The 271,216-nt window shown below is 46.8% G+C and overlaps 1 protein-coding gene and 1 long non-coding RNA gene across 6 annotated transcripts; one reads left to right on the forward strand and one right to left on the reverse strand.

The window, feature by feature from the left end:
• Positions 1–74,417: 74,417 nt before the first annotated feature.
• On the forward strand, positions 74,418–231,857 carry SH3RF1 (SH3 domain containing ring finger 1). 5 transcript variants are annotated; one of them, XM_027964644.2, is made up of 12 exons: positions 74,418–74,490; positions 75,895–76,382; positions 186,422–186,697; positions 187,439–187,534; positions 201,833–202,135; positions 203,158–203,268; positions 211,595–211,743; positions 212,703–212,873; positions 215,106–215,365; positions 216,623–216,927; positions 221,551–221,843; positions 229,924–231,857. In XM_027964644.2, exons 2-12 carry the CDS (start codon positions 75,990–75,992, stop codon positions 230,090–230,092), a joined length of 2,526 nt encoding a protein of 841 aa, XP_027820445.1. In that variant the 5' UTR covers positions 74,418–74,490; positions 75,895–75,989; the 3' UTR covers positions 230,093–231,857. The 5 variants fall into 5 exon arrangements, with proteins under 5 accessions (XP_027820445.1, XP_014948771.2, XP_027820447.1 ...); XM_015093285.3 differs by having other exon boundaries at positions 215,109–215,365; XM_027964646.2 differs by having other exon boundaries at positions 211,631–211,743.
• On the reverse strand, positions 192,612–198,533 carry LOC121818679 (uncharacterized). Its single transcript, XR_006058704.2, has 2 exons — positions 193,298–198,533; positions 192,612–192,933 (listed from the first exon to the last, which is right to left on the reverse strand). It is a non-coding gene; the product is annotated as an uncharacterized LOC121818679 (long non-coding RNA).
• Positions 231,858–271,216: the final 39,359 nt, after the last annotated feature.

Here is a 271,216-nt window from a genome sequence, read left to right on the forward strand (position 1 = left end):
GCTTCTGATAGGAGTAAACAGGAGAATGTTGTATTCCACCAAAAAAAGATATCCCACGTCTAAGGGCAAAGGAGAAGCCCCAGCAAGATGGTAGGAGGGGCAAAATCACGTTTAGAATCAAACCCTATACCCGCCAGAGACACTTAGAGGGTTCAAACAAAACCTTGTGTGCACCAGGACCCAGAAACCCACAGAGATTGAGCCAGAACTGTGTCTGAGTGTCTCCGGGGGAGGTCCGGGTCAGCAGCGGCCTGCCGCAGGGGCTCTGGGTGCAGCAGACCTGGGTATGGCATAAGCCCTCTTGGAGGAGGTCACCATTAACCCCACCGTAGAGCCGCCAGAACTTACACAGGACTGGGGAAACAGACTCTTGGGTCCAGGAGGTGCAAATTATTATATTCAGGTCTCTAAAAAAGGAGATCATATTGTATAGCACAAGGAAGTATATCTGATATCCTGTAATAAACCATAATAGAAAAGAAAAGCAACAGATTTCCATTCCACAAGAGACGCCAGAATGGAAAAGAGAAGCCACAAAGTAAAAAATTTGACCAGTATTTAGAATATATAAAAAGCCTTCATGATCAATAGAGTTGATAAGATGATTGATCTCATTGATACATAGGGAAATGTAACTTAACCACAGCACAAAGCCATTGTACCTTCATTAGATTAGCAAGAATTAGATGAATCCAATACTTGGTAATTTTGTGGAGCAAAATGCACTCATATGTTGTGATGGGAGTATTAATTGGTACAACTATTTTGGAAACAATTTGATATTGTCTTGTAGAAGGTTGAAGATACACAAATCTGATGATTAGTATTCCAGTCCTGGGTGTATAACCAACAGAAATGTGTGCACGTGTTCATGAGGATTCATGCCAAAAATGCTCAATGCAACATCATTTTTAGCAGCTCCAACCTGGAAGAATCCCAAATGTCCATCAACATTTTTTTAAAAAAGTTATAGCTAAACTGTACTATGTTTGTATGAAGGAATATTCTACCACATTCAAAAACATGAGTGAACCTTAAAAATTTTGAGTGAATTAATCAAGATAACAAAGAACATATCCAACAAGATTCCGCTTACTCAAAGCCTCAAAGAAATAGGCTTAGGGAAACAATCATAGAGGGTAAAATTATAGAAAAGAACAAGGAAGTGAATTATCATAAAAGGGAGAAGGGCTGTAGTTAGGAGACACAGGACCAACCATTCTAACAAGTGACCTGGGATATATATTTATTTCCATGATTGTAACATGCCAAAATGCAAAATGAGTGCCTGCAAATGTGTATTCAATTTTCTTGCTGGGCATGTAGTAAGAAGACCCAATTCCCAGGCTTGGTTAGCTGCCTGGTTAACTCAGTTGACCTAAGGCTGTTAATTATCTGCTGATTGACCTGAAGTCTCCCTGAGGAGACCAGTGCTCCAGATCCCGAGCTCTCAGCTGCAAAGTGAGTGGTTTCATCAAAGGAGAAATTCTCTGCAGGAATGTTTCATAAACTGTAGCTCACTGAAAATGTTAGCAAATTCATCCCTCTTTCAAAACTGTTAAAAATTTGCTAAAGACCTTTGCCTTGATCTTGTTTGAATTTGTTTTTAACCTGTAAAACGGAAATTTTGAGGGTATAGTGAAACACAGTCCTCTCAGCCAGGAACCATGAGGAATGATGTCTCTAAAAATGTTCTACTAAGAATTGGTGTCCCACACTGAGACAGATTCCTTGGGGCATTAACTGCACTTTCATAATTGTTTACTAGTTGTAAGAACAGAAAAATTCCATCTCTGGGAGGGAGTTATAGGTTCTATTAACATAGTGTGTGTGTGTGCACTTAGTCACTTAGTCGTGTCTGACTCTTTGTGACTGTAGCCCACCAGCCTCCTCTGTCCATGAGGATTCTCCAGGCAGGAACACTGGAGTGGGTTACCATGCCCTCCTCCAGGGGATCTTCCCAACCCAGGGATCAAACCCAGGTCTCCCCCATTGTAGGTGGATTCTTTACCATCTGAGCCAGCAGAGAAGCTCAAGAATACTGGAGTGGGTAGCCTATCTCTTCTCCAGGGGACCTTCCTGACTGGAAGATCCTGATTCCCACCAGGAATCGTACCAGGGTCTCCTGCATTGCAGGGAGATTCTTTACCAGCTGAGCTACCAGGGAAGCCCTATTAACATTATAAATAGGTTCAAAATTGGGAAAAAGAATACAAGTCTATATATTGTCACCCTGCTTATTTTACTTACATGCAGAGTATATCATGTGAAATACCAGAATGGATGAATCGCAAGGTGGAATCAAGATTGCAGGGAGAAATATCAACAACCTCAGATATGTATATATCTCTAATGGCAGAAAGTAAAGAGGAATTATTTACCTTATATGCAGAGTACATCATGAGAAACGCTGGGCTGGAAGAAGCACAAGCTGGAATCAAGATTGCCGGGAGAAATATCAATAACCTCAAATATGCAGATGACACCACCCTTATGGCAGAAAGTGAAGAGGAACTCAAAAGCCTCTTGATGAAAGTGAAAGAGGAGAGCGAGAAAGTTGGCTTAAAGCTCGACATTCAGAAAATGAAGATCATGTCATCCGGTCTCATCACTTCATGGGAAATAGATGGGGAAACAGTGAAAACAGTGGCAGACTTAATTTTGCTGGGCTCCAAAATCACTGCAGATGGTGATTGCAGCCATGAAATTAAAAGACGTTTACTCCTTGGAAGGAAAGTTATGACCAACCTAGATAGCATATTGAAAAGCAGAGACATTACTTTGCCAACAAAGGTCCGTCTAGTCAAGACTATGGTTTTCCAGTGGTCATGTGTGGATGTGAGAGTTGGACTGTGAAGAAAGCTGAGCACCGAAGAATTGATGGTATTGAACGGTGGTGTTGGAGAAGACTCTTGAGAGTCCCTTCGACTGCAAGAAGATCCAACCATTCCATCCTAAAGGAGATCAGTCCTAGGTGTTCATTGGAAGGACTGATGCTGAAGCTGAAACTCCAGTACTTTGGCCACCTCATGCAAAGAGTTGACTCATTGGAAAAGACTCTGACGCTGGGAGGGATTGAGAGGAGGAGGAGAAGGGGACGACAGAGAATGAGATGGCTGGATGGCATCACCAACTCGATGGACATGAGTCTGAGTGAACTCTGGGAGTTGGTGATGGACAGGGAGGCCTGCTATGATTCATGGGGTCGCAAAGAGTCGGACACGACTGAGCGACTGAGCTGAACTGAAAGAGGAATTAAAATGCCACTTGATAAAGGTGAAAGGGGAGAGTGAAAAAGCTGGCTTCAAACTCAAATTCTTTTTTTTAATTTTTTAATTTTTATTTTTTTTAAATTTTATTATTATTATTTTTTTAGTTTTTTATTTTTAAATTTTAAAATCTTTAATTCTTACATGCATTCCCAAACATGAACCCCCCTCCCACCTCCCTCCCCATAACATCTTTCTGGGTCATCCCCATGCACCAGCCCCAAGCATGCTGCATCCTGCGTCAGACATAGACTGGCGATTCAATTCACATGATAGTATACATGTTAGAGTGTCATTCTCCCAAATCATCCCACCCTCTCCCTCTCCCTCTGAGTCCAAAAGTCCGTTATACACATCTGTGTCTCTTTCCCTGTCTTGCATACAGGGTCGTCATTGCCATCTTCCTAAATTCCATATATATGTGTTAGTATACTGTATTGGTGTCAAACTCAAATTCTAAAAACTAAGATCATGGCATCTGGCCCCATCGTTATGTGGCAAATAGAAGGGGGAAAAGTAGAAGCAGTAACAGATCTTATTTTCTTGGGCTCCAAAATCACTATGGACAGTGACTGAAGCCTCAATAAGACACTTTCTCCTTGAAAGCTAAGACAAACCTAGACAGCCTATTAAAAAGCAGAGACATCACTTTGTTGTGATGTACGTATACCAAGTGTGTATGGTCAAAGCTACAGTTTTTCCAATAGTCATATACAGATGTGATAGCTGGACCATAAAGAAGGCTGAGCACTGGAGAATTGATGCTTTGAACTGTGGTGTTGGAGAATTCTCTTGAGAGTCCCTTGGACTACAAGGAAATGAAACCAGTCAATCCTAAAGGAAATCAATCCTGAATATTCACTGGAAGGACTGATGCTGAAGCTGAAGCTCCAATACTTAGCCACCTAATGGGAAGAGCCGACTTATTGGAAAAGACCATGATGCTGGGAAAGATTGAGGGCAGGAGGAGAAAGGGGCAGCAGAGGATGAGACGGTTGGAAGGCATCACTGACTCAGTGAACATGAATTTGAGCAAACTCAAGGAGATAATGAAGGATAGGGAAGCCTGCCTGCTGCAGTCCATGGGGTCACCAAGAGTCAGACAGATTTAGTGACTGAACAACAACAAATTTACAAGGCAAAAATAAAGGTAATGCAAGACACAGTTTTTAAAAAATTGTATCTAATATTTATCAAGATTTTATAATGTGCATTTATTGTTAAAAACAGTAAGTTATAATTATTTAATTATACTTAAATCAGTGTCCCCAATGATTAGAGAGGAAATCAAGCATAAGAAGACTGCGTTTTATGATAATTATAGCAATTTTGTAAATTATTCAACAGAAAACATTCTAGAGAATTAATATGAAAATGTTGGTTCTCTGTGCTTCTCAGCAGAGTCAGGACTCAAGAAGATTACAGGCATGTCCATTATTTCTTTGCAAAGCATAAATGCCAAACTGTCTGAGTTATCATAGCTTTAGAATGTATCATGAGCGTCTGTTCAAGTCATGATGGAATAACAAGGAACAGATTTACCCTCTGTAAATTTCAGGGCTCCCCAGAGAATCAGAAGAGATAGGAAGCATGTTTGTTATAAGAAATTGGCTCACATGATTATGGGGGCAGGAAATACAAAATCTGCAGTGTGACCCAGGCTCAAGCTTCAGGCAAGGCAGTGGTGCAGGTCTCGTTCTAAGGCCATTAGCCTGGAGACTGGGGAGAGTCGATGGTGCAAAGACTGGTAGGCAGACACCAAGAAAAGCTGGTGATGCAGGCGGAATCTCAAGTCTGTCTGCTGGAAGAGTTTTCTCGTGGTTGGTGGGGCCAGTCTCTGTTCTCCTCAGGCCTCCAGCCCATGGGAGGAGGCCCAGCACATATATGGAGGGCGCTATGCCACACTCAGTGTCCTCCAGGTTTAACCTTAATCTCACACAGAAGCACTTTTCAAGTAAATACATAAAGTTAACCTTCACACCCTCCTTCCTTAAATGACTTCAAAAACAGACAAAGTACAGTGTTCAGACACTGGCCACAAAACCCTGCAGAACGATGCTCTCTGAGTGAAAGGCAGCAGAGGAAGTGAGCCTCGTGGTCGCCCAGCTTACTGCCTGGGAAAAGTGGTGGGGATGTGGTACAGAGAGGGAGGCAGACACACTGTGGTGGTCTCCCTTGGCTGAGGAGACAGAGTGGAGAATTTGAGGACATCAAGGTGGCTAAAACTTGCAGAATAAAGATGTGGGTGGGAAAGAGCTGCATGAGAGGAGTTGAAATGAATGGAAGTCTTGCCTCAAGTCCCCACCTTAGTTCTGATTTGTGTGTGTCTGCGTGTGTGCGTGAGTGTGTGTAGACTCTGGGGAAGGTACTACTGGCATGGAACAGGTGGAACAATCTGTGGAGCAAAGAGATGGCCAGGAAGCATTTGTGTCCCCACCTTCTGGAGTGGAAAAACCTGGCAGTACCTGGGGCATTGGGTAGACGACTCAGAAAAATATCACCTCAGTTGCTCGGTTGCTAAGTCACGTCCAGCTCTTCGTGATCCCATGGACTGCAGCAGGTCAGGCTCCCTTTTTCTGCACTGTCTCCCGGAATTTGCTCAAACTCACGTCCATTGAGTCAGTGATGCTATACAGCCATCTCATCCTCTGCCTCCCCCTTCTCCTGCCCTCAATCTTTCCCAGCATCAGGGTCTTTTCCAGTGAGTCAGCTCTTCACATCAGGTGGCCAGAGTGTTGGAACTTCAGCTTCAGCATCAGTCATTCCAATGAGTATTCAGGGTTGATTTCCTTGACTGGTTTAATCCAAGGGACTCTCAAGAGTCTTCTCCAGCACCACAGTTTGAAAGCATCAATTCTTCGGCACTCACCCTTCTTTATGGTCCAACTCTAACAATCATACACCACCTCAGTAGCAGTGCAGAATTCTTCCTAGACCCAAAACTGTTCTGACCCTAACCAGATCAACTTGAAGGTAAGCCTCAAAAGGATCAAACTGTCTGCGAGAGTGAGAGCTTAGAGCCTTCTCAGATCTTTCCTGAGATTGTTCACAGCCCCGTGGCAGGCACACAGCCCAGGAATATGTCAGAGCATTCGGAGGCCCTGTGGACTGTCCTTCCACAGACATTCCTTTTAAGTTTTCAGTTGTGGGCTAGATCGCTTTCGTCATGTCCGACTCTTTGCGACCCATGGACTGCAGCCTGCCAGGCTCCTCTGCCCATGGCATCCTCCAGGGGATCTTCCCAACCCAGGGCTTGAACCTGTGTCTTCTGTCTCCTGCATCGGCAGGCAGGTTCTGCACAGCTAGTGCCACCTTTTGTCCCCAGCTGTTGGCTACTGCCTGCGGCAGACACGATATTCAGCAAGTGCCTCTGGTTCTTTTCTACAGATGGCTTTTGGAGAAAAGACCTTTGCACTTAGTGAGCTCTAAGTCAGGTGGAATAGAACAGCCCTGCCGGTGGGGTCTTCCAGGGAACTACCAAACCAGTTACATAATCACAGTTCTCTGGGAATGAGGCTTTGAAGGAGTTGCAATCTGGATTTGCCCCCTCTAGTGGGTGCTAGAGTGCTGTTTTTCATTGGGATTATGAGCTGCTGATTCTCCAAGCTACTGCAGAATCTGAGAAAGGGAGATGAGAGTAAGGCAAGTTAAAATACCACCCATCTCACTGCTCTTGCTGAGATTGTCATTTTTTAAAAAAATAAATGCTTCCTGGATTGCTAAAACCTCTGTTTAATTTCCAGAGCTCTAAAGAAGTTAAACTTGAGCACTTATGCCAATTTTATCATTGCTTTTATGAAGGAGAAAGTTTTCAGTAGTTCTCCATTTTTACTTATATTAGACAGTAAAAATTTATAGTATAAATTTTATATAGTATATAGCAAAGATGTATATTATAAACTCTAAAACATCCACTAAAAGACAAAAACAGCTATGCTATGTATAATAAACCTAAACCAACCAGAGGTGAAGTGGAATTATAATGATTATTCAATTAACAACAAAAATAGAGAATAAGGGAAACAGGAGAAACGGGACAAGTCAAGAACAAATACGGAGATGACAGATTTAAACCCAGCCATATCCATATCAATAATCACACTTTATGTCAATGGCTTAAACATCCAAATTGAAAAGCAGAAGTTGTCAGTTTGGATGAAAGAAAAATAAGACCCAAGTCTATGCCTGTCTAAGAGAAACACAGTTTAAATGCATATTGAATAGATAAAAGAAGCTCCTGGGTGCCAATGGTCTGAGGGCAGCTGGTCAAGAAAAGTCCCAGGTGGTGACTATCAGGGACGGAAGCACATGAGGCCTTGTGACCCACAAGGTGGTGGACGGTGACCAAGGTCAGCACCACAAACGCAGTTAGACAAATGTCAGAGCACACCCAGACTCTGAATCTTCAAAGTGAGTCATTTAAGAGAACATGGCGTACGTGATACTCAAGGTAGAAGCGACTAGGTTGGCATGAAGATTGTTGAAGGGGCCATGCGGGTCCAGGGCCTGTTCTCACAGTCTCCGCCAGGAGCCGAGGTGACATCTGGGGGTGGCCTCTGCGGTCTTCTCTGACGTTCTACTGTCCCAGACATTGCTAATTCCTCTTCTTCTGTGAACACTTCAACACACAAAGCTCTGTGCCCCCTACATTGCAGAAAAATGATTGCTTGAGTTTTCCTTCCCAAAGGGCTCCACAATGCTCTTACAGCAGCGACTGTCTTATTCATCTTTGCATTTCTGACATCCGGTCCCGTGGCTGGCTTAACCTAGGGATTCAATACATGTTCGTTGAATAAATGAATACAGAAATCCTTTACAGCCTGTGGAAATTCTAGAAAATAAATTTTATCTTCAGTATCAAGTTTGAGTCTTGTATTGATTAGACAAAAGCAATGGAAATGACAACTCCCTGTAGCTGGCCAATAAAAGTGACGGGAGCGCATCGGATAACTCTTACATTTGGCTCAGAAAGCTTCTTACTGAAAACAGAAACTCAAGACTTCGGTTGAACAAAGTATTCCTGATGGAGAGCACTTGATTAAAAAGAGCTCATTAACAAGAAACAATACTGTTTTTATAAGGACTAAGCTCCTTTCATCCTGCCCTGGTTTGGTTTCACGCCTGTTCCGCCACAGGCCGTGTTTGCAGAGGCTCAGGCCCTTCCCTGACATCACTCTGGAAGAGATTACCAGCTAATTAGCTGGCCACCGTTATTGCTTCCGAGCTCCAAGGGGAGCCGTCTGGTGAGATCACAAGGACTTCAACAAAATGAGCTATTTCTTTTTTGTTTTTTCTTGATGACACAAAAATGCTTCTCAGAACACTAAAACTTTGGATACTTGGAATGGAATGTACCTGAAGAAAGGTGACCTGTAGATATTCCGAAGAGCAGGAAAAAAAAAAAAATCTCTGGGATGGGATGAATACTTTTGACTTTGTCTTCAGCTTTGACATGGGGAAAAAAAAAATCTGTTTCTCAGATTTTAGTTTCTCTCTCTTGAATTCCTCTTTCCCAGCAATACATCAGCCATTCTGCCCATTGTATCTCCTCTGAGAATCTGTCTTCAGATTGTTTTTCTCTAAATTGGCAACAGCTTTTCCCTGGCTCATGTCCACTAGAGCCGCCACCCCACCCTACAGAGGTTCTGGGAGTCCTGCCTCTGCTTCCAAAGACCATTCTTGCATTTTCCAAGGGAATTTGGAATTTGTCACTTGTTTCTATGTAAATCTATTAGTGGTCACTCTTTATTAAGTTAAAAATGCTCTGTGTGGATTTTCTGCCCCATGGGGGACTGGAAAGGCAGAGAGGTGGGTCATGGGAGAGGGACCGTGTGTTCTGAAGTGGTTCCCTGAATTGTAGCACGACTGTTTTAGTTCTTGTTGCCAATTCATGAGTTTAGCCAAAGGCCATTACAAAATACAGTAAGTATCATGTTTAAGTTGAAAACCTTCACTTTTGGCCACAGAAATTTGTACAAAATTTTCACGTTTCTTTGAGATATGTACTCACCTAACCAGAGTGCGTCACCGGGAACAACTCGCTTGCTTGTTCCATAGTTGTGAGCTCCACAGTTGGGAAAGTGACTCTAGTTCTCCTTAGCTTCCTGGGGGTGTCCAGAATAGAAGTTCAGGAGTTCATTGAATGGATGTTTTATGAATATACTTGGGGCATTTAATACAAATGAGAGGCTTCTTTAGGTCACAGACATGAAACAGTAATCTACTCTGAGGAAGTCACTTGGACTGATGGAACTTGCTCCAGAAAGAAGTGATTTCTAGCCTGGGGACCTCGGTCAGGTCACTTCAGGCTGTGCATCTGTTAAACAGGGCTGCCTCAAAGTCCTGCTGAGTGCGATGTCATATAAATGCCTTGCTGAGTGAGACAGCATGTGACATGCGTCTGGCCCTCAGTGAGCACACAGTAAGCGCGTGCAGGCACCCTTTCCCTTTCGCTCTCTGTTTTGAACAGTTCCAAAGTCAGTGTGATGTGGCTGCCGATGCATGGACAAAACAGAACAGGCTGAGAGATTTTCCTCATTCAGCACTGCCCTAAAAATTTCCTACAGCCCCTTTTTGCTGAGATTTGCGCTCATTTAATTACATTATACCTGATTAAAGACCCTTGGGCAAGTTTATGATCCAGGCTTAATATTTTTTTTTCCTTTTATGTTTTTACTTTACAATGCTGTATTGGTTTTGCCATACATTGACATGAATCCACCACAGGTGTACATGAGTTCCTAATATTTTTTAAAATGGTTTTGTTTATTTTTGGCTGTGCGGAGTCTCCGTTGCTGTGCTTGGGCTTTCTCTAGTTACGGCAAGTGGGGGCTCCTCTCCATTGCAGCGAACCAGCTTCTCACTGGGCGGCTTCTCTTGCTGCAGCTCCTGGGCTCCAGAGCACAGGTTCAGTAGTTGCGGCATAAGCTTAGTTGCTCTGCAGCATGTGGAATCTTCCCAGATCGAGGCTCGAACCCATGTCCCCTGTTTTGGCAGGCAGGTTCCTAACCCCTGCTCCACCAAGGAAGCCCCACAAGTGAAACCATGTGTAATTATTAACCAAATCCATTTCACCTACCACTAGTAATCAAGGCCATAATCCAGTCTTTCAGTTCCTCTGAGCATGGACCTAAACAATAAGGTGTTTGCCTGAATTGTTTCCCAGGAGCAGGGAGTCAGCTGTGTCTAGTTCAAGCTGAGCTGGTTGAGACTGGATGGGACCCCAGACCCTACAACTGGGTCTGTACCAGTGACCTCTAGACCGTGCAGAGGCCTGTAGACCAGGTATACTTCCCTGAATGTTGATTGTGCACCTGTTTCCAATCCCCTTTACCACGCTCTCCATGCCTCAGACTGCCCAGCTTCATTGCTGGTAATTCTATAAATATCATGAGCCTCTTGCCTTCAGGGGGCAGATTTGAGGTCTGGTATTCCATGTCCTCCCTTGGCTGCTTCTCAAATAAACTCTCTGCTTCAAATCTCGGCTCTGCTTTGGGCAAAATGAATATGATTCAGTAACACAAGCACCTAGTTTGTTGTTGTTGTTTTTGAGCTATAAAGTGTGTAATTGATCTCATTTGTCTCTTTCCATTGGCTAGTAGAAAACTTAGAATCAAATTTGTCACTTAATCTTTAGAAATATATGCCCTTTTGTTAGCTTCCTTCCTAGTTCTATTTTGTCTATCCATTTTTTCATGTTACAACATATTTTTACCGACATGTAATTACTGTGATCTTGATGTATATCTTATAAGCTGTCTGTAATCCTGGGAAGCATATAGGAGACACAGAGAAATATGTATGACTTGTCATCTTCCATGGCAACAAACATCAGTTGGAAAGGGGAAGTAAACACAGACCGAAGCACCTTGTTCATTTCCTTTGACAAATCTAATAATGGAGGATTTCCCTGTTCTCTGTGCTATTTTCCCCTCAAAAGTGTGCTCATCAAAATTTATTTAGCCTTGAAGGTGAAGTCGCTCAGTCGTGTCCGACTCTTTGCGACCCCAGGGACTGTAATCATCTAGGCTTCTCCATCCATGGGATTCTCCAGGCAAGAATACTGGAGTGGATTACCATTTCCTTCTCCAGGGGATCTTCCCGACCCAGGGATAGAACCTGGATCTCCTGCATTGGAGGCAGACGCTTTAACCTCTGAGCCACCAGGGAAGCCGTATTTAGCCTTACTGTCCTGTTTTTTTTTTTGTTTGTTTGTTTTTTTATTATTACAAATAGAAAAGGAATTGATTTCAAGGGTACGGGGTGGGTCAGGAAATCACCAGGAGTACTGGAGAACCATGCCTAAGAAATCACCAGGCTCAAGGGGGTCACAGTGCAAAGGCCGTCAGACCAGTGATTCTGTGGTTCTGAGCTGCGGCCCCTGCCTGCGCCATCCCCTCCGTCACACAGCTAGTCTGTGGCCCCTTGGCCAGCTCTTAGCCTTCTTTCCTCAGCATAGCTACTCCTGATTCAAAGTCATGGGTGGAGCCACTCACTGGCTGAGGCTCATCACATGACCCTTGTCTAATTGCAAAGGCGCCTGGGAAATGAGTTCTGGTTTTTAAGCATCTTCTTTCTGATATGATCTTTTTAATCTTTACAGTGAAAAGAGGGTTCTTTTCACACTCACCCAATAGAGAATGGCCCCCAAATAAGAACGTTCATACCGTAGCAAAATGACAACTGTCAACTCCAGTGCACCCCCATTTGCCTGCCTTACAGCCTGCACATGCTTTTTGCCCCATACCTACATTTTTCTTAAAAGGATATTATCCAACCAAAACATGCAACAGCAACCCAAAAAAAGCACGTTTCTATCACATTCTCTTCCTAATGGTACACAACCCAAAGCCTTGTCAGTTACTGCAGAGAGCTTCCTCCTCCTCTGGTTTGGCACAACTTGGTCCCAATAGTTCTATATTCTACTCAAGTTCCACTATTAATAACACATCCTATATAAAATACTGTGGAAAAGGGAGAAAGAAGCTGAGAAGCTAGCTTGTGGTGTGGTGATGCTTTAGTTGCTCAGTCATGTCTGACTCTTGTGACCCCGTGGACTGCAGCCCACCAGGCTCCTCTGTCCATGGGATTTCACAGGCAAGAATACTGGAGTGGGTTGCCATTTCCTTCTCTAGGGGATTTTCCCAACTGGGGGATTGAACCCACATCTCTTGTGTCTCCTGCATTGGCAGGCAGATTCTTCATCACTGTGGCACCTAGAAAGCTCTTGGTCAAACCTAGAGACAAGTGGGCTTGTCTTCTTCATAGCCCCTCCAGAAGCTCCTGGACCTCTGACCATGTGGAAGGTAGGGGTGGTGGGTTGGGGTCCTAGAGATCTGACACCCCATCCTTTGTATTTATACCAAAGGAGAGAGGAAAGGATGTAAGGATTGTCTGTCTCTTTCCCTGATATTGATTTCCAGAACATAACAAGTGTGTTTGCTCATAGGTATGTAGATAGAAAGAGTCTCTTCTCTCTGCATCCGCGTATGCATCTCCCTCTCTGAGGAAATAAAAACGATTGAAAGAAAATACACCAAATTGGTAAACAGTCATTGTCTCTAAGAAAGAGTTGACTTTTTCTACTTCCCTGTTACTGTGCTTTCTAAATGTTCTATAATGAGCTGCTTTATTTGTATCTGCAAAGACATGTATAAAATATTTCTCTATTAAGTGTGAACCACCTTATCTCTTTGCTCTGTGGCAAACAATTAGCTAAAGCACTGATTTAACATAAAACCAAGAAGATGGATTACGTAAGGGCTTCCCAGCTGGCACTAGTGGTAAAGAACCTGCCTGCCAGTGCAGGAGATATAAGAGACGCTAGTTTGATCTCTGGGTCTGGAAGATCCCCTCAGGGAGGGCATGGCAACCCACTCCAGTATTCTTGCCTGGAGAATCCCACGGACAGAGAAGCCTGGTGGGCTACAGTCCATAGGATCACAAAGAGTTGGACACGACTGAAGCGACTGGATGCAACACTTGGGTTACTTGAAACTATTTCTTTAGAGATAAAATGGCTTGTGTTAGCTAAGAAAGTATACTGCTGGCTATAACTGTCAACTCTATGGTCCTGGTGATGATGGAATGTTGTGTCTTGACTGTGTTGCTGTCAGCATCCTAGCTGTGATATTGTCCTTTGGTTTTACAAGATGTTATCACTGAGAAAAATTGAGGAAAGGGTATGTAGGGTCCCTCTGTATTATTTTTTACTGCTACATGTGAATGTACAATTATCTCAAAAGATTCAATTTTTAAAAAGCCCCTGAAAGATACCACTCTGCCATTTCTTAGGTACATTAAAGGCCGAAAGTCTCCATTATTGTTGTGGAGGTGATTCTGGAGGTGGATATTTAATATCCTCTCTTCATGATGTTGATAAAAATTTTGTTGCCTTGTCTTTTAATACTTTAGGCCACAGAACTACATATCCAAATCTCCATGGCCAAGTGGAAGAGCATTCTGTCAAATAAGAACATGTATTGTTGAGGATCAACTAACTCTCTTCAGGTCTCCTGCGTTTCTACACTGACTGCTCTCTGCTCTGGTCGATCCCTGAGGGAGGTGTGTTTTGTGAACAGCCTTGGAAAATAGTGCCTCCATTCAAAGCAAAGGACAGGCATGTGTACTGCCCGTTAAAAAATGTGTGGGTTCCCCGGGCTCAGAGTCCCATCTGGAACACATCCACTACATGTGGAGGTGTCATCTGATCCCTTTTGGTCACCCGAAGGAGAGCTGGGGTTCAGGGAATCAGTGACAATGTGGAAAGCCCGCTGGTCCTCAAGCGACTACATTGCTGTAAGTTCTGCATGGTCCTCTGTCTCTGACCCAAGAGTCCCCCATCTTCTAGCAGCATCCATGAGACTGGACTGGGCTGACTTAGGCTGCATGTGGGGTAAACCCAGACCCTTGGGAGCTCCTGACAGTTCTGGTGATTAGGTTGGGTGCTGATAGAGATGTGACCTCTGGGATAGGAAGGATGAGGGCCTTGTGGACTAGCTAATGGGATTTGAGGAAAATCCATGGGAACTGACAGGAGGCATGCTGATGAAAATTTGTAGTCAACAAAGTAATACATGGCCTTTCCCTTTATTTGCTCTTAAGGAGGAGAAGCTGGGAAGAAGTTTGCAGATGGGGGTAGGTTTAAAGACAGCTGCACCAAAGGTTCCTTAGCGGCTGCTCCCTGTGCGCACATGGAGGAATTCCTTCCAATCTGGCAGGTCCGCCCATTGTGAAGCCAGCACCTAGGTTTGCTCTGGGTAGGCAGAAGAGTCTCCCCCTTCCAGCAGAAGTCACTGCGAGCTGCACCGACACAGTGCATGGAAGGAAGCAAACTCATGACTGCCGCAGGCAGAGACCAGGTAGGCCATCAGAACAGGGCTGCTTTGTGTGGGAGACGAAGCAGCCTTACTAAGAAAGCCTGGCCACAGTCATGTGCCTTGTGGCTCAGCCCCTCTCACAGTCCCTCAGAACACCCCCAGGTCCATTTGGAGATGAGAGAACATTTGCATAGGATCATGGCTGCTGGAGAAAAATTCTGACTGTTCTGGGAGGTTCTCAGAGGAACCCATCAGTGAGGCACTGACTAGTACTGGGGCTCTTACTGCACTGGTTTGGGTTTAAAATGCTGGTGGAGGTGATGAACCTGCCGGCAGGTGAAGCTGATGAACCCCGAGGAAGTGAAGTGTGGGGACAAAGCAGGGCTCCATCTGGGCCACTCCTGCAGAAGCCCATCCCACGGTGCCGGTCTCGAATGAGCCCAGCTGGGTGCATCCTCTTACTGGACACGGCTGCACATCCCCATCAGGGATTCTGCACCAAGCAGAGGATTCTTGGGTCTGCAGCTGAGGCCACGGCTGCAGCTGAACCTGGGATTCCTGCCGCGAGCTGCCCTTGGTTGTGTAGGGCGAGAGGCCACCGTGCCTGGGGTATTACCTCTGTGAGGACCTGGCAGCTTGAATTCATCAAAGCTTGGACCCTTCTAGAGGCCGTTGGGGATGCCTCATCACTGTTGACACTTTTCCTAGTTGCAGTGTGGTTGCTGTTGTCTGAGCAGCTGGGACTGCCCACAGCCCTGTGGCCCGGGGGCTTCGTGGCAGGCTTTTGTCTCTCCGGATGGCTCATCTGAGGATGGTGCACTTTCGTCACAGGAGCTATTCACCATGGCGCTGAAGGTCAAGGCACGCAGTAGACCTGCCCCGCCCCCGGCACCCACAGGCCCCAGATACTGCTGAGCATTTGAAAGGCCCCAGGCAGTGTGGCCACAGAGTCGGCCCCAGAGAGCCGCCAGCGCCTCTCGACTGCCCCTAGATAGTGTTTGCACAGAAGCGGTGTGGAGCTCTCTTTGGGACATTCAGGATTCTGTCCCAGGAGGCCTGGGCAGGCTGTCTTTCTTTCCCCTGAGAGCAACCCCAATCTGGCCCGGTCTGTTCAGTCTGGGAGGCAGCCTGTCCAGAACGGGGCCTGAGGAACCAGGCTGAGTTCTGGTTCTGATGTGGGGCCTGTCCGGCTGGGGGGCTATCCTGGGTCGTAAGCACACTGGCGAGGGCATGCTCACCCAGCCTTCCTGCCATGACCCCAGGAGCTGATATGGGGGTATAGCAGGCCTCTCTAGGTTGCATAAAAAAACACCCTCATCTCTGTTGCATCTAACCTGTCCAGACAAGAGGTCTGCATGCAAGTAGGAAATTATTAGAAAAATAACTGCTGAGATGGGCCATGATCTTGTGGTGCTAGAACAGGGGAAGAGGATACCCAGGCCCTGGGAAGTACAGGTTTGAGGGAGGGAAAACCCTGACCCTCTTCATCTTTCCAAATTGCCCTGACACCCTCCACAGGAATGAAAGTGTACAGGGACATTAAGTGCCTTGCTCTTACCTGTGTCCTGGGTCTCCAGCCCCTTCCAGACAACTCCACCCAGGATCTGGTCTCCATCCCCCTTAACCTGACATGAGTGCAGTTCCTGTAACAACTCTGGGGTCTGCTGGTGGCCTGGACGAAAGGACAGGTTGGGCTGACAACCATCAGACAGTCCCACTGAAAGCGCAGATTAGACTCAGCTCTTCCGCTGCACTGGCAGCCCCAGGGCTTGCAGCCAGCTGGAGATGGTGTCTGAGGCTCTGCCAGCCATAGTTCCCAATGAATGTGGTACCAATGCTTGTAAACAGCGTTGTCTTTTCAGCTGCTTCCTGGAGACTGTAACTTTTTCATCGGTGCCAGGTGTTCACTCACCTCCCTCCTGGAGACGTACTGATGTGCACGTTAGGAGTCGTCTTCAAGATCTGCAAGTGTTTGTGGGAACACACCTCTGCCCTGCAAGGTGTCCAGGTAACTTCACCCCTGCCAAGACTGTTCTGGAAGGTAGAATGGCTCATGACTTCCACCTCATGCGATTGCTAGTCACCCTGCTGTATGTGGAGCAAGGCCTCCAGCCAGGAGGATTTCTGAGGCAGACTCTCATGGTTCATAGCATTTCTTCAACTTGGAGTGGGGCCTCTGGGGGCACGGTCAGGGCTCCCTGTATGGTTTGGCCTTATCCTGGTGCTCAAGAGTCCTGTGGCTAGGACCTCTAGAGAGAGGCTGTCTGAGAAAGTTTGAGTAGATTTGGTCTTAGCCTCTGTCAGATTAATCAGCTTGGCTGATGAAGGACAAGTTCATGGAAAAATGTACCAGAAGCTGAGATGCTTGGGTTGGATGGTGGCCCCCTTCCAACCCCCTGCCCACCACAAAGATACCCGGAACCTGTAAATGTGACCGTATTTCATATTTGTTTGGTTCATCTGGCTGCTCCCGGTCTTATTTGCGCATGTGGGATCTTTACTGGGGCATGCGGGCTCCAGTTCCCTGACCAGAGATCAAACCTGGGCCCCCTGTGTGGGGAGCTCAGGATCTTAGACATGGCACCACCAGGCAAGTCTCAAATGTGACCTGGTCTAGAAAAAGGTCTTTTCAGAGTAATTAAGTTGAGAATCTTGAGATGAAATCCCAGCTTATCCAGATGGGCCCTCATTCCAGTGACAAGGCCTGGTAAGGGGCAAAGAGAGGAGAAACAGAGGAGGACGCAAGAAGAAGGCAGAGGCTGAAGCGCCACGGCTCAGGTGCATCTGCCTGGAGCCACTGGAGCTGAATGGAGGGAGGCCAGGAGCCTTTGGAGGGGACAGGCCTGGGCCACCAGCTTGATTCCAAACCCCAGGACTCTGTGCAGGAACAAGTTATGCTGTTTTGAGGCACCTAATTTATGGTGGTTCACTGGGGGTTTCAGGAAATGAATAGAACCATGTTAAGATGAAGTTTAGTTATTGGTGGGGGAAATTTTCCATGAGTGTCTCATTTTTTAAGTAAAATATAGTTGATTTATGGAGAAGGCAATGGCACCCCACTCCAGTCCTCTTGCCTGGAAAATCCCACGGACGGAGGAGCCTGGTAGGCTGCAGTCCATGGGGTCGCGAAGAGTCGGACACGACTGAGCGATTTCACTTTGAATTTTCACTTTCATGCATTGGAGAAGGAAATGGCAACCCACACCAGTATTCTTGCCTAGAGAATCCCAGGGATGGGGGAGCCTGGTGGGCTGCCGTCTATGGGGTCGCACAGAGTCGGACACGACTGAAGCGACTTAGCAGCAGCAGCAGCATAGTTGATTTATAGTTGTGATAGTTTCAGGAGTATAGTAAAGTGATTATATATATATTCTTTTCCATTATGGTTTATTGTAAGATATAATTCCCTGTGCTGTACATTAGGACCTTAACTATCTGCTAATCCCAGACTTCTCTTTGGTAGTCATGTCTGTTTTCTGTATCTGTGACTCTATTTGTTTTGTGAATTAGTTCATTTTTATCTTTTTTAAAATTCTATGTATAAGCAGCACCATCTGATATTTGTCTTTATCTGACTTACTTCCATCAGTAAGATCATCTCTAGGTCCATCCATGTTGCTGCATATGGCATAATTTCGTTCTTTTTTATGGCTGAGTCATATTCCATATATTCACATATACACCACATCTTTATCCATTCATCTGTCAATGGACATTCAGATTGCCTCCGTGGTGAGTGCCTCATTTTTCTGTGTCTTAAAGAGAGGGCAGTGAGTGCCGTTTGTCCCGAATTTTCTTTTTGAGGGACAACCTTGGATACAGCTGTTGTTCTGACTGTGGGTTAAATCTCAGCCTCTTTCCAGTTACTAACAGCCGCTTTTCTGTAATCAGGCTCTGACTTCCACTCTAGCTCTGCTGCCGCCCTCTGCAGATGCCTAGCTTAATTCCATCCCCTCCTTTGAGACTTTCTGAAATATGTGAGCACCACTTATCAGAGAGGCAGATCAGTTGTAAAGAGATTAATTTGTTATAACATTTTGTATTTGTGTCTGTGAGGCATGGGGAGTAGAGAAGAGAGAAGTTTTTGCTTTTAAAAATGTGCTGAGTGTGGGAGTGGAGAGGAGGCAAGTAGGAACATGAACACGTGTTGTTATCTCTGCAAAGTCCCGTGGAGTCAGAAGTGCTCTCATGAAAACAAATCACCCCTTTTTGTCCCCTCAATTAGACGAGGAGCTGATTTGTCAACAACTCTTCTGCAGGCAAGAGGCATGCATTCCTCTCCTGGTGCCCTGCCAGCCTGGAGAGCTGAGATAGGAGTCATCCTGGCGTGCGTTGAGCGTCGTGAGATGGTTACTGGGGCTCCCTGCGCTTAAATGTCTTCAGCCCATCGTGTCAGCAGTGCGGTCGGCACAGCTCTGAGCAGGTGGAAGGATGAGGACGATGGGGTTGTTGATGAGGGCTGGCTGCAGGCAGTGTGGACCAGAGGCAACTCCGCACGCGATTCTCCCTGCCCAGCGCCTGTCAGCTTTCGGGCTGGGGGCGGAGCCGGGGCCGCACACTGCTTCCACGTCAGGACCCTCCTCCCTGCCGCATCCCCTGAACCTGCAGGACCTGGTCACCCAGAGACCCACAGCCCTGTGCGTGCTGCAGCTGAAGGGTGTATTCAGTCCAGAAATTCACAGGATTTAACTGAAGTAAAAGGCCAAATCCCTTATGATTGTACAGCAGAAGTGACTAACATATTCAAGGGGTTAGATCCGATAGACAGAGTGCCTGAAGAACTGTGGACAGGGGTTCATGACATTGTACAGGAGCTGGAGATCTTAACCATCCCCAAGAAAAAGAGATGCAGCAAGACAAAACGGTTGTCTGAGGAGGCCTTACAAATAGCTGAGAAAAGAAGGGAAGAGAAGGGCAAAGGAGAAAGGAAAAGATATACCCAACTGAATGCAGAGTTCCAAAGAATAGCAAGGAGAGATAAGAAAGCCTTCCTAAGGGAACAAGACAAAGAAATAGAGGGAAACAATAGAATGGGAAAGACTAGAGATCTCTTCAAGAAAATCAGAGATACCAAGGGAACATTTCATGCAAAGATGAGCACAATAAAGGACAGAAACAAGCAAAAAATATTAAGAAGAGGTGGCAAGAATACCCAGAAGAACTATACAAAAAAGATCTTAATTGCCTGGAAAACCATGATGGTATGATTACTCACCTAGAGCCAGACATCCTGGAGTGTGAAGTCAAGTGGGCCTTAGAAAGCATCAACATGAACAAAGCTAGTGGAGGTGACAGAATTCCAGCTGAGCTATTTCAAATCATAAAAGCTGATGCTGTTAAAGTGCTGCACTCAATATGCCAGCAAACCTGGAAAACTCACCAGTGGCCCCAGGACTGGAAAAGGTCAGTTTTCATCCCAATCCCAAAGAAAAGCAATACTAAAAAATGTTCATACTACTGTACAGTTGTTCTCATTTCACATGCTAGTGAGGTAATGCTCAAAATCCTTCAAGCTACTCTTCAATAGTATGTGAACAAGAAACTTCGAGATGTATAAGCTGTATTTAGAAAAGGCACAGACACCAGAGATCAAATTACAAACATCTGTTGGATCATAGAAAAAGCAAGAGAATTCCAGAAAAAAACACCTATTTCTGCTTCATTGACTACACTAAATCCTTAGACTTTGTGGACCACAAAAAACTGTGGCAAATTCTTAAAATGATGGGAATATAGACCACCTTACCTGCCTCCTGTGAAAACTGCATGCAGGCTAAGAAATAACAGAACCAGACATGGAACAACGGATTGGACAAAACTGGGAAAGCCGTACGTCAAGGCTGTATATTGTCACCCTGCTTATTTAACTTATATGCAGAGTACATCACACGAAATGCCAGGCTGGATGAATCACAAGCTGGAATCAAGATTGCCAGGAGAAATTATCAACAACCTCAGATACGCAGATGATACCACTCTAACGGCAGAAAGCAAAGAGGAACTAAAGAGCTTCCTGATGAAGGTAAAGGAGGAGAATAAAAAAGCTGGCTTAAAACTCAACCTTCAGGACTTCCTTGGTGGTCCAGTGGTTAAAACTGGAAGCTCCCAATACAGGTTCAATCCCTGGTCAGGGAACTAGATCTCACATGGTGCAACTAAGACCCAGAGCAGTCAAATAAATACATTTTTTTAAAAAGCTCAACATTCAAAAAACTGAGATCATGCATGGCATCTGGTTCCATCACTCCATGGCAAATAAATGGGGAAAAATGGAAATAGTGACAGATTTTGTTTTCTTAAAATCACTGCAGACGGTGACTGCACCCATGAAATTAAAAGACACTTGCTCCTTAGAAGAAAAGCTATGACAAACCTAGACAGCGTATTAAAAAGCAGAGACATCACTTTGCCAAAGGTCTGTATGGGTGAAGCCATAGTTTTCCAGGAGTCACGTACGAATGTGAGAATTGGCCCATAAAGAAGGCTGAGCCCCGAAGAATCGATGTTTTGAACTGCGATGCTGAAGAAGACTCTTGAGAGTCCTTTGGACAGCAAAGAGATCAAACCAGTCAATCCTAAAGGAAATCAGTCCTGACTATTCATTGGAAGGACTGATGCTGAAGCTCCAATACTTGGGCCACCTGATGCAAAGAACTGACTCAATGGAAAAGACCCTGATGCTGGGAAACATTGAAGGCAACAGGAAAAGGGGGTAACAGAGGATAAGATGCTAGGCTATCATCACAGACTCAATGCACATGAGTTTGAGCAAACTCCAGGAGACAGTGAAGGACAGGGAAGCCCAGTGTGCTGCAGTCCATAGGGAAGGTTTCACGCTTTCAAACATACAGACTGTGAGTGGGGTCTCAGAAGCTGCAGAAGCCACTTCCCACCATGATATAAAAAAGCATCAGCACCAGCAGCTGTCAGTTTCTTCCGAGGCCCAGCGATGCCCCGCCATGGAGGGGGACAGGGGCCAGGAGCACAGGGGGAAGAGCCAGGCTGCACTTCATTTTTCAATTGGCCTTTGGGATAAGCTGACATTTCTTTGCCTTTTTCTGAGGCCAGAGAGGCAAAATTCCAATGTAACATCTTCTCTATAATTCTGGCAAGAGTGGTGTCCTGAGGGCATTCATTGGCCTGCCTTGACGTGCTGCACAGGACAGAACCACACGCGTGCACCAGCTGTGTGAGGAAACCCCAACAGCATGGTCTTTCCTGCAGAAGCAGCCATCTTTCTGGGGATCCTCTCCCAGGGATGACTTAGCCTCATCTCATGGCAAAATGATTCCTTTTTCTCACTCTGCTTGGGTAGCCATGTGAAAATAAGGCAATCTACTGACCTGGCATCTCACTCTCATTTTTCCTGAGACCTATGGGTTGTCTCACCCATAATCTATTTGGGTAATTTCAAGACATCATTCCACTTTTAATTACTTTCCTACATTCTGATGTCTTCCTTTGATGTTTCAGAAAATAATTCACTTACAAACAAAAATGGCTTACCAATGGCTTTTTTCCCCAAAAGAGAAATTTCCAGAATAGGCTATAAATTAAGATAATCAGGTGTAATGTTACCTGGAGATGAATCTCAGGATTTGACATGTTTGGAGGACTTTATAGAGAGCTTTTAAGACCCTCCAAACTATGACTCCTATTTTTCATCTCACTTCTATTTTTAGGTCTAGAAGGGTGAAGACACTTGTCTGTAGAAATGAAATTGGATCCCTGAGAACTGGGCGTCGGCAGGGCTCCAGGCAGGCACTCTGGCAGGAACACACAGATCACACACTCGGCAGAGAGTCCGAGGCCTTTGGCTGCAGGTCCCCAGAGCACGTTGCTGGCCTGCAGCCAGAACCATGAGCTGTTGGAGCCCTGTGCACTTTGGACCCCTCTTCCAGGAATATTGCTGAAGTTCAAGGTGGGTCCATGAGGGAGCCCCTCCAGGACTCATGTGCTCCTTGCTCAAACTCCAGAAACTCAGGCTCCATCTCCTCCTACTCAGTGAACTTCTGCTTATTCCCGTCTTGGGCTTCAGTTTTTAACCGAAGAGTTGGTGCAATAGGAGCGTTCCTGTATGTCACTGCGAGAGAAGCATTTGCACAGGCGTAGTGCATTTATGAGCACAAATGCGTGTGAACTGTTTATACCTCTTGGGTGAGATGTGAAGTCTGGAGGCGACGTGTATGTGTGTCAGAGGCCCCAGGGGAGGGTCTTTCCACTTTGATATCTCTGTTTTACCACACCATGAAGGGACAAAGGGGCAGGATGTTTAAAAAGCACAGGCTTTAGACACAGAAGCAGCTCTACTGCTAATCAACTGTGTGATGTCTGGGAAGTAATTTCCTTGGGCCCACCTATTTCTTGGGAATAGTGACATGGAATTTCCTTAGGTTGCTGTGAGAGTCGCCTGGTGACAATACCAGCCTCGGTGGGCAGTCAGTGAAAACTGTGACGCAACAGCTCTGGAAGATGTTATTCCAGTCTGCTTGTGCAGCGTAAAATGAAAACCACATGACCCTTTCTGAACAGCAGCGATGCACAAGAGACACGCATGCTCCACGTCCTGCGCTCAGCAGCGAGGAGTAGCTGAACACTGTGTGTGTGTGTGCTCAGTCGTGTCTGACTCTTCGCGACCCCATGGGCTGTAGCCCGCCAGGCTCTTCTGTCCAGAGGATTTCCCAGGCAAGAATAGTGGGATGGGTCGCCGTTTCCTAATTCAAGGGATCTTCCTTACCCAGAGATTGAACCCACATCTCTCGTCTCCTGCGTTGGCAGGCAGATTCTTTACCACTAGCTCTACTAGCATCACCTGGGAAGCCGAACACTATAAAATATACAAAATACCCAACTCAATAAGCAAAAGACACCCCACTTACCTAGCATATGTAAAGAACTCCTACAACTCAGCAACAAAGACAACCCAGTTTTTAGAATTGGGCAAGAGATGGTACTTCCTTGGTGATCCAGTGGCTAAAGATTCTGTGCTTCCAATTCAGGGGCTATGAAAATGGTTTCAATCCCTCTTCTGAGAACTAGATCCCACATGCCACAACTAAGACCCAGTGCAGCCAAATAAATAAAATTTTTTTTAATGGGCAAGAGATCTGAATAGACATTTCTCCAAATAAGTTATCAATAAGCACGTGAAAAGATGCTTGACTTCACTTGCCATCAGGAAGATGCAAGCCAAAGTCACAGTGAGATGCCCTTCACATCCCTGAGGATGGCTGTGATTACAAGACAGAAAATAACACGTGTCAGAAAAGATGTGGGTAAATTGGTATCCTCAGACACCGCTGGTGGGAAGCGTAGCATGGTGCAGCAACTTTGGAAAACAGCACGGCATTTCCTGGAAAGGCTAAATATAGAGTCACCCTATGACTCAGCAGTCCCACTCCTAGGTATATACTCAGTTCAGTTCAGTTCACTTCAGTCGCTCAGTCATGTCCAACTCTTTGTGACTTCATGAACCACAGCACATCAGGCCTCCTGTCCATCACCAACTCTTGGAGTTTACCCAAACTCATGTCCATTGAGTCAGTGATACCATCCAAACATCTCATCCTCTGTCGACCCCTTCTCCTGCCCTCAATCTTTCCCAGCATGAAGGTCTTTTCAAATGAGTCAGCCCTTTGCATCAGGTGGCCAAACTATTGGAGTTTCAGCTTCAGTATCAGTCCTTCCAATGAACACCCAAGACTGATCTCCTTTAGGATGGACTGGTTGGATCTCCTTTTAGTCCAAGGGACTCTCAAGAGTCTCCTCCAACACCACAGTTCAAAAGCATCAATTCTTCGGTGCTCAGCTTTCTTTATAGTCCAACTCTCACATCCATACATGACTACTGGAAAAACCATAGCCTTGACTAGACGGAACTTTGTTGGTAAAGTAATGTCTCTGCTTTTCAATATGCTATCTAGGTTGGTCATAACTTTCCTTCCAAGGAGTATCTTTTAATTTCATGGCTACAATCACCATCTGCAGTGATTTTGGAACCCAAAAAAATAAAGTCTGCCACTGTTTCCACTGTTTCCCATCTATTTCCCATGAAGTGATGGGACCAGATGACATGATCTTCGTTTTCTGAATGCTGAGCTTTGAGCCAACTTTTTCACTCTCCTCTTTCACTTTCATCAAGAGGCTCTTCAGTTCTTCTTCACTTTCTTCCATAAGGGTGCTGTCATCTATATATCTGAGGTTATTGATATACTTCTCCCGGCAATCTTGATTCCAGTTTGTGGCTTCTTCCAGCCCAGCGTTTCTCATGATGTACTCTGTATATAAGTTAAATAATCAGGGTGACAATTTACAGCCTTGACGTACTCCTTTTCCTATTTGGAACCAGTTTGTTGTCCCATGTCCAGTTCTAACTGTTGCTTCCTGACCTGCATATAGATTTCTCAAGAGGCAGATCAGGTGGTCTGGCATTCCCATCTTTTTCAGAATTTTCCAGTTTGTTGTGATCCATGCAGTCAAAGTCTTTGGTGTAGTCCATAAAGCAGAAATAGATGTTTTTCTGGAACTCTCTTGCTTTATTGATGATCCAGCGGATGTTGGTGATTTGATCTCTGGCTCTTCTGCCTTTTCTAAAACCAACTTGAACATCTGGAAGTTCACAGTTCACGTATTGCTGAAGCCTGGCTTGGAGAATTTTGAGCATTACTTTACTAGCATGTGAGATGAGTGCAATTGTGTGGTAGTTTGAGCACTCTTTGGCATTGCCTTTCTTAGGGATTGGAATGAAAACTGATCTTTTCCAGTCCTGTGGCCACTGCCGAGTTTTCCAAATTTGCTGACATATTGAGTGCTGCACTTTCACAGCATCATCTTTTAGGATTTAAAATAGCTCAGGTGGAATTCCATCACCTCTACTAGCTTTGTTCATAGTGATGCTTCCTAAGGCCCACTTGACTTCACATTCCAGGATGTCTGGCTGTAGATGAATGATTACACCATCGTGATTATCTTGGTCATGAAGATCTTTTTTGTACAGTTCTTCTGTGTATTCTTGCCACCTCTTCTTAATATCTTCTGCTTCTGTTAGGTCCATACCATTTCTGTCCTTTATTGAGCTCATCTTGAGAAACCTATATGCAGGTAAGGAAGTAACAGTTAAAACTGGACATGGAACAACAAACTGGTTCCAAATAGGAAAAGGAGTATGTCGAGGCTGTATATTGTCACCCTGCTTATTTAACTTATACACAGAGTACATCATGAGAAACGCTGGACTGGAAGAAGCACAAGCTGGAATCAAGATTGCTGGGAGAAATATCAATAACCTCAGATATGCAGATGACACCACCCTTATGGCAGAAAGTGAAGAGGAACTAAGAAGCCTCTTGATGAAAGTGAAAGAGGAGAGTGAAAAAGTTGACTCAAAGCTCAACATTCAGAAAACGAAGATCCTGTCATCTGGTCCCATCACTTCATGGGAAATAGATGGGAAACAGTGGAAACAGTGGCAAACTTTTTTTTGTTGGGCTCTAAAATCACTGCAGATGGTGACTGCAGCCATGAAATTAAATGACGCTTACTCCTTGGAAGAAAAGTTATGACCAACCAAGATAGTATATTCAAAAGCAGAGATATTACTTTGCCAACAGAGGTCCGTCTAGTCAAGGCTATGGTTTTCCAGTGGTCATGTATGGATGCGAGAGTTGGACTATGAAGAAAGCTGAGCGCCGAAGAATTGATGCTTTTGAACTGTGGTGTTGGAGAAGACTCTTGAGAGTCCCTTGGACTGCAAAAAGATCCAATCACTCCATCCTAAAGGAGATCAGTCCTGGGTGTTCCTTGGAAGGACTGATGCTGAAGCTGAAGCTCCAGTATTTTGGCCACCTCATGCGAAGAGTTGACTCATTGGAAAAGACTCTGATGCTGGGAGGGACTGGGGGCAGGAGGAGAAGGGGACGACAGAGGATGAGATGGCTGGATGGTATCACCGATTCGATGGACATGAGTCTGAGTCTGAGTGAGTTGGTGATGGACAGGGAGGCCTGGAGTGCTGTTATTCATGGGGTCGCAAAGAGTCTGACACGACTGAGCAACTGACTGAACTGAACTTGCATGAAACAGTCCCTTGGTATGAAATGAAAACACATCCATGGGAAAATGTGCATGTGAATCTTTGTAGCAGCAATATTCAACAGAACTGATAGTGGAGTCACCCAAACGTCCCTCACTGATGAACAGATGAAGATGACGTCACGCATCTAATGGAATGTCATTTAGCAGGAAAAGGAAACGAAGTGCTGTAGTAACATGCTACAACCTGGATGAGCCTTGTACTAAGTGAAAAGGAAGAGCACATATCGTGTAATGCTTTTTATGTATAGTGTCCAGAATACACGGATCTATAGAGACAGGAAGTAGATTACGGTTGCCTAGGGCAAGGTTGAGTGGATTTTGGGGAGGGAAGTGTGTCGCTTTCCCTGGCTGCCGTAACTGGGTGGCTTCGAGATGTATCCTCTCACATTTTTGGAGGCTACAAATCTTCAATTCCCGCTGGCTGGGCCCTGCTTCCCAAGAGGGCCTAGAGAGGAAGGTCCCAGGGACCTGGGGAAGAAGCCTTCCTTACCTCATCTAGTGTCTGGTTGGTTGCCGTCCATGACTTTCCTGGGTTTGTAGAAGCATCGTGCTGGCCTCTCTCCCCATCTTTGCGTGGCTTTCACTCCGTATGTCTCTGGGGTGTCTATGTCTGTATGTGCAGACTAAGGACACCAGTCACATTGGACTTCAGGCCACTCGAATCTAGTGTGACTGTACCTTAACTTGATGGTGTCTACAATGACCCTGTTTCCATACTAGGTCACCCCTTCAAGTTCCAGGGATTAGGACTTGAACACATTATCTCTCAGGGGACACAATTCAGTCCATGATGTGGAGAACTAGGGGGATGCTGCTCATGGGCCCAGCGTTTCTTCAGGGGGAGAGAAGATGTTCTAGAATTGTGATGGTGGTTGCCCAACTCTACAAATATGCAAAAAACTATGGAATTGCACTCTTTAAACAGATGCATCATATGGTCTGTGAATTATATCCTGATGAAGCTGTTATTAAAAGCACAACCTTAAGGCCTGGCTCCTGCCCTGGTTTGCAGTCCAGTTAAGGTCACCAGTTTGTTCATGTGGAACAAGCAAGCAGCAGAAATCACTGTGGAATGAGGTCCAGTCACCAGGATGCTGCTGATGTTGTAGGTGCTCACAAACAGGGGATACAAGAGGGCAGCATGGCCCAGAAAACTCCCAGACAAGGTGTGAGTCAGACACAACCTGAAAAGGTGACTCAGATTTCTATTCTTTCTCTGGGGATCTAGAATGACTTGGAGTCCCCTCTGTGCGTGCAGGGTCTAGAGGGCCCTTGTGGCTTGACTACTGCTTCCTCTCACAGGGGCGCCTTGGGTCCTGGTCAGAGGCCAGTTCTAGGAAGTCGCATTTGCACGTTGCAGGAGTTGGGAGGGCAGAGCAGACCTAGGGGTCCTGAAGAACTCTGGTGTCTCCTGTGAGGCTAAAAAGGAGTTCATTTGCCTGGTTTTGAATAACCAGGGGAGAACTGGTTTTGCATTGATTTCTGAGCTTTGTGTGACTCACTGATGACTTTCTTCCCAGTGTGGTACCCTCAGGCCCCTCCAGATGCTGTGGGCACACCTGAGAGGTTTTCTGTACCTGTCTGTCTGCAGTTGCACAGGCCTCGGCAAGCTGAGGGCAGAAGGAAGTCCCATTTGTTATAGAATCTCCCTGACAATATAGAATCTCCCTGACAAGAGCCAGCTCAGGAGCACAGTGGCCCCCAGGAAAGGTTGTCTTACGTGAATATGTTATTCAGTTTATGTCTAGCTCTTAGGCACTGGTTTTTGTTTTGCTTACACCTGCTTAATGCTTGTCTTAATTTCCAGAGAAATTATTGTGGAACATTGTGGACGTAAATCTTAATAGAGAACAGTTTTCATTCACTGTGCAAAGGTCAAGCACAGTGAAGATAATAATTAATCATTACTGAAAGTAATGCTGTTACCATTACCTAAGACCATCATCATTGTATTACAGAGGACACTTTTATATCACAAATTCCCTTTCCTTTCAAGAAGAATGTCGGGGTGTTTTTATAGCAGATAGCATATATAAATGGGCCAGAGGCTCTCAAATTTAGTTGAGCCATCACATTCCTGGGGTGTCTGTGTATAAAGCGCATTCCTGAGCCCCACTCCTGGTGACTCTGTGGAGGGTCCAGGAATCAGTGTCACTCACAGACACCCGCAGGGATTGACCCAAGAGGCTCCTTGATCACCCTCGGGGAAAACCTAGCACAGCAGCCAAAGCTGAAGATCAAGGTCCAAGAGAAGAAAGCGTATAGAAATGGCCAAGGTCAATGTCTGTGATTATTTTTTAAGCTTCATTGAAGTGTAGTCGATTCACAATGCTGTGTTAGTTTCTGCCGTTCAACGCAAAGTGACTCAGTTATGTGTATTCATGTATTCTTTGTTATTTCTTTCTCATTATCGTTTATTACAGGGTGTTGAATATAGTTCTCTGTGCTGTACACAACAGGACCTTGTTTGTCCTTTTCGTACATGAGTTTGCATCTGCTAATCCCAGTTAATCAATCCTACTTTCCATCTGCTAAACCCCCAGTCCTTGCCTCCCCCACCTCCCTCCTCCGAGGCAGCCCCAAGTCTGTTCTCTAAGCCTATGAGTCTATTTCTGTTTCATAGATAAGTTCATTTGTGTCTTATCTTAGACTCCACGTATAAATAATATCATATGATATTTGTCTTTCTCTGTCTGACTCACTTCACCTAGTATAATAATCTCTCAGTCCATCCCTGTTGCTGAAAATGGCATTATTTCATCCTTTTCTGTAGCCGAGTAATATCCCACTGTGGATGTGTTCCACATCTTCTTTATCCAGTCATCTATTGATGGATATTTCGGCTGCTTCCATGTCTTGGCTATTGTGAATAGTGCTGCTCTGAACACTGGGCTGCATGTGTCTTTTCAAATTGTAGTTTCATCTGGATATGTGAGTGGCTGTAATATACCTTACATTTATTTTGAGACTCTTGGCAACTGTTACCAAAAAAAAGACAAAGATGAAAATTTACACAGCTCTTACTATTAGAAGAGTGAAAGTGTACTATTTGTTAGGAGAAAAGTGTTCTCCTGACCCTACACACTGTAGAATATTTTTGTAAGTGGGCTTCACAGAGGAGATGCTCAGATTCACTGGATGGGGGTCTGGGAGGCTGCTGGCTGAGTGCGAGGCTGTCACCCACGGCTCCATCTCAGGGACGCAGCAGCAGGAGCAACAGAGGAGCCACGTGCAGAGACGTTCTGTGCAAGAGATATTCACCTGCCACTTCCTATGTGTCAGACAGTCCACCGAATGCTGGAGGAGCAGGGAGGAGGAGGCTAATGGCCCGGTGACACTGGAGCTGGAGGGAGAGGCAAAGGCAGTAACCTGAGCTGGCAGATTGTGGATGTTGGGGAGAGTCCAGGGGTAGGGTAGCAGAGCAGAGGGCGGGCCCTGACACAGTGGGGTGAGCCGTGTGCATGGGTCTGCTCAGCTCACAGAGTCAGGCACCAGAGAGGGGCTCCCTCATGCTGATGTCAGCAGGACTGGCCTTCCACACAAGCTCAGTTTCAGATCAGGGCATGAGAAAACATGACATTGAGTCAAAATTACTCTTGCAAAATTCCTTATATCATTCATAAAGTAAAGCATAAATACATCCAACAGAGGAAGAACCGTGCAGTATGTGGTACCTAGAACACATGCAAAATGCGATTTTCACTCTACATTTATAATTTAAATCCTTTCTCTCTTCCTACCCACTGTCCCTTAAATTGCTTCACATAAATTAAAATCACGGGTGATGAGATGGCACTGAAACGGGTGATGCCCTCAATAGAATTCCTCCTTTTTGCAACAAATACAAAACCAGGGTTCCAGTGAGTGGTACACTGAACGCTTTTCAATGAAATCTGAACTCTGCCTTACTTCACTCAATATGACAATCTTCAGGTCCATCCATGTTGCTGCACATGGTATCGTTTTGTCCTTTTTTAATGACTGAGTGATATTCCATTCTATATACGTGCCTTGCCTTCTTTATCCATTCCTCTGTGGATGGACATTTAGGTTGCTTCCGTGATCTGGCTATTGTGAATAGTATTGCAATGAATATTAAGGTGTATGTATCTTTTCAAATTATGGTTTTCTCCACGTGTATGCCCAGAGTGGGACTGCTGTGTAATATGGTAGTTCTACTTTTAGTTTTTTAAGGAACGTCCATCTGTTTTCCAAAGTAGCTATATCAATTTACATTCCCACCAATAGTGCAAGAGGGTTTCCCTTCCTCTACACCCTCTCCAGCACTTCTTGTCTGTAAATTTTTTCATAGTAGCCCAGCTCCAGAAGGAATGAAGAGACTGAGCCAAAGTGGAAACAACACCCAGTTGTAGATGTGTCTGGTGGTGAAAGTAAAGTCCGATGCTATAAAGAACAATACTGCATAGGAACCTGAAATGTTAGGTCCATGAATCAAGGTAAATTGGAAGTGGTCAAACAGGAGATGGTGAAGTGAACATTGACATTTCAGGAATCAGTGAACTAAAATAGACCAGAATAGGCAACTTTAATTCAGATGACCATTTATCTACTATTGTGGGCAAGAATCCCTTAGAACAAATGGAGTAACCCTCATAGTCAACAAGACTTTGAAATGCAGTACTTGGGTGCAACCTCAAAAATGACAGAATGATCTCTGTTCATTTACAAGGCAAACCATTCAACATCACAATAATCCAATCTATGCCCCAACCCCTACTGCCAAAGAAGCTGAAGTTGAATGGTTCTATAAAGACCTACCAGACCTTATAGAACTAACACCATAAAAAGATGTCCTTTTCATCACAGGGGACTGGAGTGTAAAAGTAGCAAGTCAAGAGTGACCTGGAGTAACAGGCAAATTTGGCCTTGGAGTACAGAATGAAGCAGGGCAAATCTAACAAGAGCTCTGCCAAGAGAACACACTGGTCATAGCAAACACAAACACCCTCTTCCAACAATACAAGAGATGACTCTACACATGGACATCACCAAATGGTCAATACCAAAATTAGATTGATTATATTCTTTGCAGCTAAAGATGGAGAAGTTCTATACAGTCAGCAAAAACAAGACTGGAAGCTGACAGCAGCTCAGATCATGAACTCCGTATTGCCAAATTCAGACCTAAATTGAAGAAAGTAGGGAAAACCATTAGGCCATTCAGGTATGATCTAAATCAAATCCCTTACAATTATGCAGTGAAGGTACCAAATAGATTCAAGGGATTAGATCTGATAGGCAGAGTGCCTGAAGAACTATGAGACAGAGGTTTGTCACATTATACATAAGGCAGTGATCAAAACCATCCCCAAGAAAAAGAAATGCAACAAAGCAAAATGATTGTCTGAGGAGGGCTTACAAGTAGCTGAGAAAAGAAGAGAAGTGAAAGGCAAAGAGAAAGGAAAGATATACCCATCTGAATGCAGAATTCCAAAGAATGCCAAGGAAAGAAAAGAAAGCCTTTTTAAGTAAACAAGGCAAAGAAATAGAGGAAAATGATGGAATGGGAAAGACTAGAGATCTCTTCAAGAAAATTAGAAATATGAAGGGAATATTTCATGTAAAGATAGGCACAGTTCAATTGAGTTCAGTCACTCAATCGTGTCCAACTCTGCGACCCCATGGACTGCAGCACAACAGGCCTCCCTGTCCATCACTAACTCCCGGAGTTTACTCAAACTCATGTCCATCAAGTCGGTGATACCATCCAACCACCTCACCCTCTGTCAACCCCTTCTCCCACCTTCAATCTTTCCTAGCATCAGGGTGTTTTCAAATGAGTCAGCTCTTTGCATCAGGTGGTCAGAGTATCAGAGTTTCAGCTTCAACATCAGTCCTTCCAACGAATATTCAGGGTTGATTTCCTTTAGGATAGACTGGTTGGATCTCCTCACAGTCCAAGGGACTCTCAAGAGTCTTCTCCAACACCACAGTTCAAAAGCATCAGTTCTTTGGCACTCAAGTTTCTTTATGGTCCAATTCACATCCATACATGACCACTGGAAAAACCATAGCTTTGACTAGATGGACCTTTGTTGGTAAAGTAATGTCTCTGCTTTTTAATATGCTGTCTAGGTTGGTCATAGCTTTTCTTCCAAGGAGCAAGCATCTTTTAATTTCATGGCTGAGGTCACCATCTGCAGTGATTTTGGAGCTCAAAATAATGAAGTCTGTCACTGTTTCCACTGTTTCCCATCTATTTCCCATGAAGTGATGGGACTGGATGCCATGATCTTAGTTTTCTGAATGTTGAGTTTTAAGCCAACTTCTTCGCTCTCCTCTTTCACTTTCATTAAGAGGATCTTTAGTTCTTCACTTTCTGCCATAAGGGTGGTGTCACCTGCATATCTGAGGTTATTGATATGGCAATCTTGATTCCAGCTTGTGCTTCATCCAGCCCAGCGTTTCTCATGATGTATTTTGCATAAAAGTTAAATAAGCAGGGTGACAATATACAGCCTTGACATACTCCTTTTCCTATTTGGAACCAATCTGTCCCATGTCCAGTTCTAACTGTTGCTTCTTGACCTGCATACAGACTTCTTAGGAGGCAGGTCAGGTGGTCTGGTATTCCCATCTCTTTAAGAATTTTCCACAGTTTGTTGTGCAGATAAAGGAAAGAAATGGCAAGTTCCTAACAGAAGCAAAAGATACTAAGAAGAGGTAGCAAGAGTACATAGAAAAACTATACAAAAAATATCTTAATTGCCTGGGTAACCACAATGGTGTGATCACTCACCTAGAGCCAGACATCCTGGAGTGTGAAGTCAAGTGGGCTTTAGAAAGCACCACTATGAACAAAGCTAGTGGAGGTGACAGAATTCCAGCTGAGCTATTTCAAATCATAAAAGCTAATGCTGTTAAAGTGCTGCACTCAATATGCCAGCAAATCTGGGAAACTTACCAGTGGCCACAGGATTGTAAAAAGTCTGTTTCATTCCAATCCTAAAGAAAGATAATGCCCAAGAATGTTCAGACTACCACACAATTGCACTCATTTCATATACTAGCACAATAATGCTCAAAATTCTCCAAGCAAGGCATTAATAGTACATGAACCAAGAACTTCCAGGTATACAGCTTGGTTTAGGAAAGGCAGAGGAGAGATCAAATTGCCAACAGTCGTTGGATCATAGAAAAAGCAAGAGAGTTCCAGAAAAACACCTACCTCTGCTTCATTGACTATGCTAAATCCTTAGACTGGGTGGATCACAACAAGCTACAGCAAATTCTTAAAAAGATGGGAATCACTTTATGTGCCTCCTGTGAAACCTATATGCAGGTCAAGAAGTAACAGTTAAAACTGGACATGGAACAACAGACTGATTCAAAATGGGGGAAAGAGTATGTCAAAGCTGTATATTGTCACCCTGCTTACTTAATTTCTATGCAGAGTACATCATGTGAAGTGCCGGGCTGGATGAAGCACAAGCTGGAATCAAGATTGCTGGGAGAAATATCAATAACCTCAGATATGCAGATGACACCACCCTTATGGCAGAAAGTGAAGAGGAACTAAAAGCCTCTTGATGAAAGTGAAAGAGGAGACTGAAAAAGCTGTCTTAAAACTCAACATTCAAAAAATGAAGATCATGGCATCTGGTCCCATCACTTCATGGCAAGTAGATGGGGAGACAATGAAAACAGTGACTTACTTTATTTTCTTGGGTTTCAAAATCACTGCAGATGGTGACTGCAGCCATGAAATAAAAAGATCCTTGCTCCTTGGAAGAAAAACTATGACAAACCTAGACAGCATATTAAAAAGCAGAGTCAAAGCTATGGTTTTTCCAGTAGTCATGTGTGGATGTGAGAACTGGACCATAAAGAAGCTGAGCACCGAAGAATTGGTGCTTTTGCACTGTGGTATTGGAGAAGACTCTTAAGTGTCCCTTGGACTGGAAGGAGATTGAACCAGTCAATCCTAAAGGAAAGTGAAAGTTGCTCTGTCATGTCTAACTCTGCAACCCCACGGACTGAAATACATGGAATTCTCCAGGCCAGCATACTGGAGTGGGTAACCTTTCTCTTCTCCAGGGAATCTTTCCAACCCAGGTCTCCTGCATTGCAGATGGATTCTTTATCAGCTGAGCCGCAAGGGGAGCCCAAGAGTACTGGACTGGGTAGCCTATCCCTTCTCCATCAGATCTTCCCAACCCAGGAATCTAACCGGGGGTCTCCTAAATTGCAGGTGGATTCTTTACCAACTGAGCTATCAGGGATCCTAGAGGAAATCAACCCTGTATATCCATTGGAAGTGCTGATGCTGATGCTGAAGCTGAAGCGCCAGCTGATGCTAAGAGCCCACTCATTGGGAAAGACCCTGATGCTGGGAAAGATTGAAGGCAGGAAGAGAAGGGGATAACAGAGGATGAGATCGTTGGATGGTGTCACTGACTCAGTGGAGCAATCTCCAGGAAATGATGAAGGACAGGGAACCCTGGCATGCTGCAGTCCATGGGGTTGCAATGAGTCAGTTGTGACTGAGTGAACAGCAACGGTAAGAAAGCCATTCTGACCATTCTGAGGTGATACCTCTTTGTAGTTTTGAGTTGCATTCCCTAATAATTGGTGATATTGAGCATCTTTTCATGTGTTTGTTGGTCATCTGTTTGTCTTATTTGAAGAAATGTCTATTTAGGTCTTCTACCGATTTTTTTGATTAGGTTATTTGGTTTTGGTTTGTTTTTGATATTGAGCTGCATGAGCTGTTTGTATATTTTGGAGATGAATCCATTGACAGTTGCTTCATTTGCAAATATTTTCTTCCATTCTAAGGTTTGTCTTTTTGTTTTGTTTATGGTTTCCTTTGCTGTGCAAAAGCTTTTAAATTTAATTAGATCCCTTCGTTGTGCAAAAGCTTTCAAGTTTAATTGGGTACCATTTGTTTATTTTTGCCTTTATTTCTATTACTCTGGGAGGTGGGTCATAGAGGATCCTGCTGTGATTTATGTCAGAGAATGTTTTGCCTATGTTTTCCTCTAGGAGTTTTATAGTTTCTGGTCTTACATTTAGATCTTTAATCCATTTTGAGTTTATTTGGTGTTACAAAGTGTTCTAGTTTCATTCTTTTACAAGTGGTTGACCAGTTTTCCCAGCTGCTGCTGCTGCCAAGTCACTTCAGTCGTGTCTGACTCTGTGTGACCCCATAGATGGCAGCCCACCAGGCTCCCCAGTCCCTGGGATTCTCCAGACAAGAACACTGGAGTGGGTTGCCATTTCCGTCTCCAATGTGTGAAAGTGAAAAGTGAAAGTAAAGTCACTCAGTTGTGTCCAACTCGTAGCGACCCCATGGACTGCAGTCTACCAGGCTCCTCCATCCATGGGATTTTCTAGGCAAGAGGACTGGAGTGGCTTGCCCAGCACCGCTTCTTAAAAAAAGAGACTGTGTTTTCTCCATTGTATATTCTTGCCTCCTTTGTCAAAGATAAGGTGTCCATAGGTGCGTGGATTTATCTCTGGGCTTTCTATTTTGTTCCATTGATCTATATTTCTCTCTTTTTGCCAGTACCATACTGTCTTGATGACTGTAGCTTTGTAGTATAGTCTGAAGTCAGGCAGGTTGATTCCTCCAGTTCCATTCTTCTTTCTCAAGATTGCTTTGGCTATTTGAGTTTTTTTTTTTTTGTATTTCCATACAAATTGTGAAATTATTTGTTCTAGTTCTCTGAAAAATACTATTGGTAGTTTGATAGGGATTGCATTGAATCTATAGGTTGCTTTGGGTAGTATACTCATTTTCACTCTATTGATTCTTCCAGTGCATGAACATGGTATATTTCTCCATCTATTTGTGTCATCTTTGATTTCTTTCATCAGTGTTTTATAGTTTTCTATACATAGGTCTTTTGTTTTTTTAGGTAGATTTATTCCTAAGTATTTTATTCTTTTCATTGTAATGGTGAATGGAATTGTTTCCTTAATTTCTCTATTTTCTCATTGTTAGTGTATAGGAATGCAAAGGACTTCTGTGTGTTAATTTTATACTCTGCAACTTTACTATATTCATTGATTAGCTCTAGTAATTTTCTGGTGTAGTCTCTGCAGCTCAATACCAGGAAAATAAATGACCCAATTAAAAAAAAAAATGGGCCAAAGAACTAAACTGACATTTCTCCAAAGAAGACATACAGATGGCTAATAAACACATGAAAAGATGCTCAACATCACTCATTATCAGTTCAGTTCAGTTCAGTCGCTCAGTTGTGTCCAACTCTTTGTGACCCCATGAATTGCAGCACACCAGGCCTCCCTGTCCATCACCATCTCCCAGAGTTCACTCAGACTCACGTCCATCGACTCAGTGATGCCATCCAGCCATCTCATCCTCTGTCGTCCCCATCTCCTCCTGCCCCCAACCCCTCCCAGCATCAGAGTCTTTTCCAATGAGTCAACTCTTCGCATGAGGTGGCCAAAGTACTGGAGCTTCAGCTTTAGCATCATTCCTTCCAAAGAAATCCCAGAGTTGATCTCCTTCAGAATGGACTGGATGGATCTCCTTGCAGTCCAAGGGACTCTCAAGAGTCTTCTCCAACACCACAGTTCAAAAGCATCAATTCTTCAGCACTCAGCCTTCTTCACAATCCAACTCTCACATCCATACATGACTACTGGAAAAACCATAGCCTTGACTAGATGGACCTTAGTCAGCAAAGTAATGTCTCTGCTTTTGAATATGCTATCTAGGTTGGTCATAACTTTTCTTCCAAGGAGTAAGCGTCTTTTAATTTCATGGCTGCAGTCACCACTCATTATCAGAGAAATGCAAATCAAAACCACAATGAGGTATTATCTCACGCTGGTCAGAAAGGCTGTTATCAAAAAGTCTACGAACAATAAATGCTGGAGAGGGTGTGGAGAAAAGGGAACCCTCTTACACTGTTGGTGGGAATGCAAACTAGTACAGCCACTATGGAGAACAGTGTGGAGATTCCTTTAAAAACTGGAAATAGAACTGCCATATGACCCAATAATCCCACTGCTGGGCATACACACCAAGGAAACCAGAATTGAAAGAAACATGTGTACCCCAATGTTCATCGCAGCACTGTTTATGATAGGCAGGACATGGAAGCAACCTAGATGTCCATCAGCAGATGAATGGATAAGAAAGTTGTGGTACATATACACAATGGAATATTACCCAGCTGTTGAAAAGAATGCATTTGAATCCATTCTAATGAGGTGGATGAAACTGGAGCCTATTATACAGAGTGAAGTAAGTCAGAAAGAAAAACAAATATAGTATATTAACGCATATATATGGAATTTAGAAAGATGGTAACAATGACCCTATATTCAAGACAGCAAAAGAGACATGGATGTAAAGAAGTCTTTTGGACTCTGTGGGAGAAGGTGAGGGTGGGATGATTTGACAGAATAGCATTGAAACATGTATATTATATGTGAAATAGATCACCAGTCCAGGTTCGATGCATGAGATGTGGTGCTCAGGGCTGGTGCACTGTGATGACCCTGAGGGATGGGATCGGGAGGGAGGAGGGAGGGGGGGTTCAGGATGGGGAACACATGTACACCCATGGCTGATTCATGTCAATGTATGGCAAAAACCCCTACAATATTGTAAAGTAATTAGCCTCCAATTAAAATGAATAAATTAATTTTAAAAATAATAAATTTAATTAGATCTCATTTGTTTATTTTGTTTTTATTTCCATCATTTTCAGTTACCACTGGGAAAAATTTAAAGCCTATGTCTAGATAACATCTTTGCTGGTTAATGTTGTTTTCCTAACATTGTTTGTTGAAGAGACTATCTTGGCTCTATTGTACTGTCTTTGCTCCTTTGTCAAAGATCAGTTGACTCTATTTATGGGCTTTTCTCTATTCTATTCCATTGATCTATTTTTCTGTTCTTCTACCAATACCTCACTGTCTTAATTACTATAGCTGTACCATAAGTTTTGAAGTTAAAAAATCTCTTTTCCTCCATATTTTATTTGTTGTTCTGGGTCTTTTGCCTCTGCATGTAAATTTTAGAATCAGTTTGTCAATATCCACAAAAAGCTTGCTAGAAGTTTAATTGGGATTGCATTAAATCTACAGGTCAAGTTGGCAATAACTGACATCTTTACCATATTGAGTCTTCCTATCTATGAACACGAATATCTACTCATTTCTTTAGTTCTACTTTATTTCCTTCATCAGAGTTTTGAAGTATTCCTCATGACCTTGGACATATTTTTTTAAGATTTATATTCAAGTATTCCATATTACGGATTGCTAATATCAATAATATTGTGTTTTTAATTTCAAATTGTTCTTGTTTATTGCTAGTATATAGGAGAAAGCAATTGTATATTAACCGTGTATCTTGCAACCTTATTACAATAACTGATTAGTTTCAGGAGTTCTACATAGACAATCAGGTCAGCTGCAAACAAAGACAGTTTTATTTCTTCCTTCTCAGTCTGTATGCTTTCTATTTCCTTTTATTGTTATTATTGCATTAGCTAGGACTTCTAGTATGATGTTGAAAATGGGTGGTGAGAGGGTGCATCCTTTCCTTTACCTTTATTGTCTTAATAATTGTTATTTCTTAATAATGTTTTTACATGGTTTTTGTATTAGGAGAAGGCAATGGCCACCCACTCCAGTACTCTTGCCTGGAAAATCCCATGGACGGAGGAGCCTGGTGGGCTGCAGTCCATGGGGTCGCTAAGAATTGGATATGACTGAGCATCTTCACTTTCACTTTTCACTTTCATGCATTGGAGAAGGAAGTGGCAACCCACTCCAGTGTTCTTGCCTGGAGAATCCCAGGGACGGGGGAGCCTCGTGGGCTGCCGTCTATGAGGTCGCACAGAGTCGGACACGACTGAAGTGACTTAGCAGCAGCAGCAGCAGCAGTAGTGGTGGTGATCTCATTGAATGAGTTAGGAAATATTCACTCTGCTTCCATCCTCTGAAGGAGATTGTAGATAATTAATATTTCTTTCTTAAATATTTGGAAGAATTCACCAGTGAGCCCACCAGGTTCCTCTGTCTATGGGGTTTCCCAGGCAAGAAAACTGGAGTGGGTGGCCATTTCCTTCTCCAGGGCAGTCTTCCTGACCGAGGGACTGAACCTGCATCTTTTGCATCTCCTGCATTGGCAGGCGGATTCTTTACCACTAGCACCACCTTGGAGAAGGCAGTGGCACCCCACTCCAGTACTCTTGCCTGGAAAATCCCATGGACGGAGGAGCCTGGTGGGCTGCAGTCCATGGGGTTGCTAAGAGTCGGACACGATTGAGCAAATTCACTTTCACTTTTCACTTTCATGCCTTGGAGAAGGAAATGGCAACACACTCCAGTGTTCTTGCCTGGAGAATCCCAGGGATGGCAGAGCCTGGTGGGCTGCCGTCTATGGGGTCGCACAGAGTCAGACATGACTGAAGCAACTTAGCAGCAGCAGCAGCACTACCACCACCACCACCACCATCACTACCACCTTGGAAGTTGAGAAGAAAATAGGATCATAGAATTGCTTAATTAAAATCACAAAAGGCAAAAAGAAAAAGACTAGAAGATGAAAAAAAGGAACATAGAACAAGGATATAAGTAGAAAATAGTGACAACTATGATGCACATTAATTCAGCCATATCAGTAACCATTTTGAGTGTCAGTGGGCCAAAATACACCAAACAAAAGACAGAGACTGTCAAAGTGGATCAAACGAGACCGAACTATATGTCGTCTACAAGGAACCAACTTTAAATATAAAGACATGTAATTAGAAGTAAAAGGATAGAGGAAAGTATACCATGTAAACACAGACAAAAAGCAATCAGGAATAACTATGTTAATTTCAGACTGAGTAGACTTCAGACTAAAGAAAGTTATCAGAGATTTATTTATTTATTTATTTCAGTATGATTATATTTTAATACACACCAAAATACAAAACACCACAGTAAATTGACAGCAATAAAATATGGTATTTCATTTGCGCTACACTAAGACATTGATATACCAAGGAAAAGGAAAGGAAGGGCATTACGTGATGATAAAGGGATCTGTTCTCTAAATCTCATACCAGTCCATAATGCGTATGCACTTAACCATTTCAAAATATGAGGCAAAAACTTACCAGATGAATCTATTATTATAGTTGGAGACTTCATTTCTATCAAAAATGTACAGCTCTAACAGGCAGAAAGTCAGTAAGGACATAGTTGAAATCAAGAACATCAATCATCTAGATTTACTGGACATATGTACTATTTCATCCAGTCACGGCAGGATACACATTCTTTTCAAGCTCACCTGAATTAATTTATTATTTTAAAATTTTTGGCCACGCCACGTATCTTGTGGGATCTTTGTTCTCTGACCTGGGTTTGAACCCAGACCTTTGGCAATGAAAGTACCAAGTCTTAACCACTGAGCTACCAAGCAAACTCCCAAGCTCACCTGGAACATTTACAAAGAGACCACATTCTCAACCATAAAACACACCTTCACAAATTTAAAAGAAAAGAAAGCATATAATGTCTATTCCCAGAACACAATGGAAATAAGCTAGAAATAAAAAAGTGAAAGATAGGTGGAAAATCCCCAAATACTGAATGAGGGACAACAAACTCCTAAATAACACATGGATTAAATAAGAAATTTCAGCCTGCCAGGTTCTTCTGTCCATGGGGTCGCACAGAGTCGGACATGATTGAGCACACGTGCACTCCTATTTTCTCCCGCTCTCAGCACATCAGGTATGCTTCTTCTTTCTTTTTTAGTTGTTGCCCTAGATGTAATGCTTCCCAGGTGGTTCAGTGGTATCCACCTACCAATGCAGGAGACACAGGTTTGATCCCTGGGTCAGGAAGACCCTCTAGAGAAGGAAATGGCAACCCACTCCAGAATTCTTGCCTGGAGAATTCCATGGACAGAGGAGCCTGGTGGGCTGCAGTCCATGGGATCCCACAGAGTTGGACATGTCTGAGCAACTAACACTTTCCATGTATTATTGCTGTCATTCAGTTCCAGATGTTCAAGCTGAATTTAGAAAAGACAGAAGGGCCAGAGGTGAAATTGCCAACATCTGTTTTGGATCATCGAAAAAGCATGAGAGTTCCAGAAAAACATCTACTTTTGCTTTACTGGCTATGCCAAAGCCTTTGTATGGATCACAACAAACTGTGGAAAATTCTTAAAGAGTTGGGAATACCAGACCACCAGACCTGCCTCCTGAGAAATCTGTATGCAGGTCAAGAAGCAACAATTAGAACTGGACATGGAACAACAGACTGGTTCCAAATCAGGAAAGGAGTACGTCAGGGCTGTAAATTGTCACCCTGCTTATTTAACTTATAAGCAGAGTACATCATGAGAAATGCCAGGCTGGATGAAGCACAAGCTGGAAGCAAGATTGCCAGGAGAAATTTCAATAACCTCAGATATGCAGGTGACACCACCCTTATGGCAGAATGCGAAGAAGAACTAAAGAGCCTCTTGATGAAAGTGAAAGAGGAGAGTGAAAAAGCTGGCTTAAAACTCAACATTCAGGCGTGGTCCTAAGATGGCAGAGGAATAGGACTGGGACACCACTTTCTCCCCCACAAATTCATCAAACGAACATTTAAACGCTGAGTAAATTCCACAAAACAACTTCTGAATGCCGGCAGAGGAAATCAGGCACCCAGAGAAGCAGCCCATTGTCTTCGAAAGGAGGTAGGGAAAAGTATAAAAGACAAAAAAAGAGACAAAAGAGGTAGAGACAGAGCTCTGTCCCAGGAAGGGAGTCTTAAAAAGAGAGAAGTTTCCAAACACCAGGAAACACTCTCACTGCTAAGTCTGTGGCGAGCCTTGGAAGCACAGAGGGCAACAGAACAGGGAGGAAAAATAAATAAATAATTAAAACCCACAGATTATGAGCCCAATGGTAACTCCCCCAGCAGAGAAGCAGCGCAGACGCTGCACCACCACTAGCAAGTGGGGGCCGGGCAGGGAGGCGCGGGCTGCATTGCTTAGAGTAAGGATCTGGCCTGAGTGCCCCGAGGGCAATCTAACCGAACTAACTTGGGCTAGCAAACCAGACTGTGGGATAGCTACCACACGAAAAGCCCTAAGACACCGCCAGGCCCACGCACAAAACAAAGGACTGAAGAGAGCTAGCCGGCTGCAGACCATCCCCCTCCAGTGACAGGCAGCCAGAGTCGGAAGGGGGCAATCACAGCCCCAGAGAGGCATTATCTACAAAACTGCAAGCAGGCTTCTTTGCTAACTAAGACTTCTTGGGGTTCTGGACAGTCAACATCCGCCTGAGAAGGTGGGCCAGTTGTACACACAGAAAACCGAGCTGCAGGGACGGGGGAGGCAATAAGTAGCAGCAGCCGTGCTCGCCAAACACCTCATCACCTGAGCTGCTCGGACCTGGGAAGGGCACAAAACGCAGGCCCAACCGAGTCTGAGCCTCTGAGGACTACCTGAGTGCCTGAACCTGAGCGGCTTAGACCTGGGAGGTGCATGCAGCCCAGGGCCGGCCTCAGACGGTTCTCGGCGGAGCAACCTAGAGCCTGAGCAGTGTGGTCAGGGAGGGCACATACGCCGTGAGCGGGGGCAGGCCCAGCGTGGCTGAGGCACTGCGAGCACATGCCAGTGTTATTTGTTTGCAGCGTCCCTCCCTCCCCACAGCATGACTGAACAAGGGAGCCTTAAAAAAGTGTCCACCACTGCCCCATTTGTGTCAGGGCGGAAATCAGACACTGAAGAGACCAGCAAACAGAAGAAGCTAAAACAGAGGGACCCGCCTTGGAAGTGACAGGTGTAATAGATTAAAACCCTGTCATTGGTACCGACTACATAGGAAGGGGCCTATAGATCTTGAGAAATATAAGCTGGACCAAGGAACTATCTGAAAATGAACTGACCCCACACTACCCACAACAACACGAGAGAAAATCCTAGATATATTTTTACTATTATTATGATCATTTTTTTTAAATTTTAAGTCCTCTATTACTCCTTTAATTTTCACTTTCATAACCTACTATTATTTTGCAAAAAAAAAAGACCCAATTTTTTAAAAGCAAACTTCATATATATATTATAATGTTTGTGACTTTGTTTTTTTATTTTTTCTCTTTCTTTTTTTTCTTCTTTTCTTTAATATTGTATTTTTGAAATTTCAAACTCTACTCTAGATTTTTTATCTTTGCTTTTTGGTATTTGTTATCAATTTTGTACCTTTAAGAACCCAGTCTTCAGTACCCATTTTTACTTGGAAGCAAGATTACTGGCTTGACTGCTCTCTCCCCCTTTGGAGTCTCCTTTTTCTCTACCAGGTCGCCTCTGTCTCCTCCCTCCCTTGTCTCCTCCCTCCTTCTGTCTCCTCCCTCTCGTCTCTACCCAACTCTGTGAATCTCTGTGTGTTCCAGACGGTGGAGAACACTTAGGGAACGGATTACTGGCTGGATCTGTCTCGCTCCTTTTGATTCCCTCCTTTTATCCTCCTGGCCACCTCTGTCTCCTTCCTCCCTCTTGTATTCTCTGTATAACTCTGTGAACAACTCTGAGTGGTCCAGTTGTGGAGTGCACATAAGGAAGTGATTACTGGCTAGCTTGCTCTCTCCTCTATTGATTCCACCTCATCTCATTCAGGTCACCTCTCACTCCCACCTCCCTCTTCTCTTCTCCATGTAACTCTGTGAACCTCTCTGGATGTCCCTCACTGTGGAGAAACTTTTCATCTTTAACCTAGATGTTTTATCAACGGTGTTGTACAGAAGGAGAAGCCTTGAGACTACTGTAAAAATAAGACTGAAAACCAGAAGCAGGAGGCTTAAGTCCAAACCCTGAGAACACCAGAGAACTCCTGACTCCAGGGAACATTAACTGACAGGAGCTCATCAAACGCCTCCATACCTACACTGAAACCAAGCACCATCCAAGGGCCAACAAGTTCCAGAGCAAGACATACCACACAAATTCTCCAGCAACACAGAAACACAGCCTTGAGCTCCAATATACAGGCTGCCCAAAGTTATTCCAAAACCATTGACATCTCGTAACTCATTACTGTACACTTCATTGCACTCCAGAGAGAAGAAATCCAGCTCCACCCACCAGAACACCGACACAGGCTTCCCTAACCAAGAAACCTTGACAAGCCACCTGTCTAACCCCACCCACAGTGAGGAAACTCCACAAGAAAGAGAACTCCACAAACTACCTGAATACAGAAAGGATACCCCAAACTCAGCAAATAAACAAGATGAAGAGACAGAGGAATACCCAGCAGGTAAAGGAACAGGGTAAATGCCCACCAAACCAAACAAAAGAGGAAGAGATAGGGAATCTACCTGATAAAGAATTCCAAATAATGATAGTGAAAATGATCCAAAATCTTGAAATGAAAATGGAATCACAGATAAATAGCCTGGAGACAAGGACTGAGAAGATGCAAGAAAGGTTTAACAAGGACCTAGAAGAAATAAAAAAGAGTCAATATATAATGAATAATGCAATAAATGAGATCAAAAACACTCTGGAGGCAACAAATAGTAGAATAACAGAGGAAGAAGATAGGATTAGTGAAGTAGAAGATAGAATGGTAGAAATAAATGAATCAGAGAGGAAAAAAGAAAAATGAATTAAAAGAAATGAGGACAATCTCAAAGACCTCCAGGACAGTGTTAAATGCTTCAACATTCAAATCATAGGAGTCCCAGAAGAAGAAGACAAAAAGAAAGACCATGAGAAAATACTTGAGGAGATAATAGTTGAAAAAGTCCCTAAAATGGGGAAGGAAATAATCACCCAAGTCCAAGAAACCCAGACAGTCCCAAACAGGATAAACCCAACGCGAAACACCCCAAAACAAATATTAATCAAATTAACAAAGATCAAACACAAACAGCAAATATTAAAAGCAGCAAGGGAAAAACAACAAATAACACACAAGGGGATTCCCATAAGGATAACAGCTGATCTTTCAATAGAAACTCTTCAGGCCAGGAGGGAATGGCAAGACATACTTAAAGTGATGAAAGAAAATAACCTACAGCCCAGATCACTGTACCCAGCAAGGATCTCATTCAAATGTGAAGGAGAATTCAAAAGCTTTACAGACAAGCAAAAGCTGAGAGAATTCAGCACCACCAAACCAGCTCTCCAACAAATGCTAAAGGATATTCTCTAGACAGGAAGCACAAAAAGGGTGTATAAACCCAAACCCAAAACAATAAAGTAAATGGCAATGGGATCATACTTATCAATAATTACCTTAAACATAAATGGGTTGAATGCCTCAACCAAAAGACAAAGACTGGCAGAATGGATACAAAAACAAGACCCCTATATATGTTTTCTACAAGAGACCCACCTTAAAACAGTGGACACATACAGACTGAAAGTGAAGGGCTGGAAAAAGATTTTCCATGCAAATAGAGATGAAAAGAAAGCAGGAGTAGCAATAGTCATATCAGATAAAATAGACTTTAAAACAAAGGCTGTGAAAAGAGACAAAGAAGAACATGACATAATGATCAAAGGATCAATCCAAGAAGAAGATATAACAATTATAAACATATATGCACCCAACATAGGAGCACCGCAATATGTAAGACAAATGCTAACAAGTATGAAAGGGGAAATTAACAACGACACAACAATAGTGGGAGACTTTAATACCTCACTCACACCTATGGATAGATCAACTAAACAGAAAATTAACAAGGAAACACAAACTTTAAATGATACAATAGACCAGTAGACCTAATTGATATCTATAGGACATTTCACCCCAAAACAATGAATTTCACCTTTTTGTCAAGCACACACGGAACCTTCTCCAGGATAGATCACATCCTGGGCCATAAATCTAGCCTTGGTAAATTCAAAAAAATTGAAATCATTCCAAGCATCTTTTCTGACCACAATGCAGTAAGATTAGATCTCAATTTCAGGAGAAAATCTATCAAAAATTCCAACATATGGAGGCTGAACAACATGCTGCTGAATAACCAACAAATCACAGAAGAAATCAAAAAAGAAATCAAAATATGCATAAAAACGAATGAAAATGAAAACACAACAGCTCAAAACCTGTGGGACATTGTAAAAGCAGTGCTAAGGGGAAAGTTCATAACAATACAGGCATACCTCAAGAAACAAGAAAAAGTCAAATAAATAACCTAACTCTACACCTAAAGTAATTAGAAAAGGAAGAAATGAAGAACCCCAGGGTTGGTAGAAGGAAAGAAATCTTAAAAATTAGGGCAGAAATAAATGCAAAAGAAACAAAAGAGACCATAGCAAAAATCAACAAAGCCAAAAGCTGGTTCTTTGAAAGGATAAATAAAATTGACAAACCATTAGCCAGACTCATCAAGAAAAAAAGGGAGAAAAATCAAATCAATAAAATTAGAAATGAAAATGGAGAGATCACAACAGACAACACAGAAATACAAAGGATCATAAGAGACTACTATCAGAAATTATATGCCAATAAAATGGACAACGTGGAAGAAATGGACAAATTCTTGGAAAAGTACAATTTTCCAAAACTGAACCAGGAAGAAATAGAAAATCTTAACAGACCCATCACAAGCACGGAAATTGAAACTGTAATCAGAAATCTTCCAGCAAACAAAAGCCCAGGTCCAGATGGCTTCACAGCTGAATCCTACCAAAAATTTAGAGAAGAGCTAACACCTATCTTACTCAAACTCTTCCAGAAAATTGCAAAGGTAAACTTCCAAACTCATTCTATGAGGCCACCATCACTCTAACACCAAAATCTGACAAAGATGCCACAAAAAAAGAAAACTACAGGTCAATATCACTGATGAACATAGATGCAAAAATCCTTGACAAAATTCTAGCAATCAGAATCCAGCAACACATTAAAAAGATCATACACCATGACCAACTAGACTTTATCCCAGGGATGCAAGGATTCTTCAATATCCGCAAATCAATCAATGTAATTCACCACATTAACAAATTGAAAAATAAAAGCCATATAATTATCTCAATAGATTCAGAGAAAGTCTTTGACAAAATTCAACATCCATTTATGATAAAAACTCTCCAGAAAGTAGGAATAGAAGGAACATACCTCAACATAATAAAAGCTATATATGACAAACCCACAGCAAACATTATCCTCAATGGTGAAAAATTGAAAGCATTTCCCCTAAAGTCAGGAACAAGACAAGGGTGCCCACTTTCACCACTACTATTCAACATAGTTTTGGAAGTTTTGGCCACAGCAATCAGAGCAGAAAAAGAAATAAAAGGAATCCAAATTGGAAAAGAAGAAGTAAAACTCTCACTGTTTGCAGATGACATGATCCTCTACATAGAAAACCCTAAAGACTCCACCAGAAAATTACTAGAGCTAATCAATGAATACAGTAAAGTTGCAGGATATAAACTCAACACACAGAAATCCCTTGCATTCCTATACACTAACAATGAAAAAAACAGAAAGAGAAATTAAGGGAACAATTCCATTCACCATTGCAACGAAAAGAATAAAATACTTAGGAATATATCTACCTAAGGAAACTAAAGACATATATATAGAGAAAACTATAAAACACTGGTGAAAGAAATCAAACAGGACACTAATAGATGGATAAATATACCATGTTCATGGATCGGAAGAATCAATATAGTGAAAATGAGTATACTACCCAAAGCAATCTATACATTCAATACAATCCCTATCAAGCTACCAACGGTATTTTCACAGAGCTAGAACAAATAATTTCAAGATTTGTATGGAAATACAAAAAACCTCGAATAGCCAAAGCAATCTTGAGAAAGAAGAATGGAACTGGAGGAATCAACTTGCCTGACTTCAGGCTCTACTACAAAGCCACAGTCATCAAGACAGTATGGTACTGGCACAAAGACAGAAATATAGATCAATGGAAAAAAATAGAAAGCCCAGAGATAAATCCACGCACCTATGGACACCTTATCTTTGACAAAGGAGGCAAGAATATACAATGGATTAAAGACAATCTCTTTAACAAGTGGTGCTGGGAAAACTGGTCAACCACTTGTAAAAGAATGAAACTAGAACACTTTCTAACACCATACACAAAAATAAACTCAAAATGGATTAAAGATCTAAATGTAAGACCAGAAACTATAAAACTCCTAGAGAACATAGGCAAAACACTCTCCGACATAAATCACAGCAGGATCCTCTATGACCCATCTCCCAGAATATTGGAAATAAAAGCATAAATAAGCAAATGGGAACTAATTAAACTTAAAAGCTTCTGCACAACAAAGGAAACTATAAGCAAGGTGAAAAGACAGCCTTCAGAATGGGAGAAAATAATAGCAAATGAAGCAACTGACAAACAACTAATCTCAAAAATATACAAGCAACCCCTGCAGCTCAATTCCAGAAAAATAAATGACCCAATCAAAAAACGGGCCAAAGAACTAAATAGATATTTCTCCAAAGAAGACATACAGATGGCTAACAAACACGTGAAAACATGCTCAACATCACTCAGAGAAATGCAAATCAAGACCACATTGAGGTACCATTTCACACCAGTCAGAATGGCTGTGATCCAAAAGTCTACAAGCGATAAATGCTGGAGAGGGTGTGGAGAAAAGGGAAACCTCTTACACTGTTGGTGAGAATGCAAACTAGTACAGCCACTATGGAGAACAGTGTGGAGATTCCTTAAAAACTTGGAAATAGAACTGCCTTATGACCCAGCAAGCCCACTGCTGGGCATACACATCGAGGACACCAGAATTGAAAGAGACATGTATACCCCAATGTTCATCGCAGCACTGTTTATAATAGCCAGGACATGGAAGCAACCTAGATGTCCATGAGCAGATGAATGGATAAAAAAGGAAAGTGAAAGGAAAGTGAAGTCGCTCAGTCGTGTCTGACCCTTTGCGACCCCATGCACCAAGCTCCTCTGTCCATGGGATTTTCCAGGCAATAGCACTGGAGTGGATTGCCATTTCCTTCTCTGGGGATCTTCCTGACCCAAGGATCAAACCCAGGTCTCCTGCATTGTAGACAGACGCTTTACCGTCTGAGCCACCAGGGAAGCCGTGGTACATATACACAATGGAGTATTACTCAGCCATTAAAAAGAATTATTTTGAATCGGTTCTAATGAGGTGGATGAAACTGGAGCCTATTATACAGAGTGAAGTAAGCCAGAAAGAAAAACACCAATACAGTATACTAATACATATATATGGAATTTAGTAAGATGGTAACAATACCCCTGTATGAGAGACAGCAAAAGAGACACAGATGTATAGAACAGACTTTTGGACTCTATGGGAGAGGGAGAGGGTGGAATGATTTGGGAGAATGGCATTGAAACATGTATAATATCATATATGAAATGAATAGCCGGTCGCCAGGTTCGATGCCTGATACTGGATGCTTGGGGCTGGTGCACTGGGATGACCCAGAGGGATGGTACAGGGAGGGAGGAAGGATGGGGGTCAGGATGGGGAACACGTGTATACCTGTGACAGATTCATGTTGATGTATGGCAAAACAAATACAATATTGTAAAGTAATTAACCTCCAATTAAAATAAATAAATTTATATTAAAAAAACTCAACATTCAGAAAACTAAGATCATGGCATCCAGTCCCATCACTTCATGGCAAAATGATGGGGAAATAATGGAAACAGTGAGAGACTTTATTTTTGGGGGCTCCAAAATCACTGCCGATGGTGACTGCAGCCATGAAATTAAGGATGCTTGCTCCTTGGAAGAAAAGCTATGACCAACCTAGATAGCATATTAAAAAGCTGAGACGTTATTTTACCAACAAAGGTCCATCTAGTCAAAGCTATGGTTTTTCCAGTAGTTAGGTATGGATGTGAGAGTTGGACTATAGAGAAAGCTGAGCACCGAAGAATTGCTGCTTTTGAACTGTGGTGTTGGAGAAGACACTTGAGAGTCCTTGGACTGCAAGGAGATCCAACCAGTCCATCCTAAAGGAGATCAGTCCTGAATATTCACTGAAAGAACTGATGTTGAAGCTGCAACTCCAATACCTTGGCCACCTGATGCGAAGAGCTGACTCATTTGAAAAGACCCTGATGCTAGGAGAGATTGAAGGTGGGAGGAGAAGGGGGCGACAGACGATGACATGGTTGGATGGTATCACTGACTTGATGGACATGAGTTTGAGTAAGCTCTGGGAGTTAGTGATGGACAGGGAAGCCTGTCATGCTGTGGTGCGTGGGGTCGCAAAGAGTCGGACACAGCTGAGTGACTTGAACGGAACTGAACTCAGTCACTTACACATTAGCACACATCACCTGTTTATATATGCAAACACAGTGGCTGACTGCTACATGGGCTTGGCAGTGAACAGCCTGTCTATCTGACTCCTGAGGCCCCTCAGTGCTCACCATCCTTTTGACTTTAATGTAAGAGCTAGACCGCTACAGCATCCTTTGTTGATAGATATGGCAGCAACATTATAGTTCTCAAGTGCGCTCAGCTTTTTACCCTGTTAGCATGGAGTGGCAACTTGCAGCTCCTAACATGTCAGACTAGAACCAAAAAGTGCTTTTTCAGTCTGTTTTTCTTTAGCTAAAGTGGGTGGAGGCAGGACAAACAGTGGGAACTCAAAATTTGAAATGAATTATTTTGAAATCTCAGAAATCTGATTTTGAGCAGGTTTGATTGCATCGACTGGTTTTGAACAAGCATCCTATCTCATCCTTCAGATCCTGGTTGGATTGCAACTGACCCCTGGGGGTGGGAATCTATAGGATCAACTCTGGGAGAACAGTGCGGAATAATCTAATCACATCTCAAATCAAAGTTGGCTGGGGTGTGGCATGTGGGTCGACTACCTCCCATTACATGCTCAGTCTCTCTGCCCTCTCCACACTGTTACCTGCACTGATGTCCCTTCTTCAGCCCTAGTTCTGCCTCCCTTCGGCGGGGCTCGGCTCCAGGCCCACTGCTCGGCCAGCAGTCAGGAACTTCCCTTCCTGGATCTGCTCTTTTTCAGATCCCATAGTTCCTTCTCTCCTGTTTTAACTCCTTGTTTGCTTGAGCACGTCTTCACACAACTTCTTCTGAAAAATACGTGAGGTATAGGCTTGCTGACTGTTTGTGGGTCTGAAAATAGTTTGTGCATGTTCTGCGTGATTGATAGATTGGCTGACCACAGAGCTCAAGGAGAAGAGCTTTCCACACGTATTCCGTGAGAGAGAGAGTGTAGGGCCTTCAGTGCTGTGGGGTCCAGCATAGACAGCGCCTTCACTAGGCCACAGAGCTAGGGGCCTCAGAAAGCGGTCAGGAGGGCAAGGGTCAGAGCCTCCAAGTTGGAGACAGCATGGCACACAGACTCCATACATAAGGGGAAGAACTAGGGGAGACCCACCTAGGAGACTAGAAAGGCCAGATTTAGCCAGGGAGAGAAATACAGGCTATCCAGTTAAATTTGAATTTCAGATAAATAATGAATGATTCTTTTAGTGTAAGTGTGTCCCATGGAGTCTATTTTATCTGGTGACCCTACAGATAAAATACTCACACCCATCTGGCCCTCATAGAGTGGCAGGGAATTAACAGTTGAGCTGAAGCCTATATTATCTTCAAGGCTATGAAAAAACGAACCTTTGTAGCTGAGGAATCTGGGTGGGGCTTGAGGGGGCAGGGCAGAGAAGCTGGGATGAGAAGTTGAGAATTTTCCAACTGATAACTTTGTCTTTCTACAGGGCCTCCTATAGCTCATGGAATTGCTGCTGTGTAAGAGGTCTCTGCAGGGTGGTCAGCACTGCAGGTAGGGAAGGATGAGCCCAGTATGCTGTGTGTGTGTGTGTGTGTGTGTGTGTGTGTGTGTGTGTGTGTATGTGTGTGTGTGGAGGGGAGGAGGCAGGCAGCCACCAGCAACACAGGCTGGAGGAGGGCACTGGGTTCCACGGAGAGCTGGGCTGCCATCGCCCAGACTCAGGAACACGAGCTTCATCTTAAAGAGCACAGCAAGCATGCTGAAAAAGAGGATGGCACTGTTAAGAAGTAAAGAGGCCTGAAAAAACAAGAGGAGAAAAATCTCTCGAAGCAGTAGAAATGCAAGGACAGAAACCACAGAGCAAATATAAGAGGACCAGAGGTAAATGCAGAAGCTGTAATGTACACATAAGCGGGCATTTGAGAAAGAGAAAAAGCAATCAAGGGAGGAGAGCTGATATTTAAGCAAATAAGTGAAGAAAATCTTAACAAAGCTAAACAAATACTTGAATCTTCAGAGAGAAAGGATTCTTTGCGTTCCAAGGAAGGAGCATCAAAACAAAACAAAACACAAGACAGATTGCGGTAAAATGACGTCATTCCAAGGATAATGATAAAGTTTCACAGTCTCCCAGACAGGAAAAACAAGTCATTGACACAGAAAGAAAGTCAGGCTGGCTGTAGATTTCTATCTGCAACTCTGAAATCAGAAGTCAGCAGGATAGTATCTACTGATAACTGTCAGCATTGGTATAAAGCAAAATCCAACTGCATGTTACTTAAGAAACCCACTTTAAACAAAATGAGAGAGGTTGAAATTCAGAGGATGTAAGAGAGGCCATTAGATAAATATAAACCAAACGAAGCCAATTCTGGCCTTTAATACGGGAACAAGCAGGATTCATATTATGTAACGGTAAAAGGCAAATTTATAAAATAGGTGTAACAGCCATAAACCATGTTCACCAATCAATATAGTAGTTAAATATATAAAGCAAGAACTATAGTAGTTAAACATATAAAGCAAGAATGTAGTAAACATGCAATTATAATAGAGGATTTTAGTACATATTTTTTCAGGGTCAGACAAATCTAGACAAAAAATAAGAAAAAGAGCAATAGAATAAAAGGACCAACAAATTTGACTTGCAAGATGTATGGAACTTGTAGAGTTTATTTATAATAAGTGCTTCCCTGATGGCTCAGTTGGTAAAGAATCTGCGTGCAATGCAGGAGACCCCGGTTTCATTCCTGAGTTGGGAAGATCCACTGGAGAAGGGATAGGCTACCCACTCCAGTATTCTTGAGTTTCCCTGGTGGCTCAGCTGGTTAAAGAATCCACCTACAATGCGGGAGATCTGGGTTCGATCCCTGGGTTGGGAAGATCCCCTGGAGAAGGGAAAAGCTACCCCCTCCAGTATTCTGGCCTGGAGAATTCCATGGGCTTCAGTCCATGGGGTTGCAAAGAGTTGGACACGAGTGAGCGACTTTCCCTTTTTCTGTACTCTTAAGATAGTGATAGGCGTGTAACATAGTGATACGACATTTCCGTAGACTATGCGTCATGCATGGTTATTACACTGTTATTGACTCTGTTCCCTGCGCTATATGGTACTCATTTGGAAACAGAACTTGGTGCTCTTAATCCCTTTCACATACTGTATTCATCCCCTACCTTCTGTCCTCGGCAACCACCAGTTTGCCTTCTGCATCTAGGTATGGTTCAGTTCTGTGAAGTCTATGTTTTGTTTTTCAGAGTCCACAGTTTTGTGTGGAATCATATTGTACAATGAAAACATATAGTATAGTTGACCTTTAGAAATCATGGACTTAATGGGCTTGAACTGTACTTAATCCACTTATATGAGGATTTTTTCTTTTTTCCTTTTTTAGGATTTTTCAATAAAATATTGGAAAAAATTTTGGAGATTTATACAATTGGGAAAAGGAGTCATGGATGAACCAAATAGACTAGAAATATCAAAAGAATTAAGAAAAATATATGTTGTGAATGCTTTAAGTATATGTAGATACTAGTCTATCCTTACTCAGGCATAGGTTATGTTTAATATAAAATTAATAATGTATTAGTTTTCTTACTGTTTTGTAACTTTGCTTCCAAAGAATTACCTTATTGTAAAGTATGTCCTGTATCTCTTGTAACAGAAGAAACTGTATATAAGCCTCATATATGCAGAAGAAACTGCATATATTCTATTTAAAAGCTATAAAATAATATTTCTAATACTATGTTATAAATAGGACTGAATGTCATAAAATTACAATTGATTCATTAGTGTATAATTAGGCTACCATAAAAACATTTCTACATATTTCTTTTTCACCTTATCTTTTAGTTTTTGATGTTTAGTGTTAGTCATAAAAATGACATCTACAGTGTAGTATTGTATCAGACAATATTGATACTGGTAGTGCAAGGCAGATGATTCATCATGCAGACAGGCAAGGTGAACTTAACAGTATTGACAAACACGGTACCAGTGATGTAAACGGATTTTCTCTCCCTTATGATTTCCTTAATAACATTTCCTTTTTTCTAGCTTACTTTATTGTAAGAATACTGTGTCTAAGGCATATAATGTACAAGTATGCATTAATTGTCCATTTATGTTATTGGTGAGGCTTCTGGTCAACAGTAGGCTATTTGTAATTAAGGTTTGGGGGCATCAAAAGTTATATGTGAGTTTTCTATTGCCAGAAGGTTGGTACCTTTAACCTGTGTGTTATTCAAGTTTCAACTTATATTTGTCTTTTGCTGTCTGATTTATTTTCCTAAGCATAATATTCTCTAGGTTGATCCATGTTGTCACAAATGACAAGATCTTATTATTTTTTGTGGCTAAGTAGTACTCCACTGTATATTTATAGACCACTTCTTTATCTGCTCATCTGTTGGTGGACATTTATGGTGCTTCCGTATCTTGGTTACTGTGAATAATGCTCCATGAACATAAGGGAACATATATCTTTTTGAATTAATATTTTCCTTTTCTTCAGATAAAAACCAGAAAAGGAATTGCTAGATCATATGGCAGTTCTATTTTTAATTTTTTGAGGAACCACTTTACTGATTTCCACACTGGCTGCAATATGCATTCTCACCAACAGTGAACATGGGTTCCCTTCTCTCTCCATCCCTGACAACACTTTTTATTTCTTGTCTTTCTGAGGATAGCTATTCTGACAGCTGTGAGGTGATAGTTTATTATGTTTTTGACTTACATTTCATTGATGATTAGTGATGTAGAGCATCTTTTCATGTGTCTGTGGCCATCAGGATGTCTTCTTCAGAAAAATATCTATTCAGATCCTCAGTTCATTTTTTAAGCTGGTTTATATGAGTTCTTTATATATTTAGGGTATTTACCCTTATCATGTTAGTCACTCAGTCATGTCCATCTCTTTGTGACCCTGTGGAATGTAGCCCACCAGGCTCCTCTGTCCATGGAATTCTCTAGGCAAGAATACTAGAGTGAGTTGCCATTCCCTTCTCCAGGGGATCTTCCCGACCCAGGGATCAAATCTGGGTTTCCTGGCACTGCAGTCAGATCCTCCCATTCAGTAGTTGCCTTATTGTTTTGTTAATGGTTTCCTTTGTTGTATGAAAGCTTTTCAATTTGATATAGTCCTATTTGTTTATTTTTGCTTTGGTTTCCCTCACCTGAGGAGACAGATCTGAAAAAGAAATATTGCTACCACCAATGTCAATGTTTTTTTCTTGGAGTTTTGTGTTTCTAGATCTTACAGTTAGGTCTTCAAACCATTTTGAGTTTATTTCTGTATGTGGTGTTAGGGAGTGTTTTAATCATTCTTTTACAAGTAGCTGTCCAGTTTTTCCCACAGCATTTATTTTTAAAAGTGTCTTTTCCCTGTTGTATATTCTTGTCATCTTTTTTGTTGATTAACTGACCATGAGTGTATATATTTCTGGGCTCTTTTCTGCTCCATTGATGTATATTTCTGGTTTTGTGCCAGTAACATACTGTTTTGATCATTGTAGCTTTGTAGTGTAGTCTGAATTCAGGGACTCTGATTCCTTACTTAAGCTTGCTTTGGCTATTTGGGATCTTTTGTGGTTCCATATATATTTTAGGATTATTATATTTGTTTTAGTCTGATAGTCATTTGAGTTCAAACACATTCGAAAAGCTGAATGTTTTTAATTCTCCCCCATCACTTTATGTTTTGAACAACGTATTCTACATCTTCTTGTGTATCCTTTTATTACCTACTATGGTTGATTATACAACTTTTGATTATGGTTTTTTAAGTTGGTTGATCAGTTGCCTTTCCCAGTGAGATTTTTTCTTCATATATTTTCTTATTTCTTATTTTGGCCTTTGCTTAAACATGATCCTTTAAAGTTTCTTTGAAGGCGGGTTCAGTGGTGATAAACTATTTTAGTTTTTGCTTTTCTGGGAAACTCTATCTCCTTCAATTCTGAATGATAACTTTGCCAAGTAAAGTATCCTTGATTGTAGGTTTTTTCCCTTTTAGCATTTTAAATATATCATGCCACTCCCTTCTGGCCTGCTAAGTTACTGCTGGAAAATCAGCTGATGGACTTACAGGGGATTCTGCTGTAAGTGATTCTTTGCTTTTCTCTCGCTGCCTTTGAAATTCTCTCTTTGACTTTTTTCATTTTAATTGTAACATATCTTTGTGTGGATCTCTTTGGTCCATCTTGTTTGAGACTCTGCTTTCTGGACCTTAATATCTGTTTTCTTCCCCAGGTTAGGGAAACTTTCTGTCATTATTTTACCAAATACATTTTGTGTAGTCTTCTCTCTCTTCTCCTTTTGGGACCCCTATAATGTGAATGTTGTGCATTTAATGTTGTCTCAAAGGTCACGTAAACTCTCCTCATTTTTTAAACTTTGTTTTCCTCTTCACTGTTCTGATGGGTGGTTCCCACTATGCTGTCTTCCGGGTCACTTAAGCATTCTTCTGTGTCATCTGAGCTGCTGTTGGTTCCCCTAGTATAGTTTCCATTTCAGCTAGTTTATTCTTCAGCTCTGACTGATGCTTCTTTCGCATTTTCTAATTCCTTATCCAGGTTCTCACCATGACCTGTATTTTGTTCCCAAGGTGCATGAGACTAGAGCTGAAGGTGAAACTGGCAGGTTAGCTGGAGCACGGGTGCATCTGTCTGCTGCCCCTGTCCTGGGACTCCGAGGGGGTTAGCATTCACACTGTGTAAGAGTTGGATCTTGGCTTCTCACAGCCCTCTGGTTCTCCCGGTTGTAAGCTCCTTTGGTTTTCAAAACCCATTAAGCAGGCTCACATTCCCAGTGCCAGTTGCCAGGGCGAGGGTGCCCAGTGTGCAGCTTGCAGCCTCTTTCCTTAGCGAACCTCGGAGTTTGTGGTGTCCCATTCTGCTTCGGGTGCCCTGTGCAGGGTGTGAGTCCTCCCTGGACCGTGGCTCCACCCTGCCACCCTCTGACATGTTTCTTCTTCACGTCCTCGGTTGTAGGAAAACTGTCCTGCTCATCATTATGTTATTCTCAGAGAGAGCTGTTTCATACATAGCTGTAGCTTTGGTGCATCTGTGGGATGAGGTGAGCTCAAGGTCTTTCTACTTGGCCTTCTTACTTCTTCCTACTTTGCCTCTCTTTTGTATTTTAACGGAACATCTATAAAAGTTAATTTCATCTTTGCTCCCAAATAATATCTAAGATATCTGAGCCGATTCACAAAAGTAGAGATTTTATAACCCGCATTCTCTGATTGTTATTTTAAAGGAACTCCTGTCCACTCCAAAACCCTCCTGTTATTGGAAATTAAGATCCAATATCCTAAATAAACTTTTGTCAAAATGTAAATAAAACTGAAATTATAAACCACCTACAAAGTAATGATGGAGGAAGCTGCGTACCCAAACATACATGACACAGTTCAAACTATTCCAACTGGGAATTTATAGCCTTAAATGCTTTATTATTAAATAAAAACTAGAAAAATAAATTTAGAGCTCAGTCTAAGAAGTAAGAACAGAAAGATGAACCAAAGGAAAAAAAAGTTGAAAAAATGAATAAAGATAGAAATTAAAGAATAAAAAGCAACAGTAGTAGAAAGGATGCATGCTGAGTCATTTCAGTCGTGTCTGACTCTTTGTGATCCCATGGACTGACGCCCACCAGGCTTCTCTGTCCCTGGGATCTCCCAGGCAAGAATCCTGGAGTGGGTAGCCATTCCCTCCTCCAGGGGATCTTCCCAACCCAGGGATTGAACATGTGTCTCTTCGTCTCCTGCATTGTTGGTGGATTCTTTACCCACTGAGCCACCAGATAAGTCCATCTTAAAGCTGATTTCTTGAGAAAGGCCCCATGAGTAGACAAGCTCCTGGCCTGATGAGGAAAATGAGAGGGAAGTCATGAAAACCAGTGCAAGTAGCTGGCCCAGTGGGCACAGTCAGGAGGTGCTTCACTCTGACCCACCACTGCCTTGTACCATTTTGTCAGGAACATTTTCTTGCTCTTGGTGACATTTCTGGTAGCACCCATGGCTTTTCACCCACTTTGGTCCTAACAGTCGCTCAGTCATGTCCAACTCTTTGTGACCCCATGGACTATAGCCCTCCAGGCTCCTCTGTCCTTGGGATCCTCCAGGCAAGAATACTGGAGTGGGTTGCCATTCTCTTCTCCAGGGCATCTTCCCGACCCAGGGATTGAACCTGGTCTTCTGTGTTGCAGACAGATTCTTTACCATCTGAACCACCAGTGAAGCCCTTGGTTCTAACAACAGTCCCATTTTTAGGGACCTTGTGGTTTGATCACATTTAGGTGAAAGCTCTGCCTCATCAGGTCCATGATTCCCCTCTTCCCAGCACAGGCCTTTCACTGCCCCTCAAGACCAGCACTGAAGAAGGGGCCGGACTGCCCACTGCACATGTGCCCCCACCCCAGGCCCCCCAGAACCTCTGGCGTTCTCTCCCGCCATGCTTTCACTGTCTGTTTCTCTTGATGTTGGCGTCTGTCCTGGGAGATGACTGTGGAGGCCACCACACCACACCTTTCCCTGGAGCAGTGGGTAAATTCGCCAGCCTCTGAGATGCTCTGGCCACCATACTCCTTACCTGCTGCTGTTTGTATGTGGGGTTTTGTTCGTGTTTGTTTTCTTTTTTAGAATTCAGGTCACCCTGACAGGTAGCCCTCTCTCAAGGAATAATTTCAAGATGACCCTCACCCTGCTACCTAATGGTGCTATGAGAGAAACAGAAGCTGTCAGATGCTGGAAACACTCCTCAATCTGCCGCCAGCCTGTTTTGCTGCCCGTGGAAGGTCTGCTCCAGACCACCTGCCCCCTGCAGACTTGGGAGGGGGAGACCCACTGTCATGCTGTAGTCACAGGTGACCCTCAACTTCAGGACACTTGCCTGCTTCCACAGCCAGGGGAAGAATGCCAGGATCCTTCTCTATCACACATCTACGTGGGTGAGTGTACTTGATGCTCGCTTCACCCAGTTTGCTGGGGCAGTGGGGGACCCAGCACATCCCACACTCCCACCTGGCTTGGCAGCTCTAGGCCAACTCTCTAGTCCCATGTTGGAAGCCTAATTCTCTTCTTTCTCCTTTCTCAGCTGGAGGAGTCGTAGCTAGAGGGCTATGGTGGGGGTAGGGGAGCCCAGGGCAGAGCAGATGTCCATGGGGATGGATGGTGGGAGCAGGTGTGACTGTCAGAGATGAGTGGGAAAAGTGTCTGGATGAGGGGTTTGCACTGGAAGCCAGCATGAAGGATGCCCACAAATCGGGGGCAAATCAAGCCTCAAAAGGACTAATGAGAGAAACACCTAACCCTCTGGATACAGCTGAAACCCATGAGAGTGTATATATATGTATATATGTATATAGATAAATTGAAAGTTTGAGAAGTAAGAGCATATTTTTGTCTCAACATACTTCCTAAGAAAATAGTTGAGAGAGGAAAACGTAACTCTGCAGTGGAGATACCATCTGAAACAAGCTGTCTAACTGCCCATCACCAAATCCACATCATGTGCCCCAGGACAGGAACACAGCATTGCTTCTGTGAATTTTCTTCTGAAGGAAAATAACCCAAATAATGAGGACTCGTTTCAGACACAAGTTTTTCAAAATATCCGGCCTACAACTTTCAAGAAAATTCAAGAATGAACAGTATTCCAAGTTGAAGAAAAGGGACTTGCTAGCTGTGTGCAAGGTATGATTCTGAACTGAATGAATTTTTGCTCCAGAGGACATTGCTAAGGCGGCTCCTCCTCCTCCTCCTTGTTCTTGTTATTGTTATTAATCATTGATCAGACTCCCTGGTGCTGAGTCTGAAGGCCAGTGTACCAATCCTAGTGGTGGTGCTGAGGTTTTTAGGAGAAAGTCTGTGAGGTGACCTGGCATCATCTTTGGCAGCTCACTGTCAGATGGTTCAGGAGAATGAAAGTTCCTTATCTTGTATTTGCAACTTTTGTTTCAAAATTAAACAAAATTTAAAAGTTTGTGTATAGAAAATGAAAAGACTAACAATTGGGAAAACTCTGAGCAATGCCTATATCATAGAAGCACTAATATTTTAACATATGAGGGGCTCTGATTAAGATAAAGAGAGAATAAGACAAAACCCACATGGCAAGGGAACGATAAACAGAGATTACCTCATTGTTGTCAGGGACGGGCAATTAAATATTAGCCACCTAACATAAGGTACCGGTCAAACTGATAAGAATTTTAAAGGATGGCAGCCGGAAAGGGTGACTTGGGATGTGGAGTGAGTATTTTCATCCTATGAATGGTAGAAATGTAAATTGTTTAGTTTTTGTGGAGTGAAATCTACCTATATCTGTTAAAAATGGATATTACATCACAACTAGTAGAGAGATAGGTTCTGGAGATTGAATACACAAACTGTGATACTAGTCAATCCTAGTCACTGTATTATAAACCTCAAAGAAACCAAGACTAGATTTTAACTGCTCTCAACACAAAACAGAAACGTTCATTGGGTGACATAATACAAGGGTTAGCTAACGCCAAGGTGGGATCACCTTGTGATGCTCACATGTATGAATCAACATGTGGTATACCTCACACTCACACAGTGCTATATGTCAATTATATCTCAATTTAAAAAATGCTTTAATGCATTTCCCTTGATGCAGAAATTCCATCCTGGAAAGCCTATTCTGTAGAGATAAGAATCTTCATTGTGATTTTGTTTTTATTTTATTTTTTTTAAATTTATTGAAATGTAGTTGATTTACAATGTGTTATTTTCTGCTGTACAGCAAAGTGAATCAGTTATATATATACATATATCCCCTCTTTTTTAGATTTTTTTTCCCATATAGGTCATTACAGAGTATTCAGTAGAGTTGCCTGTGCTATACAGTAGGTTCTCATTCGTTATCTATTTTATATATAGTGGTATGTGTATGTCAGTCCTCTGCTAAGTCACTTCAGTCGTGTCCGACTCTGAGACCCCATAGACGACAGCCCACCAGGCGCCCCCGTCCCTGGGATTCCCCAGGCAAGAACACTGGAGTGGGTTGCCGTTTCCTCATCTCCCAGTTTATCCTTTCCCTTGTAGCTTTGTTTTTAGTAACAAAAAGCAGAACAGTAAATGACTGTTAATAGGGAAATGATTGGGATACAAACATCCCATGGAGAACTATGCAACCATGATAAATAAGGAAAGCTCTTTGCCAGTTGACTAAAAGGGCTTCCTACAATATATTTGTAGCAGGGGAGAAAGGCAAGATGCAGAGAAATATATAAGATATATTCCTATTTTTCAGCGCAGTTAATTTCCCAATGCATGTAACCATTTATTTTATGTTTGTTTATAGGAGCAGGTTACAGAATGCTCACCCTCGTGGTTACTGCACCATGCATTGGTTTGGGGTGAGGGGTGGGCACAGACAAGAAGGAGAAGATGGATTTTGATGGTATCACTCCATTTTGACTAATTTCTATTGCTCTACGCACAGTCCTTACAATCTGGATTAACTGATCGCTGAGACGCCAGCAGTTTGGATGAATTAATAGAGAAAGATGGCTACCGTGAGACAGTGACAAGTAAGTCTGTAGATCCACTGCCCAGCAGAGGAGGCTGGAGCCAGAACCAGCAGCTGGAGGCAGGATGGGTGATGAACACGCTCAGGAAAAAGTCTGTGAAGACAGAGGTCCCAGGAAGGTTTAGGAGAAGATTCACAACTGATGCTTATTTTATTCACCAAAGGTGAGTGAGGGGCTGGTGAGCAGGGGAGGAAGAGAGTGAGCACGAGGGGTGAGCTTCAGACGCCAAGGGCATGTGGGCTCAGGGCTGGTGCTCAGGAGAGAATCGGCTCGTGGGAGGGGGGTCTGCAGCTCAGGGCAGGAAAGGTGTGGGCAGAGCAGGGCTGTGGGGGGTCCTCCCCTCCCCATCCTCCCACCTGCAGCTCTTCCAACCCTCACCATTAGACATTTGGGCAGCTTCTGGTCAGGAGGAAGGGGAGAAAGACAAAAATAAGACAGCACAAGATTTAAAAACCTAACATTTTTATACTTTTAAGGAAAAATTTTCCTTAATTTTGTTGTTGCTCATTTGCTAAGTCTAAGTGGTGTCCAACTCTTATGACCCCATGGACTGTAGTATGCCAGGCTTCTCTGCCCGCCACTATTTCCGTGTTTGCTCAAATTCATGTCCATTGTGTTGGTGATGCTATCTAACATCTCCTCCTTTTGCCTTCAGTCTTTCCCAGCATTGGGGGCTTTTCCAGTGAGTTGGCTCTACATATCAGGTGGGCAAAGTATTGGAGTTTCAGCATCAGTCTTTCCAATGAATATTCAGGGTTGATTTCCTTTAGGATTGACTGATTTTGTCTTCTTGCAGTTCAAGGGACTCTCAAGACTCTTATCCAAAAGAAAGTTGTGGTACATATACACAATGGAATATTATTCAGCCATTAAAAAGAACACATTTGAATCAGTTCTAATGAGGTAGATGAAACTGGGGCCTATTATACAGAGTGAAGCAAGGCAGAAAGAAAAACACCAATACATTATTAATGCATGTATACGGAATTTAGAAAGATGGTAAAGCCGACCCTACATGCGAGACAGCAAAGAGACACAGATATAAAGAACAGACTTTTGGACTCTGTGGGAGAAGGCGAGGGTGGGATGATTTGAGAGAATAGCATTGAAACATGTATATTACCATATGTGAAATAGATCACCAGTTCAAGTTCGATGCATGAAACAGGGCACTCAGAGCCAGTGCAGTGGGATGACCCAGAGGGATGGGATGGGGAGGGAGGTGTTGGGGGGGTTTCAGGATGGGGGACACATGTACACCCGTGGCTGATTCATGTCAATGTATGGCAAAAACCACCACAATATTGTAAAGTAATTAGCTTCCAATTAAAATAAATAAATAAAAATTTTAAAAAAGAGTCTTATCCTAAATACCTCAATGTAAAATAATCATGTCAAAACGAAAAACAGAGCTACCATATGATCCAACAATCCCATTCCTGGGCAAGTATCTGGGTAAAAACATGATCTGAAAGGATACGTGCATCCCAGTGTTCACTGCAGTGCTGTTTACGGTAGCCAGGACATGGAAGCAACCTAAGTATCCATCAGCAGAGGAATGGGTAAAGAAGACGCGATCCATATATACAGTGGAATATTGTGTGAGCGTGCTAAGTTGCTTCAGTTGTGTAAGTGATAATTTGTGACACTGTGGACTGTAGCCCACCAGGCTTCTCTGTCCATGGGATTCTCCAGACAAGAATACTGGAGTGAGTTGTCATTCCCTTCTCCAGGGGAGCTTCCTGACCCAGGGATCAAACTTGAATCTCTTACACTTCCTGAATTGGCAGGTAGGTTCTTTACCTCTAGCACCACCTGGGAAGAAAAAGAATGAAAGAATGCCATTTGCAGCAACATGGATGGACCTGGAGATTATCATACTAAGTGAAGTAAGAGACACAGAGAAAGACAAATATTATATGATATCACATATGTGAAATCTTAAAAAAATGATACAAAGGAACTCAATTACAAAACAGAAATAGTCTCTAAAATACAAAACTGTGGTTACCAAAGGGAAAAGGTGGGAAGGGATAAATTAGGAGTTTGAGATTAACATATACACACGGCTGGACATAAAACAAGTAAACAGCAAGGGCAAGAACTATCTTCAATACTTTGTAATAAATTGTAATGGAAAATAATCTGAAAAGGCATGTATATATACACACTATATACATCTGAAAAAGCATGTGTATATACACTATAAGGGGCTTTGCTCATAGCTTAGTTGGTAAAGAATCCGCCCGCAATGCAGGAGATCCCAGTTCCATTCCTGGGTCAGGAAGATCCGTTGGGGAAGGGAAAGGCTACCCACTCGGTATTCTAGCCTAGAGAATTCCGTGGACTGTATAGTCCATGGGATCACAAGGAGTTGGGCACGACTGAGAGACTTTCACTATACACACACTATATACGTGTATGTATGTATACACGCATATATACGTACACTCACACACACACACACACGTATATATGGTGTGTGCTAAGTCACTTCAGTCATGTCCAACTCTGTGTGACCGCATGGACTGTAGACCACCAAGCTCCTCTCTCCATGGGATTCTCCAGGCAAGAATACTGGAGTGGGTAGCCGTGCCCTTCTCCAGGGATCTTCCTGACCCAAAGACCAGCCCTGCGTATCCTGTGACTCCTGCATTGCAAGCAGGTTCTTTACCGCTGGGCCACTGGAGAAGCCAATGTATCTGTGTGTGTGTGTGTGTGTGTGTGTGTGTGTGTGTGTACATCTAAATTACCTTGCTGTACACCAAAAACTAACAACATTGTAAATCTACTACAATAATAAGATAATGAAACACATGAATAAAATAATCATACTCTTACTATTACTAAGACTAGTGAAGTTTTACTAAGCTCCTCAGTTCAGTTCAGTTGTTCAGTTGTGTCCCACTCTGCGACCCCATGAATCGCAGCACACCAGGCCTCCCTGTCCATCACCAACTCCCGGAGTTCACTCAAACTTACGTCCATCGAGTCAGTGATGCCATCCAGCCATCTCATCCTCTGTTGTCCCCTTTTCCTCCTGCCCCCAATCCTTAGTTCCATATAGATACACCAAGTGCTTCAAACTTCTTCTCTCTTTTAAATTTCACAACAACCTGTGAGGTTGGTACATTGTCTCCATTTTCCAGATGATGAAACTAAGGCTGAGAGAGATCAAATAACTGTCTTAAAGTCACATGAGTAAACTTTCTACAGCCCTTCTATTCAAATCTGAGTCCACAGTCCTATTTATTCTGTTTGTACAATAATCGATATTTGCAATTATGGCCTGGAATCATCTGTAAATGTTAACCTCTTGTGTTTTTTATTTCAAAATACCAGGAATAGGTATACTATCTCTCTGATACTTTCATCCAAATAAAAATTGGTTTTCCAGAGTGACCCATATTTCAAGAATTCTGGATAGCTGAAGCTTTAACTGTACTCTGCAGCTTCTTACTAAATTTCAGTAATTAGAGTTCTATAAATTGCTTGCAATCGAGTTGCAAGTAAAATTTTTATGAAATGCTATAAAATATAGTGGTTATAAATTCTGAGTGCTACATAAATTCTATCTATTGCCATTTCCTCGCAAACATCAATTTTAAAAAGGTTTTTAAACGTTTTTGGCAGAATTTTTTTTCAATGTAATACTTCAATATGTACTTTCTTGGCAACCCATGAGACTTCCTGGAAGTTCCTGCTGCGGATACACTTACTATGTAAACATAAAACTTGACTCCGCAGTGTAAGCATCAACCATTTGCGAATGCCAGCGGGCTTTACAAGCAATTTGCCGTCTATACGGTCATCATCTTTTCTTCATATTTTTTCCTAATGCTTGGAGTTTGGGCCACAGAACTCTTAGGAAGACTATTTTCAATTTCCTTTTGCTTTAAGATCTCCCCATCTTTTGACTAAACATTCCTTCATCTTCCTGGAGAAAATCTGATTAAAAATGTCTAGTCAGCTTACTTGGTCCCATTTCCTCCAATATGTCAACATAGCCATAACTGCTTTGAACATTTAACCTTTCCTGAACCTCCAGCACAATTGTACAACCACGCATAACAGTGTATACAGTTCCTTTTCATTTATCAAAGGAAAGAACCTTTGGGGAATAAAGATTTGACAGCTCCAGTTACATGATAATTGTAATACTTTAAAAAAAAAAGAGAAAAAGAGATGAGACAGATGGTGTATGCTGGAGACATGTGGAAGTTTGCTTGAAAAAACCTTCAGAAATTCAATTGACACTGAGAAGAAATTATGCAAATCATCATTTTTGCATAAAAGCATCATGGAAAACAGGCAAATTATCTTAATCTGTAGTCTTCCACAATCTTGTCTAAGAGGGAGAATATCAAGTGGACTGATACTCTCCTGGCGCCCTATGTTTTAAAAAGCTCTGTAGCCCACTCATTTTTCTTATTTATTTATTTACTTTAATTTTTTTTTTACTTTACAATATTGTATTGGTTTTGCCATACATCAACATGAATCCACCACGGGAGTACACGTGTTTTATCTATTTATTGGGTCCACTCATTTTAAATCACAAGGAAAGGAGATTAAATTGAGTGGGATGGTTAAGAACATCTTCTATTTTGCCATGCTTAGGTCTAAGCCATTAATATAAACCACTGATACATTTTTTGATGAGTTATTAAGTGCTTTTATCATATATTATGGAATTTATGTAGGGGAGTGCTTTATAATAAATTTACTAGCTATTTCATCAAATTAATTTATGTAGAATTAAAGGATGATGGAAATTTAATTTTAAATATTATGCTTGTTACTTTAAAGCAAGATTTTCACATTGCACCTTTAAACTTTATATGCTTGTTTGATTTACACATTACCCAAAATTTACAAAAAAAAGAAAATAAGCTCTGAGGCTGAAGAAGCGATGAGGACAGGAATTCTCAGAAAGAACGTGAATGTTGGGGTGAAAATTCTGGCAGTGTAGGTTGAGAGGACCGAAGGACAGAAAATCAGTGAACAATCTGATTTCAGTAAAAGGAGGACAATCACATCCTGAATTCAGGCAAGTGTTGGAAGAACAGGTTTGGAGTGTTACTCCATCAGTATCTAGTGTGAGGATAACTGTGCTTTTAAGAACATGAATAAATAGGTTTATTTGGGAGCAAGAAGGAGCAAAGGTGACCTGTTAGCTGTAGACAAAATAAAATGTTATGATGGGATCATTTCAACTCATTTTGAGATCATGGAATCTAGGCTTGTGTACGTATGAATCAGGGAGAGTAAATGGAGAAAGGCCCACTTTTTTGACCCAATATTATAATGAAAACAGAAACCTGGGGCTTACATTATGAGTGTCCCATGAGTGTGAGTGTGTGTTTAAACTGGCCCATTTAAATGCCATTAGAAAAGTCAACCTTTATATTTAATTTGAACAGAGAAAGAGAAGTCTGAAATTTGATAAACAACAACCTCAAAGATATAAGGCACTCCCCCTATATTTCAACCTCAAATATATAAGGTTCAGATGGTAAGGAATCTGCCTGCAATATGAGAAATACAGGTTTGATCCCTGGGTCGGGAAGATCTCCTGGAGAAGAAACTGGCTACCCACTCCAGTATTCTTGCCTGGAGAATTCCATGGACAGAGGAGCCTGGCGGGCTACAGATGGGTTACCAAGAAAGATGATGGAATTTCATTTCCTAAAGATGGTTAGATAAAGTGATAGATATTCGGGAAGACTGCTTTAGAAGCAAAAAGATCACTTCAAGGTTTAAACTTTCGAAGTGAAAATGGAGTTTGACAAGAGAAAGTATTTTTCCCAGAAAGGAACACATCTTATTAAATTTTCTTCGGATAAGTTACATTTATGCCTGAACTTGAGTCAGCAGTCTCTTTGGCATGCTTCCAGTGACATTTCACAGTATAAGCTGCTGGACCTTCTGAGGCTTGATGTGGATGACCTTGGACCACATCTGGGTCCTGAGTTAACTCAGGGCAGCCATGCGTGTTTCTCTGGGAAAGCTAATATTTGGCTCCCTTATTAACTGATATCCTTTATATAAAAATCTGTGCAGCTTTTATTAAGATGAAAGGCCGAGCCCTGGACAGTGGGGTGGGTAGGAAGAGGGGAGACCAGAATGAAAGTAGGTTGCAACACGCAGGTCCTTTCTGTTACCGCAGCAAGCCAGCCCTGGCTGGAGCTCCTGTACGCTTCCTTGGCTTTATTAACCAAAGCCCAGACGGCCCTTGATGGACTAGCTTCCCTGCTCAGCTCTGGGTGACTAGGTTGGTCCTTTCTTAACTGCGGTCCTAGCGTCACTTTGTTAGAACAGCGTGATTCCCAAACCCATGCTGGTCCTGGAAAGAGAGCATCCCTAGGGACGGGCTGGAAGCCTGCATTTTGAAGGAGCTCTTCAAAGAATCAGAAGGTGATTCTGGCTGTACTGAACCTCAGGACCCATCCCTGAAGCCTGGGTTAGGATTAGAGGCACTTAGAGAGCCCTGGCTCCTCCCCAGTCAAGCAGCTCCTCAGACGTCCTAGGGAGACTGGAGGAAGGTGCCATTTGCCACCCACTCCTCGCCCTTGCTCCCCAGCATCCATCCTGATTGAGCTGAAGTCCCCAGGGAGGGGCCTATAAATATTCCATCTGCTTGGGGTTTTTTGCCAGACAGTGGAGTTTGCAGCATCTTCCCACTCCTGAGACCAAAATAGCCCCTCTGGGTTTGCCTTCTCTGAGCTGCTAAGAGCCCTGTTTCCTGACAACCATGGTGCCTCAGGACTCCTGTCTTTCTGCATGGTGATTCCATTACCCTTAGATGTCCTTTATGCAGTTAGGATGGAGATAAGTATTTAATTGGGGCTTCCCAGGTGGTACAGTTGGTAAAGAGTCCGCCTGCCAACGCAGGAGACACAGATTCAATTCCTGGGTTGGGAAGATCCCTTGGAGGAAAGCAGTGGCAACCCACTCCAGTATTCTTGCCTGGAGAGTCTCATGGACTGAGGAGCCTGGCAGGCTACAGTCCATGGGATCACAAAGAGCTGGACATGACTGAGCAGCTAAGTAAATGCGCACAGGTACATTTGTTGCCACTTGCTCAGAATGTCACTACTACGTCCAGGGCAGACCATGGAGATGTGAGCAGAGGCAGGAGGCTGATGAGGAGGGCCAGAGGCCAAGATCCATGATGCTTGAAATAAAGGTGCAAAGAAGATGAAGGAAAGTAGGTAGAAACTGAAATATATTTGGGGGCGGGTAGCTGGCAGACTTGTCGATGGAGAGGAAACGGGAAGAATCACCATGACCCATGGGTTCCTGGTTTAAACACTGGATACATCATGCTGATATTTACCAATATCATGACAACTGGAGGAGGAATTAGTTTTTTCTCCCCTGTAATAAATATTTATTATGAGTCAAAGGAATATAATCATTCATAATTTTTAAAGGTTATAGGGGCTTCCCTGGTGGCTCAGATGGTAAAGAATCTGCCTGCAATGAGGCAGACCTAAGTTTGATCCGTGGGTTGGCCAGGTCCCCTGGAAAAAGGAATGGCAACCCACCCCAGTATTTTTGCCTGGAGAATCCCATGGACAGAGGAGCTTTTCAGGCTACAGTCCATGGGATCACAAGAGCTGGACACAACTGAAGAGCTAACATTCTAGTTATAGCTATTATAAGATTCTGGCTATATTCCCTGTGTTGTACAACATACCCCTATAGCTTATTTCATACTGAAGAGTTTGACCTCTTAATCTTCTACCTATATTGCCTCTGCCCCCTTCCCTTGCCCAACTGGTAGCCACTAGTTTGTTCTCTGTATCTGTGAGGCTGTTTCTTTTTTTATGTTATCTTCAGTAGTTTGTGTGTATTTTAGGTTCTATATATAAGTGATATCATACAGTGTGTGTCCTTCTCTGACTTATTTCACCTAGCATAATGCCCTCCAAGTCCATCCATATTTTGTGAATGGCAAAACGTCACTCTTTTCACGGCTTTAGCCATTCATCTGTCAATGGACACTTATGCCGCTCCATATCTTGGCTATTGTAAACAGTGCAGCTGTGAACACTGGGGTGCGTGCATCTTTTCTAATCGGGGTTCTCCATTTTTTTCAGGTAAGTACCCAGGAGTGGCGCTGCTGGTTCTTACGGTAATTCTACTCCTAGTGTTTTGAGAAACCTCCCGTTGCTGTCCACAGTGGGCACACCATTGTACATCCCCACCGACAGTGCAGGAGGGTTGGGAGAGGAATTAGTTTTGAAGGAAGTTGGTGAGCAGACACACATGTTTCTGTGTGTGTAAGCATGTGTACCAGAGCTCAACAAAGAGCACACTGGACTGGGAATGAAAGAGTCTGACTTGTGTCAAAGCATCATCACTGCCAGCAGGAGCCTCTTGACACCTCATCTTTCCCCGTCTGCAACTGGGGAATGATTACATCTGTCTTCACCACTTCAGAGGGATGCTGAGAAGACAAATGAGATAGCGTTTGGGATAGCACTTTGAAGTCGTGGTTGGATGAGAACTGTGTGAATCCAAGCTATCATTATCATGTCAGGGCGTGTTTATTTCTCATGTATCTGCTCAGAGTCACAGGGGCCATGCATATATCATGTGTACATCCTCTGCTTCAGGTTCAGTTCCCAGAAATGGTCAGATGAATGTGTTTTTCTTTCTCTAACCCTCCTTTCACCTATATTATTCTCTTGACAGAATTTTGCAGTTATTAACGTTGCTGCAGACTTCTTAAAGACCCTATAAAGAAAGGATTTTGCCCAGTATAACTTTCCCAGGTAATTATAAAGATAATGATGATACCTTACTATAAAAGAGATGTACAGGTTATAAAGAACCAGGGCTCTGCCTCACAGAATGCTCAACAGCAGTCCAGGAAAGGTATGATCCCTGCCCGCCCCCCTCCCCCCACCATTTGACAGAGGGACAATGGCTCAAGAAGTTCAAATAATTGACCTAAAACTTCATTGTACAAGTTGGAGTAATTGAAACTAACAAAAGAATTGTGTTCTAAACAACAGAGTGAATGAGCAGCAGGGGTACTGAAAGAGCTGAGCCATGTCCCAGGCGACACTGGTGGAATCGTGTGAGCTTCTTTCACCCCTTGTATCCCAGACAGTCTCCAGGTCGTTGATAACTGGTTGCTGTTTTCCAGTCACTAAGTCTTGTCTGCCTCTTTGAGACCCCACCGACAGAGGAGCCTGGCAGTCCATGGGATTTCCCAGGCAGGAATACTGGAGTGGGTTGCCATTTCCTCCTCCGGGGATCTTCCTGACCCAGGGATTGAACAGGAGTCTTCTGCCCTGGCAGGCGGGTTCTTTACCACTGAGCCGCCCGGGAAGCCCTTGATAAGGGGTGCAGCTAGGCACTGGAGTTTCAAAAGCTGGACCATTCCACTCAGGGCCTTGTGTGCGGGCATGCACACATGCTAAGTTGCTTCAGTCACGTCCGACTGTGTGACCCCATGGACTGCAGCCCATCAGGCTTCTCTGTCCATGGGAGTCTCCAGCCAAGAACACTGGAGTGGGCTGCCATGCCCTCTTCCCAGGCCTTGTGTACTGTTCTCTAAATACAAACAAGTAACTAAAATAAGAATAAAATAAGACATAATTGTCCCTTGGTCTCCAGAGTCATTATCTGGTTAAGTGCCAGCTTTCCCTTGCAGGTCACACAGCACACTTAGGGGTGCCTGAGGTGACCTGCGAAAGACACCCTTGGGACAGCAGGAAGAAACCGGTCTTGGAATCCAGACATGAGGTTGAGTCTTGGTCCAAAGTGGCTAGTTGTGGCGAGTGAACCTGTTTGAGTTTTGGTTTTAATAACCATAAATGACACATAATATTTACCTATTGACTGACTGTAACTGTCCGATCAGCCTTCCCTTCACCTACCTTGTTGCAGATGCAGAAGTTCATAGACTAAGTAGTCACTTTCAAGGTGACTTGGTGGATTAGTGGTTTAAAACTGCTCTGTTCTGATCATGTCCCCCCTTGTCTTTCTCAGCTCAAATGCATGTATGTATTTGTTCACTTCATTTTTTATTACATGCAGATGCTTTCACTCTTCCAAACTTGGTAGTTATTTTTTTTTCTTTTTAAGGTTTACATTTATTTGTCAGATAAATAGACATTTTAGCAGCTAAAAATGAAACATTGTCAAATAGTGTCTACATTTTACAATTCAGTGTGTTATGGAAAACTTGAAATAAGTTACTTTGCTTTGAAATCAGCAATGCTCAAAACCAAATCATTTCCATAGCCCCCTCATTCTGCTGCTTGATTTTGCCTCTCTGTGCATCTTCCATCTCCTTTGTACCATTGCTCACTTCTTGTTTTAATCAATAGTTTAAAACTTAACTATGGGTGATTTACAATGGTGTGTTAATTCCTGCTGTACAGCAAAGTGATTCCATTATACATACACATACATCCTTTTTTAAATCCTCTTTTCCATTGTGGTTTATCGCAGAATACCGAATACAGTTCTCTGTGCTGTACAGCAGGACTTTGTTTATCCATCTTCTGTATACGTATTCATTCCCTTCTAATGGAGGGCAAGTGGGCTGTCCTTCCTGGCATTCACGAAGTAGACTGTCCGCATATTCAACCATTAGCGCGAAGCTAATTAGAGAAGGGGCTTCCCTGGTGGCTCAGATGGTAAAAAATCTGCCTGCAATGTAGGAGAAGTGGGTTGCATCCCTGGGTTCCATCCATGGCTACCCACTCCAGTATTCTTGCCTGGAAAATCCTATGGACACAGTCCCTGGGATCGCAGAGTCAGGCACGATTGAGCGACTAACACACACACGGAGGGAAGATGGACGGCTGCAGTGAGGACTTGACCACGTCTCAAACGTCGAGCAGGAGGCTGCAGCCAGCGAGGGAGCGGTGACTGCAGGGTCACAGCGTGTCCTAACTCGGGTGGTTCTCATTTGTCTGCAGTGGTTTTGCCGTGGCCCCAGCCGGACCTTAGAGGAACATCCACTCCCTTCAAAGGGCTGGGCTGGGTGAAGAGAAGGCAGCGGTTTCCCGCAAAGGAGTACGTGTCCCCGCTTCTCCTTATTTTCTGCACACCTCTGAGGAAGGGTAGTTGAGAAAAATGTTTGTTGAGCGGACGGTAAATGCAAATAAAATGACAATTTTGAGATCAATCACAAAATTTTAACTTGTCTTCCCTCTGAGTATGAGAAACAACCCCCCACACCTGTGCACGACGTTTTCCCAAAGGATCTTTCGGTTAACAGGTGTGTGTCTGGCGTTACAGGTGTGTGCGGGGGGTGGGGGGAGCGAGGGCAGGCAGAGGCCACGGCGCTGGTTCCGGCCAGGCTGACCCCGAGTCCGGGGCTGGGCCGGGCTTCTCGCCCGCCCCACTTTCCGGGTCCTGGCCCGGTCCCAAGGCTCGCGGCAGGGTCTGTGTCCAGGTACCCGGCGGCGCCCGCGCCTCCTCTGCGGCCAGCGCGTCCCCCCTAGCCCTCCCTCCCAGCCTCTGCGGCGGCCGCTCGGGTCCTCTCCCCGTCCCCTCCCGGGATCCGCCGCGACCCCGGCCCCCGCAGGGCCCACACGCCGGAGGAGGGCGGGCGGCGCTCCCTGCTCCCCCTCCCTCCTTCCCTGCGCCTCCGCCCTCTCCCTCCTCCTTTCCCGCCCCTCCCCGCCTCTCCCCTCCTCCCGCCTCTCCCCTCCTCCCTCTCCCCTCCCACTCCTCCTTCCCGGCTCCGCCCCCTTTCCCGCGCTCCTCCCCTTCCCGCCCGGCCCCGCATACCCGCCTCCTCCTTCCCGGCCCCGCCCCTCCTCTCCCCCTCCTCCTTCCTGGCCCCGCCCCCCATCTCCCGCGCTCCTCCCCCTCCCGCCCAGCCCTGCCCCCTCCCCTCCCCTCCCCTCCCCCTCCCCAGGCCCGGCAGGCGGCGGCGGCGGGAGCGCGCGGGCGACGAGCGGAGTCCAAAGCTGCCCGGCGTCCGAGGCTGGCGAGCGGGAGAGCGCGGGGCGTGCGGACAAAGAGGGCGCCGCGCTGAGGTAGGACCCCCCCCCCGCCCCGAGCCCCCGGCCCCGAGCCCCGCGCCCCCCGGGCCGGGTCGGAGAGGGTCGGCCGTCCGGCCCCAGGCACTGCGGCGGCGGGCGCCCGAACGCCCGGCGGGCGGACCTGGCGACGCGGCTCTGCGGGCGCCCCTGAGCCCCGAAACTTCCCGAGGGCGCGGGGCTCCTGTCCGGCCAGGCCCGGGGCGGCGGCCAGGCGGCGGGTGGACCCACCCGGCCCGGCCCTGCCTTCCCGGCGCTGGCCAGGGCGCGAGGTCTAAGCGGGCGGCCCCCTGCAGCAGCCCCGGGGCGCGTCTACACGGGCGGCTCCCGGCACCTGGCCCCGGGATGTCTACGCCGGCGGCCCTAGCAGCAGCCCCAGGGCGCGTCTACGCGGGCGGCTCTAGCACCTGGCCCTGCGGCGTCGGCGAGGGCCGCCCTGGGCACCTGGCCCCAGCGTCTGCAAGGGCGGCCCTCTGCCTCTGGCCGCGGGAACGTCTTCATTGGCGGCGCGGGCACCTGGCCCGGCGTCCACGCGGGCCCGCAGTACCTGTGGCGAGCAGAGCGACGGCCAGGCCCCTGCCCGCGTCCACACCGCCACCTGGCTCTCGTCGAGGAGAGCGGTGCAGGCTCTGGTCTGAATGCTTTTTCCTGAATGGCCCCATTTTCATATTCTGCTGGCGATTCCCAGTCCAGCATTCCATTCTCAAATTCTTTGGGTGATAATTTTGCCAGATTTTCTGAATGGGATTAGCACAGGCCTTTCAGAAATCGCTTCCGAGTTTGTCAGCCGTGGCCCTGAAGGGTGGTACGTTTATATTTAAGCTGCTTTCGGGCCCATCTTCAGTGTGTCCTTTAGAATTGTCAACCTTCATCTCGTTTTCCTTGGGTAAGATTAAACAATTCTATTTTTAAGACCAGCGAGGAAACATATGTCTTTAATACTGGGGTCATTTACCACCAAAGTGGCTTGAATGGTGGGGAACTTGGTTGGATTTAAAAGGAATCTCAGGTGGAGGAAACAGTTCATTTGCTACTTTCACCTTCTCAGATAAGTTGAGGACTTAGTTAAGGCCTCAGGTTTCACTTTGAGAGCCAGAGAAATTATGTTTCTGTTGCATTTCATAAATCCTGTTTATGGCAAGAGTCCCCTGTGGTACTTGATAGCTGTTCCTGCGCAGTGAACTAGATGTCTTCCCGGATTGATTGTGAACTGCTTAAAAAGCCTATTTTGTTTTCAGTTGTTGACTCTGGAGTTCAGGCACCATGTATTCCAAAGCGAAGCTCCATTCTCTCAGGAAGCACTTCTGTGTGCTGTTGGGCTCCTGGCTCTTCTTTGTACCTTTACCCGCCAGTGATGGTCCTCCTTCTCTGTCTTTCCCTCCTCTTCCCCGGGGGCCCCAGAGCAGCGTCTGACATGGATGTTACATGAGCCACTTTGAGAGCTGCACACAAGTATGCGTGTCACTGCTGCATTTCCTTTGGTGAACTAGAGGAAGATGGATGAGTCGGCCCTGCTGGATCTGCTGGAGTGCCCTGTGTGCCTGGAGCGGCTGGATGCCTCTGCCAAGGTCTTACCTTGCCAGCACACGTTCTGTAAACGCTGTTTGCTGGGCATCGTCGGTTCCCGGAATGAACTCAGATGTCCCGAGTGCCGGACTCTGGTTGGCTCTGGTGTGGAGCAGCTTCCGAGCAACATCCTGCTGGTCAGACTTCTGGACGGCATCAAGCAGCGGCCGTGGAAGCCCGGCCCCGTGGGGGGCAGTGGCACCAACTGCACCAGCGCCTTGAGGGCTCAGAGTAGTGCTGTGGTCACCTGCAGCCCTAAAGATGGCCCAAGCTCGCAGGGTGGACCCCAGCCGCGGGCGCAAGCCTGGAGCCCCCCGGTGAGGGTGAGTAGCCCGCGGAGGCAGATGTTTGCATGTCTTCTTTATTCTTTGGGTATTTTCTACATCAACTCATGGCTGAAAGGAGCCACATCATTGGAACAGATAGGAAATTATGAGTCAGGAATTGTTTTTTTCTTTTTTGGAATGAGATTGGATGTAAATAATAAATGGTTTTGTTTTTAGAATTCTCTCCTGGATGGTGGGCCTCTATTGCCTTTTAAGATAAATTTTGAGAAACAGTAGCAATTATTCAATGAAATCTAAAACACAGCAGTTTTTTATGCGGAATGTAAAATGGAAATTTGTTGTGGTTTTACCTTTTTGATGGCATTGAAAGAGTCATAATTATGCATGTATGTGTGCATATATGTTTGTATATTATAAATAGGTGTGTGGGTAGGTCGTAAGTGGGAAATTGAGCTTTAATTTTATGTGGCTTGGAGCCATTCTATGGGTTTTATGAATGCACAGCACAGAATTTTCTGGTTGGAGGAATTTTTAACAAATCATGGCCACAGGTAGCAGAGTTTTGTTGCTGTAGCAACAGATTGTCATTGAGAGCCATGCTAAGACAGCAGAGAATCTAGCTTTATGTTGACTTTTACAGGGATTGAAACAAAATGTTTCCATCAGAAAGATTTTTCTGTGGTTTTGGGTTTGGGCTGAAGTAATTTCAAGTGTGGCTAAATATCTCGACAGTTACCACAACAGAAATTTCTAGAAGGAAGGTAAGAGATTTTGAAGAAATCTGAATTATGTTGCAGTTGACGACATCCTAATGAAACATGCTTTTCTCATTTTTATAAACCTCAAAAGTAGTTCTGGACATTTAAAGCAATTCTGTTTTTTTTTTTTTATCCTGGAAGAAATGATTTTGGTGATTGGCCAAATTGAGAAAATGCAGTTTTAAAGAACAGTTAATCTGAATGAGAATATTTTTGTCACATACTCATAGTAAATACACAGAACTGACTTTTTCATGTAATGTAGGAGTGACCTTTGGGATGGTGTTGAATAGTGTCAGCTTCACAGGTGTGGCTCCATTGGAGATGTAACAGACGGGCTGCTTTCTACCATTCTCCTTCCTTCTCAAGCCTGTCTCTTAATAATTGTGTGTTTGCATCACTAGATGGTAAGTACAGAAAATGTGTTAATCGCTGGAAAACAGTTTTATCCTCAGGCTATCAGATTTCTCTTAAGTCACATTTACTGTTTTTTTTTTTTTAAAGACAGTGAGAACTTTGTGTTTTGGAGGTTTTATTTGCATATTTGAAGCCCCCTAGTTATGAAATTGCTTATAGGGTTTTCTTAGATTTTGGTTGTTTTTTTTTTTTTTAAATGGAGTTTACACCATTAGCATTCATGGACTCATGAATATTTCAAACTGAGAACCTCTGATCAAGTTGGTCGTTTCTGAGACACCTGACCCAGGTCTGCTTCACTTAATTAGGGATTGGATTTGCTTCTTGGAAGGATTTTGTTTCCTTGTTAATTATGCTGGAGAGTCATAGCTTCTGGCTGTGAATAGAAGCGTCTCATCAGTTGACAGGTTGCCTTACCTGTTGTGAGGAATGTGGTGAATGTTTGATTACTGATAAAAAGAAATTTAAGACGAGGGCTCAGCATTCAACTTGGTGTCCTTTGAATTCTAAGGTTTTGTTTCTTTCTTACGTAGAAACTGACAGTGTGATGCTGGAATGTTCATTTATTTGAGCTGCTAATCTCCCAAAATTGACTGACACTTTTCTTAGATACATTATTTTGAGGTTTTGATGATGTCAGTATTATTATTCTGACTGATTATGATTTTCCTAGTTTACTTTGTGTTTCTTCTTTAGAATAAGAAAAATTACTCGGCAAGAAGCTCAACTGAGCTTGAGCCTTATAACTTAGATAAGACAGTTGAGGCCATTAAAAATAGGAGATGATGTCTGTTACTTGGGCTGGGGCGGCGGGGGAATGACTGAGAGTGGAGGAAAAAATAACAAACAAACTGAAATTATTTGGTAATGTGGGTGGATGCAGATGCTGCAGTTCATATAAAAAGAACTTCTTCCCCACCTAGTCTAAAATAATTTCTCATTAGCAGTTACTGGTACCTTTTACTTTGATGTATTCAAAATAACCAGGTATACAGAAACAGCACCAGCACCTAAAAGATAAATACATTTCAGAAAATGTTCCTTTATTTCTTATTTCTTTTTAAAAATTTATTTAACAGAGCGATTCAGTTATACATACCTTCTTTTCCTAATCTTTTCCATGATGGTTTATCCCAGTTTCTTGACTGTATTTCCCTGTGCTCCTCAGTAGGACCTATTGTTTATCCATCCTGTATATTACTAGTTTGCATCTGCTAATCCCAAACTACGAAATGCTGCTTTTGAAAGTGAGAGCCCTGGAGTTGTCCACCTGCCCCTGGGGTGTCCCCTGAGGTGAGAGAATCCCAGATCCTTAACTGTTTCGACACCAGCCAGGGGATGTGAGAGCCTGTACCCACCGTGGCAGAAGCTGGTGCTGGTAGCACGTGTTATGCTGTTTGGTAATTGGTTATGATCCTGTGAAGAGCTGACTCATTGGAAAAGACCCTGATGCTGGGAAAGATTGAGGGTGGGAAGAAGAGGGGGCAACATTGGATGAGATGGTTGGATGGCATCACCGACTCAAGGGACATGGGTTTGAGCAAACTCCAGGAGATGCTGAAGGAAGTCTTCACTCCAGGGAAGTGTGGCTTGCTGCAGTCCACACAGTTGCAAAGAGTTGAGCAAGACTGAGGGACTGAACAACAGCAAATATGTTCCTTGTTCCGTTAGATCGTGGCCATGTGGCCTCCTCACGAGAGTGTCTCAGGCAGACTGGGTGTTATCAGCAGATACGAACATTTCTGACGTATGACACACATCCTGTTCCCAGAATTTTAGTGATTTCTGCCTCGTGTGCGTGCGTGCGGTCGCTTCAGTTGTGTCCAACTCTTTGCGACCTGCTAGACACCCCACTCCAGTGCTCTTGCCTGGAAAATCCCATGGATGGAGGAGCCTGGTGGGCTGCAGTCCATGGGGTCGCTGAGAGTTGGACACAACTGAGCGACTTCACTTTCACTTTTCACTTTTCATGCATTGGAGAAGGAAATGACGACCCACTCCAGCACTCTTGCCTGGAAAATCCCATGGACGGAGGAGCCTGGTGGGCTGCAGTCCATGGGGTCGCTGAGAGTCGGACACGACTGAGCAACTTCTCTTTCACTTTTCACTTTCATGCATTGGAGAAGGAAATGGCAACCCACTCCAGTGTTCTTGCCTGGAGAATCCCAGGGACAGCGGAGCCTGGTGGGCTGCTGTCTGTGGGGTTGCACAGAGTTGGACATGACTGAAGCGACTTAGCAGTAGCAGCAGCAGCAGGCTCCTCTCTCCATGGAATTCTCCAGGCAGAAATGCTGGAGTGGGTTGCTGTGCCCTCCTCCAGGGGGTCTTCCTGACCGGGGATTGAACCCAGCTGTCCTGTTTCTCCTGCATTGGCAGGCAGGTTCTTTACCCACTGGGGGCACCTGCGAAGCCCTTCTTGCCACATTTTGTTATCATTCAGTCACTGAGTTGTGTCCAGCTCTTTGTGACCTGATGGGCTGCAGCACACCAGGCTTCCCTGTCCTCCACTGTCTTCCGGAGTTTGCTCAAACTCATGACCATTGAGTCGGTGATGCTATCTAATCTAACCACCTCATCCTTTGTTGCCCCCTCCTCCTCCTGCCTTCAGTCTTTCCCCGCATCATCATCTTTTCCAGTGAGTCGGCTCTTTGCCTCAGGTATTGGAGCTTCAATTCGGCATTTGCCCTTCCAATGAATATTCATGGTTGATTTCCTTAGGATTGACTGTTTTGATCTCCTTGGAGTCCAAGGGACTCTCAAGAGTCTTCTCCAGCACTGCTGTTCGAAAGCACCAATTCTTTGGTGCTCAGCCTTCTTTATGGTCCAACTCTCACAGCCATACATGACTACTGGAAAAACCATAGTTTTGACTAGATGGACCTTTGTCTCATATGAAGGATCAAATGGAAAAGTGTTGGGTCGACGTCACCACGGGGAGCTGGCAGCTCTTTACTTCAAGTAAAGAATTCCTGTGATCCAAGGGCCAAAGGTGACCAGGGGAATGAGGTGCAGGGCGGGGTGGCTGTAGATAACTGTTTCTATGGACTGGAGAATACCTACTGAAGATGGGTTTTACATATATAGGTATATCCACAGTGAGACATGGACAGCATGTTTGAGTGGTTCCTGTAGAATTATGACTAATGGAATCGATTTCTGCTTTCTGAGTGTGGTTCTGCTGGTTCCATAGCTGATGCCTGTGCCTGTCTGTCTAGGTGTTGTTACATAACAACCTCACACTGCTGCTTCCTCAGAGTGAGCATATTCAGCAACCATTGATCACATGACCCCTGGTTGACACTGACTTGTATTTCATGTAGTCTTTCCTTTATCTGGCAAATATTGATCAAGCACTTAACTAGGTGCCAAGCACTGCCCTAGCTGCTGAATAGATAGAACTGGGCAAACCAGATGCAGATTCTGCTTAGGAACTTGTGTGTCAATCTGGTGGGGAGACACACTTTTGATAGTGTGTAAACAGTGCCGGTAGGTCATTCCAGGTGCTCAGTGTTAGGCAGGGAGCTGGGTAGAGGATGGGTAAGGGGCAGGTTTAGCATGAGGGTGTATGTGAGAGAGAGAGAGAGTAGAAGAGAGGATGGGCAGGGGCCTGGTTTAGGGTGAGGGATGTGTGTGTGTGTATGTGTTCATATTCACAAGCTTCCCAGGGTGTGTGTGTGGGGGGGGGCGGGGGGGTGGGGGTGCTCTGGGCCTGAGATAACTGTCAGGCTCAGGCAGAAAAGGTCAGAGCTTGGTGTCCGGGGACCGGTAGACGGGGAAGGCGAGGAGTTCTAGAAACCAGGGCGCAGGTGAATTCCTTTCTCCTGTTTTCATTTCTCCCTGGTACACTTCCCTCACTCCCTGGAGCTGACTGTGAGGGGCTGAGTTGTGTCCTCCCAGACATAGAAGTTGAAGTCCTCTCCCCTAGTTCCTGGGACTTCCCAGATGGTTCCACTGAGAAGAACCTGCCTGCAATGCAGGAGACATGAGTTGGACTCCCTGGGTTGGGAAGATCCCCTGGAGAAAGGAATGGCAACCCACTCTAGTATGCTTGCCTGGAGAATGCGATGGACAGAGCAGCCTGGAGGGCTCCAGGCCCCGGGGTCGCGGAGTCAGACCTGACCGAGCACACACACACAGGGAGGCAGCAGGTGGGGGGCCACAGAGTGCGAGGTGAGGGCGGTGACTCTGGAGTGAGCATCTGGTCGGGGGGAGGAGGTTCGTGAGAGTGGGCATGCAGGACCAGCTCCCTTTGCAGCTTATGGGGGAGCATCCCTCCTGGAGAAACTTGGGTGTTCAGGCGGTGGTTTGGACAAGGGATGGTGAGGTCGGGAGGTTTTGATGTTTCCAAGTGGCTGAGTCAAAATAAACAAAGGTGTTGGTCGTTTTGGCCAAACACTGTCACGGACATTCTTGACCTCTCCTATTTACTGATTTATCTCCTCCTTGACCCCTGTTCTGTCCTTGTGTCCACCCTAACCCTGGCCGCTACCTTGTTCCTGAGTCAGGAGGGCAGTGAGGCTCAGGGCTGGACTGGGCAGGAAGCCTGCACGCAGCAGAGAAACGCCGATTGACTCTTGTTTTGTACCACAAATGGATCGTGGATCTTACCGTGTAAATCTCAACCAGCCCTTTGCAGTTAAGGACTATTGTTACTGGAACAATATTGTTATTTTTAAAATGTAAATTTCAAAATGAGTTCCTGAAAACATCCTGGCTGTCAAAAAAAATTCTTCACTTTGGAAGTATAATGTGTGTGTTTCTTTATCTCTTTGTATATGTTTATATGTGTATGCATCTGCTTGTTTTGGTTCTTTACATAAGTGAAATTCCATACTCTGCGTATCTGATGACTAGAATATGTCTGGGAAATCTCGTCTTGTCTGAGCATGTATGCATCTACCTTCTTAAAAAGAAGACACCTTTTTTATTGAGCTGTACTATACGCACAGAAGAGCGCGTGAATTGTGAGCATGCAAGTCCCTGAATTAACATGCTTCCTTCTTTTTAAATGACCACATAGTGTTTTTCTCCCCATTAAAAAAATTAAAGGTAGTAAGTACTCATCCTAAGAAATTTGTGGTCGAGGGGATGTACAGGGGAGATGAAGGCTTCTCCTCTCTCTGATCCTGATCTCCAGAGGTGACCACTGTGAGGGGTTTTTGGTATGTTTCTTCCCTAAGGAAGCAGCTGCGTAGAGACAGGATCCTGTTATACGTGCCATCAGCAACGTGCAGTTTTCCACAAAGTGCCGTCACTGTCAGCGTGTCAGTGCTCTCACTGCTGCACAGGGAGAAATCCGCGTTTTGTGGGCGTGGGGAGGGCGGCTGGAGAGGCCCAGGAGCTGGTGCAGGGCCCCCGGCCGCCACCGCAGGTGCCTCAGCGCTGCAGCCAGCGGGGCTCTGTTCACCTCGCTGTCCCTGGCTCATGCTTCGTCCTGATGGAAAAGGATCCCTGCGTGGCAGCAGGCAGGCCCTGTGTTCCTCCCTGCGGCCGTTGTGACAGAGTGTCCCGAGCACTCTGGGTGGTGGAGGAGAACTGCGGTCCTGGGGCCGATCCGACACCGGGTGTCCTGCTTGCCCCGCACCTGCGGGCCTCTCCCAGTGCCAGGGTCTTGCAGCAGACCCTGCTGTGGTCGCCTGCTGCCCACATGCCTCCCGTCCCCGTCCCCCTGCACGGGGCCTGGTGCCCCGCGTGTCTGTGACCTGGTCTCCCTCCTGCAGCCTGGTGGGCATGGGGTGCTCGGCCTCCAGGGTCCCGCCTGGCCACGGTGGAGACACTGCTCGCCTCTGCGAGGTGCGAGGGCCTGGGCACCACTTGGTGTGAGTCAGCCAGCCTCTCCGCAGCTGTGTGGTGTCCGACTGTGGGGCTCCTTCCCTGTGGAACCCAGCCTCAGCCTCCCAAAGCTTTTGTCATAGTGTGTATTGTTGTTTGGTCGCCGAGTCGTGTCTGACTCTTTGCGACCCCATGGGCTGTAGCCCCCCAGGCTCCTCTGTCCATGGGATTCTCCAGGCAAGAATACTGAGTGGGTTGCCATGCCCTTCTCCAGGGGGATCTTCCTGACCCAGGGGCAAACCTGTGTCTCCTGCATTGACAGGCAGATTCTTTACCACTGTGCCACCTGGGAAGCTGTCATACTGTGTATGCCCCTCACTTTTTTCCCTCAACTTCAAAGACTTCTGAGAGTCGTGACCATAAAAAGAGAACTTGCAAGCTCCATGCACGCTCTGTGTGGGGCCATCCTTGCCCTGGGCGTCTCTGTGCCTGTAGCCCATCCAGAGGATGGAGCACTGGCCTCCGGGAGGCTGGCGGACCTGTCACTGCAAACGCAGCCAGCCTGCCAGTGGGCTCCTGGGACAGCAGGACGGGGAGGAAGGCCGTTGAGCAGTAGAGTATTTGAGCTGTGAAACGTGGGAAAAGGCGGCAGTAAGCAGCGTGCACATGAACTGGTAAGTTGCATTCAGTAGAGTGCCGAAAGGCTTCATCTGTCAAGTTTCAACTTTCTTCTGTTCAACTAAGGAATTAAAAATTTCCCCAAATATTCTTTAACAAGGACAGAAGTTTAGAACACTGTATGTTCACTGTTTATGTAACTCAGCAACGGATGAACTTTTCATTCAGTTCAGTTCAGTCGCTCAGTCGTGTCTGACTCTTTACGACCCCATGAATTGCAGCACACCAGGCCTCCCTGTCCATCACCATCTCCCAGAGTTCACTCAGACTCACGTCCATCGAGTCAGTGATGCCATCCAGCCATCTCATCCTCTGTCGTCCCCTTCTCCTCCTGCCCTCAATCCCTCCCAGCATCAGAGTCTTTACCAGTGAGTCAACTCTTCGCATGAGGTGGCCAAAGTACTGGAGTTTCAGCTTTAGCATCATTCCCTCCAAAGAAATCCCAGGGTTGATCTTCAGAATGGACTGGTTGGACTTCCTTGCAGTCCAAGGAGCTCTCAGGAGTCTTCTCCAACACCACAGTTCAAAAGCATCAATTCTTCGGCACTCAGCTTTCTTCACAGTCCAACTCTCACATCCATACATGACCACAGGAAAATCATAGCCTTGACTAGATGGACCTTAGTTGGCAAAGTAATGTCTCTGCTTTTGAATATACTGTCTAGGTTGGTCATAACTTTTCTTCCAAGGAGTAAGCGTCTTTTAATTTCATGGCTGCAGTCACCATCTGCAGTGATTTTAGAGCCCCCCAAAATTAAGTCTGACACTGTTTCTACTGTTTCCCCATCTATTTCCCATGAAGTGATGGGACCAGATTCCATGATCTTCGTTTTCTGAATGTTGAGCTTTAAGCCAACTTTTCGCTCTCCTCTTAACATCTTCTTCAAGAGGCTTTTTAGCTCCTTTTCACTTTCTGCCATAAGGGTGGTGTCATCTGCTTATCTGAGGTTATTGATATTTCTCCCGGCAATCTTGATTCCAGCTTGTGCTTCTTCCAGTCCAGTGTTTCTCATGATGTACTCTGCATATAAGTTAAATAAGCAGGGTGACAATATGCAGCCTTGACGTACTCCTTTTCCTATTTGGAACCAGTCTGTTGTTCCATGTCCAGTTCTAACTGTTGCTTCCTGACCTGCATACAGATTTCTCAAGAGGCAGGTCAGGTGGTCTGGTATTCCCATCTCTTTCAGAATTTTCCATAGTTTATTGTGATCCACACAGTCAAAGGCTTTGGCATAGTCAATAAAGCAGAAATAGATGTTTTTCTGAACTCTCTTGCCTTTTCCATGGTCTAGCGGATGTTGGCAGTTTGATCTCTGGTTCCTCTGCCTTTTCTAAAACCAGCTTGAACATCAGGAAGTTCACAGTTCACGTATTGCTGAAGCCTGGCTTGGAGAATTTTGAGCATTACTTTACTAGCATGTGGGATGAGTGCAATTGTGTGGTAGTTTGAGCATTCTTTGGCATTGCCTTTCTTTGGGATTGGAATGAAAACTGACCTTTTCCAGTCCTGTGGCCACTGCTGAGTTTTCCAAATTTGCTGGCATATTGAGTGCAGCACTTTGACAGCATCATCTTTCAGGATTTGAAACAGCTCAACTGGAATTCCATCACCTCCACTGGCTTTGTTCTTAGTGATGCTTTCTAAGGCCCACTTGACTTCACTTTCCAAGATGTCTGGCTCTAGATGAGTGATCACACCATCATGATTATCTGGGTCATGAAGATCTTTTTGTACAGTTCTTCTGTGTATTCTTGACACCTCTTCTTAATATTTTCTGCTTCTGTTAGGTCCATACCATTTCTGTCCTTTATCGAGCCCATCTTTGCATGAAATGTTCCCTTGGTATCTCTAATTTTCTTGAGGAGATCTCTAGTCTGTCCCATTCTGTTGTTTTCCTCTATTTCTTTGCATTGATCGCTGAGGAAGGCTTTCTTATCTCTTCTTGCTATTCTTTGGAACTCTGCATTCAGACGCTTGTATCTTTCCTTTTCTCCTCTGCTTTTTGCCTCTCTTCTTTTCACAGCCATTTGTGTTTAAAATGTACTGAGTGTCCCTGGACAGCAGAGAACTGCCAGGATGAAATGCGAATTTGCTGGAGGGGTTCCACGCATGCTGCTGTGTCATGTCCTACGTTATGTCTGACCCCATGGATGGTAGCCCGCCAGGCTCCTCTGTCTGTGAAATTCTGCAGGCAAGAATTCTGGAGTGGGTTACCATTCCCTTCTCCAGAGGATCTTCCCGACCCAGGGATCGAACCTGGGTCTCCTGCATTGGCAGGTGGATTCTTTACCACTGTGCCACCTGGAATGCCCAAAGCGCTCCCTGCTGCTCCTGCTGCCAAGTCACTTCAGTCGTGTCCAACTCTGTGTGACCCCATAGACGGCAACCCACCAGGCTCCCCCGTCCCTGGGATTCTCCAGGCAAGAACATTGGAGTGGGTTGCCATTTTCTTCTCTAATGTATGAAAGTGAAAAGTGAAAGTGAAGATGCTCAGTCGTGTCCGACTCTTAGTGACCCCATGGACTGCAGCCCACCAGGCTCCTCCGTCCATGGGATTCTCCAGGCAAGAGTACTGGAGTGGGGTGCCATTGCCTTCTCCCTACCTGGTTGTAATTCATATGAAGGAAGCTTGTCCGCCTCCACAAATAATGCAACAGCAACGGGGCAGAACCTCATGTTGGGAGCCAGCAGTTTGGTATTTGTGTAAGGTTCCTGGAAGGTGTTTGGACACTAAAGGTGAAAGCTGAATGTTAGATTTCTTAGGAGGAGATTATGTTTCCATAGAGCTGAAAATCTTCTGACACTGCTGGTTAAATAACTGCTTAGTTGTTAAACATGTATCTTTATAGAACTTTAAAAATTCTTTAACACGTTGACCACATAGAGGAAACAATGTCAGAAATAAGTTAAACCTCAGACCTTAAATTTTTATTTGCTCAGCTCATTCGAAGGGGTATTTAGTTACCAAATCTCTCTCTCTCTCTTTTTTTTTTTTTTTTTGGTTTTTTGTTTCCCATGGTTGAGTGTGTCTGTTAAACACACTGATATATTATTTCCAGCATTTCATATGTTTTTACTTTTTCTTCCATTTTTGGTCAGTCTAATTACTTTCATTCAGTATTATGTATTTCATTGTATGTAATACTATTAGCCCTTTCGTGTTTCTATTTTCTACCTATTCTTAGGACAAGTCCAAAATATTAGAAGATCTTGAAAGCCCAGACTCTCTTGTACAAGGGCAGTGCTTTTGCTGAAAGTGAAATGTTAGGTGAAGGTCATCAGTAGGGGACCGAGTGGCATTTACAGAGTCCAGGAAAGCACAGCTGTGGCATGGGGCACTCTGGTCGTGCTGCTAGTGCTGGGAGGATGTCAGGAGATGGGACGTGAGGACCACCTGTGTGGTGCCAAGTGATGGGGCTGTGGCATCAGTCCCGGCTTGGTGACTTGCCACCAGTGATTTCTCTTCCACAGGCCAGGGTTTCCTCTCTTCTAAAACTTGAGGTTTGTGTATCTGAGTTCCTATGCAGCCCTGAGAATTCTGACCTGATTGCCCATGCCAAGACCAGCTTCGATAGTGAGCGTTTAGGACGGACTGAGGCTAGTGTCTGGACATCATCTGGGTGAGATGACAGGAAATGTGCCTCAGCGTCATCCTGAGCCCGCAGCTCCTGAGTGTCCCTGGAGGTGTGTCTGTGTCTTCAGACGGGTGGGAGGCGTGCCGGGCGTGGAGCAGGGGGACGCGCAGGAAGGCGGGGGCAGCTGGGGAGCCCAGCTGGGGCCTGGGGTGCTTGCTGGGCCGCCTCTGTTCTGCCTGCTGGGGTCCCCAGGGCTGAGACTGGAGTGTGCCCGGCCAGGTGTGCTGCCCTGCAGGGGTCTGGGCTCCCCGCATCTGTCTTTCCCACTCTGACCGGCTGTCCCGGCAGTGTGTTGATGCTGGCAGTGGGGGGCGGGGGAGTGGCTGAGCTTCTCTGGGGGCAGAGGAGCCTAGTGGGGCGCAGCAAGGGCAGCCACGGACCTGCTTCTCCTCGTGGGCACACTTGGCTTCGGGAGCGAGGATGGAGGTGGTGGGTAGTTTGCCAAAGTGGTCAGGAGGCATCGGGAGGCCATGTGGGCGGTGAGCTGAGGGCAGTGGGAGCAGCCGGGTGGAGTGGCTTCATTCAGGGCAGGGGAGGTGCCAGAGAAACGAGGCTGCTTCACACGGCTCAGGGGGACGGGGCGCGGCTGCTCTCTGCGTCCTGGGAGGACGTGATGGCGGGGGATTGCGCCCCTCGTTTCCCGTGCAGCTCTGGGCACCTTCTCTCCTCACCCTGACATCTCCCTTGGCCTGCGGCCCAGTGCCCGGGAACTTGTGGACGCCAGCGCCATGAGTGCCTTCTGGTCCTCTTCCCAGAATGCGAGCTTTTCATGGCCCGTGTCAGCTATGTTGCGAAGTACGCTGTGTGTGTATGTGCGCGCCCTGGTGCACGCAGGCTTGTGTAGTCTGGTGATTTCCTTAATGGACACTTCGTGTCATCGGGTTCGGGTTCGTGTCATTGGACATTTTGTTCTGTTTTAAGCAGGCAGCTTAAACTTGAGGTCCCCAAGCAGTTCATGAGTTAGTGACGGTTGTCACCTGGTTTCGCCCTGGCTCTGCCGCCCCCTCGGGCTGACCCTGGGCTGGGAGGGGAGCCTGGGGCCTTGTGTCTCTCCCTCCTCCTCCTGGGGCCCTAGCGGCCGTGGAATTCCTGACATGCTGACCATCCATGACTGCTGCTTCTTCTTCTCTCCCTGCCTCCCTGTTTCTCTCTCTCTTTTGGATGACATGGGGAGAATAATAGCTGAAATAATTATAAATGCTTGTCTTTTGATTCTGTTCTTTGGCAGAATTTTGAAAAATCTTAGATTCCCAAACGTCTGTCTGGGAGACTAGATGAGCTTTGTAGCTTGGTTCTGATTTTTAAGAGTTAGTGTTAGGGAAGATTATGATGGCCCTACCTGGGTCCCTTAGTGGATGTTGGATGTAGAATGTGTGCTTTATTCCTTGAGGCTGATTTTTGTTTACGCCGCTCACCCTTCCCCGCCCCGCCTTTGAGAGTGCCCACATCATGTTTTTAGATAGATACTCTGCTCAGTTTATCCGTGTTTTGATTATTTTTTATCTCCTATCTAGAGTAGCTGATGGCTTTTTAAAATGTGACTAGGCCCATCTCTTTTAATTAAAAGATGTTTGCTCCTTGGAAGAAAAGCTATGACCAACTTAGTGTATTAAAAAGCAGAGACATCACTTTGCTAACAAAGGTCCATCTAGTCAAAGCTATGGTTTCTCCAGTAGTCATGTATGGATGTGAGAGTATAAAGAAAGCTGAGTGCAGAAGAATTGATGCTTTTGAACTGTGGTGTTGGAGAAGACTCGTGAGAGTCCCTTGGACTGCAGGGAGATCAAAGCAGTCGATCTTAAAGGAGATCAGTCCTGAATATTCACCGGAAGGACTGATGCTGAAGCTGAAACCCCAATACTTTGGCCACCTGATGCAAAGGACTGACTCACTGAAAATACCCTGATGCTTGGAAAGATTGAAGGTGGGAGGAGAAGAGGACCACAGAGGATGAGATGGTTGGATGGCATCACTGACTTGATGGATGGTGAGCAAGCTCTGGGAGTTTGAGCAAGCTCTGGGAGTTGGTGATGGATAGGGAAGCCTGGCGTGCTGCAGTCCGTGGGGTCAGACACGACTGAGTGACTTGACTGACTGACTGGGAACCATCTCTGACTAAATAAGTGCATTTATGTAGCTGATAACTTATTTTGAGAATGAAGCAACCGTGAAGAGCTTTGCTCTGCTTCAACTTTTAATAAGTTTGGGGTTTTTTTTTTTGTTTTGTTTTTTTTTAATGGAGCTTCTATTTTTAGTTAAAATATTCACTTCCTGTCTTTGTAGGGGAAGAAAGGACACTGAGTGGACATTTTAGGAGGATGGCCATCTACTGCACTGTAAAATGTCTTTTGGAAAGGACATTTCAGAAGCTTGTTGGTGGCTTAGTCCAGAGCCTCACGGAATCGGAGCCAGGGAGTTCCAGTTCTGTTTTGTTGTTGTATCACATCCAGCTCCAAGTCCTTGCAGGTTCATCACATTCCTCTCGTCCTGTCCCTCATGGGAAAGGAGCGCTCCCTTGTACCGTCCCGGCCGCCTCCCGGGCCACCCCTTATCTGGCCTGAACACTGCACTTCCTTGATGTGTCCCCAGAGGAACCATTTCCTGGCAGTTTAGTCATTTTAGTTGCTCTCCTTTGGAAGCCCGCCAGCTTCTCCCCTTGCCTGGGTTCCGGTCCAGGGGTGCCCTGAGCCTGCTCACGGAGTTCTGGGAAGAAGAGAGCCTTGCCCTGGGGGAGGGCCGTCACGTGACCCTCCTGAGTGCGATGCTCCTTCTGTCTCTTTAAAAATAACTTCCTGTGTGGCTGACTCATGCTTGCATAGACGCTCAGACTTTCTCTTCTTTTAGGTTTGGTTGTCTCCCATCTCTTATGTGAGCCTTTGGTTTTTGCTTCCTAATTAAACCACCTCCTGTCTCTGTCATCCTCGAAGTGGTCAGTAGCTCTCCCTGGGAAAAATGCTGCTTCTGTAATAGTAATTGCTTCTGTAATAGTAATAGTCATTGTGTGGACCCTTGATCTTAAAAACATACCTAATTTGTTATTATATTTATTTAGAGTATTGTATTTATTGTATTGAACCAGAAGCCTTGAAAGTTCAAATCTTTACTAAATACCTACATTGGGTACTTTTTGTTGCTCAGTCGCTCGATTGTGTCCAGCTCTTTTTGACCCCATGGAGTGCAGCATGCCAGGCTTCCCTGTGACTCATGTCCATCCTCTGTTGTCCCCTTCTCCTACCCTCAGTCTTTCTCAGCAGCAGAGACTTTTCTCTTCGCATCAAGTGGCCAAAGTATTGGAGCTTCAGCTTCAGCATCAGTCCTTCCAATGAATATTCACGGTTGATTTGGTATTTGACTGTTTTCTTTTTTTATTAATTTAATTTTTAATATAAATTTATTTATTTTAATTGGAGGTTAATTACTTTACCATATTGTATTGGGGTGTTTCAGTGTTGTCTCCTGTACCAAGTTATATGTTACTTGGGAGCAGGAATCTTGTGTTTTATATCTCTTTTCTGACTTCTCCCGAGAAGGTAGTGGGTGTTTTGCTTCAGGGACTACATCTTGATGGGCTTGAAAGTTCATATCCCAGAATCCCACGTCCACTTGGACCCTTTTATCTTCTTCCCACACGTGTACTTTTGACACCTGTAACCGTATTTGTTCTCCACGGTCTGAGTCAGCTACGAAGGTATTACCAGAGGCTATGGAAACTTGACTGGCATCAGACCCTCTCTGGGGGGTGGCCCTCAAAACATTTGTGTGACCCCCACCACGGTGGTCTGGTAGTCATGTTTTCCTAGTTTATTAGAAAGAATGTTCTGCTGAATTGAACCAGAAGCCTTGTTAAAGTATGTGATCTGTTATTTCCTGTCCCCCCACACAGATTGTCACTCTGACACAAGGAAAATAAAGTGAATCTAATAGGAGCTAGCTCCCAAGGATAACATTGATTTTTACTGAATACTTGCTTAATTTTGAAAAATTTTACTGAAGTATAGTTGATTTTTTAGCTCAGTTGCTAAAGAATCTACCAGCAATGCAGGTGACCCTGGTTCAATTCCTGGGTCTGGAAGATCCACTGGAGAAGGGATAGGCTGCCCACTCCAGTATCCTTGGGCTTCCCTATGGCTCAGCTGGTAAGGAATCTGCCTGCAATGCGGGAGACCTGGACTCGATCCCTGGATTGGAAAGATGCCCTGGAAAAGGGAAAGGCTACCCACTCCAGTATTCTGGCCTGGAGAATTCCATGGGCTCTATAGTTCATGGAGTCCCAAAGAGTCAGACATGGCTGAGTGGCTTTCATCTCACTTCACGTAGCTGATTTACAGTGTTGGGTTAACGTCTGCTGTACAGTGAGGGGCTCGGTTATGTGTATGTATTCTTTTCCATTGTGGTTTGTCATAGGATATTGAATACAGCCGCCTGTGTTGTGCAGTAGGACCTTGTTGTCTATCCATCCTATGTATACGGGCTTGCATCTCCTAATCCCAAACTCCCAGTCTGTCCCTCCCCAGCCCCTCTCCCACTTGGCACCCAGAAATCTATTCTGTGTGTCTGTGAGTCTGTTTCTTTTCTGTGGATAAATACATTTGTGTTGTATTTAAGGTTCCACTTACAAATGTTGTCATGTGGTATTTGTCTTTCTGTTTCTGACGTATAATACTTTGCTGAGTATGCTAATCTTTGGGTCCCTTCATGTTGCTGCAGATGGCATTGTTTCATTCTTTTTATGAACGAGTAGTATTCCATTGTATATATACACACCACATCTTTTTTATCCTTTCCTCTGTTGATTGATATTTAGGTTGTTTCCATGTCTTGGCTATTGTAAATAGTGCTGCTTTGAACAAAGCGGTACATGTATGTTTTCAAATTACAATTTTTTTTCTGGATATATGCCCATGAGTAGGATTGCTGGATTATGTGGCCATACTATTTTTGTTTTTTGAAGAACCTTCATACTGTTCTCCATAGTGACTGTATCAATTTACATTCTCACCTACAGTCTAGGAGGGTTCCATTTTCTCTACACCCTCTCCAGCATTCATTGTTTGTAGACTTTTTAAGAATGGCCATTTTTACTGGTGTGAGGTGATATTTCATTGTAGTTTTAATGTGCATTTCTCTAATAATTAGCAATGTTGAGCATCTTTTCAGGTGCCTGTTGGCCATCAGTGTCTTCTTGGAAGGAATGTCTGTTTAGTTCTTCTGTCCATTTTTGGATTGTTTTTTGTTGTTGTTGTTTTGTTTTGTTATTGAATTGTATAAGCTGTTTGTATATTTTGAAAATTAACCCCTTGTTGGTTGCGTCATTTGCAGATATTTTCTCCCAGTCCATAGACTGTCTTCCTTTAGTTGATGGTTTCCTTTGCTGTATAAAAGCTTGTACATTTGATTACATCCCGTTTGTTTATTTTTGCTTTTATTTCTGTTGCCTTGGGAGACTGACCTAAGAAAACATTGGTACGGTTTATGTCAGGAAACGTTTAGTCTGTGTTCTCTTCTAAGAGTTCTGTGGTGTCGTGTCTCATACTTAAGTCTGTAAGCCATTTTGAGCTTATGTCTGCGTGTGGTGTGGGGATGTTTTGACTTCGTCAGTTGACATGTGGCTGACAGCATGGGCTGAAGCACTGAACCCCTTCCGGTCGCTCTGCCTGCACCTCTGCTCTAGGGGTGGAAGTGTTACCTGTAATAAGGCTTGATGTTGGTGTAGATGATGGAGATACTGAGTAGCCCCTGTGGTTGGCAAGAAGCGCAGGTGATGATGTGGTTAGCAGTGAATGGCACCTCCACACCCTAAATCCTGCAAGAGGCAACACGCAGGGTCAGAATTAAATTAAAATTCCTAATCATGAAGCAGAAAGGGGGCAGTTAGAAGAAAAAGTGAGCTCCAAGGGACTCTAGTTCTCGAGTCCTGACCAGCTATGGGAGAACATGACCCTGGTTTCTCTGGTGAAGACTCCTGGAAGACTGATGCCCTGTGGTGGTTAGTGTGTCAGGTGTTTCTCTGTAAGGCGTGGGAATGCTTGCGTCCTCATGACCTCTGTCAGGAGGCTGAGCTGTGGGATCGCAGAGAAGTGGCACTAGCTCGACCGAGTGTTTCTTGACAGATGAGGGCGTGGTCCGTCCTGAGGAATCAGCAAGGCCTGGGGCCCCGAGGACTGCCTCACCAGCAAGGCCTGGGGCCCCGAGGACTGCCTCATGCTGGGCTTCTGGGCGTTCTGTAAGTGTAGGTCCCTGTCAAAGGAGCGGAATGCTTCGTGAATATTTATTATGCGAATTCGTGTGTGTTGCTAGGTTTATTTAAGTTTCTCTTTGTGATCCCACTTTCTTTACTTCTGGACTGAGAGGCAAGTTTGTTTTTCATGTTAAACTGATGCATAAATTCCTCAAGCCCCTCTAGGGACTTTGTTCTCCTTCTAGTGGCGGCGTCAGGTCAAGGTCTGGATGGGGAGTCCAGGCATTAAGTGCTGGCTGGTGTCTGATGTCTGTGCAGCTGCAGTCCTGCTGCCATCCATCCATGCCCTCTGTGACTGGGGGGTGTTGGCCAGGGTGGGCTTTATTCAACATACCTCATGTTCAGGTGGCTGAGCGATCAAAAATCTGCCTGCAGTGCAGGAGACTCAGGAGGCCTGGGTTCGATCCCTGGATCTGGATGATTCCCTGGAGGAGGGCATGGCAACCCACTCCCGGTTGCCCTGAAGAATCCCATGGGCAGAGGAGCCTGGCGGGTTACAGTCCATAGGGTTGCAAAGAGTCGGACTTGGCTGAAGCAACTGAGCATGCATATTCAGTGATAAATGTTGAAATTCAGAAGGTATGAAAACATCGTATTTTGCTCCTTCAGTACACATATTTTTTCCTCTGTGACTGGATTGAAAGGTCACCATTTCTTGGAAGTTACCAGACACAGTGGTAACCTAACCAAAGAATAGAATGGGTAAGTTAAAGATAGAGCAAGGCCAAGATTGATTTTAAATTTCATACCTCATATCAATTTTCTTAGTTGTGTGTAATCTGACAAGTGTGCAGAGTTGCCAGTAATTGTAGCAGTCACGTCCACCAGGCTGGGGAGGAATTAGATCACAACTGTCTATTGGCAGCTTTCGAATGAAAATAGTAGCAGTTTTAATGACAGCAGATCCATTGTAAATGGTGCGGAATGATATTCAGAGCTGATCCTTTGGGATTCAGGAAGGTAAACTCTTGACTACCTGACCTTGGGGAAAAATTTGTAGCAAGATGTTGTGTGATCTTGAAAGAGTGAAGTCATATTTTAGTAACTTTGTGTTCTGTTGGTTGGGTAACTTTGTGTTCTGTTGGTTGCGTCCAGGCAAGCGGTGGAAGAATGTCCCCAGTGCTGTTTTGCATTGATACCACTATCTCAAAAACAACACAGTGGTGCACTTCATAAGCGGGAAAACTCAGCACGCCCTAAAATGTGAAAAGGCAGTGTTGCTTTTTATATACTAAGTAACAGTCTCAAGCATCAGGTTACTTGCCTTCCTGTTACATTTCACACAGACCGGACACTAGAGTCCTAACCCTGTAGACCTACAATCTTTCGATTACTGCTTCCGGCTGATCAGTGCACTTATTTGGCACAAACACACATGAATAAAGGTGACCTGAACAGTACATAGTTTTGGTTAGTGAATATGCTGGGCTTTTCCTTAAGGTTTGACCAAAGAAGGATAGCACCCACAGTAGCACAGAGTTTTGTTTAATAAAAACAAAGGGTAAAGATGGGAACTGTTTCTCGTGAACTGTGCGGCGCTAAGTCATTCAAGAGTAAGGCAGCAGTTTTCTGGACAGGTTGTGTTTTCCTTGCAGAGGAAGGAAGCCACCTTTGTTCCGTGGCCCTGCCGCATACCTGACAGGTGAGGTCACCCGTGTAGCTGATACGCCTTTCCTTTCACGCAGGGCGGCCGCGGGTCCTCCCTGCGCCTCTGAGCTCCCACAGACCTCAAGCCGGGCTTACATGTACCTGTCCGTGAAAAGCTTCTGAAGGACAAAAGCCAACCCCAGAGGCTTTGTGAGCTGTGAATGGACAATAAAAGACAGTGTGCTTCTGTTTCTCAGATAGCCTGTTGAAGAACAAAGGAGCTATTCACTCCTGTGTGACTTTCATGTAGTTACAATGAAGGAGGGAAGGACGGTCGGCCTTGTTTCGTGCTTGATCTTAAGGCTGCTCAACTGATATCTTTGGAAACAATCGTTTTCAGTTATTCAGACTGATGAAGTCACCCAGGGATGTGGGCTGCTATGTCTTCTTACGTCTCGTTCCTTTAGAAGAGGTGAATTTAAGACGTAGGTCCCCACCCCCTGCAGGTGCAAGGTGAAAGCATTTAGAGTCAGATGAAACTCTAACTGTTGAAATTGTCTCCTAACTAGTCCCCTAACTCGTCCTCTTGCCCCTGGCGTGTCTCTCAGGGTCCCTGGCATTTCCATCGGTGTGACAGGACGCCTCTTGTTCAAAGGTGCACAAGCAGAGTACCTGAGCCCTGCCCTTTCCTCCACCTTATCTTTGATGCCTGCACTGTTGGCTCCAGTCACACGAGTCTGCTTGTCATTTATTAAATCACCAAGGCCTGGGGCCTTGGCACCTGCTCTTTGCCCTGCCTGGCGGGAAGGGCTGCTTTTACACACATCTCAACGCGGCTCACTCCCCTGCTCCAGCTTGCCCTCTTCCTCAGAAGGTCTTCTCCGACCGCCGTATCCAATAAAGCGCCTCGTCTCCTGTCACTGCCCTGGCCTCGCCCTGCTCATTCTTCTTCTTGGCACTTTGTTCTTGCTCAGTCGCTCAGTCATGTCTCACTCTCTCTGACCTCATGGACTGCAGCTCAACAGGCTGCCCTGTCCTTCACCATCTCCTAGACTTTGCTCAAACTCATGTCCATTGAATCAGTGATGCCATCCAACCATCTCATCCTCTGTTGACCCTTCTCCTGCCCTCAGTCTTTCCCAGCTTCAAGGTCTTTTCCAGTGAGTTGACCCTTCACATCAGGTGGCCAAAGTATTGGAGTTTCAGCTTCAGCATCAGTCCTTCCAGTGAATATTCAGCGTTGGTTTCCTTTAGGATTAACTGGTTTGACCTCTCAAGAGTCTTCTTCAACACCACAGTTCAAAAGCATCAGTTTTTCGGCATTAAGGCTTCTTTAAGGCCCATGGAAAAGAAATGCAAAAAAGCAAAATGGCTGTCTGAGGAGGCCTTACAAATAGCTGTGAAAAGAAGAGAAGCAAAAAGCAAAGGAGAAAAGGAAAGATATAAGCACCTGAATGCAGAGTTCTAAGGAATAGCAAGAAGAGATAAAAAAGCCTTCCTCAGCGATCAATGCAAAGAAATAGAGGAAAACAACAGAATGGGAAAGACTAGACATCTCTTCAAGAAAATTAGAGGTACCAAGGGAACATTTCATGCAAAGATGGGCTCAATAAAGGACAGAAATGGTATGGACCTAACAGAAGCAGAAGATATTAAGAAGAGGTGGCAAGAATACAAGGAAGAACTGTACAAAACAGATCTTCGTGACCAAGATAATCACGATGGTGTGATCACTCACCTAGAGCCAGACATCTTGGAATGTGAAGTCAACTGGGCTTTAGAAAGCATCACTATGAACAAAGCTAGTGGAGGTGATGGAATTCCAGTTGAGCTGTTTCAAATCCTGAAAGATGATGCTGTCAAAATGCTGTATGCAATATGCCAGCAAATTTGGAAAACTCAGCAGTGGCCACAGGACTGGAAAAGGTCAGTTTTCATTCCAATTCCAAAGAAAGGCAATGCCAAAGAATGCTCAAACTACTGCACAATTGTACTCATCCCACATGCTAGTAAAGTAATGCTCAAAATTCTCCAAGCCAGGCTTCAGCAATACGTTACCCATGAACTTCCAGAAGTTCAAGCTGGTTTTAGAAAAGGCAGAGGAACCAGAGACAAAATTGCCAACATCCGCTGGATCATGGAAAAAGCAAGAGAGTTCCAGAAAAACATCTATTTCTGCTTTATTGACTATGCCAAAGCCTTTGACTGTGTGGATCACAATAAACTGTGGGAAATTCTGAAAGAGATGGGAATACCAGACCACCTGACCTGCCTCTTGAGAAATCTGTATGTAGGTCAGGAAGCAACAGTTAGAACTGGGCATGGAACAACAGACTGGTTCCAAATAGGAAAAGGAGTACGTTAAGGCTGTATATTGTCACCCTGCTTGTTTAACTTATATGCAGAGTACATCATGAGAAACGCTGGACTGGAAGAAGCATAAGCTGGAATCAAGATTGTCGGGAGAAATATCAATAACCTCAGATATGCAGATGACACCACCCTTATGACAGAAAGTGAAGAGGAACTAAAAGCCTCTTGATGAAAGTGAAAGAGGAGAGTGAAAGAGTTGGCTTAAAGCTCAACATTCAGAAAACGAAGATCATGGAATCTGGTCCCATCACTTCATGGGAAATAGATGGGGAAACAGTGGAAACAGTGTCAGACTATTTTTTTTGGGCTCCAGAATCACTGCAGATGGTGATTGCAGCCATGAAATTAAAAGACGCTTACTCCTTGGAAGAAAAGTTATAACCAACCTAGATAGCATATTGAAAAGCAGAGATATTACTTTGCCAACAAAGGTCTGTCTAATCAAGGCTATGATTTTTCCAGTGGTCGTGTATGGATGTGAGAAAGCTGAGCACCGAAGAATTGATGGTATTGAATGGTGGTGTTGGAGAAGACTCTTGAGAGTCCCTTGGACTGCAAGGAGATCCATCCAGTCCATTCCGAAGGAGACCAGCCCTAGGATTTCTTTGGAGGGAATGATGCTAAAGCTGAAACTCCAGTACTTTGGGCACCTCATGCGAAGAGTTGACTCATTGGAAAAGACTCTGATGCTGGGAGGGATTGGGGGCAGGAGGAGAAGGGGACGACAGAGGATGAGATGGCTGGATGGCATCACGGACTCGATGGAAGTGAGGCTGAGTGAACTCCGGGAGTTGGTGAGGGATAGGGAGGCCTGGCGGGCTGTGATTCATGGGGTCACAAAGAATTGGACACGACTGAGCGACTGAACTGAACTGAAGGTCCAACTCTCATATCTGTACATGACTGCTGGAAAAACCATAGCTTTGACTATCTGGATCTTTGTCGGCAAGATGATGCGTTTTAATCCACTGTCTAGGTCTGTCATAGCTTTTCTTCCAAGGAGAAGAAAAACTTTAAGCTTCTTTTAATTTCTTGATTGTAGTCAATGTCCTCAGTGGTTTTGGAGCCCAAGAAAATAAAGTCTCTCTGTTTTCATTGTTTCCACATATGTTTGCCATGATCTTAGTTTCTGAATGTTGAATTTTAAGCCATCTTTTTCACTTTCCTCATTCACCTTCATCAAGAGGCTCTTTAGTTCCTGTTTACTTTCTGCCATTAGGGTGGTGTCATCTGCATATCGGGGACTCCTGACTTGTTCTTTCCTTGAAACAGACGGTAAGCTCTTTGAAGGCCAGGACTTACACTTTTTTCCTTTCTGTCATCCCAGCAGCTGGAGCAGACCCTCAGTAAAGAATCTTACTTGAACAAATCAGTGAATGAGTTTTACTTGGGCTCCAGAACTCTGCACACCTCATGCTGAAAACATGTGGCAAATGGGAAAATGATCGTGAATCATTCAGATGTTTAAGTTGGAGCAGAGAACTTTTGTAGATGAGCACATTCAAGTGTCGTATTTGCTTGTTTGGCCATTCATTTGGTATTATTTTGTTTTATGCGGATAAATGTAGAACAGTTTAAAAAATTATCTTGCTGCGAGCCCTTTTGTTCAAACCAGGAGATGAGCAGCGTGACTTGGGGCTGTAGCGGCACCTCTGTTTTTAACTTTCAGAAATGATACACACCCTTTATGACTGATGGAGCTCTTTGTCAGGCCTCCTCCTGTTGAGGCTACCAGGATAAAGAGACCACGGAGAGGAACATGGTGCTTTCCCTGTGTTTCTGAAAATGCCATGGTTCACTCACTGCTGGAGGAGGAGGGGTGTTGCTTTGTGTGCCTACGGCTGCTGGAGGAGGAGGTGGAGATGCCGTGTCATCGCGGCTGTGTCGTGACTCCCGAATACTCCTGCTGAGGTTTGTGGGGGATGCGAATCAACCCTAAGATCCTGTGCTTTTAGCCCAGCCGAAGGGTGGGTTGGTTCTTGTTGGTTCGTGTCAGAAGCGAGTTTCCTTTTCCAAGGCTGGTTGCAGCTGTGTTCCTTACACGCTGGACTCACCGGAGCATCCCCTGGGGACCCTCGTGTGTCACCAGGGACCACACCACACCCCACATGCCCCTCTGCGGGGTGGCCACCGGCCTGTGTCTGGCAGGGGGTCTTGTGTTTCTCACTCCCAGAAAATTCTGTGCCTCCCTCTCATTGGCACTCGGTCTGTTTCCACGTAGATTTAGAGGCGGTCCCTTCTGCTGCTGGAGAGTCATCAGAAACGGCTCTGAGTGGTTCTCTGAGGTCACTGTGAGTGTCATGCAGGTCGTGCTGGAGGGACCCTCGGTCCCCTCTGGGGGTGTTACAGCCCCCCGCCCCAGCCCTGCTCTGGTGACACTGCATGGCTGGCTCCCTCTCCCCATTCCGTTCCTGTGCTCAGCTCCGGGGTTGGTGGTGCTGCAGGAGGGGTGTGCCACCTTCTCAGACTCCAGTGCCTGGTCAGCAGCCCCTCCATTGTCTCAAAACAGTGAGCCTGTTCTCTGTGCCCCCTTTTGTCGTGGGGCCTCCTCCACCCCTGTGGGTCGCAACCTCCTCAGGAGGTTGGACCCCAGCACATACCAGGGGAGCTGGGTCCGCCTTCCCCCTTCAGGCCTGCCCTGTGAGACTGGTCACTGTCCCCAGCTGGGCTCACCTCTGGCACTGCTCTGGACACTGCCTACCCTCCATTCACTCCTTCCGTTGACATTGATTCAGGAGGAAATCTGCCAGCTGGCCCCACCACATCTCCTAGCCACCTCCCGGCTGTAGGCCATCAAGCGTGGCTTTCTCTTTTCTATCTTCTCACTTCTTGTTCCCTCTTCCTGCCCCTCCTGGCCCGTGTCTGATTCCAGTATCCGACCTTTGTCCTCAGACTTTACCTTTTCCCATTTTCCCCAATCACCCCATTGTGCTTTACTCTGTTAAAGAGCTGTTAGTGTCCTTTTTCTTTTAAAATGTAAAAAAAAAAAAAAAAAAAGATACATCTTTTAAAGGTTGCTTTCAGTTTGTAGTAATCACAGGGTATTGACTAAATTCCCCCTTGTAGTACAGTACATCCTTGAACCTGCCTTAGCCTTTCCCCATCCTTACTGCTGGGCTTTCCAGGCGGCTCAGTGATAAAGAAGCCGCCTGCCAATGCAGGAGACACAGGATTGATCCCAGAGGTGGGAAGATCCCCCGGAGGAGGAAATGACAACCCACTCCAGTATTCTTGCCTGGGAAATCCCATGGACAGAGGAGCCTGGAGGGCTACAGTCCATGAGATAACAGAAGAGTCAGACACAGTTGAGTGACTGAAACAACAGCTCATCGTCACTGGTAACCACGAGTTTGTTCCCTAAATCTGTCAGTCTGCTTCTTTTTTGTTATAGTCACTACTTTGTTCTGTTTCCTTAGTTCTTTTTTAACGTTAACCGTGTTTGATTTGGGATAGAAAAACCAGTGGAGCATACAGCATGTGGTAAGAGACAGCTTGCTCGATACTTTCTCTAATTTTTCTGCGAAATGGAACTTTGTCTTCTCCCACCTTCCTTTCTGGATGGAGAGCCATGAGATTTTTCACATTTTTCACCAGCAGTCTTGCAGGACGGTCATATTTCCCAGGGAATTATTTTATAGGTGAAAACACTTCAGTTGGCTTGTAGTTTCGGAGTAAAGTAATTGCTGGTTAAGTGACTTGCATTACTGGATCAGGCCCAGCTAATATACATGTGTGCCTCTCTGAAAATGAAAGTTGAAAAATTGAATTTGTTCCTTGGTAATTTGATTTGTAGGAAGTGGGGAACAAAGGATTCCAAACAGGGCTTTTAAAATCAGTTCTAATTAATTGTGTGTGCAGAGGCATCGGCGGAGATGGGGACGCAATTAGTCTAATTATGTTTAAAATACACTTGCGTGCCTCAAGACCCTCACCCTTGTGGGCTTATCTTTCTCTGATTTCTGTTTTCGGCAGTCAGTGGATTTTTTGGCCATTAAGCATGACCTGGTCAGAGTCTGTGGAGCAGAAGAGAGATGGGCTGCAGAGGAGAAGGGCTCATGCCCTCCTGCTCTGTGATCACAAGTGCCCAGCACACCCAGGGGATGATTGAGGTGTGCTGGGGACCATTTTTGTTTTCTAACTACTCACCTCCCATACCCCCCAACCCATCCCCCCACCCCCCACCCCCTCGCCAAATCTTATTTTTGAAAAGCTAAGCTCTCTCTGAAATATTTTTCTCATGCTCCAGTTTGGAGTAAACTAGAAGTGAGTCCGGATCTTCCCTGGTAGCTCAATCGGTAAAGGATCTGCCTGCAGTGCAGAAGACGTGGGTTCGATCCCTGGGTCGGGAAGATCTCCTGGAGAAGGAAATGGCAACCCACTCCAGTATTCTTGCCTGGACAGTCCCATGGATAGAGGAGCCTGGTGGGCTACAGTCCACGGGGTCGCAAAGGGTCAGCCATGACTGAGCGACTAAACCACCCAAAAGTGGGTCCTCTTCTGCACATTATGAACTGATTTGAGTTTCAGAGCAAAACTTGAGGAAGTAGGCGCTTGCCTGACAACTTACCCTTAGCTGGAAGACTCAGCTGCTGGCCAGGGGGAGAGGCTGGGGCCGCCTCAACTGCTGCAGTCGCAGTACATCTGACACCCCTGACAAAACTGTGGGTTTCTTTTACCCTTTTGGATGTAAGCAGTTGGTGTTTGCACAGGAGAAGGACCCAGAGACATTTTCTGCCTTTTCATTAAAAACTAACCGCCCACTTTTCTCTTCCATACTTTGGGTTTTATGGGAAGAACTCTGCTAGGTGGTCTTCTGCAAATACTCCCCTGCCACCCTCCCTTTGGTTTCTGGCGGCATTAAAAATGATTTATGAATTACATTTGTGTTTTATAGGATATCCTGCCATTACAAAATGACAGTCTTTATTACTGACCTACCACAGCGATTTTACTTTTTCTTTCAGCCGCATTTGCTGTATTTCTGACCATATTATTTGTAGCAGAAACTGAGGTTGATTATCATTGCCGTATTGATAGCTGGACCGTGTGGCTTGCTCCTTGCAGGCTTTCTGCCACAGGAGTGGGAAGTTGAGGGTAGATGGCTGGTGGCGTTAGGCCAGCTGGACCTTCGTTTTCTAACTGCTTTGGTCTTCCTGCTGTGAAGAGCAGAAGCTTATTGTACTGTGGTCAATACAGTGGATGGAGGTGTGTGTTTGTTCAGTTGCTCAGTCATGTCCAGCGGTTCTTTGCAAACCCATGGACTGCAGCACGCCAAGCTTCCCTGTCCTTCACTGTCCCCTGGAACTTGCTCAAACTCATGTCCACTGAGTTAGTGATGCCGTCCAACCGTCTTGTCCTCTGTCGCCCCCTTCTCCTCCTGACCTCAGTCTTTCCATCATCAGGGTCTTTTCCAGTGAGTCGGCTCTTCACATCAGGTGACCAAAGTATTGGAGCTTCAACTTCAGCATCAGCCCTTCCAGTGAGTATTCAGGAATGATTTCCTTTAGGATTGACTGAGCAGCACACAGCTTTGGACAGAGACGCCCAGCATGGACATCTGAGCGCGCCACTTCTTGGGCAGTGAGGCTCGTGTACCAGCATGGGAGCCTCTGTTCCTGCTCCATCCACAGACACAGGCTTAACAGAGTGGACCTGTTCAGAGGTGACAGTTTCATCTTCCTCCCTTCTTGGAGGTTACTCTGTTGAACAGTTGGAGTTTGAGAAGTTTATTCTTTAATCTTGGAGACAAAACCACTCTTTTTGTTATGGTAAACGTAAGGAATTCTTTTAACATCTAGCGCAATCTAGGAATTTGGTAATAAAGCAAAACATAAATGTATTATTTTAATTCTTTTAAATAGATGTTCGTGTTTATAGCATTGTGTTCACCTCGTGTGTTGAGTCATCTTTACATGTGTGGAACCTGCGTTTTGCATCACCTTTACTAAAAACCAGGAAACATACATTTTTGCTTTGTTATAGTTTCAGTACCATTTTCACACAGAGCCTTATTTACTGTCCTTTTTGTTTCTAATTAATAAACTGTTCAATAATAGTACTATTTAAAGACATTACAGGAATTAACAGGTTATTTCTAACAAAGGTCCATCTAGTCAAGGCTATGGTTTTTCCAGTGGTCATGTATGGATGTGAGAATTGGATTGTAAAGAAAGCTTAGCACCAAAGAATTGATGCTTTTGAACTGTGGTGTTGGAGAAGACTCCTGAGAGTCCCTTGGACTGCAAGGAGATCCAACCAGTCCATCCTAAAGGAGATCAGTCCTGGGTGTTCATTGGAAGAACTGATGCTGAAGCAGAAACTCCAATAGTTTGGCCACCTGATGCAAAGAGCTTACTCATTTGAAAAGACCCTGATGCTGGGAAAGATTGAAGGCAGGAGGAGAAGGGACGACAGAGGCTGAGATGGTTGGATGGCATCACTGACCCAATGGGGATGAGTTTGGGTAAACTCCAGGAATTGGTGATGGACAGGGAGGCTTGGCGTGCTGCAGTCCATGGGGCCGCAAAGAGTCGGACATGACTGAGCAACTGAACTGAACTGATCACTGAAAGTCACTGATTAATTTTAGAAAAGCTTAGCATTGGGGTGGCCATTGTGTCTTGGTTAAATATGTGCAATGTAAAAAAAAGATCATTTTGTCCTATGTCTTATTTTATTAGACAGCCTGCCCATATTCTGTCTTAAGTATTGTCTTAAATATTCCTATTTGCATTTTGGTTTAGTTAGGGCACGAGGTATTGTTTGTCTTTCCCCTTCAAGTAATTCTGGTTATCGTCAGATGAATTTAAATTATTAACTTGTGGTGGGGAGAATTTAGGTTGATTGACATCCTGCCATTGGGACTATAGTGAATTCTTGAGTCCACAGGCAAAAAAAAAAAAAAAAAAAGTATTGTGAAACTCCAGAATTGGGTAGAAAGAGATCGTCTGTATAGTGGCTTTAAAAAAAAAAAAAAAAAAAAAAAAACAAAACTGGGAAGAGCTTTTACAAAAGCAGCAGGAAGTTCTTACTGAATCAGCACTAGGCCATTGTGTGGAGGGTTTGCAGATTTCTAATTAAGCCAGTGGATACTTACAGTTGTCAGTTCACATGGAAAAATGTGAAAGTGGCGGTGAGACTGCTGTCCAGTGTGTGTGTGTGTGTGTGTGTGTGTGTGTGTGTGTGTGTGTGGATGTCTGCATGTAATGACTCAATAGCAAACATTAGACAAAAAAAAGTGTCATGCTTGAAAGCAACAAGAAGAATCCAAATAGAGTGGCCTGAAAAAACAGTAGGACAGCCACTGAAATGTCATTCCATGTAATTTTGAGATCAGACACAGCACTGGCCCCAGCATAAGGAGGCCTGTTACTGAGTCAGAAACAGGCGGCAGCGCAGCTCGGAAGCCCGCTCGCTGCTCTTTAGTCGGTCACCCTAGAGGTAGGCTTTGCGCACTCACTGTCATTGCCAGGGTAGCTCAGCCATCTGAGTGAGAACCTGAATGTGAAATTTGAAAACGAGAGCTGACCATAGTCCACACAGCGCATTACATTTGCGGTTGGGTGGGAATTTCTAGACTTGCAGTCATCTTTTGGAAAACAGTGGCATAAAAGGTCAGAAATAAATTCTGATTCTAAAATGTTCAAATAGGAAAAGCACAGGACAAGAAAGCAAGACTTTCTGAAATCCCTGGGCCTGGGCTGCCAAGGCTGGTTTGAATGTCAGGCACCCTCTCAGTTTGCAGCTGAACGAGGTAACTGGAGAACGTAGATAACAAGATCAGTAGTCAGGGGAGCGCTGGAGATATTGCTTAAAGACTGAAACGATAGAATCAGAATGACCGACATCCCGTGCAGCTCTAACTTGAAATGATTAGTGAGAACACGTGAGCTTTCGCCCTCTCGCTTGCTCCATCTGCTGCGTTTTGCCTTCTGGTGTCGGTCTGAGGTTGCATTGAAAATGACATCTCAGAGATTCTCCTTGAAAAACACTAATTTAACTAGGGATTGTTCAAAAAGTGTCAAATAGCAAGTGGAGTTGAAGCCTGGACAGACTGCTCTGATGGAAATGAATACTCTTCCCTGTGGTGCTATTTTTCTAGACCACCTGGATCAGAAACACCAGGGTGCTTATTAAAAACACAGATTTCTGCTCCCTCCCTCCCCCACCCCCGCCCCCAGACCCACTGGTTTTGGTTTCCTGGGGCTGGCACTCCGAAATCTGTATTTTGAACAAGTTCTTGGGATAGTGTGTAAGGAAAAACACTTCCAAAATATAAATGCACATCTTTGCTCATAAGACACAGTGATTGAAGGTTTCAAATCTGTCTTAACTTTGGAAACGAGGAACATTTTGGAAGTGGTATATTACCCTAAAATTACTGCTTGATAGAAATGATTATGCAGATGCTAGAACTTGGGCCACTGCACAAGCGAGATGTCTGTGTGAGGAGGAAAGTTTTCATAGAAAGCTTCTGCATGTTTGTGATCAAATTATCCCTTGGTTTAATGATCACAATGGCTTTAGGCAGAGTATTTATTTCCCTTTTGAAGAGAGTAACAGAGAGTCACTTACCATAATTTTTACTCCTTTGTTAGAAAAAGTTTTCTAATTGAACCAGAGAAACATTTGATCCCATTCCTCCTTTGCCACTAAAGGGGACCCTATTTATAATATTTTATTTATAATATTTGGAGCCTGTAAATAGTATTATCAGGCTTCCCTGGTGGCTCAGTGGTAAAGAATCCACCTGCCAATGCAGGAGACTTGAGTTCGATCCCCTTGAGGAGGGCATGACAACCCACTCTAGTATTCTTGTCTGGAGAATCCCATGGACAGAGGCGCCTGGCAGGCTATGGTCCATGGGGTCACAAAGAGTAGGACATGACTTAGTGACTAAACAACAACAATAAATATTATTGTTTATATCTGAAATCTTTAGGTTTTATTGGAGATGTGATTGAACTGAAGCTTCATGTCTTATTTTTCCAAATCAATTTTCGATGTTATGCTTTCTGCTGTTTTAACTACTTGGTTGCAAATTTAGGCACTGGCCGTAAGGGCAAAGAACAGGTTGGCTTCATGGGCATGGAGGGCTGTGGAAGGAGCTGGCCTCCCAGCCCCAGCCCGGGTGCTCGAATGACTTTCCTGTGGGCTCTCAGCCCCAGCTTTTGAGTTTTCCTCTTGGAAAAAAGCCAAGTTCTCCTTTTAGTTTGGATGTGTTTCTGGAACCGCTGACCTTGGGACGCAGCTCAGGGTGTCTGGCCTGCTCTGTGTTGTGCGTGGAGCTCAGGTGCCCGTGTGGGCAGTGGGCCTGTGCTCAGCCCTCCTGCACCTCCTTACACAGACAGCACCCCCACGAGATAAGGCCAGACAGTCCTAGCTAGAAGTGGGGCTGAAGTTCACAGCCTATGTCCAATAGTGTGTTTGTTGAAGAAAATCTATGTAAGCTCCTCCTACGTGTTATCCAGCCTGCATTTCCTGTATTAATTTGAAGGTTGAAACTTGGGTCCATTTTACATAGACTTGAGCCATTGGCATAGCTTTAAATTTGTTGTTTTGTTTAGTCACTCAGTCGTGTCCAATTGTTTGTGACCTCATGGACTATAGCACGCCACTTCCCTGTCCTTCACCATCTCCTGGAGCTTGCTCAAACTCATGTCTATTGAGTCGGTGATGCCATCCAACCATCTCATCCTTTGTCGTCCCCTTCTCCTCCTGCCCTCAGTCTTTCCCAGCATCAGGATCTTCTCCAGTGAGTCAGCTCTTTGCATCAAGTGGCCAAAGTATTGGAGTTTCAGCTTTAGCATCAGTCCTTCCAATGAATACTCAGGGCTGATTTCCTTTAGGATCGTCTGGTTTGATCTCCTTGCAGTCCAAGGGACTCTCAAGAGTCTTTTCAAACACCACAGGTCAAAAGCCTTAGTTCTTTGGTGCTCAGCTTTCTTTATGGTCCAACTCTCACATCTGTACGTTACTATTGGAAAAACCATAGCTTTGATGAGATGGATCTTTTTAGCCCCCAGTAAAATTGTATAGCTCCAAGGAAATGTTTATGAAGAAAGCCCCACTCTCTTCCAAGGCCCCTGTGGTGAGCAGGATGCTCTGTCAGTGAGACCTCAACTGGTCACCCAGCTAGTGCCGAGCATCAGCTGTGTAGGCGGGAAAGGAATCATGCAAGCTGGTGGCCCAAGTTGCCATTTCTTAAACCACTTCCTTAAATAATTAAGTGAAACTCAGTTCACTGTAAAACTCATTGAGAGGTTTTAATTGACCTTCAGAAAATTGACCATCTTATGATTCCAGGAGTGATTGTCTGCTCTGTGATCCTTACTTGTTGGAGTTCATTATCTATTTTTAAAGAGAAGATTTTCATTGATGGATCTTTTGTTATAATGTGCAGTTAATTATTTGCAGTTCCCTGGGGGTATTTCAACAGACTGTACTCATTTCATTGAGATAGAAACGTTTGATAACGGAGGCAGATGTTGCTAAAATGGTTGGAAGCTTTAAACCTTAGAAGACGCCTTTCGATTTCTTTGGAAAAGTCTGTGAAGGGCTATTTAGTGAAAAAGCATGCTTGCCTGTTGACTGGCTCCAAGGTTCTCCTGGCAGTTGTCTGTTTTGCATTCAGAGCGGCCCTTGTGACTGCGAGCTCATCTTCCAGCCACTGTCTGGCTTCCTTGGGCCTGGCCTCGTGGGCATCAGCTTCTTTCTGCGAGTGGCTTGCACACCCAGGTGCAGAATGTTCCTCATGGTGTACTAGAGATGTGTGATGTCGATAGAAACAGTCCGTTGTACAAAACGGGTCGATTGGTAACCTTCTTTATTGGTGTAATCGTGGCCAAAGCAGTAACCCAGGTATGGTTTGTAAAGGCAAAAATCCCACTGAAAGATGGAGGTGAATAGGAAAAAGATCACTGAAGCATTCCTGAGATGACCCAGGTGTGGTGTAACGTTTAAGAACCAGCTCAGATCAGGCTTGGTCTGCAGATGTATGTGATCAGGACAGACTTTTTGTTTTAATGGGCTAGTCATCAAAATTAAATGTTTCCAATAGCAATAATAGTGAAGACCTGACCAAGCACAGCAGTGGGCACAGCTCTCAGTTTTGAAGGTGCGTGAAAGACTGTGGTATCAAAGCTGCAAGGGGATCATCAAGGTAAAGAAAAAGAGAGTCAGCTTGGGAATTCTTTACCCGTCCATCTTTATTCCTGAAACGGTTAAAGAGCCTGAAAATCACATAAGAAGCAAGGGGCCAGGGAGGCTCTAATGGGGCAAAAGTGAGGTGGAGGGAAGCACGGTCAGGACCAGGGGTCTCTGGCCGAAGTCGTTCTGAGTGGACCTGAGAGTCCCTGCGGCGGGAAGTTTTGATTTAGTCCTGAGACCCAGGACCGTCTCCCGGGCAGCCGAGGCGGTGAGTGGTGCCTCGTGAAGGGCGTCCAGGGCTGATCCCTGGCCTTGGTGCTGTCATTCTGCTTGAGAAAGTCATGTTGCCCAGAAGGGCACTGGCCCAGGGGTCCAGCCTGTGCAGCTTGGATGCCCTCTCCCCAGAGAGGGCGGGTGGTGCCTCCTGTACAGCGCAGGGAACTCTGCTCGGTGCTCTGTAATGGCCTATATGGGAAAGGTCTACAAGAGAGGCTGTACGTATACGTAGAGCTGATTAGCTTTGCTGTACACCTGAAACCAGCAGCGCTGGTGATCAGTTAAACTCCAGTAAAACTGTTTTAAATGTAAAGCTCCACATACACACTTTATCACACCAGCCCCTGACTAGGTTATTGTTCAGTCGCGTGAGATATTTTTCAGTATGTAAACGTGGTTCTTCCCTCTTCCTTTAAAAATGTCTCCCTGTGTTTTCTTTAGCAAAATTGTGTCTCATAAAGATTTCAGAACTTTGCATTTGTAGCAGGCTGGTCGTTGATGTAGGTAACCTCCCATGAGCATGGCAACTCTGGAAATATGTTTTGCTTTTCTTCCAAGTAAATAAGAATCTCCTTTGGACAGTGACGCTCTGTGAAAGGTTCCGTGGTTGTAAGCACGACCCTCTTCCTGCCCGGTCACGTGTCCCGTGTGTCCAGGGGGAGCCTCTTCCGGGCTGGGTTCCCGTCACGTCGCCCCTCCTCCGTCTGGGATGCTGTCCCCGCTCCTCGCCGTCAGGAGACGTTGCTCGCTGTGCGCGCCACACAGCCAGTTGGCACCACACATTTGGCTCCTTCTGTTGAGTCTGTAGTTGGCTGGCAGATTGTGTGCTCATTGAGAACAGGATGTGTGTGTATTTGTGTTTGTTTATATGCGTGTTACTGGCAGAGGATAAGGCAGGAGCAGAGTTGGGCTGGTTAAATACAACCATCTTTCTTCCATTTTCTTTTTTTTTCCACCTCACTGTGTACCAGAGGAAATCATGGGTGTTTACTCAGTTTTTTTTCTTTTTTATGTGTTCTATTTATTTTCTTTTAAAAAAATTAAAGTGTAATTAATGTACAATATTATGCATTACAGGGCTTCCCTGGTGGCTCAGTGGTAAAGAGTCTGCCTGCAATGCAGGAGACACAGGTCCAGTCCCTGAGTTGGGAAGATCCCCTGGAGGAGGAAGTGGCACCCCACTTCAGTATTCTTGCCTGGAGAATCCCATGGACAGAGGAGCCTGGCGGCTTACAGTCCATGGGGTCACAAGAATCGGACATGACTTAGAGACTAAACAACAGCAACATTATACGTTACAGGCGTACAATATGAAAGTGTCTGACTCTTTGCAACCCCATGGACTATACAGTTCATGGAATTCTCCAGGCCAGAATACTGGAGTGGGTAGCCTTTCCCTTCTCCAGGGGATCTTCCCAATACAGGGATCAAACCCAGGTCTCCCGCATTGCAGGCGATTTTTTGCCAGCTGAGCCACAAGGGAACCCTGTGTACAATATAGTGATTCACATTTTTAAAAGGATATAATCCATTTATGCTGCTGCTGCTGCTAAGTCACTTCAGTCATGTCCGACTCTGTGCGACCCCAGAGATGGCAGCCCACCAGGCTCCCCGTCCCTGGGATTCTCCAGGCAAGAACACTGGAGTGGGTTGCCATTTCCTTCTCCAATGCATGAAAGTGAAAAGTGAAAGTGAAGTTGCTCAGTTGTGTCTGACTCTTTGCGACCTCATGGACTGCAGCCTACCAGGCTCCTCCGTCCATGTGATTTTCCAGGCAAGAGTACTGGAGTGGGGTGCCATTGCCTTCTCCATAATCCATTTATAGTTATTGTTAAGTATTGACTGTATGTCCATGTTGTACAGTGTAGCCTTGCAAATCATTTCATAACTAAGTTTGTACCTCTTAATTCCCCACCCCAAACTGCTCCTCCCTTCTTCCCTTTCCCTACTGGTAACCATTAGTTTCTTCTCTGTGAAGAAAAGAGCAGCAAGTCTGGTTCTTTTTTGTTTTATTCTCTAATTTGTTGTATTTTCTTGATTCCATATGCAAGTGATACCCTACAGTACGTGTCTTTCTCTGACTTGCTTCACTTAGTAACGACACTCTGTAGGTCCCTGCGTGTTGCTGTAAATGGCATTGCTTCACTCTTATTCATGGCTGAGTAATACTCCATTGTATACATGTACCACAGCTTCTTCATCCATTCATCTGCTGATGGACACCAAGGTTCTTCCATGTTTTGACTACTGTAAATAGCGCTGCTGTGAACACTGGGGCACATGTCTTTTTGAATTAGTGTTTTTGTCTTTTTTGTTTACATACCCAGGAGTGGAATTGCAGGATCATATGGAAACTTTATGTTTAGTTTTTTGAAAAACCTTCATATGGCCAGTCAATCATGTGTTACCTTTGGAGTCTTGTGTATTCAACGTTTTATCTTTAGAGTGGTAAGCCATGGGGTACATGTTTGCACACCTCTTCCTCATGTTGAGAATCCCCTCGGTCCTGGTGGCATGGTGGCTGGCCTGTGGGAGGAGGTAGAGAGGGTGAGTCACCAGGTGTGTGCGTGCTGAATCTCTAATCCCATGAGTGGAGTAATCAGCTGCGGGCCCCTTAGCTGGTGAGCGAGGGCGTCACTGAGGGCAGGCTCAGCCATGACTGGTGGCGGACGAATCAGCTGTCTGAGGGCGCCTTGGGACCATACTCCCTACTCACTCGTGCCGTGGGCCCAGTAGGGGGCTGGGGGCGGGTCCCCCAGAGCCCAAGGACCACAGAGGCTCCATCTCAGCTTTTGCTTCTAGGTGGGGATGCCAGCCAGGCTCTGTCTTGCAAAATACCCCCTGCCCCACATCCCCCTAAAAGGGACACATTCCACCCCTGCTCAGCCTGTGGTCCGAACCTTTGCTGGGCCCTGACCTCGCTTGAAGGTGTGGGGGCACAGCCCCAGAGGGCGGGGCAGTGGAGTCCGTGAGCAGCCTGGCAATTAGCAGGTGGGGGACCCAGCCTCTGCCCCAGCACAGTGACCGCACGGTGCCCACAGTCGTGGGGAGTGCACGGCAGGCGGCATGATGGTGTCCAGGACGGTTTCATCACTTATGACACAGAGGACGTGTCCTTGGAAGACATTAAGCAGACTCCCCCTGCCGTGTGCTCATTATTCTGCCGTGTGATCTGTAATTATTGATATGCCGTGCTTTTATACAAGAGGTGGGGAAGCAGGGATGGCAGGAACATGGACTCTGGAGTTAGGCTGCTTGGGTTGCTGTGGAGCCCCTGTGTGATCTTGGGTGAGCTACTTCGCCACTCTGTGCTTTAATCGCCTCCTATTTCAATGGGATTAGCAGCAGCACCTATTGTACAGATAGGTGCTACAATACGTCCGTCATTGTGCAGAGTCACTGTATCCTTTAAAGCTGTGCGTGCGTACTGCTGTTAGAATAGCCAGTGTAGAACTCAGAGTACATGTTGAATGACCACTAGCTGCTATTTTCTATTATGAATTTCGTTGTTCCAGAGAGTAAATGACATCTGTAGAATTATAGAGGAAAAGTCTGACGGCCAGGTTGGCCTATGAGGGTGTCAGTGTGTTATTGGAAGTCGGGTTATACTGATGCATGGATGCTGATCAGTGTTTATGATTTTGTGCTCATAAATTTCCTTTGTGTTCATCAAGAACTGGGGAAGTGTTGCTCTGAGTCCTGTTTCCCACAGTAGGGTTAGAGGTGGAGTCCTATTTTAACAACGTATTGACCAGAAACGTATTAATTAATACCTCATCCCAAACCTTTGGCCTTGCGAGTTTTACTCTGGAGGACTCGAGGGTGAGGACTCTGCACTTGCTGATTAAGTTGCTGATTATCTGGAGGCTATGAAGAAAACCAGACTATGAATTATTGTGGTGAAATACAGAACTTTCATTTTTCCAGAAGCCAAATCACCCCCCGAAAAAACCCCTAAAGTAACCAGATATGTTTTTCATGACTTAAAATGACATTTCTTGTTTATCAGCAAGTGAAGGAGGTGAAGAGTATAGCAGATCAATGCTTAGAAGAGTACCTGCCCTGCGGTTAGCTTTCATTAAGTTCTAGTTACCATTAGCTGTGAGAAAGAAGACCATGAATAATCGTATTGAGTATGGTTTAAAATGTAAGTTATTTTACTCTAATTCTTTAGAAATGGTGTAATGCACATCTTAATTATCTTCCAGGTAACCAGAATATTAAATTAACCAGATCATCCCATTTACTCAGAGCATCTGGTGTTGCTGTAATCTGCTCTGTGTTGGTGGCTCATCGGTGAAGATTCCGTCTGCAGTGCCCAAGCCTCAGGAGACTTGGGTTCGATCTCTGAGTTAGGAAGATGCCCTGGAAGAGGAATGGTAACCCTCTCCAGTATTCTTCCCTGGGAAATCCCATGGACAGAGGAGCCTGGTGGGCTGCAGTTCATGGGGTCACAGAGAATCAGACACGACTGAAGTGATTTAGCATGCACACAACGCTCCGAATTAGGGCTTAATATTATATGCAGGCAGTTTCCATCATTGATCAGCAGACTCTTAGGTTCTGTCATACTCAGAGTTGCAGTCCTGTGAAATTATTTGATGGGCATGAATCTTGTTGGCAGTCTGACCGGATCACCAATTAATGTAAGCATTTCTTGGCGCAGCCAGCTTTCAGGACTGGAGCCCAGGGTTCCCGGGTTCACCCAGCATCGTCACTGGGTGTCACTGTGACGTGCATGTGGTGCTGTTTCAGCTGGGAAGTATCTGGCCCAGGTGAGTTCATGTGCCCCGGCCACGCCAGGGACGTGGTGTGACCCACAGCTGCCCTTTGGTCTTAACTCTGAGGGCTGGAGAGGAGAGGGCAGTGGCAGGAGGCGGCCTAGATCCTGGACCGTCTCTGCCGCCCTTCCCGCTCTGTCGTGCGGTCCTGTTGAGGCTCAGGGTCCACCATTGGAGGGGTGAGGGCTCCCTGTCCGCCCACAGCTGTCGGAGGTGGAACTAATTCTGAGGTTTGGTGGAAACGATGACGCTCCATGACTTCATCTACCTTTTTTTTTTCCTGGTTCTTGCTTCCTTTATTTTATTCCTTATGTTGGGCGCAGTGATCTTTTCCAAATGTGGATCTGGGCACTGACAGCCTTGCTTGAATCTCTCATAGCCCTCCACTGTCTGGAGCAGAGAGCCCCACGAAGCCAGCACTGTCCATAGGCTGGGGGCCCGCGTCCGCTTACCCCTCCCCGCACTGAGCCTCGTCATGCCCTTCCCGCCAGCTAGCGCTTAGAGCAGCTGATGGGAGGTGTGCCTGCACGTCTGCCTCTGTTCAAGCTGCCTCCCCGACAGCCTCCCTTCTCTTGTCTGCCTGTCCGTCTCCCTGGCCCCGTGCCCTCTCCCTTCAGCAAGGAAGCCAGCCCTCTCTTTTGCCAATAGTATATGTTCTATGTTTTGGATATATTTCCATTGTGGAATTTTTAGAAACTGTTGAAAAACATTTGTTTCCCACTTTTTCTCCTAGACTAACGGGTTTTTAAAGAAACGACCTGATGCTTATATATCTTCATGTTTCTGAAGTCAGACGGTGCCTGAGAGGTAGTGGGTAATTGATGCATATAGTTGAAGGAAGCAGTAATTGAAGACAGATGGTCCAGGCAGAAGTAGAAAAAGATGGCAGTTGTTCAGGACTCTGATGGGAACAGAAGTGGTAGTTGGTGCTTACGGGTTGCTGGAGAAGCAATGAGTATCCTGTCATAGCTTTGGGGCAAAGCTAGTCTGGGCAGGCAAGAATCTTGAGTGGAGTAGGGGTTCATCCTCTCACGTTTGGTGCAGCGAACATGACTGCAGTGTCATGAAGACAGCGGGAAAGCGGTGACAGGACCCAGCTGCTGAAAGCCACGCACGGGGCTGTTCTCAGTGCGCCCATGGTTAGCGCCGTATCCTTGCCTCTCCCATTTGCTAATGCAGAGATGTGGGTGCAGGGAAGATGAGCAAGCCCAGGGCAAGCGGCTCATGGGCAGAGTTAGGATCCACTAGGCTCCGAGCTTGCGCTCTTCACGTGGTCTCAGCATCTCTCGTAGCAGGTGGCTCATTGACTGTGCTTTTTAACCTTTGAGCCTAGTATATTGTTTCTACTTAATGACTGTGAACTTCAAGAAGTAGATCTCATGTATAGAACTTTTTTTTAATAAAAAGAGAGTCACTGATACTTGAACAGTTACTATTTTAAGATTGAAAGTGTTAGTCACTCAGTTGTGTCTTTGTGATCCCGTGGACTGTAGCTCGACAGGCTCCTCTGTCCATGGAATTCTACAGGCAAGAATACTGAGGTGGGTAGCCATTTCCTCCTCCAGGGGATCTTTCCTACCCAGGGATTGAGCATGGGTTTTCCACATTGCAGATACGTTCTTTACCTTCTCAGCCATCAGGTGATTAAAGGTGAGATTTTTAGTTTAGATGGAAATATTTTTAGACTTTTATTGAGAGGGTGAGAAACATTTAAAAGCAATTCCCCATCCCTTCTAAATTAACCTCAGTTTATTTTCATTGAATATTCTTTTTAACTCAGTGGATGAAGGAAAAAATAGCCTGTGGAATGCCTTTTATGAATCTGTTGCTTATGTATGGTGGATCCTCCACAGCTCTGTTTGAAGGCCAGCGTTTTGAGTGAGATATATTTTGACTGTTTATAAACATGGTAAGGTTTGTTTAGCTGTGGACCATTTAAAGCCGTCTTGAGTTGAATATGGCTTCTTTTAAATGACCTATCCATATAAATACAATTAGAGGCTACAGTACATTTCCATAGCTGTGTTGTTTCAAGTTAGTCTTAATCCTAGTTGCAACTTGGCATTGATTATACATTTGATATTTACAAATAGATCCCATAAGCTCTCATGGGCTGAGCTGGGGCTGGTTCTGTCGCCACGTGTGGCGAGTCTGCTCTGGGCCCGTCCTGAGTGGTGCCCTGTGGTGTTCCGTGTGGCGAGTCTGCTCCGGGCCCGTCCTGAGTGGTGCCCTGTGGTGTTCCATGTGGCGAGTCTGCTCTGGGCTGGTTCTGAGTGGTGCCCTGTGGTGTTCCGTGTGGCGAGTCTGCTCCGGGCCCGTCCTGAGTGGTGCCCTGTGGTGTTCCGTGTGGCGAGTCTGCTCTGGGCTGGTTCTGAGTGGTGCCCTGTGGTGTTGCGTGGGGTGAGTCTACTCTGGGCTGGTTCTGAGTGGTGCCCTGCGGTGTTCCGTGTGGTGAGTCTGCTCTGGGCCCTTCCTGAGTGGTGCCCTGTGATGTCCTCATTCTCCTGTCTCAGCGCGCGTTGGTCACAGGGGTGTTAGGAAAACACTGCTGAGGGCAGTGAGGCTGAACCCTTAGAGCTGTCAGTGCTTTGGGACATGTAACTTTAAAACGGTTACTGTGTATTGGCAGCCCTCTAAAAGAGAATAACATATACATCCTTTCTCAAACACCAGTTCCGTTCAGCCGATCAGTCGTGTCCCACTCTTTGTGACCCCATGGATTGCAGCACTCCAGGCCTCCCTGTCCGTCACCAACTCCCAGAGTTTGTTCAAACTCATGTCCATTGAGTTGATGACGCCATCCAACCATCTCATCCTCTGTCACACCCTTCTGCCTTCCATCTTTCCCAGCATCAGAGTCTTTTCCAATGAGTTGGCTTTTTGCATCAGGTGGCCAAAGTATTGGAGCTTCAGCATCAGTCCTTCCAATGAATATTCAGGATCCTTTAGGATTTTTTTTTTTTTTTTGAGAGATACCAGTTTTTATTTCCAAGTATTCCAAGGTAACACAGTCAATTTGGGAAACAAAAAAGAGATTACTTTAGAGTAAATTATTATTAAAATTGCTCTTTAGAAGCCTCAGAAACTGTTCCTCTGATCCTTATTTAAAGGAAACGACTAACAGAAGTACTAGAGAATTGAAGTGAGTTTGGCAAACCTATTCTTAACTAAATTCACATATTTTAATTATTCTGTGCAAGTCTGTTCATTTAATAAAAGAGGGAGAATTGCAAATATAAATCCATTTCCTTTGATTAAAAAATAAACAAAAGAAGGTGAGTCCATTTCCCTACAATTGAGGTTAGAGTTAAATTGTCATGATTTATTCTTCTTGGAAAGCGCGACAAATGAGCGAGCACTCAGATATCTTTGGTTAACTGAAAGGAGGCCTTGAGGATTTTTGGAGAAACTCATTCTTCTGAGATAAAGTAAAATTAACTTAGTGGAAGTGTAACTATAGGTTAACCTGCCTGCCGCTAAGTCACTGCAGTCATGTCCGACTCTGTGCAACCCCATAGACGGCAGCCCAAAAGGCTCCCCCGTCCTTGGGATTCTCCAGGCAAGAACACTGGAGTGGGTTGCCGTTTCCTTCTCCGATGCATGAAAGTGAAAAGTGAGAGAAAGTGAAGTCGCTCAGTCGTGTCCGACCCTCAGCGACCCCTTGGACTGCAGCCTTCCAGGCTCCTCCGTTCGTAGGATTTTCCAGGCAAGAGTACTGGAGTGGGGTAACCTACCTATAGCAGAATGAATTATACCTACAGGGGATTTCCCTGGTGGCTCAGACGGTAAAGTGTCTGCCTACAATGTGGGAGATGCGGGTTCGATCCCTGGGTCAGGAAGATCCCCTGGAGAAGGAAATGGCAACCCATTCCAGTACTCTTGCCTGGAGAATCCCATGGATGGAGGAGCCTGGCGGGCTACAGTCCATGGGGTCGCAAAGAGTCGGACGCGACTGAGCGACTTCACTCACAGGAGCCTTAGAATCTTCTGTGGAATATGGCCTGAAATGTGTGTGTAGCAGGTATCAAACACTCTGTGCATCTGAAAGAGCTCTCTCATGGGGGCTTTCATGCTTTTATTATTATCATTTTTAACTCACAGTGAAGGTATCTTCTAGATTGCCCTCTTGGAACCATCTGAAGTTTCTTTCAAGATAAAAGATAAAATTTTATTACTATAAAACTCTAGGAGGCATTTATGGAGTAATTCAGCAGAGTTAGTCTAGAACTCATGAATTGAAGCAGGAAATCCAAAGAATTCGTTTGTGTGGGGGCGGGGTGCGGGGAGGGAGAGAAAGACGCTGCTGTACGTCTGTGTATTTACCTGTAAAAATAAAATAGTATGTGTACTAAGTGCTCAGGTGCTCAGTCACGTCTGACTGTTTGCGACCCCATGGACTGTAGTCCGTCAGGCTCCTCTGTCCATGGGATTCTCCAGACAAGAATACTGGAGTGGGGTGCCATTTCCTTCTCCAGGGGAGCTTCCCGACCCGGGGACTGAACCCGAGTGTCCTGCGTCTCTTGCATTGGCAGGTGGACCCTTTACCACGGAGCCCCTGGGAAGCCCGTGTGTACTAATAGGTGATTACACCCTGTGGGAGGCAGAGCACTGACCCCTCCTCACCCTGGAACTGGTGCGTATGTTGTCACGTGGCAAAGAGGAATTAGGATCACAGGTCGGATTAAGCTTGCTAATTAGCTGTTCTGAGGTGAGGAGATGACCCAGGAGTGCCCAGATGGGTTCCGTGGAGCCCAAGGGCCTTTAGAAGGAGGAGAGCATCAGAGAAGGTCAGAGTGAGGCCGCGTAAGAAGCACTCCAGCCTCTTCTCCTACTTTGAATTGGATGAAAGACCCATAAACCACTGACCTCCGTATGTAAGGGGGTAAAGGTCAGAGGGTGGGTCTTCCCTGGAGCCTTCAAAGAGAAGTGCAGTCTTGTCTACACTTGACTTAAATGAGCCCATCGAGGTCCACTTTGAACTTCTCAGAACTGTAAGATGATACATTTGGGTTGTTCGAACCTATTAAGTGTGTAGTAATTTGTTACAGCAGCCACAGCAGACTGATAGACATGTCACCTGTGAGCTACTCAGGTCGACTCCCTGTGTTTGACGATCGCCCAGTATTTCCTTGTGCAGACTTTTAGTTCTTCTAGAAGATATGCATTCAGCGTACGGATTCAGTGGTGACCTGCTTAATGCTCCTGGAAACAGGTAAAAAGTGACAACAGTGAAACAATTTGTTGAAGAAAAATGAGGATTGAAAACACATTCAGTTACTTGCGTAGGAAATAAAACCTTTAATAAAATCAGATCAGGCATTTGGAATTCAGTTGCTTCATGACTGTAGGGTCTATGGAGTTGCTGCCGTTCACTCTTGTGACATGCTTTTTTTTTAAAAGAAGTTTTCCTCATGAATGTCCTGAATTGGAGCATTTAGGGTACAGAAGATTCTGTTTGAGAATCCAGGATGTTGTTTCCCTCTGGGAAATGGCACTGCAGCTTTCCATACCACTGCTCTTTGACATTCCTGCCCCTTGACATTCCTCTGGAAGTGTCCAGGTTTATCTTGATGGCACTGCCCCGCTGCCTGGGGCTGCCAGCTCTCCGCTCTCAAGGTGTGTTTCCAGTCCACTGGTGGAGGGGACTTACGATCAGCACGTGATACAATGAGATGAGTCGTGCAAAGATGCTCAGGGACCCCCAGCTACCCCTGCCAAGTAATCCTCATGGGGTTTTATGAAAGAAACGTCATGTTGCTGGGGGCTCCACTACAGGTTGTAAAGCATAAATCTCAACTTGACACTTGACAAAAGAAAACCCCTTACTTTTGTCACCATTAACGGTCTCCAAGAATTATTTTACTGTGTACCTATCAGTGAAAGATGGAATATTTGGTAACAGATGCAGTATATTCAAGAGGAACATCTTAAAAATATGTGAAATAGTTCTTTGCTTCTCATTTGCCATCTCTAATCTATTTAGAGTTGAGTCGATCTGAATTGAATATTCTGAAAATAGATTACGGATTGGTATTATAATCTAGTGATTTTTTTAAATCTCCTACTCCTATTTGGCATTTTGTAAAAACCTCATGCGAAGAGTTGACTCATTGGAAAAGACTCTGATGCTGGGAGGGATTGAGGGCAGGAGGAGAAGGGGATGGCAGGGGATGAGATGGCTGGATGGCATCACTGACTCGATGGACGTGAGTTTGAGTGAACTCCGAGAGTTGGTGATGGACAGGGAGGCGTGGCGTGCTGCAATTCATGGGGCTGCAAAGAGTCAGACATGACTGAGCGATTGAACTGAACTGAACTGAATTGAAGTTAATTGAACTATTTAAATTCTTTGTTATGTGGTTTTAAAACCAGTTTGGTAATTGATGTATATACAATTTATATTTGGAATTAAGGATAACTAATTGGACTGCAAGGAGATCCAACCAGTCCATCCTAAAGGAGATCAGTCCTGGGTGTTCCTTGGAAGGAATGATGTTGAAGCTGAAACTCTAATACTTTGGTCACCTGATACGAAGAACTGACTCATTTGGAAAGACCCTGATGCTGGGAAAGATTGAAGGCGGGAGGAAAAGGGTATGACAGAGGATGAGAGGGCTGGATGGCATCACTGACTCAATGGACATGGGTTTGAGTGAACTCTGGGAGTTGGTGATGGACAGGGAAGCCTTGTGTGCTGCAGTCCATGGGGTCGCAAAGAACTGGACACGACTGAGTGACTGAACTGAACTAAAGGATAACTAATACTATTTTTACTTATTCATCTGTCCTCCAGTCACAGTTTTATAAAACTGACTTTTCACCTTCATGACAGTTTCGGTGCACTGAAGAGAGTTACAAAGATACACTTTCATCATCTGCAGCAGTTTCAAGTTGACGGTGCATCATGGCCAATTGTTTAGAAAGTTTCTAAACTAAAGATACGAGCTCCTGGTTTGTGCTGTTTCTGTTCCTCCCTCTGGGGATGGAGGGTGGTTAAATGCAGTTAGTGTGAGCTGTGATTGTGTCATTAATTATTTAAATCTAAGTATTTTTTCTCTCCTATCCCCCACTCTTTTAAATCAGATATCATCAAACTTTTCTTCCTGATAGCATCTTATGTATTTTGCTTTTCACTGTCATGGAATGGTGGTGTTTTGGTGACCAGGAAAAACGTCATATAGAGACACGACAACTGTGGTAGAAAGCAGACTCGTTTTGGTTTATGAATTCAAAGTTGAATTGTAAATGTCAAGTGATTGTGAAAAACAAACCCAGTAGGAGTTGAACTTAATTTCAGAAGCAAAATATACTCTTTTATGTACAGCGTGTTTTGCCTTGTTTGGAAGCTGCATCTTCATTCACTTACCAAAGGTACTTAACCACCCACCTCTTTCATTCACGTTAAATGCACGCAGCAGGAGAGGAGCGTGAGTCCCAGCCTGGGCTGCTCTGCAGTCAGATGGTCCTGGTGGCGGCAGTGGGTGCTGTCTCTCCCCTCGGGGGTGGTCAGAGCGCAATGCTGGCTGGCCTGTGGCATCCTGTCCCTGCGGTGCACCACCGAGGTCGCGGCCTCTCCTTGCAGGCCAGGCTCTTCCCTCTCAGCTTCAGGACCCCGTGTTCACACACCGCTTCCTCCGCCTGCGCTTCCCTCAGGCCACTTCACCGCTCTCCCCATGCTTTAGAAGCAGCTTTGACACGTGCTGCCCCTCACTGTCCCTCCAGTTGTCCCTCACTGTGTCCCTCCAGGTGCCCTCACTGTGTCCTCCAGGTGCCCTCACTGTCCCTCCAGGTGCCCCTCACTGTGCCCTGCCCCTGGCACCTGAGTGACTGTGCTTACTATACAGCCTGGTTCCTTTGCTCCTCCTCCCCCCGTGCCAGCCCCCAGGTGTGACGGCAGTCTGGACTGTAGCAGGGCCACCTTGTTGATGCCCAGTGGTGACGCTTCCTAACCCTGGGCCCTGAACTCAGCACCAGGAGACTCTCCTGCCAAGGGGGTGCCCACCCAGGTGCTGAGGCTGCAGCGGACAAGCTGCCCTCCTTAGCCCCACCGTGTCTGCCATCACTTGTTCAGGGTCTGTAACCTTGTGTGCCCAGCCTCACCGCAGGGCCTGTGATGGTGTCCTTTCCCCCGCTCTGGGACTGACGTGCCTGGGCTCCCTCTGCGCTCTGTCCTTAACCCTAGGTGATGTGTGCACATCGTGGGGGTCTCTGCTGAAAGGGTGATCCACCCCAACACACCGTCCCCCACAGAAGGGCACTGTGTGCCCCAGGACAGCCCCAAGGGACTCCAGGCTCAGTTCCTGTCCAGTCTCCTTGCTGACATCTGCTCTTCAGCCTTCAGTCTCTGCTGCCCTGTCTGCACCACAGCCACCAGCTGGCCGCCGTCCAGCACCCCCACTGTCCCCACCATGCCAGGGCTGTTGGGACCCCCAGTGGCTGCCCCATCACCCTGGCTGCTTTCCCTCCTGGGCTCAGTTTCCAGAGCCACGGACAGACATTCTCGAGGTCCCATTTTCCTCGTAGCTCTGTGGGATGGACTCTGAGCCCTCTTCTCTGCTCCCAGCACTGGGGGCCTCCCAGTGACACGTGGAATACAGTCACATTGACAGTTTCCCAGGGACACCTGGAACACATAGCGACTGTTTCCTGGTGACACTTGAAACACACAGTGACTGTTTCCTGGGAACACCAGGAACATAAGCACAGTGACTGTTTCCTGGGGACACCTGGAACACAGTCACAGCGACTGTTTCCTGGGGACACCTGGAACACACAGTGACTGTTTCCTGGTGACATCTTGAGCACATAGTGACTTTCCTGGGAACACTTGGAACATCAGCACAGTGACTGTTTCCTGGGGACACTTGGAACACAGTCACAGCGACTGTTTCCATTAACACTTGGAACACAGCAACTGTTTCCTGGGGACACCTGGAACATAAGCACAGCAACTGTTCCCTGGTGACACCTGAAACATAGTCACACTGACTGTTTCCTCATGACACCTGGAACACAGTCATAGAGAATGTTTCCTTGTGACACCTGGAACACACAGTGACTGTTTCCTTGTGACACCTGGAACACACAGTGACTGTTTCCTGGTGACACCTTGAGCACACAGTGACTTTCCTGGGGACACTTGGAACATCAGCACAGTGACTGTTTCCTGGGCACACTTGGAACACGCAGCAACTGTTTCCTGGTGACACCTGAAACACAGTGACACCGACTGTTTCCTCATGACACCTGGAATCCAGTCACAGCGAATGTTTCCTTGTGACACCTGGAACACACAGTGACTGTTTCCTGGGGATACCTGGAACATAAGCACAGCAACTGTTTCCTGGTGACACCTGAAACACAGTTACACTGACTGTTTCCTCATGACACCTGGAACACAGTCGGAGCAAATGTTTCCTCGTGATACCTGGAACACACAGTGACTGTTTCCTGGTGACACCTGAAACACAGTCACAGTGACTGTTTCCTGGTGACACCTGGAACACAGTCATAGCGACTGTTTCCTGGTAACACCTGGAACACACAGCGACTGTTTCCTGGGGACACCTGGAACATAAGCACAGGAACTGTTTCCTGGTAACACCTGAAACACAGTCACACTGACTGTTTGCTGGTGACACCTGGACCACAGTCACAGTGACTGTTTCCTGGTGACACCTGGACCACACAGCAACTGTTTCTGGGGACACCTGGAACAAAAGCACAGTGACTGTTTCCTGGTGACACCTGGAACACAGTCACAGCGACTGTTTCCTCGTGACACCTGGAACACAGTCACAGCGACTATTTCTTCGTGACACCTGGAACACAGTCACAGCAAGTATTTCCTCATGACACATGGAACACACAACGACTGTTTCCTGGGGACACCTGGAACATAAGCACTGTGACTGTTTCCTCGTGACACCTGAAACACAGTCGCAGTGACTGTTTCCTCGTGACACCTGGAACACAGTCACAGCAACTGTTTCCTGGTGACACCTGGGACACACAGTGACTGTTTCCTGGTGACACATGGAACACACAGTGACTGTTTCCTGGTGGCACCTGGAGCACACAGCGACTGTTTCCTGGTGACACCTGGAGCACACAGCGACTATTTCCCAGGGACACTCGGAACACAGTGACAGTGACTCACACGGGACCTGGCCGGTGGATCTCAGGGGCGGATGTGCACCTTCCCATCCCTGCAGGCTGTTTGGAATGGCAGGGGGTTCTTTGCTGGTTATAGGGAAGGTCCTGTTGGTTTTCGGTGCCTCAGGGGCGCCAAGCAGGACAGGACAGGATGCCCACCTCTGCCGCTTCTGCCACCGTCCTACTCAGGGCCTTTGCTCGGCTTTCCCCATTCCTTTGCCCAAGTCACTCCCTTTCCCACTTGTTCAGGTCTCTGTCCGTGAGTCCCTGCTTCTCGGTCCTCTTGCTGATGCTGCTCCAGGTCGCTGCGCCTTTCCTCCACTTGGTTTTTCCTCTCCATACCTGATGCAGCCTGATGTGAGCTTGGCATGTGTTTGTGGGTCTGTCAGTCCTCCTCCTTTGGAGAACAAGCTTGTGAGTGAGTGGAGTGCCAGCCTGCCCTATTCACAGTGCACAGCCCCCAAAACCTGTTGTGACTGCCCAGTGCAGCTGCCCTTCTCTGAGGAGTGGTTTCTGGAGGTGACATTGTGGGGGCCAGGGAGCAAGGTCTGATCTCGGTCTGATCTTGGCTGCCCTCACCGCCTGCCAGCCAGCCCCTCTCCCCCAGCCTGCTGAGATTGTTCTCTGTCTGCCTGCACCTCCATTTCCCACCATCCCTGGGCCTGCAGCTGTACCAAGGCTGATATGGCCAGCCCCCAGAGTGCTCCTGGCCTTGATCTGTGTCTCCTCCCCTGTCAGTTGAGTAGGTGACCTTTGGTGCCTTCTTAGGAGAGGGGCCCCTGAGGTGTGGGCTTCAGCGTCCTGTGGGAGGCTTGGGGAGTGTGCATGTGCAGGGGGACCTGTGTCACCTGCAGGGACGTTGGAGGTGATGTCGTGTGTGCCCCCTTGTAGGGGCTGCAGCTGTGCAGGCAGGGGGTGCGACAGGGTGGAGCTCCTCACAAGCCTCATGCGCCAGGGGCTCCGTCCACTCTGCTCACATCTGGGGGCGCTGTCCACACTGAGTGCATCCTGGGGCTCCGTCCACACTGCTCACATCCAGGGGCACCGTCCACCACTCTCACATCCAGGGGTGCTGTCCACACTGTGTGCATCCAGGGGCACTGTCCACCCCGCTCACATCCAGGGCGCTGTCCATGCCGTGTGTGTCCTGGGGCTCCGTCCACTCCGTGCACATCCAGGGCTGCTATCTACACCACCTGCGTCCTGGGGCTCCATCCACTCTGTGCACATCCAGGGGTGGTGTCTACACTGCCTGCATCCTGGAGCTCCATCCACTCCATGCACATCTAGGGCTGCTGTCTACACCGTGTGTGTTCTGGGGCTCCATCCACGCCATGCACATCCAGGAGCTCTGTCCATACCGTGCGCATCCAGGGGTGCCGTCCACACCATGCACATCCAGGGGTGCTGCCCACACCACCTGCATCCTGGAGGCTCCGTCCACACTGCAGACATCCAGGGGTGCGGTCCACACTGTGTGCATCCTGGGGTTCCATCCACGCCGCACATGCCCAGGGTTGCCGTCGCACCCTGCAGGGTCTTGGTCAGACAGCATGCAGACCGCCTTTTCTCAGCAGATCTGGTGACGTAGGGGTACAATCAGGAGCAGGACGGATCTCCATAAAAGTTAAAGTGTCACAGAGCAGAGAGTTCTTAGCCTCCATTCTCTCTCACTTTTAGTTGTAAAATGCAGTTTAGAAGGTGAAAGATTAACACGGAAACAGTAAACTGTCTGAATTTTATCCTCAGAGTATGAGTTCCACTTTTATTAGAGTGAACTTTGTTTTTATTTTGTTCTGGTATATATCCAACAATGTTGTTAACTTGGAGTTAAACTCTGTTACCTTAAATTCCTGTTAGGGAGCTGTCAAAATATACGGAACAACTAACAGCTTATATGCAGGTAATAATGATCACCACGTTGCTGACTTCTGTTGCAGAATGTTTTGCCTGGGAGTAAAATAAGTCAGCCTTATGAACCAAGCACATGGATTGGACATATGATTACACAGTACACGTCACACTTCACAGTGTGACTTGGAGGAGCTAGTGGGGTTCTTTGGCTGGGGGAGGGGAAGGAGGCTTACTTTTAGAAGAGCAGATTGTACAGTTGATTATATTGGAAGTCAATGTATCTGTTAAGCACCGAGGTTATGTTTTAGCTTAGCACTTTAGTGTATGTGCTATACAAAGGTGTTAGAATTGTAGAATGTAGATACTGTGTCAGTGATGAAGTAAGAAATTCATCACAAATTTTAGGGAGGAAAGTATGACATGTTTTGTCATCTTGGATTTAACAGCTGTCCCCTTTTTAAGAGTACCTATGTGTTATCCACTCCAGCTTCATCGAGATGTAATTGACGCACAGCTCGTGTATGGTTAAGGGTACACCATAATGATCTGCCTTCTGTACATCATGAGATGATGATTATCACAGTAACTTTAGTGAACACCCATCTCATAGATTGGAGAAGGGAATGGCACCCCACTCCAGTACTCTTGTCTGAAAAACCCCATGGATGGAGGAGCCTGGTAGGCTGCCGTCCATGGGGTGGTGAAGAGTCGGACACGACTGAGTGACTTCACTTTCACTTTTCACTTTCATGCATTGGAGATAGAAATGGCAACCCACTCCAGTGTTCTTGCCCGGAGAATCCCAGGGATGAGGGAGCCTGGTGGGCTGCCGTCTATGGGGTTGCACAGAGATGGACACGAATGAAGTGACTTAGCAGCAGCAGCAGCAGCAGCAGCAGCAGCAGCAGCAGCATCTCGTAGATTAAATAAAATAGAAAAAGACATTGTCTTTGTAATAAGAACTCTTAGGATTTACACTCTCAACAACTTTCATATATGACCTGGAGCAGTCTTAATTGTACTTGTCGTCTTGTACATGACACCCCTAGTACTTCTTTCTCTCATAACTGGAATTTTGTACCTTTGACCACCTTCATCCAACTCCCCCCACCCCACCTCTGATAAGAAATCTGATCTCTTTTTCTGAGTTTGTATGTTTTTGAGGTATAACTGACCTGCATAACCCTGTGCTAGTTCCAGGTATACAGTATAGTGATCCACTATTTCTGTGTATTTCAAAGTGGTCACAAACAGCTGTGTTCTCTTACTGTAAGGCATCATTGTGGATTATGAGGTACATCACTAAGAGTATAGTCTTTATAGGTTGTAATGAAAGGCGGGTGTGGAGATTTTAGCCTACTGCGTATTTCACCAAACCTTCTTTTCCAATGTCAACATTTTCTAAATTTTCCCAGAACAGACTTGTTAGTATAGTGGATCATGGTAAAGCTTAACTTATGCATGAGTTGTCTTTGATGGAGATCAAAACCGGCAATTTGGGCAGTTTTTGAGTTGATTTTGTGGAAAGTAGATCTTAAAAGGGCATCCAGGTTCGAGTCTGCCAGATAAGGATGCAGCTGTTTCACTGTCTAGGTCACTCGGTTGGAAAGACCAATTTTTTGTGTGTGTTTGAAGGCTCCTCTGAAATCTGTTTGTAAACACTGTCAGGAGCAGAGAGTGTCAGGAATCTTCCACGTGAGAGAAGAATGACAAAAGGAGTAAACCATGCCGGGACTCGCCGTGGTTCGGAGCCACGTGTCTCAGCCCCATGCCTCTGGGATTACTCGCGGTCCCCCGAGAGCACGGAATGGGTGGTGTCAGCAAGTTGCATGGCGCATCACAGGCAGCGTGTGCCTCTCACTTCTGATGAACCACTCAGGGCCTTTCAGTGGTACAGCTGAGTTGTGTTTAAACCATTTTGACACGTGACGTTCAAATTTAACTGAACTTTTAACAGAATTTTAATGTTAGCCTTGTAGCAGAATTGTTTGTCTGCCCCTTGAAGGCACATTTTTCCTATGCCAGACCGGTGATCTCATTCATTTCCATGACACTTGAGACCTCTGTTTTGACTGTGTTCTTGAAAATGATGGTCCTTACCTCATGAAGGATATGAATGGTACTCTTTTCCTGCAGTCACGTTTTCATGGAAAGTCATGTTCCAGAGTGAGCTGGGAGCTGGGCACTCAGCTGTCTGGCTGAGGACTCCAGTGTGGTGGAAATGACTTTCCCCGGAGCTGGGTGCCCAGGCGCCCAGATGGGTGCCCAGGCGCCGGACATGGGCCGGCCTGCGAGTTGCTGAGATGTCCAAAGGCCAGACCATGGCTGTTCTCGTTGCGGAACACGGGTCTCCTCCTCCTCCAGCCACTGTCTCCAAAATGGGCACTCGAGAAGTGCTAGAAGACGGGAATTTATTTGCAGGAGAGAGGATCACCAAGAAGTTCACTTGGCTCATTCATGCCGACTAATGAAAGCTAAGTGTAAATGTTTAATGCTGGAACTCATGAAATGACATGCATTCAGAATGAGAGGGAGTCTTCATTAGGCTCCCTGTAAAGAGGCAGCCCGCTCTTGGCGTTTTTCTTCCAGTTACAAGAAGTTCATCATGAAGACTGAGAATTATATCAGTTTCAATTTCACTGTTAAATATGCACAGCTTGGGACACAAGCTATTTCCTGTCTTGTTTTCTCTAGTTGTAGACAGGCAGTGAGGTGGAGGCATCCTGGCGGACAGGTGATTCACTTTGAGTTGAAGTAAGTTTAGTGTGTCTTTAACGTATTAATGAAGAGTTCCACTTTTTTTTTTTTCCTTGCCTCCCTTCTGTTTTTCCCCTAATTTAGATTACCACAAGCTAATTTGAATTGATTGCACGGGTGTAAATTATTAAAAAAAAAAAAACCCTGTCTATCCAACTATCATTTTTGTCACTGAGACAAGATAAAAACCTCAAAATAAAAAGCATGACATTTAAGTGAACACAATGATTTTACACAAGATGACAAGTGAATAATTGATTTCTGGTGGTTGCTGGCTTGATGAGAGAAAGCAGAGGAGCTCAAAGGAAGAAATATTCTTGCCTTCCACACTAACAAGCCCCTGGTTTCTGCAGCAGGAATACAGGGACCCTGCTGTGGGTGGGGAGGGCAGCTGCATCCCCGCCCTGCCCATAGTGGCTGCAGGGAGCAGAAGACAGTGGACACGGGAAGCAAATGCAAGCTGCCCTCGTTCACGTCCCTCCAGTACTTGGAGAGGGTATCGAAGGAGAGTGTGTTCATTTTTAGCCTGAAAATAGCTTCTTTCAGGAAAGAAATCTTGAAACTCAAGCGTCGACTCCTTTACTTGACATCATGGGAAAGAAGGTATCTTCATGGATGCACATTTGGCAGACTGTTGTGTTACCTTGATACCAGAACCTCCTTTTCTCTCTGTAATTTTTATTAAGTCTTTTCTTAAAGGCATCAGTGCCCCCTCCGTTACTTGGACTAAGACCGCACAGAGCAGACGACCCTCCCCAGATGGCTTGGCACCCCTGCCCTGTGCTCAGCGTGACTCCACTTCTCCCCCGATCCCAAGTCACTGTCTCTCCCTGACTCTGTCACTTCTCCCATATTATTCTCCTTATACCTATCAGACATGCCTTTCAATTTTTTATGCATTGAGAAATCAGGTAACTGGGTTTACTGTGACTTCTCTTTTATGTAAGGAAGATTATGAAGGAATTTGGGCCTTTGGTTGGAGGACTCAGACTTCTGTGCCCAGGGCTGTGTGTTAGGGGGTGGATATGTCCAAAGTCTGATTTCTAAATGCTATACTTTTTAGGGCACCATGGAAGAACAGTTAACCCCTAATTAGCTTGAGCAAAATCTACTTTTAGATTACCTGTACTTCTGTGGTGGTGGTTTGTGGTTTAGTTGCTAAGTTGTATCTGACTCTCTGAGACCCCATGGACTATAGCCCACCAGGATCCTCTGTCCATGGGATTTCGCAGGCAAGGATACTAGAGCAAGTTGCCATTTCCTCCTCCAGGAGGTCTTCTTGACCCAGGGATTGAGCCTGTATCTCTCGCATTGCAGATGACCTCCTGCATTGCAGGTGGTTTCTTTACCACTGACACACCAGGGAAGCCACATCAAATTTGATCTTGATGCAGATCCTGGCTACTGCTTATTCTCCATAGGGATGAAAGTGTTCATATTTGATTTCTTGTTCAGAATTCAGTCTGTAGACTGTTATTGCACTGAAGTGATTTGGAGAATTGTGGCATGTTTCCCAGGGTAATTGAAGAGACCCAGTATTTTTGAACAGTAATGATAGCATTTTCCCCCTCATTTTTAAAGCATTTCTTTTTATTGTAGTGAAATATGTATAATAAAATTTACCATTTCAAGTGTATAGTTCTTGGACATTAAGTCCATTCATGGTGTGTATCCACTTATAGAACTTTTCATCTTCCCTACTAAACACTTTCTTCCTGCTCCTCACCCCAAGGCCAGGCCAGTGTCTTTTTCCTCATTATCAGACACACCTGGTCTCATCTAGTCCAGCCCTTGGGGCTTTTCATGCATCCAGAGCCCCTGGTCAGTGCCTGGCCACATGCCCTCCAAGTTTGGGCTCCTTTTCTATTTGTATGTGTGTTGTTTTTTTTTTTCAATTGATATATAGTTGATTTATAATGTTATGTTAATTTCTATTCTGTGGCAAAGTGATTCAGTTAAAATAAATATATATTTTTAAAATATTCTCTTCCATGGCGGTTTGTCATAGGATATGGAATATAGTTCCTGTGCTATACGGCATGACCTTGTTCATCCATTCCATGTATAGTTTACATCTGCTAACCCCAGCCTCCTGCTCCATCCCCCCCCCCAACCCCCTCTTCCTTGGCAGCCACAAGTCTGTTCTCTGTGTCCGTTCCTGTCTCATAGATACGTTCATCTGTGTCATAGTTTAGATTTCACATATAAGTGATTTCATATTCACTTCACTTAGTATGGTAATCTCTAAATCCATCCATGTTGGTGCTAATGGCATTAGTTCATTCTTCTGGCTAAGTAGTGTTCGTGTGTGTGTGTGTGTGTGTGTGTGTGTGTGTGTGTGTGTGTGTCTTACCACATCTTTTTCCATTCATGGTGAGAAACTCAGACCCTCCCCACAAAGATCAGGTACAAGGCAAGGATGTGCCCTCTCACCAGTCCTGTTCCAGACGTCATACTAGAAGCCCTTGCCAGTGTAGAAGTAAAAGGAACACAGATCGGAAAGGAAGGTATAAAACTCTTTGTTGCCCCCATTCGCTCTTGGGCAGTTCTGCTTGTATTTCTTCATTCTTTAAAACAAACAAATTATTGTCTTTGTTCACAGTTGACATGACATGATTGTCTATGTAGAAAATTCTAAAGAACTGATGGAAAAATGCCTAGAACTAATAAGCAATTGTAGTAAAGTTGCAAATAACAAAATTAGTTTATAAAAATCAGTTGCTTTCCTATATACTAACAACAGAGAAGTGGGATTTGAAATTAAAAACACAATACTATTTACAGCATAATCTCCAAATATGAAGTATGTGTAAATCTAACAAAATATGTATAAGATCTATATGAAGAAAACTGCAAAACTCTGATGAAAGAAATCAAAGAACTTAATAAATGGAGAGAGAGTCCATTTCCATGGATAGGAAAACTCATTATTGTCAAGATATCAGGTCTTCCAAACTTGATCTCTAAATTCAGTGCAACCCTATTCAAAATCCCAGCAGGTTACTTTGTGGATATCAACAAACTGATTCCCGAATGTGCATGTAGAAGAGGCAACACAATATAGAAAAACAAAAAAGTTGGAGACTTGATGCTACCTGACTTTGACTTAATATAAAGCTACAGTAGCCACCATTGGGTGGTATTGGCAAAAGAATTTTCAAAAGAACTGACAGGCTGATGAGTGGAACAGAATATAAGGCTCAGAAATAGACCCACACAAATACAGTCAATGGGAGCACATACAATATGGTGGAGAAAAGATAGTCTTTTCAATAAAAGCTAGTAGAGTAACTGGACATCAGCAGGCAGTGAAAGGAACCTAGGCACACACCTTATACTCTTCATAAATTAACTCAAAATGGAATGTAAAATGTAAAATTATAAAACTCCCTAGAAGATAACATAGGAGAAAATATAGGTGACCTTGGATCTCATGATGTCTTTTTAAATACAACAGTGAAGGCATGATCCATGATGGAAACATTGATAAGCTGAACTTTATTAAAGTTTAAATTTTTTTCTACAAAATACACTGTCTGGAGAATAAGAAGAAAAGCCACATGGAAGCTTTTAGACTGGAAGCTAATATTTGCAAAATATTAGACTAATATTTGCTAATATTTGCAAAGCATATATCTGATGAAGGACTGTTATCCAAGATTTGCAAAAACTCTTAAAACTCAACAGTAAAAAAGCAAACAACTAGGAGTAAAGGGGTTAACTGTATAGTGATGAAGGGAAACTGAACTTTTGATAGTGAGCATGCTAGTGTTCATAGAAGTTGAAATATATATGAATTTTATGCAGTATTATAAACCAATGATGCTTCAATAAAATAGAAAAGAAAAACAACCCTTTTAAAACTGGGCAAAACACCTGAACAGACATCTCACCCAGGAAAGTAAAACAGATAGCAAATAAGCATATGAAAAATGCTCCATATTATATGTCATCAGAGAAATGCAATTTAAAACAACGGTGAGATACTACATCTGTTACAGTGGCCACTCTCCCGCAGTCTGCATGGCGCAGCCCCCCTCGTCCCTCCAAAATAAGAATGGCCAAAATCTGGAATGCTGACAACACCATATCTTACTGAAAATGTGGAGCAACAGGAACTCACATTCATGGCTGAGGGGAGTGCAGAATGGTGCAGCCACTTTAGAAGGCAGTGTAGCAGTTGCTAATAAAACTACATATACTCTTAGCAGGTGGTCCAGCACTTGCACTCCAGTGAGTCAAAATGTTCATTCATACAGATGTTTGCTGCTGCTGCTGCTAAGTCGCTTCAGTCATGTCCGACTCTGTGCGACCCCATAGATGGCAGCCCACCAGGCTCCCCCGTCCCTGGGATTCTCCAGGCAACAGCACTGGAGTGGGTTGCCATTTCCTTTTCCAATGCATGAAAGGAAAAGTGAAAGTGAAGTTGCTCAGTCATGCCCAACTCTTAGTGACCCCATGGACTGCAGCCTACCAGGCTCCTCCATCCATGGGATTTTGCAGGTGAGAGTACTAGAGTGGGTTGCCATTGCCTTCTCCAGTACAGATGTTTAGAGCAGCTTTATTCATAATTGACGACACATGAAAGCAATTGGATATCCTTCAGTCAGTGAATGGATAAATTGTTGTATATCCAGACAATGGAATATTATTCAGCACTAAAAAGAATAAGCCATCAGGCTGTAAAAAGATATGCAGGATCCATAGAATGCATATTACCAAAGGAAACAAGCCGATCTGGAAGAGCTGCATGTTTTATATTTCAACCAGATGACATTCTGGAAAAGGCAAAACTGTGGTGACAGGAAAAAGATCAGTGATTGCCAGCAGTTAAGGGGGACAGGTGGAAGAATGTCGGAGCAGTGACTCCATCCTCTGCCTGACACTGTGATGACTGGTGAGTGCCGTTATACATTTGTCAGACCCGCAGAATGCCCAACAACTTCAAACGTGAATTCCGACGTAAACTTTGGACTTCAGGTGAGCAAGGTGTGTTAGTGTCGGTTCATGGATAATAGTAAAGGCACCTTCCTAGTGGGGTTGCTGATGGTGGGGACTGTGAGGCGTCAGGGTATATGGGAACTCTCATTCTTTGGCTTACTTTTTTTCTGGGAACCTAAAACTGCTCTAAGAAGAGAAAAATAGAAGTGATGAAAATATATTTAAAATAAGTATTAAAAAGAGTGCTGAATTCATCCTGTCATTCTATTGCTTCAGACTAGAAATTTTTACTTTTTCTTCTGTAATGATTATATCTTTCAGAGACCCTTTTAGAAAGGAGATAATGAAGATATCCCAGAAGCATTTATTTCTCTTCAACACTATTAACAAAACACTAAGTCATGGTATGAAAGGTGAGAGATTAGCTACATGTAGAAAGAAGTATCTGAAACTGGATTTTGTAATTTTTCTTGCATTGTTGGCATTGGGATGTAAAATGTACGTTAATACCATGGTGCAAAGCCCCACTTGTGAGTGTGGGTCAAAGGGGTGGCCGTGAGATACTGTCTTTGGGTAGGGTCAGCACAGTTTTGTGCTAGATTTCTTGGCGTCTGACAGATTGCCCAATATAAATGGAAACAAAACTTCTAAATGCTTTTGTCTGCCAGCCACACACATAACATTTGTATATTCATAGTCTAGTCTGTAACTGTCCACTGTGAAACATGCTGTGGACACACACAGGACTTTATTCAAGTTGAGGTAACTGGCTGTCTAAGAAGGATCATGAGCTTCCAGGTGTTCAGGCTGGATTTAGAAAAGGCAGAGGAACCAGAAACCAAATTGCTGATATTTGCTGGAGCGTTGAAAAAGCAAGAGAGTTCCAGAAAAACATCTACTTCTGCTTTATTGACTATGCCAAAGCCTTTGACTGTGTGGATCACAACAAACTGTGCAAATGTGAAAGAGATGGGAAGGCAGACCCTGACCTGCCTCCTGAGAATTCTCTATGCAGGTCAGGAAGCAACAGTTAGAATTGGACATGGAACAACAGTCTGGTTCCAAATCAGGATGGATTACGTCAAGGCTGTATATTGTCACCCTGCTTATTTAACTTATATGCAGAGTACATCATGTGAAATGCCGGGCTGGATGAAGTACAAGCTGGAATCAAGATTGCCGGGAGAAATATCAATAACCTCAGACATGCAGATGGCACCACCCTTATGGCAGAAAGTGAAGAAGAACTCAAGAGCCTGTTGATGAAAGTGAGAGAGGAGAGTGAAAAAGTTGGCTTAAACCTCAACATTCAGAAAACTGAGATCATGGCATCCGGTCCCATCACTTCATGGCAAATAGATGGGGAAAAACAATGGAAACAGTGAGAGACTTTATTTTCTTGGGCTCCAAAATCACTACAGATGGTAACTGCAGCCATGAAATTAAAAGATGCTTGTTCCTTGGAAGAAAAGCTATGACCAACCTAGACAGCATACTGAAAAGCAGAGACATTACTTTGCCAACAAAGGTCCGTCTAGTCAAGGTTTTTCCAATGGTCATGTACAGATGTGAGAGTTGGACCATAAAGAAAGCTGAGCACTGAAGAATTGATGCTTTTGAACTGTGGTGTTGGAGAAGACTCTTGAGAGTCCCTTGGACTGCAAGGAGATCCAACCAGTCCATTCTAAAGGAAATCAGTCCTGAATATTCATTGGGAGGGCTGATGCCGAAGCTGAAACTCCAATACTTTGGCCACCTGATGTGAAGAACCAACTCATTAGAAAAGACCCTGATGCTGAGAAAGATTGAAGCCAGGAGGAGAACGGCATGATGAAAGATGAGATGGTTTGATGGCATCACCAACACGATAGACTTGAGTTTGAGTAAGCTCTGGGAGTTGGTGATGGACAAGGAAGCCTGGCATGCTGCAGTCCATGCAGTCGCAAAGAGCTGGGCACGACTTGAGTGACTGAACTGAACTGAAAGAAGAATTTGACCTAGTTCCTCATCTACTGTAGATCTGGCTGATGTGGTACGCAGCCTTTACTGTATTCTCCAGTGAATGATGGCAGCACGGTGACGTTGGATATAGGTCCATAGAGAATGGATTGAAATTCCAAACCTGCTCAATTATGGACAACAGTGGAGACTTGTTTTTTTAATCAGTGTATCAGTTCAATTCAGTCACTCAGTTGTGTCCAACTCTTTGCGACCCCATGGACTACAGCACACCAGGCTTGCCTGTCCATCACCAACTCCCGGAGCTTGTTCAAACTCATGTCCATTGAGTCGGTGATGCCATCCAACCATCTTATCCTCTGTTGTCCCCTTTTCTTCCCACTTTCAATCTTTCCCAGCAACAGGGTCTTTTTCAAAGAGTCAGTTTTTTGAATCAGGTGGCCAAAGCATTGGATTTTAGCTTCAGCATCAGTCCTTCCAATGAATATTCAGGACTGATTTCCTTTAGAATGGACTGGTTGGATCTCCTTGCAGTCCAAGGGACTCTCAAGAGTCTTTTCCAACACTGATATTTAAAAAAGCAGTGTATAGATTTTAATTTTTTTTCTTAAAATTTTTTAAATTATTTTTTAAATTGAAGTATAGTTGCTGTACAATATTATGTAAGTTACAGGTGTACAGCACAGTGATTCACAGTTTTTGAAGTTTTTAACTCCATTTATAGTTATTATAAAATATTGACTGTGTTCTCTGTGTTGTATGCTATATCCCTGTAGCTTATTTTATACCTAATAGTTTGTACCTCTTACCCCTGACCCCTGTGTTGCCCCTTCCCCCATCCCTCTCCCCACTGGTAGCCACTAGTTTGTTCTCTGTATCTGTGAGTCTGCTTCTTTTTTGTTATATTCTCTAGTTTGTTGTATTTTTTAGATTAGTGGACTTTGTATGGGACTTTGGATTTAAGGGTGTAAATGGTTTTGGTCTCTTGTTCTTATTTGCATTGTCTTATGAAAATAATTGTTTTGATTAACAAGATTTTTTTTGAGTAGCATCAAAATAATGAAGTAATTATGCAAAGTTATGCATATTATTATGAAAAGAAATGTTTTTCATAAACCACTTAGGTAAATGAAATTCTGTTTCAACATGTTTTTTATTTTTAATATAAATTTATTTCTTTTAATTGGAGGTTAATTACTTTACAATACTATATTGGTTTTGTCATACATCAACATGAATCCACCACAGGTATACATGTGTTCCCCATCCTGAACCCCCCACCCTCCTCCCTCCCTGTACCATCCCTCTGGGTCGTCTCAGTACACCAGCCCCAAGCATCCAGTATTATGCATCGAACCTGGACTGGCGTTTGTTTCATGTATGATATTACACGTTTCAATGCCATTCTCCCAAATCATCCCACCCTCTCCCTCTCCTACTCAGAGTCCAAAAGACTATTCGATACATCTGTGTCTCTTTTGCTGTCTCACATACAGGGTTATCATTACCATCTTTCTAAATTCCATATATATGCGTTAGTATACTGTATTGGTGTTTTTCTTTCTGGCTTACCTCACTCTGTATAATAGGCTCCAGTTTCATCCACCTCATTAGAAATGATTCAAATGTATTCTTTTAATGGCTGAGGAATACTCCATTGTGTATATGTACCACCGCTTTCTTATCCATTCATCTGCTGATGGACATGTAGGTTGCTTCCATGTCCTGGCTATTATAAACTGCTGTGATGAACATTGGGGTACACGTGTCTCTTTCAGTTCTGGTGTCCTCGATGTGTATGCCCAGCAGTGGGATTGCTGGGTCATAAGGCAGTTCTATTTCCAGTTTTTAAAGGAATCTCCACACTGTTCTCCATAGTGGCTGTACTAGTTTGCATTCCCACCAACAGTGTTAAGAGGTTTCCCTTTTCTCCACACCCACTCCAGCATTTATTGCTTGTAGACTTTTGGATCACAGCCATTCTGACTGGTGTGAAATGATACCTCATTGTGGTTTTGATTTACATTTTTCTAATAATGAGTGATGCTGAGCATCTTTTCATGTGTTTGTTAGCCATCTATATGTCTTCTTTGGAGAAATGTCTATTTAGTTCTTGGCTCATTTTTTGATTGGGTCGTTTATTTTTCTGGAATTGAGCTGCAGGAGTTGCTTGTATATTTTTGAGATTAGCTGTTTGTCAGTTGCTTCATTTGCTATTATTTTCTCCCATTCTGAAGGCTATTTTTTCACCTTGCTTATAGCTTCCTTTGTTGTGCAGAAGCTTTTAAGTTTGATTAGGTCACATTTGTTTGTTTTTGCTTTTATTTCTAGTATTCTGGAAGGTGGGTCATAGAGGATCCTGCTGTGATGTATGTCAGAGAGTGTTTTGCCTATGTTCTCCTCTAGGAGTTTTATAGTTTCTGGTCTTACGTTAGGTCTTTAATCCATTTTGAGTTTATTTTTGTGTATGATGTTAGAAAGTGTTCTAGTTTCATTCTTTTACAAGTGGTTGACCAGTTTTCCCAGCACCACTTGTTAAAGAGATTGTCTTTAATCCATTGTATATTCTTGCCTCCTTTGTCAAAGATAAGGTGTCCATAGGTGTGTGGATTTATCTCTGGGCTTTCTGTTTTGTTCCATTGATCTGTATTTCTGTCTTGTGCCAGTATCATACTGTCTTGATGACTGTGGCTTTATAGCAGAGCCTGAAGTCAGGCAGGTTGATTCCTCCAGTTCTATTCTTCTTTCTCAAGATTGCTTTGGCTATTCGAGGTTTTTGTATTTCCATACAAATTGTGAAATTATTTGTTCTAGCTCTGTGAAAAATACCGTTGGTAGCTTAATAGGGATTGTATTGAATCTATAGATTGCTTTGGGTAGTATACTCATTTTCACTATATTGATTCTTCTGATCCATGAACATGGTATATTTCTCATCTATTAGTGTCCTCTTTGATTTTTTTCATCAGTGTTTTATAGTTTTCTATATATATATGTCTTTAGTTTCTTTAGGTAGATATAGTTCTAAGTATTTTATTCTTTTCATTGCAATGGTGAATGCAATTGTTTCCTTAATTTCTCTTTGTATTTTCTCATTATTAGTGTATAGGAATGCAAGGGATTTCTGTGTGTTGATTTTATATCCCGAAACTTTACTATATTCATTGATTAGCTCTAGTAATTTTCTGGTGGAGTCTTTAGGGTTTTCTATGTAGAGGATCATGTCATCTGCAAACAGTGAGAGTTTTACTTCTTCTTTTCCAATTTGGATTCCTTTTATTTCTTTCTCTGCTCTGATTGCTGTGGCCAAACTATGTTGAATAGTAGTGGTGAAAGCCGCTTGTTCTTATTTGCATTGTCTTGTGAAAATAATTGTTTTAATGAACAAGAGTTCTTTTGAGTAGCATCAAAATAATGAAATAATTATGCAAAGTTATACATATTATTATGAAAAGAAATGTTTTTCATAAACCACTTAGGTAAATGAAATTCTTTTTCAACAGATTTTAAAAAATAATTTAAACACCCCATTAGGCTTGCATTTTTTGGGGAAATAATGAACTGAAGTCTGCGTTATGTTTCATTGTCGTTTATGAGATTAGCATTGCTTCATTATTGGCCTCATATTATGCATAATCATAGGTTAAGCCATATCTAGAGAAAGTGCGAGGCTGTCACACAAAATGTTTTGTCTCACTGTAGATTAGAGGGTGAAGTTTGCAGTTTCAGATGCAAATGATCCTTTGTGGTAAGAAGGTGGAAATAAGCAGGAAGGTAAACACAGGAGGAGGGGCCGGAAGGAGAAGCAGAGGGAGGAGAAGGGTAAAAAGGCAGAAAAGCTCTTGGGGCTGGGGGTGAGAAGGGAAGGGGGATGGGAGAAAGGAAAGCCTGGAATACTCACTGAGGCCCTTGTGCCAGCCTGCCTGGTGTGTCATGGATGATCTTATCTGCCTTTTTGGTTGTTGTTCAGTCACTCAGTTGTGTTCAGCTCTTTGCAACCCCATAGACTGCAGCACACCAGGCCTTCCTGTCCTTTACTATCTCTTGGAGTTTACTCAAGCTCATGTCCATTGAGTCAGTGATGCCATCCAACCATCTCACCTTCTGTTACCCCCTTCTCCTGCCCTTTATCTCTCCCAGCATCAGGATCTTTTCTAATGAGTTGATTCTTCGCATCAGGTGGCCAAAGTATTGGAGTTTCAGCTTCAGCATCAGTCCTTCCAATGAACATTCAGGACCAGTTTCCTTTAGGATTGACTGGTTTGATCTCCTTGCAGTCCAGGGGACTCTCAAGTGTCTTCTGCAGCGCCACAGTGTGAAAGCATCAATTCTTCAACTCTCAGTCTTCTTTACGGTCAGACTCTAACATTCATACATGACTATTGGAAAAACCAGAGCTTTGACTATGCAGACAAACTATACTTTGTTGGCAAAATAACCTCTCTGCTTTTTAACACGCTGTCTAGGTTTGTCATAGCTTTTCTTCCAAGGAGCAAGCATCTTAATTTCATGGCTGCATATCTGCCTTTACTGTCTCCATTTTGCATCTTATGTCACAGTGGTAGAAACAGGGTTTTAACACATATGATTTCACTTTTCCAGTAATAGTGACTCTCATCATGGGCCAAGCTTGATGTTGAAAATAGTACAATTACAGGCTCCATATAGTCTCTCTCCTCCCTCAGCTTGAGTCCCAGTGGGGAAGATGGCTCCAGGGGATCCACAGTGACCTGCAAGGGATGTGAGCTGTAGATGGGAATGCATGGGAGAACCTCAGACAGACCTGGCTTCAGAGAAAACTTTGTGGAGGAGGTGGGTCCTCATTTGAGAACTGAAGGACGAAAGCAAAGACCGCTGTCCTCTCCTGGGACAAGCTGTCTGATTTTTATTTTGTTTGGTGTGTATTTCTTCTTTTTCCTCCATTGCTTTTTTTTTCCAACTTGTTTTTATTTTCTGGTCTTAGAACCCAGAGTCTCAAGGAAGTTCTAATGCCATTATTCATTACTGGGGGGTGGTGCACAGTGGGGACTCAGCCTGCTTTTTGGCTTTGAGAGCTCTCTAGGAGCTGGGTGGGTGCAGGACAGAGCAGAAGGCAAACCCGGGCAAGCTGCAGACCCCACATTTGACACAGATTCAAGCCTTAGTGTCATCTCATTTTGTCCTGGGGGTGTCAGGTTGTGGTGAACTTCGTGTAGCTAAAATGCTTGTCATTTACTGGCCTTTTAGGTTATGTGTATTTGATTTAATAGGAATGAAAAATACTTGTTTACTCAATTATTCGGAAGGAAACATTTGACCTAATGGGCTTCCCTCATGGCTCAGATGGTAAAGAATCTGCCTGCAGGAGACCCGGGTTCGATCACTGGGTCAGGAAGGTCCCCTGGAGGAGGAAATGGCAACCTACTCCAGTGTTCTTGCCTGAGAATCCCACAGACAGAGGAGCCTCGTGGGCTACAGTCTGTGGAGTCAGAGTCGGATACAACTGAGTGACACGCATATTTGACTTAATAGAAACATTTCTCAAATTTTGTTAAAACTTTGTTAAAGCTAATATTGAAATACATTGTGTGTGTATGTGTGTGTGTGTGTGTGCATGCACATGTTTCTTAGAAAGCTTTGTATCTGTCTACCGAAAAAGAAATACGGCTTTAAGGTTGATTTTTCGTCTTTTTCTCCTGCACAGTGACAACTGTGGGCTTCCTTGGTGGCTCAGACGTATAGAATCTGCGTGCAGTGCGGGAGGCCCAGGTTCAATCCCTGGGTTGGGAAAATGCCCTGGAGGAGGGCATGGCAACCCACTCCAGTATTGTTGCCTGGAGAATCCCATGGACAGAGGAGGCTGGTGGGCTGCAGTCCATTGGGTTGCAAAGAGTCAGACACGACTGAGCACAGCACAGTGGTAACTGCGTCCTTGGTTGATGGAGAATTCCTTTAGGAACACAGTCAAAGGAAGCAGAGCGGGGGGCCTGGTGGGCTCTGTAGGCAACAGGACAGACCTAATCCCAGAGAAACTGGAGTGGGTGGGAGGGCATAGGTCATTTCAACTCTGGGCAGCAACTGCTAACACTTGGCAGCATGAGCCAAGTATTTTGCATGTTTGTGATGACTTGTTTTAGAATGTAGGAGTCTTGGTGGGATGTTCAGGAGCCAGCAGATCCCGTGTCCTTTTCGACTGTGGCCCCATCCGCTTTGTCCCTGCCCTGTTTCTGTAAAATGACCGTGGTCCTGAGTGTAGTTTCCCTGGTTTGTCAAGGCTTGGTGTATGTCCCAGTACTCCTGCCTGGAAAATCCCATGGACGGAGGAGCCTGGAATGCTGCAGTCCATGGGGTCGCTGAGGGTTGGACACGACTGAGCAACTTCACTTTGACTTTTCACTTTCCTGCATTGGAGAAGGAAATGGCAACCCAGTCCAGTGTTCTTGCCAGGAGAATCCCAGGGATGGGGGGGCCTGGTGGGCTGCCGTCTGTGGGGTCACACAGAGTCAGACATGACTGAAGTGACTTAGCAGTAGTAGCAGCAGCTGTATGTCCCACCAGGAACCTTGTCTCCTGAGAGCTTGAGGTGGGGTTGCTCAGTATAACTTATCATGGTGCAGGCCAAGTGGTTGACTGAGACATTTTTTACTTCATGTATGTAGTTTGATTAAATCCTATGTGCAGTCTTCTTGGATGCTAGACTCCAGGGTAGTGTTGGCAGGATCCTGGGTGAAGTCGCAAAGTTATTGCACGAGGCTGGGAGCTTGCCGGCACCCCCATGCCTGGAGTCGCGTGTGACACACAGCGATATCATTTTCAGGTCACTGGGAGTGGGGTATCGCTCACATTAGCTGGTGGTTCCTGGGTCTGGTCACGTTTCCTCCGCACCCTCTCCAAGGTGCTCTTTAGTTCCACTCTCCCGATCCCCCGAAAGGACTGATCTGAGAGAGTCCGGTCACAGGGCCTCTCCGGCTGCTGCGCTGGCTGCCCTCCAGATCCCGGCACTCTTTATTCCCCTTAGAAACATGAATTGAAAATGTATTTATTGTTCTTCCGTTGTTGGTGAGGGCAAGACCCCATTGTAAAAGGCCCCAGTGGGCTGGAATTGCTCTTCCAGGTTATTTTTTTTTTTGCCACCAAAGTGGATTTGAGAACTCCTGTGGATATGGTTTGCTTGTTTTCCCAAGTCAGGATTTGGGTTTTTCCCGTGTGTGTGTGTGTGTGTGTGTGTGTGTGTGTTTTGTTAAGAAATTCTTCACATATTCTTGGTGTTATCTTTCCTTTCCTTGAGTCAGAAAACTTTCACTGAGTGTCAGTGTGGTGTGTTGGCAAATTTCAAGAAAGCGAAAGAACAGAATTTTTTAGTCCTGTAAGAATGTCATTGAGCTCCTTGCTGAGTTCCTGGCTGTGTTACTAAGTGAGAAACTATGGCGGGGGCTTTTCTGACCCGTGAGTGCGTGTCAGCACATGAATGAGATCAGACGCTTTAAAAATAACCCCCAAAGGATGTGCTGTGGGCCACCCTGGACCCCTCTGATTAGGACCGTGCATTTGACAGGTCTGTAAATTGGCCTCCATTTTGGGGTGATTTTATCTTGTTTTTGCAAAATCAGAGTTCTTAATGTAAGAGAGACTGCATTAATGGGGGGCAGTTTGCCATGCTTAGTACTGCCTTATCAGTGGGATTACAAAAATACAGGCTCGTTCTTGTGATAGGAATGTGACAAGTCATTTCTTTTCCTCCAAGACTGTCCATGTGGTGTTAATTTTTGACCTGATTCATAGGGCCTCTGATACCCTCCATACAGAGTATGTATAAAACAGCTGGACCAACCATCACTCACTTGCAGCTCTTGCCAGCAAAGAAATACTGTGTACTAAATTTGAATCTAGTTTCAAAACAAATGTCAACATTTTAAAACGCAGGATTTACTGGAACGTAAATAGTGTGTTTAGTGCAGCAGTTCCTCCTGACTCGCCCCTTATTCTGTCAGCATGTCAGGTAATGCCACAAATTTTCATCTTAATATATGATTCCTGTCTCTCCTTCATTCTCTGATGACTGATTGATACAGAGGAAGGAAAGCCCACCCTCTTACAAAGCCTTCTCTTCAGCAAATCAACTTCTCAGTATGTCAGATTATTTCAGATTTCAGAAACATCATAAGCAGGAGCCCAGCCTCATCAAAGGGGGACAACTAGGCAAGATGCAGTTTTATTTGTGTAAATTAGGTGTGTGTTCAATAATGATCTTCATACTTGTGTTGTTGCCAGCATGCTGCTGCTGCTGCTAAGTCACGTCAGTCATCCAACTTTTTGCAGCCCCTTGAACTGTAGCCCACCAGGCTCCTCTGTCCATGGGATTCACCAGTCAAGAATACTAGAGTGGATTGCCATTTCCTTCTCCAGGGATCTTTCTGACTCCGGGATCAAACCCACTTCTATGGCTTCTGCAGTGCAGGCAGATTCCTTACCCCTCAAGCTACCAGGGAAGCTGTTGCCAGCATATTTGGAGCTTTGCTGCTGCTGCTAAGTCGTGTCCGACTCTGTGTGACCCCATAGACGGCAGCCCACAAGGCTCCCCTGTCCCTGGGATTCTCCAGGCTAGAACGCTGGAGTGGGTAGCCATTTCCTTCTCCGATACATGAAAGTAAAAAGTGAAAGTGAAGTTGCTCAGTCGTGTCTGACCCTCAGCGACCCCATGGACTGCAGCCTTCCAGGCTCCTCTGTCCATGAGATTTTGCAGGCAAGAGTACTGGAGTGGGGTGCCATTGCCTTCTTCAATTTGGAGCTTTAAACCTGGCTTAATTGGGGACATTTTGATGTTTCAGGGTTGTTGGAGGAAAGAGACAAAATTTAATTGTACAAATACTGTTTTGATTTTGAAGATGCAAGAGCTTTGACAGAATAGGGCGACCTAATACAATTATCTGCTGGGAGTTTTGTTGAATTAGTGTGATTAAACAGGATGAACACCTCAAGGTTAAAAGACACTCTAGCACTCAAGACGTCTAGGAACGTGAATGGGGCTAGTGTTACAGGCTTTAGAAGCAAGTTTCTTCTTGTCTCAGATTCGATGGGGGGTTTGTTTTGGCCTATTTACTTCATCTCACTCAGCAGTCCCCCATGACGTGTTACTTGTCCCCTGAGTTGTTATTTCCTCAGGATTTAAATGAGGGAAAAGTCAGAATGAGGGAGAGGGGAGTGGTATTTTTTGAATCCTTCTCTGTACCAAGCTCATGCCAGGTACTTTCTTCACATGGGGTCTTATGGGATGAAAATGTTTTAATTCCTGTTGGGCAAAAAGTGCACAAGATCACACAGCCCTGGCTGTCTCACGCACGGCCTGTGTTCTTGCTCTGTCACGTTCTCCTAGCCCCCCTGTTCCTTTTAGGGGGTCTGCAGGGTGTATCAGACCAGCTGTCTCTTGACTAGAGTGAGGAAAATGAAAGAGGATTATTCAGTCATTCATTCAACACATATTTGTATATGCCAGATATACGGATATATGTGCATTTGTATATGTATGTTCTAGGTGTGTCCTTTCTTTTATTTAGCTGTGACTTAACACATTTATGGGCTTCCCTGGTGGCTCAGACAGTAAAGAATCTGCCCGAAATGCAGCAGACCTGAGTTCAGTCCCTGGGTTGGGAAGATCCCCTGGAGAAGGAAATGGCAACCCACTCCAGTATTCTTGCCTGGGAAATCGCATGAACAGTGGAGCCTGGCGGGGTGCAGTCCATGGGTTTGCAAAGAGTTGGACACGACTGAGTGACTAACACTTTTATACGCTTTATACATTTGTAGACGATCATTCTTATTTGTAGTGGGGGTTGTTGAACAATTAGGATATCTCTGTTTCATTGTTGAGTCGCTAAGTCATGTCCAGCTCTTGGTGACCCCATGGACAGTTTCTTTACCGCAGAACTTGTTGTTTAGTCACTAAGTCATGTCCGACTCTGCGACCCCATGGACTGTAGCCTGCCAGGCTCCTCTGTCCATGGCAGGAATCCTGGACTGGAATGGGTTGCCATTTCCTTCTCCAAGGAATCTTCCCAAGCCCTTAAACACTTATGTCAGTCTCATGCAGGATTTCCAAGCTGAGTTGATCATAAACTCTTTTTCCCTAAGAGCTTCTAGCCCGAACAGTGTTGAGGAGAACTCGCACCGCTGTCTAGCTGCAGAATGCGGAATTTCCCTCCTGCAGGGTGTTTTTTTTTTCTCCTTTCTCTACTCAGAAAGCACACAATTGTGTCATTCAAAGTTCTTTTTATTGAAGAGCCCCTTAGCATTTCTTTTTTAAGATATTGAAATATAGTTGATTTACAATGTTGCATTAGTTCCAGTTATATAGCAAAATGATTATTATACATATACATATATCCAGTCTTTTTTAGCTTATTTTCCCATATAGGCCATTACAGAGAATTGAGTAGAGTTTCCTGTACTGTACAGTAGGTCCTTATTAGTTGTCTATTTTATATATGCTAGTGTGTATATTTCAACCCCAATACCCTGATTTATCACCACCACCCCCCTTTACTTCTTGTTAACCATAGATTTGTTTTCTACATCTGTGAGTCTATTTCTGTTTTATAAATAAGTTCACTTTTATCAAATTTTTAGATTCCACATATAAGTAATATTGTATGATATTTGTCTTTGCTTCAGTGTTTCTAAAGATAAATTTATTAAATGTTACTTTAGGTGCACTGATTAAATATCTGATGACAACAATGTATCTAAGGAAGCTTCAACTGGTTCTCTTTTTGTCACAAAGTTGCGAGATAAAATTATTATGTTACTTCTTTAGAAATAGGCACTTCCGCAGGCCTTGAATTAACTGATACTTTGGTTTCTGAAGGTAGGTATTTACTTCCATTGTGTTTTCAGAGGTTCAGACGATTGTCACAGTGCCTTAAACCCAAATAATAATTATAAGCTGTCTGCAAGCTGAAGACTTTCGTTCATTTTAAATTACCCTCTGTAAAGAACCACATCCCCTCCTTTGGAGATGGTAAATTGAAATAGCCCTGCCTGCGCTGGACTCCGTTTCTTGAGCACAGAGGTTCACTGTTTGAGCTTTCAACGTATGTTCTGTTTGCCTAGATGTGTGGGCACAGGAGCAAACAGGGCCCAGAACCAAGGCTGATCTCATCCCAGGGGCCAGCCCCCGCCGAGGAGGTGGGGGAGAAGCAGCCTCTGCCCGGGCCATGGCACTTGCACCACCCTCCTCCACCTTCCTGGTGCCCAGGTGTTGGGTGGTGCAGACCAGGCCCTCCACAGATATTTACTGAGTGACTCAACTGTGGCTTCCTCTTTAATTCTGTATCTGGAGGTCAGAGGTCACTGAGAGTTCTGGGGAGCGCAAGGTGACCTCGGTCTCAAGTGGTCATTTGCCAGGCATTGTGGTAATGTACTAGTGGCCTGTGCACAGCCCTTAGCACGTGGCCATTGGTGTTCTTCAGTCATCCCACAGCCACCCTGTTACCAGGCAACAGTTACCACAGGACCATTAGCAGTCCTGCTCAGCCATTGGTCAGGGCTGCAGTGCCGCCCCCAAGTGAGCAGCCCTTAGTGGCCCACTCAGCCAGCCGGTGGGGGCCGGTGGTCATCAGGCTGAGCAGTGAGATAAGAGGCGGGCCTGGTCTTCTCACCCAGCCTCAGGCCAGTGGGTGAGCTGGGGGCCCAGGAGCAGTCTAGGGGCTCTGTCCTGCAGGCTCCAGAGCCTCACCAAGGCCGCTGCTGGCCAAGCCCAGGCCTCCAGGTGGCAGTGACCCTCTCCCCATCCCCGCCTCTGTGATCTGATGGCATCGCCCATCTGCATGGGACCTGCCGCCGTGTCTGGGCGTCCCGAGGAGCCTGAGGCCAGCTGGGTCTAGGTGCCCGGCTCCCTCAGCTTTGACCACTGGACAGGTCTGGGGACCTGGCCCCCAGGACCATTCTAATGGCTCTGAGATACTTGGCCACTTTACAGCTGGATAAACTGAAGTTGGAGACCGTTAGGTATGTGCCCAAGGCGCATGTCTCAGAACTGGAGGGGTCTGGGTGCAAATCCAGGAGGTGGACTCGGCTCCTTTGGGCTTCACCCGGGTCCCGGGCTGTCAGGGTGGTTCTTGTCTCAGCCAGTATGGTAGATGGGGTTTCAGTGTTGAGACCTTTTCCCTAGAACTTTTAATAGTAAACCTCCTATTTCCATTGGAAAGATTAAAATCCACAGATGATTTGACTGGGAAACCGAGGCTGTGGGGTAACTCAGCAATGTTTTCTGTGTGACGTCACAGAAAGTTACCATGGAAACAGTAACAGTGTTATGAATGCAGGATTATAACCTGGAGCAGGAAATTGGCAACCTGAGGAGACAGAGGCTGAGAAATAGCAGACAAATTCAGCAGCATGCTGTCTTTTCAGTCATATCTGACTCTTTGCGACCCTGTGGATCATAGCTTACCAGGCTTCTCTGTCCGTGGGATTCTCCAGGCAAGAATACTGGAGTGGGTTGCCATGTCCTTCTCCAGGGGATCTTCCCCACCCAGGGATCCAACCCACATCTCTTGTGTCCTGCATTGGCAGGCAGGTTCTTTACCACTAGCCCAGTGTGAGGGCTAAATGCCTGCCCTCTCAGCCTTCTCGAAACATCCGTGTGAAATTACTCTTTACTTTCCCCAGTGTTGTTACTACTTTCAGAACTTTTTGAAAGTAAAATAATTCCCATGTGTGCATATGTGTTTTCAGTTCAGCATATTACTGTTTTTTTCCACCCCCACCCCCCACAGGATCCTGCCTTTCCAGCCCCCTCTAATCCCTTCTTGAAGATATTCCCAGTGGAGATAAAGTGTTTCCTGGGTTTTGCATCAACAGATTCCTTGTGGAGTGAGCTAGCACTGGTATTTGCTGATTGATAAAGCTGATTCTGGCAGCCAGATGGAGGGAGTAAAGTTAAAACAACAACAACAAAAAACACATTATTTTCCCAGTAGAAACTTAAATTCTAAATTATGTTGTTCCTGTCGTTGTTAAGTAAATACAGTTCTTTCCCAAAAATGCTTATTTCAAAAACATTGATAATATGTCTTAAACCTTGTCATAGAAAATTCTTTAGATCCCTGGTAAGTGGAGGTGGCAACAGTCACCCACCTCCTTTCTGTGTATCTGGAGTCCTCTGGTGGGCCCTGTGTCTGCCTGGCTCCTGGAGATGTCCCTTTTCTTCTCGCTGCTCTTTGACTGTGAAAGGACTGAGGACCCCAGAGAGGAGCCTCCCCGTGGCTCTGCCCCTAAAGCTCTAGAAGCTTGTCAGCTGACTCACATGAGTTAGCCCCACAAATTCCTGTGGGTGCAGAAGCATCTTTCTCCCTAGTCTCTTCTGGGACCTGAAATATCTTGCTAATCTGTGATCAGGAAGAGAAGAGTAAGTAGAGGTGGAGCTGTCTTTTTAATCAAAGGGGACTTCAAGTGACGAGAGGAGCACAGAGAGAGTTGAATTGGTCCCAAGTGTGTATGTGCCCAGAAGAGACCGTGAGGTATGTGTGCCATGAAACTTACATGTATGATGGACCTCGCCCAGCTAGAGTCAGAGCATGACCAGTACCGGGAGGTGATGCTGTTCTTCCACTGCTCTGTTTATCTACCAAGTTATGTTTATCATTCACTTGTCTTGTAGAGATAGAGTTGTGTGCTTTACCAAATGTGTACAAATATTTTTGAAAAAATGGAAATATACTCATCATGTGTTTTTTGTTGTGAGCTGTGGCTCATGCTTACTAATGTATAAATTTCCTTTCCAATCTTTACTTTGAATTAAAGGTTACTTAGAAATGTTAAAAAAATTTTTTTCCACGTGGAAAAATTTCAGATTTACCCATGGATTATTAATTTTAATTGCCTTGTGACCAGATGTGGTCTGTATAATAACTGACCTTGAAAATCCATTGAGAGTTGTTCTGTGACTTAGCACACACAGGGCTTTGCAACACGTATGTGAAAACAGTGTGAAGTCTCCTGGGCGTTCTTCCTCTACTGCACTGAACGTGCTTTGGGATCTCCTAACAAATGACGGATTTATTCGTTTATCCTGTATTTTTATTAAATTTTATCTGTACATGGTTGAGGCAATTTTAATAAATATATGATATATAGACTTGTCATAACTTCCTGTTAATTTTTTGTCATTATATAGAGGCTCTCTTTTTTATTGAAGTGTGATTGACTTACAATGTTGTGTTAGTTTCCGATGTACGACATAGTGATTTGGTGTTTTTACTCATTGTGAAATGATTGCCGTGATTAGTCTAGTGACCTTGTGTCACCATACAAAACTAGGACAGTGTTACTGACTGTATTCCCTATGCTGCACATCCCAGCCCCGTGGCTTATTTTATAACTGACTTCCTACCTTTTAATCTTCCTCACCTGTCTCACTCCTCTCCCCCCACCCACCCCATATGACAGGCTTGTTCTCTGTATCCTTGAGTCTCTTTCTGTTTTGTATGTTAGCTCATTTGCTTTGTGTTTTAGACTTTACATGTAAGTGAAGTTACACAGTGTTTGTCCTTCTCTGACATACTTCGCTTAGCACAGGTCCATCCCTGTTTTTGCAGATGGCATCGTTTCATGTTTTTTTAACGGCTGAGTAACATACTCCACGGCTCCTTTATCCATTCATCTGTTGATGAACACTGAGGGGGCTTCCCTGTCTTGCCTATTGTAAATAATACTGCTATGAACATTGGGATGCATCTATCTTTTCAAATTAATGATTTGTGTTTTTTTAACGATACATGCCTAGAAATAAGATTGCTGGGTCATATGGTAGTTCTGTTTTGTGTTTTTTGAGGAACCTCCACGCTGTGGTCCATAGTGGCTTTTACATTCCCGTTTTAGATCCCATTTTACTTGCAACTTACATTCCCACCAATGGTGCAAGAGGGCTCCCTTTGATCCACATCCTCTCCAACACTTGTTTTCCTTTTGATGATGGCCATTCTGACAGGTATGAGGTAATACCTCGTTGTGGTTTTGATTTGCATTTTCCTGATGTTCAGTGATGTTGAGCATATTGGTTTGATGCCTGGCTTTATAGTATAACATGAAGTCAGGAACTGTGAGGCCTCCTGGTGTTTTCTTTTTGTGTGATTCCATAAAAATTTTAGATTTTTTTTCTCCTTCTATTAAAAAAAAAAATGGCATTGGAATCTTGTTAAAGATTGCATTGAATCTATAGGTTGGTGGTATAGACATTTTAACAGTAGTAATTCTTCCAATATTTCTTATCTTCTTTGATATTCATTTGCTTAATATATTCACTTATGCATTTTTAAAGTTTTATGCAAATTGGATAATCTAAAAAAGGTGAATTAAAAATTTATTTCTATAGGAAATGCATTATTTCTTATAACACAGGTTTCTTTCTAAATATTATATAAATAAGGATCCATATGTTGAATCCATATAGAATATAATATTAGAAGTTGGAGCAAAAACAAATCTGTAGGGTTTTTGGACATGTACAAAGGTATATAATTTTAAATACACATTTATATTGACCAGCCCTATGGAAAATTATCGTGTATAAAAGACTGAAGAACTTGGATTTTTGACACTACTGTGTGTAGATGGATATACACTGCAGAAGAAGAATAATATTAATATATTTAAGGTGTTATATATATGGTCATTCATTTGCTGGTAGTCTAAAAATGAGGCCTTTCATTTGTGGTTTAAAGTGACGAAAATTAAACAGTAGCTTGACAGTTTCTGATCATAGAAAATACATGAAAGATGGGTTCAGAGGACTTTGTTTTTAACCTTTTCATTAGGTAATTTAACTTACTCTGTGGCTCAAAAATAATGCCAGAAAGGGTGGAAAATCTTATTTGATGCAGTAACTTTGGGCCATTCGATTTTTCTAAACCACTGTTATAAAACATTTTTATTTTCCCTTCAAAGGAGAACTTTCTCATTATGAGGTGTCACTGCTTATTTAGCAGTTTCAGCAAATAAATCAACTGTAGTTTTCTTATACAGCAAACGAAAAAAACAACTGTTGGAACTTTTCTTGTCTTCTCTTCCTCAGTGTCCTATAGTCAAGAGTTAACTTTTCTTCATTTTTTAAAAGGATATAGTACTGTTCAGGCTTCCCTTGTGGCTCAGCTGGTAAAGAGTTTGCCTGCAATACGGGATACCTGGGTTTGATCCCTGAGTTGGGAAGATCCTCTGGAGAAGGGAAAGTATAAGTATTCTCCAGTATTCTGGCCTGGAGAATTACATGGACTGTGTGTGTGTGTGTATACATATGGTATATACATATATATATATATATATAGTGTATATGTATACGTGAATGTTTAACAAAGCGTGGTCCACTGGAGAAGGGAATGGCAAACCACTTCAGTGTTCTTGCCTTGAGAACCCATGAACACTATGAAAGGCAAAAAGATAGGATACTGAAAGATGAACTCCACAGGTGGGTAGGTGCCCAGTATGCTACTGGAGAAGAGTAGAGAAATAACTCCAGAAAGAATGAAGAGACAGAGCCAAAGTGAAAACAACACCCAGTTGTGGATGTGACTGGTGATGGAAGTAAAGTCTGATGCTATAAGAACAACATTGCATAGGAACCTGGAATGTTAGGTCCATGAATCAAGGTAAATTGGAAGTGGTCAAATAGGAGATAGCAAGAGTGAACATCCATATTTTAGGAATCAGTGAACTAACATGGACTGGAATGGGGGAATTTAATTCAGATGACCATTATATCTACTACTGTGGGCAAGAATCGCTTAGAAGAGATGGCATGGCCATCACAGTCAACAAGAATTCAAAATGCAGTACTTGGGTGCAGTCTTAAAAATGACAGAATGATCTTTGTTTGTTTCCAAGGCGAACCATTCAATATCACCACTAATGTCAAAGAAGCTGAAGTTGAATGGTTCTGTGAGGACCTACAAGACCTTCTAGAACTAACACCAAAGAAAGATGTCCTTTTCATCATAGGGGACTGGAATGCAAAAGTAGGAGGTTAAGAGATACCTGGAGTAACTGGCAAATTTGGCCTTGGAGTACAAAATGAAGCAGGGTAAAGGCTAACAGATTTTTGCCAAGGGAATGCACCGGTCATGGCAAACACCCTTTTCCAACAACAGAAGCGTCTACATGTGGACATCACCAGACAGTCAACACCAAAATCAGATTGATTATATTCTTTGCAACTGGAGATGGAGAAGCTCTGTACAGTCAGCAAAAACAAGACTGGGAGCTGACTGTGGCTCAGTCCATGAACTCCTTATTGCCAAATTCAGACTTAAATTGAAGAAAGTAGGGAAAACCACTATACCATTCAGGTATGACCTAAACCAAATTCCTTACGATTATACAGTGGAAGTGACAAACAGATTCAAGGGATTAGATCTGATAGAGTGCCTGAAGAACTATGGACAGAGGTTCATGGCATAGTACAAGAGACGGGGATCAAGATCATCCCAAGAAAAAGAGAGGCAAGATAGTTGTCTGAGGAGGCCGTACAAATAGTTGAGAAAGGAAGAGAAGCTAAAGGCAAAGGAGAAAAGGAAAGACGTACCCATCTGAATGCACAATTCCGAAGAATACCAAGGAGAGATAAGAAAGTTCTCTGGACTTCTTAACTAATCAATACAAAGAAATAGAGGAAAACAATAGAATGGGAAAGACTAGCGATTTCTTCAGGAAAATTAGAGATGCCAAGGGAATATTTCATCCTAAGATGGGCACAATAAAGGACAGAAATGGTATGGATCTAAGCAGAAGATACTAAAAATAGGTGTCAAGAATACACAGAAGAACTATACAAAAAAGATCTTAGTGACTCAGATAACCGCAATGGTGTGATCACTCACCTAGAGCCAGACATCCTGGAGTGTGAAGTCAAGTGAGCCTTATGAAGCATTACTGTGAACAAAGATAGTGTAGTGATGGAATTCGAGATGAGCTATTTGAAGTCCTAAAAGATGATGCTGTGAAAGTGCTGCACTCAATATGCCAGCAAATTTGGAAAAGTCAGCAGTGGCCACAGGACTGGAAAATGTCAGTTTTCATTCCAATCCCAAAGAAAGGCAATGCCAAAGAATGTTCAAACTACCACACAATTGCACTCATCTCACACGCTAGCAAAGTAATGCTCAAACTTCTCCAAGCCAGGTTTCAACAGTACATGAACCGAGAACTTCCAGAGCTTCAAGCTGGATTTACAAAAGTCTGGGGAGCCAGAAATCAAATTGCCAGCATCCATTGGATCATAGGAAAAATAAGAGAATTCCAGGAAAACATTTACTTCTGCTCTATTGACTATGCCAAAGCCTTTGACTGTGTGCGTCACAAAAAACTATGGAAAATTCTGAAAGAGATGGGAATACCAGACCACCTGACCTGCCTCCTGAGAAATCTGTGTGCAGGGCAACAAGCAACAGTTAGATCTGGACATGGAACAACAGACTGGTTCAAAAATGAGAAAAGAGTACGTCAAGGCTGTATACTGTCACCCTGCTTATTAAACTTATGTGCGTAGTACATCATGCAGAATGCTGGGCTGGATGAAGCACAAGCTGGAATCAAAGATTTCCAGGAGAAATATCAATAACCTCAGATATGCAGATGACTCCACCCTTATTGGCAGAAAGTGAAGAGGAACTGAGGAGCCTCTTGATGAAAGTGAAAGAGGAGAGTGAAAAAGCTGGCTGAAAACTCAACATATGAAAAACGAAGATCATGGCATCCGGTCCCACCACTTCATGGCAAATAGATGAGGAAACAATGGCAACAGTGACAGACTTTATTTTTTGGGCTCCAGAATCACTGCAGATGATGACTGCGGCCATGAAATTAAAAGACGCTTACTCCTTGGAAGAAAATCTATGACCAACCTAAACAACATATTAAAAAGTAGAGACATTACTCTGTCGACAAAGTTCCATCTAGTCAAAGCTATGGTTTTTCCAGTGGTCATGTGTGGATGTGAGAGTTGGACCATAAAGAAAGCTGAGCATTGAAGAACTGATGCTTTTGAAGTGTGGTATTGTAGAAGACTCTTGAGAGTCCCTTGGACTGCTAGGATGTCAAACCAGTCAATCCGAAAGTCCTGGATATTCATTGGAAGGACTGATGCTGAAGCTAAAACTCCAATACTTTGGCCACTTGATGCAAAGAACTGGCTTATTGGGAAAGCCCCTCATGCTGGGAAAGACTGAAGGCAGGAGGAGAAGGGGACGACAGAGGATGAGATGGTTGGATGGCATCACCAACTGGGTGGATGCATTTGAGCAAGCTCTGGGAGTTGGTGATGGACAGGGAGGCCCGGCATACTGCAGTCCATGGGGTCAAAAAGAGTTCAACACGACTGAGCGACTGAACTGAAGTGAACTGATACTACTATTCTAACCATACAGTGCTAGAAAAGTTTCACTATGTATGTATGTATTTATTTTTATTTGTGGAACAAGTACTAAGTCTGTTTATGATTTTAATATAAAAGTCAGTAATCTTATTCATATTTAAAGAATTATTATGCCATTCCAGCCTCACTTTTATAAAACATAATACAGGCACAGTTATTCTATGGTGGGCCTTTATGTAATTAAAAGTAAAAATCATAGAATTATAGATGACTGTTTTTAATGCTTTCAGCAAGAGCAATTTCCTCCCCTGTTGTTCTGGAGACTAGAAGTGGCAGGTCGAAGTGTGGCAGAGCTGGTTTCCTCTGAGGGCCTCCCTCCTCGGCTTGCAGATACCATCTGCCATGGCCGTCCCTGGTCTTCCCTCTGTGTCTTGTATGTGACCTTTGTTTACTTTGGGTGTTTCTTTTTCATTATTTTAAAGTAAAATAGTCAAAACTATTTTAAGAGTTTTAAATAGTTGATAATAACAAGTCTTGTTGGATGAAACCAAAGTTGAAAATAAATATCCTGTTGGATGAAACTAAAGCAAGAGTAGACAAATTCACTTGTTAATATATGGGTAGACTTTGAGGAGATAGGGTAAATGATCAGCTTGTTAAAATAGAATGCAGAGCCCTTGTGGGGCGCTCAATAAGGTGGGTTAACCCTGTTTCCAAGGAATAGCAGGAAAGCAAATTAAAATGTAAAAAAGTGTTCTTGGAGCCACAAGGTGTCTTGCAATAAATGCATGGAAAAATAAACTGACACATTCAGGTGTTAGAATAATGTTCAATGCTAGGAAGGAACAGACTATTAAGCCACGCAAAGACAGAGAGGAGTCTTAAATGCATAGTGCTATGTGAAAGAAGCCCATTTGATAAAGCTACTTCCTGTATGATTCCAACGCTGTGATGTTTTAGAAAACACAAAAAGTATGGAGAGAGTGTGGAGATGAATGCTTGTCAGAGAGTAAGATGGGCAAAGAAGAACAGGTGGAACACAGAAGTTTTTTCTAGCAGTGAAAATACTCTCTTGGTATGATAGTACAGTGGTGGAGACATCATTGTACATTTGTCCAAACCCATAGAACATGCAGCCCCAGGGCTGAAGCCTGATGTAGACTGTGGACCTTGTGTGATTAGGATGTGTTTACATAGGTTCTTGAGTTATAACAAATGTACCATTCTGGTGGGGAATGTTGTTAATGGGAGAGACTATATACATGTGAATAGGTTGAGGCCATTTGGGAATTCTCTGTACCTTCCTCTCAATTCTGATGTGACCCTAAAACTTTTCTTTAAAAAGTTGTCTTTAAATTTAGGAATATTCTACTTAGAGGCATTGGGGAGGTTATAAGATAGTGAAGAATTATGGGGCCAGGATTAGGGAGAACAGAGGCCTAGCTTCACCTCACCTCTTTCTCCGAAACAACGTCAGGGTGAGTCCAGAGTACTAGTCCCATAGGCGTCTGGCAGAAACAAGCTTAAATCCCTTCTGGAAGAATATAATGTTATCCTAGCCCTCAAATTATTTCTACTCACAGTTTTCCAAAAACAACATCTGACCGTCAAAAATAAACACTGGAGAAGGAAGGACAACATTAGCAAAAGCTTGAAAACAATAGCAGTGGAAAAATGCAGACGCTTCATAGATTGGTATTAGGAGGAACAGACTTCCAAAAGGTTTACTGTTTTCAAGGACAGACAGGAATTCAAGAGAACTGGAAAGTATACATAAGAACCAAATGAAAATTCTAGAACTGCAAATTAACCAGCAGATTAGGTATTACCAAAGACAGATTTAGCAACCTGAAAAGTAGGTAAAAGAAATACTCAAAGTTAAACACAAAGAGCAGAGAGGTGACAGGGTGTGGTGAGAAGTATCAGTGAACTTACAAACAGAAGCTGGAAAGGAGATGCCCGCTAATATGGAACACAGTGACATTTGAACAGGAAGTGACTCAGAACTTAAATGATAACTTCTATCTACAAACTCAAGAACTGCTGTGAACTCTAAGAAGGATAAATAATAAACAACTCCTACCAAGTCATATTGTTGTAATACTCATGAAAGCAAAAAGAGAAGACATTAGAAGCAACCAGAGGGGGAGAAAAAGGACAAATTACTTTCCAAGCTACACTTAAGTCAACAGGTGACTTCTTAGCATAAAAAGCAGAAGCCGGAGGCGAAGGGGTGGTATCTTTAAACTGTGGAAAGAAAATACCTGCCAACCTAGAGTTCTCTGCCCCCCAAAAATATCCTTCAAGTATGTGGGTGGAATAAAGACATTTCAGACAAATAGAAATTGAACGGTTCTGTTGCCAACAGATTTTAGACTAAGACTATATTAGGAGGGGTTATTTAGGAGAAAAATTATCCCAGCTGGTCAGAAGTGCAACTGTAAACATGCCTATGAAGAGAAGTCTAGTAACTCACTGTATTACATAGTAACAATGTCTTGTTGGATTAAAATATATGGAGGGTTAAAACACATGCCACATGGGCTTTTGAAAATGAGGAAATGGGACGTCCAATTGGGGTGAGATGCTGTAACACCCCTCCATGTATGGTGAGGAGGAGGAGGAGCAGCCAGCACTTCTTGGCTCTCCTGGGGAGGAGCGGACTTGCTCTAACCACGTTAGGAATTTGGTGTGAGTGCAAATTGTTTGGATAGGCATATACCGTGATCCAGCACTTTCACTCCCAATGTACACTTCTTAGTAACAGAGGTTCATACAGAAGACACAGTCAAGAATGTTCATGACAGCGTATTTATAGTAACTAAAGCCTGGACAGAGCGCACATGTCCACTTAGATTAGATGGACAGATTGTATATGCGTACAGTGGATTATGCATCGATGTAAAGGAATAAGCTGACAAGTACACGTAACCACACGGATAGGTTTCACACACACAACATGGAGCCGAAGCAGACTCACACAGAATACACACTGCGTGACCCACTGAAGTAGCATCTCGTAAAGGACTGTAGAGCCAGCGTGCCTAAGGCTGTGGACCTGGGTCAGAGGCAGGATGGCAGATGCCTTCAGGAAAGGAAGGGGCTGCTTGCTACCAGGATCCGGTGGGGGCTTCCTGCTCCGCCGGGGTTTGCCTCTTGACTGGGAGTGGTTAACGTGTCTCTCGGTGTCATGGGTCTTTCAGCTGCAGCTCTTGTTCTGTGTATGTTTCTGTGGATGGTTTACTTCACAACAAGGAGGTTAAAATACACACTCAGTCCTTTATGAACTGTATGGAAAGTGCTTAGATGGAGAATTGTCTTGACTTTGTATTCTCTGAGTGTGTGTGTGTGTGTCTGTGTCTCTTTTAATACCTTGGAGGTTCTCTCGGGACAAGTTCTCAACAGCCCTCGTGCTCACTGCCGGGAGTCGGCTAGTCCCTTGGTCCCCTTTGTAACTGTGGCCCAAATAAGAAGAAAATCCCCATCCTTTATGTTGCCTTAGTACAGCAGATAAAGATATTTTAAAATATTTTACCAGATATCCATGGGGGAAAGGGCAGGAGGAAAATCCAGTAACATCAGTGGAGTGTAAACCTGGACAGGATTCTTTCTTTCAGGTTTGTAGTCCAACAGCAGCTGATGTAGTCCCGAGGCTCGTGGGCTGTCTTCTTCCATCACCCAGCGAGTGTCTGTTACCTTCTAAATGGAGACCTTGTCCTCAGTCCAGGCCCCAGACCCAGAGACCTTCTCTTCAGGCAACAGGCAGTCCATGGGGAGACCTCAGCCCTGCTGTGCAGGGATGGTGGGGTGTGATTGTGGATAGAGCCATGCCGTAATGACCCCTCGGGCACTCAGCAATCTGAGCAGCCTTTGTTTTGGCAGTCCATGGGGAGACCTCAGCCCTGCCGTGCAGGGATGGCGGGGTGTGATTGTGGATGGAGCCACGCCATAATGACCCCTTGGGCACTCAGCAGTCTGAGCAGCCTTTGGCAGTCCGTGGGGAGACCTCACCTCTGCCGTGCAGGGATGGCGGGGTGTGATTGTGGATGGAGCCACGCCGTAATGACCCCTCGGGCACTCAGCAGTCTGAGCAGCCTTTGTTTTGTGGTTCAGTCCCTCGGTCGTGTTGACTCTCTGTGACCCCATGGACTGCGGCATGCCAGGCCTCCCTGTCCTTCACCATTTCCTAGAGCTTGCTCAAATTCATGTCCATTGAGTTGGTGATGCCATCCAGCCATCTCATCCTCTGTTGCCCTTTTCTTCTGTCCTCAGTCTTTCTCAGCATCAGGTCTTTTTCAGTGAGTTGGCTCTTTGCATCAGGTGGCCAAAGGATTGGAGCTTCAGCTTCAGTCCTTTGTAGCATCCTTATTAGTGGGGCCAAGTCTGTCTGTCCCAGAAGGAGCAGTTCTGAACACCAGCTTTAACCTGCAGACCTAGTATCTCTGTATACTGAAGTGGAACGTAACAGCCCTGGAATAGCCACAGGCACTTGTTTATACAAAAGGGAAAAGGACTCCTCAAATCACTGTGCGTGTGAGGTCCTCATGCTTTGTCTGCTGGAGGGTGACCCTGGGTTCCTGCTGACACTTCAGTCCAAGCGTGGCTGGGGGCGCCCTGCGGACCTCCACAGCCTCAGATGCTCTGCCTGCGCGTCCTCACTTCACCCCAAAACATGATTGTGAAGAAACTTGGGAAGCGTGAACAGTCTGCCTGAGAGCATGCAGCAAACTCAGTATGGTAGAGGGGGGTCCACGACTCAGTTTTTTCCCTGCAGGCCCCCTTTTTCTGATGACACAGGGAGATACTTGGTTTATTTTTAAGTTAGGATCCTGTGCCGATGGCCCTTGAAACAGAATTTTTGACTTGAAACTTCTGCAGAGGAGAGGCTGGCAGGCATGCCTTAGTGCTTGTGCTGTGGCTGAATCCTCCCCCGCAGGGACTCTGCCTGTCTGGCTTCTCAGCCAGAGTGGGATGGGCAGGGAGCGCCTGCTACGCTCCTGGCTGTGCCCGCTCGGCCCCACGTGGGGCCCAGCTCTGTGAAGGAGCTGCAAGGCCAGCAGAGTGTCAGTGCTGGGTGTTGAGGCCACGCTGCTGCGGTCCGACGTGTCAGACTGCAGGGAGCCCTTCCTGAGTTGATTGAAGTGGTTTGGGGCAGGCATTGTGTTCATTGTTGGGATCAGTGGTCACTTTATTCTGAAGGCACTTGAATGTTGCGTCAGTGGAAATAGAATTGTGAAAAGCACAGAAAGCTGCAGCTTAGATGCTTGGCAAAGCTTCTACCTGAACCACGAAGAGTCTCTTCAGAGTAACTTTTAGAGCCGAAACTGTCTTTACCAGAATGAGAGAATTTAAATGTAGTCCCAGAAATTTTCATTTGTGTGTGTGTGTATAAATTTTTTTCTTTTCCATGATACGTAACTTGCTGAAGATGCCAAGGCAGCTACATAGTTCCATGGACAAAGTCAGTTACAAGTGATCCATTGATAAAGTAATTCCCTAGTGACGCAGCCACCAAAATACTGGAGCAGAAGAGAGCATGTGTTTCACACTCCTTGCTGAAAGCTTGACGCACACGCACAAAACTGATACAGGGAATATGGAAGAAATTATCTGGCCAATTCTGGCCACTTCTGCACAAAGCTTTCCATTTAGAATTTACTGAACTGTGGCAGGCAGGTTAAAATTATTAAATAAGCCAGAAAAGCTTTAAAGATTTTGGGCGTGTCAATGTTTGGGGATGTGAGCCTTTTTTCCTGTTAGCTGTTCAGTTAATTATAATGATTACAACTGCATTTTCATCCTTTTTGGTACTTCGCATGAGGGCAGGGGTCCAGAAGTGATGGAGGAGACAGGTGTGTGGCTTCCCAGTACTCTTGTTCCTGGAAGTGCCGGCCTTGGCCCACCCCTTAGTCTTGCGGCTGCATGGGCATCTCCCCTGCTGCAGGGCAGGGTGCACGGGGCTGCCTGGTGGGGGCAGGACCCATGGTCTCTGGAGAAGGCCGGCTCGAGGATGCGCACAAGCGCAAGGCGTCTTTATTGTGTTGGATTTCACATGAAGAATGAACGGGTCCTGGGAAGGCTGTTTTCATCCACTCATGCCTTGGAGTCAGGGATGTCATGTTCGTTTCCAAGGTCTGCTGTTGTCAATTCCCAGCCACAAGCCTGGAAAGAAGAGGCTGGGACGAGGTGGGACAGGGCCCCTCTCGGGAGGCTCTGGGGAGGGGTCCTTACCTGCCTACCCAGCCCTGGGGGACTCACTGCCAACCTCCCTCCCCTGGTGTTCTCTAAAGGCGCCTGCATCGCTCCCCAGCCCCTACCCCTCAGCACGGCCCCTCTGCCTGCACGTGGGCTCTGTGTCGGGACGCCACTGCTTGCACAGGGGCTCAGCCCACCCCGGGGTGACACCGTGTGGACAGATCGCATCTGCAGGACCCTGTTTCCACATGCAGCCTATTTCCTCCTCCCGCATCCTGTGGACACAGCTCTCTTTCCTCCCTCTCCTTTCCTGTCCCCACCAATTTGGAGAGTGAGGGTCAGTGAGTAGTGTTCACCTTTCAATTCAGATATTTTCCTGAAAGAAAAAAATGATGCTTCCCGAGAGTCATAGTTCTCTTCTGTGCAGCTAAACTGTGCAGCTGAGACTACAACTCACTCTTAAATTTATAGAATTTAACTCACTCTGTTGTATATAGGATATTTCGATTGAGACGTTCTGGGGTCAAAAGCTACTGTTTCCTTCTGGCCCTTCTGGCGTGGGATTTGTCCCTACCCAACTCTGGGCTCCCCACCTGTACGGGCCGTGTCTTCCTCATACATCATTTTACCTGGAGAGTCCAGGGCAGAGCTTCCCATCTGATGCGTACCTTCTGAATACTTGTAGGGTATGAGAACTGTGAAAGAACAGCTTCTTTTTATGCACGGAAGGAAACCTTGATCAGTTCAGTTCAGTTCAGTCACTCAGTCATCTCCCACTTTCTGCGACCCTATGGACTGCAGCACGCCAGGCTTGACTGTCCATCACCAATTTCCAGAGTCCACCCAAACCCATGTCCATTGAGTCGGTGAAGCCATCCAACCATCTCATCCTCTGTCGTCCCCTTCTCCTCCTGCCCTCAATCTTTTCCAGCATCAGGGTCTTTTCAAATGAGTCAGCTCTTCGCATTAGGTAGCCAAAGTATTGGAGTTTCAGCTTCAACATCAGTCCTTCCAATGAACACCCAGGACTGATCTCCTTTAGGATGGACTGGTCGGATCTCCTTGCAGTCCAAGGGACTCTCAAGAGTCTTCTCCAACACCACAGTTCAAAAGCATCAATTCTTTGGTGCTCAACTTCCTCTGTAGTCCAACTCTCACATCCATACGTGACTACTGGAAAAACCATAGCTTTGACTGGAAGGATGTTTGTCAGTAAAGTAATGTCTCTGCTTTTGAATATGCTGTCTAGTTTGGTCATAACTTTCCTGCCAAGGAGTAAGCATCTTTTAATTTCATGGCTGCAGTCACCATCTGTAGTGATTTTGGAGCCCCCCAAAATAAAGTCTGCCACTGTTTCTACTGTTTCCTCATCTATCTGCTATGAAGTGATGGGACTGGATGCCATGATCTTAATTTTCTGAATGTTGAGCTTTAAGCCAACTTTTTCACCCTCCTCTTTCACTTTCATCAAGAGGTTCATTAGTTCTTTTTCACTTTCTACCAATAAGGGTGGTGTCATCTGCATATTTGAGGTTATTGATACTTCTCCCAGCAATCTTGATTTCAGCTTTTGCTTCTTCCAGCCCAGCGTTTCTCATGATGTACTCTGCATATAAGTTAAATAAGCAGGGTGACAATATACAGCCTTGATGTACTCCTTTTCCTATTTGGAGCCAGTCTGTTGTTTGATGTCCAGTTCTAACTGTTGCTTCCTGACCTGCATACAGATTTCTCAAGAGGCAGGTCAGATGGTCTGGTATTCCCATCTCTTTCAGAATTTTCCAGTTTGTTGTGATCCACACAGTCAAAGGCTTTGGCATAGTCAGGAAAGCAGAAATAGATGTTTTTCTGGAACTCTCTTGCTTTTTCCATGATCCAGCCAATGTTGGCAGTCTGGTTCCTCTGCCTTTTCTAAAACGAGCTTGAACATCAGGGAGTTCATGGTTCACGCATTGCTGAAGCCTGGCTTGGAGAATTTTGAGCATTACTTTACTAGAGTGTGAGATGAGTGCAATTGTGCGGTAGTTTGAGCATTCTTTGGCATTGCTTTTCTTAGGGATTGGAATGAAAACTGACCTTTTGCAGTCCTGTGGCCACTGCTGAGTTTTCCAAATTTGCTGGCATGTTGAGTGCAACACTTTCACAGCATCATCATTTAGGATTTGAAATAACTCAACTGGAATTCCATCACCTCCACTAGCTTTGTTCATAGTGATGCTTTGTTTGTAGTGATGACCCAAACTTGTCCCTTTCAATTGAAATATCATTGTAGGAAACAGATGACACAGATGGCATACTTGCAAAAATGTGGAATGAGGAAGCTTTCATCTTGCTGGTCCTGTAACTAGGACCACTTGAAAACTAGGAGGAGCCACCAAGAATTTGAGTCAGGAAGTGAAAGCCTTATCTTGCAGATAATCCCTTACGTGTGTAATCTTGTTTGTTGCTGTTTTCCAGTGGTTTCCCTGGAGGTGGTACTCTGCTGTAAATTGTCTGCTGTAACTTAGAGTACACCCTGGGGCACAAGATCTGTCTTGGCATATTCCTTGTTGAGCCAGTGTGGGGAAAAAAAAAAAAAAAGGCAGCGTCTCCTACCGCAGCTGATAGGGAAGTCAGGGATCTTTTCTGGACCAGCCTCATCATCCAGAGATAGGCATCTCCTCCTGAGCGGCTCCTGGATCATTAGTGATGGCTGTGGACTGAGATGAGGGTCCTGAGCCTTCACTGAATGCAGGACATCATCATATTGTTCAGTTGAATGAATGTCTCGAAAGGAGAAGAGCAGCTGACCTCAGCAAGGCTCAGGAGGCAAAGAGGTTGTGATGGGTGAAACCCAGGTCTGGCACTCCCCAACCCTCCCACTCTCTACCTCACAGCCCACATTGGTTCCCCTCTAGGACCTCACTGTCTGGTTTTCTAGAATCATCCAGCTTCAGGGTCAGGCGTGTGTGGGTGTGCCTGTGTAAGGGGCCTGGCATTGCCAGTGGAGCTGGAAACATGTCAGTATTTAGAGTTGACTACAGAGCATTGGTGTGACGCTGTCAGTAGTCAGTTTGGGAAGATGCAGGTGACTCCCGGGAGAGCGCCCACTCCAGCACGTGGACTGTGGCGGCATGCTGGGGTCACGGTCCGCCTGCCCACAGGGTGCTTGGGTCTGGTGCCTCCACGTGTGAAGGTCTGCATGTCACCAACAGCCGTCCTCAGGCTCTAGGTGCTTCACCCCCCACCGCCGGTCACAGATTCAGGCAGAAGTAATGACATGAGCTTTTATTGCTTTTAAAAACAAACAAATGTTCCTTTGAGCCCTGCTAATGGACAAAACCTGTCAGCCTGAGCTTTGTACGCTCATAAACGTTGTAATGTTATAGAAATGAACCATCCCTTTTCCACAGACTTCTTCTCTAGGCAGAGGCTTCCAACAAGCAGTCATGTCCGAACTCATTTGTTTCTTGTTGACATAAAAAAATTTATTTGAACAGTTATTAAAGAGTCTTGGAAAACACCACTAAAAGCCACCTTTGTCCTTTCTTTTTGTGGCAGAAAAAAGCTGTTCCTTGCCTACTGGCCTATGCTGCAGCTCTTTTAGGAGGTGGAGGGGCTGTCTGAGGTCTAGACTTGCCTCCTTTCTGTCCCTCTTCAGCAAGAAAGGAGTGTGGTCATTAACAGGAACCCAAACCAGTCACTTGTGTACAGGAGACACTTTTCCCATAAGCCCTTTGTAAGTCACACTTGAGCAAGACTGTTCCTGAAGATCCCACACAAGTCTGTGATGGGGACAAATAAAGTATCTCCTTTATTGTAAATTGTGAAGGTTGGTTTTTATGTTATGTTAGTTTCCATTCTCTCAACATCTCCATCATCATATTTTTGAGGAGTTTTGACATTTCAAGGTGATGTTAGGCAGGAAATTAAGAATACTTTGGAAGAGAGGATGTTTTGGCATCTTAATTACGCATGTGTTGAAATAGGGATCCTGCTTCACAGGTCCTCGTGTCTAAGCACTTGCTCGGGAGTGATTTTTTCCATCAGCCTCTTTTATAAATGATTATGTCTTACCTGATTTGAATGTGAAAGTCTACTGTATCTAGCAAATCAGTGATAATAATGTATTTCTTTTAATTTATAGAGTAAGATGCAAATAACTAAAGTTATTAACTTGATTGCATTCAGTCAAGGATATGTAGTATATATGGTTTCCCTTGCTGTGCAAAAGCTTTTAAGTTTTATTAGGTCCCATTTATTTTTGCTTTTGTTTCCATTACTGTAAGAGACAGATTTTAAAAAATATTGCTTTGATTTATGTCAAAGAGTGTTCTGCTTATGTTTCACTCTAGGAGTTTTATAATATCAGATCTTATATTTTTAGGTCTGTAAGAGATGATGGGATGGCATCACCAACTCAATGGACATGAGTCTGAGCGAACTCTGAGAGATAGTGAAGGACAGGGAAGCCTGGCATAGTGCAGTCCATAGGGTCACAAAGAGTTGGACATGACTTAGTGACTGAACAACAACAATAAGACAGTTAGAGTTTATTTTTATAGATGGTGTTAGGAAGTATTCTCATCTCATTCATTTACATGTAGCTGTCCAGTTTCCCCAGCACCACGTAGAGACTGTCTTTTCTCCATAATGTATTGTTAACTCTTATTTTGTAGATTGTCAGTAGGTGTGTGGGTTTATCTTTGAGCTTTCTATCCTTTTCTATTGATCTATATTTCTGTTTTTGTTGTACCATACTGTCTTAATTACTGTGGCTTTGTAGTATAGTCTGAAGTCAGAAAGCATGATTCCTCCAGCTCTGTTCTTTCTCAATATTGTTTTTGCTATTCAGGGTCTTTTGTATTTCCATTGTAAAATTATTTGTTCTAATTCTTTAAAAAATGCCATTGGTGATTTGATAGGGATTACATTGAATCTGTAGATTGCCTTGGGTAGTATGGTCATTTTTAATAGTATTGACTCTTCCAGTCCAAGGACACAGTATATCTTTACATCTGTCTGTGTGGTCTTCAGTTTTTCCCATCAGTGACCTATAGTTTTTGGAGTACAGGTCTTTTGTCTCTGCCGTGAAGTCGCTCACTCATGTCTGACTATTTGTGACCCCATGGACTGTAGCCCACCAGGCTGCTCCATCCATGGAATTTTCTAGGCAGGAGTACTGGAGTGGGTTGCCATTTCCTTCTGCAGGGGATCTTCCCACCCCAGGGATCGAACCCAGTTCTCCCGCATTGGGGGCAGGCGCTTTACTGTCTGAGCCACCAGGGAATCTTTGCCTCCTTAGGAAACCATAAACAAAAAGGAAAGATGACTCATAGAATGGGAGAAAATGTTTGCAGATGATGTGACCACCAAGGGATTAATCTCTAAAATATACCAACAGCTCATGCAACAACAACAGCAGGACAGAAAGAACTTACTCAAAAACGGGCGGAAGACCTAGGCAGGCACTTCTCCAGGGAAGACATACGGATGGCCAACAGGCACGTGAAGAGATGCTCAACTTGGCTAATTATTTGAGAAATGCAGATCAAAACGGCAATGAGGCACCACCTCCACTGCTCCGCATGGCCCTTTTAAAAAGTCTACAAATAATGAATGCTGAGGAGGGTATGGAGAAAAGGGAACCCTCCTACACTGTTGGAATGTAAATTGGTGTATCACTATAGAGAATAGTATGACGCTTCCTCAGAAAACTGAAAATAGAGTTGTCATATGATCTGGCAACCCTACTCCTGGGCATGTATGTGGAGAAAATTCTAATTTGGAAAGGTACACGCACCCCAGTGTTCACAGCAGCACTGTTCACAGTAGCTAAGACGTGGAGGCAGCCTCAGCGTCCATCAGCAGATGACTGGATAAAGATGTGGTGACCATTTTCTACACATTCATGTATCATCCGGGTGCCTCAGATTTCACTATTAGTTTAATCTCCTTCTACCTAAAAGAACTTATAAATCTTCAGAATCCTCTATTAAAAGGTTTTTCCAAAGTGAACGTTTGCTCAGAGAATTTTGGACCTGGGACACCAGGTGTGGAGCGGGAAGAAGATGGGTACCAGCCACATCAGGGAGGAAAGAACGAGGCCCGCCAAGCTCCTCTGTCCATGGGGTTCTCCAGGCAGGAATACTGGAGTGGGTTGCCATTTCCTCCTCTAGGGGATCTTTCTGGACCCAGGGATCGAACCATATCTCCTGCATCTGGTACACTGTAGGCAGATTATTTACCACTGCGCCACCTGAGAAGCCAGAGGGGCCAGTGATTATGTTAAAATCTATTGAGACAAAGAGTAAAAGTGTCTGAGTTTGCTCCATGTGCACAGGACTCTGATGTAAATTCGTATTTTTCGCTGTCTCCCAGTGTATTTGAGATGCTTCTACTCAATCTTATTTACTTGAGTAGATGAGAGCGACAACCAAAGCCTAAAGCAAATAAAGGAAAACAAGACCAAGTGAGGCTGGGGAAGCGCTGGGATGAGACCCCACAGGTCACGGTGCATGGGGCGCCCACCTTGCTCTCTGGCCATGCTTTTAAGCTCCGACCTGGGCAGTGGTTGTTAGCATCCTTGATGGTGCAGGGCGCAGAGTGACCTGTTACCACTGTAGTGGGCCAGTCTGGTGATGGCTGGAGTCAGGAGGTGGGTCAGTATTTACACGAGTGGGCCTTGGGAGAGCCTGGCTGACACACGCTTCTGCTCAGCAGGTGCTCGCTTGACCCTTTTCCTTCACTGCTTCATTCCTGGGGCCCATCCCAGGCCGAGCAGCAGCACGTCGGGTGTGGAGGGGAGGAGCCGCTCCCGCTGCCTGGGCTGCGTCTGCCTCCTTGGCTCTCGCTGTGCTCCACGTGGTGTTCTGGCCCCTGGGCTCAGAGCTGTGAGGTTTGCTGTAGTTGTGCCTGGCGATCCATGCCAGGGCTGCGGCTGGTTGTTGGGGGTGGGGGGAGGCGGGCTAGGGGCTGCTCTGCGTGCAGGCGCGGGGTCCGCCGCCGCCCCGCCATCCTCTGGGACGCTGACTGCAGACAGCAACGGAGGGCTCTGTCCACACGGTCATCTGGGGTCACCACCACGGCTTCTGCTGCAGTTTAGTGGGAGGAATAAGTTTTAAGGAAAAAAAAAATACAGAGTTCTGATAAGATGCTGTTTGGAAGGTCCAACCAACTCTTTGAAGTAGAGCACTGTAAAATGTATTCAAAGTAAATCGTATTTCACTTGGAAGCAAACACAGTTCCAAGAATGAGCTAAGGTAAACAGAGGGTGGCCTTGCCTGGCGTTGCGTGGGGCCGCCTCTGGGCTGGGCCCCCAGCAGCCGTCTCCCCTGGCCGTGAGCCCCACAGCGCTGCCTGCTGTCCTCGTGTGACCCAGGCAGTGTGGGGAGTCCCCTCAGCCAGATGAGATGGGGCCGCACCTGTCCCGTGGCCTTGTACCTCCTTGGACTGGTCAGGGGAGTGAGGGTTGGCTCTGGGTTCACGTGCAGTGTTGGCTTTTTTACTCCTGCAGTGAATCACCAGAAACTTTGGGCTGAAACAATGTAAATTTATTTCCTTACAGTTCGGTAGGTCAGAGTGTCCCTGGGCTGATTCAAAGGCGGAGGCGAGCCCGAGTGCTCCCGGGACACTCCAAGAATGTTTCCTGCCTTTTCCTCTGTCTAGAGGCCATGCGGCCCTAGGCCGGGGTCCCCCTCCACCTTCCCGCCTCATGAGACGCAGTGTATCGTGTCCATAGCCAGCAGCATCGCCCCCATCACTGCTGCCTCTGCCTCCCAGCTCTGTGGGAGTGTTTCTGATTATCCTGTGATGACCTGTGGCCCACTCAGTCCAGGACAAGCACCTCAGCTGAAGGCTCTGAACGGTACCTCTGCCAAGTCTCACTGGCCCACTGAAGCAACATCTCAGGGTTTAGGGTCCTGACTTTGGCACTGACCAGCTGTGTGATGTTGACATTAGGTTTGCCTTTTTGCCCCAGTGTGCTGGAGTTGGTCTAAATAATCGTGTGGGTTCCTTCCAGCAGCAGCACCCTGTGAATCTGTGCCTCCGAAGAGGGATCAGGTTCACTGTTGCTGAAATTTAACTCTCACGGACCCTGTCTGTGAGAACCAAGGCTTTAATGCCTTTACCCATCAGCTTTGTATCTGTGTATGTATTCAGCCCATGCGCACTTTTGATATTTGCTATTCAGTCACGCAGGGAACTCTATCAGTGAAACTATGTTTAGAATCTTTTATCTGTTTTCTTACCCCGTAACTCCATGGAAACTGGTCTCCATGTATGCAAGCAACTTGAAAATAAGAGTTATTTGAAAACATTTTAACACTTAGTTTTCTTTTAAAATAGTAGATTATACAGTTAACATGAAGTCAAAATGATGTTGTTGTTCAGTCGCTAGGTTGTTCCAACTCTCTGTGACCCCATGGACTGCGTCACACCAGGCTTCCCTGTCCATCACAATCTCCCAGAGCTTGCTCAGACTCACATCCATTGAGTTGGTGATGCCATTTACCATCTCATCCTCTGTCACCCTCTTCTCCTTTTGCCTTCAGTCTATTCCAGCATCAGAGTCTTTTCCAGTGAGGCAGCTCTTCGCATCAGGTGGCCAAAGTATTGGAGCTTCAGGTTCAGCATCAGTCCTTCCAGTGAATATTCAGGGTTGATTTCCTTTAGGATTGACTGTTTTGATCACCTTGCAGTACAAAGGGCTCTCAAGAGTCTTCTCTAGCACCACAGTTTGAAAGCATCAGTACTTTGGCGCTCAGCCTTCTTTATGGTCCAACGCTCACATCCATACATGACTGCTCGAAAAACTGTAGCTTTGACTATATGGACCTTTGTTGGCAAAGTGATGTCTCTGCTTTTTAATACAGAGTCTAGATTTGTCATAGCTTTTCTTCCAAGGAACAAGTGTCTGTTAATTTCATGGCTGCAGTCACCATCCTCAGTGATTTTGGAGCCCAAGAAAATAAAGTCTGTCATTGTTTCCATTGTTCCCCCATCTATTTGCTATGACATGCTGGAGTCCACGGGGTCACAAAGAATCGGACAAGACTTAGCAACTCAACAATGTTTCCCATGAAGTGATCGGATCATATGCCATAATCTTAGTTTTGTGAGTGCTGAGTTTTAAGCCAGCCTTTTCACTCTCCTCTTTCACCTTCATCAAGAGGCTCTTTAGCTCCTCTTCACTGTCTGCCATAAGGGTGGCGCCATCTGCATGTCTGAGGTTGTTGACATTGCTCCCGGCAGTCTTGATTCCGGCGTGTGCTTCCTCCAGCCCAGCACTGCATGTGACGCGCTCTGCATGTGAGTTAAATAAGCAGGCTGACAATATGCCGCCGTGAAGTACTCCTTTCCCAATTTGGAACCAGTCCGTTGTTCCATGTCCATTTGGGTTTCTCAGGACGCAGATAAGGTGGTCTGGTAGTCCCATCACTTTTAGAATTTTCCACAGTTTTTTGTGGTCTACACAGTCAAAGGCTTTACCATTGTCAGGGATACAGAAGTAAATGTTTTTCTGGAATTCTCATGCTTTTTCTATGAAATGTGCCTCATTATAAAATTATTAACTTGTAAAATGGCTTGAGTGAAAGTTGCTCAGTCATGTTCGACTCTTTGCAACCCCATGGACTGTAGTCCACCAGGCTTCTCTGTCCATGGAATTCTTCAGGCAAGAATACAGGAGTAGGTTGCCATTTCCTTCTGCACGGGATCTTCCCGACTATGTAAAATATATAAAATAGCTTATATTAGAGTAATCCTTTTAGTGATGTGGACATATACACTGGATTGTGAATGTTCTTTTGTGTTTAAATAAACGTTCCTTGCATTTACAAATTTATTGTGTGTTTGTTAAGATCAGCATGGAGATCTTTCAGTGCTTGATTTTATAACTTTTTTTCTGTTCTTGCAAATGCTGTCTCTTTTTTTAGTTTTTATCTTCTTATTTAAGTAGAAAATGAAAAATATCTCCTTGGTCCAAGTGGCTGTTTATAAAGATCTGTAGGGTACAAGCTGAGGAAATCTTTTTAATGGAACATCTGTTTTTCAAAAGAATTTAACAGTGGAAGACAAAAGATTGAGCAAAGACTTCTCTTCAGTCCGTTTGTGTCCAGCAGGCAGACGGTGGGAGCTGGTACAGGATACCTGGTATCCCTGCTCAACCTCGGAATAACGACAACACAGACAGACTGTACTTAGACGTGGCTCATCGTCCTTTCGAGCGTAACTGGCTGAAACCCCTGTGAAGAGTCAGCAGTGTTCTTGGCCGTGGGTTTGGAGTAGGTGTTTGGTGGGGAAGGAGGCGTGTCTCGTTGCGGACTGGGGCTGGGTGCTGACGGGCGGGCCACCAGCCCCTCTCGGAGTCGCCGCTGTGGGGAGAAGCCCTTCCTTCTACCCGCTGTGAGCTTGGGCTGTCGTGACGTCCCTTTAGCTTTAGGCCCAGGAGCAGCACATGAAGAATAAGTGTAATACTGGTCTTTCACGTCACCCTGTCAGGCTTGTAAAGGCTCCGTCCTGAGGGGAGTGTGAGCTTTGGGGTCACCAGAGGTATAGCTTTGGCTTCTGTAGCCTGTTAGTGGGAGTAATGGTGATCCCTGAGCTGCCGGCTGCGGCGAGCGAGGCGCGCGCGTCGTCAGTGCTCAGCCAGTCCTGCTGTCGTCTTCCCTCTCCAGTTCTCTTCTCCCAAGCCTCTGGGGCGCTTCTCCCATTGATTTACGTGTGTTTGGCGGTGCTGGGTCTCCCCCGCCGCTGGCCTTCCTCTCCTGGCCGTGCACAGGCTTCTCGGGCGGAGCTCGGGCTTAGCTGCTCGTCAGCATGAGCGATCTCCCCAGACCAAGGATCAGACCCGTGTTCCCTGCATTGACGGGTGGATTCTCCCCCACTGTGCCACCAGGGAAGTCCCCTTTTAAGGCCTTCTAACATGACTGTAGGCCTTGTGTGCTTAGAGACCGTGTTACCAATACTCCCCTTAAGCTGGGATACAGAGAAGGAACAAGGCGCTCCATTGTGAAGGTAAAGGATCAGCACGTGAAAACCAACGTCCGGTTGTTTAAGAAAAAGGGGAGCCACGCTGTCGCCACAGTCGCACTCCTCACTTCTGTACAAGAACCTGTGATGCCTTCGCCTGTGTGGTTCCACCCTGCGACGCAGGAGAGATGAGCGCCGAAGTGTGATGCAGCGATGGCGGGGTGGTGGGCCTGCTCGTATGTTTCTGCGAGACTTCAGAGAAAAATAATGTCTCTGTGTTAAACATCTGAAAATCTCTCTCTGATGAATCAAGTTTTTGTGACTGTGGTTTTAATAATTCTCGTGTCACCCCTCCATCCAGCTGTTTAAAGGAGTTTGTCAGTGAGTAGATACTTGGTCATCAGGAGTACACGTTGGTTTCTGAAGTTCACACGTCAAGTGACTGCCATGCTTCTCAGCAGTTAGTGAACTAATCCCTTTTTGAGCGGAGGCAAGGTGTGTGCGTTTTTATGTTCTTCGCAGCTGAACTGCTGATTCTGCCGCTTCTTGTGGTCTGCAGCAGCTAGAGGTCAACTCTCACTGGGAAGTCATGCCGACGGGAGCGCCAGAACTTCCTGCAGGGAAGTGAGGAGCATGATCGTGGACGCGACTTAGGCCCCCTCCCCCCGTTTTTAAACAGCTGAACTTATTGTATACATATGCTCCTTTTTCATGTCCATAAAGGAACTTATTAGCACAGCAGACTAAAACCTGTGTACTTCTTGTGAGAGACGGAGCCTGAATGACAAGCGAGGGAAGTGAGGATCATTCTGCTGATGCTGAATTAATGTGCAAGAGTCGATGATTTGTGCAACTGAATATCCTCATCAGTGAGGGGGGCTTGGAGCTGGCAGTGAGGGGCAAGTGTTTAGGGTTCACCAGCTTTACTTCATTTTCTTTTAAAGGCTACTATATGGTTGGTGAAGAAAAATGTAGGAGGCTTCAGCTACTATTTTCAGTGCTTGATTTCTAAAGTGAGGTTGTCAGTATAGGGTTATCTTTTTTGTTATTCATCATCTTTGAATGTTGAAAAACAAGATAATCTATTACAATTTATAGTGAGTACCTTTGAGCTTTACACACTGCCTGCCTTTTTCTTATGCATTTTATCTTTGAAGTTATACCTATTCATGATAGAAAGATAGGCAACTACACAGCAGGGTCTAAAGTGAAAAATGCAAGTATCTGTCCTTTCATAGCTAGTCCTAAATTCCAGAGGTAGGTGCTTACTCTGTTTTCTGTAGTTCTGCTGGTTACCTGTACAACCTTATAAGACGCTTCCATTTCTTGATTGCTGAGCCTTAGACAGTATCAACTTCAGATACCCTGTCATAAAATTCAGATGTCTTCTCCCACCTCCTCTTCCCAAACAGCTGGTTTTTGTTCAGCATATGATTTTTTTTTTTTTGCATTATTACAGTTGATAACGTTCCCTTCTGTGGCTCTAATTAAGGCTTCTTTGCTGTGTGTGGAGATTAATTCTAAAAATTGAAGCCCAATAAAAACAGCACTTGCAGTGTTGGGATTATATAACCATTAGCCGCTGCAGTGGATCTGGGTCCATGAAGAAGGCCACGTAACCGGTGTCGGGGGTCCTGCCCCGCTGCAGGTGGGATGGGCCCAGCTCCTGTGTCTGGTGGGTCCTCTTTGCGTTTCTTTCCATTTTCCTCATGTCTCCCCAGTCATATGGAGTCACATTTCTTGCATCATATGTCATCTCTCTAGTGAGTGGATGTGGGTTTGCATAGGAGTTGCCTCCTTGAATAACTTTTTTTTTTCATCTGAAATGCACAGGGCATAAACCTCCTGAGATTTTGTGTGTTTAAAGATGTCTTTGTTTTGCCCATGCACATAAGTAACAAATTAGCTGGCTGAGATTTTCTGATCATGTTTATTATAAGATATTGAACATAGTTCCCTGTCCTTACTGTTCATCTATAGTATATATAGTAGTTTGTATTTCTTAATCTCATCCTCACATTTTATCCCTCCCCACCTTGCCCCACTGGTAACCATAAGTTTGTTTTCTATGTCTATGAGTCTGTTTCTGGTTTGTAAATAAGTTCATTTGTATCATCTTTTTAAGATCACATGTATAAGTAACATATGATATTTGTCTTTGTCTTCCTTCGCTTAGAATGATCATTTCTGGGTCCGTCCATGTTACTGCAAATGGCATTATTTCATTCTTTTCAGTGGCTGAGTAAATATATATAACTATATATGAATATATGTATGTATATCTGTGTGTATAGATATATATCTATACCACACCTTCTTTTCCAGTCATCTGTTGATGGACATTTAGGTCAGTACCTTTCACATCTTGACTGTTGTAAATAGTGCTGCTGTGAACAGTTGGGTGCATGTATCTTTTCAAACTATGGTTTTCTCCAGATATATGCCCAGGAGTAGGATTGCTAGATTATTTGATAATTCTCCTTTTAGTTTTTTAAGGAACCTTCCTACTGTTCTCCATAGTGGCTGCACCAGTTTACATCCCCACTAGCAGTGTACTGCGGTTTTCCTTTTCTCCACACCCTCTCCAGCATTTGTTATTTGCAGAGTATTTGATAACAGCCATTCTGACCTGCATGAGGTGGTGCCTCATTGTTCTTCTGATCTGCATTTCTCTAATAATAGCAATGTTGAATACCTTATCATGCTCCCATTAGCCATCTTCATGTCTTCTTTGGAGAAATGTCTATTTAGATCTGCCCATTTTCTGTTGGGTTGTTCAGCTTTTGAATATGAGCTGTTTGTGTGTTTGGGTAACTAAGCCCTTTTAGGCTGCATCATTTGTAAATATTTTCTCCCAGGCTCTCGGCTGTCTTTATTTTGTCAATGCTTTCCTTTGCTGCACAGACGCTTATAAGTGTAGGTTGGTCTCATGTGTTTATCTTTGCTTTGACTTCTGTTCCTTTGGGGAAGTGGGACACTCACCATCTTGATCGTTAGCCCTGCCGTCGATATTTTTCTATCCAGCCATTGAAATGCTTTTAGTGTATTTATAAGTTTTAATGAAAGAATTTGACTATCTTAAAAGTGAATATAATTTGACTACTCACACCAAAGGCTTTTTGGTCTGTTTTTTTACTTTTTTAAGATATCAGCTGATAACTTTCATTTTGAGATATAGTTCACATACTAATAAAATTCTCCCATTTACAGCCACTGAAATTTTCCTGATTTCACTTGCTTTCAAGTCTTCTTCTCTAAGTTCTTAAAAATTTCTGGTATGCTAATACGTGTTTGTTGGAAAAGGTCAGTTTTCATTCCAATCCCAGAGAAAGCCAAATGCCAAAGAATGTTCAAACTACCGCACAGTTGTACCCACCTCACATGCTGGTAAAGTAATGCTCAAAATTCTTCAAGCTAGGTTTCAACAGTATGTGAACCTTGAACTTCCAGATGTTCAACAGTATGTGACCCTTGAACTTCCAGATGTTCAATCTGGATTTAGAAAAGGCAGAGGGACCAGAGATCAAATTGCCAACATCCTTTGGATCATAGAAAAAGCAAGAGAATTTCAGGAAAATATCTACTTCTGTTTCACTGACTTTGACTGTGTGAATCACAGCAAACTGTGGAAAATTTTGGAGAAATGGGAAAACCAGATCACCTGACCTGCCTCCTGAGAAACCTGTATGCAGGTCAAGAAGCAACAGTTAGAACTGGACATGGAACAACAGTCTGGTTCCAAATTGGGAAAGGAGTACTTCAAGGCTGTATATTGTCACCCTGCTTATTTACCTTCTATGCAGAGTATATCATGCATAGTGCCGGGCTGGATGAAGCACAGGCTGGAATCAAGACTGCCGGGAGAAATGTCAATAACCTCAGATATGCAGATAACACCACTTTTATGGCAGAAAGCAAAGAGGAACTAAAGAGTCTCTTGATGCAGGTGAAAGAGGAGAGTGAAAAAGCTGGCTTAAAACTCAACATTCAAAAAACGAAGATCATGGCATCTGGTCCCATCACTTCATGGCAAATAGATGGGGAAACAGTGGAAACAGTGACAGATTTTATTTTCTTAGACTCCAAAATCACTGCAGTGAGTGCAGCCATGAAATGGCTCCTTGGAAGATGCTCGCTGCCTTGGAAGAAAAGCTATGGCAAATCTAGGCAACATATTAAAAAATAGTGACATCACTTTACCAACAAAGGTCTGTATAGTTAAAGCTCTGGTTTTTCCAGTGGTCATCTATAGATGTGAGGGTTGGACCATAAAGTTGAGCCCCGAATAACTGATGCTTTTGAACTGTGGTATTGTAGAAGACTGTTAGGAGTCCCTTGGACTGCAAGGAGATCAAATCAGTCAATCCTAAAGGAAATCAGTCCTGAATATTCATTGGAAGGACTGATGATGAAGCTGAAGCTCCAATACTTTGGCCACTTGATGCAAGGAACTGACTCATTAGAAAAGATCCTGATGCTGGGAAAGATTAAAGGCAAGAGGAGCAGGGGATTACAGAGGATGAGATGGTTGGATGGCATCACTGACTTGATGGACAGGAGTTTGAGCAAGCTCCGGGAGTTGGTGATGGACAGGGAAGCCTGGTGTGCTGCAGTGCATGGGGTCACATGGGCTGAGTCGGACACGACTGAGCGACCAAACTAAATTAAATGCATGTTTTCCCTCTTTTTCTAGAACTTCTATGTGTTAGTCGCTCAGTCATGTCTGACTCTTTGCAACCCCATTGGCTACATCCCACCAGACTCCTCTGTCCACGGGATTTCTGAGGCAGGAATACTGGAGTGGGTTGCTGTGTCCTTCTCCAGGGATCCTCTGGACCCAAGGATCGAACCTGGGTCTCCCACATTGCAGGCAGATTCTTTACCATCTGAGCCACCAGGGACTCAGGCAAGTAAACACCGGTGTTTAGCCACGACTGCATACCGCCTTGATTTGCGTGGTGCTCTTCCTTTGATTTCCTTTCCTAGATCAGATAAAACAACCAAAGTACAAGCAGATGCCCATCTCAGTGCCCTGACCTTCTGTTGGGTTGTTGTATATCAGTGAACACTACATAGGCCACCCCACTGTCTTCTTACGCAGAGTTCCTGGTCGTAGGACACCAGACACACCCTGGCGACTCGGCCAGAGGGTATGAGGCTAGTGGGGGCAGGGCGGGGGGACAGGCAGAAATGCCTCTCCTCTCAGGATTGTGAGGTTGCTGTGAAAGGGTGTGGGGAGGAGGGACCTCGACTTTCAGTAAATGCACTTACTGTGTGTAAGGCCCAGAGCTGGGCCCTGCAGGGGACTCAGGACCGTGTCAGAGACTATCCCTGCTCTCAGAGTGTTTTATGTCTCGCACTGTTACTAGCTAACAATGCAAGTGTATATTTAAAAGGTACAGTTAAGCCAACCATAGACAACTGTAGACAACCATCTGGGGTCCAGAAGGAGATGTACATCTCTATTAAGGAATAAGAAAGGGTTTGGACACTTGTATTTGAGTTGTGTCTTGTAAGGTAAATGGGCTTCTGACAAGTGGACGTGGGGTCTGGGGAAGAGGGCTCTTCAGATGGAGAGAGTGTTGGAGAAATGTCCCAGGGGTGGGAGAAGAGAGACTGTGTTAGGGACTAGGGAGTTAGAATATTGGATATCTACTGAGAAAGGAGGATGAGGTATTTGAGAAAATTGTTTGGGATCTTAAGTGTTAGGAGAAGAGTTTGAACCGAGTTTGCTGGAAGGGAATTGGAAAAGCCTGATCTGATAGAAATGATAGTTTTAACGAGATGAGTGTGGTAGATCTCTTGGCGTGAAATCCAGTGAGTTGATTCTGGTCTGCCCACTGGGCTGTCAGGATGCAAATGGGAGACTGCCCTGGTCTCACTGTGCCGCACAGCCTGTGGACAGGACAGCCTAGTTGCTTTACCCAAAGAAACAGTTATAACACAGTTTTAAAAACATAGATATGTAGTAGGTATTTAGTAGATCTTTAGGTATAATTGAATCCATTCCCGTGGCCACCTCAAATGATCAAATTTCTCATCTCAGATTTTATTATGAATGCAGCCAGAATCATCAGGTATCTTCTTACGCCGTAGGTTGTCGTTCAGTTGCTGAGTTGTGTCTGAGTTGTTGCAACCCCGTGAACTGCAGCACGCCAGGCTTCCCTGTCCTTCACTGTCTCCTGGTGTTTGCTCAAATTTATGTCCACTGAGTCTGTGATACTATCCAACCATTTCATCCTCTGTCTTCCTCTTCTCTTCCTGCCCTCAATCTTTCCCAGCATCAGTGTTTTCTCCAGTGACAAAACATGGTCTATTGGAGGAGGGACTAGCAAGCCACTCCAGTATTCTTGCCTTGAGAACCCCAGGAACAGTATGAAAAAACTGTCATTTGTTTTAAATGTTTATTACAAGTCTTGCTTAACTTATACTCACTGCTGTATATTTAATCATCTAGAAATATAAAAAATAATTTATCTCTTTATGATTTATTTTGGTTGAATGTTAGTGTTAGTTGCTCAGTCATGTCTAACTCTTTGTGACACCCTGGACTGTAGCTTGCCAGACTCCTCTGTCCATGGGATTTCCCAGGCAAGAATATTGGAGTGGGTACCTGTTCCCTTCTCCAGGGGATCTTCCCTACCCAGGGATCAAACCTGTGTTTCCCGAATTGCAGGCAGATTCTTTACCATCTGAGCCACCAGGGAAGCCCCTCATTTTGGTTGAAAATACTTTAATTCATAACCTATTGTTTGGTTATTTAGAGAAAGAAGAGTTAGGTTTGGGCTTATCAGAAGTGTCTTAGTAAATCTTTCCTTTTAGGTTTCTCTTATTTCATATTTTTGGAAATCATTATACTTGAATTGGAATACAGGTTTATTTTTTTTTAAGAGTGTTTCAATAAAATCGCTCGTTTCAAAATAATCTGCTATTGATAAAAATTATTTATTGCACATGGGTATTTCTTTTCCTCTTATATCATCATATATTTGGAGAAATTAAGGCATAAAGACAGTGTTTTTCAGTAACACTCATCTCACCCACAGAATATTTTCAAGTATTTTAAGCATCCTTTTAAGACAGACTTAGTCAAAGGTGAAAGAGCTTAGTTGAAAAGGCCAGGAGATTGTACTTCGACCTCTTTTTGAAAGCCCAGATCCCAAAGCTTTTGCACCCACGAGTTTGTTTCCTTATTGAAGATGTTGATGGTGCCGTCTGGGTTCGCAGGGTTGACTTTCCGTCCTTAGAGTAGATTGTTCCATAGTGAGAGTGTGTCATGCTCTGTGACTCCATGCTGTCTTCACACTGGCTCCGCCAGCAGAGTAGTCCTTCGGAAAGCAGGCACATTATGCGTCACTCTTGCGTGGAAAGCACACGTGGTCCGAGGAAGGGCCGAGTGTGTGTGGCCCACAGCTGAGCTGCCTCAGCTCTCCTGTAACCTGGACCCCAGGGTGTTGGGGTCGCATTTAGGTCCTTCACACCCAGATGTCCTCTTCCCAAATGTGCCTTCAGTGACCCTGCCCACACCTCATCCGCTCCGCATGCTGGAGAGGCCCACCCCTAAAGAGGGCACAGAGACAGAACCAGCAGGAATGAAAGCACCCTCTCGGATGGTCTGGTAGCCACAGGAGTCATCGAGATCACAGGTTGTCCTGTCTTCCTTTGCCTTTGGGCGGAACTCATCTTGTGAGAAGTTGGATTCTTCCAAGTCTCCAGTGACAGAGGTGTCATAATTCACTGCAGTATTGAACAGCCCTTGGCTGTCAGGAAATCCTTTCATCCCACTTAAATAATGTATGCATCCGTTTCAGCCTGTGTTTTTCCATCGGCAAATACGGAGCTGACTTACTCTCTCTGCATGAGACTTCTCTGTTGTATTTGAAGACTGAGTGCCCCGTGAATACATCTCAGCCTCTGCAGCTTGCCTTTCATAGTATTTTCAAATATTATGTAGAGAGAATAGGTGAGATGTAGGTAAAGTCATCCGTACCTCTCTCTCCCCACTGAGAACCCTGTGTCCCTTCTGTTTGTGGATTTCAGACTGTGTCCAAGCCATCCAGGGAGAGGCCGCTGGCGCTGGTGTGGGGTCAGATGGCCACAGACACCCGCTGCTCGGCCTCAGTGCTGGGCCTCCTTCCTGTCGGGCGCTGGTCTCTGCTTCGGCATTGCTGGTCTCTTGTTTGCCCAGGTAGGCTTGTTACTGACTGAGACACTTGCATATCTTTCCCCCCACACGCGCACATAGTTGCAGATCCGGCGTATGCGGCCATTTCTAAGTTTTCTTCACGGTGCTGCCGCTGGTTTATTTTTAAAACACTTTAATATTGAAATAAAACTTCCATTAAGTGAATCACAGTGTGGAAATCCTCATATGTGGAATTATACTGAGTTTTGACACATGTCTACAGCTGACTAACCAACATCCCAGCCAGATATAAAATACATCTATTTTCTCATGCCTTCTGAGGGTTTCTTTATAGTAGTTTGGCTTTACCTATTCTCAAAGTCATATAAATGTAATTTGTATATATGTATTCTGATACCATTCTAATGGCAGAAAGTGAAGAGGAACTAAAGAGCCTCTTGATGAGGATGAAAGAGGAGAGTGAAAAACCTGGCTTGAAACTCAACATTAAATAAACTATCATGACATCAGTCCCATTACTTCATGGTGAACAGAAGGGGGAAAAGTGGAAACAGTGACAGATTTTATTTTCTTGGGCTCCAAAATCACTGCAGATGGTGACTGCAGCCATGAAATTAAAAGACACTTGCTTCTTGCAAGGAAAGCTATGACAAACCTAAACAGTGTAATAAGAAAGCAGAGACATCACTTTGCCAACAATGGACCATCTAGTCAAAGCTATGGTTTTTCCATTAGTCATGTACGGATGTGAGAGCTGGACCATAAAGAAGGCTGAGCGCCAAAGAATCGATGCTTTCTAAGGGGAGTGCTGGAGAAGACTCTTGAGTCCCTTGGACAGCCAGGAGATCAAACCAGTCGATCGTAAAGGAAATCAACCCTGAATATTCATTGAAAGGACTGATGCGGAAACTCCAATCCTTTGGTCACCTGATGCAGAGAGCCGGTTATTAGAAAAGACCCTGATGCTGAGAAAGATTGAAGGCAAAGGGAGAAGTGGGTGACAGAGGATGAGATGCTTAGATAGCATCACCAACTCAATGGACATGAATTTGAGCAAGCTCCAGGAGGTAGTGAAGGACAGAGGAGCCTGGCGTGCTGCAGTCCACGGGGTCACAAGGAGTCGGGCACAACTGAGTGACTGAACAAGAATTCTGATACGTGTTTATTCTGGTTTTCCATCCATAAGCGTCCGTAAGTTGCCCTTTTCTGTTTTAAACTAGCTGAGGAGCCCAGCGCTCATCTTCGGCAGATGGACCACCTGGTTTTCCAGTGTTTGCATTGTGAATAGTTCTGCAGGGAGCATTCCTGTGTAGATCTTTATGTGGACACACCTTCATTTCTTGGATTAACAGCCAGCACTGGAATTGTGGGGCCAGGAGGAGCTGTGTTTGTAACCTTACAAGAAACTGTTCAGTAGTTTTCCAGAGTGGTTACACCATTTTAAATGCCCACCAGCAGCGTGTGTGAGTTGTTGGCTCTGTTTCATTAACAGTTTCTGTTGTCAGTCTTTTAAGTTTTAATCATCCTAGTGGGTATGAAGCAATAACTCATTGTGGTTTTAGTTTATATTTCCCTGATGCCCGGGGACGTTGCGTGCCTTTGCGGTTCCTTTTTGAAGGGTGTGTTCAGATCTGCTTGGTTGTCAGCTGGGTTGGTGGGTTGTTATTTACTTGAAGTTCTTCATATTTCTGAATTTAAGTCCCTTGTCAGATACAGGTATTGCACGTCTTTCCCCCTGTATGTAGCATGAATTTTTATAGTTTTATTGTCTCGTTTGATGAACAGAATTTTTCAGTTTTGATAAAGTTCAACTTGTAAATTTTAATGTTTAGTTAAGATGGGGGGGGGGGGGCAAAGGAGACCTAACTCATCATTAAGATATTATTCTGTGTGTTTTCCTAGAAAACTTACAGGTTTAGATTTTGCATTCGATTCTGAGATCCATCTCAAGTTATTTTTATATGTGGCGTGAGATGGGGGTTTCTCCTATGGACTTCTAAGAGTTCCACATCCATTGTTGAAAAGACTTTCTTTTCCCTAGTTAAATTGCCTTGACACGTTTACTTGATTGTCCATATGTGTGTGGGTCTGTTCCAGTGCTGTTTTAATTCTGAAACTGTGAACTGTCTTTCGCATTTAATGTCATGTTTAAATTATATGAGCATCTCTGTCCACTACATCAATGAAAACCCTGGACCAAAAAAAAAGAAAAATCTAACCCAGACAGTTGAACTAGAGATCTCACCTGACCATCCTGTTCAGTATTGAAACCTGCTCCCATATGCCCCTGCCCCTGTGCTTCTGGCTCACCCACCTTCCTGGCTTTCTGTGAGGGTTGGACCGGGGCCTTGCAGAGCCCCTCAGGCAGGGCCGTTCTTCCCTGTCTGCCCATGGCCCCGGGGCAGGTGGGAGGAAAGGCAGGCAAGGGCAGGGCTCTTGCCGGGAATCCAGGTGTTTCCCAAATAAAATAGTTGATGCTTTACCAGGAAATAGCCCTCATTCTGCCATGAATCCTCAAGACAGCAGATCAAGTTACTGTCACTAATTTTCCCAGTAAATTTTGCTGCTCTCTGCAAAATGTTATCATAATTATTAAATGTGATGAAACAGAAAACTAACAGGGTGATGAGCGGCATGAGTTCCCTTCATTTTATTTCAGTGACTGCATTCTCAAGAGCTCTCTTCCCTTTGAAACATTTGTAAGATGTTTTCTGTAATGGTTTGTCAGTTGGGCGCTCCATGTTTAAGGCCATCCAAGAAAAAATACAATATATCAGCTGTGTGACTGCTTCCTCATAACCACCAGAAGAGTCTGTAAGGAAGATGTTTGTTTGCTGTGGTTTGCTGCAGGCTTGGCTTCGCGTTTTTCAGAGGCCAACAGTTCACTCAGTGCAAAGCCCTCAGCTGCCCCCTTCCAGAGCGTGTCACGTTTTCAGCTTTGTCTGCAGCACACACTGAGGGGGACGCCAGTTAGCAGCAGCGGCTCTCGTTTCTCCGGGTTCTCCTTGTGCACAGGTGCCAGGCCCCCCGGCAGCCCCAGGGGCTGCGGAGTGACAAGCCTCCTTCCTCCCTCTGCTCTTCCTGTGTCCACCGTGTGTGTCCACCACGTGCTGGGCCCAGAGGAGGTGCTGGGGACAGGCCACACGGGTGTGCAGCCATGCATCCCCACGGAGCATGACTCACAAGCAGGGGGGTTATGGTCCGTGTGTCCGTAGCTGGTGAGCCTCACCCACCGCAGAATTGTCTTTGAAGCAGCTGACCCTGTGGATGTGGGTTTTCCCACGTAGCCATCACAGTTCAGTGCTCAGCCCACCAGCGATGAGGTTCATTCCTCCCTTATTCATCCAGCAGGGCTGTGATCACGGGCTCCCAGGTGGGTGCTCGTGAGGAGAGATGGGAGCCTGCAGCCCCTGTGCCCAGGTACCCTGGTCTCACGGGGACCAGGCTGGGAGCCAAGTGAGGACGGTGTGCAGTGGGCTTGGGACGAGCAGCCCCTCCTCCTACCCTGAGGGTGGGGTGGGGACCTCCCCCAGGCAGCAGCATTCAGTCTAGTCCTAAAGCAGATGCGGCTAGTACGTGTGGAAACGGACCGTCCTGTGGACCTTCACCCAACCCCGAACTTGGTCTTATTTATGGGTGATTCCAAACAACAGAAGCTTCCGTGCCAGACAGACAGGAAACTGTAAGGGGGGAAAGCCGGCCTCCTTGTCACCTCAGAATGTGTCCCTCTGGGGACATACTGGGGACCCTCCAGGTAGGAACGTGGTGGGGGCTGGGTGCCCTTGGTAAGCTCCAGTGGAAGACTGTCAGTCCGTCCAGGCTGCCTTGTAAAACACCCCAGATGGCGCAGCTTGTAAATGACAAGCACGATTTCTCACACTGTAGCATCTGGCAAGTCCAGGACCAGCTGTCTGGAGGAGTCCCTCCTGTCCACTGCTTGTGCCCCTTGCTGCGCCCTCACTGGGGAGCTTCTGGGGTACTAATTGCACTGCTGAGGGCCCCGCCTCGTGCCCTGAGCACCTAGCTCTCCAGCATTGCCTTTAAGGGGGTGGGCTTCAGCATCCGCATCACAGGGGCACACAGACATTCAGACAGGAGCACGGAGCCGAGGCGCCCCTGAGACTGGAGATGGTGACAGCAGACTGGCCCGCCTGCTGAGGGTGGAAACCGGGGCAGGAGGGCGCCCACACTGGGGGCTCAGTTCTTTCTGGAAGTTTCTGGAAGTCAAGTTGCAATCAGCCAGAGTTTATACCAATTGAGATACAGCTCAGTCATTAAACTTTACACATTTTATTGCTGTTCCTATGACAAGAGTATCTTCTGAATGTTCTTTTTAGTAGGCCATTGAATCTTTTTTACTTTATGGAGCAGTAAGAAATGCATGAAGGAATTTGAATTTAGAGGGACTGTTGTGCATCTATATCTGGGCACTGGCATTTAGAGTCTATAAAATCAATTGGCAGTGAAGGTTTTATTTACATGTGAGGACCTCAGCTAGACCACCATGCTGCTCTTTGCCAGATGTACTGGAGTACGCCTGATAGGGCAGAAATGGGCCGGAAAGCAGTGAATCAGAAGTGTCCGTGTGCTGCTCTCATGAGGATTTAATGTCCTATAAAATACCTGTATATATAATGGAGAAGCAAAAATATTAGAAAAGTATAACAGGCCCATGCCATAGTTATTCTTTTTTAGAGGAGGAAAGCAGTCACTGTTTACTGAAGTGTGTTTTTGGGTTAAGAACTGTTGTCAAAGCTCACATTGCCTGCGATGCCCAGCCGCCGCCTCTGGCTCTCTCTGGCCGGCTCTGCCCCTGAGCCTCCCTTTCATATGTAGCCAAGTGAAATGTAAACTCCGCGGATGCGGGGGCCCTTGCCCGGGAAGCAGCTTGGGAAGGCGGCCGAAGGTCTGGGGGCCAGGCGAGGCTGCAACCCCCAGCCTTTCCAGGAGGTGACCGAGGGGCCCCTGTGGCTCCCAGCTCTCAGGATGGTTTTGGCACAAGGAAAATGCGGTCTTGCTTGCTTTTCAATCGCTTTACTCTTTATCCTTCATTGTCGGCAGTCTCTGTGGGGACCAGCCTTTTAAAAATCAGTGAACTTTGCTGGGTTTGAAATCAGGGTGAGATTCATTTTATTTAATACAGGAAGTTTTCTTTGGGGAAGTCTGGCACAAACTGACTTTGCAGTCTCTTGGAATTTAATTGAATCAGCCCAGTGGAGCAAGACAGGGCCAGGGGCCCAACGTCTGTTGGTGGGTTAGAGTGCCGTCGACCCCTGGCTGCCTTCTGCAGGGCTCCTGGTCACTGAACGAACCCAACACGCGAGGCAGTGTGTTTCCGGTTGCAGGCACCAGGGTATAACCAGGCTGTTGCCTGAAGTTTACTCCTGCCACTCACTGTGCTGAAAGTACTGGGCGATCTTTGCTGTTCAGTTGCTCAGTCGTGTCCAACTCTTTTCAACCCCGTGGTCTGCAGCACACCAAGCTTCTCTGTCGTTCACATCTCCTGGAACTTGCTCAAACTCATGTCCATTGAGTTAGTGATGCCATCCAACCGTCTCGTCCTTTGCTGTCCCCTTCTCCTCCTGCCTTCAATCTTTCCCAGCATCAGGATCTTTTCTCTTGAGTCGGCTCTTCGCATCAGGTGGCCGAAGGTGTGGAGCTTCAGCTTCAGCTTCAGTCCTTCCAACAAATATTCAGGGTTGATTTCCTTTAGGATTGACCTCCTTGCAGCCTTTGGCACTCAGCCTTCTTTTTGGTGCAGTTAATGTCAGAATTTAAGTTTTCAATGAGTTTTTGAATTTTGTGCCAGGAAGCCAGCTTAGCGGTATTCCACATCCTAAAAACCCTGAATAGGGTGGAAGCCTGGCCACATTAGCCTTAGGAATAGAGTGCCTCCTCAGGGTCCAGGGGTGTCTGCTGTTATTTCCTCGTGTGACATGGTTTTGTTTGCTCTTGGTGGCACACACACACATGCAGTTTTTTATGTGGGATTGTCTTCCTAAGACAAAGTGTGTATTTGATCTGGACCTATTAACAACCACAGTGAAACAGTTGAATTTTCAGACATTTTGGGACAGTGCTTTCATTAAAACTCCCCTCTTTCCTTCAGGGAATACCTCAGTTACCATGTGCCAAAGCATTATACAACTACGAAGGCAAGGAGCCCGGGGACCTAAAGTTCAGCAAAGGCGACATCATTGTCCTGCGGCGACAGGTGGATGAGAACTGGTACCACGGAGAGGTTGGCGGCGTCCACGGCTTCTTCCCCACCAACTTCGTGCAGATCATCAAACCGTTACCTCAGCCCCCGCCTCAGTGCAAAGCACTTTATGACTTTGAAGTTAAAGACAAGGAAGCTGACAAAGATTGCCTTCCGTTTGCAAAGGTAAAGTTAGAGCACATTGCCTTCTGTCTGCCAGCTCTTCTGTGTACCTCCATGCATGAACTATGGCCTGTACAAAAAAAGACAATAGTTTTATGTGAACTCTCTCTCTGTGCTTCTAAAAATATGTGGAAGCAGACTTCTCAGATCAGAAAGACAGTAATTTTGTGCACAGAGTGTTCTCTATGAAAGATGATTTTGGTTGACGCGCTGTATGGTATCATTTTCATATTTCGGGCCTAAATGTAATTCTAAGCTATGTTTTCGGGTGGGTGCATGCCACTCGGGGATTTTAATTCCCTGAATTATGAATAACAAAGTGAAGCATCATTACTTCCTTATTTTATATGTAAATTTCTTTGCTGAAAAGCATACCAGACTGTATCTACTGAATTGATAAAATGCTCTGGGATTTTGACCAGAATGTTGTGTGTTTTTGGTAAAGAAAAACAGTAGGATGTACATTTCAATGGGCTTTTGATGTTTTATCGGAGAGAAGGTGAGCAGAGCCTGAGAGTCCATCTAGAACGGGAGTTCAGGGCGTGGGTGGGGTGGCGGGTGCCGACAGGCTGCTAGTCTGGTCTGGTGCCCTTCAGTTCATCACCTCATTGTGGTCACATCCCAAAGACATGGCATGGCGTCTTAATTCGTGTGCTCTTACAACTTGAGTCTCCTGTTAAAAAGAAAATTAGGTGGCACGCTTCCTAGGGTCGGGAGGAGTAATGTCTGTTGATGTCTCTTCAGGACGACGTTCTAACTGTGATCCGCAGAGTGGATGAAAACTGGGCTGAAGGCATGCTGGCAGACAAAATAGGAATATTCCCAATTTCATATGTTGAGGTGAGTCAGTGTGTGGAAGCATCAGTCTTGTTAGTATCCTGCTTAGCGGAGCAGTCTTGTGTGCAGGGTGAGTATTCAGGAGTCCTCACCATCATTTCTCAGTATACACACTCGTTGCCTCACTGTTGCACACTTAAGTGATACAGTGTTGCATATCCCTTTCTTGGATAAAACTAGGGAACAAAGAAAGACAAAAACCTAGTCTACTTAAGGGAATAAAAAGCCCTCATAGCAGAAAGCCCCAGGAATGCCCCTGCTCTAGATTGTGGGATGGAATCCCTCTATCCTGCCTTACAGTTCCTGAGGACCGGGGGACTGTGAGATGTTTGAGCTCTGTACTTTGTCGCCTGCCAAGAGCATTGGCGTGTCTGTCGAGTGGGGACCCTGAGCCGCCTGTAGCCTCTGGGTTCCATTTGCAGTTTTGGGGTCAGAGGGTGGGTGGTGAGGTCCTGACTAAGGTGGGAGATGCGTGTATCTCTGTGTTTATGTGCCACACCTCAGAACTCAAACACTGATTTGCAGCGTAGCCTCCAGTCAGCATTAATTAAGTGATGAATTGCCCACACTTCATCCCAGCAGCCACTTAGCCACCCTCCCCACTTTAATCAGCTTTATTCAGAAACATACAGCCAATCCGATTCAGCAAAGTCCATCCCAGCAGCCACTTAGCCACCCTCCCCACTTTAATCAGCTTTATTCAGAAACATACAGCCAATCCGATTCAGCAAAGTCTCTCTTTAGGAGTATGTACTAAGTAATATGTTATATTAAAGAATAAACAAACTAAATTAAAAATGAACTGCTGCTGCTGCTAAGTCTCTTCAGTCGTGTCCAACTCTGTGCAACCCCATAGATGGCAGCCCACCAGGCTCCCCCGTCCCTGGGATTCTCCAGGCAAGAGTACTGGAGTGGGGTGCCATTGCCTTCTCCAAAAATGAACTAGGAAGTTATAATTTACAGTAGGCCTTGTAACATCATGGGCTTCCCTGGTGGCTCAGATGGTAAAGAGTCTGCCTGCAATGAGGGAGACCCGGGTTCAGTCCCTGGGTTGGGAAGATCCCCTGGAGAAGGAAATGGCAACCCACTCCAGTATTCTTGCCTGGAGAATCCCATAGACAGAGAGAACCCTGGCATGATACAGTTCATGGGGTCGCAAAGAGTCGGACATGACTGAATGACTTCACTTTCACTTTGTAACATCATATATAATAAAGTTTCATGTCCTTTAGTCATAAGAGTTTCATACAAAAAACAAAGGGGTATTTATATATAGTTATGACTGATTTACGTTGTTGTGTGGCAGAAACCAACACAAAATTGTAAGCAATTTTCCATCAATTAAAAAATAAACATAATTTTTTTAAAAAAAGGATTTAATGCTAAAAACAAAGTTGAAGACGTTTCAGAGACTGAAACACCAGCCCAGACAACCCTGCAAGGTTAGCTGAGATCCCAGAAGGCTTCTGGGAAGAAGCAAGTTCTTAGCGATGTCTCTGTGGTTAGGTAGGTAGCGCTTCACCAAGAAAATGGAAAAGGTGCCTTTTTACAGCAGAAAGGACACTCACGCAGGATGACCAATGTGTGCACAGGCCAGAAAGTAAGAGGCACATAGGCTGTTGGGAAATTGAAGGTGATTCTGTTTTTAAGATGTCAACGCATGTATCTTAAGCATGTATCAAAGTAAAACCACATCACGTTTGTGCCTTTTCACCTGAGGCATTTGCTTTGACATGATCCTGAGAACAAGAATGACAAATTGTGTCGTTAGAGCCATCGTTCAGTCTCCCTGTAGACAGTGAGATGGCCCCGTTTTCATAATAAACTACTTTGACTACCATGTAACCGTGGAAAGGTAATTCAGATTGTGTACACACCTTGAGTTTTGTTCATATCCTTCAAATGTTCTTGTTTATTACAATTGTTTTTCCTTCTTTGGAAGTAAAGAACAGAGGAAATTCTCAGCTCTCAGGTAACCCTTCCTGTACATTGTTTATGTATTCTAACCGTGGTCATGGAAAGTTACACGCGTTTCCAGGTATTTGGATGGTTACTGTTGGGAGCGTGGGTACACGAGCTTAGTAATGAGAGCCTGTCTCCACCTGTGTGAGCTGAGCTACAAGCCAGCACTTGGCGTGCAAGTGCTGGCCTCCACACCAGGCAGGTGTGCAAGAGGACTACCGTGCTTTTGTTACCGGGCGGGTGTAGAATTGAGTGACGGGCATGAATGATCCACCCACAGCAAACCCAGAGTCACTGAGAGTCGCTTGAGTCGTGAGGATTGTTTACTCTGACTTTGGTTGGGAAGACAAGCGTCTGCCCAGGTTAAAGTACTTGTGTTCTCCTGCCTCTTAATTTCACAAGAGTAGTTTCCTCATTTGAACTGCTGTTTTGCCAGTTGAGACGAGTGAACAGATCGTCTCTCTTGGGGGGAGGGTGGGGACTGTGAGCTTGTCGTTGATGTCTGGCCGTTGGATGGACATTCCTGGCACCTGGAGATTGGCATGGGGTTCAGCCTGTAGGGGAGGAGGCTAGATTTCAATAGCAACCTACAAAATTCAACTGTTCAAGTAAAGGACAGGTGGCTGTACAGGCCAGCCTCACATGGAGTGAACCCAGCTAGTGTTGGGAATCACAAACTGGGGCTCTTTCCTGCGTAATGTCTTCCTCTTGCTCCATAAACCCCTTCAGGGCTCAGACTGTCCCCGCTGTAAAAACAGACGATGTTACAGAGACCCAGTTGTAAATTGTTTCTTACACCTTGCAGACACACGTTGAGGTCTGCACCGTGTTAGGGGCCTCTGACTTTTGCACGGTGCTGCCCCAGACTTACTCCTGAGGATCGAGCAGGTACGTGTGATGAGGCATCTCAGGGGCCCTGACCCCGCTGTGTCCTGTGCACTGCGGTCCAGAGCTCAGATTAGACGTGACCCAGAGGACAGCCGCACAGTCCTTAAGGGCCCCAGTGTCCCATCCCATGAGGAAGTCAGCTCAGGGCCAAGTCTCCAGAGCAGCATGCGGGCTGTCACAGCCTCACCAGCAGGGCTGGAACCCCAGGTCCTGCTGGGCGGCTGGTCTGCAGAGATGCCTGCGGGCGGGACTTGCCTGAGGCAGCAACTCTGACCGGGATGGCGGGGGTGGGGGGCTGGGGGTGGGCCTGCTGCAGGATCTTGGGCTCAAGTCGGGAGCTGAGCATCAGCAGTGGGTGAGGAGAGAGCTGAGTGGGGAACCCAGGGCGTTAGAGGCACTCCTGGGGTGCTGTCCCCTCCCCTGTGACCCCCACCCCTCCCTCCATCTCCTGTCTCAATCCTACCCCCCTCCAGCACCAGGACTGTGTATCCTGCTCCTGACCTGTGTCACAAGAGGTGACAAATGACCTCTGATTAAAGTACCAGAATCTTCAGGGTTTGAACAGAGGAGAGTCTGGTGGGAAGTGAGCAGGAAGAGAAAGGCCATGTGAATGTCCTCCAATTCTGCCCCTCAGGGCTCTGAAGAGGAGGGGTCTTTGCCTTGATCGCATCATACCCCCCCGGAGACTTGCTCATCGGAGCCTCGATGCTGTGGATTCTGTTCTTTGGATGAATCTCCCTGGACGTGGGAAACTAGGAAGGAAGGAAGATAGACGTTCCCTGGGGAAACCCAGGGGACTCTTGGAGAAACCACATCAAGATATGTGTAAAAGGCTGTGTTTGTCAAGGACTGAATGTGGTTTCAGAAGAAACCAGTAGCTTGCTACTTTCTTTGTTCAGAAATACCAGGCTCCTCTAAAACCACACGGAAGATTTTAACGCCCTCATTAATTCAGAGCTGACTCACTCACATTTCAGGGTCATTTGGACAAAGATGACATGATTCTCAGCATGCCAAAAGTTGGGATGAAGTAAGTGCTAAATATGGCATTTTGGACGATACTCAGACATTGTTGCGTATTGTGGGCTTATGAGCTGTGCATTTTCATTAAATCTAGTCATGCATGTAAACTATCACTCAGTTTTTCCAACAAAAATTTAGTTAGCAACTCTGCTACAGCTGGAATGTGAAAGTGGAGGTGGCGGGAAGTGGGCATGGCCTGTTGGACTGCAGTCTTGTTCTGTGGTTGGTGCTGGCAGGGGCGGGGTGGTGTGTGTGTGTGGGAGGATGTATCCCTCAGTTAGATCTCGGCCGGTGACCCCTCTGCAGGCACGCCTGCCCTCGGCGCCTCCTGCAGAGTGATTCTTCCTCTGCAGCTGCCCTGCCTCACACAGAGGGCGCTATGGTCCTGAAAGAACTTGGGCTCTGAGCCCAGAGGGCCAGGACCCCAGTCCTGGCTGGACCAGCGGTTGTGGAGTGACTGTGTCCTCATCTGTGAAGCAGAGCCGCGGGGTGAGCTGGGCTGGCAGTGCTGCGCATTGCCTGCACCCGTGAGATGTGTGTGTGCTGCGGGGTGACTGCAGCCGTCACCGCTGCCCTTGTCTTTTCTGCACCGCACAGTGTCCCCCGTCTGTGTCTCCTCTGTGGGTGTTGCCCTCTGCCCTGTGCACCGCTTGGTGGGACCTGAGCTCCTGGGCCCAGTGTCTTTCCCTCTGGCTCACCTGGGCTGCCGTGCACAGCTCCACTCCTAGTCGCCTCACCGAACGCCAGTTGAGTGGGCAGCCTAAGGACCTGGTGAGCTGACACCGGAAATGAACTGGACTTGGGTGTTGCTGACCTTCACCTCTTTCAGCGAGAACTGACATTTTCTTGCCAAGTTATCTTAGTGTTACATTCGGACACCACCATCCTCGAAGCACAGAGTCTCTCTAGTGACTTCTGGAAGTTCTTTGGTTTTGTTTGTTCGTTTTTAAATGGAGCTGGATGAGTGCTTGGTTATGCCCAGTTTAGACTTTTCCAGACCAAGGAAACGGTACTGACACCCTGTGGATTAGATCCTGCAGCCTCTCCAGGTCGTCTCCCTGATTGTTTGTGAGATGAATTTTCAGCAGCTTGGCCCTATTCCTTTGGCCCACTTTGAGCAGAAGTCGGGTAGCCTAATTGTGAAGGATCCTCATTTTTCTAAATTAACTTTATGGAGTTATCAGTGACACACAGCAAACCATGCATGTCGAAGGCATAGTGATTATGTGTTGTTTGTTGTTTTCAGCTTTCAGAATCAGCCTGTAGACAAATCTTGGGAGATACTTCTGTGGCCAGAGACCAGAAGTGTGTCATCAGCCCTGACTAGAGAAGACCACGTGTGTATCTCCAGGAGCATAGGTGCGCCTTTCAGGGGAGTGAGAGCTGTGGACGTAGGGGCTTGGGAAACGTCGTCCGTGTTCCAGGGAGTTACCCATGGAGGTTTAGGTGCAGAGCTGGCATTTGCCAAGGTGCCCCTCAGAGGAGCGAAGAGCACGGTTCACTTTACTCCTTCACCTAGAGTCTTTGCCCTAGAGAATGAGAGCCAAGGGTCAGAGCCGTTGGCTTTGCTCTCTCAGTCAGAGCAGACCAAACAATATAAAAGGATATTCTGTCATTCACAGTTAAGGGAGTATTGTTTTCCTTTCAGATGCAAAAGTGAAATGTTCAATTCACTGAAATCATTTTTTAAAACGAGAAGTGTAGGAAAATTGGGGAGAAGTTGTAAAGAGACTTACTGTATTGCTTGGCTTCCCCAATACCCCTTCAATTCTGAAGTAGTTTCTATGAAGTTGTTGGAAAGTCAGGAAGCCTTTCTCCTTCAGTTCTGAGGTAAATTAAGTTTTATAAATGCAATTCAGAGATATGGTTTAGGAATCAACGAGGGAGACTTACTGAATGCCCAGCATCGTATGTTCATCCATCCGCAAGTCGAGCTGGCCAAGTCTGCCAGCCCTGCGTTGAGCAGTGTCTTCAGCGCATGAGCTCTGCCCTGTCCGGAGGCTTCTCAGGTCTTCTGAGTGCTGTCAGCTTGGTGTAATAGTGGCATTTCGTTTTACCACAGTGACGGAAGTGAGGTCTAGTACTCTGAAGTTCTCAGGGCAGGTCGGCTCTAGACGCCAGGAAAAACCCTGCTCACTGTGGACAGCTGGAGGCAACCTGCCCAGACCTACTCAGAAAAAAAGGAAATCAGGCCAGGGTTTACTCGGCAGTTTACGCTCTATTACGCAGCAGCCTCTTTCCCGTTTAAGAGTTTCCCTTTGTTTTCCATGAGGAAAACCCTCTGAGAGCTGAGATTCTAAAGATGGGTTAATGTTTGCTTATTTCTCGCTGCATGAGCAGGCAGTTCCATAGAACATGAACGTGCTCGCGTCCTGTCGAGCCTGGAGCAGAGGCCACGTGAGTGACCAGCTGGTGTCTGATGTATGCCGTGCTTTCCTCCGGAGTCCACCAGTTCTTTAGCCTGGCCGCATTCCCTTGGGCCCTCACTAGGCTGGTCCCTTGGAATTTCTGTCTTTACAACTCATCAGGGATGTTGCTTTGTCCATGTGTCTGTGGAAACACACCTCTCTTCAGGGTCCTGATGGAAACTGTCCTTTCTCAGGAAGCTGTTCTTTCCTGATTCTCCTTTGTGGAAACAAAACACAAAGTCCTTACATCAGATTTCCCTGGTTGCAGCTTGTCTGTTCTTACAGCCTGGCTTGTGCCTAGAGGGTAGTGATGTGTGTGCAGGATTCCGTGTTTTCCTGGGAGCCTTGTCGTATGTGAAGAATACTGTTAATCATTTTATTTCTCTGATACAATCGTGTTGCAGAGGAGTTAGGGAGAAATAACTCTTAGGCCCATCACATATCATCTTGGTAAATATTCTTTCCTTCCTGCTCTGTGTGCTTTAATGACAGTACATGTCTGATTCTGCCTTTCTCTGCACAAATAGAGTGCCACTCTCCACCAGTTTTTGTGACTGTGAAATGATTCTGGGAGCTACACTGTAGTTATTTTTCCGTTTTTAAAATAAGTTAAGCGTCTTGTTTGGGGACACCCATCCAGTAACTGAGAGGTGATTTGTAGTCTTTCTCCAACAGCCTGGGTCTGCCCTAGACCCCCTGCCTTGCTGTTGCCTCTGAACTCATGTGCTGAGAGCTAGTCTTCGTAAGGCTAGCACAGAGTCACTATGATCTTCAAGCTTCACTTGAGAAGTGTTGAGGATATTTTATCAAGAATAATGACAGCTTTTCAAGTTTGAACACCCAGAAGGTTGATTTTCAGAAGTGAAGAAATATTCAACAATGTCAGATTACTGAGGTTGCCTTTTTTAAGAGGGAAATCATACCTTAATCAAAGCCACCATATTTTAAGGCCTTAAGTTTTGTCATTTGAAATCCTTAGTACATTGTTAAGTACATACTAAATTTGGTAGTAACTGAGGCTTTCTATTAAGCAAGAGTTGAGGCCTGTCCTGTGTCCTGAGAGAAGCAGGATGCGTGTGTGCCCTGTTCTGCACGTGTGTGTGGTCTGTTTCATCTCAAGTGTGGAGGCCCTGGGGACCGGCCCCTGCGGTGAAGTTGATGAGCTTCAGTCACTGAGTCAGGAGGTGTGGAGCAGCCGCCCTGGTGGCCCTGATGACAGCGACGTGGCGGGTTCCCTGCCTCATGGCTGTGTGAACAATCGTGTCTCTGCAGGTGGCAGGAAGAGGGAAGTCCCACGCCCCAGCGCAGCTCTGGGGCTCTGGCCCTCCTGGTGTGGCCTCCCCGTGCACCTGCTTACCTGGGCTGGGCCACGCCTGTGTGCCTGCTTTCCATTTCAGGTGTTCACCGCCAGGCTCCGCGTCCTGGGAGGGGGCAGCCTCTCACGTCCCGCAGGCCATTCCCCTGTCTGCACCCCCCCTCCCTTTCCTGCCAGAATTCCCTGTGGTCGTCGCCCTCCCGACTGCTGGCTAACTGTGTCCCCTCTGCTCTCCTCTTGATTCGTTTTCCCCATGCCGGCGACTCCTGCCATGATGCTTCCTCCTCCCTTTCCTTGTAAGAGTTACCATCACAACTACTGCCCCCGTCTCTTGCCTCCTTGGCGGCTGGGGGTCTTCTTCTCACCTGCGGTTTTGGGCACCCTCCTGGCCCTGTGTCTTCTCCGAGTTTCCTGCCCCTGCAGAGACCCCAGCGAGCAATACTTGCAGGGCGTCCACACTTGGCTTGCAGAGCGCGTGCGTGTGTGCTAAGTCACTTCGGTCGTGTCTGATTCTTTCTAACCCTATGGGCTGTGGCCCACCAGGCTCCTCTGTCCGTGGAATTCTCCAGGCAAGAATACTGGAGTGGATTTCCATCTCCTCCTCCAGGGAATCTTCCCGACCTGGGGATCGAATTTGAGTCTCCTAAGACTGCTGCAGCCTGCTTTTGTTTCAATTGTTGTTCAGATGGAAAAATCAAGGTATTTTACAGAAGCTTAAGTGTGTAGCTTGCTGGGCTTGTGACAGTCGCTCAGAGAACGTAGGGGCAGGGGATGTCCCCTCTAGGTCTGACAGTAGTCGTAGGCCTGAGGTCTCGGCCTCTGTGTGCTCTGAAGGGGTGAGGAAAGGCATTTGTACATCGTACGTATGTAAAACTTTCTAGATCGTCAAGTCCAGCTGTGTGTGATGTCTGAAAAGTAGGAGACGCATGTGGAGACAGGACAGGTGACGGGCAGGCTGGGTCTCAGGTCATGATGAGGGCAGGGGCGTCTGGGTGTTACGCCACGGTGGTGATGCGCGTTCCCCTGCCCCTGGGTACGCAGGGCAGAGGTCCCCATCCTGCTCCTGAGAAAACAGAAACCTCATTTGAACGTCCCCCAGGACTACTCAGCTGTGGAGACAGAGACCCGAGTCCCCCTGGGCCTTTCACCTCCAGGCTCAGAGTGTGGCTTTCTGGAGAGTACTTTCCTCAGCTTCCTGAACGAAAATCCTTTCTGGCTTTTGATGGTGTGCTCCCCCCGCTTCATCTCTTACATCTCAAAATCAGAAACCTGAAAAAGAATGTTCCAGAGCCTTCCAGTGTATTTATTTTCTGACAGCCAGGCCCACCAGAGGGGAGGACAATTAACATGCGCTCAGAGCTCAGGGGCTGGGGCTGCCCCTCCTGACTGGGCGTGAGACGGGTCCCAGAGTGCCCTTCCCGGTCCTGTGGCACATGGGGCTGGGGTACTGTGTGCTCAGCCAGCTGTGCCAGCTCAGGACGCCTCTGACGCCACTGCGTGGGGCGGGTACCGTTGAGGTCCTTCCTGTCCCACACTTCCTTGTGTTCAGTGAACCATAGGAGGTGCCCCTGAGCTCCCCGTGCATCTTGGGGGGCCACACTCACGCTGCACCTGTCTCGGCTGGGATGTGGGGCAGTTGCCCAGAGCACACTGGGTGGCAAAACTCGTACGAAAAAAGAATGTGCCCATCTCAAAATCTCTCATATTGATTACACGCCATAGTGGTGATATCTGAGTTTTATGAAATAAAGTGCGTTATTAATTTTACCTGCTGCTTTTTATTGTTTAAAATGGGGCTACTGGAAAATTCCACACCACACCTGTGGCTCCTGTTCCGCTTCTCTGGGTAGCTCTGGTCTAGAGGCCGCCCTCCCCACCCCCACCCGCTGATGGTTCTGGGACCCCAGCGTTTTTCTTCTTTCACCAGATCTGTACAGACATCTAAATGGAGCTGCTACCTGGGGAAGGCTTTTTCGGACCCATTTAAAGACACTCCTGAGTAACCCTTCCAGTCTGCTGGTTATTCGTCTGCTCTGGGGGAGCCTTGTTTTATGAATAAAGAAAAGCTTGCTTTTGTATTTAGATCATCCAGAAACAAAAGCCTTGTTACGCAAATTGCAGAAAACCATGAACGACTGATGAACATACAAAATCCCCATTGCCGCTGCGTGAAAGCACCTTGCAGAGGACTGTAATGTGAGGCAGACACTTTTCATTTCTGCTTCAAGGGGGCTGAGGCGTGAGTTCCCACCACACAGCATCTTCCCTGGGGATGGGCACTGGCCTGGCAGTGCAGCAGAAGGGTCTCTGTTGAGACCCTCACTTGTGAAGGTGGGTTTTCAGAGCTGGCAGGAAAAGATGGGGTAATGTAAATTGCTGGGCCACATGGAAGGGAGAACGCTCTGTCCCTGTCTCTGTCTTTACTCAAAACAAAATGTCCACATGGTTAAGACACCCAGAAGGACAAAGGGAGGAACCATAAGTACACTGGGAGAAAAGTGATTTTATTTTTAAAAAATAATTGTAGAAAAAGAAGATTTTTAAAGTATGATGTTAGCTTAAGATACCATAATGGAAAAGATGAATAAATTTGCACATCCAAGAAATATTTATGTATGACAAATATATATCAAGTTAAAAGCTGAATTGGAACAACATTTCTAACTCAGTGGGTATATATTGTTGTTCAGTTGCTAAGTCGTGTCTGATTCTTTGCGACCCCATGGACTGCAGCACACCAGGCTTCCCTGTCCGTCACCCTCTCCCAGAGTTTGTTCAGGTGCATGTCCATAGAGTCAATGGTGTCATCCAACCATCCCATCCTCTGTTGTCCCCTTCTCCTCTTGCCCTCAATCTTTCCCAGCATCAAAGTCTTTTCCAGTGAGTCAGTTCTTCGCATCAGGTGGCCAAAGGATTGGAGCATCAGTTTTAGCCTCAGTCCTTTCAGTGAATATTCAGGGTTGATTTCCTTTAGGATTGACTGGTTGGATCCCCTTGCAGGCCAAGGGACTCTCAATAGTCTTCTCCAGCACCACAGTTTGAAAGCATCAGTTCTTTTATGCTCAACCTTCTTTATGGTCCAACTCTCACATCCGTACATACCTACTGGAAAAACCATAGCTTTGACTAGATGGGCCTTTGCCAGCAAAATGGTGTCTTGCTTTTTAATACACTGTCTAGGTTTGCCCTAGCTTTTCTTCCGAGGAGGATATATATACTCTTGTATATGTATATACATGCATGCATACATAATATTCCAGTATATTAGAGAAACATTCACATTCTATATAAAGAGAACTCATAAATGTCTAAGAAAAATACCAACTCAATAGAAAAATGGACAGTGTGGGAATGAGCAATTCCTAGGGAAAGAGAAAAACATACTTAATCTCATCAATAGAGAGAAACAAAAGAAAATGAAAATTGCCTCTTCATCTGATAGAGATTTTTTTTTTTAATGGTAATGCCTAATACTATAACTGTTAGAAATTTTAACAAAACATCAGTAACGCCTGATACTGCTAACAGTATGCGAAACAGGGACTTTTTATTCACTTTTTTTGTCAGAGGTGATGAGAATGGATGCTTTTTTGAAAGTGCAGCTTGGCAGTATCATTCAAAAATGCTTTAGCCTGCACTTGAACCTGACAGCTTCACTTTGGGGAGTTTGCCTTGTGGATGTGGCTGTGCAGGCAGGGTGCACAGAAGGAGATGGGTGGGCACCGCACAACCATCCTGCCTCTGTTCACAGGAAAGGCTTCTCATGAGATGCTGTCAGTGGAGAGAGTTTAGTTTCTTTTGTGTTAAAATTAGCCAGGCAGGTGCTTAATTAACAACATCTCCATGGAAAGTACATGCAAGGGAGTGTTCTGAACTGTCGAACAGAAGAGGTCTGGGAAACAGGTCCAGGATGGTCAGGGGAGGAGATGCAGGCGGAAGCTGGCCGAGGCCTGTCACCTTTCACTCATGATAATCGACACCATTTCCTGTTTAAAATAACAAACACATTACTTATATAATCTATATTTAAAGTCTTTATTTGCCTTTTATTGAAAACCCATCCCGTTGAGGAGCAAACACTCGGTTATGAATTAGACAAGGTTCCTCTATGCAGACCTACTGTGTCCATGCTCTGATGCTCAGAATCTAGAGACCAAGTCCCCTGTAAAGCTTTATGGAACACGGTGACTATTCAGCTTTGTTCTCATTAGATTTTTCTGTTCTCGTTTAGAAAAAGTGAAGTCCTCTCTTTTAAAAAGACAGTATTCTCTTTGAGAAACAGGCCAACCACACACACACAAAGTATCTTCGTATTTCTTAAATTGCCTTGTTATTATGTCAGTATTTTTCCCCATGCTTATTTATGCCTCTCGTTAGACTAATTCTTTCTCTGTTTCAGAGTTTCCCCAAAGGGGACATTATCGGTTTTCAGATAGACCAATCCCATGCATCCCTGCTGGTCCACACACAGGGCTGGGGGAGGGTGTTCTAGGGCACAGAACAGGTGTCCTGAGGGTGGGGAGTGTGTTCATGAACACGGATTGTGACCAGAGAAGGCTGTTCAGAGAAAGCTGCACAGAAGTTCAGACAGACTTCCTCTGGGAGATCGCTGACCCCTGGGGCTGGCTGAGAGGTTTTAGCTCCTAAGATGTCACAGGGCAGCCAGGTCAGCAAAGGCCACGTACAGCCTGTGGCCAACTTGAAATCAGATTGCATTCCAACAGTGTGTAAGCACAACGAAACCGCATGTGTGTGTGAGTGTGTGTGTGTGTGTGTGTGTGTGTGTGTGTGTGTGTGTGTGTGCTTGAAGAAACGGAATTCCATGACATTCCATGGAGAGTCATCAGGTCCTTGCTTTCCTGTCTGATTGGCTCACCGTGGAAGGAGGTGTGCCCGGACCCCTGAGCTCTAGCATCGCAGAGCGGGTCTTCTGTCTCACTGGGTGATGGGTTTGGGGTAAGAAGGATTTAGGCAGCAGCATGAATTCTGATGAGATCGGGTGTTTTCGGGGTGGTGTGGCCGTAGAGGGCAACATCGTGAATCCTGGGTCTCTTGGCCACATGCCATGATGGTGCTGGAATACGGCTGCCCCTTCCTAGCAGCCCAGCCCCCATCCCCAGCACAGTGGCGTTGTGATCCATCCCGCACCCTCAGCATTTGGGCATTAGCGGGCACTACTCCCCACAAGTCTTAAAAGTTACCACGTGGAAAGAACCCGTGCCTTGAAGGAGGGATGAGCTCGTGCTAGAAAAACTGTCAGACTAGGTTCTGACTGAGTCCCCAGGGAGCCAGGGTTTCAGGGCTCGGACACCACGCCTCCCAAGCTGCTGCTGCCAGAGCAAGAGTGAGTCCTTGAGCATCACTGACAGGGTTCCCATCCTTCTAGAAGGACATCCTCAACCGTAGGTGGGAGGCAGCCTTCGCCTCTCAAGATGTGACAGTACATCTGGAAGGAGGACGGAAAGAGAGGTCTGCAGAGTGCTGGGGCGGGACAGTGTCCACTCTCCTCTGGGTTTCCAGGTTCCCTCTGAGCAGCTGGGCTTCCCTGGGGGCTCAGATGGTAAAGAGTCTGCCTGCAATGCGGGAGACCAGGGTTCAGTCCCCGGTTTGGGAAGCTCCCCTGGAAAAGGGAACAGCAACCCACTCCAGTATTCTTGCTTGGAAAATCCCATGGACAGGGGAGCCTGGTGGGCTACAGTCCATGGCTCGCAAAGAGCTGGACACGACCGAGCAGCTTTCGCCTCTGAGGAGGTTACTTGTCGTCTGCATGTTGGTTAAGAGATCCCACTGCACTCCGTGTTCCCCATTACTGCACTGTCTGGGTGCAGCTGGCTGTCATGGGAGCTTTCTGGAAGTATTGTTTCTGCCCTCGGGGAGCACAGGCTGCCTGTGTTTTTCCTCTCTTGCTGGCGTTCCCAGCCCCGTGGGCAGCTTTGCCCTGGCTTTGCACTCAGGCAGCTTTTCAAACAGGCCAGTTCACCAGTCAACAGGACTTGGGTTTCACGTCTTAGCCTGTTATAATTCAAAATGTAAGCTCAGGAAAGTAATGGGCATGTGACGGAACGATGGTAATCAGGAGTTTCTACTGATGTTTCTGCGAGGCCCCTGCACAGGGCAGGGAGGTGGGAAGTGAATTCCCTTGGAAGTGTGCACATGCTCACAGCCACGGTCACTGCCCGGAAGCAGCCTGGCTGAGCCAAGACCGGTGTCAACAGGCTGACCACACAGCCTGCTGCTCACCGTTCTCTGCGTTTCCTCTGGAGGCTGAAATAAATCTTTGTTACCATATCTATGGCTGATTCATGTTGAAGTTTGACAGAAAACAACAAAATTCTGTAAAACAATTATCCTTCAACAACAACAACAACAAAAGACAGCCAATCATGGAAGGCATGCTTATGTATACAACCCAGAGCTAGATACAATAAGCTGTCATTAAGTGAGAAAAGCAATTAGATATTCTAAAGGTGTTTGAGGGGGGAATATGTTCTCAACCTTGTTGGTGTGAGGTTGGAATTACTTGTTCTCGGTTTAGCATCTGTTTGTGACGTAGGAATAGTGCAGTCCCCATGTTGAGACAAGGCGCTGCACGTGGGAAAGGCCTGTACTCGCAGACGGAGACTCTGAAGGACTGACACTCGGCTTTAGACACGGGTGTGTCGAGAGTCCCTGTCGTGTGACCTCGTCTCTCTTGTCGCTTTGCAGTTTAACTCGGCAGCCAAGCAGCTGATCGAGTGGGACCAGCCCCCCGGGCCAGCGGTCGTGGCTGGGGAGGGCGCCCTGGCCACCACCCCGAGCAGCACGGCCCCCAAACAGCCAGACGGCAAGAAGAACACCAAGAAGCGGCACTCGTTCACCTCGCTGAGCATGGCCAGCAAGGCGTCGCAGGCCGCCCAGCAGCGCCACTCCATGGAGATCAGCCCCCCGGTCCTCATCAGCTCCAGCAACCCCGCGGCCGCGGCGCGCATCGGCGAGCTGGCCGGGCTCTCCTGCAGCGCACCCTCTCAGGTACTGGCCGCCGTAACACTTTAAGAGGGTGTGAATTCCAGCAGCACAGACTTACCTGTGAAGATCAGCCATGTGCTGGTTTCCCCACCTTGGCAGCACCTTGTCCCAGGGAACTGAAAGTTCCTTCAGGTCCCCTGGGAATTCATTCGGAGCCTGTCTCTGTCTTGAGCATCTTCTTCCTAATTGTTGGCACTGAGGAAACTAGGTTTAGGATTAAGTTCTTGTTACACAAAGCCCAGCAGTTTTGGTGTGACACTGTTTGCTGGAGAGCAAGGTTGCAGGCAGTCACCTTCCTTCCACCTTTACTAGTGGGAGAAGGATGGCCCATCTGGGCAGGAGCTACCCTCCTCCAGTTGTCTGCAGTCACGCTGGGGTGCAGCAGGAGGGAAATCGATCCCGTAGCTCAACACAGGCACCAAGGGACCTGACTAACTCAGTTTCTTCCTAGTGAATTCATCTCAGGTAGTGTTCTGGATAAGACACCTTTGAACACTGGTAGTTTGGTTTGGCATCGTTCCCTGAAGGGTTTTGTAAACAGTTGCCTGCAATCCACGGCACATCTGGGCAGCTGCATTTTAATTACGGGTCCCCAGGGGAAGGTGCAGGTCCTGAGATGTGATCCTGAAGATGGCACCATGTGCCTTAAGCGTGTGCATAGATTCAGTGTGCTAGCGGACAGGTGAGCATCCAGAGAGCCCCCCTGAACTGGATCCTTGGGGAGGTGCTGATGGGCCGGCTCGTCGTGCACCAGACAGGTCCAGGCCACGCCCACGTGAGGCAGTGGCCATGGGATCCTACACATGAGACGTCGAGACCAGTGTTTATCAAGGGGCTCCTTGGCGTCTGGCGCACATGACGCCCACCACACGTGTGGGCTCAATAACCTGCACAGGACTCTGCCTTGCCCCAGAACAGACACTCCAGGTTTTGTGTGTTTCATTGTGATTTGGCTTCCCAAGGTTAGCTGGTCTCGTCTGTTTCGTTAGGTGTCTTCCTTGTATTCACTGCTGTTTCCTTGGCAGGTTCACATAAGTACCACTGGCTTGATTGTGACCCCACCCCCCAGCAGCCCCGTGACCACCGGCCCCTCATTCACGTTCCCGGCGGAGGCCCCTTACCCAGCCGCCCTGGCAGTGAGTATAGCCCTCCCCTCCACTCCCCCACCCCTGCCTGCTGGCCCGGCCCGTCCACCCTGCTGACGCTGATTGGAGGTGGCGGAGGTCTCTGTCTTTCACCTCTGTCTCTGTTAATTTTAGCAAAAAATTGCATAGGCTCAGGCCTGCAGCGGCGCTTTATTTTAGCAGTAGAGGTGGGTGGCCTGAGGCGACAGAAAGAGCCCTGGGAAGCTCTTTCAGTGTTCATTAGAGCTCAGCCCAATTCTCTGCAGACTTATTCCCCTTTGCTTCTGTCCGGTTTCTAGGCGGGCTGGTTTATCCAGGGACTGAGGAGGCTGGACTCCCCAGGCTGGGCGGTGCCTTGGTCCCCAGAGCAGGGACTTTTGGCTCTGATCTCAATTCCACTCTAGGTCCCTGGTCTCCTGTTGGCCTGTATGGCCGCAGTGCCTGGGGGTTCTCAGAAGTGAGTGATTCTGCCCACAACCCCGCAGCCTGCAGACACAATCTGACAGGGGGGACACCCTAACGGGGGAACGGATAGGAGGAGCAGAGCAGTCCTGGGAGGCTGATGCAAAGAGGAACCCCGAGGGGAGAAAACTGAAAGAGCAGAGACAAGGCACGCGACCCTGGGAAGCAGAAAGCAAGGCTCTAAAGATTGCGCCTCCTGAGCTTGCAGGTGAACTGTGGGGAGGGAGCCTGTCTTGTCCAGGACACGACCCTGTTACATGTTCAGGCTCTTTCTTCCAGTGTGAGGAGAGAGATCACTGACTCCCCTCTCCCAAGGGGACCCACCCTCCGCCCCCCTCACAGAATCCCTCCTGGCTGCGATGCCCCGGGGGAAGCTGTGGCCAGCAGTGGGGGTCCTGATGCCCCTCTCCCAGGGGGACCCCGCCCACCTCACAGAATCTCTGCTGGCTGTGCTGCCTGGGGATGCTGTGGCCAGCAGTGGGGGTCCTGATGCCCCTCTCCCAGGGGGACCCCGCCCACTGCCCTCTGCCCACCCCACAGAGTCTCTGCTGGCTGTGCTGCCCAGGGAAGCTGTGGCCAGAGGCGGGGTCAGGCCTGGGGCAGGGAACCAGCCCAGTGGTGCGTGAATGATGCAGCTGAGAGGTTACTCAGCCTCCTTGGGCCTCTGTATCCCCTCCTATAAGATGAAAGGCATCCTGTCTGCCCTGCGGAGGTGGCACCACCTGGGGCCTGGTGGGGAGACTGGGGCAGCTGCCCATCACCCTCTGCCAGCGCGGTGGCAGCTGTGACGTGCCCGCCGCTTTTCTCGGAGCCTGGGGTCTGGCTCGTCGTTAGCGTCCTCTCTGTTCTGTGCACAGGGGTGGCGAGGCTTCCCAGGGGCTGGTTTGTGTTCAGGTTGTGGACTTTGTATATGTCGTGAAGATGGAAGACCGAAGGCCCGACTTGCATCCACCCCAGGCTGGGACCTCACAGCTTGTTGTTGGCTCCATCTACTCGTATTTTCCTCACTTCCTTTTGCCTCATTTTCCTTTTATTTATCATATCTTGATATATTTTATGAATAGTTGAAAGCTGACTTTGGAATAAGGTGGGCTATAAATAAATGCAGGATTAGTATCTAGCTAGTAGATACGAGTACACTAATTTCTGTAGAGTTAAGTAAGCATGTTCCTGTATTTAAATAGAAGTTAGTAAGTTCCAATTAGCATTCAAGCTGTTTTTTGTTAATGTTTCTGGAACAATTACAGCTTCCTTGATACAACAACTGTGTAGGGTGGGAGAAGTTGCATTGATTCCTCTGGGGAGAAAGGGGAGTCAGGTAACTTTTACGGAAAGGTGGTTTCCCTGAGGTTCCATTGGCCCTGAGTGTTTCACCCAGAATCAAGTTTCCCAGTCTTCCTGCCCTCTCATCTCCGGAGAAGACCCTGTCTGTCCATCCTTGCTTCCTTCCCACCCACCCCAGTACATTCACACGCTATTGGAATTTTCATTTCCAAATGACCTTTTTATGTGGCAAAATTCTAACTTGATTTGTTAAGGGAAAAATGGCTGATTTTTCTGCCCATAGAAAAATTAATTAGTGGAAAGATGCGGAGCTGGCTGTGTTTCAGCCCTTGTGGGCTGATTATTTTGCGAGGAGGGAATGGCCAGTTACTCTCAGCTGGGTGCACCCTAGGGCATCCTGAGCAGCGATCACAAGAGAACACGAACCCACAGAATTAATTTACACCCAGCCACTTCATCTCAGGATCATATCAGAGAGCCTGAATGTTCAGCATAAGGACTTATTAACGATGTGTCTCTGCCACTTCCGCTTAATGGAAAACTAATTATAAGCAGGCCCACGGCCTGTTGTCCCAGGTGACGCCTGGCTCTCAGAGCCCAGAGTTGGCAAGCAGGAGTGCTGGATTTAATGTGTTAGGTTTAAGTGGGGAAATCTCCATAACAGGTGCCCTCTGAATCTTCCATCAACCTGGCGAGTGTCCTGTGTAAAATGTGAGATCTTCCCAAAACCTAGAGTGCAGTCACAGCAAGAACAGGTGGCGTGATGGGAAGGAAGCCACCCTTTCCCTGGTGTGGGTTTTAGGTCCTGAGGCCATGGCTGGACCGGGGAGCGAGCGGTATTTCCAGCACTGTTTCACAAGGTAAAACTGTTTAATCTTTTATGCAAAATGAAATTGTGAGCGTGTTGTCCTAACTGTCTCACATGTAATAGTTAAAATGTTAAATATCTAACATTGGAAACAACTCTGGTATTCCATGTAATTCACACATCCACTGTTCACAGCAGAGCAGGTTTTCCTCTGCCTGGTTCTGTGGGGAGGAGGATGCAGATCTTGCTCCTGTGTCCTCTGCACACCAGCAGTGGACCTTGTGAAAGGACCTTGTGAAAGGGAGGGTGACCCCTGGGGCCAGCCAGGAGGTTTTAGTCACAAGATGTCACAGGGTAGCTGGGGCAGTGCAGGCCGCATGCAGCTTGTGGCGAACTTGAAGTCACATTGCATTCTAACTGTGTGTAAGCACAACTAAACCGCGCGCGTGTGTGTGTGTGTGTGTGTGTGTGTGTGTGTACCTCAAAGTAAACGATGTCAGCTTCTCAGAAGAGCCAAGATGTACTTGGCCCCTGTGGCCCATGGTGGAGGGTCAGAGCAGGGCCCTGGATGTAGGGGCGGGACCATCTTGGCAGTTGGAGAGGCAGAAGTGGCACCTTTGGAATTGGCAGGATGTGAAACATTCAGAAAACGAAGATCATGGCATCCGGTCCCATCGCTTCATGGGAAGTAGATGGGGAAACAGTGGAAACAGTGTCAGACTTAATTTTTTGGGGCTCCAAAATCACTGCAGATGGTGACTGCAGCCATGAAATTAAAAGACTCTTACTCCTTGGAAGGAAAGTTATGACCAACCTAGATAGCATATTCAAAAGCAGAGACATTGCTTTGTCGACTAAGGTCCGTGTAGTCAAGGCTATGCTTTTTCCAGTAGTCATGTGTGAATGTGAGAGCTGGACTATGAAGAAAGCTGAGCACCGAAGAATTGATGCTTTTGAACTGTGGTGTTGGAGAAGACTCTAGAGTGTTCCCTTGGACTGCAGGAGATCCAACCAGTCCATTCTGAAGGAGATCAGCCCTGGGATTTCTTTGGAAGGAATGATGCTAAAGCTGAAGCTCCAGTACTTTGGCCACCTCATGCAAAGAGTTGACTCATTAGAAAAGACTCTGATGCTGGGAGGGATTGGGGGCAGGAGGAGAAGGGGACGACAGAGGATGAGATGGCTGGATGGCATCACTGACTCGATGGATGTGAATCTGAGTGAACTCCGGGAGTTGGTGATGGACAGGGAAGCCTGACGTGCTACAATCCATGGGGTCGCAAAGAGTCGGACATGACTGAGCGACTGAACTGAACTGAACTGAACCAACTTCAGAGAAGGCAATGGCAACCCACTCCAGTACTCTTGCCTGGAGAATCCCATGGATGGAGGAGCCTGGTAGGCTGCAGTCCATGGGGTGGCGAAGAGTCGGGCACGACTGAAGCAGCTTAGCAGCAGCAGCAGCAGAACCAGCTTCACAGTGACCACAGAGAAGGGCTCGGCATCTCGGGGACCAGGGTCTCCTGATCTGTATCAGACTGTCCTGAGGGCAGTGGAAGCACGGGAGGTTTTCTCATTGCCAAAGAAAGACCACGTTGAGCATCTGCGCCTCCTGTGGGCAGAGCTGGGCACCGGCAGCATGGGGACAGAGAGGCGGCGTGTGGCTCCACGGCCGCATGGATCCTAACCACCAGAGCCTGCCCCCGAGCCTCCACTCCTGGGCGCTAGAGCCATGTTGCTGAGAGCTCCGTGGACAGCACAGGGCCGCGTGCATCATTTCTGCGAGTCGGGGAGCACGTGTGCACCCCTCTCCTCATGTGTCAGAGATAGAGCCCTGTATCCGCAGCTGTGAGTGGAGGTCCATTCCCAGAGAGAATTAATTAATCTTCCTAATTGCCAGATCCTTAATTACACCTCCCCTTCAGACACCATCTTCCAAGCATCTGTTTCGAGCATTTTAAGTACTTTCATTTTTTTCCTTTTTTTCATAGCTTTGCCTGCGACTGACTGGCTTAATTCTACTGGGTATCCAGATGAGACAAAAGCTCACTTCCCATCTTCTTAACTTTACTGAATCCTGATGCCTGTGTTTTTTAATCACTAGTATCAGCGCTTCCATTTTTCTACTTCCAACTCATCGTTTAAAAAAGGCGAGACACTCAGTTGCACACACACTGCTGTGTGCAAGGGTTGATGCTGCAGGAATTAGTGACAGCACTCGCCGAGGGGATGACCAGCCACTATCCCTCTACTGGCCGAGCAGCTGAGTTCACAGCACAAGCAGAGTGTTTACAGAGTTGAAAGTGGATTCATTGGAAGCGGATGTTTAGGAAGGATGGAATTGGAGGGTGTTTAATGATCTTTGCTCAGAGGACTCAGAAATGCCCAGAGTCGTACGCTGGCCGTCACTTTCTACCCCAGAAAGAGAGGAGGGTGCACACACAAAGGGCTGTCGGGAAACAAATGGACCCTTAATGTAGCCTGGAAGAGAGTGGGTATGTGTCTGTGTAAGGCTGAATCACTGCTGTGGGGAAGAAACTGACACTACATCGTAAATCAACTATCCTCCAATAAAAAAGTTAATTAAAGAAAGAGAGGACAGATCATTTACAGCCAGAACCCCAAGCTCCAAGCAGAGCGCTTTCCTGGTCAGCGGCCCGTAGCCCTCACCCATGGTTAAGACCTCGTGGAGCTCAGCGCCTGGGCATCTCAGCACTGGTCACTGGAAGGGGAGAGGGCAGGGGGCGCCAGTGAGGAGGGGCCCACAGCACGGCCTTGGATTCTCCCTCACTGTCCCCTGGCCGAAGTGGCCCATCGCGCAGGAAGGGGAGGGGGGAGGGGGCACCAGCCAAGAGGGGCCCGCAGCACGGCCTTGAACTCTCGCTCACTGTCTCATGGCCTGACGGTAACCTGGAGCCAGCCACCTGGACAGGATGCTTTGCTCTTGGAGGGAAACTGAGGGCGGCCTGCAGGGGCTGAGTGGGGACTGGAGTCTGCACGGCATTTCTGACACTAGCCCTGGGCTGCCTCCTTGTCCCAAGATCAGTGGGTCGGGAACACAGTCTGGATGTGGCGGACCTGACCCTCCCCCATCAGCTGACCCCCGAGCCCTGATTTTAGGGAACATCCTCATGGTGTCCGAACACCAGTGCCGGTAGCAGAGGGTCTGGATCTGCAGAAGTACAAGCAGAACCTCATCTCAGCGACCACGAGGCCACAGCCAATCCCCTGTGTCAGATCTCGGAGGCCCGGCCACAGCCTCAGCCCTTCCGCAGCGCTCAGTGAAAGCAGGCCAGCTGCAGATGGCCCCAGCGAGGGGGAGGCTGTGGCTCCCGCGGGACGGCTCGCAGCAGGCTCCTCCCAGGCATCTCCGTCCCTGGGGCCTTTCAGTGTGGGCTGTTCACCAGCACCCGTGGGGCCTGCTGGCCAGCCCAGCCCTGGCCGTGCCCGGGCCCTGGCATCTGACCAGCCTCACAGGACGGCCACGTCATGGAATCCAGTTAGGATGTCTGCTCTGTGTGCTTACCCTCCAACATACTCACACACACACACGTGCGTGTTCTCCCGAAGACACACAGCCCAGTGCTGGGGTGTGCCAGATGTCGAGCGAGTCTAACTTACGCTTTATAAAATTCATGCACACCAACCATTTCCTTTCTGCACTTACTAACTATGGGAGATGACCTTTTCTTCAGTTCGGTTCAGTCACTCAGTCGCGTCCCACTCTTTGTGACCCCGTGGATTACAGGGGCTTCCCTGTCCTTCACCATCTCCCACAGTTTGCTCAAATTCCTGTCCACTGAGTTGATGATGCCATCCAGCCAGCTCATTGTCTGCCGCCTTCTCAGCCTGCCTTCAGTCTTTCCCACTATCAGGGTCTTTTCCAGTGAGTCAGCTCCTCACATCTGGTGGCCAAAGTATTGGAGCTTCAGCGTCAGTCCTTCCAATGAATATTCAGGGGTTGATTTCCTTGAGGATTGTCTGGTTTGATCTCCTTGCAGTCAAAGGGACTCCCTTCTTCAGCACCACAGTTGGAAAACATCAGTTCGTCTGCACTCAGCTTTCTTTATGGTCCGACTCTCGTGACCTTTTCTTACATTTTGTTAACATAGTGTGGCCTATGTTTTTATCAGGCCTATAGATTTCCTTCTCTTTTTTTGCCTTCTTCTGTCTAGAGCCAGTGAGTACAGGCTCTGCTGACATGAAGGTGCAGGTTCCCTCTCTTGCCTCTGCCAGTGGAATTCTCAGAGCCGAGTGGGCCCTTGACTCTGAGTCCTTCCAGGGGTGGGTGGCCTGAGTTCCTTTGTGACTTGTCACCTGCGCCTCCACAGCCACACAGCTATGAGGTGGGGCCTGGAGAGACACAGAGGAGACGGCTCAGTGGTGACCTCAGGCGCTCCTGTGCCGCTGTGTGCGGCGGCCCAGCGGGCCCACCTGGGTCACGTGCGCCAAGGCTCCTACCGGGGTTAGCTTTGTTTCTCCCACCTTGTCCTGAGACCAGCAGCTCAGGTGCTCAGCCTTTTCCTCGTTAAGGGTCATGAGGGCTCCAGGCCCCGTGTGTGCCCACCTGGAGTCGCAGCGCAGCCTGTTGTGCGACTGTCCAGCTGGCCTTGCCCGCCCTGGGAGCGCTATCAGTGAGTCTGTGCTGCCTGGGCCGCAGCGTGGGGAAAGTCTCCGCTGTGGGAAAATGGAACACAATGTGCTCGACAGTTGCAGTGTGCAGCTGGGAACTTGAGGTTCTTCTCTCCTGCAGTGTTTCTGGAACCGTGTAACTTAACAGGCCGATGAAGTAACTGCTAATGAAGTGTCAGATTTTTTTCCCGGACGACAGAAAGCCATTGGTGTTCTCCGTGTTCAGAAACCATGGGGTTTTTCTTCCGTTATTCTGACATGGAGATACCACATTCCCTGCCCAAGTTGCAGTCTTTAGCCTCCTTATTTCTCCCTTGATGCAGTTTTACATTGAGTGGTTCAGAGATTTGGGGCAGCTGGGCAAGGTGGGGGTTCAGGCGAGTCTGTGTGTGCCTGTTTGCTCAGTATCCAGACCCTAAAGAATGATCTGGGCTGTGTAGATTAGAAAGTAGCAGGCGCTCCATTGATTCTGAAAAGGTGTGGAGTCCTGTGGGCAGAGCCTGTCGAGGGACCGGCAGCTGCTTGCGGGGTACTTGTTAAAGATTACCAGCCTTGATAGTCCTGAGCTTAAAAAGCTGGCAGAGCTGACAAGAAAGGAGTACACAGAAGCAGCCAGCATGGCCCTGCAGTCGTGGCTCACTGTTGTTTGTGGTTTGAGAAGCCCAGATGTCCGAGGAGATTTTCTTCTTGGGCGTGACGTCGAGGTTTTCTTCTGTGGGCATGGTGTACAGTGCAGCTGGACTGTCTGCTACTATGTTGAAGCTTCGGGTTGCAGAAACAGTCACAAATTCATCCCCAGCAAGCCCTGTGCTGTCAGAGCTGCCCCTTGGGAGGCATTTGGATCCTGATCCTAGTTTGTGCTTAGAAGTGCCATTAATCTTGAAATTGCACGCAATCTTGTAATTTTTGTTCTTTCCCTCCTCCCAGTTGTGGTTACTTACCTGTTTGCTAGAAAGGTTTCTGTGGCCCTAAGACCTTGAAGGAGGATAGAGAGGAGTCTTAAAGGAGGCTTGGGTATAGCATGTAGCTGCTGCTCTGTGTAGATGCCACCGATGTCTTTTTTTTTAATGGGTTTCTGATTCCTTTTCCCTTCCACTTACTGGAAGAGATGTAAATAAGTCATCTGTTCCTTCTTTTTCTTTCTCTCTCCAGACTCTGAATCCTCCTCTCCCCCCGCCCCCTCTCCAGGCGGCCACCCCCACGGGCACTGCTGTAGCTGCTGCTGCCGGGCTGGGCCCCAGGCCCACAGCTGGACCCACGGACCAGACCACACACCCGCGGCCACAGCCCCGCCCCAGCGTGTAAGTGTGGGGGTCCTTTCTGCCCCTGGACCGAACCCAAGTAGAGAGGCAGAGAACAGCTTTCTGGGGGGAGCTGGTGCCAGACTGGTGCCACTGTGTTTGTGATTAGGAAGCTCGTACTCTAAGGCTGGGCCTTCTTGGCCTTCCTCCGCGAGTGCTACCCGGGCTTCGTTCCCACCTTCATCCCCAAGTAAGGGAGCGAGGGGACAGGGAGGCCCCGCGCAGGTCAGACCTAGAGGAGGTGCGGCGGTGCCTGCAGTGAGCGTCCAGAGTCAGGTTACTCCATTCATTCTGCTCGTGGCTCAGTGCAGCCTGCGGGCGGAGGCCCCTCCGTGCACACTGACCCAGGAAACACTTGGTGCCTGCTCACGTTGCCGCCACTCTCCTTGTGTCGGTGGCTGTCACCTGTGCAGATGGGCTGTTGGGCTCTGTCCGTGATCTGGACTTGCTTTGCCTCTGACTCGCAAGTTCAGCGTCTACCCCAACTGAGCCCACGGATGCAGGTGCCGCCCGTTGCTGGTTCAGTGTGCGCGGAGAGGCTGTGTGCCAAGCTTCCCGGCGGGATTTTGGACCACATGTCCTCAACAAGGCTGCTTCCCAGGTCTCACCAGGGCCATCTGCAGGCCCAGTTTCCCAGCGGGCATCTGATGCCCTGCTGCAGGTGTGCATGCCGGGGGCTGGCATCAATTCCTCCACACCCACGAGTACCGTTTGGCGGGATCATCACCTTTGCACCAGGAGGGCCAGGTGGGAGGTTCTGAGTCAGGCGGCTTCTGCCTTTTCAGAGTGGATGGCTGCCGTTCAGTGGACAGTGATCGAGGCTGCCCACAGATTAAAGGATTCTACTTTCTGGTTTTTTTTGTACAAAACATTCAAGGCTTCGTGCCACAGAAGAGTCCTGCACATCGTGGGGTACGTCTGTTACTCACCTTGAAGTCCGATGTTTTTTCCTCTTCTAGGTATGTCGCCATTTATCCTTACACTCCCCGGAAAGAGGATGAGCTGGAGCTGAGGAAGGGAGAGATGTTTCTCGTGTTCGAGCGCTGCCAGGACGGCTGGTTCAAGGGGACGTCCATGCACACCAGCAAGATTGGGGTTTTTCCTGGCAATTACGTGGCCCCCGTCACGAGGTATGGCTCTGAGCAAGTGGCTTGCTGAGCCCTGAACACAGAAGCTTTGTCCTTTCCCATGATTTCCAGCCTATCCACAGTTCCTTCTCATGTTACAGTTCTGTGTTACACAGCCGGCATTGTAGAGGTCCCTGCCTGTATTTGCCAAAGTCCCTTCTAATCCTCAAGATTTTAGCTTACTCTTCACGTGTGAAATTGTAAGTTTCTTCCAATACAGGTGCCGGTTTTAAATTATTTGCTTTTAAGTCACATGTGAGAAGACTCTACTACACTGTTTTCAGTATTTTTCTGCTAGGAAATTAGTGCTGTTTAATATAAGCACAAGTGATGTTATTAATCCTCTTGGTTATGTGATGCTTACCTGACACCTGGCACTCAGAGTTCTCTGTTCTGCACGTTAATGCCAGGTCCTCAAACAGCTCCCTGGTGTATGTGCTGTTATGAACCCCACTCAACAGGTGAGCAGGTTGAGGTGGAGAGGTTAACCAATTTGAGGTCACCCAGTGAGGAGGTGCTGAAAGCCAGGTGTGTATTCCCATAGCTTGGGGATTATGTCTGAATTCTCAAAATTGCTTTTTATAATGCAATCAGAACTGAAACTCCTTTAACATGACGTGAGTCCCTCACCCTTCTCAGGGGAGGGCGGTTTTGCTCCCCAGGGGATTTTTGCAGTGTCTGGACATGCTTCTGATGGTCACGATGGGGGAGCAGGTGCTACTCGCCGCCAGTGTATAGAAACCAGGGATGCATACAGCACCCTGCAGGGCACGGCACAGCCTTCACAGAAGGGAGCTGTCTGGCCCCAAGTGTCACCGAGGCTGAGAAACCTGTTCTAGGATAGTAGGAGGCAAGCACTTGGGATGTGTTGATATGCACTGTTCACTGTATTTAAATATAGTCCCCGTTCTGGGCACTGAGGAAGCTTGCCCTGGAATGATCGTGATGACCTATGATGGGGTCAGTGCTGAGAAAACCCCGGGTTTTGGCCAGTGGGCTCTTAATAAACGGTCCAACCTATTTGTGTTAAATCATTTCTCAAAGCCCCTGATTTTGAATAAGTGGCTGAACGAACTGACATGCTGTCAGATGTCGGTCGCAATCCTCAGGCTGGCTGGCAGCCTAATCCAATGAAGATCACTGTCATTGCAGATGGCAACAGAACACTAGCTCCAATTAGACTTGCAGATTTTTCATCAGTGTGAACGTTCTTGTTGGTATATGCTAAAATCCACATTCACAGCCCAGAAGACGGTAGCTCTGTCTTCCCTGGGGGGATAAAACAAACAAACAAAAACCACAATAACTAAGGGAGATAAACCAAGCAACAACCACATGTCGACTTTCTGAAGAAAACATTTTCCTAAGACTCAAATACAAACTATCAAAAGTCTCTGGAGAGACGCTTCCTGATGGAAAATTCTCTGATATTCCTCATGGTAAATAATGAGGTTTGAGTTAATGAAGCCTTCTGCTTGGTAGAAAGTTTCTATCTATAGAACTGTCGTTTAAATGAATTTAGAATATTAAAAAGTACGTTACATAAAGCCGCACTGAACCGAATGGAGTGAAATTCAGCCGGTAAATACTTGTTGCGGGCCAGCTGTGCTGCTGTGACTGCGCACGCAGGAAGGGTGGGAAGCAACCGCTGCACGTGGCCCTGCTGTCAGGAAACCTGTACTGAGTCAGGAGCATTTCACTGGGAATTGACTGATAGGACTCCACATCGTGTTTTGTAATCAAGGGTCATAGAGGAAATCCACCTGAAACAGAGGAGAGTCGCGAGGTCCCGGGCCTAAGGCCAGGCTGCTTGGGATGACAGAATTGAAACGCAGGTGAGGGGGAGGCAGGGTGGAGGGAGCCCGAGGGACGTGACAAGTATGTGCGTGCACTCGCGCGTGTACACGGGCAGGTACAGAGAAGGCGCACGTGAGCCCAGCTGTGACAGCCTAGATGTCGCTCTGACAGGCCGAGAGGAAGCCCGGGCGAGAGTTACCCCCGGAGGGGAGCCGAGCCGAGGAGCCATGTCACCAGCAGAGTGCTGTGCGACCTCTCCCCTCAGAAGAGGCTTCCGGAGCTTTCTCTGCCTCGGGGCCGCTGTTCCTTGAGTGCGTTGCTCTTACCTTTGCTCCGATAACCGCGTTCTACAGGGTTACGTCTTGAGGCTCTGCACCATTTTCTTTGGCGTTGGTCGTCCTCTCTCCCTCTTGCTGACGGACTGGGTTTCTGTCTCAGCAGGGCCGTGACCAGCGCTTCCCAAGGCAAAGTCCCCATGCTGACGACTGGCCCAGCAAGTCGCGGAGGGGTCCCGGCCAACCCTCCCCCTGCAGGCGGGCCTGCCCAGAAGCCCCCGGGGAACGGCGTGGCTGGCGGTCCCGGGGTCCCCACAGCCGTGGTGTCGGCAGCTCACGTCCAGACGAGCCCCCAGGCTAAGGTCCTGCTGCATGTGTCCGGACAGATGACTGTCAACCAGGCCCGGAGCGCTGCAAGGACAGGTGGGCGCTGGGCCGAGGCCCTGGGAGAGGGGCCTGAGCAGCCTCAGACCTTGTACACCAGAGGCTGTGAGGATGTGAAGACAGTCTGAGGATGGTGGAACTTTAAGACAGTCTGAGAGAGCAAGATGGAACTTTTAAGACAGTCTGACAGAGCAAGGTGGGACTTTAAGATAGTTTGAGAGAGCAAGGTGGAACTTTAAGACAGTCTGACAGAGCAAGGCATCACGGACTCAATGGACCTGAGTCTGAGTGAACTCCGGGAGATGGTGATGGACAGGGAGGCCTGGCGTGCTGTGATTCATGGGTCACAAAGGGTCGGACACGACTGAGCGATTGAACTGAACTGAACTGAACTGACAGAACAAGGTGGAACCTTAAGAGAGTCTGAGAGAACAAGGTGGAACTTTAGGACAGTCTGAGAGAGCAAGGTGGAACTTTAGGACAGTCTGACAGAGGAAGGTGGCACTTTAGGACAGTCTGAGAGAGCAAGGTGGAACTTCAAGGCAATCTGCTGAGGGAGGTGGAAGAAGACACTGAATAACAGGAAGAGGGGCCAGCACAGTCTCAGCACCATCACTTTACATCGGCTTCATCTGGCTTCGCCTGCCCAGCTTGTGAGTCCAAGCCTGGTCTCCAGACCACGGGTCTGAAAGAAACTGTTACCAGGCGGGTCCTGAGAATGTCGATAGTCCTTGAAAATGTGACTTCTGTGGTCGAGACCAGCCATCTGGGGTCCCACTGCTGCGGAGGCGCAGCCCGCAGACTGCCGTCCGGGTGCTGGGATGAGCTTAGTCACTGCTCTGTTTCAGACACAGTCAGACCTTAAGTAGCTTTCTTCTTCCTGAAGCGTTTAAAACCTCCCAGGGGTCTTGGTTAACAGTGGTAGAGAAAACATGTTCAGCTCTATCCGGAAATCCAGAGCAGGAAGGCAGGTTCCGAGAAGAGGGAGAATAGGAAGCGGCACTGGGGCCAGGCTGCTCTGCCCAGCTGGGCGCGTGGGGGTGGCGCCTCGGCCAGAGCCCGGGGGGCTCCTGCACCCCTGGTGCTGTGGCCGTGCTGTCACTCGGCAGGCGTGGCAGCAGACCCTGTGTCACGGGACCGAGCGGGGCGCTGCCTGGGATCAGGGAGGGATGATGTCCAGGGGCCCCTCGAGGGTCAGAGTGTCTAAACTGCCACGGTTTCTCATCACTGACACGCGCAGGGCTCAGTGAGCAGCGAGGCTCCACTCATGCTTTCCTCCTCTCTTCCCTTGTCCAGTCTCAGCGCACAGCCAGGAGCGTCCCACAGCAGCCGTGACACCCATCCAGGTTCAGAGCACCCCGGGGCAGTCCCACCACCCCCTGGCGTCGCCACAGCCCCCTGCCCCACTGGGCCCCCCTGCCCACGCGGCTGCCAGTGGCCTGGGCCGGGTCGGAGGCCCCCTGGCCTGCACCACAGCCCCAGCGAGCATCCCTGCTGCCTCCCTGGAGCCCGAGCCCAGCGGCCGCCCTCTGACCCTGCTCCCAGGGACACCCACCTCTCCTGACAGCGGCTCGGCAGCCAGGCCAGACAAGGACGGCAAGGTGAGCCCCAGCAGCTGCTGACCCACTTGGGGTGCGGGGAGGTGGGGTTCCATTCAGCTCTGGGGCTTGTCCCCTAGCCGCTCACTCCCCTACCCCCTCGCTGCCCTGAACTCCTCCCGGTGAGTGAGCTTTGCTTCTAGTTAACTGTTCTGCAGAAATGCACTTAGGATATGAAGGAGCTGGAACTGTAGATCCAAAGTGTTGCTGGTGGATTCATTGCTCCTGCACTGTGTTTGACTATAATTTGTGTGGATGTGGATAGTTTTTCTCTTGACTTGAGATATAGGGGGAAATTAATTTCTAATTTGATATTTTTTATTAAAAAAAAAAAAAGATCCTTTGGGCCTGAATTTCAAAGAAATTGTAAGTGGGAAGCTATGTTTGAAAGACTGACCTGTGGCTGGGTTGTAGACAGAGGCGTGTGTGGTGGTGAAACGTGCACAGAAAGAGCAGCCTGCAGCAGACTCTGGTGATCGTGCTGCAGGCGTGACTTCCACTCCGTGCTCACGCGTGCCCCCCCCCGGACCGCTTGCCGGCTCTGGGCAGCTGTGGGGTCACACCTGCTTTCACAGTCATGTACGTCGCTCTTTAAATGACCAGGGAGCCTGTGAGCAGGGCTTTATAAGGAAATAAATGTAGCCTACTAAGAAGTTAATATTTAATTGTTGAGTTAACATGAGTGCTTTTGCAAAAGATCAGTATCAGTTCAATGTTTATGATTAACTACATTAAACTTGTACTGAAGCTCATGCGGTCCACCCTGCCAGGATCTTCAGAAAGTAAACTTACTTTACAGCTTAGATCTGAAGGTTCCAGGATAAGGCATCAGGGGCCATTGTCTCAGAGCATCAGGCTCTGGAGCCCAGGCCTCCGAAGGAAGGATTCATGCAATCTGCAGGAAGCCTGTGCTAGGGAGAATAACAGCCCCCATGTCCTGATCCCTGAAATTTGAGAATACATTTCCTTACGTTGCAGCAGGGGTCTTACAGATGTGATTCAATTAAAGGTTTAAAGATGAGTGGATTAGCTGAGTGAGCCCAATATAATAAGCAAAGGGATCTCCTTAAGGGGGAGGAAGGAAGAGGGAGGAAGGAAGATCAGGGCCAGAGGGAGATGACACCAGAAGCAGAGAGCAGTGACCTGTTTGCCCCGCTCAGTCCCCCTCCTGACAAGTGGCCACTGGCCCCTGCTAGGATGCCCTGTGGTCCCTGTGTCCTGTTGCGGAGCGTCAACACTGTCTTCGGGCAGCTCGAACTCCTGGAAAGCTCAGTCAGCACACACCTGTCTCCCTGTGACTTCAGACCCTCTCGCTGTGCTTTGAGGGACTGCATAGAAAATGATGGTCTCCTTTCTATGTGATCCCTGCAGGGAGTTCAGGGTTATCATCTTTTCTTAAAGGCTTCACTCTTGAGGGCTTTCCCCCCCATATTCTTCATGTCACAGGTTTCTAATTTCCCTTTCTAAATCTGCCACCTCATTTAATGTTCCCAGTTCATTAAAGAGGTTGTCCCTAATGGCTGTAAACTCAGTGACCCATGATTAGTGCAAGGAGCATCACTTCACCCCCATCACTCTGTCCTCTTGCCAGGACACGCAGAGAGAGCTTGGCGGATGCCTGGATGAGATCCAGCTGTCTCTCATTCTCCCATCCAGTCCCCCAGTCGCCTCACCATTTCTGCTGTAACCTGTGAGCCCGCATCTCGTGTAGGAGACTTCCTTGGTCTCACTTCCTTTTCTGAGTCAGCCTTTCGTCAGATACCCTGTTTTAGGATTTCCCAGGTGGTCTGCAAGCACTGTTGTGGTCATCTGTGAAAATGAGCACCACACAAGCCTTTCTTTGGCATGTTGAGTCGACCTTGGTCCCAGGTTCACCAGGATCTGTCAGAGATCAGTTGTGTTCCAGCTGTTAATTTCCTCAGTCCGCCGGGGTGGATCAGCCTGTTGGGAGGAGTGGTTTCATCTCTGAATCCCAGTTGCTCCCCCGTTTCCCTCCTACCAAGGTTTGTTCTTCCTGTCTAGTCTGGAAGGGACTCTTCATGCGTCTGAGGACCACCATCCACCCCAGGCACCAGATCCATGTCTTTCTTGTTCCCAACAAAACTTTAAAGCAGCACACACCCTACCCCCACTTTTTTTGGTCATTCGCATTTTTGTAAGTTTAAGTTCATTCTGGCCTTCAGCATCTTGACTTGCCACAGCCGTGGTATGTTCTTCTTGGGGGCCCTTCTCCTGATCTTTTTGTGGAGGCCTTTCTGTCACTTCCTGGGGCATCATCATCACTTCCTGGGGCATCATCATCACTTCCTGGGGCATCATCATCACTTCCTGGGGCATCATCATCACTTCCTGGGGCATCACACAAGTGCCTTCATCACTGGGAGCTTCTGCACCTTCACCTGCTGGAGTGATTTACAGTGTGTGCTTGGAGCTTCTTTCTGGAGAGCCCACCCACTGCTCTTGAAGCTTCAGGATTTCCTTCTGAATTTCAGGCCATGCATATATTTTCTTGTAACTTTTAAGATCAATTCTCACTAATTATTAGAGAAGTACAAATCAAAACTACAGTGAGGTATCAATATCACTTCACACTGGTCAGAATGGCCATCATCAAAAAGTCTACAAATGAGAAGGCTGGAGTGGCTGTGAAGAAAAGGGAACGCTTGTACCCTGTTATGGGAATGTAAATATGATGACTAGTGCAGAGAACAGTGTGGAGGATCCTTAAAAACTGAAAAATAGAGTAACCGTGTGACCCAGCAGTCCCATTTCTGGGCATATACCCAGAGGAAACCATAATTCAGAAAGATACGTGCACCCCATTGTTCACAGCAGCACTGTTTACAGCAGCCAAGATGTGGAAACAGCCTAAGTATCCGTCAGCATAGGAGTGGGCCAAGGAGGTGTGGGACATGTACACAGTCATAAGGAAGAGCAAAATAATGCCGTTTGCAGCAACATGGATGGACCCAGAGATTGTTACACTGCGTGAAGTACGGCGGACACAGAGAGACAAATACCATATAATATTGCTCATGTGTGGGATATAAAAAGAAAAAGGGCACAAGCAAACTTATTTACAAAACAGAGTAGAGTCGCAGATGTAGGAAACAAACATGGTTAACAGGAGGTAAGAGAGGGAGAGGCAGATTGGGATTGATATACGCACACTACTGTATAAATGGATGACTAACAAGGGCCGAATGTGTAGCTCGGGGACCTCTGCTCGGTGTTCTGTAATGACCTTTACGGGGAGAATCCCTGCCCTGCAGGTTAGCAGTGCTGTGGGCCACGCTAGGTAAATGGGGCCCGTGGTGCAGACCGCCTGGGATGGTTGATCGTCTGATCAATGCTTACCTTTATTTCCGTCGGCCAGACTGTCTCTCACTGAGCTCTGCTGTTACGGATCCCCCCACCCCCCGCCACCGCGCCCAAAGGATATTTGACTGAGTGGGAACTAAGTCAGTATTCAGGAAGAATTCCTCGGTGTTCTCTCTCCTTGAGGGCTGCTTATAGTTCTCCTTCCCTGTTAGTGGATCTTACTAGTCCCAGTTTGCCTAGGAAGCATTCTAAAGGGTTATTTCTCTCAACTGTTGTATTTTCGGACTGTGTTTTCAGTCAGAGGACTTGATGACCCAGTTGACACATTAGTAAAGCAATTTAAAATGATGGCTGTTATTACTTTGGGCATCAGAAGAATATTGACACTTGGGGTCTGGGCACAGAGAAGAGCCAGCCCTGGATCTGGGTTCCTAGCAGAGCAAGACCACAAGGAAAAGACCCCAGGAGACCAAGACCCATGAGGTGGCTTCTATGGCGTGAGGCTGATGGGAGTAATTCTCATTTAGACACTTGCTTGCAAAAAGAGACGCAAAATGTTTTCATTATACTGATGGGCTTTTTTTTCTTAATTTTGTAGTTGTTTTTGGTAAAGAATCTGCCTGAAATATAGGAGATGTAGATTTGATCCCTGGTGGGGAATATCCCCTGGAGAAGGTAATGGCAACCCACTCCAGTATTCTTGCTTGGAGAATCCCATGGACAGAGGATCCTGGCTATAGTCCATGGGGCCGTAAAGAGTTGGACACGACTTTGTTTTTTTAATTAAAGAAGTATTTGCACAACAGATATGGTTTGACTTCTGTTATTATCGGTTTGTTAAATTTCATCAACAGTGATGAGTGAAAATGACTTAGCCCTTCACCCTGATCAAGACATCATCCCCTATAAGGGATAAGCTGCAGGTCTATTAGTTGAGTATAGAACAGGCAGAATTTCAGGAAATTAAAGCTATTGTCTGAAATTTCCATTTTGTCCTAAAGTGTCTACTTTGCCTTCACCAAGCCTGGGAAGTGAATTGGTGGGATTTTGGTTTCCCATCCTTTTTATCTGCTCATCCCACCTCCATGGAGGTTGGTGATGAGCACTTGAGTGTCCAGAACCAGGGAAGATGCGCAGGTGGGTGGGGGTTGTGCGGAGAGGGGAAGGGCATTGAGCGCACAGCCCCAGGAGCCAGACCAGGAGTCCCAGACACCCTCAGGGGTCCCTTGGAAAGCTCAAATCTGAACTTGAAACTCTACCAGCAGAACCATGTCTCCAACCCATGCACTTTTTTTTTTTTCTTAGAAAGAGAAAAAGGGGCTGTTGAAGCTGCTGTCCGGGGCCTCCACCAAGCGCAAGCCGCGGGGATCACCGCCGGCCTCACCCACGCTGGATGCTGAGCTGGGGGCCGAGCTGTCCTGCGGGCCCCCGGGGCCCCCCTGCGCCTGCCCCGGGCCCTGCGATGGGGACGCCGTGGCCCCCGGCCCCCAGCGCAGGTCCTGCTCCCTGGACTCGGCCCCAGTGGCGCCACCCCCCCGGCAACCCTGCTCGTCCCTGGGCCCCACAGCCAGTGAGGTGCGGCCCGCCGTGTGCGAGAGGTGGGTTCTTGTCATTGGCGCTGGGAGCTGCCAGGTCTGTGGCACCCGCGGCATCTCCGGCTCCTTCCTGGGGTCTGCGGTGACAGCCGGCGCTGGCTCCTGTGCCCCTTGGGTGACGCGCTCCATCTCTGCGGTCCCCTCTACATCCTCACCCCTTTCCATCATGTCTCCAGAGCTCTCCTCTATGGGGCAGTGCTCACGGCAGCCCTGGTCCCTGCCTTCTCCTGGCTCCTCGTTCACGGCCAGCCAGCCACCCTCATTTCATCTTCAGCCCTTTTTATCGAAGGTTTATGAACACCACTGCCTGCTAGTTGTAGGGCACCTGGAGTGTTCCGTCCCCCGAGTTCTCTTCAGCTTCTTCCTGAGCCAGAGTGTGGCAGGGTTCTCCTGGCCCGACCCCTGCTGACCCGCTGACGGGGCTCCGTTACCCGCAGAACAGTGAGCCCCGTTCAGTGACTGTGGCCTCGAGTCACCTTTACAAATGGGAGCTGTCCTGTCTGTTTCGCTGCTGGGGCTCTTGGAGCATGTTAGGAAAGAAAATCTACTTAATAAAACAGAAACCTGCTAGGAAAAAAATAAAGCTGATCCAAGAGCAAAAAAAAACAAAAACAAAAACTTGCTTGGATGATATGAATTAAAAGCGCAGCATGGTCTGCTGCCTGGAAGATGGCCTGAAGCACTCTGAAACTAGAGGACTGTTTTCCCGTAACCTCAGCATGAGTATGTAAGCATTTCCTGGAGGAGGTGCCATCTGTCTCTGCAGGCTCGAGTCCCCGTGTCCCTGCGTCTGACACAGAGCATGTTTCTCATCTGTGGAAGTGTCGCCTTTGGGGCAGTATTTTCTGTTAATGATTCAGGATCTTGCTGTAAAGAGTTATACTTTACAATGAAGTAAATCCACCTGAACTCTGAATTTCAGATGAAATACCCACTGAAACCTGAGGCCTGCACTCAGACAGTTTGGGGGGCTTACTTTATTATCCAGAAGTAACTCGGGAAAGAATTAATCAAACAATCTATGTGCCTTAAATACAAAGTACACCATTCGCTGTGTACTTTTATGGGGGCATGAGATAATTGTGTGTAGCTCTGACCCTTCTAAAACCAGTTTTGAAATGAGACATTACCCTAAAGTGTTTCTGCCTCACCCATGAAACCATTCTGTCTTTCCCCTCATCCACTGGACTCTCAGTAAAGCTTTGAGGTTTTGCCCCAAGTTCACGTCCCCCTTCATTCCAAGAGTCTTGCCTTTTCCTGCGGTGTCTCTTGGCTCTCCAGGGAGGGTGCCTCTGCTCCTGGACCCAGTCCAGTGACTCATTTACTCTCTCTGGGCCACAGAGGCAGTCTTGGCCCCCGATGCTGAGTGCAGGTCCCTCTGTGAGCTGAGCCTGCTCGCTCTCCTGTCATTGGTGGGGTTCCTGTGTCTGCCTGGGGGGCTGCTTCACTGTACCAGAGCCCCCCACCCCCGCCCCGCCAGGCTCTGGCCAGCGCCGCCACCTCTCCCTGACCCTGCCCCCAGCACTGGCTCTTTCCAGAGGCCAGGTGTGCCAGTCTCCAAGCTTTTGCACCCCAGCCTTGCTCACAGAGGGGCTCCTTGCTTACAGAAGGCTCCCACAGTCTAGAGCATCTCAACAGGAGGGGCCGCAGGCAGCTGCCCCTCCAGACAAGGAGCAGGCGGGTTTACACGTGGGCAGGGCACGCTGGGATCCTCTGCCTGGTATTTTGTGGAAGCATTTCCATTTTTACAAGTGGGAAAGTGGTCTTTGGAGAGAATTTCTGCCCCGCGTTTATATTTTTATAATCCACGTGCTCAGTGGAATATCGAGTCTAACAGCCAACCTTGCCAGCTTCTCACAGCCTTTTTGCCATCCTACAGTGATTGATGGTGATGCTATGTGTCTAACTCAGCTTCTTAGGTCTGCCTGACTATAGACACAATCGGAAAAATGTATGGAAGCAAGTAGCATAGGAAAACAGTCTATTATCCTGTTATCCACTGGGAAGGAAATTTTTTGGTTACTCAAAAACTTCCAAGGATGTATTTTAGGGATTACCCCTTTTGGAATTAAAAAAATTTCAACCTAAGAAAGAAGAAGCACTTCATACTAAAAATGCAGGGAAGGTTAGCTTTCACATCAGTCTAATTTAAGAAGCATTTCAGGATCTTAGCATCCTCGATTCACCAGAGTCTAAATGTCACGACTCCTGCCCCCGCAAAGTGCGAGAGCGTGGGGCTCTTCTGGTAGAATTTTTCCTTCTAGAGTTCCACAGAAATATTTTTACTGTCTAATATCAGTCTAGTATGAGATGGGATTCATCTACAGATGAGAGTGACAACAGGAATAAAATTTCCTCTCAAGGTGGGACCCTGCCCCATTAACCTCCAGCGGGAGAAAGGGCAGCTCTGCTTACATCTCATACTGTGAGAGCGAGGGAGGCGCCCGGAGGTATGCTGGCAGATCTGGTACCAACTGAGCCTGTTCTTTGAGGAGCAGAAGGAATCTTTTGTGTTTGTGAGAGAGACTGAGGAAAACAAGCAAGAAATGCTATATTCTGGGGGCGGAATAGAATTGATGACAGCGGAGATAATAAAGCAGATAGTGCAGGCTCTATTTTGGAAGGACTGAGGAAAAATAACTAGGAAATGGCAAAGAGAAAGGAGAAATAAAATATTTCAGAAGGGATGGCAAGTAAAGTACATGTGACAGTTTTTTTCCTGCAAAAAGAAATTACAGATAAAGGACACACAGCAAGTCATCTCCGCATATTTTCAAGTTTAGGATTTAAACTGATAACCACGTACCTATAAGCCCATCTGCTAAACTGGGAAGGGACCTCTGACCCTTGATCAGGGACCATACCAGAAAACATACAAATTGGACAGGACAGATTTATAGAGAGGCAGCTGGGCTTCCACGGAATGATTAATCTGAGGCTGCGACCGTAAACCCACTGGGTGAAGCAGTGAGCGCAGGTCGCTCAGACTTCAGCAAACTACGAAGCAGGCGAGTCTGGTTGTGCTAGTGACACACCGTAGCAGAGGTCAGCCACCCGGACAGGACAGCAGGCGCCCTGCCTCCCAGAACCTGGGGACTCGATCTGGGCGAGATCCGGAGAGATGAGAAACAAAAAGACGTGAACTGCAGAAAACATGAGAAAGACCAAAAAAATTAAGGAAGTGGGAAATTTGTGCTAATGAAAGACTACGAGTGCCCAGGCTAAGCAGAGGCCAGAGTGCCTGAGCCTGGAGCGGAAAGACTGCCCTGGGGGTGTCCATGGAGCTGCTTCGCACAGCAGGTGTCTCTTTCTTGCATTCCACCCTGGTCAGCATCCCCCAGGTCTCAGGGTTGCATGAGAGGCTGAGGCCCTTGTGGCCGGGCCTGTGAGCCGCCCTCCGTGCCCCCTGTGACCTCCGGGCTTTGTCCGAAAAGAGCAGGAGGCACATCCTAACAACCAGGAGCCACGTAGCTTTGGGTGGTTTTCCTTCCTTGCTTGCTCCTTCCTTGTCTGTCTTCTTTCTTTCAGCTTTCCATTAATTTTTTAAAATATGTATTTGTCTGGCTGCACCGGGTCTTAGTTGCAGCATAAGAATTCCTAATTGCGAATGCATGTAAGAATTAAAGATTTTAAAATGTAAAAAATAAAAAACTAAAAATAAAATAAAAAAAAGAAAAGAAAAGAAAAAAAAAAAAGAATTCCTAATTGCGACCTGTGAGATCCACTTCCCTAACCAGGGGTTAAACCCTGGCCAGGCTCCTGCACTGTGAGTGGGGAGTCAGCCCCTGGACCACCAGGGAAGTCCTTTCATTTATTTTCAAATTCATTTATCTTTTTAAAAATTGTGGTAAAATGTCCATAAAATCTGCCATTTTTTTTTTCAGGGATCCAGTTCAGTAGCATTAAGTACATTCACATTGTTGTACAACCATCACTGCCATCCATTTCTAGAGCTTTTTCATCACCCCGTTAAACACTCACTTCCCATTCCCGCCTTCCCCAATTCCTGACAAACCCCCTTCTCGTTTCTCTCGGTCTGACTAGTCTCCACGCCTCATAGGTGGAATTGTGTGTGACTGATTTCACTTAGCATAATATTTTGAAGGTTCATCCATGTTGCAACTTCTGTCAGAATTTCACTCCTTTTTGAGGAGCGTTGTACATTTGGAAAAATCACTTTGCTATACAATTAAGCCTTTCCTTTCGTCGTTGGACATTCTTAGGAAGGATGGCTGTGTGTACTGTGCTAAGGACCATGCACAGGGCTTCTGGAGTCTAGTCAGGGATGAAGTTTCCTTCAGTCGCAGGGCAGATGGAGCAAGGCTTTGAGAGCCTGTTGGACATGGGTGGACTCCGGGTTTGTCCAAGGGAGCCCCCAGGGGACCGTGTGAGCCAAGACCTGGGGTTGGGGGCAGAGGCTGTACTTCGGGGCTGTGTCCCTGTGCACAGGTGTGTGTGCACATTCACGGGGATAACCATTAGCTGCAGCTGCAGAGACTGAGGCCATTGAGCGCTTCACATGCCAGACTGGGAAGTAACCTTGCTCCGAGGAGGTGGGAAGCTGTAAAGAATACTGAGCGAGAAATGGCTGCAAATAGAGCTGGCAGTTAAGAAAGTTAGTGTGTTGATCACGTGCAGAATGCAGTGGGGACAGGAAGAGACTGGAGGCTGGGAGGACAGGCAGGTTATTCGCTCAGGTGGGAGGTGGCAGAGCGGCGAGGCTGGGGTGCAGATGTGGCAGGTGGACCCCAGGTCCATGTCGGGCGTGGAGAGAAGCATGGCCCCTGAGGCACCATACGCCCCAGAATCCCTGCTCAGAACACTCGAGGGGGCGTGGCTGGAGCAACGGGTGTTGGGCTCTGTGGCTGCACTCACGTTGCCTGGGGTCAGAGAACATGGACTTGGCAAAGCTTCTCCGGGCCTGAGATGGTGGCCTGCTGTGCCCAGAGTTGGTCTTGAGCATCCCTGTTGGGAATCTTGGGGCACATCGCTCTTCGAGCCAGGGCCGGGGTCTGAGCAGAGTCTCTGCTGCAGCCAGTGGTCTCCCTATTTTCCAAGGTCATGGTTCTCGTTCCACTCAACTCAGGAGGCTCATCCCTCAGCCATGAGAACCCTCTCCCCTGGGGACTCGGCAGGAAGATTGTGGTCTTAGCTCAGCAGCAGTTCTAGTTCAGAAAATATTTGACAGAGTTGGTTTAGTGCATTTTCTAAAATGCAAATGTTAATCTAGTCACTTTTTTCAAGAACTGCTTTTGTTCCATTTCACCTTTAAGGCAGCTCACGGAGGACCAGGGGCGATACGTTTCATCAGAGATTGGCTCTGAATATGATGAATTACTTGTGTGCTTCTTTCTATAATTATGGAGCTTTGCTCAAATGTTAACCTGCCCCAGATGGCAGCTTTTCACAGGCTCTTCAGCCTGTTGGCGTTGGAGCTGAGACACCTTCTCATCTGGATCCCTTCCTCCAGAGTAGCCCACGATGGACTCGTTCATCCTGCTTTGCAAGCTGTCAGAGAAGGGCTTCCAGAACCCCGGCCCCGTCGTTCTAGAGTTTGTCAGGCGTGTGGTCAGGCTGCTGTCCTCCAGGTCACACCTCCTGGAAGCACCAGGAGCCCGCCCGCCCTTGCCCGAGACACACGGTCGTGGTGGGAACTGGCACTCACGGTGTAAGCTCTGTGATAGACACCTCTTGGCAGCCCTGTAGCTGAGTGCGCCATGCCTCTGTTGTCCCCACATCATCTGGTAACGCCTGTGTGGCCACAGCCATCCTAGTGCAAAGATGAGGAGACTGAGGCTCAAGCAAAAGCTGCTCTGAGCATAGGCCCCAGGCCACTTCTCATGAGAGGCCAGGCCTCCCCGGCCACCCGCAGGCTTGCTCGCAGCCTGTCCTGTCTCTGGCTTCCCAGGACCTCTCACGAACAGCCAGGCAGCCTCCATGCTGTGCTTCTGCTCCACAGCCTGGATGGCAGCTTGGTTCCTGAGCCCAGGGTCACCCAGGAATGGTCCAGGCGGCCGCTGGGCCTTTGCAGAGATGCCTGTATTGATCAAGTCATAGCCTGAGGCTCTTGTTCATGTCCTCACATGGATGGATTCTGGTCCTTATGGGTTGGAGGCTGGTAAAACCAGTGATCCTCCAGAAGGACCGCACTCTGATGGGTTTCAAGAGGTTGAGGCAGTTGTGTAGACCCTGTTCCAACGACTGTTTTTTCAGCCATGACATTCTCCATGTGCTGTTAAGAGTGAGTCCTAGGAGGCTAGAAGTTCGTTTTCTGACTTTAAGTGCCAAATGAGAGTAGAAGTTGAGCTGGTTTTACAGCTCTGTTGTTGTTTAGTTGCTAAGTTGTATCCAACTCTTGGCAACCCTGTAGCCTGTACCCACCAGGCTCCTCTGTCCGTGGGATTTCCCAGGCAAGAATAGTGGAGGGGGTCACCGTTTAGGCTCTAAGTTCTTTTTCTGACTTTGAGAACCAAATGAGCATAGAAACTCAACCACTTGAATAGCTTAATACTCACTGATTAGCATCAACCAGCGAGAGAGGTGTGTCCACATTTATAAGTGTAAATCATGACTCCAGAATCAGAGGCTCAAATTGACTGTGAACATGTATTGTTTCACAGTTCTGAGAGTTAGGAGTTTGAGGGTGGCGTACATGACTGGTCCTGGCTTAGGGCATTTTTTGAGGTTAGTGTCCAGACATCCACCTGAGCTGCAGTCTTGTGAAAGCTTGAGTAGGGAGAGAAGATCCCTTCCAGGTGGCTGCCCACGTCGCCACCGACTTTTGGAAAGAGACCTGTCTTACGTGGCCTGCACGTCTGTGCATGGGGGGATGACTCACCTGGCAGCCTAGGTGGTTTCCCGGAGGCTGCCGCACACCTGTTAGGACCCGGCCTCAGCACCCCAGATCATCATCTGTGCAGGCTCCTATTGGTCACACAGGTGGGCAGAGACCACACAGGGTGAGACACAGCCCACCTCCCCATGGCTTCTGTGGCTCTTGAGCATAATTTTGCAGAAGGAAACAAGCCTGGAAGCAGGGGTAGCTGACCTTAAACCAGCCAGGCTTCAGGAATCTTGAAGTGATAATTACACCTTCTCCCAGTGATCCCTGAGTTGAGAACGCTCGGAGAGGCAGACCATAGGTCAGACCCGTGGCAATCAGATTGAGCAGGTGGCCCCAGTCCCCCTCCTTGTGTGAACCTTGGGACAAGCTGCCCCGGGAAGAGCTGGGTGTGTATGGAAGAGCTTCCCTGGAGTCCAGCCTCATCCAGCTCAGTCCTTGGTCACTTGTGGACTTTTATGCACGTCCAAGTGCTGTTCACAGCAGGTCTCTGCTCAACGGGGGACGGTAGCGGTTTGGGTCATTTTACCAACATCGTAGGCAGATGTGTGCTCTGTGAACATCTGAGGCATGCACGCTGGCTTTGCCTGACTCTGAGCAGCTGCAACTGAGCCCCCACCTTCCCTCTCCCTCCCCAAATTCTACTGTCATCTGCCTCTGCCTCCCTCCTCCCCCTCCCCCCGCCATCTATCATCCTCCCCTTCCCTCCTCCTGCCCCTCATCATCTGTCTGTTCCCCCATCTATCTATTCCCCTGTCCATCTTTCATTTATTCTCTCTCCCCCCAAGTATCATCTGTAAATCTATTCTGTCACCCATCTACCACCTATCTGTTCCCCCGCCTGTCTATCATTCACTCTCTCTCCCCGCATGTACCATCTCTCCCTCTGTGCTCTGGAGCCTGACTGTCCATCACCTCTCTGTCTCCCACCATCTCTCTGTCACCCGCCTTCTCTCTGTCACCCACCATCTCTCTCTCACCCACCTCCTCTCCGTCACCCACCGTCTCTCCGTCACCCACCATCTCTCTCTCACCCACCGTCTCTCTCTCACCCACCGTCTCTCTCTCACCCACCATGTCTCTGTCACCCACCTCCTCTCCGTCACCCACCGTCTCTCCGTCACCCACCTCCTCTCCGTCCCCCACCATCTCTCTCTCACCCACCATCTCTCTGTCACCCACCATCTCTCTGTCACCCGCCTCCTCTCTGTCACCCACCGTCTCTCTGTTTCCCCCTCGCAGGCACCGGGTGGTGGTCTCCTACCCACCGCAGAGCGAGGCAGAGCTGGAGCTCAAGGAGGGCGACATCGTGTTCGTGCACAAGAAGCGGGAGGACGGCTGGTTCAAGGGCACGCTGCAGCGGAACGGGAAGACGGGGCTCTTCCCCGGGAGCTTCGTGGAGAACATCTGAGGGGCCGCCGGGCCGGACCGCGTCCGTCTCCGCAGCCCCCGACGGCCCGCAGGCCCTTCGCCCCTTGCCTTGGCCGCCTGCCACCTGCCTTGAGCTGTCTGATACACTCCACAAAAGAACCCAGCTGAGATGGACAACTGTTTACAAGGCTTAACTAATTTATTTGCTTTTTTAAACTTGAATTTTTCCTGTAATAGATGAATTCTTTGGATTATGATTTTGAGAAGTTATTAATTTATGAAACAGTAGCCAATGAGAGGCTGGGTGACCCCCTGTTGGAAGCAACAGAGCCCCCTCGGTGCAGAAGATGGCCCCAGGGTGCCCTGGTGGCTCAGAGGGTAAAGAAGACGGCCCCGACCTCCCGGGCTCACTCCCTTCCTTGGGTCTGGGACGCCGGCTGTCGCGCTTGGCCATCTCTCTGGGAAGTCAGGGCCTGCGAGTGAACCCAGGGCGCTGAGGGAGGCCCGGGTGGCAAGGTGGGCACCTGTCTTTCTGGTTGGGCCTGGAGTCACTGCAGAGCCCAGTCCTCACTTTAATTGTGAGGGTCTCCGATTTCCTGCGAGAGGGGGGAGTAAAGCACAACCCTTGGAGAGCATGTATTCAGAAGTAGGTTTAGTTGTGTCACAGAAGTGGCTCGGCTCCGTGGCTGGACGTTGAAGAATCGCGGTTGCGCCCTGTCTGCGGACGGCCCTGAATACCCCCGTGCTGTCACCGCAGGCGGCCTCCGTGTGTGGTGCAGGAGGGCCCCACAGGCGTTCGTGGGGCTCTTCCCATGCCCCCCACCCCTCGGTGGGGCTGCACCCCACACAAGGGCCACAGGGAACGCTGCGGCCGTGCGGCTGGGCCAGGCAGCCCTTCGTCTGCCCAGGTCACTCCGAGCGCTGCTGTCCCCGGGTGGCCGAGGCCCTGGCTGCACCCCTTGCAGGCTGCTGGGCACGTGTGAGCTGAGCCCATGATCCCTGCCGCCCCTCTGCAACAGCCATGCCGGCCCCACCCCAGCTAGCCGCACAGCCTGGCTCAGGGCCCCCCTCACAGCAGAGCCAGGGAGGGGGCCTGGCAGCGGCGGAGACAGCGACCACAGTTTTCTCGTGAGAAAGCAAAAACGAAAACCCTTCTCATTTTTCACCTCTAAGAATTGCAACTAGGGAGTCAAAACATGGACTGAGAGTCTTCTTGCAAGCAGTTTTATGGTCTTAAAGAGATATATTATGTGGTTGAAATGAAATCATTCCTAAATTAACCATTTTTTATAAGACACTGTACATTATGTTCCTGTGTATTGAATTTTTTAAAAAAATACTGGGATATTCATGTAATATATAAAGTTTTGGTGAAATGAACTTCAGCTAGAAAAAAAAGCTGCCATCAGCTTTCATCTGTGTAAGTTGACACCAATGTGTCATAATATTCTTTATTTTGGGAAATTAGTGTATTTTATAAAAATTTTAAGAAGTAAAAAGACTACTACCAGATAAGATCACTTTTTTACCTGTCTTTTCTCCATATTTTAAGCTATGTGATTGAAGTACCTCTGTTAATAGATTCCTGGTATGAAGTTGGTTAAAATTTCATCTGTTAATAGATCACTTAGATAATGTGTGGGTTTTCTGTTGGTTTTGGGGCACAGTAGATGGAGATTTTGTAACAAGGGCTTGTTACTTGGCGATAGGGTAATGATAAAATTGCAGTTTATCATTCCTTTTCATGTTAATAATTTGAAGACTGGAGAAAAGGTTCAAGATTAAAATTTGATGTTCAAACTTTATGACTCTTTTACCTTTTTCTTTTCTTTTTTAAACATGGGACACATTTGACATCATTTCTACTTCATAAAGATTCTTTGCATATACCTCAGACAAATGGCATCTACAATAATCAGCTTACTGGCTATGATATATTTTAGCCCTCCAGTCAGCAAACCTTGCTTATTAAGGTTTCCCCAAGGGTTGTAAAGTCCTCTTGAAAGAGTGTGTAGCATCTCACCAGGGAAAGAGTGACGTGCCTGCTGCCCTTTCCCCTTTCATGGTGGCTACATCCTCTGATGACTTCGCAAGTCTTTTCTTAGCTACAGAAGGACCAGACCTAAACCACCTGTGCCACAGCCTGTAGGTCTCAGCAAGGCTTGGGAACATCGTCTGCAGACTCACTTATGACTTTAATCTCCCCTGGAAACCACCAAGTCCTAAGTTTAAAACACTGTGTCTACCAGGTTAAAAATATATGTATTTTCCTATTTTAATTTTTGTTGTTGCTGTTGAGTTGCTAAGTCGTGTCCAATTCTTTGTGACCCCATGGACTGTAGCCGCCCAGGCTCCTCTGTCCATGGGATTCTCCAGGCAAGAATACTGGAGTGGGTTGCCATTTCCTTCTCCAGGGGATCTTCCCGACCCAGGGATCAAACCCTATACTTAACATCTCCTGCATTGGCAAGTGGGTTCTTTACCACTAATGCCACTTTGGTTTTGCCAAAAGTGACCTCTGTAACCAGGTGGGCAAGACAGTGATGACTTAGTTTCCTCCTGTTTCTGCCCCGTCTCCTCCCTGGGTGACAGTGAGGAGGAGGAAACCACAGGCCTGTATTGAAAAGTGCTATTTTAACACGTGCATTGTTTTCAACTCTGCTTTCAAATATTTCACTTCATCCTCCCAGAGTGTAAGCATGTGGCCTTGGCTGAGTCTGACTGCGTCTAGAAGGAGCCAGTGAGGGTGGCGTTTCCCTGTGATGCGTGGACATCTCTGTCCCTAGTGAGAGCAGGGCAGTGTTTTCATCCTCCAAAACTCAGGCAACTAGTTCAATTCAGAGCTCTTTACAATATTAGAGTTCAAGTTTAGAAAATGCTTTCAATAGATTTTAGAGTAAGTTGTAAGCTCGTTGTGTGTATCTGTGTGAAATTTTTTTAAATGGTCTCAAGCTGGTAAAATGATGCTTATTAAGGTAGCAGCCTATTCACGTTGCTCCTTTCCAGATGTGCCAACCCACCAGAATAATGGAGGGGATGTCCCATAAGGGTTGCCATGTCCAAGCTGAGCGTGGGCTTGCCTTTCCTTGACTCCTGTGAACGCCTGGCTCTGCCCCTGGTGGTGAGTTGCACCAGAGACTGGAAGGAGGTAATAGGGTCGCTGGTGTGAACTGTGGATGTCTTAAAACGCCCTCTTTCTGGTTTGTAAGGGAATATTTATTTTACTTCTCTTGTCTTTCCTGCTAATAAATTTTATTAACTTTCTGACTTGGCTGTTTAGGTTTCTATCTTTAAAACAGCACCTTGATCCCACCCAGTGCCAAGTCTTGTTCTGCAGCCATCTTGACCCAGGAGCCCCAATGGCGAGACCTGCAGGTGACATGGTCTTCGAGCCACCATCCTGTACCATGGTTACAGGTCAGACGACCTGAGTGATGCTCTAAAGCCCAGAGGAGGCAGAGTGGTCAGTGAGCCAGCAGCCACTGCATTGCCCACAACTTAGAGAAGAAGTTCATTTCCAGAAGGCTTTGACCTTGAGTTGAATCTATCTCGGTCTGAGACCCTTGTAAAAGCACTAGAAGAGACCAGGGGAGACTTCCAAGCGAGACCTTTCTAAGGGTGACTTAGAAACCAGAAGCCATAAAAAAAGAAAACAGGGATAACTTCAACTACAGAAAACATACCTACATGACAAAGGCCTTACAGTCAACAGAGAGCAGTAGGAAAAAAATCTTGTAACTCTTATGGTAGATAAGGGTTCCTTTATATATAAAGAGCTCATGGGACTCAATAAAAGTGAAAATCCAAAAGTAAAACTGACAGTGTGTGACAGAAACTGCCAATTGCCTCTCAATATCTGCTGCCCTCTTCCCCCTTATTAACTGATTCCTGGGCAATGCCCTCAGTTGAAAAGCCGCATGTTCCCATTTCCTTCAGATACAGCCACGTCACTGAGTTATTGCTGAGATGGAAGCTAAGTGTCAAAGGGAACTTCTGTGAAGCTTCTAAAAGGGAGGAGGCACACAGCCTCTGGCTGTTTCCTTTTTCCTTCTTGCAGCCTGCAATGTAGACATGATGGCTGGTGCTCCAGCAGCTATCTTGAGTCATAAGTGACCTTTAAGATGGAAGCCACATTTTAGCATGATGGGGGAGAAAGAGAAAGAAGATACTTGAGACCCTTATAACCTTCCAGCCTTCATGCCAACCTTAACTACCATCTTCAGATATGGTCTGTGTGAGAAAAAACCTCTTGACTGTAGTCTGATCTCTCATCCTCAGTCAACCTGATGCCAGTATTACCTAGGGGTTCCTCAAAAAGTAAATGCAAATATACTGAAAGATGACCTACCCCATGTAGATGTGCACGAACAACTATGAAATACCTTTCACCGATAAAATCAGAAACTAAAAAAATTAGAAATTAAGAGCACATATTTTGCTAATGAAAATGTGATTTGATTTAAAAAAAAAAAAATCTAGGGATAGCAGTCTGGAAAATATCAAAATTGCAAATGCATTCACCCATTCTGAGAATCTGTTTTCCAGAGGCACTTATTTGTCAAGTGTAAAATGCCAGTACCTTGTCGATCACAGCAAAATATTGGCAACAACCTGTGCTCAGCAATAGGACGCTGGTGATGTTTGGGCAGAGAAAGCTGCACAGCCATCAAGAGCTACACAGTTCATTTCAGTTCAGTCGCTCAGTCGAGTCCGACTCTTTGTGACCCCATGAATCGCAGCATGCCAGGCCTCCCTGTCCATCACCATCTCCCACAGTTCACTCAGACTCACATCCATTGAGTCCGTGATGCCATCCAGCCTTCTCATCCTCTGTCGTCCCCTTCTCCTCCGGCCCCCAGTCCCTCCCAGCATCAGAGACTTTTCCAATGAGTCAACTCTTCACATGAGGTGGCCAAAGTACTGGAGTTTCAGCTTCAGCATCATTCCCTCCAAAGAAATCCCAGAGCTGATCTCCTTCAGAATGGACTAGTTGGATCTCCTTGCAGTCCAAGGGACTCTCAAGAGTCTTCTCCAACACCACAGTTCAAACGCATCAGTTCTTTGGCACTCAGCCTTCTTCACAGTCCAACTCTCACATCCATACATGACCACAGGAAAACCATAGCCTTGACTAGATGGACCTTAGTCAGCAAAGTAATGTCTCTGCTTTTGAATATGCTATCTAGGTTGGTCACAACTTTCCTTCCAAGGAGTAAGCGTCTTTTAATTTCATGGCTAGTGTCACCATCTGCAGTGATTTTGGAGCCCCAAAAAATAAAGTCTGACACTGTTTCCACTGTTTCCCCATCTATTTCCCATGAAGTGACAAAGATGAGGCAGAATGTGCCGCCGCTTAGTGAGAAGTCAGGAGGCGGGGAAGAATGCGTGCATTAGCTGTTAGCTCATACTTGATGCAGTGTCTCTGGCAGGAGACATGGGGAATTGCCGGGGTGCTGGTCTCCACCACTCAAGATGGGACCTGTGCCAGCTTCCTTCATGGATCTCCCCTCGGACAGGCAGAGAAACTCAGCTCCCGGGCTGTGGGGATCACAGAGTCAGAGGGATGAGCAGACATTGGAAATGCTTCAGAGAGTTGAGATCTGAGAAATCAAGGGATACTCACTTTAGAGAGAAATATCGATCATCTCACTACTGAGTCAAGAGCAGATAGAAAAATGACATCACTTAGGAAGAGAGGCAGGTTTTCACCGCTGCTGTGAGTGAAAGCTCATTGTTCTTAAGAGCCCAGGGTTAGCCTGACATGATTTTCCACAAAGGATTGGCTTTGACTCCTCCCATTACTTTGAGAACTTGAGAACCAACTGACTTGTTTCATGGTACAGTGGATTCCATGAAGACCTTCCAAGATAAAATATACTCATACCCAGATCAGCAGTGAGGCTCTTCTGGGGCCCCTGTGTGTGTTCCCAAGCGCAGAACCCTAAGAAACTCCTGCCACGGTCCGGAGCCAGGAGAAAGATCAACATAAGAATCTTACAGTGCAAGCTTCCAGACTTGGGTCTCATCGAGGACAGATGTGAGACAAGCAGGTTTCTGCTGGTGCTGTCAGTCTATGTGTGTTCATGTGGAAACTTACAGCTGAGTTGTTGGCAAGCCCACGCAATGCCCTGCATCACCCAGCAAACAGGCTCCGGTGTGCAGCTCGAGCTTATAGTCCAGGTGGATGAACAAGCGTTCTCTGCTGGCCAGACTCCATCTCCCAGGCCTCATGCGCTCCCTTTGGCCCCTGCAGAATCAAGGGGCCCTGCATATCATACCCTCTCAGCACAGGCACTGGGGCCAGAAGATAAGGAGCAGTTAAAAAGAAATAGAAAACCAAGCCCTCCTCATGGAGCAGAAAGTGAGCAGGTAAGGTGTAAAATTCAGAGTGTCTTTGCTGGCCCCGGCCTTCCTCCAGCTCTCTCCGCAGCTTCTCTAGCTCACTCTTTAAGGAGTTCCATTATTTTTAAGGAGTTCCATTATTTTTGTAAGTGGAGTCCCAGAAAGACCTAATATCAAAGGAAATCAGCATGCCACACCCTGCTGGCCCTTAAATCCCGAGGCCTAGTTGACAGCCAGAAGAATCTAAAGGCAGCTGAACATTTGAGTTGCTGTGTACAGGCTGGGGATTCCGAATATAGGTGGGCATAGGGGAGAAATGAACATATCACTGTTTGTTCTCCAGAGCAGTGCTGTCCGTCTGTGCTGGCGAGCGATGGGATGTCTCATACCTGCACCTTCCTGTCCAGGGCCATCCGTCTCCTGTGACTGCCGTGACCAAGGAACTGAATCCCTCTAATTGGATTGCATTTTGTTGTTGTTCAGTAGCTCAGTCATGTCCGACTCTGCGATCCCGTGGACTGCAGTACACCAGGCTTCCCTGTCCTTTACTATGTCCCGGAGCTTGCTCAAACTCATGCCCATAGAGTCGATGATGCTATCCAACTATCTCATCCTCTGTTGCCCCCTTCTCTTCTTGCCCTCAATCTTTCCCCAGAATCAGGGTCTTTTCCAATGAATCAGCTTTTTTGCCAAAGTATTGGAGCTTCAGCCTTAGCATCCCAAGTTTCAGTGTAAGTAGTCACAGATAGCTAAGAATCGGGTGGAGTGACAGATTTGAGTCAGGAAGAGAATTGAGGTCCCCTAAGCCTGTGGTGTGTGCGGCAGATGCTGCTTCTCTGCAGACAGAGGCCAGTGAGTCCTCTGTGGCTGCCCCACATCTTCCAAGTGTGTCTCCACATGATGCTGAGCTCACAAAGGGCCACGAGGGTGAACACGTGACCCCCTGGGGCTGTCAGGGCAATGGTCAGGGGCTCTGCCTTCTGTGAGCTAATGACAGTTGTCAACAGACTGGGGCTGAGGTTTATAGAGAGAACACAGGATTTGAGCCCTGTAATTACACATGAAACAGTCCCCTCCCCTGGGAACAAGGCCATGCTTCTCATTCCCCTCCCCACCCCCAAAAGGTCAGTTCCCTGCCAGCTAGATCTTTATCTTGACCATCAGAGCTAGGCCATTCCTTCTGCCAGTGGAAATGGAAAGCTTGGTGGAATTACCTCTTCCCTTTTTTTGAGCACTCAAGGATGTTACAAGACATAAAGCAAAAACATCCTTTTGGGTTAGACCAGTGTCCTTATCAGCGATGTCACTGGAGCACATTCAGCAGATTTTGTGCAGGCAGCTGCAGAGTGAAGACAGTGGCCTGGCTGCCAGCTCCCCCTCGACACCCAGAGTTACCCTGGGTCACTTGTGAACACCCCCTCCTTCCCCTCCTATGGAAAGGTCTAGTGAGTGCTTTGCTGGGACCTGATGCTCATGGAGGATGCTGGTTTTGTGAGGGAGGGTCTGGGGCTTCCCTGGTGGGTCAGACAGTAAAGAATCTGCCTTCAATGCAGGAGACCTGGGTTCAATCCCTGGGTTGGGAAGATCCCCTGGAGAAGGGAAAGGCTACCCACTCCAGTATTCTGGCCTGGAGAATTCCATGGACTGTACATTCCATGGGGTCGCAAAAGAATCAGACACAACTGAACAACTTAGCATGGCATGGTCTGGGGGTAACCACCCTTCTGAGGTTTTACAAGATGTCAAGTGACAACACCAAGTCTGTGGGTCCTTCTTGTCAACCAACTGCCAGCTTTAAACCCCTCCATTTCAATAAGCCCACCTTGGCTGTGGAAACCCTCCATGTCCCGTAAATAAAGATGGACACAGAGAATGACTGAAGAGACACAGCACTTAAAACTCCACCTGCTGATTCAGGAGACACAGGAGACGCACGTTTGATCCCTGGGTCAGGAAGATCCCCTGGAGGAGGAAATGGCAACCTGCTCCAGTATTGTTGCCTGGAGAATCCCATGGACAGAGGAGCCGGGCAGGCTCCAGTCCACGGGGTCACAAAGAGTCGGACACGACTGAATGACTGAGCGCGCACATGGGGCGCCAGAGCAGTGGGGCCCACACAGCACTGCACCCGGCGTCCCCGGGGCAGGGACACGGCCTCCCTTTGCCCCGGGAGGGGGCAGGCTGCTGCACCTTCTGGCCCTGGCCACACGGCCCAGGGCCTCTATCAGTCCGTGTCCACAGGCAGCTGGCCCCGCCAGGGCAGCAATTGTGGGGCTGCTGTGATGTGGTGGCTGCGGCAGACATCAAAGCTGGGCTCGAGTTTCTGCCCTCTCAGCTAGGATGGGCCCGCCTGTGGTTTCCCTGCCCACCGGGATAGAGGCGTGGGCCCGGCCTGTCATCCTCTGGGCCCTGTCATCACCCTGGCGCGATGAGGCTGTCGCAACAGAACTCCGCACAGAAAGCTGTAATGATCCTGCCACCAGCTGAATGCGCCCAGCGGCGTAGGCGAAACAGAACAGACGCAGGACTTTAGAAGTCAGAATCTTATCCTTTGATCCTGAACTGACTTGTGCCAGAGAGGCACTTTTTCTTTCCTTAAAAAAAAATCCTGTTTTGTATTATTTCTGTCCTGTCTCACTGTCCGTGTGCCTGCTTCTCTCTCTGCCCTTGCCCCTCCGTATGGGTGTTGGAACCCCAGCCCCCAGGGCGGTGGGTGTGCTGTGACCCCTTGGTATGGGTGTTGACTCGTGCAGCTTGCTGTGTGGTGGAAATTATCTACCAACCATCCTCCTGAAATTCCCATCTGAAGAGCCTTTGAGGTTTTTTAAATTGTTGTTTTTTGTTTTTACTTTTCTCTATTTAGTTTTAGTTGCATGAAGTCATCATCAAAGTTCTGGTATACAACGAAAAACCACTTAGCAGAGTAGAATCAGGGTAGGGGAAAAGCTTACTAAATGGTTCACTTAAATGCAGATTCTTAAGGGGCTGAAATACATTTTCTTTTTTAAAAATTATTTTAATTGGAGGATAATGGCTTCACAGTATTGTGTTGATTTCTGCTATATATCAACATTAATCAGGTATACATATGTCCCCTCCTTCTCGAACCTCCCTCCTACCCTCCCACCCCTGAAATACACTTTAGTTGCCTGAGATTAATAACACATATGCCCTGCTCTATTTCAAAACCAACTCCATATTTATTGAGCAAATTCTTTCAAGCCAATGCATGTTTAGCTACTACAATGATACGCATTGTGAAAGACACAGAAGGAATTATTTTTTCATCCTGCAAATTTGCAGATTGCTTATGAAGACACGTACAATAAAAAATGATAAAAGTGAAAATTAGGTAGGATCATAGCAAACAAGTAGGATATCAAGAGGAAGGGATAAATGGAAGGAACACTGTCCCTGCCCTCAAGGAGTATGCAGTATGGATGGGGAGAAAAATGCAAACTGAAAGTGATAAGAAATATTGGAAGACAAAGCATCACTGTAGTAAGTCTGCGGCGGAGATGACAAACACGACGTGAGCTCAGAGCAGAAGCAGATGGAAGAAGCGAGAGAACATTCCACATAAAAAGGTGCCAAGACCTGGGTGATGAGGATGGGGAGGTATCTTCTGGAGATTATCAGGATGGAGGAAACAGGAAGGGCCGAGAGCAGGGGCTCAGCAGTGAACACGAGGCAGCTCATTTGTGGGGAGAGGGACCCTGGGGCTCACACAGAAAGCGTGTGCTTTGGGGTGAGCTGAGGGCCAGATGCTGCCGAGTCAGGAAAGGCCAGTGGGAGGTGTTATGTTCCGAGCCCGTATCTCCGAACCGACCGAGAGAGAGAGAAAGTCCACCACGGTAACGCAAGGGCAAGAAGGGAGTTTATCTCTAGCACGCTAGGGCCCAAGTCTCATCCCACACAAGGGAATCCAACAAGAGCCCCGAACAAAGGAGTATGGCGGCTTATATACAGGCAGTTCTTTGTCTCAGTTACAGGAGTAGCTGGCGTTACATGATTGGCCAGGCAGGATGAGCGCATATCGTGTCTCTTTCTGGTAAACATGACTTAGGTCCTAGAGCCCGTTGTTTGGACCCTAACAGGAGGTTCACCTGGGGCCGCTGAGGATTTCCCAATACAGAAGTGATGGGGACAGAAGATCAGCCTGGCCCTGTGTGTGAGATCAGATGGGGAGCTGAGAGCTTGGGAGTGCAGGAGATGGGAGCTGTCCCCCAACTCCTGGAGGCAGAGCAGACACCGAGGAAAGAACAACTGGAGAAGGTGCTTAGACAAGAGAGCCGGGAGGAATAAATGACTGAAGATTAGAGGAGATGGAGGGGCGAGGACAAGAGCAACGGCTAAGAGCTGCATCATTGTTGCCATGGCAACAGTGAAGCCTTCGAGAGCGACGGTCATGTGGGCAGGGGGAGTGGCTCCAGGTCAAGATGGGAAGTTCCATTCTGGGAACACTGACTTCAAAACGATGGCAGGAGTTTCAACTGTAAATTTCCTGCTGAAAGCATAACACTTAAGCTCAAGTCGAGCAGCAGTGAGAAACTGCCAAGCAGGTGACTTTGAGCTCCTTCAAGGATGAGGGATGCATGAGGTGCACGAACCAGGACCACCAGCTGCAGTTTAGAAAGGCTCCTGGGATGAAAACTGTGGTCTGGTGATGGGCAAGAAGAGGGTCAGGGTAGGTCACAGGTCCCAGCCACCCAGAGAGCAGCTTCTGGCCGGAAACGCCAGCAGGACCCAGGGTAGCAGACGGAGACGTTGAGGAAGAAGTTGAATTTCCATCTCCTCTACCTGGAGCCCTAAATGGGGTTTCCTTTTGACCTTGGAGAAGCTCTCAAAGCTTTGGAACCAAACCAAGAAATTCCTGGCAGGCGTCCTCATCCCTTTCTCTCCTCTTAAAAAAAAAAAAAAAAGGCATTTTTAAAATGTAAAACTATTCCTCTTTGAGAAAAGAATGCAAAGACCTAGTAGACCCAGTCAGAGCTGAAATAAAACCCCTGTGTGCTTGCTGTAATGTGTGTGATGACATGGAGATTCTGCCAGCAGAGCTGAGGGGGTTGGCAGGCGGGGAGGATGTCTGTAGAATCACACGGACATCTCACTGAGCACAGCCTGAGAGCTGATGCTCAACATGGCATGTTTCATACACTGTCCTTGTGCACAGTAAGGACAGAGCACTTCAGAGACAGCCGCCCTGCCAGCCGCTGTGCTGGGCATGGAGCCGCGTGCAGAGAACCCGCAGCCTGGCCGCAGGAGGGATTTCAGCAGGTGCCCCCACCGTGAACACTGGCACCCATCCCCCTTGCTGTCTGGCCCCGCATCTTGGCCGGATGCTGCCTTCATGCAATTTCTTCCCGTCTTGACTCTTTCCCTCTGCTCCTTATGTTACACCCTCCTCTCTGGGCATGTGGCCACGGAGAGAGAAGAAACACATGTTGTTGGTGGTGATGTCTGCTAACTCTGCTGGTGCCTTCTCAAGATCAGGAACACGGGGTGACTTGAAAATGTGCTTCCTTCCCAACAGGACAGAAAGAGGGGAGAAGAACCCAGAATGGTTTGTTTCTCTTTCAAAGGAAGGAAACATCCTGGGAGCCAGGCAACCCCACTGATCCTCAGAGACGTCCAGTCCAGACCATGGATTCCTGGGGAGGGTGTCCCCTGATGTGGCAGAAGGTCATCGTGGGCTGATACAGACCAGGTCCTTGGTCCTGCCCTTCCTCCACAATCCTGATGTAGAAACAGAGGGGCCACCGATGTCACAGGTACCCTCCTTGCAGGAAGGGGCAGCGTGGGGCAAGGCTGGGCAGGGCAGTCCTCTGGAAGCCAGGTGGGGATGTTCAGAGATCATAATCGCATGCTGCCCCTCAGCCTTTTTGTGGCTTCTGTCTTCCCAAAGAAGAGTCTTCTGCAAACTAAGAAGTGCACATCGAACAGCTGAGAGGATGGCAAAGGAGCTGTACCTAACAGGGGAAGGGAGATCCCAGATGCCCAAGAAGAGTCAGACGCGGTTGCTCCTTGGGATAATCTCAGAGGAATCATGAAAAATAACAGAGCCCTGAGAGATAAGGAAATTGCAGTTGTAATTTCAAAAAGGGAAAGAAGGCAGGTCCTGTGAGGCATAGACGAGTTAGGTTGATGTTGACTCTTGGCCAGAATCTTGAAGGATGTCTGAGAAGATGGTTTCCAAGCTCCCACAGAGGGCATCAGCCACTCTGAAGAGCCAGCCCCAGCCTCAGAAGACACGTGGGGTCGCGTGCACTCGCCTCCTTTCCCAGCAAGAACCTCTGACGGCAAGCATTTAAGTGAGGTGGCTGATGGCCCACGGTCCGGGAAGGAGCAGATGAGAAAGGAGACTGGGCTCACTGACTGTTTTTAGGTCAAACCAACTGAGACAAATTCTAGCTAGTTTAAGCTGAGAAAGCATCTTATTCAATGATATAGAGCCGCTTACCGACTCTGGGAAAGGGCTAGAGAGTCGAGTTTGGGCATCACACACAGAACCACATCCAAAATCATGGGGTTGGTCCTGTGAGGACACAGAAGCTTGGCAACAGTGGCCTGGACACCACCGTTCCCACCACCGACACCACGACCCTGGTGCCCCTAAGGGCATTGGACTGTCCCCACCCTCTTGCGCTCCTGGGTTCAGCATGATGCTCTCCACCATTGGAGCCCAGATCACATGGCTGTACCCCAGCCACGAGGGGCGCTGGGAAAGCCAGCCACTGGCATTTTCCACCTTTCATTCCGGGAGCTGGTCTGCACTCCAGAAAGACTCCTAAGGTAGATAATTGCCCCAAATAGAAAAGGGGCTCAGATCATGGTGGCCACAGAGATTGGCTAATGTTCTGCTACCACTCACAGAGTTTGAGGGACGGGATAATTGGGCAGGTTTAGAAATGGTGGAAGGATCACAGAGTTGCTAATTAGCCATCCTTTTTCATCTAAAGGAAGGTTGTTATCGGCATACCGCAGAACTCTGTGTTTCTGTGCTACACAAGAATTTTTTTTTTAATCAGTGGCTTATTCTGTCTGCAGGTGACATAGAGCTAGCGTGGAATGCTAATACATCCAAGGGCCAAATCAGAATCACAAAGGATCTCTGGGAGTCTGAATCAGCCGGCTCGTGTGACAGGACACAGTCTATCAGTAAGTAAATGGCAGGCTCTGTTTTCGGGTTTTCAAAACCCAACCACTCAAATGTGTCGCCGCTGCTAAGAAACAAGCAGTCATTTAATGCGGTTGCCAGCAAAGCTAATTAAACCTTAGGCTGCATAAATGGGCACACAGTGCTCAGAACAAAGCCGTCTGGCTCCACGTCCACCGGCCACAGCTGAGCCCTGTGCCAAGCCCCCGGCACCGCGGTCCGTGAGGGCAGGCCAGCCGCAGATGTCCAGAGGGAATTCCGGAAGGGAAGTGGGCTCAGCACCCAGACAGGAAGAGGGGCCTTGGAGGGACCAGTGAGAGATGGGTTAGTTCAGTTCAGCTCGGTGGCTCAGCTTCGTCCAACTCTGGACTGCAGCACGCCAGGCCTCCCTGTCCATCACCAACTCCCAGAGTTTACCCAAACCCATGACCACTGAGTCGGTGATGCCATCCAACCGTCTCACCCTCTGTCATCCCCTTCTCCTCCTGCCTGCCATCTTTCCCAGCGTCAGGGTCTTTTCAAATGAGTCAGTTCTTCACATCAGGGGTCAAAGTATTGGAGTTTCAGCTTCAGCATCAGTCCTTCCAATGAATATTCAGGACTGATTTCCTTTAGGATGGACTGGTTGGATCTCCTTGCAGTCCAAGGGACTCTCAAGAGCCTTCTCCAACAAAAGCATGAGTTCTTTGGGCTCAGCTTTCTTTATAGTCCAACTCTCACATCCATACATGACTACTGGAGGGTCGCCAGTTACCAAAGAGTCTGAGTGTGGGAGAAGGGTGAGCTCCAAGCCACAGGGGGTCAAGGGCTGAAACTGAGGCCAGTCCAGCCAACCACAGGGCATCCTCAGCAACAGGAAGAAGCTGCCCCAGCTGAGCTGGAAGAACCTGAAGTGGGGAGGGGGTGGGGTGGGGTGGGGGTCACACCTACCTGTCCCTGAAGGTGTTCAGGTGAGGGACCACGGCCAGCAGTCAAGGGACACTCAGCTAAGCCTGGACTAATGAGCTTCATTTGGAAGCTTTTTTAGTTTTAGTATTTTCATTTAAAAATATTGAGCTATAATTGACATGTAATCCCAAGTCGGCAGGTACACAGCATGATTATACAATATATGTGTGTATTGTGAAAGGATCGTCACATTGTCTAGGTTACAGTATTCTTCTCGCGATGGGGACCTGTAAGATCAACTCTCTTAGCAGCTTTCACATATGCAGTGCAGTATTGGGTTTTTTTTTTTTCAAACTTTAAAGTTTTTATTTTGTATTGGGATATAGTCAATTAACCGGAGAAGGAAATGGCAACCCACTCCAGAATTCTTGCCTGAAGAATCCCAGGGACAGAGGAGCCTGGTGGGCCGCCATCTACAGAGTCGGACATGACTGAAGCGACTTAGCAGCAGCAGCAGCATGGACAATTAACAATGCTGTGGTTGTGGCTCAGCTGGTAAAGAATCCGCCTGCAATTCAGGAGACCTAGCTTCGATCCCTGGGTTGGGAAGAACCCCTGGAGAAGGGAAAGGCTACCCATTCCAGCATTCTGGCCTGGAGAATTCCAGGGACTGTATAGTCCATGGGATCACAAAGAGTCGGACACCACTGAGCGACTTTCACTGTCACTATAGCCAATAATTAACAATGCTGTGATAGTTTCAGACGAACAGGGAAGGCACTCAGCCATACATATACATGTATCTGTTCTCCCTGGAACCCTCACTTCCATCCAGGCTGGCACATGTGGAATCTAAACAGAAATGATACAAATGAACTTACAAAACAGAAGAGATTCACAGACTTAGAAAATGAACTTATGGTTGCCAGGGCAGGGAAGTGGGGTTGGGGGAAGGGATAGTTAGGGAGTTTGGGAAGGTCATGTGCATACCGTTATGTTCAAAGCAGATAACCAAGGACTTATGGTATAGCACAGGGAACTCTACCCAATGTTATGTGCTGGTATTGTTGGCTGCAGTCACCTTACAGTGCATTACACCCCAGGACTTAGTTACTTTGTAACCGGAAGTTTATACCCTTTGACTCCCCTGATCCCCTACTGTTGGCGAGCTGTATTTGTCTTTCACTTGGTGTGATCCCCTCCAAGTCCACCCGTTTTGTTGCAAATGACAGGGTTTCCCTCTTTTTCAGGGCTGAGTAATATTCCATTGCGTGTACATATATACATGCCTGTGTATGTATACGTGTGTTTATATATATACATATACCACCTCTTCTTTACCCACTCATTTACTGATGGACAGTTAGGTGGCTTGTGTCTTGGCTAGAATAAATAGTGCTGCTATGAATATTGGGTACATGTATCTTTTCAAATTAATGTTTTCGTTTTTTTCAGACAAATAAGTGTAGAATTTCTTTGTCAGATGGTAGCTCTATTTTTTAGTTTTTTGAGGAGCCTCCACACTGTTCTCCATCACGGCTACACCAATTTATATTCCCACCAACAGTGTAGGAGGGTTTACTTTCCTCCACACCCTCTTCATCATCTATTTGCTGTCTTTTTGATGACGGCCGTCCTGACAGGCGTGAGGCTGATAGCTCATTGTGGCTTTAACTTGCATTTCCCTGATGGTTAGTGGTACTGAGCATCATGTCACACGTCTGATTGCTCTCTCTGTCTTGTTTGGAACACGTCTCTTCAGTTCTTCTGACCATGTTCTAATTGGATTATTTGCTTTTGCTCTTGAGTTGTATGGGTTCTTAAATATTATAGAGAGTAACTTCTTGTCAGATATATGGTTCCCATTTAGTAGATTTCCTTTTCATTTGTTGACGGATTTCTGTTTGTTTGTTTTGCCGTGCAGAAGCATTTAGTTTGAGGCAGTTGCACTTGTTAACTTTTACTCTGAACTTTCCACTTTAAGATTCTATTTTTTTATGAAACTGTGAGGCATTAGGAAGGTAGCACAAGCAGCTCTGATGTGCCCATGAGCATTTTAGGTGTGACTTGGTCTTTGCTGGATGCTGGAGTGGAGGTGGGAGCTGGCCTCGCTCACCTCAGGGCTAGCCCTGCTTTCCTCTCCCTTCCTGCTGAGGCAGACAATCGAGCCAGCCTGCAGCCGCACTTGGGACGGCAGGGAGCCCAGAGAAAGCGGATGAGGACGATCAGCCCCAGGGCTCTTGGAGGAGGCAGTCCTGGCCTCTCACCCACATTCCAGGGGAGAAAGCAGGCAGGGCACCAACAGAGGCAGTCGCGATGCTCAGGAGGGCTACACCAGCTGGGCAGGGTGGGGTCTTCGAGGCCCTCAGCATGGGGGGTGCCGGGTCAGGTGCAGGCAAAAGGGGGAGATAGGAAGAAAGAGCAGACCCCTCACTGCCACCTCAGACATGCGGGTGGCACAGCCTTATGGCAGGAAGCGGAGAGGACCTGCAGAGTCTGTTGATGAGGGTGAAAGAGTGAGAAAGCTGGCTTAAAACTCAACATTCAAAAAACTAAGATCACGGCATCTGTCCCATCATTTAATGGCAAATAAATTGGGAAAAAGTGGAAACGGTGACAGATTTCATTTTCTTGGGCTCCAAAATCACTATGGGTGGTGGACTGCAGCCATGAAATTAAAAGATGCTTGCTCCTAGAAAGGAAAACTATGACAAACCTAGAAAGTGTATTAAAAAGCAGAAACATTACTTTGCCAACAAAGGTCCATCTATCAAAGCTATGGTTTTTCCAATAGTCATGTACAAATGTGAGAGTTAGATCATAAAGAAGGCTGAGCCCTGAAGAATTGAAGCTTTCGAGCTGTAGTGCTGGAGAAGATTCTTGAGAGTCCCCTGGACTGCAAGGAGATCAAACCAGTCCATTGTAAAGGAAATCAGTTCTGAATATTCATTGGAAGGACTGATGCTGAAGCTGAAGCTGATTCAAAGAGCTGACTCATTGGCCACCTGATTCAAAGAGCTGACTCATTGGAAAAGACTCTGATGCTGGGAGGAATTGGGGGCAGGAGGAGAAGGGGATGACAGAAGATGAGATGGCTGGATGGCATCACTGAGCTGATGGATATGAGTTTGAGCAAGCTCTGGGAGATGGTGAAGGACAGGGAAGCCTGGTATGCTGCAGTCCATGGGGTCACAGAGAGTCAGACACGACTGAGTGACTGAGCAATGGCACGGTGGGGCTGATGACGTGAGGGTGGTGGCGGCTGGTAGTGCTTGTGACCTGCGACCCACGTGAGAGGCCACGTGTCTCTCTCCTGGACGTCTCCCTGAATTTGGGTCAGGAAGTGCCAAGGAGAAATGTGTATGCAGGTCAAGAAGCAGTTAGAACCGGACATGGAAGGACAGACTGGTTTCAAATTGGGAAAGTAATATGTCAAGCCTGTATATTGTCGCCCTGCCTATTTAACTTATATGCAGAGTACATCATGAGAAACGCTGGGCTGGAAGAAGCACCAGCTGGAATCAAGATTGTCGGGAGAAATATCAATAACCTCAGATATGCAGATGACACCACCCTTATGGCAGAAAGTGAAGAAGAACTCAAGAGCCTCTTGAGAAGTGAAAGAGGAGAGTGAAAAAGCTGGCTTAAAACTCAACATTCAGAAAACTAAGATCATGGCATCTGGTCCCATCACTTTATGGCAAATAGATGAGGGAACAGTGGAAACTGACAGAATTAGTTGTTTTGGCTCCAAAATCAGTGCAGATGGTAACTGCAGCCTTGAAATTAAAAGATGCTTACTCCTTGGGAGAAAAGTTATGACTAACCTAGGCAGAATATTAAAAAGCAGAGACATTACTTTGCCAACAAAGGTCCGTCTAGTCAAGGCTACGGTTTTTCCAGTAGTAATGTATGGATGTGACAGTTGGACTACAAAGAAAGCTGAGTGCCAAAAAATTGATGCTTTTGAACTGTGGTGCTGGAGAAGATTCTTGAGAGTCCCTTGAATAGCATGGAGATCCAACCAGTCCCTCCTAAAGGAAATCAGTCCTGAATATTCATTGGAAGGACTGATGCTGAAGCTGAAACTCCAATATTTTGAACACCTGATGCGAAGAACTAACTCATTTGAAAAGACCCTGATGCTGGGAAAGATTGAAGGCGGGATAAGGGGATGACAGAGGATGAGATGGTTGGATGGCATCACCGACTTGGACATGGGTTTGAATAAACTCCGGGAGTTGGTGATGGACAGGGAGGCCTGGCATGCTACAGTCCATGGGGTTGCAAAGAGTTGGACACAACTGAGAAACTGAACTGAACTGGACTGAGTGCCAAGGAGCACGATAGCAGCAGATTCCTGGGAGTTCAAGTCTGACTGGTCCTGGCCCTGCTCATCACACCCCAGAATGCAGAATTCTCCACATAGGAGCTGGGGTCTGTAACTAGGACCTCTGGGGGCTTGGTCGGGGCAGGGGTTCCCAGTGAGTCCAGAGGGCTTCAAGCACCCTCATGGTGACACTGGTGACACCTCTGATGTGCAGGTTGGACTTTATTTCTCTGGAGCTGCGCTGCATTTGCTGGTGAGGTGGTGGAAACCCAAGCTCAGCTCTTGAGGGTACGAGAACCCCTTCCACCCTCGAAGCCTCTTGTGGGCAATTCCTCGGTCAGTTCGGGATTTTAACTTGTTCAGGGCTGGGCTCTCCTGTCCCCTTCTCCTGGTGACCCCGGGGACGAAGTTGTGCTTTCTGTGGCCTGTCCCCTTCCCTGGGAGGCGTCTTGTCAGCTTGCTTCAGGTGTTGTCCTGGCCCTGTGCCTTCAGCTCTGACCTCCTAGTCTGCTCTCTCAGGAGGACCGTGGCGCCTGCTCACTGCTGACCCTCCCACACCAGCCGGGCTGCGGCCACCACCTTCACCCGGCTCCCGAGCAGCTGTGGTTCCCCGCAGAGAGCTGAGGGGGGGCGCAGGCGGGTGGCTGTCTGAGACCCCTCTCAGTGCAGGTCTGCCCTCCCCGTGATCCTGCAGGCAGGGTAGAGACTCAGGCCACAGCCCTCTGCCCTCAGTCCCTGTCCTGCCCCCAGCCCCAGGCGTCTCAGCCCCGGGGTTGCAGCCCCTGCTGCCCACACCTTCTGAAGGGCCTCTCCACCTTCCTGTCTGCGCTCTTCCCCTGCCCTGTCCTGTCCAGGAAATGTTTTCATTGTTTTTTTTCTTGATGGGGAAATGACCTTCTACCAAGGCCTGTGTGTGTAGAGGTTAACACCTGTCCTGTGCACTCCTCCTCCAGGATTTCACCATCTTCTTAAAGCCAAGCCCTTTGGGAATTCAAGACCGAATGCCACTTCTCTCTCTTCCCAGCCACCCCCACACACGCACACCACTAGCTCTTGCCAATGTCTTCAGCTTCAGATGTTGTGAATTACGGCTCCACTCAGCACCTCGCCCACGGCTGTGTTCAGGCTGTCTCCACCTTCTCCTGAGCTCATCACGGCATCAGACCCATGGGTAGAGAACCAACAGCTCCCGGAAGGAAAAGAACCTCAGCTTCAGATTTGAAACCTTCTATAACCCGTATGCCTCCTCTTGCCTCCTCTCCAAATTAATGGAGGTGTGAGTAAAAGCCAAGACGATATGGGTCTAATTTGCCTTCGTCCTGGTGTGACTTGAGCAAGGAGAAGCCGGGGTCCCCTGTCACAGCTGAGTAACTCACAACAGCGGTCGGTGTTTCCTTGTTCCCACACCGTCCCCTGGGGAAAATCATGGGGTCACCCTGCCTCCCCTCAAATTCAGCAGAGGCTCAGACCACCTGAGCTCCTGCTTCCATCCATAGAGTCTAGGGCCGTTTTGGAGTCGGCACCGCGGTCGTGATTTGCGCTGTGGCTTCTTATCGTAAAGACGTTCTGTTTCAGCGGAAGCTCGGCTTCTGTGCCCTGAGTCTGCTGGGGCCGGTTTTCTGTCATCTCCGTGGTACTTTCTGCAGGTGTCCACCCGGGGACGATGGTGCGGGCTCAACAGCAGTGACTTTTGGGGGGTGTTCTGGCCCCAGGCCATCTGTGTGCAGCTGCTCCCCGTGGTCCCTGGCCTCTGGGGGTCACTTTCTCACACTCCGCCTAGCCCACCATCGGCAGTGGCCTGCATCTTGTCCACGCCACTGGCATCTCATCAGTGTTAACGGGCGTTTGGTGGGGAGCCTGATGGGCAGTGGCCTGGGAGAGGCAGCTGTGTGGACCCAGCTGGGGCTGGCTTCTCGGGATGCAGGTAGAGGGGAGAACAAGCAGAGGACGGGATTCTAACGAGAATGAGGGACACTGAGGCCATTTCATCATTTCCTCTGCGCTTCGCCACGCGGGGGCAGAGCTGGCGCCTGAGGCCGACAGGACTGCGGGAGGTGGGGGCTCTTTAAGAAAGAGCAGGGAGGCACTGCCTGGGGAGAGGTCCCTGGTGTTCTCCTTACTTGCTGCAAGTAATCAATCCTTACTTCTCCGGGCAAAAAAAAAAGAGAATACAAAATTATGTGGACAGAATTAGTTACGACATAAAGAAATCATAGCAGATTACATATTTTTAAAAGCTAACAAATAAAATCACAAAATCCAGAAATGATTATTTGAATTAACTTACAGCCCTCTGTAATTCTGTAAAACCTTTTTTCCCCTACCTTCCTTGCCTGTAAAAACCGTGTCTGGTGCAAGACATGGACGCTCATGAGGGTATCCAGTATTTTCAGCCTGAAAACCGCAATTCCAGATGCTTCGGTTGATGGCTAGGACACACCTCATGCACATCGTTGGTGCTCAGCTAGCGGGGCTGCGAGGGGCAGCCTCTGGCTCCCTTTTCCCAGAGCCCTGAGCCCTGTGGAGGAGAGGGGCCCCGTTCCGCTCTTCCTGGGCTCTCTCCCTACTCCCACCTGCAAAGCAGAGGTGGTGACCCTCCTGAGAGAATGACTTCTGTGTCTTGACCCTCATGAGGGTGCAGGGACCTGCTCTGCACCCAAGGAACTCACCCTGGGGGCTGGCCAAGGGTATAGCCATTATGCCTACTGTGCTGGACACAGCCTGGCCGCAGAGAAGGGGCGCCGGGAGTCCTTACAGGTTGTCCTTGAATGAGAATGCGATGATGTGGGGTTCACAGGTGCCAGGGGAAGGGAAGTGTGGAGTGAGTTCCAGGTCTGGAGGTGGAGCCCAGCCCCCAGGGTGGCACTGCAGCCTGGGGTCCCCGGATGCTGGGAGGGAGAGGGGCGTGAGCACGACTTCAGGGTCTCTGCTCCCCTCTTGTCCCGTGGGGGGTCCTGGGGCCCCAGGGCTCTGGCAGAAAGGAGCAGATTTCAGGAGGTCTGGTTTTGGGGTGCTCCCAGGGCTAAATGTTCAGTCTCGTTTGTTCCCGGAAGTCCTGGCCGCCTGGCGCAGGACACTCACGAGCTCACACTCCCGGCCGTTGGCGGAGGAGGAGCAGCTGGAGCCCCTCGGACAGCGCAGCCCTAGGGGAGCAGGTGGCAGGCCCCAGGGTCTCTCGGAGAGCTGTTCCTGAGGTAGTGAGCTGTGGTCTGCATGCTGACTGCATTCAATGGCTTGGAGCCAGATGCAGCTTAGCTTTGGTTTGTTAAAAGCTGCTTTATTGAGAGGATTTCCTCTTGGGGTCTGGCTGGAGGAACTGTCCACTCTCCCCCCGCCCCCCTCTGAAGTCTGAAGCCCACAGGTGGACCCCAGGACCCCGCTCTTCCAGGGGGGCAGGCCGCTGGTGCCTTTGGTCTCAAAGGCCGATGCAGCAAGCCTTGCTGGGGCCACACTGCGCCCACCACAGCCGGTGGTAATGATGATTGTCTTCCCAGTGAACGCTTCAAGTCGGGGGCAGAGGAGCCCTCTGTCAACTTTGGAAAATGCTGGATTTCCCAAGGCCTAAATCATAGACAGGCCATCCTGAGCCCACTGAGGACGTTTTCAGCTGGTCCTCCAAAGGAAGGGAGCAGGGAGCTGGAGAGCTAGGGGGGCCTTGGAGGGACTGTCCCTGGAGCATCTCACCCCCCTTCCTTGGTCATGCATCCAGGAGATGACTGCCCCCAAGACTCACAGCTTGGGTGTGTTTGCACTGTGACAACAGATGATACAATGGCCCTGCCTGGGAACCAAGTGAAAGTCAGGAACACAGTGCGGGCTGGATAAAGTGGGAGTTCCCGTCACTGGACTGTGTCCCACCTGACCATCCACAGGGGAGCGTGTCCTAGGGGCCTGTGACTTCCCAGACTAGCGGTGACCTCAGGAGCACAATGGCAGACACGCGGGACTGCAGCTGGCAGGGAGGATCAGTCACCCCTCTCTGTCCCGTGGCCTCATGTAGTCTGGTGACCAGCATAGCCTTTTGTTCTTGGAGGGGACAGGAACTTTGGAAGTGGAGTCACTGTCGCTTCTGTAGGCCATCTTCCCGACGTGCCTGGCCATCAGGAGCTCAGTCTTGGCCTCAGTTTTACACGTGTTTTTGGAAATTTTTTTAAACTGAACTACTGTGTGTAAATTTTTTAAAATGATGAACTACTGTGTGTCAGGCATATAGGAGAGTGCAGAAAATAATATAATAGGGATCCAAGTATCCACCACCCTGCTTTAGTAAGCACTAACATTTTGCCCCGTTTGTAGCAGACATTTGTACAACTGCATTTAGAATTAAATCCTCTGCGTATCTGTTTTTGTTCAATGGAAAAGCACAAACGTTCAGTTCTAGTAGGTCGCTGGGTGTACACAGCAGCCTCCTTGAGCCCCCAGATAACGAAAACGTCGTGGATCTGTGCAGAGAAGTGTAGCCCCAGATATGTGCCTTAACCAGAAAGATTGCCGGTAAAGATGGTCTCAGTGGCTGAGCTTGTTTTCTAGGATTTACACTCCAGATTTTCTCCATCCGCCTGCCAAATGTCCCCAGGGCTAATATCCATCCCCACCAAAAGCAGGACCCCCTCCGGCTCTGAAAGTTCCAGGTGCAAAAAAGTACAACTGAACTGCTCAGGGTCTGGCCCCCATCTAATAAGAAACAGTACTAAACAGTGCAGAAAGTTACTAGCCCTTTAAACGACGTGCAGGACCGTTCAGATGTCCATGTCCGAAAGCTAAATGTTTGTTCTCCGGCGTAGAAGCTGGAGTTTTCAGGCTTTAGAGAGAGAGACGGCTCTCCTAGAATCCCCAGACCCACTCGTTTTCCACCAGACTGTCCTGAGTCTGTCTCCCACTTGGAAGGCTTGGCAGCAGAGTTACATTTTTCCACCTAATGATGCCCTTTTTGCAGTTTCTCCATTTTTCCACAAAAGGCACCTCTCTTCTTCCAGCTGTGTGATCTGCCTTCAAGCGTCTCCTTGATCCTGTCTGTCTGTCTTGATCTGTCTCCTTGATCCTCACCCACCAGCATCTTCCCTGAAAACATTTCTCATGTCTGTCTGCTCCTCCACACACCTCCTGCCGCCACTCAGATTAGGGCGTTTTGACCATGTGGTGGCTCTTGCAGCTGAGTCTGCCTTTGCCCGTTGTCCTTTTAGTCCAGTCTCAGCTCAAAATTATTTTTAAAAGGAGCATTTTGTGCCCGCTTATAATAACCCAGTAGTTCCCACGGCTGACCAGGGACCTGTTTTGTACCCAGAACCGCCTATGTTTTCCTAGTCGTTTTTGATTAATACACGCATCTGCTCTCGGCCACCCTGGGTGTGCGGTGTGGCGCACAGGCCCTTCCTTGCTGCGCTTCTGCTCCAGGTGTGGAGAGCAGAAGCTCCTCCAGCTGCTGTGCGCGGGCTTCTCGCCGCAGCAGCTTCTCCTGCTCTAGGGTGAGGTCTCGGTACTTGTGGGTCACTGGCGGAGCTGCTCCGCAGTTTGCAGGATCTTCCGGGATCAAGGATGCAAGCTGTGTCCTCTGCACTGGCAGGCAGATTCTTTGCCACTGGGCCAGCAGGGAAAGCCCCCTCCTAATCTTTTCTGTCTGCACCTATGTTTCTTCGTGGGTCCCAGACACACGGAGCTGCTTGCCCTCTCTGATCCTCTGACTCCTCTTCAATTATTTCCTCTGCCTGAGTCTCCTTTCCCCTCTTCCGTTAAACTAACCAACCCTCACGGGGCGCCCGCTGGGAGTCGGGTTATGCGAAATGTGTGTGCGCGTGTTAGCCTCTCAGTCGTGTCCGACTCTTGTGACCTCGTGGACTGCAGCCCACCAGGCTTCCCCGTCCATGAAATTCCCCGGGCAAGAATACTGGAGTGGGTTGCCATTTCCTTCTCCAGGGGATCTTCCCAACCCAGGGATCGAACCCAGGTCTCCTGCATTGCAGGTGGATTCCTCACCATCTGAGCCACCAGGGAAGCCCAGGTGAAATGGCACCTGCCCGTACAGACTTACAGCCTAGTGGGGAAAACAAAAGCGTAAACGGACAGCGGCAGCCGGGCTGTGGTGGTGGTACCGCAGCGTGGAAGCCTGGGGACCCCAGACCCAGGCCTGGGAGTCAGAGCAGGCTTCCAGGGAAGAGGCACACAGGTGGTGATTTGTTCTTTAGGTTAATGGAGACAGGAAAGGGAGGAAAGGGAGCCAGGGCAATGGCGGCACTGGCCTGGAGGAGCGCCGGGAGAAGCCATGGGTTCTGGACACATCTCAGCAGGACCATAGAGACTTGCAGTGGATCGGATATTGGGTGCAGGAGAGGTGAATGGACACCCTTCTTGCCTGGAGTGCCTAGAAGAACAGAGTTGCTCTTTAACAAGCCCTCTGGGGAAGAGAGGGGCTCAGCCTTTGGCATGCTGAGCTTAATACAAAGTGACCTGGCAAGGTTTCAGTTCAGGAAGACCATTCAGTAAAGACTTGAAGGAGATGAGGGAGGAAAACACAGCTGATGGAGAGCCAGAGGCAGGCAGGCTCAGCCTAGGCAGGTCCACTGTTGTCCGTGAAAGATCCTCCTCCGGGGCAGTGGCTGGAGCTCACTCATCCCGACAACCTCCTTTCAGTGGAGAGAGTACACCGTGTCCACCCTGGTTACTCACGGGTATTTGCTGAACAGACAAGGGGAAGGCATGCACTTAATCGGTAAAGGAGGTTGTTCCAACCACCTTCCCTTCCAAGCAGGAGATTCTTGCCAAGACCCTCTGCATCTGTGGGCAGGGACCTGGAGGTCTGAACCCTCCTTTTCAGGGTTAGCAGAGCCTCCTGCTGCAGAATCAGCTGGGACGGTGGTAAAACCCACACCCCAGACCCTTCCCCAGACCTCCTCGAGCCAAATTCTGAGGGGAGAAGCTGGAACCTCTCGGTCACAGACTCGTCAAGAGACTCTTCTGAAACGAACATTTAAGAAGTGCTGACACTGCAGAGGATGACCGCTAATCACGCTGTCCCTCGGAGGCAGGCCGTCTCTAGCCACGATGGGGTGAGTCACGGCCGCTCTGCAGACCCAGGTAACGCGCACTCAGCACCTCATCAAGCCGCCTGGCTGCGCAGGAAGCCGGCTGGCCCCGAGCACCATGCACTGCCCAGCCGCTTTGGCGGACGAGTCCTCGTGCCAAATGCCTCGCAGCCGGACTCCGCAGCGAGAGGAGAAAAGTATGCGAGCACAAGTGCCAAGCCTCGTTATCCCGGGGGTTTTCAAACGACAGCTGTAAGTCTGTCTCACTCTCAACTGTAATGCAACAAAAGGCATACTCCCTTCACACCGTCTGAGCCACAGTAAGGACCCAGGGTCGCATGTTGACCTTGGACTCCTTCATGGCTGTCTTCCAACACCAGACAGTGTCTGCTCCCGAGGGGTAGCGGTTCCCCCTCAGTGCCCACAGTGCCTGGCACACAGCTGTCGCTTAGCAAGCGCCTGGAGGGAGGATGTGGCGCGCTCGCCCTGCTTCCTGAGATGAAGGGCCCGGTGTGCACCCACACCATCTGTGCGGGTCTCGCTTGTTTTTGCCTTGTCTTCCACACACCCCCATTCCGATGGCCCACTCCTCTCTATAGAAATCTGTGCACTTTTCATGGAAGATATTACTTTCTGCTGACCCCACAAAGAATTGGCAGGAGCCCTCGGAAAGGATGATACTATAATTGTTCTTGTGGGGCTCCATGGGGGGATAAATTTCTCATGATTCATGTTTCCAGACGGACTTCAGTTCCCCAGGGCAGTCATTCCAGAAACTTTTCTCAGCCTTTTTACTCTAAGAAATAAAAATAGTGATTTAGGGTTTGATTGCTCCCATGAGAGACTCCCCTGTTCATGGTGCAGAGCAGGAGCTGGGGCAGAGAAGAAGCTGGCTGGGAGGCAGGATGAGGGGCCCCGGGGGTCAGGAGATGCTGCTGCCAGCCTCTCTGGAGGGTGAGGGCTGGGATGGTGGGGGGACAGGCCAGAATCAGGTTTGTCCTCGTGATCAGGCCGCCCAGGAGTCTTGGGCAGCAGGAGGCCATGGGCGCAATGCCCTGAGCCTGGAGGCAAAGCAGATGCATTCTGTCCTTCCCCAAAATGGTGCTCACACACCAGGCTGGTGCCCACGGCTGGTGCCCACGGCGGCTGGGGAGCTATACTACAGGGGTCTGAGTTGCACTTAGTTGCTCAGTTGTGTCCAGCTCTTTGTGACCCCATGGACTGTAGCCCACCAGGCTCCTCTGTCCATGGAACTCTCCAGGCAAGAATATTGGAGTGGGTTGCCATGCCTTCCTCTGGGGGATCTTTCCAACCTAGGGATCGAACCCAGGTCTCCCGCATTGCAGGCCTCCAGGGAAACCCATACTACAGGGTTCAGCTGTTGTGTTTCTTGAGTTTTTACTAGGCTGATACGTGAACTCTTTGAACGAATACCTACATCAGCATCCGCGCTGGGTGCTGGGGGCACAGTGGTGAACAGGGATGAGCACGAAGGACGGCTGATCCATGAACTCTTATTCCACAGCCTCAGAGTCAAGCCCTGGGCGTGTATTTCTCCCAGGCCTATTGCTGTTTTCAAGGGGACATATTCAGAGTCAGTGGATCAGAGTGAATTTTTCAGCAGTTCTTGTGATGGTCAGGGGAACCCCCTCTTCTAAGGATTTAAGATCTAATGCGTGATTGAGAATCGGCCCATCAGAAGTGCCCCGGGCATTTAATTCTTGTAAGGCTCAAAGGTTCAGTGTCAGCTGACAGGATGGTCCACCGCTGGTGCCGAGTGACCAGAGGGGCCTGCCTGGTTAGCAGCCAGGCCCTCCCTGGACCTGCCCTCACCCTCGCTCTGGGGTTCAGGATCCACTGTGACCTGGCTGGACCCTCCTGGTCTTCCTGCTGTGAAGGGATAAACCCAGTGTCTCACCAGTTCTCCTCCTGGGTCTGTTTCTGCTCTGAGCCCCACTGTTTCTCTACAAGCTTATTCTGGCCTCAGAGCTAGACTAGAACCAGCTCCGCACAATCATGGGATCAGCTCACATGCCTCTCGGGACGGATCTGTCCCCATTACTCGTCTGAGAAGGCTCTTCATCACTAGTGTGTTTCTTACTCTGTAGAACAGACACTTCAAGTTCTGTAGGAAGTTGGAAGTTCCTTGAGAATAGGGGGGTAGGTGGCTCTCATTAAATAAGTGACATGGATCACGTTTCCTCCACACTTGCCAGCTCTCTGGGGATGTCTGTGACTATCACCGGGATGCCACGGGCTGGACCAGTCTCTTGAAATCATATCTGGAAACATGGCCCATGACCTAGAGGCACAGAACCTGAGTAACCTAAGGCATAAGATGTTTTGTGTTAAATTGACTTGAACTAAATTAGCACCATACCAATAACTGGGTAAATGACATGTGACCCCAGAATTCCCTTTAATGGAGCTGGACAGCGGCCCTGGAAGATGTGCTCAAAGTGGTCACTTACTAAAAGGGTGATGTCACCCATGTTCCCTTTAGTAGAATGGAAGCTAGAGCCCAGGGAGTTGGTGCCACTCCAAAAAGAGAACCAGCATGGGCGGGCGATTGGAGCGTGATGGAGGGAGATGTTGCAACCACTCTGTGCTCTGCGTCCCCATGGGACAGGGTGTCGGCAGGATGGGGCCCTTCTGTAGCCTGCACGGTAGCTGTGCTTGCTCAAATGACAGCCTCGCCATCAAAAACTGACAAGGAGAGAATGACAGTCTCCCGTTTTCTGTGTCCCACACAGATATACCCCGTTGTTTGGCAGCTGGTCAAAATTCATATTCCCCTTGTCTGTGTTTTAGTTTTGGAGATCCAGCTAACATGGGTCTCCCTGTCTCTGCCCTCTTGGCTAACCAGCTGGTCACTCTTGCTTTTCTTTGCCTGTGACTCTTTTCCTCCTCTCCTTTTCACAGCATGGCATCAGCAACGATGTAAGATTTTCCTCAGTAGCATGACCATCAAGAGAAAAGGTTAGCCAGGTCCTAGGAATTTGAGATTTTGCTGGTCCTGCTAGAATGGGAAATTCTAAGTATTCCAAAATAGACTTTTCCTTTGGTGGAGACTCACTGGCGGACCCTGGACTGTAGAGTGCTAAGCTGGGGAAACGCAGGCTGACTTCAGTGTCAGCGTGCCCGTCACAGCTGTGAAGCCTGTGGCGATGGTGTCCTTTCTCCTCCTGGTGAGGAGAGTGGTCCAGCCAAGGGAGCGGGGAGATGGGCAGCCTCTCTCTCACCCCGCCTGTGGCTTCTGCTTGGTCCACAGCTGACAGGGACCTGCAGCTGAGAACCATTCACCGGCAGCTGCAGCCCCAGGCCTTCTCCCCACTTCACCAGGACATCGCCAAGAAGGCAAGACAGAGCCTCCTGGCTGCATAGATGCTGCCTCAGGAGCACACAACCATCACCCTGCGCAGAGCTGAGGACCCAGAGCACGATGGGAATTTCTCACCCGGACAAACACAGGAGATCCCTCCTGAGGTGTGTAGGAAATTTGTTTCTGACCCAAGGGTCACAAAATAGATTGTTATTGATATGAATTTTAATTGACTGCCAGGTCATTGCTAATTCATCCCTGACTTAGGCAGAAAAAAATTAATTGTTAAATTGAGGAGGATTTTTTTGTTGTTGTTGTGTTGTTTTTTTTTAATGTGAGCCTGATCCTACAGCTGCTGGAAATCTTGCTGTGGGGAGGGTAAATAAACCCAGGAGCAGGATGTGCTGTTTTCAAAACTTTCTGCCTAAGGAGGAGTCTGGAGAGCTAGGAGGTTCATTCTGGAAGATCAGTCTTCTGTGCTGACAAGGGAGTGGATCTGCTATGGCCAGAATCAGGCCAGACCAACTTCATGATGCTCTGAGGCAAGGCTGCGGGACATGGCATAGCAAACAGAACCAGTACTGACCTCACTGGGGCTGAGAAGCTGAAACCCAGGTCCTTGATCTCTCGTCCCATTGTCCTGGGTTCCCTACCTCACCCTATCCTCCTGGGTCCCTGACCTCCCCCCATTTCACCTTCCTGGGTCCCTGACCTTCCCCGAGTCTTCCTGGGTCCCTGATCTCACCCTATCCTCCTGGGTCCCTGACCTCCCCCCATTTCACCTTCCTGGGTCCCTGACCTCCCCCGAGTCTTCCTGGGTCCCTGATCTCACCCTATCCTCCTGGGTCTCTGACCCCACACCCCCACACCTTCCTGGGTCCCTGACCTCCCCCGAGTCTTCCTGGGTCCATGATCTCCCTCCATCCTCCTGGGTTTCTGACCTCACCCCATCCCCCTGGGGTCCCTGACCTTCCCCCATCCTCCTGGGGTCCCTGACCTCCCATCCATCCCCCTGGGGTCCCTGACCTCCCCCCATACCCCTGGTGTCTTGACCTCCCCCTCATCCTCCTGGGTCTCTGACTGCACACCCATCCCCCTGGGGTCTCTGACCTCCCCCCATCCCCCTGGGGTCTCTGAACTCCCCCCATCCCCCTGGGGTCCCTGACCTCACCCCATCCCCCTGGGGTCCTGACCTTCCCCCATCCTCCTGGGGTCCCTGACCTCACCCCATCCCCCTGGGGTCCTGACCTTCCCCCATCCTCCTGGGGTCCCTGACCTCCCATCCATCCCCCTGGGGTCTCTGACCTCCCCCCATCCCCCTGGGGTCTCTGAACTCCCCCCATCCCCCTGGGGTCCCTGACCTCACCCCATCCCCCTGGGGTCCTGACCTTCCCCATCCTCCTGGGGTCCCTGACCTCACCCCATCCCCCTGGGGTCCTGACCTTCCCCCATCCTCCTGGGGTCCCTGACCTCCCATCCATCCCCCTGGGGTCTCTGACCTCCCCCCATCCTCCTGGGTTTCTGACCTCGCCCCATCACCCTGGTGTCTTGACCTCCCCCTCATCCTCCTAGGTCTCTGACTGCACCCCCGTCCCCCCGGGGTCTCTGACCTCCCCCCATCCCCCTGGGGTCCTTGGCCTCCCCCATCCTCCTGGTGTCTCTGACCTCCCCCATCCTCCTGGGGTCTCTCACCTCCCCCTATCCCCCTGGGGTCTCTGACTTCCCCCATCCTCCTGGGTCTCTGACTGCACCCCCATCCCCCTGGGGTCTCTGACCTACCCCCATCTCCCTGGGGTCCTGACCTCCCCCCATCGCCCTGGGGTCCTGACCTCCTATCCATCCTCCTGGGGTCCCTGACCATCTAAGGCAGGGGATGGTGCATCCAGGCTGGAAACAGATGCAGAAGGTTGAGCAGTAGGATTTGGGTTACTCAAGGTTTAGTGTGAATCATTGCTAGGGGGGGCTTGAGGGGCAAGGAGAGTAATGAATGCTGTTTTCTGTGACTGGAGGCTACTTGGTTGTAGAGGCAATTTTCTCTTTATTATGTATGAACATATTTACAAGATCCATGTGGGCGTCGGTGACTGGGGAGCCCCATTGCACAGGTGTCCAGGGTGATAACAGCAAGCAGTGCGGCCCTGCTGCCCCCTCCCCTGCTGGGGCTGTAGGTCCACTGTGGTGGTGCAAGGTGGACACTAAGTCTAGAAACAAAATTATTTTGCCATATAATATTAATAAACTATTAGTCATCTACTTGTCTATGTTTCCAGAGTTTGCTGGCCACCCTGCAGACATTGAAAGTGAAGTCGCTCAGTTGTGTCTGACTCTTTGTGACCCTCTGGACTGTAGCGTGTCAGGCTCCTCTGTCGATGGGATTCTCCAGGCAAGAATACTGGAGTGGGTTGCCATTTCCTTCTCCGGGGAATCTTCCCAGCCCAGGGATCAAACCCGGGTCTCCTGCACTTGCAGGCAGACTCTACCTTGTGAGCCACCAGGGAAGCCCATTGAGTGAGGAGTATATGGCAGAAACAGAGGAGGCACTAAAGGGCCTCTTGATGAAGGTGAAAGAGGAGAGTGAAAAGGCTGGCTTAAAACTCAGCATTCAAAAAACAAAGATCATGGCATCCGGTCCCATCACTTCATGGTGACTAGACGGAGCAAAACATGGAAATAGTGACAGACTTTATTTCCCTGGGCTCCAAAATCACTGCTGACGGTGACTGCAGGCATGAAGTTAAAAGACGCTTGCTCCTTGGAAGAAAAGCTGTGACAAACCTAGCCAGCATATTAAACAGCAGAGAAGGAGCTGTCCCTCGTTCCTGATTGGAAGGAGACGGTTGTGCATGAAAGAAAGGACGGAGTTCGCCAAGCCTTGCACAGGAGAAAGCAGCACTGTGCGAGTGCTGGCTTTTCAAAGAGGATATTTTAAATCTCCAGTGCTGCAGAACCGGCAGAAAAGGAGGCAGAGACTTCATTTTGCTAGCTTATATTTTCAAACATTTAAAGAATGCGTTGCATGCTTCCGTTGATTGAGTGAAGCGATCCAAAAGGGTCACACAGGGTTTGGCATCTTCAAAATGGTGATGGTGCTTCTGAAAATGCTCCCAGGAAAATTAAACATGTTGTGAAGGATGGATGATAGCCGGACGTGAGCTGTCTTGTTAAAGCGTCATCCCTCCTCCCTGGCAGCCTCCTTCCCGTCTCATTAAGCCAGCTGCCTGGCTCTATCCAGACAATTAGCGTGGTGATTTACTGCTCAGTTGCTTCTGGGAGCTGCAGGGGGAGGCTATCCCATCTTCTGTGTCTCATGGGGGGCCAGTCAGGCTCAGCTGCAGCAGTAAATACAGCGCTAGAGAGCGGGGGCGTAGGAATGCGTTCTGCCTGCTGTTAGAAGCCGAGATATAAAAACGAGATTTATTTGCAACAATCTGATAGAGAAAATTGAGTCTTGGGAATTGATGTCCCAGAAAGCCTTTCAAGTCAGCCTAGAGTCACCGCATGATGTGAGTCACACCACAGAATAGGGAGGAGTCGGAGGAGGGAAAAACTGAGCCCTGACATCTACTGCGCCCACTGTTAAGGATAAAGGGATTGACCGAACTGTACACCGTGAACTGTGGTCACGGTTACAGACTCCCCCATCGGCCCTCTCCTGACAGTTGGATACTTTGGGCCCTCAGATCAGTGCTATAACTCAGCTTTTTAAGATGCAGTTCTTCTGCAGATTTGATGCCAAATAAACTGCCCCCCCCAACCCTCCCTGCCATGGCTCTCTCCTTTCCCCAAAAGGTTTCATCTAATGTCTGTCTGTGCGTGCGTGCTCACTCAGTCATGCCCAACTCTCTGTGACCCCGTGGACTACAGCCCGCCAGGCTCCTCTGTCCATGGGATTCTCCAGGCAGGAATACTGGAGTGGGGTGCCATGCCCTCCTCCAGGGCCTCTTCCTGACCCAGGGATCAAGCCTGCATCTTGCTTGGCAGGTGGAGTCTTTACCACTTGAGCCACCTGGGAAGCCCTTCATCCTAATAAATAATTGCAAATAATTGTGATCTTTCTTCTGATATTTCACATTTTGGTTCTTTAATTTTTCTGAGAACTCCTATTGAAATTTGAATTGGATGGTACAGCAATCCCCAGCTGATGTTTTTAAACTGTGTGTGCTCAGTCGTGTCTGACTCTTTGCAACCCCACAGACTACTGTAGCTTGCAAGGCTTCTCTGTCCATGGAATTTTCCAGGCAAGAATACTGGAGTGCATTGCCGTTTCCTTCTCCAGGGGATCTTCTTAACCCAGGGATCGAAACTGCATCTCCCCTGTCTTCTGCACTGGCAGGCAGTTTCTTAAACCAACTGTGCCACCTGGGAAGCGGAAACTAGTGTGGAGATTAGACATTCATGGTAAACTTCATTTACTCAGGTGTTTGTTCAGCAGCCAGTATATTTGTAACCATGTTAATGTGTGTCTGGCCTTGCTGGGCTATGATCAGAGAGAAGATACATGTGATTTCTCTGCTGGTGCAACTTGCTTCCAGGATACATTTCAAGTCTATATATGTTTGCAAACTACCAGAGGTTGCAGATAACGCTTGAAAAAATAAAAGAAGTGGAGGTTCATGAGTGAGGCTGACTTCCAGGCTTTGGAGTAAGGTCTGAGCTCAGGACAGAGGGGAGCGGGACCAGTGTCCCTGCTGTCCCCTCTGTTCCCCCCAGATCCTCAGTCCCATCCCCACCTCTCCCCCCACCACACTTGGCCAAAAGTCATTGTTTCAAAAGTTACAGCACCTAGACTCCCCCTCCTGCTCCTGCAAACTTGTCCCTAATTTACAGCTACTTCCTTGAAGAACCAGATGACGACTTCAGAAGGGAACACTTTTGACAGCTTTATTGCCCCCTCCAGCTGTGAACAGGGGTGGCGACAGCCTTCATGATAGCTGGCACAGGGGACTGTCACTCACTGTGTCCTCAGCAGCAACGGGGCGCCCCGCCCCCACACCCAGGAGGGGTCTGTGTCAGAATCTTGTGAGCATATCTTGCTCTGCTTGTTTTGAACATGGACGATGTCACTGTCTGTGCAGAGTCTATAATAGTCAGAGTTTGGTCATTTTGGTCTCCTGAGGACTCAGTAAAGAGTCCTGCAATGCAGGAGACCTGGGTTTGATTCCTAGGTCAGGAAGATTCCCTGGAGAAGGAAATGGCAACCCACTCCAGTATTCTTGCCTGGACAATTTCATGGACAGAGGAGCCTGGTGGGCTACAGTTCTTGGAATTGCAAAGAGTGGGACAAAACTGAGCAACTAACACTTTAATTTGATCATTTCATCTTATTTTCCCAAGAAAGGTGGGAAAAAAAAATGATTAATTGTGTGCTGGGTAAGTCTTTCTTTGGCCCATAACGTGTAACTGGATCAAGAATTTCTCAAAACAATGATATGTCAATGATAAGTCTCAAAACAACTCAGTGTCTGCATGGTGTTTATATTTACTTTATATTAATAGTTTGGCCCATTGCTCTAGTTGAATAAGACCCTCAAGTTGTAACTTTCTAGCTAAAAGTCTGAAAATATCAAAACTACTTCCATCGTTTCATTGTCATTCATCTGTACATTGTCCCCTGCTTTCTTCCTCCACATCCCACACTCACTCTTCCTTTAGTTAGGCTGACCTGACTGCTGATGGAAAAAAATGCACAACCAAAAAGGTCGAGAGTTAGGTTTTATTTGGTGGGCAAAGCTGAGAACTCAAGCTGGGGACACAGCAACTCAGATAGCTCCAAGGGACTGATCCCAAGAGGCAAGGGAGGAGCCAGGGTAAATAGGAGTTTTTGCATCAAAAACCGGGTAGTCCAAACATCAAAAGATTCCGTTAATTAAAGAAAACCAGACATCTCAAGGAATTTAGGGCTTTCCTGTGTATGGGAAGATGCAGGAGTCTGGGCTAACTGAAATCATAGCTCTGACTGCACCTTGGCTGTCTGGGGCCACTGTCTGCTTTCCTGTCCTGAGTCCCCTCAGGGTGCAGTGTTGGGGGTTGGGGGGGGGTGGGGGTGTAATGCGGTAGCTCGATGCCCTTTGTTTAGCATATGGCAGGTGACATTTTTCATTAATAACTCTCATAAGGCAAAGTGTCTATCTAGCTTAAACTGTCTGAGAAATTTGAAGGAAGATAACTGTCGATTCCGCATCAGGAAAGATGTCTGGATAGTCAGTTTTCTTTTCTTCTGGTTCCTAAGGCTGATTCTGAGAAGGGTTTTATTTTGAAAGTCATGGGCTCACAGAAAGCTGTGAGACCAATACCCCGAGCTCCATGCTCTCCTCCCCCATCTCCCCTGGATGGTGACACCTTAGGTCACCACAACCTGGTGTCAGAGTAGGGGCCTGCTACCCGGGGGGCAGCCTTGCTCAGTCTCACCAGGCGTTTGTGCACGTGTGTGCAAGACTGCTCTTTTTACTCAGCACACTGCGCTTGGGTCCATCCGAGCTGTGTGGTGTTCCTTCACGTGGATGGTTCCAGATTCCATTAACCGCTCACTCTTCAAAAGATGTCCAGGCTGCTTCCAGGCCTCTGTGCTCGCACACTAAGCTGCTGTGAACACAGGATTTGCGTCTGAGTCTGTGGACAGGAGTGCTCATCTCCCTGGCACACATGCCCAAGTGCACGACTGCTAGGCTCTGGGCTGAGTGCAGAGTGTGCGTTTAGTTTTACGAGAAACTGCTGAGCCGCTTCCCAAGGGTGGCTGGAACCTTCTGTTTCTTCCAGCAGTGCCAGAGAGGAGCGCGTCTTTCTGGGAGCATCTTGTGTTTTGATCCCATCTCCCTGAACACAGCCCAGTCCCTCCAGACAGGCGTGGTGGAGGAAATGGAGTCATGGAGAGCGGCTGGGCCGGGCAGGCGTCCTCTCCATGAGGGACAGTCTGTATCTGTGGACAGGTCTGGCTGAGCTGCTGGGATGGCCGTGTTCTCAGGGCTTGCTGGGGCGGTGGTCTGGGTGTGTCCACAGCCCTGATGCGTGGAGCTCAAAGGTGTCCACACCTGAGGCCTCGGCCATGGCCTCTCAGTGTCACATGAGAGCCCCCAGCCCCTGCTCTACACACGCTTTCCGCACGCTGTGCACGGCCCCCTGCAGCCCTCCAGGACCTGTGTCCTCAGGCGACCAGCAGACCTACACTTCCCCCTGGGACCACCTCATCCGTGCACTGGGTGGGTGGGCAGCCACCAGCTGCACTTTCCACTGACGAGGGAGGTGTCTCGGCCTTGACACTCACAGAAGAAGCGCATCCTCTTGCCCTTTCCGTGCCAAACTATCTGATGTGAACAGGAGCCATGGAGCAAACTCATCTGCCAGACGTGAGCCTCAGCTTAAGCCCAGAAAGGACCTCCTCACACCGTCTTCCTGCCTCAGTTCCTGTGTCTATTTGACCGCTCCAGCTGTGTGGGTCCCTGACTCCCTCCTCCCTCCCTGCACACAGCTCTTCCCCTAGGAGTAGTTTGGGGACAAAAAGGGAGCATTTTCCTTCCAGGGTGCAGGGAAAGCTCCCCACGTCTTTACTGCCGCCTTTTTGACTTGGCAACAATGGTTAGGACTTGCCTTACTTAGTTACGGCGCAAATGCCAGTTGCTGTCACAAAGGCCCCAGGGTAACAGCGGTTTAAGGGGGACAGAAACGTATTTCTCTCTCTGGACTCAGAACCAATACTACAGCTCTGCATGTCAACCAGCCAGTTGCCTCTGTCTGGCTTCCCCACCATCCTCAACAGGCAGCTCCAATCTTGTGTCAGTCTGGGCAGCCCTCTCCCTCGTGTTCACACCTCACCTGCAGGAGGCGGGGGGCAGGATGAGAGAACACACTCCTCCCCTTCTCCAGATGACCAGGAGATGGCCTACATAATTTTTGCTTAAATCCTCTCAACCTCGCCCACGGTTGGCTGTGAGAAGCTGCCAAGTGTGGGCGTCATACTAGACAGTTGTGAGGCTGGTGGGGACATGGGCGGTCAGAACTGAACTTCGGACAGTGAGGAATGGCGCAGGGTCAGGGGCGCCGCCCTTAGGTTTGGCGCGGGAAGGAGTGGCGTCATCTCGGGCGGCGGCTCTCGGCCAGGGGCAGATTGCCCCCCAGGGTACGTTCGGCCCCACGCGGAGATGTTGCTGGTGGTCGTAACTGGGCATGTGTGTCCTGGCATCGAGTGTAGACGCTTCTCAACACTCTGCCAGGCTCACAGGCAAGGACCCAACCGTCATGCTGCAGTGGCGTGGTGAGAGCCCTAGCTCACCACATGCTGACAACTTCTCTCAGCTTTCCTTGTGTTCTTTCCTGGAAATTTTTCTACAGCTCGTGTCCTCTTAGGTGAGATTAGGGAGGTGTCAATGTGCTTCCCGGGTGGCACTAATGGTAAAGAACTCACCTGCCAATGCAGGAGGTGTAGGAGACGTAAGAGACATGGGTTCGATCCCTGGATCAGGAAGATCCCCTGGAGGAGGAAATGGCAACCCACTCCAGTATTCTTGCCTGGAGAATCCCATGGACAGAGGAGCCTGGCGGGCTACACTCCATGTGGTCACAAAGAGTCGGACGTGACTGAGCGACTTCACTTTCCCTTTTCACTTTCATGCACTGAAGAAGGAAATGGCAACCCACTCCAGTATTCTTGCCTGGAGAATCCCATGGACAGAGGAGCCTGGCAGGCTACAGTCCTTGCTGTTGCAAAGTGTCAGACACGACTGAAGCGACTTAGCACACACGATGTGCATCCAGCAGATGACAGTTCGCTGTGGGCTGAATTGCATGCCTCTAAATTCATATGCTGAAAATCTCCCCTGACACAGTGGTGTTAGAAAGAGATGGAGGGGTGCTTTGGGTGGTGTTCGGTCATGATGCTGTGGCCATCCTGAATAGGATTCGTGCCTGTATAAATAACACCCCAGAGAGCCCCTCACCCCTTCCTCCACATACGGACACACGGGAAAGGCTCCAGCCGTGAACCTGCATGAGGCCAGGGACAAGTCACCTCTGATCTTCAATGTCCAGCCTCTCTGAGACATAAACGTCTTCTGTCTGCAAGATTCCCAGGATGGAGTGAGACAGGCTGTACGGTGCTGATGCTCTGTTTGCTGTCGATCATTCTAAGGAAGGAATGAAGCTTGCCACCCAGCAGGCACAGTTCTGTAGGAGTTACTGCCAGCCCAGCTTCAGTCCTGAAGGTGAAGCCTCCCTTGTCTCGCTTTTCCCCCACTATTTAATAATACACATCATCCCTCTAACACAGAGGAAAGAAGGGAATCTATTCAATTAGAGACAAGTGTAATTTCATACAATTAATCATAGTCTTCTTAAGGGAAATAAAAATAATTTGTTTTTAGTAGGAAGAAACCTGTAATTATTTGGTGATGGAGGAAAAACTGCCCATTAGCACACTGTGATTACTCTGACTGTGGGGAGACACGCTGCTGCTTTTGCTGTTAGTCTTAGGCATGAAATACTGTGCGTAACATCTTGTGATTTCGGGATCTGGTGACCTCCATGGATGACATTAAACAGGTGGCTTGGCGTTTCAGGACACAAATCTCAAGTAATCAGCCTGAGAGGACAGCACCAAACGCTCCTGCGAGGTTGCTCGCATGAGGCATGGCCTCTTGAATAAACTCGAGGTGGAGATGTGAGCCTGGTGGAGCTGGAGGGATAGGGTAGGAGCAGGTCCCAGCCGCTGCAGTGACCACTCAGAAGCTGTGTCCTGTGAATGGAAAGCCAGCCTCTGGAAGCCTCTGGGATTAGGACACATCGTGAGTCAGCCATGCCCCACTGACACTTTTTATTACTTCAGGGGGTTGCTGAGCTTCACACATTTTCTTTTGGACAGAAACAAGCCAAGCTCCTTGTCTCCTATCTCCCTGGATCTGAGAGACCTGTAATGTCCTTCGTGGGACATGACTGTAGCCTCTCTCTCTTTTTAAAAACAATTTGTTTATTTATTTGGCTGTGCCAGGTCTTAGTTGCAGCATGCAAACTCTTGGTTGTCACATGTGGGATCTAAGGATTGAACATGTGAGCAGGGACTGAACTCTGGCCCCCTGCATTGGGAGCATGGAGTCTTAGCCATTGGACCACCAGGGAAGTCCCTGTAACCTCTCTTAAAATATCCATTTCACAGCAAGTCACAAGTGAAGTGTGCTAAGTCACTTCAGCCATGTCCAACTCTTTTGTGACCCCCACGGACTGTAGCCTGCCAGGCTCTTCTGTCCATGGGATTCTCCAGGCAAGAATACTGGATCTTCCTGACCCAGGGATCGAACGCATGCCTCGTACGACTCCCGCATTGGCAGGTGGGATCTTTACCGCTAGAGCCATCAGGGAAGCATTTCACAGCTAGTCATACACACTCTTGCATTTTGTTGCATCTCTCTTCTATTTTTCTTTTTGTATTTTCACTTGTCTTTCCAATTAGACAGTAAAAGCTCTGCGGGGAAACATCCTTTCTTACTGTGGTACATACATACTGTGGAGTATTACTCAGCCATAAAAAGAATGAAATAATGTGATTTGCAGCAAAAGAGGGATCTAGAGATTATCATACTAAGTGAAGAAAGTCAGACAGGGAAAGACAAACATCATATGATGTCATTTATCTGTGCAATCTTAAAAAAAGATGATATGAATGAGCTATTTACAAAACAGAAACAGACTTATGGTAGCTAAAGTGAAAGGGAAAGGAGAGATAAATTAGGAGTTTGGGATTAACATATATGCATTACTATATATAAAACACTTCCCTGGTAGCTCAGCTGGTAAAGAATCTGCCTGCAACGCAGGAGATCCTGGTCCGATTCCTGGGTCAGGAAGATCCCCTGGAGAAGGGATAGGCTACCTACTCCAGTATTCTTGGGCTTCCCTGGTGGCTCAGAAGGTAATGGATCCATCTGCAATGCTGGAGACCTGCGTTCTATCCCTGAGTTGGGAAGATCCCCTGGAGGAAGGCATGGCAACCCACTCTAGTATTCTTGCCTGGAGAACCCCCATGGATAGAGGATTTGGTGGGCTGCAGTCTGTGGGGTTGCAAAGAGAAGGACACAGTTGAGCGACTAACACACACAAATATATAAAATAGATAACCACGCAAGTCCCACTGTATAGCACAGGGAACTATATGCAGTGTCTTGAAATAACCTGTAATGGAATATAACCTGAAAGCAACATAAAACACTTTGCTGTGCCCCTGAAACTGACACAGCATTGTTCTCAACTGAGCAACATGTTCTCCTGTTCTCAGTTGAAGTTCAATGAGACCAGTAGGAAAAGAACTTCCCTTTCTGTACTGTTTTCCTGTGACGTCTAGCACAGGTCCTTACATGCGCCAAACATCTTTATTGAGTGTGGTCTTACTTTCACTTTGTATCATGGCTGCTAAGCGTGGTCTTGAATTCATCCTGACACCACGATCAGGAGACTACATGCAACTCAACTGTTCTCAAGCAGGAATACAAGAGAACCTGAAACATAACAGAGAAAAAGATCTGGATTTCACGTGATTATGAGCTATTTTAAATAGGGGCACATATAAGCATTAAACCAATATACAGAACTTTAATTCGTTGTATCCACTGATATCTGTTAAAAATCCCTTAAAGTAGAATGTGTGTGAAGTGTTGAGCCCATGTGCCAATGAAGGGAGCTTTTTCTGTGTTAAGAAATCTATTGACTGGACTTTCTAGCAAGGAGGGGCCAAGCCAGCCAGGGCCTTGGACCCAGCCCACTCAGTCGGGGGGTTGAGGAGGCTCCCTTGAAGCTGGGAGACTTAGCAGGTGAGCTGACCCTCCAGCCAGAGGGCAGTGGTGGAAATGGAGGGGGTTGTCAGGACTGAGAGCAGACTTAGAGCCACTTCTGGGCCACCGAGCCTGGCAGACACGCTGCCCTGGGGGCTTGATCTTAAGTACCCAGCTGGCTTTAACCTAGAAATTGGTAGACAGACTTTTTTAAAAGTGGTTTCATAAAATTTCAGGCATTGCACTCTTCCACTCCTGTATTCTTGCCTGGGAAATCCCATGGACAGAGAAATCTGGTGGGCTGCAGTCCATGGAGTCATAAGAGTTGGACACAGCTGAGCTACTCAGCAACCACAT

Source organism: Ovis aries, chromosome 2 (genome assembly GCF_016772045.2).
Source record: "Ovis aries strain OAR_USU_Benz2616 breed Rambouillet chromosome 2, ARS-UI_Ramb_v3.0, whole genome shotgun sequence".
Classification (NCBI taxonomy): Eukaryota; Metazoa; Chordata; class Mammalia; order Artiodactyla; family Bovidae; genus Ovis; species Ovis aries.

What these genes read in the sequence shown, in the direction of transcription:
- SH3RF1 (XM_027964644.2), top strand. Translation starts at nt 75,990, where the DNA reads ATGGATGAGTCGGCCCTGCTGGATCTGCTGGAGTGCCCTGTGTGCCTG. An exon ending in TCCCAATTTCATATGTTGAG is followed by an intron (nt 187,535 to 201,832) that starts GTGAGTCAGTGT and finishes GTCGCTTTGCAG; the next exon opens with TTTAACTCGGCAGCCAAGCA. An exon ending in CCACAGCCCCGCCCCAGCGT is followed by an intron (nt 211,744 to 212,702) that starts GTAAGTGTGGGG and finishes TTCCTCTTCTAG; the next exon opens with GTATGTCGCCATTTATCCTT.